Raw genomic sequence first — 288,358 nt, forward strand, 5'->3', positions numbered from 1 at the left:
CATCCGAGAACACTGTTCCACCTGACCCCAACTATATTCTCTTGTCTGTCTTTTTAATCCTTCACTGCCCCTCCTCAGGTTCACCCGTGGCAGTGCTGAACAAAGCTCAACTATTAATTCAATTTAGTTCACAGAACATGTATGAAATACCAATCAGTTACTAATCATTGAGCTTGGTTATTATAACTTTGCCAGTTATGACATTTTAATTTGGGAAGTTGTCATTTATTGCTTTTATTCTGCTTGGGAAATTTTCCTTAAACTGATGTTAGCAAAAAAATTCTCCATTTTGTAAATATACAGAGAATACAATTGTGCACAAACTAAAAATGCCAGCAATATTATAGTTTAATTATCTACTTGGTGTGTGTCCTTATTCCTAGAAAAATGTTTTTTACATCTCATTTGTATCTTTCCCCTATGGTTGTAATTGTACACCTGTTACAATGTTGAGAACATTGTTAACTTTAAATGACTATCATAAATAAATGAAGCATTTGACCTAACATAGCTTTTACCTCAGGGTATTTGTTGATTCACCTATCTTCCTTTTAAGAGTCTGTCTGTGACCATTAAAATCCTTTCTTAGGAATGGATTGGACCATTCCTACTCTTTTCTTATTTCAACTGGTTCTATTTCAACTTGGCACCAGAATTGGGGGAACCCTAGACTGTTTCTTAGTATTTATAATAGTGGATCTCAAGCATAGCTGTATAGCAGAAGTTACCTGGGAAGGCTTGTTTAAAATGTGAATTTCTGGTCTTATCTCTGACTGCCTCCCAACTTCTCCAACCAATTCAGTTAGTCTGGGTCAGGGCTCAGGAATCTGCACTTTAACATTCTAGAAATCTTTATATGTCTGTTTTAAAGGTGTATTGGTATTAGAATGTGATTAGAACAGGAAGCAGAGATGTTCTCTTGACTAGAAGGGAGTTCTGAGATTTCCAACCCTTAAGTAATGATCCTGAACCTTTTCTCTCTCCTTCTAACTTGGTTTAGTGTCTTTGTCACTAGCCATGCTGAACCCACAATGTAGGCTATTGAAGTTGGCTGTGTTTGTGCTCACATGCCAGTGACACAGGACATTAACAGTGAAATATCGATGCACAATTAACTATAAGGATAATCACTATTGCCTGTATGCCATTAATAAAAAACAGTACTTTTTTCTAGAGTTTTTAGTTCCATCTGGAAAGTGACATTTATAATGTGAACAGCAGCATTTTCAGATAGCATAACACAGACACCGAACATAGCACTCAATTTAATTTATTCACATTTAATTGCTTACATGCTGCACAGAGAGACTACAATAGCTGCTACACACATCAACATCAGCATTCAACAACACAAAGTAATCGCTTCCATTTTTTGGTCAGGTTTATTGACAAGTCCACTGACCTCACACCAAGTATTTTGTGTGTCTACTGGGCATCTTGCCAGAGCTCTTTTCAGGAGAGGACGCTGAACCTGTGAGGTGTTGGTGTTCCCAACTCTTGGGAACCAACTATTTCTTAAATTTTACCATTTCACACATCCTATTCCGTAATGGTATTTAGCTGATTTGTCATCTGATTTGGTGAGTATTTCAAAGAACTTGAATTTTTGGAATATGAAGCTATGTCCATGGGTAACAGGAAACTAACTGCCTTAATCTTTTCCCTAAAAAACAAACAAACAAAATAAGGGGAAGATAAATAAAACTTGTTAGTAGCTTTTATATAAAACATTTAGCATTTTTCCAAATCACCAACCAGTGCCTACAGTGTTAAAACTTCATTTTAAATATATCATACTAGATCTTTGTTTATTTGCTCATCAACAATTCAAGATTATATGTTGAAACTGGCCCTTTAATTAAGAATAGTGAAGGGTGTTGATAAAACTAAAATTTGAAACTATTGAGAGAGCGTCTTTAAGCCTGAAAATTATTAACTTGATGTTTAAAGTTGAATACCATGCTGTCTTAGGCAAAAGGTCTTTTCCCAGCCAAGCTATTTGGTTGAAAGGAAGCAGAAAATTGAGGCAATTATTTTATAATCCAGACCCATCTACAGTTATAGACTTTGAAGTAACTGAATATCCACCACATCTGGACAATAAAGGGGAGAGAACAGTGACGATAATGACCCTGAATTATGTGAGCAATTATCTTTTCATTTTGCCCGTTTCTCTTTTTCCCTCTAACAGTGCTATGTGGAATTTTGACATAAACCAGAGTAAACTTCTCCCAGGAATAAGTCTAAAGAATATTGTTTAAAATTACTGCCTTTTCCCCAATTTTGTTCTCTCTCCCTCTTTATCTCTTTATTAGATAAGGCTATAAATCCAGTGAATGACATTTAGTGGCCTGCAACTAGGGAAATATATCTGCTTCCTCCCTTGGGAGGGAGGCCAGTGGTTCCATTTATTAGGATCAACAAAATAATAACTGCTGCTACTTAGTAAGTATTTACTTCACTGTCTCATTTATTCTTCACAAAAGCAATAAGGTAACTGCTGTTGTGACTCCCTTTTTATAGAGGAGTAAACTGGCATAGGACAGACAAGGAACTTTTCCAAGACTGTGTTATTGGTTAATGATGGAGGTGGGGTTCGCGCTATGTGAGTGCAAATCTGCCTTCCTAACCATTTTTGTAATAGCAACAGAACAGAATATGTTTATTTTAATGTGTCTGGTTTCTTCTATCAGTAAAATGAATAACATAGCATTTGTAATATTAATTGTTTCCATGGACCCTTCCCCCTAATCTTTTTGACAGCCTGAGATATTTTTCTTAAATGAAGAAGAAAAATATTGGATTTCTATGGCAAAATTTAGGAAAGATTAAAATTCTACCTCTAGTTTTGGGAGAGCATTTGTTCTTCGAAATATTGACATTGGCATTATCTTATAAAATACTTCCTTGATATAATAGTGAGAAGCTCACAAGCAAATGAGGAATGATGCCTGACTGTTCAAAAAAGCTAGTTCAAACAAATTGGTCTCCATAAATTTTTTGGAAGTTATCATAAAGTAAGTAATTTTACCAAAAAAATCAGAGGAGTAATGTCATGACAAGTTACTTTGCCAGCTAGTCCTTGAGAAAGTAAAAGGCAAAATAAAAAAGGAGTAAAAAAAACAACACATGTTTAATTCCTACTCAACAGTTCTCTCTGTATCCACTGGATTTTATGCCAACCCAGCTGCTGATTTTCATTCATTACTGACTTTCTTGTTTTAACACAGTCCTAAAATTGGCTCAATCTTTCAAACTAAAGTAGATTCCAAATTAGAAATGGATTGTGTTCAAGTAGTTTATTTGTTGGCAGCTTGGAAGTTGGAAAATGTTTTGCTTCAGAAAAATAAATACATCATAAACATTGGGTAGGTTCCCAAACTATCATAGAAAATATGTACATGGAAATGGGAAAATTGATATTACTATATTTCTCAGTTAGCATTTTAGGTCTGTGAAAATGTAATGGTTTAAGTGCAAAAAATAAAACATTATAAAACAGGCGCTGTGCAATTTTAGACTATGTGGACATAAGCCTGGAAAGATAGCTATTAAAATCTAAATGATGGTTCTTCATATGTGGGAATATGGAAGATTTTCCTTTTTATACTGTTTACTTTGAATATTGCATTTATGCTTTATAATTTGTGATTTTTTTCAGTGAAGATTTTGTGCTTTTATGTAACTACAACTATATATGTATATATGTGTATATGTATGTATGTATACTATGTTTAGGCCAAGGGTAGATCTCCGCTTTTCTTCTTTTTCTGAAGACACAATAGTTGGGTTAGTATTTCTTATTTCTATATCCCACAGCTGCTCCATCAACAAATCTTATTGGCTCTACCTTCAAAACATATTCAGACACTAACACCCACGGTTACTACTCCTGGCTAAGAAATGATCACCTCGTTGCCTACATTACTTTTTTAGCCTTAAACTCTGTCTTCTTGATTTCTGTATTTTTTTCTATAGTCATTTCAAAACAGGGCTCCTGGTATGATCTTTTTTTTTTTTTATGAAAAGAGCATTATTATGTACCCCAAATCACTTGGAATAAATCTGAACTCATTGGAAGAAAGTGGAAGCCCACCTTATAATTTTCCTTCATTTCTCTTTCTCACTCCATTGCAGTCTCACCTGCCTCCTTGCCTTTCCTCATGCACGAGCCATGAACCTGCCCAGCTACCTTGCATTCTAAGTTCTCAAAGCCTAGAATGTTCTCCCCACGCCCAGTGCCTGAAATCCTCAAAACCCTCTCTGCTTTACTCAAATGATGAGGCATTTTCTAGCCATGATGTAAAAATTTCAATAGTGCTTACTCCTCTAACCCTTCTCTTTTCATTGTAATTGGTTTATTTTTCTCTTTAGTAGTACTTATCACCATTCAACATAATATACACTTTATGTATTTTCATGTTTATTGATTATCATGTTACAAAAGAAAAAGCCCACATAGGAAGGGATTTTTGACAGCTACCCCTGTGGTGGGTAGAGCCCAGGCCCCCTTTTTTCCTTTATTTTCCTCCTTCTACTCTTAGGAGACACATGTGCAGAGACTCCTGCTAAAGTGTCAGGGCCAAAGTGGGGGCTGGAAGATAGGAATGCCGATTGTGGGGGAGGGAGGTCATGCTCTAGCAGAGTAGAGCAGATAAATAATCTTGATGGTGGAAATCTTGTTCTGAAAGAGCCCTTGGCTCTACCCACTACAGGGACCACTGGCCAGCTGTCCTCTTTAACTCTCAGCCTGTCTCTCCAATATTTTCTCAATGCCCGCAGTTCTCAGGCTGCTTCTAATTCCTAAATGCCAATTCATGTATTTTGCATTATAGGTTAGTTTTCTGTTTGTCTCTAGGTCATTTTGGGTTATGCCAAAAGGGGCCTTTTTATGCCACAAAAAGCCCATTAAGGCATCTTTCTCCAAAAGAATAGTTATCTCTGAGAGAGGAATTCTGCATTCAGCTCCCAGAGTAATTGTGTCTTCTCCCCAAGACACTTGTTACTATAGGGGTCAGTTCACTTATGTGGATTTGTTGCTGCATGAAAGTTTCAAGCACAATGTTTTATTTTTGCTGACTCGTATATTGCTAGTTCCTAGCTCAGAGTTTGATCATTAATCATGTTTGATGAGCCTTAGCCATTTTGGCTCAGTGGATAGAGCGTCGGCCTGCAGACTGAAGGGTTCTGGGTTCGATTCCAGTCAAGGGCACGTATCGCAGTTGCAGGTATCTCCCTGGCCTGGGCCCTGGTCGGGGCATGTGCGTGAAGCAACCAATCGATGTGTTTCTCTCTGTCTTTCCCTCTCTCTTCCACTCTCTCTAAAAATCAATGGAAAAATATCCTCAGGTGAGGATTGATACAAAATGTTTGGTAAGTGAAGACTGTTTCCACTTACTAGAGGCCTCTCTAGAGAGTGCCATTTGACCTCAAATAAATGTGTTCCTTTTGATTTCTGAAATGACAACCTAAGATGGAAACTATTTTGGCCTACTGGCCTACTTGGTATTATTTCCCTTCCTAGATATGATCTTGCTCACCCAGGAGAATGTCTCAGTAGCCATCACAGCAGGCACCTGAAAACTAGCTTAGGAAAGATTGGACCTTACCTGCCACTGGGAACGTACTCAGGAAAGGCTCTGTGGCTGGAACTCTTGCTGGTAAAAGAACCTTCTGCAAATGCTTTTTCTTCATTGTCTTGTTTCTTGATTGAAGAACATGTCAGTGGTTTAAGCATTCCCTGAGCTTCTAGAATTCTACTACTTGGATGTCTTTTCCCAGGTTTCCAAGGATCATTTGCAGCAAATGAATGGACTGGTGAGGAAATGGAATAGCGTCTAACAATCATGACATTGTCTGTACAGAAGACACAAAATTTAAGCTTAAAAATTCGACCTTCAATGATGCCTGGAAATGGAAAATTATGTTGCTAGTACTTTATTGAAACTAAGCAATATTATTATTTTTTATTTTCTTTTTGCACAAGAGACATCCATTCACTGATTCATTTTGCAAAGAGTTGAGTGCCAACCATGTGCCAGACACTTTTTTAAAAAGATAGGTATGTGGTAGTAAACAAGACAGAATTCTTGCCTGCCTAGAGCTTATCCTCTTGTGTGGCAAACAGACAGTTCACAAACATAACATTCAGATAGATTCTAGAAAAACAAATAAGGCTTCTGAGAACAAGGGGATAGAAACAGAGGAGGGAGGGTGTCTGCAGGGTCTTTAAATAGTGTAGTCAGGTTAAAACTTTTAGGGAACACAGCATTTGAACTAAGACTTTGACATATAGAGATACTAAAACTTTAAGTGGGAAGAACATGGATCTTCTAGAGATTCTAATTCCGGATGGCTTTCTCAGTCCTAATTCTAGAAGACTCTACTCACCCTTAGCCCCTCGCCTGAGTGGCCACAAATAATTGAACAGGCTGCTGCTAATTGGCCTATAATTATGTGTCTTGGCTTTAGTTGGAACAATCATTATAAGGAAGCATGTTGAATGAGAGATGAAAGCAAAGAAGACGCGTGGAAAGAAACAAACATGCTTTTTGTGAAAAACTGGAGAGCTACTGAGAGAGACAGAGAGATTTGTGGCCTTAGTTTCTGAGGGCTTCCAATTCCATTTCTGTCCATAAGTATCTTCCAACAAGTTCTTTTCTTGAGGTAAATCAAGTCGTCTAGAACCTTTCCTTGTAACTAAAGCAGCTTGGTTAAAAGAACTGCATTTCCAGGAGTCTTGTTTTGTCTGAACCTCAGCTCGAGCACTGTGCTAACTGACCCAGAGCCTGTGATTCAATCTCTACTTAGACATGTAGTTATACCCCTGAGGCCAATGACACTGACCTCATTGGTTGGGTTTCATTTTCGGGAGCACAAGTAATACATTCTTGTTGAATCTTTATGATTTCTTGCCACCACTTTGCCATTAACTAGCATGGAAGTGTAAGTAAGCCCTGCCTTATGTTTATGCTTTGAGAGTTTCAAAAACATTATTATTTTTTAATTTATGTTTGATGCCCATGTCTGCAGAACACAGACAGAAAATTATTATGGCCATTGCAAAAAGTGAAGCTGCCATGGCTTTCTATAGTGTGGAAGAGTAGAAGATCAAATTTTAGGCAGGAGTCCAGGGAAAATTTAAGTTCAAATCTATCTGAGATGATTAAATCCAAATACTGCTCATAAATGATCTTGAAATACTTTTCTTTAGCTATGCTATAGAGCTTCCATAATTATCTAAAAACAGGCTTCTGACTATTGACAAATACAAATGTTTCTGTTTAAAAGGATTATGAAACAATCTCTTTATACCAAGTGGTAAAAAAACACAACAGAGGAAATTATGCTGATGATAGTCAACTTATGTTTATCCTTACATACACTCCAGCTTGACTGATTAGCAAATAGGCTCTTTGTTCATCTCCCTGGGTCACAATAGTCTGTATCCTTTAGTTTCTTGTCAATAAGATGGAAAATATATTCAACACACAATGGCAGTCATTAGCACAATTTTAAAGATCAATGTCAAGTGCAGTTTTTTTGCAGTAAAGGATATGAGTAGATTGAAGAGAATCAGAGGTCCAGCAATGATGAGGGTTCCCTGTAAAGAGAGTTTCTTTTATCTTCTTTTGTAGCAAATTATCTCTTTTTTTTTATTGCTTAAAGTATTACAAAGGGTATTACATATGTGTCCTTTTTTTTCCCCTGCCCTTGACAATCCCCTGGCCTCCCCTACCCCCCAGTGTCTTATGTCCATTGGTTATGCTTATATGCATGCATACAAGTCCTTCGGTTGATCTCTTACCCCCCACCCTCCTGCCCCCCAACCCTCCCCGGCCTTCCTGCTGCAGTTTGACAATCTGTATGAGGCAGTTCTGCCTCTGTATCTATTATTGTTCAAAAGTTTATAATGGTCTCTATTATCCATGAATGAGTGAGATCATGTGGTATTTTTTCCTTCATTGACTGGCTTATTTCACTTAGCATAATGCTCTCCAGTTCCATCCATGCCGTTGCAAATGGTAAGAGTTCCTTCTTTTTTACAGCAGCATAGTATTCCATCGTGTAGATGTACCGCACAAATTATCTCTTTACTAATAGTCCCAAAGTGAGGTTGCCCAGGGCAGGAGGGGTGAGAGAAACATCCCTGAAAGTGCTGGTTGAATTTCATACCTACCAAAGGGTTATACACATTATAGGTGTTTTCATGATTATTTAACAAAGATTCATTCTGAGCCTGTGCTCTGTATTCATCTATATATATAAAAGCCTAAGTGACCGTTTGGCCATTCAACTGTTTGACTCTCTGTTCGACTGGTCATATGACGTGCACTGACCACCAGGGGGCAGACGCTCAATGCAGGAGCTGCCCCCTGGCAATCAGTGCACTCCCATAGCAGGAGCACTGCTCAGCTGACCAATGGGTACCAGGCGAGTGCAGCTGTGGCAGCATGAGCCTCTCCCATAGACACTCCCCCTGCTTGCCCCTCCCCTATGCAGACCTGGACTGGGATCAGGACCCCCATTGGGACTGACTGGGTACTGGCCTTGGCGCTTCTCGGTCATGGGTGCACTGGTATCGCCCTAGGATGGGTGAGCAGATACGGCAGCAGAGGGGCAGCAAGCCTACTGAGCAGTGGCAGCAGGTGCAGTAGGGCCAGGATGAGCGGGAGTGGCATGGTGCCGGCCTGGGGTCAGGCTCCTTCCCAGCCACCTGCTGCTTTGTTCACTACTACATCCCTCGGGGGATATTGGACTGCTGGTTTTGGCCAGATCCCCGCAGGCCACGCTGAGGGACCCCACCGGTGCACGAATCCATGCACTGGGCCTCTAGTATATATATATTTCACCAAGCAGCTGTGCCCCAGGGCTGTAGCATAGCTCTGTGTCCTCAGTTGAGTGATGGGAAATAGACTTTCCCTGCTCATCAAATCTCATTTTGTCTCACTACACACATCATAGAACAAACAGAAGACCTTTTCAGTTTCAAGTGATTTGCTTCCAGGTCCTCTTTAATTGTTTCCTTTCTTAAAGTAAGACTCACACTTGTGATTTCACCTTATCCCTTCTCAAAGAATAGGTTTATGTTATTCTCTTTTCAAAAGAGAATTGTCCATGTTGCTTGATCTCTCTGGGTCTTATATCGACAACTGTAAAATAAGGGGATGACCTCTAAAGACCCTTTCCAGTATCAAATTTCTATGATTCAGTTATAAGTATGAATTTTGACTAATGTTGGAAATATCTTATTAAAAATTTATACTCAAGTATCATCCTAGAGAGAGACTTCTCTAACAGAGAAAAGCAGCTGGTAAGTATGGCATGTCTCATTGCCAAGTTGTTCTAAATGGCATTGCCCAAAGCCTTTGGCAGATGGCATTAAGACAGCATTGAATATTTAATTATGCATATCAATTTTATTTGAATACTAGAGGCCCCATGCATGAAAATTCATGCACTCGAAGTGGGGAGGGTCCCTCAGCCCAGCCTGTGCCCTCTCACAATCCGGGACCCCTCAGGTGATGTCCACTTGCCAGCTTAAGCTCACTCCCTGGGGGATCGGGCCTAAGCTGTTAGTCAGACATCCCTCTGGCAGCCCAGGAGCCCTCGGGGGATGCCCTAAGCCTCAGTTGGACATCCTTAGCCCTGCGGAGGAGGCGGGAGGGGCTCCCACCACCACTGCTGTGCTCGCAGCTGTCAGCTTGGTTTGTGGCTGAGCAGAGCTCCCCTTGTGGGAGTGCACTGACCAATAGGGGGCAGCTCCTGCATTGAGTGTCTGCCCCCTGGTGGTCAGTGTGTGTCATAGTGACCGTTCCTTCCACAGTTAGGGTCAATTTGCATATTACCCTTTTATTATATAGGATTCTGTGTGCAGGCAAGCACTGACAATTTAAATGTAGGATGTATTTTCTTGCTCTGCTGATTTCTGACTTCATGTATAGTCTTCACAGTCAAAATTATTCCCAGTAAAAGATGAGAGATTTTATTTTTAGAATATTTTAGATATTGACCCTGCATCTTGAAGTCTTCAACTTGTATAGTAGGTTGAATTATGTAAAACATGGATAAACAACAATATCTGCCAATTATTGTGTGTTTGTCAGATGCTATACTAAGCATGTGGTCTATTATTGCAGTTAATCCTCACAACCATGTGACATAGGCACTATAACATTATCTCATTTTATTTTTAAGTTATAGTTGACATTTAATATTATTTTGTATGAGTTTCAGGTGTACAGCATGGTGATTAGACAATTATATAATTTATGAAGTGATCCCCCTGATAATTCAAGTGCCTACCTGTCACCATAAATAGTTATTAAGATATTATTGGCTATATTACCTGTACTGTACTTTACATCCCTGTGACTACTGTATTTTGTAATTATCAATTTGCACTTCTTAATCCCTTCACCTTTTTCACCCAGCTTCCCAACCCCCTTCCCTTCTGGCAACTATTAGTCTGTTCTCTGTATTTATAAGTCTATTTCTATTTTGGTTATTCATTTATTTTGTTCTTTAGATTCCATATATAAGTAAAATCTTAGGATATTTGTCTTTCTCTGTCTGACTTATTTCACTGAGCATAATACCCTCTAGGTCCATCCATGTTTTTTCAAATGGTAAGACTTCATTTTTTTTATGGCCAAGTAATATTTCATTGTACATATGTACCACAACTTTTTTATCCACTCATCTATTGATGTGCACTTGGGTTGCTTCAATATCTTGGCTACTGTAAATATCACTGCAATGAACATAGGGTGTATACATATCTTTTAGAATTAGAGTTTTGTTTTTTTTATGATATATACTCAGAAGTAGAATTGCTGGGATATAAGGTAGTTTTTTAAAAATGTTTTGAGGAAACTCCATATTGTCTTCCACAGTGACTGTACCAATTTTCATCTCTATCAACAGTGCACAAGGGTTTCTTTTCCTCCACATTCATGCCAACACTTGTTGTTTGTTGATTTATTAGTACTATAACATTTTCAAATGAAGAAAATGAAGATTAAAGATGAGTCAAGTGGCCAGTGAGTGACCAATCATTGGTAACCATATTTGTCTGACTGATATTCATACATTTAACTGTTGTGCAATAGCATTCAAGCTTAGTAAGTGAGCATGCTTCTTGACATATACCCACTCAGTGTTCTATTATGTAGCATTTAAATGCTTGAAGTAAAAAACACATTGTTTTTAACATGACTGAACCTCACCAACCTGTCATTCTTATTTTTCCAGGAATACATGAAAATAGTTTTAATGTTGCCAAAATATGTTGCTTAAAGATGCTAAAGAAACGTTTGCCTCGGGATTCAAAGTTCATCTACCAGTAGAAAAAGGGTGAAACTTGCCACTGTAAACACCAAATTATGCAGTTATTTGAGAGGCACAATAAACCTACTGTTTAGGAGATATTTGCAAAGATGGGCACAGCCCAGAAGAGCTTTACCTTGGTGTTGCTGCGCATCTGGTTCTGAATCAGTGGAAATAACATTGTGAAGTGTTGCTGGAGATTGTCCAGGCACTTTTATTAGGTTACCAATGTCTGTGACTTCCTCTTCCCTTTCATCCTCTGAATGTCCCCCTGAGCCTGGGGTTCTCTGACTGTTTGAGGTCAGTTTCATCCGGAGGGCTTGATTCTCTTTCTCCAGCTTGTTGATCTCTGCCCGCATTTCCTGGATGACTCTTATGAGCTGAACGTTAGCTTCCATGGCCTCTTCTCTGGTTGCTCTGGTTTGCTTCTCTGGGGAGACAGGTCAACTTTTGCTCACCAGCCAAATGCTCAATCTACTCAGTGGGACAGGCTGATCCCACCCATAAACCTTCCTGAACAATAGATGTCATTCTTCTCTGGGCCATCTTTCAGCGCCTGGGGCATCGGGCTGCCAAGGAAGGTAAAGGATTTCCATGACTTATTCATTCTGGGTTTTATTTTTCAGAAAAGAGCTTTGCTTTGTATTTTACATTTCATATCAATCCACAGTTCTAGAATATTGCTTTGTGTCTGAAGAGAAGAGAATGCTCCAAAATGTCCAGTGAGGAACAGGGTTTCTTGTTTCTGTCATGAACTTGCCATCCTGCCAGCCACTCAGTTTTTTTCTCTGCTGCTCTTTCTGAGGTCAGATGTTTCATTGAATCACCAACTGTCACCAGTACATTAAGACTGGAACATAAGAATTATGCCTTATCTTCTCTATAAAATATGTTATAATTCTGTACTTTTTGGGTAAATTATTCATATGACACCAGTTGATTAAGGGTAACAGTAATCATAGGGGGTCATATAAATTGCAGTGAGATTATTTAAATAAAATGCTTATAATTATATTTAAATATCTCAAGATAAGGACAAGTAAGGTATAATAACTTTTCAGTAAGTTTGCTATCTTTTGGTTTTAAGAGTGTTTGGCTGGACAAAGGCTGCCCAAGGATATTTTGGGAATGTAAGAAAATACAGGTTTAATATTAATCTTGAATGAGAAAGACATAAACTAGTTAACAGCTTTCATTACCTATTTCCTAAAGAGAATTCTTTGTTGGGAATGAGAAGTATGAATCTTATATTGTATACTAGAGGCCCAGTGCATGGATTTGTGCATCAGTAGGTTCCCTTGGCCTGGCCTGCGGGGATCAGGCAGAAACTAGCTCTCTGACATCCCCCGAGGGGTCCCATGTTATGAGAGGGCAGTTCTCGGGTGATGCACCCTGGAATTGGGCTCCCTCCTCTCTGGTTCTGGGTGCATCACCTGAGAACCACAGCTGCCAAGTCACTGCAGCTCAGCAGCTCCTGCGTTGAACATCTGCCCCCTGGTGGTCAGTGTGCATCATGGTTGCCGGTTAGAGTGTCTGCCCCCTGGTGGTCATTGGGCTTCATTGTTACTGGTCAGATGGTTGGATGGTTGCTTAGGCTTTTATATATATAGATGCTCAGAGAGAAGTATCTGTTTGGATATTCAATTAATGTTTAAATATAAATGTTCTTTTGCAATAGAGTAAAAATGATTAGAACATTTTTCATGGTGATAGTTTTCTAAGTATATTGATGTTTTTGCCTTTCTTAATGAATATTTGTTGATTGATCAAAGCTGCAGGTGGAAGAAATGGTTGGAGAAAGTATTCCATTTTTAGTCATATAAATTTATTTCATATATTTAAATTTTAGCGTGTGCTTACTAAAAAGTGAGTCTAAAAGTAATTAGGTGCTTTTGATATACAGTTGACCCTTGAAAATACTGGTTTGAGCTGTGTGGGTCCACTTATATGTGGATTTTTTTCATAAATACCTCTATTGTTTTCCATTCATGGTTTGGAGCCCATGGATGCAGAGGGCCAATTGTATGTATTTATCTAGCCCATTTTATAGGGAACACTTGAGCACACACAGATACATTTGCTTGGGACTTTTTGACTTTTGATGAAGTCAAATGGCCAGTGAGAACTGGATTATTTTTTACCAATCTAGTTTTAGTCTTTAATAGTTGTCTTAATAACTTTAAAACTCGACACTCGACATATAAGTGAAAGCTGCTTAGAATTAGTAAAATTTTACGTAAATGATGGTGTTTGTAATATATTTTTAAAGATGTGAATATCTTATACAAAGGAATAGGCTGGGCTCAGAGAGCCCTGCTGTGGGAAGTGGCTGGTTCAGTGGAGTAGACAGTATTGGGTCAGATGAGAATGAGGGAGAAATGTTGACTGGGAGTCCCATCTGGCAAGTAATTTCAGCCCCTGAAGTTCATGGCAATAGCTGACAGGTAATTCAAGCAAGAAACTGGTTTGGAGATCTAGACCAAAGGATAGTAGAGCAGGTAGTTGTTGGTTTGCAGATGAGGTATGGCCATTTCCACCATGACTCTCTGATGAAGATTTGGGCCTTTATCTTAAACTAGCAAAATCAAGACTGTGGGCTCTCTTTATAGAGCAGGGGTCTTCAGACCACTCAGCATCCACTGGGAGTGCTTGCTTAAGAAGTAGGTCTTGGGATCAACCCTAGACCTGTTTTGACTCTTGCAGTGAATTGGTGAATCACATGGTAAGAAGCTCCTTAGGTTGTTCTTATGCATATTAAAGTTTTACAATAATTATTCCAAAGTAGTACTGTCCAGCAGAAGTATAATGTAAGCCTTATAATACAATTACAAATTTTCTAGTAGTCACATTAAAAAGTAAGAGAAACATATTGAATTAATTTTCATATTTTATTTAACACAGTATACCCAGAATATTACCATTTCTATATGCAAGTAAATATAAAAATTGCAAATGAGATATTCTACAGTTTTTCCCATGTTAACCTTTAAAATCCAGTGTGCATTTTATACTTAGAACCCATCACAATTCAGACACCAAATTTTCATTGGAAATACTTGATCTGTATTTAGATTTCATAAAATGGACAGTTGAAAACATGGATTTGCATGCTTAGTGATTGCAAACATACTTAAATGCACTTGGATATTAGTCCTCTACATGGCAGCTTCCAGTGACCCTCCGGCTCAACAGGAGTAGAAGGTAGTGAGCACAGAGATCTTCAAGGTCTTATGTGATCCTGTCTTTGGCTCCGTTCTTATTTCATATGCTCCACTTCCCCTTGCTCCACCACTCTGCTCTGCCCCAGTTACACTGGTTTCCTCAATTCTTTACACACCTCAGGCACATTCCTGCTTTAGGACCCTGGTCCTGGTTCCCCTGTGATGGAGTGTTTTTGCCCCTGATGTCCACATAGCTACTTCCCTCATCATCTCTATCAGGTAGCGAGTAAGCCTCCTGCCTCCAGCCTCCAGCAGGAGTTGGCACTGTGGTGACAGAGTAGGTCTTTGGCTTTTCCTACATCTGAGGGCAAAATTTTAAAACAGGAGATTGCATTAGCTTCCTAGATAACAGAGAGCTGGTGCCAAATGCCTTCCTTTGATCTGCTTCAAATAAATGGTGACACAGCATGTCCTTTTTCTGGACAAAAAAAAATCATCCCTTGCTTGAATATGCTGTGTAGGGTTGACATGTTGCTTCTTTATCTGTCAGAACCTTCAGTTTTGGTCAGTGACAGAGGACGAGCAACATTAGATTAGAACTCAGGGATTTGACTGCATCATCGTCACTTAAACACATGTCCTTCTGGGTGAAGCTACCCAACTCCTTATCCTCTATGACATAATAGAAAAATGTCATTTACTTGGAATCTTCCCTCTCACTTTTCAAGTAGGCATACATCCTGCTGTTATAAATTATTTAAACAATGGCTGAAAACTTCTATTTTTGCAGCATTTGCTGAGAATTCACTTTGACCTTGAGCTTGATATGTAGCTATTGTCAGAGTGATTTCCCAGGTGACTGGAAGCATCTGGTGTTGCAAGGAACCCAAAGTCAGGAGCAGATTTGACAGTCTGCCAATTCACCATTGTTTTGACATCTGAGTACCACACAGTGGCAGAGCAGGCACATGAGAAGGAAGGAGCAGATAAGTTTTTTATGGGAACAGCATCCTGTGAGAGGAATAATTAAAGGTGCCATAGGTCAACTCATATGAAAGAAATTAGCCTCTTCCCTGTGCAGTCACATGTGAGATGATCTTGGTTTGGCTAGCTTTGTATGCAAGAAGAGACTTTCATGGAGACAGGTATGGAAAGGAATGTCCACCATCTGATAGGCTACCACTGCCCGAGGTGAGTTTCCAATGAGAATAAGAATTTCAAAGACTCTTTAAGATTGGCATGTGTGCAAAAAAAAAAAAAAAAATTGCACTGATATAATGGACAAGAAGATCCTGGATCCTAAGTTTCTAACTTCTGCTCTGTCACTAATTCATTGAATCATACTCATAAAATATGGGCATCGAAGAATGATAAATTAAATGAATGAAGATACTGACTTCAGCATCTACTCAGCTCCAGGCACTTGACCTGAAGGAATGCAGGCCTATTCTTTCCAGTTCCTTAGACTTTCCAAAAGACCTAACATTATTAACTTTCTTATTTGCTGATTGTTATTTAGAATTTAGTTTTGAACAACAGGTTTTGTTTTTTGCAGTCATCGGATTATTAAATTTAACAATATACTTTGACTGTTTCTGTGATTACCCTGTCTTTCCCCATGGGTTCATCTTTCTTCTTGTTTTAGTGCATTCTTTTTTACCCGTTCTTTTAATGAAGGTAGGTGGGAATATAAACTATGCTTGTATAAATAGACAGGCTTTTATTTTGTCCTTACTTGTGAATGAGGGTTTAACTAAATATAAGATTCTATAACATCTATAAGGGCTCATGAAAATTCCCAGCCATCATTGTAAATCATTGACTTTTCTTTTCTTTCTTAATTTAAATTCTTTATTGTTGAGAGTATTACATATGTCTCCCCCCCCTCCCCCCCCCCCCATTGATCTCTCCCCGGCTGCTCCTACCCCCCAGCACATGCCTTCACCCCTCTACTGTCTGTGTCCATTGGTTATGCTTATATGCATGCATACAAGTCCTTTGGTTGACCTCTTACTCCTCCCCTCCCACCCTCCTTTCCTTCCCTCTGAGGTTTGATTATCTGTTTCTATGTCTCTGGATCTCTTTTTGTTCATCAGTTTATGTTGTTCATTATATTCCACAAATAAGTGAGATCATGTGATACTTATCCTTCTCCGACTGGCTTATTTCATTTAGAATAATGTTCTCCAGGCCCATCCATGCTGTTGCGAATGGTAAGAGTTCTTTCTTTTTTTACAGCAGTGTTGTATTCCATTGCGTAGATGTACCATGGTTTTGTAATCCACTCATCTGCTGATGAGCACTTAGGCTGTTTTCAAATCTTAGCTATTGTAAATTGTGTTGCAATGAACATAGGGGTGCATATATCCTTTCTTATTTCTTGGGATATATTCCTAGAAGTGGGATTACTGGGTCAAATGGGAGTTTCATTTTTAATTTTTTGAGGAAACTCTATACTGTTTCCCACAGTGGCTGTACCAGTCTGCATTCCCACCAGCAGTGCACAAGGGTTCCTTTTTCTTCACATCCTCTCCAGCACTTCTCATCTGTTGATTTGTTGATGATAGTCATTCTGACAGGTGTGAGATGGTACCTCATTGTCATTCTGATTTGCATCTCTCAGATGATTAGTGACTTTGAACATTTTTTCATATGTCTCTTGGCCTTCTGTATATCCACTTTTGAAAAGTGTCTATTTAGGTCCTTTGCCCATTTTTTGATTGGATTGTTTATCTTCCTTTTGTTAAGTTGTATGCGTTCCCTATAAATTTTGGAGATTTTAAATGTCATCTATCAACTACAAGATTGTGAAATAGTTCTGAATGCTGCAGTAGAGAAATGCACATGCAATGATTGCAATACCCCAGGTATTTTCTTTCTCCTATCTCTCTATGACTCACATAGAGATGAAATGCAGCAGATCTGGAAATGTGGCAGCTCAGCTAGGCTGTCAGACATCAATGCTCCCCACTAAAGTTTTCTTAAGGGAGGTGCATGTGGGTCCTCCCACACCATGCCACTGTGGCATTTGCAGTGGGTTGAGCCACATCTGTGCCACGGGGATCAGAACAACCAGGCCATGACCCCCCTCACTTTGTTCACAGCTTTGCTCAATTGCCAAGTCCTTGGACAGCCCTTCACTGACCAAGAAGCCTGCCCCTGTCACACCTTACCTCCCCAGGTCCTTCTCACGTCATACACCCAGTGGACCTATTCAAATATTAATATAAAACTGGAGCCTGGCTGGAGTGGCTCAGTGGTTGAGCGTTGACCAATGAACTAGGAGGTCATGGTTCCATTCTCATTCAGGGCACATGCCTGGATTGCAGGCTCGATCCCCAATATGGGGCGTGCAGGAGGTAGCCAATCAATGATTCTCTCACCATTGATGTTTCTCTCTCTCTCTCTCTCTCTCTCTCTCTCTCTCTCTCTCTCTCTTTCTCTCTCTCCCTGCCTCTCTAAAAACAATAAAAATATATTTTAAGAAATATATAAAACTGGAGATTTATTCTCCGGAGAAGATGAACCAAAAGGACTCTGACTGGGCACATCAAGTTGAAAGTGTGAATGTCACACTGACAACAAAGGATTAAGTGCACATCTACCCAACGAATTTGGAAAATGCTGAAAACTTTTATGGGCAAGACAGGCGTATAATTCTCAGTTGATTTTCTCCAGTTTCTGAAACATTTACCAGCTCAATCAGAAAAATCTGTAAATATTTTCAGTTGTTGGTGCCACCCATGGAGAAGAAATTTCTCTCTCCCCCTCTCCCTCTCCTTATCCCCTTCAGCTCCTCTCTCCACCATCTCTCACTGGCTGGCTAAAATGGAGGGATTCAGTTAAGACATGTCACAAGTGCCAGTAAATACCACGGTTGGGTTGATTCTGTGGTTCTCTTTCCAAAGGGGTGACATCACTTACCCTGCTCATTCAGTGTTTTTAAATCCAGGCTGATGGGATACCGAGTAGCTTTGCTTAATGTGAACCACATATTTGAAGTTCTTAACTCAGTGGAGCAACAGCTTGAAAGGTTTCTTACCACAGGCTGAAAACCTCTGTGTGTATTCGTTTGTGTGATTCTCTTTGAGATATTAAAGCAATTCATTCACTTTTTCATTCATATATTCAGCAAATTACTTATTAAGCATCCATCTATCTAATATACTATACTGTGCACTGGAGACAGACAGGTTTCATTCCTTAATAAGGGAGACAAACCAAATAAATACATAATGGATGAGAAGGTAAGGGCCCCACAAAAATTCAGCTGAATTATGAAAGGCCTTGCAGACCATACAAAATTTGGCTTTTAAGTTTTAAAAATATCTTTTGGATATTGGACAGAGCATGGGTTAAAACAGACATTAAATATCTGGTAATAAGTATGAGGAGACAGAATAATTTATGAGAAAGTATTTTTTTAATCCATTACTATGTAATGTCATATAAGGACTTTCTTCTACTGGTCATCTTTTAGTAAGATAATTTCAGTTCCAAGATTGACAACAATGGTCTTGTTATAACCTGTCTGGAAGGGTCCTGCTTTCTAGGTGCCTGTGTTGCTTATGGTAGCAAAACCAATTTCATTTTCAAGAAATATCATTTACTGTGTCTGTTATGTTAAGGGGCAAAACATCCTTTGATTTATCAGAGGATGAAATGTCTCACTGAAATTTGTGATGTGTGTGGTGATAGGAAAGTCTTATTCCGAAGAGGAGAATAAATGCACTATCACTTTCTGTTCTCATTATTTTGTGCTAGAGATTGTTCAAAATAAACTGTGCTATTTTGACTTAGTGCCATTGTATTAGAACAAAGAACCTTCATTGTTCCTCATACTATTAGAGCGGGTTTGGCAAAGAAGGGAATGAATAGTAATTTTCTCTGAATATATTTTAAAAATAAATAGAAGGTACTCTGCCAGTAGAAGGAGAACGAAGAATGCCTGCCCAGTCAGTTCTTCCCAGAATGGCTGGTGTCCTTACAAATGGGTCCCGTGGCTGGTTCTGTAGGCGTGTAAAGTGCAAACGATGTGAGTAGCTGACTCTGGATGGAATCTCTGTAAAGTCATTGGCATGTGGTTTTATGCAGTCTGGCTGGGTCAGAGGTCTTGAAATAGGGTTCCCCTGACCTCTTCCATTCCTCATCTCCACGGCCATAATGGAGGACTATTCACAGCAACAGTTTACATGCCAGCCCATGGAAATGGGTTTACAGGAAGTCGTTGGACTATGAGGCTGTTATACACATTGATGTGAAGGGGCTGAGTTCTCTTTCTGACCTTGCCAGGGTTATAACTCAATGGAAATATGGTTGGATTTTGATTCATTTCTGGTCTACTTTTTACATAAGATTTATATCAAATTTGGTTCAGTGGGTTTTATATTAGATTTGGTTCAATGAGTGTAGAAACATCCAGGTTGAAGCTAATAAACAATCAAAGTAAAATGGTAATGGAAAAAATGAAATAAAATAAAACTAACAGGCAAAGTATACTGTCTTTGGTTGCATTTGTGATTTTGCTAAAAATATTTTCTATCAAATATTTAAGCTTATTCTTGTTTTTGTTCCATTCAAATTATTGGTCTCTGGAGATGCCTACAAATTAAACAAATGGCCATCTGTTTTATTTGATAGCCATTCATCTATTAAAGCAGCACTAAGGAGGGCTTCAACTCTAGGCTTTTGTGACTGAAGCAGGAAAATGTATTACTGTATTCAGAGACATGACCCTCATTTGTGATTTTTAATAGGTTGCTACATAGCAATGTATCAGAAAAGTGGGCTTGTCAGAAGAACTAAAGGATGCCAATAAGTGTCTGTTTCTTTGTTTCCATTAAAGATTCCGTATTTAGGTTGCCATTACCATTTTCCCCATTTATTTTTAACTAAATAGTCAATCAAATTACTATTGTTTTTTTTTGTAGTTGACCTTTTGGATGCTCTATTCTTTCTTTTAAAAAAATTTCTTGGCAGGATAGTATTATCCTGAATTTTTAGTCTTGCTTTTTTTTTAAAAACGTAACTCAAGTGAAATGATTAATCTAAAGGCAATAGTTTGGAAATATTGGCTAGTGATAAAGTGACCCAGAAGTAGGGAATCCGGCTGGGCTCTTACTTTTCTTTTTTCGGATTTTCTTTTAAAAATAAATGCAGAGAACAATTAAGAAGTGAGGCACATTTAGCTAATTGCAAATGCAAATAGTTCACAAATATGAGCATTTAGAAAATGTGTTATATTCTAATCTTTAAGATGTTCTCTGCTGCTCTTCACTATTGAAAAGGCACTTTAATCTTTTCCTAACAGCCTCTTTCTTATTCTTCTTTTGATGTGACTATTGTATGTGTATAGCTTTTTCATGAAAAGGCTTAAAAATTAAGGGTAATGTTGTCCTTCAACAAAGGATGGCCAATGACCCTTTTGGTCCTATCTCAGATGTGTTCAAAGCCTTCTCATTCATTCACAAGGATGTACAGACAACATCATCATCATTATCTAATTCTAGAAATTTTTCCTCAGTACAAAAAGAAACACTTTATTCTTTAGCAGTCACTCTACATGCTCTCCTCCCTCTCTCCCTGAGACAATCATTGATCTACTTACTGTCTCTAAATTTTCATATTCTGTACATCTTATATAAAAGGATGTGGTCTCTTCTAGAAATATATCCCAAGAAACTAGAAACACCAATCAGAAAGGATATATGCACCCCTATGTTCATAGCAGCACAATTTACCATAGCTAAGATTTGGAAACAGGCTAAGTGCCCATCCGCAGATGAGTGGATTAAAAACCTGTGGGACATCTATACAATGGAATACTACACTGTGGTAAAAGAGAAGGAATTCTTACCATTTGCAACAGCATGGATGGAACTGGAGAGCATTATGCTAAGCGAAATAAGCCAGTCAGAGAAAGACAAATATCACATGATCTCACTCATTTGTGGAATATAATGAACAACATAAACTGATGAACAAAAATAGATCCAGAGACAGAGAAGCATTGATCAGACAGTTAAACCTCAGACGGAAGGTAGGGGAGGGTGGGGGTAAGGGGAAGAGTCAACCAAAGGACTTGCATGCATGCATATAAACCTAACCAATGGACACAGAAAATAGGGGGGTGAGGGCATGAGTGGGGGGGCAATGAGGGGATAAAGACACATATGTAATACCTTAATCAATAAAGAAAAAAGTGTCAAAAAAATAAAAGAATGTAGTCTTTTGTTTCACTTAGCATTGTGTTCAATGTGTTTGACTGACAATTCTCTGTCACTAAAGAGATAATGTGAATTAAAGTTGGTCACCACCATGAACCTCAGTGTCCTCCTTGCTAAAGCAGGGGAGTTTGTCCAGATGAGAGGTAGCAAACCTACATATTTATAGGACCCAGGCACGCCCTGGAAATGAATGAAGCAGGCTGGTTGTGAAACAAACTGGGGAGTGGGGGTACTCAGTCCTTCAAAAGCAGGGAGCTAGCATTCAGCTCTGACTTCCTTTACTACAAGAGAGCAGACATCTGTGCACGTCATGTATTGCTAGACCTTCACACTTGTCAGGCAAAGTTAAAAAACTTTAAAGATGGCAATCACTTTCATTAAAAGAAGAACACTGTTGCGCAGGACACACATGTCTGGGCAGAATGTGGGCCATCAATGGTGGTTTGCAATATATGGACTGGATGATCTCTCAGGCTCTTTGAGGTTTACAATTCTTTGATTCCAGACTGCAAGAATAGATTAAAAACAGAAGCAATAAGCACGGTCTGTGATTGTATTGTGTATCCTGGATCACTTCAAACTAGAGGCTGTTTTCTCGGTTTCACTAGAATGGATCAAAATGACTCAATTGTTTGACAGATAGGCACTGTCTCCTTAAGCACTATATTTATCTTCAGTGAATTGTACTGAGAAAGATTTGTGTGACAACTCACATCACATTTGAAATGATACACGGCTCTCTAGCCAAAAACTGCTGTTTTTGATTGGATTCCTCAGATCTGTATTGAATTTCAACAAAATGAAGGGACGGAAAAATCAGTTCATGTCTCAATCAATTTTATAAACTAAAAGACAGATGAGAATTCTCTTTTTGGCTCCAGATTCTCCTGCTTCTGCAGAATTGTTGGAGGAAATTGGTGGTTGTCTGATCTCTTCCAAGCAGCTGGGATTGACATTTGCCCCCTGCCTAGCATCCTTCTTCCTTTGTTTCCTTCTTTTGTCAATAGAATATTGATTTTCCAATTAGCCACTCCTGTTTTGCACTCCTAACCTAGATCAGTGATTCTCAAAATGTGTTCCCCAGACCAGCATCATCAACATTATTTGGAAACTTGCTAGAAATGGACATTCTCAGGCCCTGCCCCACTGGTTTAGATGATTCTGTTGTTACTGACCCACCCTACAGTTCCAGGCCTGATTTTTATGCACTGTGATGGGTCTGAGGATGGACATATGATCTAGGTCACTGGTTTTCAAATTTCATGGTGAGTCGGAATCACATGGATGGCTTGGAAAAACACAACTTGTTGTCCCCTCCCTCAAAGTTCATGATTCTCTGAGTCTGGATGGGACCTGAGCATTCTTAACAAGTTCCAAAGTGACGCTGATGCTGCTACTAGGAGAGAGATGCTGAAGACCACACTTTGAGAACCACTAATTTGAGCTAATGAGATTAAAGCAGTTTGTAATTTTAATATTCACTTCTATTTTTCACTCATTGTGATTTGCCAAAGTTTTTGCTTTGCAGTCAAAATTACGGTATTCTTTATGTGTGTGCATGCATGTCTATGTGTGTATGTGTGTGTGTGCACATGCACACCTGTCAGCTTTCAGAATAAACTAGAAAATGAACAGTTTCCTTTACTCTCATTTCCCTATGTCCTCACCTTCTCTATTTGAATTGTGTTTTACATTTTTTTCACAATAATATCTGTCTACTTATGTGTATGTCTACTTAATTACTTTACAGCATTGCTCTGAAAAGCTGTCGATTTAATTCGATGCTATATTTTGAGTCAGTTTTTTTGGTGTTAATGATAGTAAATGATTCTTGAGAACATTAATCAATTCAATGGTCTGTCAGTCTCAATTTCTGAACACTCAGGAGGACAGGGTTTCACATTAGTCCTCTTGTTTTTCCGTAGCTTCTGAGCACTTTTTAATACTATCAAACCTCACATCTTCCTACTGTTTTTCTGTCACTCAGGAAGATCAAATTCTCTAACACAGAAGGCAAATTCTATGCTAAATTATTATTATCTTGTTACTCCTCACCCCAGAATATTTTTCCCATTGATTTTTAGAGAGAGTGGAAGGAAGAGAGCGAGACAGAAAGAGAGAAACTGATATGGGAGAGACACATTGACTGGTTGCCCCCGACAAGGAGCCGGGGAACGAGCCTGCAACCGAGGTATATGCCATTGACTGGAATTGAACCCTCGACCTTCAGTCTACAGGCCCACACTCTAACCACTGAGTTGGCTAGGGTTATGCTAAATTATTTTTGACAGCACTAATTAAAAAGAGAAACATCTTTGCGCAAACAACTGTTTTTCTGTATTCATTTTCTCTGCCAGTGATTAATTTCACTTTCGTCTTTTTATGGACAATTTCAGAGGGTTTATCTCAAGCCAAGCCAGTGGGTAACATCATTTTTTAGGGATATATGCAAGTAAAAAGTAGTATTTGTGCACTTTTAACACCACTTACTGAGCACCTACAGGGTAGTGTGCACTAGGCCAGCAGTCTTTGAGAAAGGGAAGCCCCCTAGGGCCTCCAACTTGCTTGAGGAATTCATTCAAGATCATGGAATTACCCATTTTTTAGTTTATGCATTACTTAATTTAACCATTCTTTTAATAAATAGTATTAAGAATAATTTAAAGTCATAACCCCAACTTCTCAAGTGGATTCTATTTGTTTGATGTAATATTAGCAGTTATAGCTCACAGCTATTGAGGGCTATTGTTGCCAGGCTGTGTGCTGAGTACTTTCTGTTCTTTATTTTACTTAATCCTTTTAACAATCCCCATGAATAAATGTATTTATTTTTGCCATTTTACAGATGATGAAACCCAGTGAAAATTCTCACTCAACATCACATTAGTGGTATAACTGGGGTTCTCTACCTTCCCCAGAGCCCATGCTAACAGCCAAAGGGACATTCCATTTTAATACTTTCCATATTTAATGATACAAGTAGGAAAAGCAAAGAGTAATTGGTTAATATGAAATTGATCAAGGAAGTCTAACCTTGATAGTTTGTTTGGGTTACTTATTTGTTCATTCACCCATATGTCCAGCAGTGTTGATGGGGACCCTTCTCTGTGCCAGACAATTTGTTAGATCTCTGGAATACAAAGGCACACAAGATGCAAGCTTTGCCTTGAAAGAGTTGCATTCTTAGATTCACCTATTTGTTTTATCTCTGCCTCTATGAATTTCTCTTTCCACATTCTTGAACCATGTAGCATCTTAGCTGTGTGAAACCCAGAGAAGGTGTTTGTTACTGATCCTTGGCAAAGCACTTCTATAGAAATCTTCCAGATCTGACTTAATTGCATATTCAGATGTCAAGATATCACAATACAGAAAACATAAGTGGGGAATTCTGACAAGGAAAATGTTACTTCCTAATATTTAAAAAATATATTAACATTTAGACTTCAAAGGGCATGTCATCAAGAAGTTGCTAATTCCGATGAAGTTGCTCTCCTTTCTCATTTTGTTGAAAGTAGAAAAGCTGCAAGTTTGATGAGTGAAAAAAGTCAACAGTGGTTCAAATATTAAAACCTGTTATTCAAATTTAGTGTGTCTTTTTATCTTATTGACAACTTGATTTGAAAATCCACACTTTAATGATGTACATATGAATAGAGTCAAATGGAAGCCATTCTGAGATGTGTAAAATAATGTTGCCATGACATCCTTCAGAAACAAACAGATGCCTCATTGTATGGGACCTTCTGCAAATGGGAAACCTCAGCCTTCCCAGGGCTGGTGATGTGCCTGGGAGTCAGGGAAGTATTGGCTTGCTTTGCTGCGCTAGATTCATTTGTGTTCTATGCATTTTTAAAACATCCCATTTCATTCTTGCCAAATGTATGGTGTCTGGAAATCCCCATTTCTGGGGTGTGGCAGCTATCCATCCCCTCTTGGGGCTCTGACTCATTCCAAGCAGGACCAACAATCAGGTAGGAAATGAAACTGCTCTCCTCCCAGGTTATACTATAGAAGTCAATGAATGTCAGTTTTAAAAAACCTATTACTGGCCTTTCTCAGTTTTTCCAGTAGTAACTACAAATATCTAAAGTGTCTTTAAAGGAAGAGTAAAGACTGTTTTGCATCATCACCTGCAACGTTTGGGTTTAAAGTCCTATGGAAACTGTTTCTTTCTGGGAAGGACTCCAATTTTCAGCCCTTCTAAATGTGAACGGCAAAGTAAGGGGGTCACACACTTACCAAATCCCTCAGCCTAAGAATAACCAATTGAACAAACATGGGGGAATCCATGTCTTTTTTTGCTCAGCTGTTGAGGAGGGAGGGACTGAAAAGTGGAAACCACTCGTGGGTTGCTGCTTGTAGATATTTTTGTAGAACACTCCAGAGCCTTTCAGTCCGGATTTTCCTTTTACTTGACTTTTGTTATAAAGTAAAGATTCCATTTTTTTTGTTAACCTGATTTCTAGAACTTTACTATTATTCTTTATTACTTTAAAAATTGTTCATCCAAAGGGAAAAAATAATATTGCAGAAGACCAGTCCCTTAGAAATCCAAAGTAACTCACTAAACTCCATTCAAATATCATGAAACAAACTTCCTCAATCAATGGGACATTATGGCCAATAAAATATCCTGTTCAACTTAATGTCCTGTAAATGCCATGATCTTGTTTATAAGTTAAAAACTCTACCTACCCTGGATTTAGAGTTATAGTTATGGGGTGCTTTTGAAGAACTACAAGTAAAGCCATCAGCTTTGAAAGTAAAATCCTTTATACATTAGGAATACATCCAAGAAACAATGGCTTGATAGTTGGGTATTAATATTAATGATGTTAGAAAATTGCAAGTAGATTCCCTTGGAGAATCATTGACATTAGTTTTATTTAAAAGAAACCTTTGCTTAATTACTCAAGTTCAATCACCATTATCTTCTTCGGATGACCTTCATGAACCCCAGTTGGGCATGTTTTGATCTATCTCTCACTCCATATCCCTCTAAGAACAACTTTATGTGCTTACTGTAGTGTCTGTCATGAGACTTATGATTTACAATGTCTCCATCTAATTAGTCTTATCTTACCTTCCATCTGTAACTGCATGCATTTGCTACAGGGATATCAAGAGGCAAGGGAAACACAAAGGAGGTTAGAACTTTCATGGGCATTTCCTTTTTTTTATAACATCTCCCCATCTCCATAATTCGCCTGGAACTTTTAAAGCAACCATGTTATAAATCCAAACATGTTCTTCTTCTTATCCTTATCTACCTTCTTCTCATAGCTGCTCCTCTCATGTGCCCATTGGTGAGTCTACACTTACCATGTTCCATCTCAGGCAAATGAACTCCTGGTCAAGATGAGACTGTGTTCTCTAAGTAGACTATGGATTTTTCTCATTAAGTCTCAAGACACAAGCCAAGGGGGCTCTCAGATGCTAACTCTTACCACTCCTTAAACTCCTTTTTACACTTTTAAAAAATTCAGGATCCCATGTAAATTTGTTCATGATTTTAAACTTCTTTTATTGGCCTTATACACATGAGGTTCTCTCAGTAATCATCAGACTTTGAATGTCATCTGAGAATCAGGAGAATTAGATCCTGATTGTTTTGGAATGATGTGGGAAGACAGAGTGAGTTGCTCATATTGCTAAACTAACACATGCCATGTACACCCTTCTGCAAAGTACCCACACATCTATTTTTATTTTCAGATTTGGACAGGCAACCCATTGCTGACACTGTCTATAGGCCAGGGGTTGGGATGGGCATGAAGACTTGAGCCTAGAGCCTAGAGGTAAGAATTGGGTGGGCAACTATAGCAGAGGCAGACTCTTCTTGGGTTCATGGGACAACAATCATGCCTAGACAATCCCAAAAATCCAAATGAGAAAATAGAAAGGGCAGAACTAAGATGCTGACCCAAGCAGTAAGAAACCAAGCTGGAGCCAGAATAAAGCCGAGGCAATGCTTTGATCTAGAGGTCAGCTTGAAAGCATGTAGCACAGTGGTTATAAGCATGCATTCCATAATTAAACTTGCCAGAGGTCAGTGTGTGTGTGTGTGTGTGTGTGTGTATAATAAAGCAGTGAGCTGTATTTGAGAAAAGTTACATGAATCTTGGATCAGAGTTCTCACCTAAATTATATTTGATCACTTCAGTATATTCAGTATTTCAATGTCTTCTAGGCCTTGTCCTCTAAATTTAAGTAGCAGAAAGATGAACTCAGCTAGTCTCCTTATTAAAAGTTGGGCCTTTGCAGTGGCTGGTGGGGTGAATATGAAGACACTCCTGAGTTTACCTTCTGCATCTTCAGGCAGCTTTGTTCAGAACTACTGCTGTGCCTGTTGGCTGGGGAGACAGGCGGCTGGGGGAGGGAGGTGGAATGTGTTAGTAGTTCCCAAACCTGGCTGTATATCAATCACGATTTTGAGAAAAGTACTTATCAGCCAGGATAAGCTCATAATGCTGCAATAACAGACAATCCTGGAATCTCAGGCACCTTAACACAACAAAATGTATTTCTCATTAAGACTCTATGTCCAACAAGGTTAGTAGGGACTGGTTGTGTGTGTGTGTGTGTGTGTGTGTGTGTGTGTGTGTGTATGTGTGTGTCACTGAGGCTCCAATCCATGTGCTTCAAGATGACTGCATCAGAGAAGAGATTGGGCAGAACAACTTTCTAGCTTCTAAGTTTCTGCCTGAAAAGGATACATTCCATTTCTGCTCACCTTCCAGTGGTTAAAGCAAGCCCCATGGTCAAGTCTAACTTCAAAAGGGGAAGGAAAGTGCAATCCTACCACACATTTGCAGAATGTAGAGATGGGGTATTTGTGAATAACCTTAGTAATTACACAACCCTTGAGATTCTGATTCATTATATCTTCTCCACATCAGTCTGCTAATCCTCTAGGTTTGAAAACCCCTGGCCTGTCTAGTTGATCTTTTTGGAAGAACTGCCTTGCTGAAGTCCGAGTCTTTTTCATGTTCCTAGGTAAGGCATCATAAGTAGTGAATGTAGGGTCGCATTTAGTACATGCCTGGTCCAATGAACTACTTTTAATAGAGACCCACCCACTCTTCATGAGAGAACCAAATGCAAAGGAACTGTATTTTTATTTCTATTAACAACAAAATACTTCCATAATTTCACAGCCTATTGCATTTAAGAGCACATATATTACAAATAAAGGAACTCCACAAACTTTAAAGATTAGTATTTATCAACACTTTTGTACACATACACAAATATTTTAATATAATGGTATCTGAAATGTTATCCATATAATTTTTAGCACATCATAAGTATCAACCAAAAAGGTTCTTTTAATTTTGGTAAAAACCATATATTTTACAATCTCCTATTTACATTTGAAATATGCTTAAATGTTACAAAAACATTCACTTTGACCTTTAAAATATGTGTCCTAGGACTTGGTATTGAACATATTATAACTGACAGCAAACTTAGGGTTTGCTTTTGAGCTGCACATTCATTGGAATGGCAAATATTCAGCTTGGCTTGTTTAACGCTGCTCAAAGGAAAAAGAATCATACGAAATGTGCAAATTCAGAGACTGGCAAAATTCTTAAGCTAGCGAGGTAAAAAAATATTAACATAAAAACTTCAAATAAATTAAATCTATCTTCTCTTCCCCGAGATTAGCTGCAAGTTCAGAAAGTCCCTTTAGAGGTGCGTCTGATGCTGCAGACCTTTGCTCACACGTCCGCACTAGCTGAGATGGAGACCGTGGGCAGAACTGGGGTCCTCTTGCTAAGTATTCGAGAAAAGGTTCGCTCCACTCCGCATTTTGATGACTCGTCCCTGCACATAATCTTAAGACAGGACAACACACAGCACGACAAGGGAACACAATAGATACGTTCATGTTAGTATTTTCACAGACAAAATTAAAACCCAGGAAAGTGATTTTATTTTTTTCCCCCTGGAAATCTGCAAATTTTGAAAATGCACTGATCAACATAGATCTGAAGACTTTTTTTTCTCAAGTCCATGTCATAGCCATTTTGGTAAGACTTAAAGTACCATCACAATATTCTTCAACTATCAAATATAAATTACGAAATGTCTGGGTAAACCTTACGAATGTATCTGAGTAATTCCAGAATTTTATTTCATTCTAAAAGTTTATCATTTAAATTATTGACATATACCAAAACAGAGAGACATCTGAAACCTCATTTAAGTGTGTTAATGGAAATATGAGAAAAATACACTTTTGAAAATAATGTTAATATATCTAAATAATACTTTCCTGTTACATTTGTTCAAATTATGACATGTAATCACAATAACAACAATGAAATCCTCAGAAACTTCTAAAATGTATCTCTGTACAAAAGAGATAATGAATATTTTAAGTTTCTAGTTATGGAGATTTCCCCACCAACTCCACATATTATTATGCTTTAGTTTTATTGCTCTTCCAAGATAGAATTGCCACTTCTGTCCGCACAGAGCACCAGAATTCTCTACTACCAATGCATTGTCCTTATGTTCAATGTCACAGTTTTACTTAAATAATTTGGCAAATAATGTTTCCAAAGAGGATGTCAAACTCTGAGAGCAATATGCCTTTGCATCTCACCCACTTGGCACCATCATACAGCAGATCTGTTCTTTTCTCTGTATTTTATATTTAATATCCATTACCACCATTGACTTCACTGTGCTGCCATTCTTCTGAATGTTGAAACAGACTCCAAATGAGCATCTTCTATTCATGTTTCTTTCAGATACCTATATGTACTACTATGGCTTCATAGAAGGAGGGTTTTAAGCTTTTTGGATATTTGTAAATAGTGTGGCATTCTGGCTGTCTATAAGGGTAATTATTGCCTGTCTGTCACTTTGATAACTCAAGCCGCTTCACCTCAACATGTTTGCACAATAGTGCCCACTTCATCCAGTTCCATCTCTTCCCTTACAGTAAATGTTCTTGCACTAAGTTGATGACTTCAGGCTGCCCTTTCAGCTAAGACTTTGCTGGACACTCTTGAAGTGAACTGCATAATTAATTCTATTTATATTTTTGTATTTCTGTGTCTGCATCCATTCTAATTATGTTTCTATTTTTAAAAGTTCAGTGGTAGAATTACTCTTCACTGTATTTATATATGTACCTGTTTCCAGAATATCTACATGAATATATAGGTACATGAAGGTACACATGCATTATAGATTATGGTTCATTTCTACATTACAGGATTTGCTAAGATTTGCCTACCCTTCCCTCCACTAGAGTTCAAACCCAAACATGGTCTGATGCATTTTCATTAAAAACACACACACACACACACACACACACCCCTGAGAAAAGCATCAAACAATTTTTTGTTATAAACATAAACTGAAACAAATATATAATATTTAAAAATACTATAGACTTTACAGACCTTTATCTTTTTTTTTTTTTTTAACTATTTCTGATTTCAGGAAATTGTTCATTACAACCAACTCAAAGCACTTATCAATGGTTATCATGAAAATAGGTTTTTTTTGCTCTAAATAACACAGTTTGCTATGGATAATTTGTACTTATGATTTGTAATGATCAATTAAATAGTCCCACCATTAGGAATCTCCTCTCCAGAGTTAGAAGTTAGTATTTTGTCCTTATTTTAATCTAAGGTGGAAATGTGGAATGGCCATATAATAGAGTAAGTCATTTTCTAAGGAGAACTTTTTCTGAAGATATCATGTATTTTGTGGTCATTGTCCCAGATATAAAACCTATGGACAAATCCCCATAGAAGCTCTAGACCAGGAGAAAGTTAATCTTTCCTGCTGAAAGATCTATTTTGTTTACTGAATAACAGGACCTATTCAATCCGTCAGTTTCTTTTCTTTGCATCAGCTTGAAGGAAGCATGAAATTAAATTTTGCTTCTTTTTGCAAAGGTTTTCTGGAAAATCAATTAAATTTCTCTCCCCACCCCTTAATCACCTGGTTCTAGTTTTTTTTTTTTTTTGTCTTTTTGTTTTAGCACTTTGGAGTATAGTGAGTCTTTGTTTTGGATATAAGTGAGCTCAAATATTTTAAAAAGTTGGTGAATAATGAATTTTGTTTTTAAAAGTCAAGTTGTTAATTTTAGCTTTAATTAGTAGGCTCCCCCTCCCATATTCACCTACCTCTCAATGGAAATAAAGTTGTTCTAATTAAATGAAAAACCTCGAGAACACTAGCCACTATGGATTGTCAGGGAAAAATGAACAGTTAGAAAGTGATAGGTAGACCAGAAGGCCACAAAAGACAGAGTAGACATAAGGAAAGAAAAACATACCACTTTTGCTTACAGTACTGAGGGAAATACTAGACACAGAGGAACAGAAGTTGTATAAACACGGACTGCAACAGAGCTGCCAGGGAAAAAAGAGAAAAGCATTTTTGCTCAAAGTTTCAAGGTCAGATGCAATTTACAGTTGGAAGCAAGCATTTCTTCACTACTTTTTTTTAAACTTTCAGATCCATTGTTCTTTCTGTTTCACTCTCAGATTTATGAGTTCCCCAGGCTATCAAAGCATCACTCCTGAACATTTAATTCCACCAGCTTCTAAAGAATCCCAAACCAATATTCCCTCCTCTAAGAATCCTGTCCACAGAGATTAATTCTCTCTAACATAAGTCAATTAACCACGTTGTTCTCCAGCTTTGATAGAGGGTTTAAAATGTGGGCAGAAGGAAATGGAAATTAAGAAAAAATAAGAAAAAAGAAGCATATATGAGAAAAGCAATTAGAATAAAAGAAGTATAGGATTCATTTTGTGTTTCCTGAATAGTGTTGATGGTGTTAGACCATTTAAGGAAAGAAAGGGAACTAATATTTAATGAGTGGCTACTATGCATGAGGCAATATTTGGAGATTAGTTCAAATTATCCCCCTTAATTATTCTGTAAAGAACACATCTAACTCCTGGAGGGGACCACAGTGATGAGATGTCAGGTAGAGTGTAAGGCCGACTCTCAGCACCTCAAAAATTACTGTGATATCGAATGTCCACATTTTGTGCATAGCTTTATATGCTGGACAGCTGCCAGAAGTCATGGATGACTTGCTTGTAGGGTGGGGGATTGAGTTTTATCCCAATTCTGCACATCTATAGGAGGCCCTGCCTCTGTAGGGGCAATCTTAACTTTAAAAAGCCATGTCTTTCTTAGTCCTGGTGTTCTTCCTGAGTATGGTGCAGAGACTCCTAGTGGCAGAACTGTGGAACTCCACATCACAGCCTGGGGAGGTGAGAAGTCTTAAAATCAGAGGTAAAGGGAGTCGTAGCAAACCCTACCAGGAATGTTACCCAATGTTTCTTGATGTCTAATAGGGCCCATCTGCCCTAGAAAACCAACAGCTCATATGACTTGATTAAACATCTCTGAAGACTATGAAAAGCATCTTCTGGGTTCTCATCTTTTTTCTCTCTAGACTTTTTCCTCTCACCTGATCTCTGCTTTGAGGCAAGGGACTTTGTGCGTGAGGGAGAGGACAAGTCAGCAGCATGGTGCTCACGTAAGGTACAGTGACATCAGCAGCAAGAAAAGAGACCCTTTCTGGCATTGGGGTCAAAATGGACACTTTGGATGAATGAACAGCATGGGCCACCCTAAGGAAAGCCTCACCTGCTCATTCATGATTACGGAGAGTTCGCTGAGCATGTCCTTATAATGGGACCGCAGTTCTTCCTGGTACTCCAGCTGGTCTTCCTTGATGAGGCGCTCATTCACGTCCAAGGCCTGCCCACACGCATCTGCAAATTGCCTTTAACGACAGCAAGAAGCAAATTAACAACCAGCCACAGAGACTGGCCACTCAAAGCCAGGCTGCTGATAGACTCTGCCACCCAGAAGGAGGTTGGTCAGGTGGCTTCCTGGGGAATTCAAGACTCCTCGTCTGAAGGATCCCAAGGAAGAACATTCCACAAAGAAGAGCTTACCTGAAGATTTCCTTCAAAAGCTTTACTTGGTTGTCAGGGTATTTCTTTGCTTTGGTTTCTTCAAGAAAAGCTCGTGCATAGGCCATGGGCCCTGCATTAACCTATTGGGGAGAAGAGAATTTGCTGAGGATGAGCCCACTTCCTCCATAGAGGAGCCCGCTCCACAGCTGGGAGGAGTAGCCACTTGTGCACCAAGCCTGTGGGACCCCAGTTCTCACATCACCGTGAAGTTCGCTAATTTGTTATCTGTTTCATTGGCGGCCCCCCACAACTGGTCAATCAGCTACTATAGGACACATCTGAGCTCCACACGCCACTGCCATCCTTCCCAAACTTCAGTTACTTGCCCACCATCTCATGTGTTTGCCATATCAAATATGGCTTTAACTGTTATTACTTTTTATTGAATTTATTGGGGTGACACTGGTTAATAAAATTATTAGGGTTTAGAGTTACAATTCTCTATTACATCATCTGTATATTGTATGTATGTTTACCACCCCAAGTCAAGTCTTCCATCACCATTTATCCTTCCTTTACCCTCTCGAGCTATTATTTGTTTGAAAACTAGATTTCCTTTTACTTACTTAAACAAATTAAAGTTAAACATCTGTGAAATCCAATGTCTGATGTGCTAGTTTTTTTTATTAGCATTAAAATAAACACGCAACTATTAATACAAGGCATTCCACAGAAGTGATGGTGTACACACCTCCCTGGGAACTACTATCTACAGTATTCCACTTGACAGTCTGGCTTAGATTCCGGCCCAACGTGGCATTATCAGATTTGCAGAATGTATGCTCAGGTCCTGATCATGCTATGCTCACACACAAGAGTAGGCTCACACTAGTGAGGGAGTCCATATTTCTTAGTGCTTATAATGTTTTAAAGTGACTGTGTAGCTTGTAAGGAGTAGGGGAAAGAGAAGGAAGCTAATGCTGTACTTGAGCCATCTGCAGATGTCTATGGCCACCAGGCATGGCCAGTGTGATGGAATGAGCACACAGTGCTGGGTGCTTTCTGTTGCTTCTCCAGCTTCCACCTCTAATTTCCTCTGTTCAGCTATGTGCTGAGGGAAGTTGTCCCATTTGGAGTATAACTATGGTTCTCTTGGATCCTGGCTTTTAAAAATTTATTATTATTATTAATTATTTTTGAGTCAGCCATGGGGTACACAGACAAGGTGTTGGCAGGGAAGAAGACAGCCAGGTCCATATCAGGATCAACATTACTGATTTTTCCTTTTGCACCAGGCTCCAATATAGCTCTGTGTGATACTGTTACTGGCCTGCCTTTATTTAAAAGGTGATCTCACTCATTTATGGATAATAAAGAACATTAAAAACTGTTGAACAAAAATAGACAGAGGCAAAGAAGCATCAAACAGACTGTCAAACTACAGCGGGAAGGTAGGGGAGGGTTGGGGGGGCAGTAAGAGATCAACCGAAGGACTTGTATACACGCATATAAGCACAACCAACAGACCAAAGACACTGGGGGCAAGGGGACAAGGGCAAGTGCGGGGAGTAGGGGAGGCCAGGGGAAGGTCAGTGGGAAAAAAAGAGACATATGTACTACTATCTGTAATACATTAAACAATAAAATTTAAAAAAAGGTTAGCATTTTGTTCATGATGAATTTTTGACATTATTTTTTATTTTAAAAAATATTGCATTATAATATTTTATCATGATTACTGAGTGTTTGATGCATCCCCTAAATTTTATGCCCAAGGTGAGTGCCACACTTGCCTCACCCTGGTTTCAACCCCTGGAGGGTATTAAGTAAGCGCCAGGCTTCTTCCTGGCAGTCCTCCAGCAGGGACTAAGTCTATCTATATGTTTGTCTGTCATCAGCAGGCTCTCTCAGCTCTCTCTCTGCTTCCAATGATTCCTCTTTCTCCTCATTTTTCGGGCCTAGGAAGAGTAGCAGCCCCTCAGTCTTGCCAGCTCTTGTGCCTACCCTTGTTAGTTTCCGTAAATATTGCTCAGACTTGCAAATAGTCTATCTATTGTATTTCATTTAATCGCCCACTGTGAGCAGGCCACCTGCTTCCTATCAGGACCTTGGCAGCCAAATAAATATTGAGGCACATTTTATGAACTAATATACATTCTAAAAATATGTGTTTTTGAATAGTTTTATAAGGCTCTTAGTGACAGATATTTATAAGAGAGACACGTTATTTAATTCATTTGTTGGAATTTAGAATATAGAACATAGCTTATCCAGAGAAGATAGGAAAGGAGGGTTGAGGAAGAAGATACTTTATTTTCAGCTAAAGTTAAGAAAGGCTTATCTCTAGGTGTTTGGCACCATTTATGTGCATTTACAATGAAACAAAATTTTAAAGACTCAGATAAAGGTGCTGGATGGTATCACACACAGAAAAACATCTCTTATATCCTTTGTAAAAAAATAAATGTCAAGGTGTGTTGTACCAGGTTCCATGGGACTTGTGCATCTCAGCCCCGGCAACCCTCACCTTCACGCTGACACTTCCTTGGAGTTTGAGCTGCAGTCGGATCATGTCCACCTCTTCCATTGTGCAGAGCTGGTTGAGCTCAGAGACTTTCTTGGACATCTCGTCGATTGCCACTTCAATAGGATTCAGTTCTGTGCTCGACTGGCTTATGACTTGGATTCTCTTCTTCACATAGGGAAACAAGTGGCTGGCTGTGCAGGAGCAACACGAGAGAATGGAAAGGCTGAGGGTGAGTGTAGTCAGGGGTCCCCTGAAGGTACAGACCACCCCATTGCTTTTTTTTGCAAACAGCTCGTTCGTCCTGCTTGTTTTTGTGTATATGAGTTATTGTTTATCCTGTGTGCCATGTGCCCTCCCTCCTCTTAGCTTCTGCCCCAGCTACCTTCGCCTGCCATTGTCTTCCACGCCTCCCTAGGCATGTCCTCGTTCTTAGGGCTGGAGTAAAACCTCGATTTTGAGTCATTCAACACTGAAAAGATTATAGCTTCCACCACAACTTGCAGTTCAACTAGAAACTCCCCTAAGCCACAATAAAGAATGCTTAAATAAATACTGAATGGCCTATGTTATAGTAGCTTTGTTTTAGATTTTTTTATTAGAAAAGTTCTGGAAAAGTTTACTGAAGGAGAATATTCCCCCTAGTTTGGATGTCACTGCTATTTGCCTGCCTGCTGCATAATCCAGGATTGCTCATCTCTCACACAGCTTAGGTATCACTCGTCCAGAATATCTTCGCTCATCTTTCCCCTCAGTCTACCTTAGGAGTCCCTCTCCTGTGCCCCCATTTCATTTCTCACGCTGTGCTCGCCTGAAATTCTTGCTTTACTTGGCTCTTTCGTCTACCAGACTGGGAGCATCTTGAGGGCAAGAGTCGTGTTTTATTTCTTTGAATTGCCAGTAGAGTACCCGACATGTAGTAGGCACTTGCTGAAAGTTTGTTGACTAGCTCACAGAATAGATTTAGACGGTACTGAAAGAGATGGTGACCATCCTTTGCACTCATTTTACAGATGAGGAACCACACTTCCAGAGCGACTTAGGATCTTGCTCCAAAGTACACAATTCTGAGAGCTTCTAATCTTGAATTAACTGAGGGTAGATTCAGGGAGAGAGAAGAGTGGCCTTCCCAAGACACGGACACCATGACCTTTGTGACTAAGCTCTACAGGGAAGGGCTTAGTAAAGTAACTACTGACAATTTCTCTTCTGGGTGACTTCTCAGGGGTGTCCTTCTTGACAGATTGTAAGGAAGGGGAAATCTACTCTTCCAGGCAAACGCCCACGGTGGCAGATTCGGGGCACTTGTCTGCCAGAGTGAAATGTGCTGATTTTAACTTCTCCATCCCTGTGAAGGGCCTGCACGGCCCCTGGGCGGGCTGCACCTACTTGTCAGGATGGTCCTGCGCTTGCACTGCTCCTCCACGCCACCGTGCTTCTTGCCCGACAGCGTGAAGGGTGTCTCAAACACAAAGCGGTTGATGTTGTGATGCATTTCAAAATCCGTCTTCCGGTCCTCTATTTCCTTTTCTTCAAAGAATGGTGTCACATAGGTCACCTGGATATAAGCATATTTGGGGTCCAAATCCTTTGGGTTTACCTATATGAACACATGATGGTGAAAGAAAGAGTGGTGAGCCTAAGGTATTTGGGAAAGAAAGGCAGGAAGCTCTGTGTTCCCTCAACTGGCATCCTGGGGGTTGGGGTGGGGTTGGGAGGGGCTGCCTCTGTCCCCTTGGAGAAAAATGGGCATCATATCACCATAGAAGAGTACCTGCCTGGACTGTGGCCAGGCAGCCAGACTGTGGTGGAGGTAGGATTGGAGCCAGCTGGCCGAGTAGCCGAGGCTCTTCGAAACATAAGCCAGCTTTTCCTGTGCTGCCTTCTGAGACACTCTCCTACCAACCTGTGTTTTGAAGACCTGCCATTCTTGAAACACATTTGCCCCTTTCATGCCACTGTCACTGCATATGCTGGGCTGCTCAATATGCCCTTTGCTTCCAGCAAACACCTCCTCACCCTGCAATTTTCAGCTCACACATCATCTCTTCTGGGAAGCACTGCCCACAAGAGAATTAGCTGGTCAGGGAGCCTTTTTCCTGAGCTTTCCCTGTGTGACTTGCACCATGTCTGCCATGGCTCTTCATTGGACTTTATTTAATTAACTGTTTGCAGACATCATTCTCTTCTCAGCTCCATGTGAACTGGGAGATCTTGGAGAAAGAGTCTTTGTACCCCAGCTCCTAGTTGTGGGGATGGCAGCAGTAGGTGCTTAATAGAGGTTGGCTACAGGAATGAAAGCATATTAGAGGATTCTGAATACTATAACCAGAGGATGTAGGCATTGGCTTTCTGGAGCCACCAGAAGATTAATTAGATACCCACAGGTTAATAAAATGTAACTGGCAAGTCTGCTATTATCATAGAGAATAGATGTCAAAATTGGTATGACCCAGGAAGACCTCCCAGACTGAAGAAATACATTTTTGCTTTTCCTCCAAGTCCTCCATTGAGCCCAATCACTTTAAATCTTTGGTTGTTATACAAGTGCAAATAACCGATGGGAAAAACAGGGAACTTAGAGGTTACTTCAATAAACACATAATGTTTTTGCCAAAAATAATCACCAACCAACTAACCAATAAACAAACAGGCAAACACCCAAAATGATTATTAATTTTCCTCTACCTTGTTGGAATCCTGTATTATCTTCACGTTGTCTGCTCCGAATTTATCTGCATACAGCTTGAGCAGTCTTTGGGAAATCTCCGATAGACCTGTCAGCTTAGGCTCTTTATAAATATACTCTTTACCTTCTTCTTCTTCAAAAAAACCCTATGGAAGATACATAAGAAACCATCAACTTTATTAGAAAACTCCAATTGCACATCACAAGCAAAACAAAAACCGTTTATCCATTCTTTTGGTTGTCATCCAAGCCACTAACTAGCACCCTATAAAGTCAAAATCAGAGAAAAGCCAAGTGAAGAAAACAAAATATCATGCTAGAATCAGTCATTAACGGAAACACTCCCTCACCAGGCCAAAGAACCCCATAGGATATCTTAAAATATTTTCTCTATTTGTAGAAATCAATGGTAATATCTGCTGCAAATATTTTGGGGGAAGGATGCCCTCATGTGGCAGCCTGGGGTAGAACACACAGTCTGGAATAATTGGCATTTTTTCAAAGAGCAGTGTCATTTTTAACAGTCTTCTCGAAGTCTTCGAAGCTAGCACAGGAAACCCTGAGGGGCACGTAAAGGTATCTACGTGGGTGGATATGCACCCAAATCATCTTAAAGAGCTGCAGCACTCGTATTGTAATCACAGAAATTGCATGTGGCAGGTTCCCAAGTACTGTTATTTAAAAAAATAACTTTCCATTAAGTCTGGGGCCTGATGCAACTTGGCTATATGCAATTTCATCATTCAGTTTGCTTTCCTAGTAGATCTTCATATTTTTTTTTCAAAGCTAGACCCATTTAGAATAGAAAATAGTAAAGCAACCAATTGTGCCATCATTTTTATGTCGTAGGAGCAAGTAGGTCTTAGCCTCTATTAATTTATCTGTCTGGTTGGAAACAGGGGGAGAGAATATTCCATTATCTTTGATAACTAAGTGAGGTAATCGTTATAATTCCTTCTCTTTGAAAAGACACAGGGCATTTTTCCTGTGGGACACGTGGCCTCTGACTATTGGGTTAAGTCTGGAGTTAAGATTCCAAGTGTGTCTGTTGCTTCTGACTCAGAATTTACCTCAAGGCTATGGCTGTTGAGAGCCAGCTGAAGACAATGGAGGTCACAAAGAATCTTAGCTGTATTTTTAAAAAACTGTTATGTTTGACTATTTAAAAAGACTCCTTATATATAAAAGACATGGATGAAATGTTCCCATGTTGGACTTTTCACAGCCAAAGTGAGGTGAGAATAATAATTAAACTCACATCTGTATGGCGCCTTTGTACTTGAAGGCACTTTTACCCATGTACACTTGACCATCATGAACAGGGTACTTTGCATGATAAGAGGGACACAACTGTATATTTGTAGAAGCCAAGGAACAAGGCACATTTGCCAGCACAGATCTTGTCAAGCACGAAATTGTCTGTTTCCTTGTGCACTTCCCGAAATGACTTTGGGCTTTTCAAAGTCAGGAAAGTGTCTTGTTCAACATGGTATGTGTAGTGTTTAGCACGGTGCCTGGTCTTTAGAGGGACGTCATTCTACATTTGTTAAATTAATAAACTGAAGAATAAAACAGTTCTGGTGGGCATACATCCTAAAAAGGTATGTGTGCACCAGGTAAAAATAGAAAAGATTGTATTGCTTTAAAGAACAGTTTTTAATTGAACAATTTCTTTAAGAAATGTTCAAGATGAAACACAGATGATTATGAGTAACTTGACCCTCAACTGCCAAAAAAAAAAAAAGTGATGCATGATTGTTGAAAGCATGAAAAGTAGCTCCCTGTTGTTCCTCTAGACTTTGTAGGAATGGTGAGGTCTGGCCCCATTCCCACATGACTTCCAGCTGCTGTTTTTCTGTCTTTGTGGAGTTTTGTTTTATTCAAGGTCAGAAGTAGTGGCTAACATTGACAGACTGACACATCACAGAAGTAAGACTTCTGAGGCCATCAACCAGAATCCCCCCAGGGCAATAGCTAAAGCAACATTTACAACTTCCATTCCAGTGAGAAAAAACATTTCCAAGTCCCAGGAAAATATTTTCTCACCACACTGTGAAAACCAGCACAAAGAGACATTTTCACTGTGAATTCTTGCCCCTCACAACTTTCTGAATTTAGAATTAGAAGGAGTGTGGGAAGCAAGATTTTATTGTCATTACTATGACCTCTGTCTTTTTGGTCATGACCTGTGACTTTCTCTCATCCCTACCCCTTGGTCTGGAGGATGGGAAATAGACCCAGAAATCTATGGAGAGGTCCTAAAGACAGTGCCCGGGACATACAGGCCCGTGGTGAATGTCACCTATCATGAGGAGAATGAGGAGGATGTCAATAAAAAAAGTTTGTGTCAGCAAAGCAATTTGAGTTCTGATTCATATGCAGGGAAATAGCTTGACTGAGTTTTGAGAACTTAAAATACATACCTTCAGCTTCTCTTACATAGAAACTATACTTTCCTTATTAGAAAAGTCTACTGATGCTCATTTCAATATTCTGGTTATGGGATTGATCAGAAAGAAATGGTGATTAAAATCTATCTATCTATCTATCTATCTACCTACCTACCTTCTTAGCATGGAGATATAAACCTCTTGACACTATTTTATAAAATCACTAAAATGGAGCTAGAGTAACAGAATAAAGTATTTCATCTGCTGTTTGCCAGGGTTGTAAGAGCGTTTGCAGTCAGAGAAATAGCAGTTCTGAAAATGTTGGCAATGCGTGCTTACCTTTTACCCAAGGAAACCATCAAAGCCAAACCCACTGAACGTTAAAGGTAGGACACTACCTTAAAGAAGGCTTCAATTTCAGCTCTGTCTATGAAATAAATGATTTATAAACAGGGACAAAAGGTGATGAGGACCCAGGGACAGTTTTTCTTTTGTGTTAGCCACAAGGTCATGAGTGCACTGCGTTTCAAGGCAACAGGAAATGTGACCTCTCTATTTCTCTTGCTAGTTTCATGTTTTAAAATGTCATTTTACAATGCAATAAAAACCCTAGTCTGTCTTATTCTCAGGAAACAGCACACATTCTACTTAAACAAGGACTTTGAGTCAGTAGAGTTTACTTGCATGGATTATGAAACTCTAATAGATTATGATAAAAATGTGCTTTAATAAACTGACACCTAAAATTATTGACCCCTTTGATATTTTTGCAGGTATTTCAGAATCACTATTGGGATGTCAGATATAAATGCTCCCGATGTTACATTCGATTGATTCCAAGGTCGTAAAGGAATGCACTGAAAGAGGAATCAGTGAGTAAAAGATGGGTCAGAAAATATTAATAATGGGCTAAATGCTAAGAGAAGAAAAAACTACAAGAATGCCGAGAGATGGTTCCATATAAATATGAACTCAGTTACACCTATATGTTGTCTATATCAGTGACTTTCATATGGGTGGGGAGCCAGAAGGTTGTATCACATCCCCAACTATACATGCACCATACCTCTTCGCCCAATCCCTTTTCTATCAAGATTCTGAGATGCATCTACAGCCACATAAGCATGGTTGAGAATCAAGGAATCTACATCCTTTGGTGAATGGAATAAAATTCCCCAGGCCTTTCACTTAACTCATTCCAGAGTTAAGGGCATCTGCTGTTTTAAGTTATGCAATAGGCAATTGCTTGCTTGCTTTCATGCTAAATATTAGAGCCTAAGATTTCATTGATGACAGCTGATGTTTGATCACTACTGCTGCTCATTATTCTTTAAATGAATATTTCAAGGACACCCTGGAGCTGCTTTCTATAGGCTGTTCTATATAAAATTTCCATAGGCATTGATATCAGATGTTGTATCAGAAAATTCATGTTATGCAAGACTTATGTTTTTAAAGTTTCTACTTGTTTTGTCATGTCTGGCTTATTGCAGACATCATATTAACTAATCCAGCCAGTACTGTAAAATGCAAGCATCATTCCAGCTGGGACCCTAAAAGATTTACCCAAAGGCCTTTGTGGAGGCAATGGGTCTACTGCATATGCTATTTGCATAATTTTTGAAACATGATTACAAGACATGTCTATCTGGATATTAAAAGGTGAATTTTACACAGACACAAAGTACCATCATAAAAAAGGAATTATTGTTGACCATGGGGATTATGCTAATCAAGTAGTCAGGACTTTATCTTAGATCTTCGGAACCTTCATTCTGCACACGTTTGGGGCACTGTCCAAGCCTATTTAGTATTTCCTTATCATCAAATATGAAGTGAAGTGCACTGTCCGCTCCTGTCCAATGAATTAGTTCCCATCTCCATTTGGGTTCTTGGGGCAGGCATCTGAACATCATTTGAACAATGATGACCAAGGCTCTACATTGTTGCTTATCAGGACGACCTCCATTAGTCTCCCTTGGTCAGGAGTGGCTGGGGTTTGAACTTATAGAGGATCCACTTAGGCGCGTACTCAGTTCTGCAGATTCACAGACCATTTTGCCCTTTAATAAAATCTCAAATTGGAATTTTAAACAAAAGATAATTGAGAAGACTGGCAACATTAAAAAGAAAAAGCCAGCTGCACAATCAGCACACTTTATAGAGGAATCTGCAAAAAGAACAAAGTTAAGTCATTTGAAAATAGCTCTCCCCAATCCTTCCCCATTGCCCCCTCAGTCTATTTAGTATAGGGATTTTCAAGTATTCTTTTAGTAGGTGAGTTAAGGACCCATGACCCCAAATTTATAAGTGAAGGTGGAAAATACTGATGTGGTATGGATGTGGGAAGGAACTTAAAGAATTACAAAAAAGTATGTACCAGGCAAGCACAGTTGAATGTGGCCAACATGTGGATATTGCAAGAAATTGTCTTTCTACTTTAATCAATAATAATTATGTTGAACCACATGAAGTTGCCATCTTTTCCCCAGGAAAGTATGGTTGAATATGGACAATTTCATATGGTTCAAAAGGATGCAAAGAAAATTCTATGTCACAGAGCTCTAGGTACTGGCATGTTATTTCTGTCTCTGCTTGTCCTCCACATTTCTTACATTGCTTCTTTCCGCATCTCAGGAGACTTAACCTGACCTCCTGGGTAAAGATTTAGTCTATTGTTCATCTTCTGTGTTGGGAATTAATACTATTACCTTTGAGAATACTCAGAGCCAGCACAATAGAGAACCCTGTTACTCCACAATACTCATTTGGAAAATGGCAGGCTCTTTTAGGAACCTGGGAAGGTGCCCATCAATGGCCACCACTCCAAGTTTTGAAATTCTGAGCACCCCCATGCTCTTCTTCATCAGCCAGAACACAGTGGCCTGAAGTGAGCAGGCAATACCCAATACTGAGTCTACTATCCATATGTGGTTCCCATATTTATCTATGTGACTGTGTGTGCATGTATGCAGGTTTTCAGACTACACCTACCGTAGTGCAGAAGATATTACATATGAGAAATAAAGGATACATTTTTGTAATTCAGATAACTGGAGTAAACAAAGTTTAGTTCAAGGAAGCAGGATGACTCCCAAATGAATGGAAGCAGGATTATCTCACCTTTGTACCAAATGTTGATTGGCACAAAAAAGTTAAGGTTCAGTAAAACCATATAGAAGGAAGTGTGAGAATTTTTAGAGCATGCAAATGGAGTGAGAAAGAGAGAACTTACCACAGCCTGGAACAGTCAATACCAAAAGAAGAAAAGAGTAAACATCTGCATTAAAATCTGGTTGGAAAGCAGCCTAATTCATTTCTACCTGTTCAGTAGCCAGTATGTTAGGCATTGGTTGGAGAAACTACCAGGTAGGCAATCTGGTTTTCATGATCAGAATATCAATGGCAGTTATTAAAAAGATCCTTTGAAGGACTGTAGACTCAAATGCAGGCTGGCTGGTGTGCATCTGTGTGTCCCTGCTGTGCTGCCATTCATTCCCTGGAGACTCTCCCCTACAGGCCCTCAACTCCCACATCCCCTTCCTGATGCAGTTTTCTGCCATTTTTCTTGCTAATGTTTCAGCAAGGTCAAAAATGTTTATTTTTTGTTTCTTGTTCACTTTCAAGAAATCCCTTCCATTTTTCTCTCTTCCTCTTCTGCAGATCCCCACATTTCTCTGTCCCCAACATATTCTATCACTTCAGAGAGTTCAGAATCTTTCCAGGGACCCCCCAAATATATAAATTTAGCTTCTTTCGGTAGACCATCTCCCCACATCTGTTCCTCATACTACTAGCTTTCTCTGATGCTGCCACGCTGTGGGAAAACCTGAGCTGGATCAATTTCTTTTAATTTTTAAAAATTTTTATTGATTTCAGAGAGAAAGAGAGAGAGAGAGAGAGAGAGAGAGAGAGAAAGAGAGAAACATCAATGATGCAAGAGAATCATTGATTGGCTGCCTCCTGCATGCCCCCTACTGGGGATCGAGCCCGCAACCCAGGCATGTGCCCTTGACCAGAATCAAACCTGGGACCCTTCAGTTGCAGGCTAATGCTCTATCCACTGATCCAAACCAGATAGAGCTGGATCAATTTCTTTATGGTAAGTGCTTACTCAGTGACATTTTCCTTTCCCGGTAGAGAGCAGCTATCTTGACTAATTCAGAAATTAGTTTTCAAGCTGTCTTTGGTGACTAGAGGAAAATATCTATTTTTTCTAGAGATTTCAATGAGAAATGATCTAGAATGACCATGCTGCATGTGACTCCTTAGGCAATTCTGAGGAGAATAAGAGCTATGTACAATAGTGCCTTACATGGTGGGAGAGAAAAAAAAAGAAACAAGGGAACCGAGAGTCATTCCACCTGTGAACAAACAAGAATGGAATGTTTATCCACAGTCATAGTCTGAAGTATGACTGCTGAAATATAAGTGTGTATAAACCTCCCTGAAAAGAATAGGATGGTTCCTGGGTCTATCCCACTTAAAGCACCAGTCAGAGATATTCAGAATTAATATGTAATACATTCACTTTATTTTCAGGCAAATGCTATGGCTAGCTAACATTTTCCTTCTTGTTCATTGTGTATGTAGTCAACTGAGAAAGGAAACTTAAAAATTACATTGACCTGTAATACAGGAAATAATAGTGTTCTGCATAAAAGCAGTGATAGTTTGAAAGTAGGGGAAAAGAAAATGCATGATTATAAAGTCTAAAGTTCATGGCTTTGATATGGTGGAGCTCTTAGAAATTATTTATTTTTTAGAAAGCTATGAATTTCATTTCTTAAAACATGTTGAATTTAATTTGACTTAGAGGCAAACCTATAATTAGATATTTTGGGGTGAAATGGGAAGAAGACAGAAAAATAAATGCCTTTCTTCTCCAAGAAGTTAGAAATCACTGTTTTAGCTCAATCTGTAATTAAGAGCCAGGGAGTTCTCCCCAGTACCTTCCTATGGACAAACTCAGAGAAACAAACATATCTAGACACATCCACACCCACACCCCTTCAATCCTTTGATGCATGGAGTTAGATGTCTCATAAAGAATGAAAGGACAGCATTCAACTTCTCAACAGAATTCACAGGTCATGCTGCCTCTAGGGAACTTACCTGCCCATAAAACGCCACGCGGTAGTACCGACCAAACAGTCGCTTCTCTGAATTCACCACCTCCGCAACTTTCAGATAGGACCGGTGAATGTCGTAGTAAAGATCCGATAATTTCTGAAACCATAAATCAAAGGGTCTCAAGCGATGGTGCCCACATAAACAATAGGGAGTTTCTGCTATTGAAAATAATAAGCAATTGACCCATTGAAAGTAGGATGTTGTCACTAATGTCTAGGTTTTGAAAACATACTTTGAAGTCTCTCTGCTTCTCAAAGACAGCAATGATGGGCTTGTTGACATCAGCGATGAGTTCATATCTCTCAGACTTCCAGAGAAACTCCACACACATGTATAGCTGCTCCACCAGGACATGCTGTAGTTCCTCAAACCAAAGCAAGACCTTTCATGAGTTCCACTGTAGCTTATCACTGAAACTTAATTTCAAAACCGCTGCTGTCAATTTTTTCATGGTGGGATCTCTGTGTTCCCTATTTTTGTTATTAGCATTTACATCTAGCCAGCAAGGGATGGTGATGTCATCTGGATTATGCCCTTTCCCTCACTCGCATCCCCTGATCAATTCCTTAATCTTGCCAATGTAAATCTAAGAAATGCCTTCAGATTTGCCTAGTCCGTTCCATCCTCACTGTCCACAACTTCCATTGAACCCCTGCTCACTCTGAGACCCCTGCAGAGTCTTCTAGATAATCTGTCTTCCCACTCCAATTTGTCCTCTGTGATGCTCTTCAGTCATTCTTCTTTCTAAAACATAAATATAATCCTGAGATCTTCACTGCCCCGAACCTTGGTGGGACCGCCCCCTCTATGAACTGCTGTCCCAACTCTCTATCACGGCATTCAAAGAGCTCCAAAGTCCAGCACCAGCCTCCGCCGCAGAGCCCCTCTCTCAGCGCCCCGATGTTGACTTTGCATGTTGGCTATATCAGACCATACCACACCATTTTTAGGACACATTCTCACCTTCCCACTTTTGCCTGTTTTGTTTGTTGCCACACCTATCAGAATGTTATTTTTCATTGACATCTTCAAGTCCTATTAAATGTCAAGACCCCAGTGCCAAAGTCTAGAGAACTTTTATTTATGTCCCATCTATCTCTATCCCAACCACATTCACATAAAAAAAGTTCCCTTTTAATTATGGCCACATATGATGCCTAGAGTTATAGTTAATGGGTCTCAGACTGGATACTACCCACCTGAAGGAAGTTTGTCTTTCTCAAGGTTCTAAACTCTTTGAGAGCAGGAATTATGCCTGATTTATCTGTCTCCCACCTTTAATTCAATGCTTTACATATATTAGTGGTTTAATGAATGTTCAACTGAATCCAATTATATATTCTCTAAAGCAGGGTAATATTATTGGAATGTTTCTAACAATGTCTTTTAAGAAAATATTTTTAAATATTATTTGAAACAGTTAATACAAATATCTAGTTGTATTCACTGTTTACTTGCAATATACATTAAATTTAGGTAGAACTACATGTAAAATTTCATTAGATCCATCCCACAATTTGCTTTCTGTATTCTTACTTTCAATCTATGTAATAGGATTTTAAAAAATTAACTTGTGTAATATTTTACTTACTTGATGAGGGGAGCTCTAGTTTCCTCACCAGAATTGTTTCTAGGTTATTTCCAGTAGAAAGACTTTTTATTAGTGAAAATAAAACAACCCATGGTTTGCATACCAGAAGGTTTTCTGCAGAAATTAGTGAGCCCCTCTCTTTAAATATTTTTGCAAATAAACTTTCTAATGTATTTTTAAAAAGTTATGACCAGCTCACAAAAATTTCAGCATCCCTTACCACATTTACCAAAGGACCAGAGATTTCGTATCTTATAGATGAGCTGATCATATATATTTGGGTCCATTTTAGAGAAGTAAAGTTTAATTTAAATTTTCATTGAAAATGATGCTTTCTCAATGAAGTCTGATATTGATTAATCTCAGCTTAATTTTAGCCTACATTTCATTTTGCCTCAGTCATATTATTGAGTAACTTTATTTGATTTCTGAATAAGACTTTCTCCCCGCTATTTAGCTTTATATTACAATTCAATGCATCTTTTTTTCTCATTTACTGTACATTGGATTACTTTGGTCTAACCTCATTGTATGGCGTGTCTTGCATTCCCGAATCTTCTTTCATTGCTCCTTCTTCTTTAATATTTGGGGTAATGCTCAGAAAAGCTGGCCAGCCCATAGAGAACATGCCTGGAGAGGACCAAGAGAAATGTAACATTATTTGAGTCAAGTATTGCTTGGATTAGACAATGCCTTGCTTCATGATGTTCCAAGTGGTAGTGTAAAGCTCACAGTCAGCGAGATGGTTGGCCATGACTATTGGTAAATACTCCCTGCCAGGCAACCAATGCCAGCCTTTTGTAATTCTGTATTATTTGCAGGTGATACCTTTTCTATAAGAAGCTGGCATGGGATTATGGACCGAAAACAAGATTTGTAGATTGATGTAGTTCCAATGTTCTAGTTTAGTTAACCTCTTTGAGCTGATTTCTCCTATTTGTTATACTGGAGACATTGATATCCATCTCAACAAATGGGTGAAAAGATTAATATTTGAGAAAACACCTGTGATGGTCAGCACATTAGGATGGCAATGCTCAATACTCACTAACTTTTACTCTTTGGCATTATCTAGAAACCTCCTTAAACTTTTTGTTAGCATTTTGCCACCAAGATTATAAAAAGGTCACGCTCTGCAGATATATATGGAAAGAGTTGATAATGGGTCATGTTCCTAGAGGAGGGATCAGATCTGAATGGTGGGGAATAGAGTGGTTAGGAGCACAGCCTGGGGTGACAGACCAGTCTTGATCTCTGGCCACCACAAACTAACCATGAGCTCTGAGGCAGGTTGCTTTACTGCTCTTGATTTTCTCATTTGTAAATGGGAGGTAATAACAGCACCCAATTATAGACTTGTCATTGGTAACTAATTCAGGTATTGTCAGTATGGAGCCTAGCGCTGTGCCTCACATGGAGCACATACTTTGTAAGTTACAGCTGATGCTCCTGTGGGTGTTTTCATTTTAATAATCAGTTCATTGGCTATGTAACTAAATTATCAACCCAGGACCTGTTAAAATTATAATTATAATAATTACTGCAACCGAATCCTTGAATTAAAATTACATGCTCCTACTTCTCTATAATATTCCTTCCATAATTAAACATGCATTAAAATACATGAGAACTGATGGTAGCAGGAAATGTCATGACATACTTCTCACAGGAAGCTGATCATTATTACAGCTCTATTTCCTGGAGTCACCTATATTTACTTATATTCTTATTATTCACACATTGTATGAGAGATAGTCTACCTCTTTGACTTAGAAACATTGTAACAAAAAGTATATTGAGGATTTCAAATATATATATTTGATTGAGGATTTCAAATATATATATACTAGAGGCCCGATGCATGAAATTCGTGCAAGGGGCTCGGCCCCCACCCTCATGGCGGCTGCCTCTATCTCGACCCCCACCCACCGAGGCTTTGTCTGGAAGGTCATCTGGAAGGACATCTGGTCTAATTAGCATATTATGCTTTTATTATTATAGATGCTACTGCCTCATAAATAACTACCTTCCTTAATTTACAGTTTACTAAACAAATACATTATTTTCTCAATGAGTATGATATATTCTAACATTATTTTAGATCTAAAAGTGGGTATTTAAAAGTTTTTGAATATTAAAGGTTCACACAACTTTTTGGGATCTAAGTTTCTACAACTTCTCAAACTGACATCTAGTTTTATCTGGTTTCTCCAATTTAGTTTTTTAGCTAGAATTTGACATAGGCTTTATGGAATTATAGAGTATCTGATTGATTATGATTTAAAAATTAGATGGGGAGGAAGTGCATGTTAAATAAAACAATGATAACTTTGGTGACTTGCATATAAAAATAAAGCTCAACAGGGAGTTGGCAACTGAGGAAGGAGATCCCTGACTTTCAGTGTGGTCATGAGCCGTGGTGCCAGGTCTGGTCTCTTCTCCAAGGTCCCCAAGCAAATGACCTCACTGTCCACAGTTCACTTTGGTCACTGGGTTTAAATGTCTTGTTTGCAAAATCCACTGAAGCTTTTTAGAAAATATATACATATTTAAAAGAATGAGGAACCAATTAAGCTTCCAAAATATTGTAACTAAAGTCATTTACCTTTTGTTTGGGTATTTTGATCTTTATGCCTACAGATTTGTTCCTGTTTTTTAATACACTGAGCTTACCACAGCTTTTTGAAGATTAAGTTATAAAATAGATAGCAGTTCATAAACTTTGGGTTTGAACAATTTTGCAAAAGAAACCAGATTGAATGTGTTAACTACATTGCCAACTAGTTTACAGAGTAATTATTTAGTTATCATTATAAAATCATTTTATAAGAAATTAAAGATGAAGTATTTTTAAAGGAAATCAATATTGTTAACTATTACATATTGTAAATTGTCAGAACCAGTTTATGCTTTTAAAAAGGAAATTTAACATGCCAATTATAAGTATAGCCCTGTATATGCACTATATTTGTATGTTTTCATTTCTGCACCTTTTTATTGGACTTATTTTATTATATTTCAAAATGAAAATGGATTTCTCTTGCCATTTTAAGCAATCCATCAGTTTATGAATAAAATCTCAAAGGCAGACTAGCAGGCAAATTGGTAGCAAAATAGGGCCACAACTCATAATAATATAGGATAAGATGCAGCTATATTTGCTGAAAACTTTTTGGTAACGTAAATTGCATAAATTTTGGATGGATGGAATTTCTGAATGCTAGGAACTTTGGGATTTTGCAGAATAAGTAATGTAGGTCTGACATGGTTTTTGCTCCCAGGAATACATTTAAGAATTTCGTTGAAGTAAAGCTTAAGCGCAGTTTAATGTCCTCTGCACTGTTCCGTGGGTAAAGGAGCTGTTAGACCACTCACTTCCTCCACCGGGACTGGTTAGTAATGGGTTGCTATCGCAGGGGTGGATATCCTCCATGAGCAGGGATGGTGTGCAAATCTTTTCCGTTTTCCAGTAACCTATGGTAGTGCAAGATGAGGTTAGGACAATGCTACATGTTTGGGTTAATTCAAGCTTACAAAACCATAAATCATTAACCTAACCAAGAAGCTGACCAGTTAGCCTTGCACATAGAATAAACATGATAATGGCATGAAAGAAAGTTAAAACTTAAAAGTATAACGTAATTAGAAGTATCTGTGAATATTAATGTTGCGTAATAAAACACAACCAAGATTAATAAAATCTAAAATTATTTTAAGTTGGATTTCAACATGTTGATTTCTGGACTTTTCCTCCCTCATAAGGTTGGTCATCTTACCCTTTCTTTTCAGGTATTCTGCAATGAGGGCGGCTATATGGATGTAGCACATAGCAGCCTGCAATAAAACACAAACAGTGTCAGAGGAGGATGCAGCACCCATTTTACTATTTGTCTAATTAGGACTAAAGTCATGTCAGAATGTGTGGAGGAATCTTTTAAGTAAGAGAATTAAAGGTAATCAATTACATTTCCAAGAAAATTCACAATCAAAAATAAAATGCATACTTGGGATTGTCTTTCTTGATGTAATTCTCAGGAAGAGCTGGCCTGAAGAATTTTCCCAAAGATTTATCTCCCTTAATATCTAAGTTTCTCTCTCTCTTAGTATTTACAGGGGTGGGCAAAACTAGTTTGAGGTTGTTCATAAGGAAAAAGACATGCAGGTTATGATTATTACAATAGCTGAATAAACTCTGTATTTCGCATACTCAAAACTACAAACCTATTTTTGCCCGCCTGTATGTATGTATGTATGTATTTACACAGTTCTCTTTTCTTGTGAAAACTATTAGCATCTGGATCTAAACTGGAAAGGCAAATGCTGCCTTCTTACCTTTTCTACCTCCAGGATAGGTCCTCACTCGAATATCTGTTGCCTTTCAAGTGGTCGCCTCACTTGGTTAAATAGTGTGATCTAATGTGTCACGTGTGCTCCCTCCACCAGATGACATGGGCAACATTCTATTCTTCTCTAACATATCCTGTCAAGCCTTGAACATTGCTGGACACCTACCAGAACTTGACATGTTGAAGGGTCCAAATGACTTCAGCTTTTCCCTTTGAAGTTTTATGGAGGAACTTTTCCATTTTTACAGCAGTCCAAGGGAAATAGAGTTTCACATTTTGTCCTCACCAAATAGCCACCAAGCAAGGCTTTGTTTCTATCCCAGAGTCCCTTGCAAGCATGGTTAGGGCTTTAGGATTACCTAGACAAATTATCTCTTCCCAAAGGGTGCATATTTCTGGGAATAAGGCAGAACTTCCCCATTTGGTGTCCGGAAGCCATCTGCATGCCATGAATTGCTGCCCATAAATCCACCCATCATTTAAATTGATATAGAAATGTTAGCTATTGATTTATAACCTTCACACAGTGGACCCTCTTCACTCACTTGGATCTCAGGAGGCTTAATTTTTACGTCACCAGTTCAGACTAGCTGCAAATGAGGACAGTTGACCCTAGTCTGCATTTACTCACCATGTTGGCAAGCTTCCCCATCCAATTCCAATTACAGGGAAGAAGTTTTAAAACACAGACCATTAATTTATATAACTCTTAATTTCCAGACACCCTTACAGCCTCAGGTGTGTAGAATTCAGCTCTGCATTCATTGCATAGCCTATAATTACTCTTGGTCTTTATTTGATTCCTACATGCAAATTTAATGCACATAACATATAGTTAAGCAATATTTAGATTAGTGGAAATAGATGATAACTTTTTATATTCCTGCTGTGAATGAAAATCCAATTGAGCTTTATCAAAGTACAATGCTGATGGAGAATGACAGCCCTTGCCAATCACCTCGGACAAGTCTCCGTTTCGAGCGTGAATCTTAGCCATGCTTTCCAACCAGGTCCTCCGTAGCTCAGGGGTGCTCGCATAGGAGTTTGCCAGGCTGTACTGGAGATCCACCAGCATTTCGGGGTCCTTTTCATGCTCCTTCATCTGAGCCGTGGCCATTAAAACAGTCCTTATACGTTTAGTCAGGTCTTTCACCTCTGCTGGGAAATTGCTGTTCTTTGGAAAAGAGAGAGCCTGAGTCATAACCTGCTTAGAATTCAGAAGTGAGGCTGTTAATTGTGGTTTGTCATCTCAGTTTGGTGCATTCTATTTATTGCTCATAAATATGTACATTCTTTATACATGCATATTTATACATGCATATATACATGTTGTGATTGTGGTTATATACATTGGAAGATAAGAATTGTTGTAGGTCCTGCTCTTTGGTTTTCTAGCCCATCTCCTTCTAGTAATAGCATCTTGATTGTCCTTTGAAAGGCTCTCTTCTCTGGCTCATGTGCGTGTGATTTGAGAGGGTCTACTTCATTCCCAGGCACCAGGGGTGGCACATGATACTGCCCTGGCCAATCACATTATTTGATCTCCCAGGCAACATTGATTGGTTTAGGGAAGGGCATATGACACAAGGTTGGATGAAGGAGATTCAGTACTGGGACTTCAATTGGCACTATGGAATGAGGTGCTGTTTCCACTCAAGGAATACTACCAGGGAGAGCTCTCCCGTAAATGGAATAAACACAGAGGAAAGTTGAACTGAGAGGTAGGGAGACAGGTGAAAGTAGAGGCAGTAGGAGGAGGATATCTGAAAATATTATTTTGATCCCTGTGTTTAGCCAGGATTTAGACCTGGACTTTTCAGTATACTGACTAAAGGAGAAGTCTGGAAAGTACCCCCCCCACCCCCCACCCCCCAAAAAGGTAAGATAAATTTGGCTAAGAATGGAATTATAAGAGAACCATTAGATTTCTGGATATTTGTGGTAAGTTTTCTTGTTGCACACCATTCAACCACACATCTTGGAAATTCCACTTAACAGATTATATTCTGAAAGTGTAAGAGCTGATTACCAGTTTAAAGAAGCAAACAATGTAAGTGATGTCTCAATAAACAAAATACTAAATTCATATTTTTTAAATGAGTTAGATAGTTCACAAAAACAATCAGTTTAGTTTATTCCTAATTATTTAAAAATCCCACAAAGCGTTTCTTACTTTCATTTGTTTGTCTCCATTAGCAAAATTATTGGTAATTGCAAGGGAATGTTGAAACCGAGAGCCTCCAATCCCAGCGTCAGCTATTAACTGACTTACGGCCTTGATGAGCTGAAAGAGAGAAGAAAAATGAAACCTCAAAAGTGAGTAACCAAGAAATAGGAGTTATAAAGAAATCCATCGGATTAGTTGAATGTACCATTCATTTCTCCCTCTAGAGCCACTGAATGATATCTCTCTGTTTTAAATCTTTAAAGGCCATGCGATCCTGGGCTTTTCTTATAAACTTAAATACTTAAGAAAGGTTGTAAGAATCTTAGGATGCCTTGAAGAAAGAAATGTATGCATTTAGAATCTGGTGATATTTGGCATCCTAGAGATAGCACTGGGTTCCTGACTTTTGTATTCTGTATGACTCTATTCCCTGGCTGAAGCAAGAACAAGTCCAGGTGGAGTTATGGGCTTTGCTGGCTTCTGCCCAGCTGCCCTCTGCCCATGAATCAGAACTGAATGTGATGGGCACCTTTAAGGGCAGAATCTGGAGGAGGAGTTGGTCACTGGTTGCCCTGAGCAGTAGGCTTCTATCAATGCTGAGACAGAGTCGTAGCATTAACAATAGCACTAATGAAAACTGGCAGCACTTACTTGTAAGTGGGATCGGACAATTGACTTCTGCTTGTTAAATTCAAAATTCTTCCTCATGAAAAAGTACAGAAGTGCTGATGCTTCTGTCTGAGTTGACCGTGACCTGTGGTTACAGCACTTTAGGACTTCATAGCAGAAGGATCCACACAGGTCGGCAGGCCCTTGGAAGAACGCTGAAGGAAACTGTGGGAATGGAAACACTGGTGAGGTCAGCCCTGTTCCTTCATTGTCTCTGTTCACTCTCATATTTTAAAATTCCTGAGAATGAAATCCTTCTTTCTTTTCTTTTAACTGAGTCTTTTTCTTTTATTTGCAAGTGGGAGAGGATATACTTTTGCTTGTTAAAGTCTATCTTACTATTTCTTTTTTTTCCCCTAAAAATAATCGTTTTCTATCTTTTAGGTATCCCTTGCATAAATAACTAATGATAACCCAAAAGCGAGAGCTTGGACATGTTTTCTACTTACCCAACATTGTAAACTGCAGGGGCCCTAGGAGGTCATAGCTGTAGCTACTTCAATGTGGACCTTTAACTTGGCATGAATGGGCATCACAGTTCACGGTGTGCATTTTACCTAACTCTGCCACAAACACTTACTCAAAGAATTGGTGGCCAGATGTTAATTTTATTCCCTTCTGATATCCAAGCCAAAAGGCTGTCAAGGCTGTGAGCTTATTTTGAGATCTCCAATCAAAGATTTAATAAGACCAAATAAATAGTCTAATAAAACCAAATAAGCCAAAATAAAAAAAATCATATTTTCTCTCTATACCAAAAGTTGTAAGGATTAATATGCAATTATGATCATCCTTTTCTGAGTTTCGCTGGAAGCTGGAGCACCCTTACCTTGCATACAAACAGTCTGAGGGATGCAAACACATGCTTTAGTGCTGTGGCTGACTGGTTGACTTGGAAAAAGAGCATGTAGGTATCAAAGACTCTTTTCATTAATGAATTTTGACATTCAGATTGTTGGAGTTGTCTCTGGAGATTTAACACAGAAGTTATTTAGGATGAGGAAAAGGACACCTGTGTTCTTTCAAAAGATATTTGTTGTGAACCTATGGAATGGTAGGCACAATTCTGGGTGCTGGACATAAAATGCTGACTAAGAGGAGAAGGTCTATGTTCCCAGTATAACTGACAGAGTAGTGACTGAAAAAAAGTACTAAATAAGGAAAATAGAGTATAATGATATATTATGATAGAAAGAAATTGCTTTAGGAGTAGGATTGTACTTTAGATAGGGTGGTTAGGTATGACCTCATTAATGGATGAATTGACATGTGAGTTAAAGGAGTGTGCTGGGGGCAGATCTAAGAGGGTCTTCCAAGGAGGGAGGCTTGAATACCAAGAACTTGACTTAGAAAGAAGACTGTGAGCTCAAAGTTGAGAAAAAAGAGCAGAATGAGTCGGGTGGGATATCAAAGAGAGGTAGGAAATAAGATCACAGACAGGTAAGTCATCATAGGCACTTGTAAAGCCTGTGAGATGTATGATATTTGAGTAATATTTCCACTGAGCAATACAAAATTAAAATATGGTTAGTGCTTTTTCTACCACCATGCTGAGCTTTCACCTGCAGGACTTTCTTGATGTATTCATTCTGTTTAGTGTCGACTTTATTCAGCATATCCAACTTTTCATAGTTTAAACCTCATTAGGTGCAGCTAATGTTTTTAATAGCTTTATTGAGATTTAATTAACATAAAATTTCTATAGTTAGCATTTTATGAAATTTTTAATAAATGGAATCATACAGTGTACACACTCTTTCTGTTTGGCTTCCTTCCCTGAGCATAACTAAGCTGTATTCTATTATATGGATATAACATCATTTATTTTCTAAGCCATTTATTTGTTGATGTACATTTAAGTTGTTTCCAGTGTTTACTGGTAGTTATTAAAAAGAAAGCTTCCATGAATATTTGTGGACAAAGCTTTGTGTGGGCAAATGCTTTAAAAAAATATCACCCAAGGAGGGAGGGAGAGAGAGGGAGATGGAGAGGGAGAGGGAGATCAATCAGTTGCCTCTTGGGGATTGACCCTGAACCCAGGTATGTGCCCTGACCAGGAACTGAATCCATGACCCTTCAGTGCATGGGACGACTCTCCAACTGAACTTCATTGGTTGCTAGGGCTGAAGAAATGTTTTAATTTCTTCTGGGTAAATTCCTAGTATTGGAATGGTGGGTCATGTGATTAATAAATGTTTAACATTTTATACTGACATACTGTTTTCCAAAGTGTTTGTACCATTTTGCATTTCCCCTATTAGTGAGTGAAATTACTTTGCCAAAAGTTGCTATGGTCAGTCTTTTTAAGTGTAACCATTCTAATAGTATGTAGTGGTATCATTTCACCAAAGAAATCCAGGGGGTAAATAAGCATGTGAAAAATATTCAACATTATTAGACTATTGGATCTAGCTGTCATATGTCTCTCCCTTTGAGAATGAAAAGTAGTGTCACATTCTTAGTCATTTTGCCTGATAGCGAAGCAGGAAAAATTAGAAAGAAAGAGTATCATTAACTATTTGATAATAGTGAAATATATACATGTGTATATCAATCAAGCAACACTCAACTTTTGATAAAATATGAACTTCATCTTTAACGTTTTCCACTCACACGTAGGTTCATTTATGTAAGGTTAAATAATTTCATAAGATATTTTAATACATATTCTTGACTTCACATGACTTTTATATCTTCCATTCTATCGTGTTGCAGAAGATGTTATGATCACACTCACCTGGTGAATATGAGTGAAGAGAGACAGCAGGTCTAGAATAGTCAGGCAAACCTCTGTAGCTATATTAGCCTCTGTGTCCACATGATGCACGATGTCTATTTCATTTGAGTTGCCTGAAAACACAAAGTGGAACATGCATATAAACATCTAAGACAACTCTTTTACCCTGTAAAGGACTTTCTTCTATTATTACATATTCAGTGTTTACTGGTTTTGATCAATAATTTATCAAAATAAAATGCTTTGGTTTATTCAACTTCCTATTAGCTGAATCAAAAACACTAGGCTGAGTCTTTAGTGAATTCTACAGACTAAATGTTTGTGTCCCCCAAATTCATATGTCGGTGTGAATTTCAATGTGATGACGTTAGGAGGTGAGGTCTTTGAGAGGTAATTAGGTCATGCTCCTAAAGCCCCATGAATGGGATTAGTGCCCTTATGAGAAGAGACACCAGAAAGATCATCCCTCTCTCTCTCCATCATGTGAGGATACAGCAAGAAGGCAGCCATCTTCAAATAAGAAGCAGGTTCTCACCAGACCTAAAATCTGCTGGTTCCTTGGTCTTAGATCTCCCAGCCTTCAGAACTATGAGAAATAAATGTTGTTTAAGTCACCCAGTCTATGGTATCTTGTAGCAGCTTGAACAAAGACCGCGTGCCCTTTTCTTATGTCAGCTGGAGAGTTTCCAAAGACCAGAGTGGTCTATTTCTATTATTTCCTACAATTTTCCATTAATTCCATCATTGACAAATTCATATTTCTTCGATAATCAGTCTGGGTCAAGTTTTAGGCTCCCAGGCTAATAGACCAAATGTACAGTCTCAGTGGGCAGTCTGCATGAATGGTCTTCTGAGAAAGGCATTAAGTGCATTTATAGAATAAGGTATATACTTTCAAACAGCTAACTTTGGTCACATGTCCACAATTGCTAACAGTTACATGATACAAAACACTATTCCTTGTTTTTTTCCTCATTCACAAGCTGAAATGTGGGTATCACTGGATTCAAGATGTCATGCTTACTGACATGAACCACATTTTCTTCTTCCTACAGAGTAGACAATAAACAACAGGATTGAGAGGGACCTGCATACCATTTATAATACCATTTTTTTTCCAGAGGAGCTACACTAAGCATACGATACTGAGCGTTTTGCTTTCCCACTTTGTTTCTCATAAGAACACTACACCTTTTTAAACACTCCATGGTGAGTGCCTCCTCTAAGAACACTCGGGGCCATAGCACGCCTGAAAAACAGTGGTCTCAGTGGCATAACAGTATTCTTTCTATTTTTAAATCATTATCATGCATTTCATGTCCTACATACATCTAGAGAAAAGCGGATAACCATCTGTTCCTATTATTTCTGATTTACTTACTGCTCATGGTATTGTCTAACATCTGTAAGAGTTTGGGGTTAGAAAGTGGATTTTTGCCTCGAATTATAGGTAAAGTTTGTGATCTGGACTGCTTATGTCCTTCATGACCAGAATTGGTGTTCATCCTGAAAATTAAATAAGAAAAATGGTTAAAGCAATGGACATGTGATATCCAAATGTTCATTCATATTGAGTCAGATATATAACATTTTTTAAAATTGAGACCTATTATGAAAACTATTGATTAGAGGTGACATGATAAAAGGGACATGAAATACTTTTAAATGAATTTTATTTAAGCCAAGAAAAGGTTCAGAAAGATAAGAGAAGAATAATAGATACTGAATTTAAATTTGCACAAGCATACTCATTAGTATTTAATGAATGCTGGGATTCTATAGATGTGAAGTTGACTATTGGTCAATCAGGAAGATAGTATAACTCAGTTGTGTGAAATTATATTTAGAAGGCAGTATTTAAAAAGTAAAATCTGGTCTAGAACAACCCTTGCTTTCCTAGTTGTTCATATTTGAAAATTTTTCATGTTTTGTCATTCCATTTGTGTCATGTGCACAGGGGCCTGATACATGATCCTTGTGGGGCAAAGAGAGCCAAGGGGACTTCTGGGCAGCTCCTTCCTCAAGGCAATGACCATAACCTACAAGGGCTCTCATTCAATGCCTCCTTGGCACTTCAAACTGGGGGAATGAGCCAGTGTTACTGTGGTAGTAGGAATACTTCCCATTCTCTACTGTCGTTTAGACTATCATTTGGCCAAGATAATAGAGCATGTCTTTGAGAATAGCAGAAAATCGGAGGTACTCTGAAGAGTCAAGCCTAAAAAAGAGGCCATGGTTTTCTCTTTGTCATACTTCTTGAATACTCTGGATGAATCAGGACCCAGGAGATCTGACTTTGGCTTTTAGCAGCCAGGGGAGTCTGGATCATTCCTGAAGCTACAAGGCATAATGGGATCTGGGATATATGGCGTGGATCTTTGGGACTGGATTATTTCCAAATTTTGAGTCTGCTTCAGTCTTGAACTCCTGGGGTACAAGCCCTGGTTTCTAGGAGGGGAGGGGCAGAAACAGTCAGGACCTGTCCAGATGGTTTGGGGCAGGAGCCTGAAGTCTAACCTGCCAGACATCCACAAAACTACAGTGACCGCAGGTGGGTTATCATTGTCATTAAACATGAAAAATAATTGCTGATAGTCCTCTATTCTGTTACCCTTCTCAAAACACAACCCTTATGTTTTTTCATTTTACTTTCTCAAAAAAGAGCAACTTCAAGGGGTCCTCAGAGACAGAGTGGCAAAATTTATTCTATGATTTATTGAGTGTATACCACTTTCATATTTCTTTCTAAAACTTTTTAAAATATAGATATTTTAAAATATTACATATTATTAAGATCCCTTTGGGGAGAATAAATCAAACTGGAGAAAATTTTAGCAAAGACTTCGTATTTAGTAGACCCAGAGGAGCTGTAAAGTAGGATTTCAGGGCAAGTGTTTCTCATAGAATAGGTCAATGAAGGATGACTCCAGGTCCTACATGATAGTCAAATCAGACTGATGATGAGGAAATCTAAGGTGAGCTTACGAGGCCATCCACGCTTCCTCAATGACTTTGACCCTTTCACAAACAATTTCAGCTCTAAGAATACTTCTAAAACACTACAATTACTAAAAATAATGGGGAGATATGACCCTACATTTTACTCTGTCACTAGAGCTTAGCAACCATTAAAAGAGACATTTGTTGGAATTATGCCTTTTCAGTTTCCAATAAATTAACATAGTCATTAATATTCTATGCAGGGCATTGTGCTCTAGATGCAGGTAAATAAGTCATAATCTTTGCATTTTCATTCTTTACAAGCCAGTAGGGCAGATAGGGAACTACCTAAATGTGACTTCCTTTGAAAAATGTGTTTTGTGCTACTCTACCTCTAAAGCTTTATGCTATGAAGATAGGGCTACTGTCAATCTTCAAATGTGAGGTCAATCTTATAATTCTTATTGCATTTTAAGTTTCTTCACAGAAACATAGAATTACTTTAAATCTGTATTTGTTTTGAAAATATATATATATTCACACATATATGCATATACATATACATGTGTGTGCACATACATATATAGCTACCTCCCACAAATACATGCATAAATACACATACATATACGCACACTATGTTTTTAAATATGAAGCAAATGTGACAATTACCATTGTGGCAGGAGGCCTGATGTTTGGCAGGAAGGATTCGATCCTTTGAGAGTTCCATTGTTCTGGGTGGACTGCACAAATTTAAATGCAGCAGCAATTTTCCTGCAGGAAATGGTGATGTTTTAATCATAGCTCAGCACTTGCAAATTCACATGCTATGAAAAATGAAATCACACATTCTTCTGGAAATGGGGAAGTGGGGGGTTTAGTGAAGGGGCTGGGAACTTTGATGTCACTCATGAAGGACGAATGGCAGCACAAAGCTACTGCAGATTAATTTTTATTTTTATTTTACTTAAAATATTTTCTTAAATTGGTATCTTCCAAGTTTTATCCCTACAAAGGTAGATAAATTTGTTCAAAGATACATGAAATGTGACTTCCTTTGAGAAATGTGTTTTTTTGCTCCTCTAAAGCTTTATGCTATGGAGATAGGGCTACTGTCAAACTTCGAATGTGAGGTCAACCTTATAATCCTTATTGCATTTTAAGATTTGTAACATATATTTGTAAATCTAACCTGATGAATTAATATATGTCATAACTCTGAAAGAACAGACTGACCTATTGGAGCTTAAAATGATTACCTTATTATAATGCGTTTTCCTAGGTATCTGAAATTTTGAAGACAGACGCTAGAAAGAAAAAAAGTCACATTCTAGTTATTTAACCTCTTATTTATGCAAACTGTTCATCCTAATACATTAAAAATGTTAAATTTTATTTAAATACTAGAGGTCTGGTGCACAGATTTGTGCACTGGTAGGGTCCCTTGGCCTGACCTGCGCCCTCTTGCAATCTGGGACCCTCAGGGAATGGCAGAGAGCTGGTTTTGGCCTGATCCCCGCAGGCCAGGCTGAGGGACCCCACTGGAGCACGAATCCATGCACTGGGCCTAAAGTATGCATACAAGATCTTTGGTTAATCTCTTCCCACCTTCCACTCTCCCCCTTCCCTCTGAGATTCATTAGTCTGTTCCATGTTTCCATGCCTGTGGTTTCTGCTCCTGCATTGAGCGTCTGCCCCCTGATGGTCAGTGCACGTCATAGCTACTGTCCAGTAGGCTGGTTACTTACGCTTTTATATATAGATAGATTTTATGCATTATCATTGATAGATAAATCACCATAGAAGCATTTAAAATGCAGCATGGGATAATGAACTATTTAGAAGGTTCCAGAAAAATGAGTGTTAACTAATCAACACTATAACTTACTCTAAGATGCTGAAGAAGTCTGACACCTCTGGACTGGGTGCTCGTTGCCAGTAGGCAATCAGAGTCTCTGAAAGGAAACACCACATAGTATGAGACTCTTTGAAATTCAAAGTGTTATTTTTTTTTAAGTTTTAATTTTAAAGAGTTCTCTTTACCCTCTGAAATATTCTTCATAATGTGAAGAAAACACATAAGAAGACTCCTGGTTTCAGCTTGATCTAACTTGTCAAATCGAAGTGTTGAGCCTATCAAAGACAAGGGTCTTGGGATCTAGGAATCAAAGAACCAATAAGGATTGAGTAAGAGTAAGAGATTTCTGAGTCCTAATGTGCTGAGCAAGTCTGGAAGGGAAGTCTCACCTTTTCACAGTTGTCAGTCTTCTCACTGCTCTTCTCAGTGGTACTTGGATTGGAGTCAAGACTTGCTAAGGATGCTCTGGAGTCAGCATGGTTTACTGTAGAAATAGCTATTGATGAAAATGCTGTAAACAAGGCACAGCACACAGATGACAATGAGATGTATGGGCACAGACACACAAATAGCTCAAATGATGAACCAAAAAGATGTTGATCATTGAACATGGTATAATGAACTATTCTGAAAGGTTGACATAATAGAGTCTGGGATGGGCATTAGAGAGACGCCACATTTTAAGTGTCATACAATGGCCATGCCAACATTAAGGATTTAGAAAAATTTAGACCATTATAAATGGAAATAAAGTAAAGCTTATTCTTTTGATTTCTTAAACAGCTTTTAAGATAAAGCTTCTGTTTTAAAAATGTTTTAGTAAAAGTTCACAAGAATACTTTGGGGAAAGAAATTTTTCAATTTTTGACAGTATAAAAGAAATCAAGATGACATTTCCAAAACAGTTCTAAAAATACTCTTTGAAGTTGAAGGGCTATTATATCTTAAAAGGCTATGTGCAACGAAAACTTAAATATTGTTTCCAGAATGAAGCCATTTGATAACATCTGAGCCAAGTAAAAATGAAAGCTAAATAGAAGAGGAAATTGCTGGATGGCATTCCAAGAAATATGTAAAAAGACACTTTAATTATATAAATATAGTACACTGTGCCATATAGATTATGGGTAATGGATTATGGAGTGGGTGAAAAGCACAATGATGTACAAGGTAAATATGGATGAGGGTTAAACACAAGTGTCCTCGGAAGGTGTCAAGTACCTGCTATGGAATTTAAAACATCTTTAGAAAACGATGTGTCCACAGAGTTCGCATGTTTCATTGCTGACTGGCTGTGAAATCCTCCATTGGTGCTGAGGTCATCTCTAGACCCCTGTTTCAGAGCACAGAAGAAATTAATGGGAGTCATCATATTTCAACATTGTAAAGCCACATATACCTCTTCACTATTCTTTCAATTAGATGGTATTTAATTTGATCTTTTATATCCCAGCAAAGGTCTTCTGCCAAAGCAGGCAGTGAAAATGAATATAGTCAAAACCATACTCTGAGTCACATTTGATTTCATATGTGATTTAAAAATTTTTACAATGTAGTATAAACTATCTTTTAGGTATAGATTAAATGGATGGAATAATTATATTCATGGATTATATCATGTGTTCTATATTATTATTATCAGGGGTTATCTTATGTATTTTACTATTACTAAAAACCAGATTTTAAATAATTAGTATGTTCCAGTTTCTATGATAAGTGTTTTCTATTACACAATTTAATTCTCACAAGAATCCTGTGATGGAGGTATTTTATCCCATTTTATAAATAAGAAATTAGAGATTTAAAGAGATTGGATAATTTACCTAATATCACATAGTCAGGGGTCCTCAAACTACGGCCCGCGGGCCACATGCAGCCCGCCGAAAACATTTATCCCGCCCGCCGGGTTTTTTTGCCGCTGCTGTGTGCATAGAAATTTGTTCATAGTTTTTTTTTAAACTATAGTCCGGCCCTCCAATGGTCTGAGGGACAGTGAACTGGCCCCCTGTTTAAAAAGTTTGAGGACCCCTGAATAGATAGTAACTGATACTACTAGGATTTGAACAAGGTCCCCCACCAAAATTCCTAAGGCACAGCACCTAACTTCTAGATGGTAGTATCTTGTGTAGTAAACTGGCTCAGCAGTATGTTCATTCACATGGGATTTGAACACAGGTAACAGATACCAGGGTTGTTTTACAGTCACTGTGATGACTCAGTGGAGAAATAATGACAAACAGGCAGGTCCTAGGCTGTGACTATAATGAAGGCACTTGGCTATACAACAACTAGGGGGTCATAAAACTGATACCAAAAGGTGGTGGGAAAGGTGTACACTGAGGATGGGGCCATGGATGTAACAGAGGAACCTGGTAAAAACTGGAGAGAACTGGAAAACGGTGCAGAGAACAGAGCAAAAGGAAAAAAAGAGCTGGAGAGATGGGCTAAATGGAAGGCTCTGGTGACCAGTCTGGAACCAGTGACACTGACATGAATGTCTCAAAAACACCTAGCAGGAACTGCTGATTAATTCTTGGTCACTCACAGGTAGGTGGATGTGGTATTTGGGGCAAAAATATAAGAAAGGCTAACTATGCAAACAGACATTGGAAATAGTATGCAAACTTACCTGGTTCGATGTATTGACAGTAAAAGGATACAGGTCCTTCAGGTAAATCCTTGGCATATTGTCCAGGAGCATGCCATAGAGGGGCATATATAAACTTGCTATCTGGGCCTGCTTTCTCTAGGTGAGAAGGGAGCCAAAAGAAATGATTCACGTAAAAATCAATGGACCCCTTGGTTTGATTGTGCATTTAATGCAGTGTGCCATTAAATTGTGTTTAGGGAAGGGAGAAAGGAAGACCACTTACTGGTTCTCTGTATCGATCATCAAATGAATGCTTAGCCATTAGATTTTTTAGGACAGCTAAAGCTAAGTGCCTGACATCTTGGTCTTCCTGCAGAGCAAAGCCAACTTCTCGGAGCAGAATCCCGATTAAGAAGTGCTTGCGGCAAAATTCATTAGTGACGGAATATTCAGGCATATCTTTGTGAGGCAAGAAAAGAGATCATATTATTGAAAATCAAACAGTCACTTTATAATCAAGACAAGTTTATCACACAACTATCAACTCCTCCCTGGATTCAGGGATATAGTCTTGCCACAGAGATGAGAATTATGAGAGAGGAACATTCAGAAAGATAGGGTGATATTGTGTGTATACTAATACAAATAATGCGTGATGTCAAATATCAAGCTCCAAGAAAGTGGCAACCATACAGTATTATAGCTGAGATCAGGAAAACCTGAATAGTCTGTCTGAAGGAATAAGAAATGGTCAACTGAGAGTAATATGTTGAAATGGGCCATTGAGGACGCTTAAGATTTGGAAGTGCAGGTGTGTAAGCAAATGGAGGCGATGAAGAAAGAAGAGGACACTGGGAGGAGAAGTGATAGGATTTCAACGGCACAGAATTGTGAAAGTAGGTATGTGGGGAACACAGATATGGGAGACAGTAAATACAGTGCCCAAAAGAAGAGTGATGAGAATTAAGATGTGAGCCACATTGGGACTAGTTGATAGGAAACTTAAGTACAAATTCGCTAGCTGGCATTTAGGTCTCTCTGCTTTTTGCACTTCTGTAGCAATTCCATTTGCAGTAGATGATAAGTCACTCAGGGCTTTGAGATCAGTGGCCCAATGAGACCTGTGCTTTATTGATTTACTAATATGGTGGCAGCTTGGAAATTAATTAGATTGCAGGGAGGGATATAATATAAGAGTCTGTAACAGTAGTGGAGAGAGGGGAGAATTAGAGGGCCTGGGGTAGTAGGATCAAAGTAGCAGAAGTAATAGCAGAACAAGTTTTCTGAAGGATGTGAAAGAGCAAGGAGACAGGGAAAACCAAGGGAGGCTGCAAAATGTTAAGCCTGAATTATCAAGAAAGCAGTGTTACAATTTCCAGTAATAATGCATTTATTCAGAATTGTCCAACAGGGTTCTAAATGTAACTATTAATAATAGGACTAGCACCCACTTACAGAGCGCACACTGTGAGTAAACACTAGGCTACACACTTTATAAGAAGTATCTTAGTTTTCAGGACAAGCAGCAAGGTAGTTATGATTAGTATAGTGCACCATTGGAATATGCATTATATTCAATTTATAGGCTTCTAATAATTTCAATCTTGAAAAAATAGCTCAAACCAGACTGGTTTATTGAAAGAAATATATCATATAAAGCTAGTTACATTGAACAAGTATGCTATTATATATAGCTGGAATTTTATTTATGATATACTCTAAGGAAATTGCAGGAACTTTGGAAAATTAAAAAAAAATCAAACTTTAGAGAATAAAATATGAAAGAATTCAAGATGGGGAATCATTTAATTATTTGTGACTGGAGAAAAGTTCAGACAATATTTTGTTTATTTTGACTATATGGTATTAAAATATGGCTATATATTAGCATCTGGAAACTGAAAATTTATAGTATCTGTATTCATCAATGTTATTGGACTATTGATGCTTAGGTAATATATAAAATTACACTATTTACCTGATGCATGCAACTCTTGAGTTGATTCTGAAGGTGTCAAAGGATCTGGATTTAATACAAATAAACAAAAAGTTCAGATATATCCATACTCAGATATATATTATGTTCGTTAATGATGTGTAATATATACTGAAAAATTAAAATATATTGTCCAAAAATAGGAATTACTTCAATAAAGCTTTGTTTTTCAAGAGAAATGCTTTAGGATGTTTATTTCATTAAAGAGAATGCCATAACAGAATTATTTTAATTCTTAGCCTTCTATTTGAGCATCAGACACAGTCCTTTTTGTAAAAATAATGTACTTTACTCTTTTTTCCTCCAAAACATTAGTGCAAACTATAACAGATTTAAGGAGGGATTTATCATCTCAGTTAGTGTTTTCCATAAATATAAAAATTGCACCCTGTGAATAATTTACTCACTGCTTGTAAGTATTTTAAGGGTAAAAGGGGTCAAATATACAGGGTGGGGGCAGAAGTAGGTTTATAGTTGTTCACATGGAGAATAATACAATAATTAATAAATAATAATACAATATTAAACTGCATTTTACATACACACAACTCTAAACCCACTTTTGCCCCCACCTGTATGATGATGGAAGGAGTCTTGACTTTGGGTGCTGAACCCACAATGCAATATACAGATGATATATTAGGGAATTGTACACTTAAAACCTATACAATTTTATTAACCAATGTCACCCCAATAAATTTAAAAATTAAAAAAATTAAAATTCCTAAATAATTTTAGTATTTTCTCCACATTTTGATGAGCTTCTGATATCTAGGTGGGTGATAATAATTCTCTACCATGGTCACCCCAGTATATGATCATGGTAGAGAATGGACAATATACATATATACAAATGTAATAAATGAAAGTATTTTCTGGAGAGCATTTATGCTATAGTAGCATAGCAAACAAGTTGTGGAGCCCAGTTCTTTTTTGCACACCTATCTCTGTGTCTTTCTGACCCAGAGATATCAGGAGTTCATAGTGCTGCCTACCTGCCTGCCTTCCTTCCTTCCAAGGTACCAGTTTCTCTGTCTCAAACTCATTTTGAGGACTTGCATTCAACATAATTACACACCTTAACTGATAATTGGAAATGAATTTATACTCACAAAGTATAACTTTTCCTCCATGTAATTTTATCTCTCAAAAACAAAGGAAAGCTGTCTTTTGTAGCCAGTATGGTGAAAGATGGCTCTAGGTTAAAAAATCTTTGATTTACAATCACCAATTTTATAATTTTATTGTTGGCTTTCTTTTTAATGAAAAGGTAAACCAAGACAAACATTGAGAATCATAGGGTTGTATCCATTGTCACAGGCCAACAATTTCTTTTACATTTTAATCTCATTGTCTAGGTATACCCATGTGACAACTTCAAACAAAACCAAGATTGAGGAAACAGGAAAACAATGAACAAACAAACAAAAGTGTTCACTTTGTAGGAACCGATGAAAACTCTGGGAATTATTACCTGGGATGTTTGCTGATCTTATGGGGAGACACAAAGGGATAAAGTGCTCATGCTGGCACACTTCTTGAAGGAAATCAAATTTATACTGGCATAAAGTCTGAAAGAGAAAGCCGAATGACTATTATTTACACACCAAAAATTTAATAAAACAAAGAATCTGCACTTGACTTTTGTACCTAAAAAGAGGTTGCGGTTACTTTTGTGTGACCACCAGCTATTGTTAAGTTTAAGGAATTTTGACCCTCCGTAGTGGTAAATGCAGGCAGCCTTCCTATTTGGGGAGTTTGATCAAGGCTTCCTCAGGAAGTAATCTCATTTGTAACCTACCTTACTGAGGCATTTTTTGCTTCTTTTAGTTTATAACATACTTATTTTGAGAAAAATAGTGCCTCACCAAATGCACAGAGCTCTACAGCTACCCTCAGATCATAGAACAGATTGCTACAATCAATTCCTATGATTCAAGGAGGTAAGGAAGAGAATAAAAAATGAAAGTGAATTTCTCTTCGTATGCCATTTGTTCTCAGGATACATTATTAATTCTACCTCTTCCCTACTCTTGCAAACAGGCCTGTTCTTTCAATAATGTTTTGAATAGCACAGTGATAAATGGAGTCTAGACATAGTCTAAGACAACTGTAACACATGAGCTAAGAACAACCACATAAATAGATACAATCAGCACATTCATAACTGTTCTGTTTTCACTCATGCAAGATAAGTAATACATTTTTAAGACTCAGATTGTGTTCATTATATTTGCTAATATCAGCTAACAAAATAAAATATATTTCATTCACTTGAATATTACAGAATTATATTTTGTGGCAACTTTAGTCAATCATTTAAAATACTGCAATTTACAAATGATTGTATTTGACTTAATCCTTCATACATTAAAGTAAAGAAGAGTATAATTAATTTCATTGAGAAGCTTCTTTTGGTCTTTGAAAAAATATATAATTTAGGTCTACTAGAATTGTATCTAAATGGACATTCTTCAAATTTCATGCATAATTGGAGAATTAATGAAGAATATTCTTTAAAAAATTATTTACAGAGAGAATTAGATGCTCAAAACCTCATGATAGGTAATTAGGTAACTCTCCTGATCAAAACTGACAAGAAAAATAATATTCAGATTCCTAAGCATGACATGAAAGGCTATAAGATGAACATTTTTTATTTTTGGTTGTTCTACATTGGTTATTATTTTACAGCACGTAGGTAATTTCTTCTTCAGGACTTACCTTCTTCCCAAAGGAAGTTTAATGAGGAACTGCTAATTCACATGCCCTGTCTCTCCTGCTAAGAGGCAGGCATATGACCCAAAGCAGGCTGACCACACACTTCCTTTTTGGAAAGCAGATAGTAAGAAGAGTGTTATCATTTAAACAGCAGCAGACTTTGGCCAAATGGTTCCTTCTTGGCGATTATTCTTGTGCTCTAGCTCTTTTCCAAGTCTATTTCTTTACATTGATGCTATTTATTCCCAATAGAACTTCCAATAAATTTGCTTTTACTCAAATTGGAGTAAACTTTTTGCTTGCAACCCAACGAACCCTCATTGATAACAACTTTCATGACCTGGCCCAGGCTTATTTCTCTTCAGCATATGCCATACTAAACTCTGGTCCTCAGACTTGATAAATAAAAATCACCTGAAAGTCTTGATACAATACAGACTTCAGTTCTGAGATTCTATTGCACTGGCCTAGGAACCTCACTTTGAGAACCACTCCTCTCTAGAGCACTGTTTCCTGCCTGTCTCCCAAAACATACCTCCTATTTAGGCAGGGTGGCCAACTGTCCATTTTGCCCAAGATTGAAGCATTTCCAGAGGTGGGACTTTCAGTACTTAAACAACACAGTCCTGAGCTAGAGTTCTATACGAACTGCAGCTGGAAAGAACTATTTCTTCTCCACCCACAGCACATAGAAGTGTAATGTACACAATTTCATTCCACTCTCCCTTGTTCCCCATTAAGGAAGGACTTGGGAGACTTTCTCAGCAGCTAGATGAACCATTTATAAGACTGCCTCTCACTGATATAGACATTATTTTTTTGGTGCAGAGAATGGATAAGTTGATGTTTTAGGCATATATATATACACAGACCAATTTATTTATTTATACTGCCATAGCTGAGAAAGCAATCACTCCTGCACTTGGTTCTTACCTTGAGTTCACCAGAGGAGAACATGCTGATGTAATTGTTGACCATCTTAAACACAAAGCCCCGGTCCATAAATGTAAAGCAGCGCTAAAAAAGATAAAATTTTACATTGAAACATTTTTACTTTAAAGATCACTAAAGATTTTGAAAAGATAATGAAATTTATTGAAATAAAATAACATTTAACTAAATGTGTTGTGTTCTGAGTGTTCTAAAAACCTCTCAAGTATGTTTAAGCATTTGTCCACATATGGCAACTAGTTAAAATGTTAGCTATAGTACACCCATCAGAAAGCTACAAACCCATATTTATCACTTCTATACAACATCACTTGGAGCTTTGCAATTAAATATTAGAGCCTTTTCCTTTTCTATAGAGAGTTTTAGCTTTTACTTGTGTGTTTATTTTTTAAAGAGTTACATTTTATTATTTTTCTTTAGCAATTTCATTCCTGTACTGTACAGCTCTGGGAAGGAACAGGGGTGGCAGAGATGGGTCATAAAAACCTTTTAAAATCTCACTAGTCTCCTTCAACAGAGGAGCTTTTCTTTCAGTTAAGGCAGCTTGAATTTGAGGAGCGAAGGTAAGAGTTCCTGAGATTTCTATCAGGGAGCTGCTCATTGTCTTTCTTATTCTGTTCTCAGACTCTCTTAACTGTAATGAGTGTATAAACAGCAGGTAGTTTTGGAGAGACAGGCAAAAACAAACAAACCCATGAAAAGTATTTCAAGTAGGAAAGATAGATAAAAGTATTCATCAAACAGTGTTAGTTGTGACTACTCATAAAAAGTGAAGATTTGAATCAATTAACATTGAGGATATCTCACGTCTATTAGCATGGGGGCTTGAATGGAATTGCATCTTATCACTGTACCTTAAGAAACCTGGCGATGCTGTGGTTGGCCCTTCTTGTTTCTTCAAGGGCGTCTTTGTATTTCCAAATCATGTGATCAGCTAGGACCATGACCAGATTGTCCAATTCATTTTGGTATGATTCAGGAAATCTTTGAGCCCGAGAAAGCTAAGAAAAGAATAGATCATTTCTTTATAATGTGGCATATGAAATGCTAAGCCTGAAAAAAAATAAACTGAAAACTTGAATGCAATAATAAAATAGAAGCCCTTTTAATTTCAAGGTCATGATTTCCATAATTTTCATTTAATGTTTTCTTCTCCTTTGGCCTATAAAATTTTCATTTAAAAAGTAAATTATAACATATTTTAAATGCAAACTATTAAAACATGTAACATTTTTCACATTTTTTTTCCATTACAGTTGACATACAACATTATTTTCAGGTGTACAGCATAGTGGTTAGACATTTATATAACTTACTAGAGGCCTGGTGCACAAATTTGTGCACTGGTAGGGTCCCTTGGCCTGGCCGGTGATCGGGGCCAATTGGGGCCCTCTCACCCAGTTCTGATTGGGGCCAGCGGGGCGAGGGGGGGGGGGTAGGAATCACGGGAGGTTGGCCAGCTTCCTGAGGTTGGCTGTGGGAATGCACTGACCACCAGGGGAAGCTTCTGCATTGAGCGTCTGCCCCCTGGTTTTCAGTGTGCATTATAGCGACCAGTCAACTGGTCATTTGGATGTTTAGTTTTTCGATTGCTTAGGCTTCTATATATATAAATGAGGTGATCCTTCTGATAAGTCTAGAACCCTAGCACCCACCATACATAGTTATTATATTACTGACTATATTATCTCTCACATTGTAATTCCCCTCCCTTCCCTTTCAGGAAGTACATACTATTAATGGCTTAATAAATATTGGTCTAGATTTTCTTAGACACATTTAGTGAAAAATCAAGTACTTTGATTTTTTTAAACTAGAAATCCCCCAATTAGCAACTCTAAGAAATCAATGAATGACTAAGTAACTAAATGAGTACAAATATTGGCTTAAAATGTCCTTTATAAGTAGTTAGATACAGCTAGTCTTTTTAAAATTTTATTTCAGCTTTATTGAAGTATAAGTGACATAAAATTGTGAGATATTTAAAGTGTAGATCATATTTTTGATACATTTATATGTGAGGGTGAAAGAATTTCCCTCATCTAGTTAATTAACACATCTATCACTTCACATAGTTATCTTTTTTTTTTTGGTTTGGTCATTTTTGTTTCTGATGAGAACATTTAAGTTATTCTCTTTTAGCAAATTTCATCATCTGCTATAATCACCATGGTTTATGTTATGTCTTCAGATCTTACTCATAGATGAAAGTTTGTACCAGCCAGTCTTTACTTCATGGTCTCAGCACCAGTGGGACATCAGAGTCAAGAGATTTCTGCCACAAGATGCAAAATGGTGTGGCTAGGAGAATACATGTGTTACATGGAATGAAACTCCATGGGTCCCTAAAGACCAGCATTAGGTCCAGGAATCCACTCCTGCTGCCTGAACTCCTGCCCACAAGGGAGAAGTCCAGGCAGCTGAGACTTCCCATCTCAGGCTCTACTTCATGAATTTACACAGCCCCTTTTTCATGAGAGAGGCAAGATTCAATCATCTTCACAAGTCAACTTTATCATTAGACTCACATTTCGCTATAGATAGAAACACAAAAATCGATGTTAGACTGAGCCTAAACTTCTAAGATTCTGAGTACCCAGCCTTGCATGCTGCAAGAAGGAAAACCATGGAGATTAAAGTGACACACAGTCATTTCTCCTACTTAAAAAGCAATGAACATATATTGCTATGGTTTACAAAGTAAATACCAATGGAACTACTGTCAGCATGTTCATGAGCATAACTGTTGGGTAGCATTGTATTACCTATGATCTTACCTGAATTTTATTTGTGTCAATCAAGTGTTGTGCCATGGATTTCAGAATAATTGCAAAGAAGAACCAGGAATGCTGTTAGGAAAAGAAAAGGCAGTGAGAAATTTGTTCTATGGTAAAATAATGATAATTCTGTTCTTTACATCATGTAATATTATAGAATCTTTATCTTACAGTGTGTTCTTTGAAAGTAAATCCATCAGAGCAATGATATGTGTTAGGATGATCTATACCAAAGTCTTAGTGGTAAAAGTAAATAGCAGACATTTCAGTTTCTCTGTCATCTCAAAGATGTTTAAAACAAGATGCCAGTTTACTTGGGATGGCTAATTAAAGAATAGTCCTATGCAGTATTTATCCATGAGGTTCTATTTGTTTCACTTATCTAAACAAAACTAAATTTTTCTATATTAAAATATATCCTAGCAGGCCCACCTCGAATATTTTAAGGGGTAGAGGCAAGATAAAAAATTGAAGCCACAGATCTTAAAGTTCAAAGTCATGCTAACAAAGTTTGATCATCTTACCTTGACAAACATAACTCCATGACAACTTGGAATGTTGTACCAGAATATGGGGCTCTCAGGGGAGAAGAACCCTGGCCTATAGCCTCTTGTCACCCAAGGTTCAGTCCTGCACCTACAGGGATTTGGTTCACGTGTGACTGTCCAGCCTGCACATCCAATGTTGTCCACAAACTAGTCTCTCTCTTCCACTGCAAACTGCTCCCCACTTGGTTCTAGGGTTGGACTCAGGCAGGAAGATTTTCCCAGTGAAGGAGGGACTTAGGAATGAGGTCTAAGTAGGCCTTCAAGGAAGCCTGTAAGCCCCTGAGGTGGGGGCTCTGGGGTTCCTCAAGGATTAGGAAGGCATGGGAGGAGCTCCCAGTGAGCATTCCTCTGGCTATTGTTATATCCTTCCCTATGGGGTGGGGCTCAGTCAGAAAAGACTAAAGCAAGCACTAGGATGAAGGCTCTTCTTTCCTAGGTCCAAGGGTAAAAGGGTGATACTTATCCCAGATAAAAAAGTCTATGTTGTATATGTACAGTTTAAATAATGCACCCCCTCATCCTCTCTCTTTCCCCTCCCCTCCACCACAGACAATCCTGAATTTTATTGTAGTCATTCCCTTGCTTAACTTCATAATTTTGCTACCAATATCATACATTGAAGAAATAAATTTAGTTTTGCTTGCCACTAACTTCATGTAAATGAAATCATCCTGTATGTATTCTCCTGTGATTGCCTTTTTCATTTAACAAATTCTGCTTTGAGGTTCATTTATGTTGCATCATGAAGCTGAGGGTCCTACAATGATAGATAATTAATTAAGCTGGGGACTAAGTTCACTCTTTTACAATAATTTAGAGCTGTCTTTTCATAAACTTTTTACCATCCCTTCCTTATTGTTTCAACATTTTAGGGTCAAAGAGTAGCTGTTTCTTGGCTTCCTCTCTGTTGTCAATATATTTATTAACATATCATTAATTCTTTTGTTGGTATATAATATGCCTAATAAACTCAACACACTTGATTTTTATTATACTTAGAAGAATGTTTGGGGTAACTCTTTGTAGACATTTATTCTGTCTTTAGGCTAAAGAACTTAACTGAGGTCCATTTTATTCTTAAGGTGATCTTTTCTGTTGACATAGACCTCTCTTGCTTAATGCTTTTATATGCTACAGTTTCAATATGTGTATGCTAGAAACTATAAGAGAAATGATCTGCGAAAATCAGTGGATGCTATCACCTCTTGGGGGTGAGGGTGAACCTTATGCTAATAATGAAAGAATCATCTTTCAATTCCTTACCTTTAAGACATGTTTAATTGTTGTTGAGTCATTTGATTTCAAAAGACCAGTCACATTTTTAGCCAGTTCCTCATGTATTGTTCTCTCTTTGCATGCCCTGGTCTTGAACACGAACTGAACAAAATCCAAAGAGTGAAATAAGTAAGATGCTTTAAGAAAATAGCACTTCAAAAATAATGTTCCATGAATAACTCATAACTCAAAATTATCTGCTCATACCAGATTTTGTCATGAAATAAATGAAGGCCCAATGAGAAGAGCAGTACACACCTGTTCCTATTTATGGCTTTACACAGGTAGGGCCTGGCTCACCTAAACTCTCCTTGAAACTCTTTTTGTAGAAAACAAAGGAAGAGTGAGAGTGCAATTTAGCAGGTTCAAGGAAACATGGAGGGCTTTGACCCACCTACTTAGGACACATTTCCCCTTCTCCTTCCTTCCACTGGTAACAGGTGGCATGGTAGCATTTCTTCATCCTGAAAGGGTAGAGCACCCACTCAAATAGCCAAGTGGGGAAGCAGGTGCCTTCCAGAGGCCAGTAGGTGAGCTCCCCACATGCCCAGGGCCTACCACCTCATGCTTAGGCACAGGCATCAAAGGATCATGAACATTGGCCATCAGTAAGATAACACCTACTTTTTTATTTCTCAAAAGATTGGTTTTGGCATGCACCACTGAGTGCATATAATGGTTTTAGTTTTCAGTTTTTCTTCATCTATCTTATGGATAGTACCATAAATTTTTACATGTATATTTCAAATATAAAATGCTTATTACTGAATTACACTATTTTATTAATGAGTTTGGTTTGCCTCAAGGGAGGTCATTTTTTCAGAATATCCACAATTCAGACTTCATTATAATCAGGAGTGAAGGCAAGCAAGAAACTCAAAGCAGAGGCACATTCAAATTTGGATCTGTAATTATTTTTTTGAACTTCATTGTTCATCAACAGATAAGTGTCCTGATGGGGCCTGACTTCTCCAAGTTCATCCCAGAAGAGAAAGAAAAGCTAAGAGATGCATGAAACTAGCTGAAGTCAAGAGTAATATGATTTTTCCCCTTGATCATGACTCATGTGAGGGTAATGTCATAATCACCTAATATCATGCACAGTCATTTAGGCCGAAGGGCATTATGACTAGTTCTGAAATATTCTTATTTTAAAATTTTGGCTATCACATGTCAGTTCCATGAATTTCTGTAACCCATGGCATTTCATTAGATTGCTTTAGACATACATTTTTGAAAAAGACATGGTGTATGTGTGTATTTTGGATACCATAGATGGGTGAGTTAGCAGCATTTAGCACCACTGAACTTGAAATGGTGTTTAGTTTGCTTCTGAATAAATATTAATTGCATTGAAATATCACATCTCTCAAGGACATCAAAGCATATATAGGTAACAGATCATCAGTTTTCATTACACTCCTACTTGTGGGGCTTAATATCTATCTACATGTTAAATAATAACGTTTCCCACCAAAGATAAAAACAAAATCAGACTCCTTGGTCAAGGTCAGACTGTCAACCATGTACTACAACAGGAGTCCAATCACAGAATCATAGAGCTGGAAGTTCATCTGGTCTATCCCATCTCACTTCACAGAGGAGAAAAGTGAGGTTCAGAGAAGCTGACTGCTCAAGTTAACTATTTAACCTTGACTGGAATCTAGGTTCCCATTTGATACTTTAATGATCTTTCCAGAGTAAAATTTTAATTGGTTATATTTGTTAGGCTATATTTGTTTTAGATTATGAAAATGTGTTACATAACATCTTTAGGAATTGTTATCAGCTTGAAATTCTACATAGGCATATTTCTGAATTTGAACCCCTTCAGAGCAAGCAAAATAAGCAGTCTTTTATTACAAAATCAAATGATCTCATCAGGATATTTCAAACATCCTGGTTAGAAATAAAGACCATCCCAGGATGCATTGCCAATATAGTTCTCCAAGAGTGTCACAGATGGAGTCTCAGAGCTGATTTTAAGGTTCTCATAAGATCTAGACTTGACTGTCACAAAAATGTCACAACACCAGTGGGTTCTTAATGTAATTTTCAATGATTCCTTTGGAATAAGGTATATAATAACTGCATTGAAATGAAGTGGACTTTGTGTAATGTGGACTGGAGAATTTGTTTTGACTCAATGCCTTTGAGGAGTGAAATGGAAAATTGAGGTAAGCATTGAGAGAGTAAAAGTTCAGTAGATGGTTCTGTTGAATATAAATTAATCAGCACCATATAAAGCATGCAAAAACTCTATCTTTAAACAGAGAGCAAATTAAAAAGGCATTTGTAGGTGAATCTAAGAATCTGGCTTTCTGAAAATGAAATGTAGATCATATTGAGTAAAATTAGAGCAAAGGGAAATGACTGTGAAGTAACTGACAATTTTTTGGCATCTGGGCATACACTTAAAGTTAGGTATTTGGGAAACCATCCAACATTTCTGGCAGGTAGAAAATATATTAATATAAAACTGTAATAAAAACACTTCTCACTGATGGTATTTCATAGGGGTTCACTCCAGAATGAAATTTCTAATTATTTCCTTTTACAACAGGTGTTGTTTTTTGTTTTTTTTTAAAAAAAACACAACCGCCTCCCCCCAAGTTTCTAGCACAAAAGACCTTAAATTCTTTTCTAGTCACCTTTCTAGACATCTAAAATATATGGGTATATGATTATCAATAAGTATTAGTGCAATACATTATTTTAATTAAAATGGTCTATGTCTCAAAAAGATTTCACCTATGTATAGAAAAGATAGAAATTTAGGTCCTCTATGTATCATAAAGTGAACTAAGCTATCTTTGGTTGGGTTATTTTTTTTTTCATTCAAAAAGATGACATTCAGACAGGATTTATAATGTGCAAACATCATCGCAAGTTCACGGGCATTAATTCACAGGCCAACTGGAAATGAGAATATAAACTTGAAGGACACTGGAAGAAGCAGTGCACAGTTGATGGAATGGGCTAGTGGTTCATGCCGGAGGATAAAGGACTTAACATACCAGAAGCAGGTACATATATACAGTAACTGGGAAAATGAAATAATGCCTGAGAAAACAATAAGAAAAGCTAAGAAAACATTATAGAAGAAACATAGAGCATTCAACAAACCAACAGGAAAAAAATCTTCCTTAAATTTACACAGAAATTTCATTTCTTGTAATGTTGATGTCCAAAGGACAATATTTTTCTTCTCTAGCTCAAACTTCTTGGCTGTTTTCCACCATATAAATATTCATTTATACATGTACATGTTATTTATTCACTTATACATTCAAACAATACACCTAGCCTACCAATGCAAACAGAAGAAATTCTAAGAAGCTAAGAGGAATGCTTGGTATTACTATGGTAGACACCATCCAGCTAAAGAGAAAAACTTCCCACTTATGTAGACAGGAAATGAGACAAGCCACACAGCACAAGGGCATAGGACCAATGTCCAAGTGGTGATTTCATACCTTAATGTATGACTGGACAGCGTAGTCCAATTGTTCCTCGTTGCACTTGGCGACAATGTCAGTCAGAACCCTGGAAAAACAGAGATGTTCAGTGGCCTTTCTGGAGAAGGCAGAAAAATTCGTCTGGTTTTGTCACAGGAGTGCTTGAAAATGTTGCTTACTAGTTAATGAATAAATGAATGAACCAATTTCAGACTCTCCTTCATCCCCTGTACCCCTCCAATATTGAGTATTTAATATCTATAGTACCTGTTAGCCATTTCCAACCTTGAAATCTCTAAAAACTAGATATAAGTAATGTCTTATGGCTGTAGTATCACACTGAAGATTTCTTTACTTCCTGAGCTGAATGTGCTATTATGGTGTCTGTGTTTGCTGACACTGTCTTCTTAGAAAAAGGATCATTTTTAGTGCCTGATTAAAATTTAAGATCTTTAACCTTGAATGATCATATTCATTTTTAAAGGGCTTCACTTCCAACCTAGAGGCACTATATGTCAATGCTTTTGGAAAAAGTAATTAGGTTAAGATGTATAGTCTTTTTTTTCCTACCCTTAGCTGGGACAGGGTTTCTATAGCAGTGGTGGTAAGGGTTGGTATTTTCACATGAACACTTCCAGTTACTCCAAATGGAGCTGTTGTGTTTAAGAATATCTCAGAATTTCAACAGATCTATCAGCTAAAATACTTACGAATCTTGTCAACACAGACCCATATACTCATGCTATAACAGCACCCATTGAAGATAGAGTTGTGGACTTTTAATCTGTGTCTAGAACTGGCTGGTTATGGAACTGTTAGAGCTGCCTTCACTTTCCAGAGCTTCATAGCTCCACTTTAGTAAAAACAAGGCCAAAGAGTCTGGCCGGCGTGGCTCAGAGGTTGAGCATCAACCTATGAACCAGTAGGTCATGGGCAGATTCCTGTTCAGGGCACATGCCTGGGTTGCAGGCTCCATCCCCAGTGTGGGGCATGCAGGAGGCAGCTGATCAATGATTCTCTCTCATCATTGATGTTTATTTCTCTCCCTCTCCCTTCCTTTCTGAAATCAATACAAAATATATTAAAAAACCCCAAAACAAACAGCCAAGGCCAAAGACTCTCCTTCTGAAAAAGGCTAATCATATGCCTGTGAGTTCAGAAGGTACTGCAAACATGTCAATGCCAAGAGTAATTTTATTTCTGGAATGCTGTGACTAATTGAAAAACAACATTTGGAATAGATGATTCAATAATTCAAAACATTATCTCTATGAAGAGGAAATTGTGATTACCAAAGTCACCAGATAGATTAGTAATGTTGGCAGAATGCGTAGTATAGACAAACCTAAAGTGAGAAGAGTTGAAGAAAAATAGAATATTTTTAAAAAAGAAAAAGATCTGTTGGGAATGTAAAATGGTACAGCCACTGTGGAAAACAACTCAACATTTTCTTGAGAACTCTCATACAACCCAGCAATTACACTGGTCATTTTTCTTAGTGATATGATAATTTACATTTATCCCAAATCTACCCCAAACTGGAAACAACCTGATTGTTAAACATATTGTGATATGGAATACTACTCAGAAATAAAAAAGAAAGGAACTGTGGATAGATGCAACAACCTGGATGACTCTCCAGAGGATTAATCTGAGTGAAGAAAAAAAACAACAATCCCAAAGGGTAGATATAGAGATAGATATGTGTATAGATACATAGATGAAGTAAAAAAAAAATATATATATATATATATTTCTTTATTTCTTAAAATGACAAAATTTTGGAGGTGGAGAACAGTTGAGTAGTTACCTGGGATGAGGAGTGTGGGTGGGGATGAGAGGGAAATAGTTGTGGAGATGGAGTGCTCTGTATTCTGAGTCTATCAATGTCAATATCCTGGTAGTTGCTACTATACTGCAGTTTTACAAGATGTTGCTTTTGGGGTAAATTGGGTAAAAGGAACATGAAGATCTCTCTGCATTATTTCCTACAACTGCATGTGAATCTATAATTACCTCAAATTAAAGAGTTTAATTAAATATCACAAAGGAAAGTTGAAAAAGACGTATGGTATTTTACTCAAATTATAACAACAGATGATTAGAAATCAAGAGTAAGAAATACTTAAATTAGAGATATGTGTTCAAATGAAAGGCAAGCATACACAATTAGGTGACCATTCAGTTATAATCAAATTTCTGTGTAACCACAGATTAGAAAAATCTCTTCTCCTAAGGCTGTATTATGGATACCTGGTCACAGTTGTACTTATTTCATCTTCCTCATTCTGGACCAAAACCTTGAAGAGCTGGTTCAAGATTATAGGCAGAAAACTCATGATCGCATGAATCTTTTCCACATTCAATAAGTTCTGTAGTAAACCAACAGGAAACAAAAGGGCACTGATTAAATGAAAGCCTATTCTGCTGATGGTTTTCAGAACTTGCTCTTCATTGCATTTAGCATGGTGTGCAGGCATGGGGGCAATGTGGCAATGCGGTTTTAAAACTAATTTAAAATCAATTGGCTTTAATTTTCAATCATTCTTATTTTGAAACACCTACTTATGCTTGTTTTAAACCATGGACAGAAACTATTAAGGAATTGTGAAATGAAATAATTGACTCTCTTCATTGATAAAGCATTTAAAAATCTTCAATGATAATTACCTCTTACTTTGTGAGTCAATGAAAATTACAAAGGTCCCTTTAGCCCATTTCTCCCCCAAAGACCACTGAAATGATTTGCAATGTCACATTACCTTACAAGAGCGGACAAAATTTGAGGTAGGTGACTGAGACATATCTTTCTCCCTTTTTTGGCACTCTCGGAAAAATGCGTTCACATATGGATCCTGAAACAGCAAAAATAAAAGTGTTTATTTCTGAGGACATGTAAACTCTGTAACAATCACGGTGATGGCGGGCAGCCTTTCTGTAGGATTGATGCCTCCATGTGCAAGTGCTTTATGAAAGCGTCAATGACAGCTTTCATTTCCACTTCTCACGGAGGGCTAGAGTTGAAATAAACTACAAAGCCAACTCTCTTCCCTATTTCATGCTCATAGACTTCTTTTCCTTCTCGGCTATATGGTAATGGCTAGAGAATTACTTTCCTTGGCTTTCTTCCTTTTTTTTGTTTTTTTAATTGTCTTCTTTCCTATTCTTGCTCCTGTTTCTTCCATAGACTTCTACCATTTTTTCTTACATATTCCTTAACACACATTAGGAATGCATAGGGATCTTTTCAGACTTAACTGCCAGAGCTAATAAAAAACTAGGAAGTTCACACTAACATCATGATATAACATGACTCTTACCCTTTGTGTTCCCCCAAATCCATAGGTTTTTGTCCTAACTCTCAGTACCACAGGCTATGACTGTGTTTGGAGGTAATTAAGTTAAAGTGAGGCAGTTAGAGTGGCCCTAGTCTAATATAACTGATGTCCTTATAAAAGCATAAGTTTGGACACCAGACATGTGCACACACAGAGGAACAACCACGTGGGAACACAGCGAGAAGGCCAGGAGAGAGGCTTCAGAAGGAACCAACTCTGCCGATGCCTTGATCTCGGACTTCCAGCTTCCAGAACTGTGAGAAATAAATGTCTGTTGCTTAAGCTACCCCATCTGTGGTATTTTGTTATGCCAGCCCCTGCATATTGATACACCCTTTAATGGTATTAACTAAAGAGAGTGGCACTTTGGAAATTCTCTAAATTCTTTGCTGAGGGGTCAGATACACTCTCTGGGTCTTTCTCTGGTATTTGTCAATTCTAGAAGGCCATCTGTGGTTTGGGAAAGACCATTACATTTGGCTTGAGGCACCTGAGATTACTGAGAGAAGTTTTGATCTGATCTATGTGTGGTCCTAATTTATTTCTTTTTTCTTAGCAACCATGTATGTACTAAATTTAAAGCAGCATGAAACAAAAATCAAAAAGCAGATATACAGAGACTTTAAGGAAAGAGAAAAACGTGTTCCAGGTACTTGTGATAATTTGCTTTGCAGTTTATAATTGGTGCCAGGAATATGCTCACATTGGGATAAAATATGCCTCACAATGGGAGGGGTGCGTTGTGGCAATGTGACAATGATCATAATTATATTGTTATCACATTTTTCAGTTCATGAAATACTTTCACATGTAATTTCTCACTTTAATCATCACCATACCCTTGGGTAGAGAGACTTAATTGTTATCCTTTTCCTGATGAGGAAACAAGGAATGCTGGGAGAAGTGACTTGCCCAGGGTTACTGAGCCAGAAGTTAGCCAAGGCAGTTATCAGAGGCCATTCTGCTGACCTCATGGCCTTCCCATTAGGAAAGCTTTGACTGGGCATTGGGAGTTATAGTTAGTTTTCAGGTAAAGGTCCAAAGTCTTTATTTTTAACATTTCACATTTTTAACACTTGGGTGTTGTCAGTGGAAGCAAACCATCTTCCAAGGAAGGTGTCATCCTGACAAATACACTCTGGTACTTTGGTGCCTGGACTTCTATGGATTAGGACGTTCTATTTCCCCTGGGAGAGGCATATAATTATGCCACAAACATTCTTCCTTTTCAATCACTTGCTCTCTGACACCCTGTAAATGGTGAGTCTCCTCCTGTAAATATAGGAGGCACCTTATGATTCTACCTGTTGGACAAGATACTGACATTTCAGACACCGTTCTCACCTGAGTATTCACTGTGGAGACAACAAATGTCGAGACTTTGAAAAGTGGTTTCCCACCATCAACCCACTTCATGTCACTCCCGCCCTGCTGTAAAAAAGAGTTTGTTACTGTCACTGTGGCAATTTGAGAGAAAGCAGATAAATAGGTTATTTAATGTATGTTCATTTGCCATCCTGATCCATTAATCTATATATAGAGAAAATAAAAGATGCAAATGCACCTGGCAATATTGGTGAATGAGACCAGTGTGGTATCAAGGGATCATTGCTAATAGGTTATTTCTATTGGCCATAAAGTAAACAAGATATTTGAAATATCGTAGGTGCACTTGATTCATAATTATAATGGTTGTATAACTAGATGGTTGGGTTAATTTAAATAGCAGAAAGAAGATAACCTCATGCCATTTAGCTCATGTATTTCTTTCTCTTAAATTATACATCATTCAATACCTTTCCACTTGCAGAATCTTGAAAGCGTAAATAATTAGGAGGCAGGCTTGTAGCTATTGGGATATTGTACTCTTGAGAAGCTATCTGATCATGTTTCATCAGAGGAAGCCATGCATATCCAACTGTGCAGAGGAACAACAAAGAGTAAACTTTTGAGTACAAACCTCCATGGGGAAGGGGAACAATACAGTTATTTATTATTTATGATTATAAAACTTCCCTAAAAATGGAATAAATCAGAGCTTTTAAAATACTCTCCAATTCAAGTCCGACAAATGAAATGTAAAGCTATCTCAGATTGCTTCCTGTCAGTACCTGATGTTTCCAGAGCCTCCTTCTTTTTGGCATTTGCTTTTGCATTTATGTCACAAGTGACATGATAAAAAGAAAACAGAATATGGTGTTTCTCATGGAGTTGTGTTGGCAGCTCAATTTTCACCTGAAACGAAAGAGATAATAGTTGGACCGAGATTAAAATAATTTGCCAGGAGTCAGAGCAAGACAAAATTCTTTAAAGAATTTTTTCACTGAAATCTAGGTCTATGTTTAATTGTTAGTGTCAGAAGTACTGATTTAACTCTCACTCAATACCCATCCTGCTGGCAGTAATGTGTTAAGATGCTGACATTTTCACTTCTTTATTGTGGTCGATTGTGATAATTTAGAATACATAGTATGTCTCATTAGGTAATTTGTGCTGTTATAGTATGGATTAAACGCACACACATGGATATAACTGTAGAAAGTAAACAAGGCACAGCCTGAGGATCTATTGTGAAGGGACACAAAATGAGAGAAGAGGAATTCTTTGTCTCCCAACAGGTGTGCATAGAACAAGTTGTATGAGTATCTCTTGGGAGCTCATTAGAAATACAGTCTTAGACCCTACCCCAGACCTATGGAATTAGAATCTGAATTTTTATAAGATACCCAGGAAATTATAGGCACATTGCTGAGAAACATGGTAGTAATACATGAGGTAACTTAAGTATGAAATTTCTTCCTTTTAGACAATAACAATAATATATGTAGTACAGTGTATAAAAATATAGATTTTGATAACTAAGTAATAAGCCATTTTATGAAGAGGTCACACTGTAGTTATAATGCTTCTGGACAAACATAAAACAAAGTTGATGTAGGTTAAGAATATTCTTAATGAGAAGCAAACTCCATATTCCTGGAAAGACGTGTTTTGAAACCCTCTACATTTTATAGATCTTTGCAGTTTCCAAACATCTGTCACATACATTTCCATTTAACACCCCCAATAGCCTTGTGAGTGGGATGACAGAGGGTAAATGAAAATGAGATATATTTGCAGGCTTGGAGTCACTGAGATTATGGCCTTGTTAGTAATGTGATCTTCCAGGGCAAGGACCCCCGTCTTCTGATCACCACTTCACACGGGGATCCCAGGATCCCACTCAGGCAAGTTGCATTCCATTTCTTATTAGCAACTAAGTAGTTCCCAGAATAGTCAAATCAAGCAATAATGTGATAGAGAGCCATGCAAATTATCTACCAGCTTATTTATTAGTCTATCTATCTATCTATCTATCTATCTATCTATCTATCTATCTATCTATCTATATATCTATCTATCTACCATCTATCTATTGATCATCTATCTATCTTCTATCTAACTCTCTAATTTATTTCCACATTATTCAGGAAAAATTTAATACCCTGCTTATCAAATTGTTGTCCCTGGAACTAACAAACTAACAATGGCATCGGTGTCACCTGGAAACTTGTTAGAAGTGCAAATTCTCAGGCCCCATTCCAGACATACGGAATCCAAAAATCTGGGGAGGCTTCCAATCATCTGCATTTTAACAAATCTTCCAGGTGATTCTGACGCATGATAAAGTTTTCGAAGTCCTGAATGGTAATGGTTTGCAAGCTTAAATATTCTTTACATACCAGCATGCTAACCTGGTTTTAAAAAAGCCAATATACAGTTCAAATTTTCCATGATTAACAATGTAATATAATGAATTTTTCTCTTTTCACACAAGTAATAAGAGAGTCTTGAGAGCTGGCCAGGGCAGGGTTTATTCCATGTCATGTTTAGAGATGAAAGGGGTCCAGGTCACTCAAGTTCACTCAGATTATAAGCAATAGTGTGGGCTCATAGTGTATGTATTCATTTGTTCTTTTCATTATGATATAGAATTGATTGGTAAAAGCTATCTAATACAAACTTTATTATATTGACCAGAGAAATAAGAGAAAAACATCACATTTTTAAAAGACAATTCTGGACTGAACTAATGGAATTTGCAACATACTTTTGGAGCAACTGTCAATTAACGTAATTTCTAAATCTTGGTTAAGTAATACAGCTGCCGAGGCAGGTCTTCAGTCTGTGGTGCGGGCTAGACTGAGTGTTTATATTGTGTGTTATCTGGCCCGCTCATCCATCATTTCAGGAGCTGCTGGGGGCAGTGGAGGCCTGGCCCTTACCTCGTCTGAGAAATCCGGATTCTGGGAATGGTGCAGAACTGCTGTGTAGGCGGCTGAGGTGAAGAGGGGCCCTCCAGGTTTTCCATAAATACACTGTTTAAAAAGTTATGAGTTGAATAATTATGAGCATCTGAAATTGACCCTGAGCACAATAAAGGCCACAACTCTTCAGTTACGAATCCTGGGACCAAGACAAATTTTGTGATAACTTGCTGGCCTAGGTGACATCTAAGTGACCTTGAACTCCTTTGACCTGCTGCCCTGAATTTATTATACGATGGGTTGCTGCTAAAGAAAAATGTGAAGGCTTTAATTGACGGTGTAGGTATCTCATTGACACTGAACACCCAAATCAGCCCATTACCTAACTTTGATAACTAGGATATGAGATCGCATTTGTCCCATTCTGATTCCTATGGGAGTATCCAGCGCAGACCTAGAGTTTGAGGCAATTAGCTGGGTGACCACAGGGGTGGTTGGACCCTAGCCCTTGACATGCCAGCCCCCAACCAAGAATGCTGAGCAGGAAGGAGAGAGCTGGCTCCCGGCTCCGCCATATGAAACTACCATTCGATCTCAGCCCCTAATCAGGCCAGGGGAGGTGACAGGGCACTTCCTACTCATGCAGCATAAAGGCTCCCTTTGCCCAAGGCTCAGGATGCTTCTTCTGACGTCTGAGGTATCTGTGCGATGCTTTAGAATGCAGTGAAACAGGGGCCCCACCCCTGCTACTACCCTTCTTTCCTGGAATTTTCCGCATGAACGCTGCTCTAACAGCCTGGCGTGTCTGCCATCTGGTCACTGCCTTTGTTTGCTTGGTTACTCCATTTCACTTCCTTTTTTCTCTCCTGCTGCTAATGTGTTGTGGAACTTGGAACCTGTGGATGTGGAGAGCAGCTCGAGACTATTTTAAAGAAGTCTCTCTGTAGCATGACTCATTCAATCCCTCAAACTGGTTATTGTTCTTCTGACCTTCTTAAAGCAGAGAACTCAATTGGTACCTAACAGAGGGCTTTCAGAAGTGATCTCAGACAACTGTGGGGTTTGTTAGCAACTGGTTTTGTCCTTTCTCTGACGCACTGCAACTGGGAAGATGTGGCCACCGGCCAACTAGAAACTATTTTCCTGCCTATTTTTATAGGTTATTTTATGTTTGAAGCCCCTAAAATAAAAACAGTTGATATCAAATATGAACTCTGAAAAATGCCACCCAGTGGCAGCTTTATAGGTTAAAACAGTACAATTCATATAAACCTTATAGTTTTATTGTTCTTATAAAACCACGTGACCAACAAGTGGGACCATTGAAGTCCTAGAGCCATTTCCCAGCTCCTGTGGCCTCACGCACCTTCTATAAATGTGAGCATCCCATGGGCCCAGTGCATTAGCTAGTATGCAGCAACCCCTCTGCACAGGCCACACGCAGGCCAGCTGGGAGGTGGCATTTAAATCAAGCATGCCAAATCCAGAGGCAGGCTACTCTGAAAATTGCAGTCTTCCAGGGGGAACCTTTGTGTTTATTTCACATTAGACTGGTTTCCCTTTTTCTCCATCATGAAAAGCTAAGCAGAGCCACAGCCTGGCATTTCTCATAGCTCTAGTTAATGATGGCTATTCAATCAGGTACATTTAGGACAAATGTGTTGTGTTGCTCCTCTTTCAACCACACTTGAATAAAAAGCCCCCCGGTGGCAGAGAGAACCGTGTGCCTGCCCACCCTTTAATGTTGCGTCCCCCGTGGACTTGGCCTACCTTCACGGGCTTGGCACCTTCTTCATCTGAATTTTTGAATTCAATGCACACGGTTATATTTCGTGCCTGAAATTACAGCGAGGGAAATGGAAATTATAATGGCCTATAATATAACACCAAAAAAACCCAATCCAAGTGCGTAAAATAAGTAGCTTCGAATTAAATGCAAAATATGTACAGTACTCAATACTTTCTTGTGACATCCATAGTGCTCAGAAATAGCAGAAGGATTTCGAGAGATTATTTAAAAGAGAAGAGAAAACTCATGTCCAAAAGGGACAGGCATGCTATGTGCAGAATATCTTAAGGAACTGAAAAAAGTCTAGAACAACATTATTTAGGGCTGATTTAGAAAGGTTATTAATGTGTCACACAACTGTGTATCCTTAAGCACTTTTAACGGGAAACTCATCATTACCCATTATTAAGCATTTTCTTCAAATCATTTTCTTTTCCAAAGTGATGAACTATGGTAATTTGTATTTGAACTTTCAGGAGACAATCTTAATGTGGTCTAAACAGAGTGAAGACAGAGGATGATACTTCAGAAACATACCCTACCTTGTTGAAACATTTCTGGCTGTCATACTTGAGGTGTTTGGGATAAATATACATTTGATTTTTGTATACTCTATAAGGACGGCAATACTTTGTTGAGTCGTAAACAAACTCTTCCACCTCCACTGTGGGTTCTGGTTGAGCCATCACATTGAAAGGCTTGACAGGGATAAAGGACGATGTTACACAGTCTTTAAAAATCAGAAAATAAGAGTTTGTCATTTAATATGATTTTTTAAGTGAATAACACTTAACATATTTTAAAATTAATCTACTCAAAATAGAAACTCCATTCTTTTATGACAATATGTTAAATTATGCTAGCATGAAAAATTTGTAGGAATTAGGCATGCTAGACAATCAAACTATATATTTAATACAATTGATGTTGTAAAAACTGGTAAATCTGTCAGATAGGTTTATAATTATTTTTGTACTCAACTTGATATAAAAAGTAAAATTTGGCTACTGATCTTTTGAGCACACTCACCAGGTATTAGGGATTCACCCATTGCCCTATAGTGGGTGTCTATTATTAATAGTATCAAGTGGATTAATAGTATTTCCCCCCTACAGGGTGATTTCACAACATAGACCTGACCTGAAACCCCTCTGCAATATTAGCTATAATTTATTGTATTTTTCTCTTCATTTTTTATAATCTTTTAAAAATCTAACCTTGTAAGTACAGTCTAAAAAGAAGACCATGAGGAATTTATAAATCAAAATTTCTCTGATAAAATAGTTTGGAGGCTGAAGTTGTGGTATTGAAAAATAGCAAGGCCTTCTACCTTCCTTTATCCCATCTGGAATCTTCCTGTGTTCAAAAAAGCAAAATTATTAGCTAAATATGCTGGGGAATCAAATTACACGTCTTTTTAAAAAAATAAATTATAAAATTTCTATAATTTATTTGAGTTTCTCTACTGTCCCACAGTCCTGACAAAGAGAATATTTTAGCTCTCTTTTGTTGCTTTTCTTTCCCATAGGTAATAAAAGCCTCATCCCTCACATCAGAGAGAGGAAATGACTTAGTTTGTCCTCTTCTTTTTCATACCAATCAATATAAAAGTGATTTGGAACATGGTTTAAGTTAGAATTCTCATTTTATTTCATAATAAGATGTTTTGTGGAAAAATTATAAAAATAAAAAACTTCACAATGCTAATGGTGCTTCAGCCATTCTGTGGCACCCATCCCATCCTGCTTGTAGTTAATTTTAGGGTGTCTGGATTCATTCTTTGCATCACTGAGAAAGTCACTAACAGGCATAATCAGAAATAACTAAATAAAATAAGCTGATCTCACCACTTAAGAAATAAATTTTGAAACTCATTTATAAGTTCCCTCCCTTCCTTTTTTTCCTTCCTTCCTCCCTCCCTCCCTTCCTTCCTTCCTTCCTTCCTTCCTTCCTCCCTCCCTCCCTCCCTCCCTCCCTCCCTCCCTCCCTCCCTTCCTTCCTTCTAATCCTCACCTGAGGATATTTTTTTTTTCCATTAATTTTTAGGGAGAGTGGAAGGAAGAGGGAAGACAGAAACACAATGTGAGAGAGACACATCGATTGGTTGCCTCCCACATGCCCTTGACCAGGGCTGGTAGCCTGCCCTTGACCAGAATTGAGCCTGGGACCCTCCAGTCTGCAGGCCAATGCTCTATCCATTGAGCCAAACCGGCTAGGGCTATTTTTAAGTTAATTCTTTACTACACACTTCTGAAATTCAAATTTTCATTTCACTGACATAAATAGAACTTTGACCATATTCTGAAAAAGATGAATGCTTTCCTCTGTGTAATTACAGTCTGCAGTGGTTCTCAACCTGTGGGTTGCGACCCCTTTGGGGGTCGAACGACCCTTTCACAGGGGTCGCCTAAGACCATTGGAAAACACATATATAATTACATATTGTTTTTGTGATTAATAACTATGCTTTAATTATGTTCAATCATGAGGAACTGTATTAAAGGGTCGCGGCATTAGGAAGGTTGAGAACCACTGTTAGCTCTAATCACTGTATGACCACTGGGGGGCTCTGTGTGGTGCTCAGAATAACTGACAGCACAGGACAGCAGAACCAGCCCTGTATTTTGCGTCTGAGGAACTAGATAGAATGAATATAGATTCTCTCATTATGGGTTATTAGTTTATCATTCTATCTGAATCTGACTTTCTGCATTTGCAACCCTTTAGGGGTTTGAGGATTAAATTATATAATTTAATACCTTGCTCTGTGCATGATGCACACAAGATAAGTATTAAGTTACCCTGAATATAGTTACTGTCCCACTATACTTATCTTCTTTTTTAAAAAAAAATGTATTTTATTGATTTTTTTTACAGAGAGGAAGGGAGAGGGATAGAGAGTTAGAAACATCGATTCAGCTGCCTTCTGCACACTCCCCACTGGGGATATGCCCGCAACCAAGATACATGCCCTTGACCGGAATTGAACCTGGGACCCTTCAGTCCGCAGGCCGACATTCTATCCACTGAGCCAAACCGGTTAGGGCTATACTTATCTTCTTAATAAAGAAATAAGAAGCCCTAAATTTCTGTAAGGTGATAAATTCCATTTATCTCAAACTTTGTTCCTCACCAAACAAATCTTTGTAACCAACCATCTAACCAACTAACCAAAATAACACTAAATATTAAAAACTCTACAAGCAAACTAGGACATCATCATCATACTTGGATGCTCCAAAGGAATGTTGTCAACAGCAATATCCAGGCTTCCAGGAATGGTCTGCATTTTGCTTATTCTGTCAGCCCTGTGAAAGCATATAAACACACACACACACACACGCACACACACACACACACACTGAATTATTCTAGTTGTCAAGAAAAAAACAGTCAACTGTAATTCTGAGCTTTGATTAAGGGTAAACAGTAGGGCCCCATCCAATCTTGTGAATGACTTTATGTAGCTGGTTTGATTTTGAAAACTAAATTTTATGTGATATTGCCATTACAAATAAAAACCAGGGAGGGGTCAAGTTACAGATATCCTAAATTGTTTTAAATTTATTTGCAACTACTTCTGATAACATTTACATAAATGGCTAAACAAGTATAATAGTACATATAGTTTTCTGTACCAAAAAGTACTAGTATTTGAACTGGTTTCAGTAACCCATTTTCATAAGGAATCTTAAGAAGCCTTGAGAGCAGCACTGGCTTTTGTTACAAGTGCTAAGTGAACGAGTCTGCTTTTCTCCTCTTCACCAACAGTCAAGAAGGACAAAGAACCTTTCCCTGATCTTGGTTCTTCTGCCTTCTCCCACCCTGTAAATGCATGCAGACACTCCCTTCCTACCTATCCCTGCTCTCCATTCACTCTGAGTCTTGGTTCCTGACTCTTGAGTCCTTGCATTTCTTTCCCTCTCTCTCTACTAAAACCTTCTCGCCCAACCTCCTTTAAAGTAAAGTGAAAACCATAGTAGCCTGATAACAGCTTCAAGTGCTTTCTCCCTTTCAGGAAATTGACTTTGATAGGTGGTATAATTACAGTGGTAGGTCAGAGCCAGCTCTTCCCAGCTTGTGAGAGCTGATTGTTAAATTTTCAGTTATTTTGCCTGCCAATTGTTAAACACAACCGTTTTTAAAGATGAAATTATGTAAACTTACCATTAAACAAATTGTATTAAAGTCCAAGGTAATAAGTATATTCAAAATTCATCATTTACTAATTATTTTACTACAAGATAGATGATCCAGAATCTTGAGGTTATTTACGTGTACTGTATGGTGGAAATGTTATATAATGGTGTGCACATTTCCTCCCAATTCTGTATTTGGTGAAGCCCCATGGGTAACTTGAAATTAACAATGGTAGGAGAATTTACATCATAGAAATGGGCTATCAGTACAAATCAGTTTTCCCCCCACTAGAGTGTCAGTTGGTAAACATTTATCAGCACAATACTGAGAATATCTGCCATAGTTATGAGGTGTCTATGAGATAATTTAATGTTTCACCAGTATGGCATTGGGTATTCTAGATGCCCTCTAGCTGCCACAGTGAAAACTTTCTTTGCTACATGCTGATAACATGATTTTTTTTAAAGTAATGCCTTCTGTTTATCCAGATTACCCCAAATCTTTTGACCATTCCTTCTCAGCATTTCAAATTTTCATGCTTTAGTACTCTGGCAAGGAAGTAAAGAGAAAAAAGCACTCCTGATTTCCACTTAGTAGCTGTGGGAAGGCCATGATAGGGGTTTTAATCAGGAAGTTTGATTAAGTCAAGGGGGGGGGTGTCTCCCAATGTAAGGAGTATCATCATAAATAAGTACTATTGGTCCAGGGCCTCCTCTAGGCTGTTATTACTCATCTTTATTTTGCTTTCTCAAGTTTAATTACTTTCCAGGACAACCAAAACATTGGGAAAACATCCTTAATAGTTAAATAGAAGCACATATTCTCTTGAAAATACATAAAATATTAATAATGCCTGTTATATAGTAATATGTTATTTTGTTTTGGATATACCAAATTAATTCATAGTGGACTGTTGACTTTGAGATGGAAGAGGCAGAGAGTTAACATTTGGGAAAGGGGCTAAGGGTACAAGAATCCTATGTGTATTGGGGGATTAACAATTTATGATAAGTTTCTTGTCATGAAAGATGTTATCATCATAAGATAGCGAATGCATGGTGATTCATTTTTAAAATGTGGCTTTTATATTTTTCCCTTTTTAGCACGAACTTCCATCATTTTTTCCAAAAGCATTTGAAAGAAATATTATAAATCATTGCATTCACAGCAGTGCATTGCTCTGTAAAGTTTCAAAACATAGTTTTAAAATTCCTTAACACTCCTCCCATTTAGTGGTATCTATGTCCCCTTCATTTGAATCTAGGCTCCCTGGATGGTACAAAAATGGCACTTTTGCATTTCTTGGCCCATCTTAAGAAGCTGACAGTTATCATTGCTGTCTCTTGGGGTACTTACTCTTAGAATCCTGCCATGAGAAAACCATAGTAGCCTATGGAGAAGGTCCCATGATTAGGAGCCACAGTTTCCAGCCCACAACTCCAGTGAGTACTCAGCCAATAGCAACTTGCAGTTATTAAATGAGCCACTTTCATAGTAGATCCTCTAGCTTCAGTTGACCTCGCCCAGCTGCTGCCCCTCATCTACCTATGCTCAAATTATGGACCAGGAGTAAATAAGTGATGTTATTGTAAGTCACTAAGTTTTGGGGTGACTTGTTACACAGCAATAGATAACCGACATAGTTTAACGTTCCACACTCATTCCATATAATTTGGCCAATATAGCCTTGAGGGTGTCATTTGGGCATATGTGAAGTCATGGGCAAACCATCTGCTTTCTGGAGAAATTTGGACATTGAGAATAAGGTAATCAAGTATTGTTTATGCATAAATTACAAATCAATAGTGGCAATGGTGTTGATTTATGTTAATTTCAAGAGTATAGCCCAAGTCCTACCTTCTATAATCTGACACTAGTTTAAGTAGGTCCTCGGTTGAAATCTTGCTACTTTCTTGTCTATATAATGGTGAAAATCTTGAGTCTCTGTCCACATTTCCCTGGTTGTCCTTAAATACTGATCTGAAAAAAAAGAATATTTATTTAGGTTGGTATTTGGATACTATTTACAGAGTTGTGTTTTTAGGTGATTAAAATAATTTAACTTCCCATTTATAATGAAAAAACTTCTATTATAAAAAAATTTAGAGAATAAAAATACAAGAAAACTTCTCAGACAAAAGTTTCATTTAGATACTACATTTATATTTAACTTTTTATTTTTCAACTCAATATCTAAAGTGACAGCACCCATATTACAACTACATTTATTTATGATTTAGTAACATTTCAAACCTAAGGAAGGTGAAAGGAAAGGAACATGTTATTCCTTCTTCATTATTTCCTGAGCAAGCCAGGGCCAAGTACCATTAGTTTTACAAGTATAAAAAAAGGAATAAGAACCTGACCATGGGTATGAGGGCCAGATGCTTGAAACATTTTCATGGAGATAAATGTGCCCAAGTCCTACATTTTAGGACAGAGACAGATATAAAATGGAGAACATCTGAGTCAGAATTTTGTACTAACTAATGATACTACCATGAATCGAAGTCATTTATTTCCTTTCTTGATCCATTTCACTGGAACTACAGAGATTTTAGTTAAAATATATAAACTGTTTTTGTCCAAACAATATAGTAATGTCAGGCAACACTTGCTGACAAACTAGTATACACAACACAGCTTACTTCAGTTTTTCTTCCTCATCATTCATCATACTCTGCCTACCAAAGAAAATTAGATGCATGTATAATTGATTTCTCTCTAATGTTGAAGACATGATAAATTTTTATTCCTCCTAGCTTAAAGATCTTGACTAGATGATTTTATTACTCTTTAAATTAGCCAAAGATTTCAGTGTTCAGGATGAAATGGTCATTTAAATGGATATCTGATCATAGAGCTTTAATGTCTAGTAATACAGAAAATGTGCCAGAAATTTACCAGAATAATATTTTAGATTCCTTCCATCTTTTTCCAATTTTTCTCTGTTAAGTACTAAGTGAGGGGGGAAAAGCTCTCCGATCAGATAACACTAATGAAGCAGAATAAAAATATTTAACTAGACAATTATTTTTATTAAATATAATATAGGGCTTTTATTCATGTGTGTGGCATGTTGAAACAAATATGGTATATTTCCCAACATGAGAGAAGAGTAACTGAGCTTGGAAAGGAGTTTTTTTTTTTTTAATTAACCAGCCTCTGCAAATATATTGATAGACATGGGTTGTGTAACTCGTTTTTGCTATTATCCACAGTTCTGTCCTAGAAATAGCTCACTCACATTGGACACATTATAAAGAGAATGAGGAGCACAGCACCGGGAAGTTATGCATAGTACCAAACACCCTGTCCTTGCTCGATAAATATTCTAACTGGCAACAGAACACAGACTGTCTCATTTACACAGATGGCTACAGGGTGGCTGGGACACTGTGCCTACTAGTTCCAGTTGCCGCAGTTGAGCAATGATCAGTATATGTGAGAGTCTCAGAATCATGGCATTTGGGGTATGATGGAAGGAAATGCAATGTTTAGCCAAAAGAAAAAGAAGCTTAGGTGTCCCTTAGAGCTTCATTCATAGGTAGCATGAATGCCACAATGTACAGAAAGAATTGGGCATATTTTTTGTGGCTATGGAAAACAAAATATAGAAGTGATTGTCAAACAGTTTAAACATTTTTTAAACAATTTATCTAATCATCAGAGCTACAGAAAGGCAGAAAGAACCACAGTGGGAGGCACTTGACTTTTTGTCACTGAAAGGATTCAAACAGAGGTTGAATAATCATTTGTTGGGGATATTATTACATTGTGTACTTTCTCTAAGTTATAAATATAAGAACAATATTTTACTGTAGTCTCATTTAATTTTAAAGAAAATTCAGTGTTGTGCACTGGCCCATTTAGAACATTGCATGAAACAGAGTAAAGAAATAAAAAACAGTCTTGGCAAGGATTTAGGGCACATATTATTCTAGGGTGATATGCACAGAGAGGGTTCCATTTAACAACATGATTTTCTCCTGAATCAATGAGTGTAAAACACCCTACCTACTGGAGGATAAATGTTTTTTTGCTGTAAAATGACACCACAGTTGGTGTCAAAGATAAGAACATGAATTTCAGATAAAATGTTCAAAGCAATGAGCATCCCTGTGTTGTAGTGGGTCAGATGATTAGATCTGGGTAAAAATATGGTCATGTGTTACACTGTTACTTCTATGTGATAGTTGATTAGTGACAGTTGATTTTAAGGGCCAAAGTGTTTTAGGATACACTCAAAGCTGTAATGTGAAACAAATGTCAATCTAGAAATATAATAGAAAAGAGAAGTAGCCAGAGAATTAGCAGTATCAGTAGGGTATTGAAATATGTCAGGAATTAGCTTATGTCAAAATCACATGAATAACAATGAGCGTTCAATGTTTATTGGAAGCAGTTTCCATATAATAAAGTTAAAATCTTTAATTGTATCTGATACTTATTTTTGTGGTTAGATGATACAAGTAGTATAACATAAAACCTTTAGAAATGTATGCTAACCATTTTTCTCAGTTGCCAATAATGTCTATGGAAGTCTAAAACATATATTTACATACAGAAATTGGTGGTGTATACTGTTCCCTAACCTACAACCAAACCCCTCATCAGGCATTCATGTAGCATGAGCTTGTGGTTTCGTTGGCTTTCCTGTCTTAGACATAATTACTTTAATAGTGGTAACATTGCCAGCCTCCCTAGAAACTTCATCTGTCTTTCTTCCAACATATGTCACTAGAAACTTGAAAGTTAGATCGGTACTTCTTCTTACTGCTCTGTGATGGGTAATTCTTTTACTTATTTCTCACTGCCCCAAATTTACTAGAAAGGGAACTTGTTGTGGTGAGTGTGATCTCCACAGGAGAATTCATAATAATCACATGAGAATAATGACTTTTAATAATGGCTATCTTTTATTGGGTACACACCCATGCTCATTAATTCCTGCAAGAGTAAATTTGGTATTATCCTTCCTCTATTGTACATTTAAAAAATCTGAGGTAGCCCTGGCCACAGTGGCTCAGTTGGTTGAGCATTGTCTTATACACCAAGAGGTGGCAGGTTCAATTCCCTGTCATACACTGGTGCAGATTGGATCTCCGGTTGGGGCACATACAGGAGATAACTGGTTGATGTTTCTCTCTCACATTGATGTTTCTCTTTCTCTCTCTCCTTCTCTTCCTTCCTCTTTTGAAAAAGAATCGTTTAAAAATTCCTTTAGCCTGGGCAGCATGGCTCAGTGGTTGAGCATCGATTTATGAACCAGGTCACGGTTTGATTCCGGGTCAGGGCACATGCCTGTGTTGCAGGCTAGATTCCCAGTGTAGGGCATGCAGAAGGCAGCCAGTCAGTGATTCTCTCTCATCATTGATGTTTCTATCTCTCTCTCCCTCTCCGTCCCTCTCTGAAATCAATAAAAATATATTTTTAAAAACATTCCTTTAAAAAATCTGAGGTAAAGACAAACCATAAGTACTTGCTTAAGTTCACTTGTCTAGTTGAGATTTCAAACCCAGCTCTGGTTCTAAAATGCCTGCCTCTGAAACCTCAGAACAATGCTGAATCCTTAAAGAGCAAATACATTCACCATTGTAATTTTGCTATATTGGGATATTTTACTTTTGCCAAGGGATATTTTGTTTCTAGTTGCTCCAGTGGATTTTCTTGTGGGAACTGCTGAGAATACTTATCAATATCAAAAAGTTTGACCAGCAAATTACAGCCAGTTATCCTTTCTTTTGAAACATATCAGAAGTAAAAACCATTATATTTATCAGAGAGGGTTCAGTATATCTCACTAGAAGCTTTTTCATGCAGACTATCCTGGTATTAATTGTCTCTGTAGGAGAGAGAGGGAAAAGGGATATCAAGTGATAGTTATGATCTACTTTATGCCATGGGCTTCTGCACCTGAGATTGCGCTTACTGCCCATGAGTCCGTGAGAATCAGGAAGGAAACTTGCCCAAAGTTACAAACTGTAAGTGGTGGCCTGATCTAGACCCTTTCTGTCAGACTCCTGGGCCTGGTCTCCTTCTCCCGTACTGCAAGGCTGCCTTACAGCACACAAATTCCCAGAGACCGTGTGAGCCTATATAGGCTTACTGTTGCCCAGACTCCCACATTTCTCTTTCCTGCACTTACTTGTACCAACTTTAAGTAACACCCTCAAAACTATAACAAACATTGGTGAGTTTACTCTGGTTCTGCTCATCGCTGGGAACTGGGAGACCTAAGCATGGCATAAGTAACTGGTTCTCACTTCATTCTGCATTGTAAAATTGCTGCCATGGGTCAGCGTTATCAACATTCAAATGATTACTTAATAGGCAGTCCCATTTTGTAGTTCATTTGATTTATGCACTGCTGGCCATTTTTTCCTTATGTCTGTTCCAGGCTCTTCCTCCTTTAAGAAATTATTGTACTAATAAAGATGCACAGAGATTGAAGAGGACAATAATAATGGATGTTTGAGTAGATCCAACAAACTATTTTTGTTCTTTATGCAGAGGTTATATTTCCAGGAGGATGATTCCATCATCAGTGTCTATATAACTCAGCATTGCTATCAGCATCAACTGGTACTGATAAATGTAGCTATGCTAATCAGCACCAAAATCAAAGAGAGTTTAAATGATCAACCTGAAGGCTTCTTCTAGACAACCATACATAGACCTGCTCTCTACGCATAGATGAAAACGTGCAGCTGCCTAAGACATCAGTGTGTGTCCATCTGAATTTTATACACACCAAACTCTCAGGGGTGACATAATGTCAGGTGTTTGATAAAATTTATACCCTAAACAAGTTATGACTTTGATTTGACCCACAGCATACCTGGTCATGCTAACACTGTACCTATGTCGTGGCCTCAGTTTAGTATGAGTCGTCTTGATTGTCTTGTAAAACACATTTCTGAGGAGCTCAAGGTATTTATAAAGATGAACACATTAGCATTATTCTAGGTGTTAGTATATTAAAAATAACAAGTAACACAGAAGCGTTCAAAATGGAAGTTTCCAATGCTGACTACAAATGCATTTCTATTCTGTTGGTTGCAATTGTCAACCTACCTCATTGCCCAAGCGAATGGCATGCGGTATTTCCCCAACTTGCTGCAGAACTGCCTGTTGGATTTGAGTATCTTTTGTGCACACTAAGGGAAAAATAAATGATATGTGGTTTAGAACATCACTTTACCACCTGCCCATGAAAAATATTAACAAATATTTTTTATGTTATCTTACATTGAAACTCAATGGAATTCTGACTTACTGGGCCCACAGATGCACCTCTTAAAGAGCCAAATGATAAGTCTTTGTGTTAAACTACTATATAATATTTGTCTTTCTTTTTTAGTTTGGAAATTCAAATATAGAAAATACCCTTGTCTTGGAATATCAAAGTTTTTCCTTTCTTCTGATTTCAAAAACCTTAAAACATTGAATGGAAAGTGTTATCAAATTTACATTCACAGTCTGTCCTATGTTTTCTTTTATTTATCATGGCAGAGGTCAGCAAAATTGTTCTGTAAAGGTTCACACAGTAAATATACTGGGCCATATGGTCTCTGTCACAACTTCTCATCTCTGCTGCTCTAGCAGAAAAGCAGTCATAGAAGACCCATAAATGAATGAGTGTGACTGTGTTTCAATAAAACTTTATTTACAAAAACAGGTGGCAGGGTGGATTTGGCCCACACACCATAGTTTGCCAAACCCTGAATCTCATAAATCTGTTAAATTCTGCCCTAAATGGACACATATGTTCAAATTCAATGGTTAACATTATTTTCGCAATGTATTTCTTTTGTGTGGAAAATATAGACTTTTATATTTATTTTCTACTAAATAGTAACATTCAATTATTAAAGAAAATGTCATAGAAAAAAAAATTCCGTGTTCCCACCATTCAAAGAACTTTCTGTATGTCCTTTATTCTTTCTTTCTTTACTTAGGTCTATTATAATTTGATATGCAATTATCTATCCCCCTTTTCATAGTTTCCCATCAGCATTAATAATGTCTTAGTGGGCTGTATTAACTTATTTTTAGTCAGATTAATCCTAACTTTCATTATTGTTAACACTTTGATCCTTGGAATTAAAGCTTTATCCACATTTAAATTTATTTCTACTAATAGATGATCAAAAGTCAGAAACTGCTGGATCACAAAGCATAAGCCAGGAATATATACTTTAAAATTTTCCTGATGCCTAAGTAAATGCCTTAGTGAAAATATTTATGCACTAAGTAAATATTTTGAGACTTAAACTTATCAAACTTGATAATTCATCAGACAATGCAATTTTATTTCTTGAAATCAATTGAAATGCTGTGTGGAAAAGATCATGGATTACCTTGTTGGAGTCTGGATTCTTAATGTAAGGTTCTGCACCACTTGCAATGTTTCCCATTAATACTTTCTCGACTTTGGCCACCAAAACAATGTCAGAATGTGGATTGCTTACAGAGAATATGGCCTATGTACAAAAAAAAAGAGTTAGGATTAATAAACTAGTAAGCATATAGGAGGCCACCTTGAAGACATTTACAAAATCTCATTTGTTTTGAAAGAACAGCTTTAAGGGAATTTTTATTTGGGTAATTGCTCCTCTTGTGTAGGGTATTGGAAAGAACAGGGGGACAGCATTTTATGCCCCACCATGTGTAAATAAAAGTGCAACCTGCTTTGGAAATTTCAGCCATTCCTCTGGAAACCCCTTGACGTGAGGTTCTTCCAATTGCCTCGGGGTGACCGTGTCTATGTTCCCATTTTCCAGCGTCACGGAGGCCCCTGAGAGCATCTGCCTGACAGCCGCGTGGTTCAGGTCCACATGGAAATCAGCTGAAATCTTCCTGTTGTCTCTGAGGTCGTAAAGGGCCACACTCACGAAAAAAGGCTCAACCTGCAGGAAAGAGAACCGATGGTTTTGACAAAACCCAACCAAACAAACAAATAAAAAGATCACCCTCAAAACCCCAAACTGCTAAAAAAAAACTTTTTAATGCTACCAGAGTATCACAGAAGACAAAGGAAAAAGATTCAAGACTGACATTTCAATTAGAAAAACATCAAATGAACAGATTAAATAAAACAAGGACTAAAAGAAACAAATCTATGTATATATAATTATATACATTATATATACATATATATATATATACATACAGACATCCACACATCCATATGTACATACATGTATATGAATAATTATATATGTAACTAGAGGCCCGGTGCACAAAATTCATGCACGGGTAGGGTCCCTAGGCCTGGCTCGAGATCAAGGCCAATCCGGGCCTTCTGGCTACCTGCCAGGACCTTCCTTCCTCAGCTGCTGGCTGATGGCCAGGGCCTTTTTTCATCCCGTGCCACCCCCTGGTGGTCAGTGCACGTCATAGCGAGCGATCAAACTTCCGGTCGAACTCCCGAGAGAACACTTTGAATATTAGCCTTTTATATATATAGATTACAGGCTTCTAAGGCTAGAACATGCTCACAAAAACATTTTTACTTATATTTATGCTTCATTTTGATTTGATACCCATCATGTATCTTCCAATATTCTAAGGTCAAGCAGGTTATACATACAAATCAAATTATGACATGGTTCATCATTGTACAGACTCACTCATGCTGTGGATTTTGCTGAATGTTTAATAGATACTTCTTGCTCTTTGAAGTTATAATTATAATGAGGTTTAACTTATAATGAGGGTTTTCATTTAATTCCTTAATATTACCAATACTTATCAGCCGCCTTACTGTTACAAATAGAATGACACATACAAAATGAAATTCAATAAATTAATTTGGAAAAAAATACAATTAAAAAGTAAAATCTTTATGTTTTACCAATTTAATTTATTTCATAAAAACTACTGGTTTGTGGTAATGGTAGTCTGCCAAGAGTTGAAAAATGAAAAAAATCACATGAAAATTACTCAGTCAAGAACATAAACACATTGAAGGTCAAAGGAAAAAATCCGTATTATTTTTCCTGAATTGTTGCATTTTGATTTTCATTTCTGCTTAGAGAATGGAAATAAATGACCTACATTGATAATCCATCAGAAATTAAAGCTCATACAGTGATTCATTTATTTCTTCAAATCCAGCTTTTTAACTTAAATGTCAATTCTTACTCTTTGAATCACTAGCTTTTCAGTAAGGACTTGTTTAATAAAGCACCTTCAAAGCCTAACAAATAAAATCATAGGTTTCTTTTGTTTAGAATTTTGTACTTTTCATAAAAAAAAATAAAAAACATGACATTTTAAATGTTGCTCTGCTGTGAAGCAGCTTTATTATTTTAGATTTTTGGAATTAATTCCCATTTTAAAAGAAATATTTTATACTATAAAACCATCAACCTGAATGTGGTTTTCAATGACTGACTAAAAAATTACATGCTGTCAAATAGTTTCCTCATCATGCAAAAGTTCTTTTTAGGGTGTTTTTTAGAAGTTCATTCATTAAATGCAGCAGTTGGTTCTTCAGCAACTTAAAACATTTCGATTAATTTAAAAACATGTTCATGGACTTGAAACAATAAATTTAAAAGTAGCTATATTAATAAAACAGTGTCATCGAAAAAATATGCAAGAATTAAAAAAAAGAATGCCATCGATAGCAAACTGCTGTTGAGTTAAGGTGAGGCTGCTTTATTGATTGTGTAAAACATTGCTTATAAGCATAATGACATTATATTTTCAAAAGCAATTTCCTTGTTTTTTAACATTTATGGCAACTGTAAAATAAATTAAACCTATACAGACATACAGAGCACTCCAAATCAACTTCTCCCTCTGGCTGACAGATGTGAGAGAGACTGTAAGCTCCTCTCTGAACTTCTGCCTGTTCTCTTGCTTGAGAGATTGGCCCAAATACAAACAATGAGCTTCTGAATATGATTTTTTGTACAAATAAAGGAATCCACGGGAAAGGAGTCATATGTCCTTGGCCCTAGGAAGAAAAGCCCATTATCTTTGCGTTTCAGTTCCTAAATTGACATTTTAATTAGAGTAAAAAAAGCATTTATTTTTCTTTAATAAGATGATTAAGTGACATTATGGTTTGGGTTAAATTTTTCTGATATTTCTAATAGTATTTTTGAAAAACAAGTTTCTAGTGTGTGTGTGTGTGTGTGTGTGTGTTGTTTTTTTTTAAATCCTGAATATAAAAGTATGTTCGGATTGTTCCTCCTAACACTTTTACTCCACATATGTTTCTCCTTATAGCCACCAACATCCTCCATGTTCCCACACCCACTGGGCTCCTCTTTGGCTTTGTGTTACTCAGCCTCTCAGCACCACTCCTCATTGCTGACCCTTTCTTTCTTGGCATCATGATGCACTCTTTCCTGGTTTATCTCTATTTCAATGGTCATTCCTTCATAGTCTTCTTTGGTCACTTCTCTATTCATCATTTAAATGTTTGGTTGTTGGCCTCTTCTCTACGTACATAGAAATTTCTAGATGATTCCCTCCAGGTCACTGCCTTGACCAGACTTCCAAGTTGATATGTCTGCTCATGACCCGTCCCTTGGTTCCAAACTTGTGTTGAGTCTGTTAAATAGATATCTCTATTTGGCTATCGAATAGGCCTGTCAGGCTTAACATGTCCATAGTGGAATTTTTGGCCTAAATCACCCAAATCTGCTCTTACTACAGTTTTGTCCTCTTAATGGCAGTAAATGGCAGCATCCTGCATAAAACTGCTCAAAGAAAATACTAAGGACTCATCCTTGAGATTTTCCTTTCCCTTCTCCTGTATATCCAATCTACCAGAAAAACCTGTCAACTTACAACACGTCAGTCAAATCCATCCATTTCTCTCCTTCCTTGATATCCCTAATCTAAATGAGGAAATGTACTATAGACATAGCCTCATAGCTTCTCTTCCCTATCAACTCCTGTTTCCTCCAATCCATTTCCCTGATGGATATTTTAGAAACACAGATTAGATTGCATCATTATAAACTACTATAAACCTTTGAATCAGCTCCTGTCACACTTAGGGTATATCCAGAGTTTGTCCTTTCTGCCAGCCACTCACTGTCACAACTAACAAGGCTCCATCTAAAAAGAGATGTATATGCATGAAGTGCACAGTTTGTAGGGAAACATAATGCTGTGTCTGCCTTCTAAAAGCAAATGGGGCCTTACCATGGATCTGGAAATAAGTTTTTGTTTTTTTAATAATATATTTTATTGATTTTTTACAGAGAGGAAGGGAGAGAGATAGAGAATTAGAAACATCGATGGAAGAGAAACATCGATCAGCTGCCTCCTGCACATCTCCCATTAGGGATGTGCCCGCAACCAAGGTATATGCCCTTGACCAGAATCGAACCCAGGATTTTTCAGTCCGCAGGCCGACGCTCTATCCACTGAGCCAAACCGGTTTCGGCAATAAGTTTTTACTTAAGAGGTGAAAAATGACAACTGAGAAATGATTTATTAGAAATTAGAAAAGAATGTATTAAAATAGTAAAAAGTAACATGCCAATATAGCAACTTTTTAAATTGATGGTAGGATTATGAGTGATTTTTATTTTCTTCTTTGTAGAAACATTTGGTGATGTTGATGCTCACAAAATGCACTCTTCCTACACATACATTCACAATTAGCATAGAACTACACCCTAGAATGGGGAGAACTCCCAAGAGGGTCTATTTGGTATAAAAAGGACTCTTGTATTGATTTAATGAGCAGTGTGGTGTTTTCCAAATATCAGTGAAGCACTTTTTCTTACAATTTGCATGTCGCATCTGTACTATTATTTATTTAATATTTACCTGATATTATTTCACTTGGTTCACTATTTAGCTTTGTCTTAGACAGTAATAACTGTGAAATCACAGGGCCGATATGTTCATTTAAATTACTTTCTAATACACATTAAAATAAACATGTAACTATTAAAATAAAAATGTCAATTTAAAAGCCATCTTGAGATACAAGAAGATACACACAGTATCTTAGGAAACTCAGAAGCTATGCTGATTTAATGGAGAGAATCCTAGAACATAGTCCCTGTGACGCTTCTTCTTTAAGTTAACAGAAACATTTTATGGCAGCATATTGACAATTCCATTTCAGAACTTGTGCATTTTTGTCATGTATAAAAATGCTGTCAGTCACATTCCCTGCTACACTAGATGGTGTGCAGTCTGTGCTTGGAATGACTAGGAACAGAAGAGATTTGACTGGGGTGGTGTGCTGTTGGTTAATTGGTAGAGGGAAGTAACAGAAGAGCAACTTACATTCGTTATCGGATCATTTTCATTCTCTGTAACACATCCCTGAAGACTGAAGTTGAGAGCTTTACAAATGATCATGATTCTCTTGGCAGCTTTTTCTTCAAATGGTTTGATCACTGACTCGGGTTCTAAAAGATTCTTTTTCTGAAGTTTCAAGGTCTAGAAAAATTTTGACAGTTTTACTCCACCACAAAAATCCATCCACACACACAAAAAATGTACAAACTACAATTGTATGGATCAAGTTTCATGTGGGCTTAGAAGGAATTCCAACTTACTTCTATATCTGGATCCATGGAGAAGAGATTTAGCCTCTCCAGGTTTCGAGTGGCTTTGACAGTCTCTTCAGTTTCTGTGAGGTACTACAGAGAATACTGTGTTAGCTATGGTCTAAATAGCCAGATACTTACAGCCCAGCCCCATCAATATGGCAAGAAATAGCCCCCTTAGTATTATCAGAGTTTTAAAATCACCCATTGACACTTGGCAAGTCTTATAAAAAAACATGCTTTATTTTTTGAATTTTGTGTTTCTTTGCTTAAACCTTAAAAAAAAGCATTTCCATCTTTTCCATGAAAGCATTAAGTAGTAAGCAATGCAAATTCATTTGCATGATAATGTGTCAGCTTTATTACTTTTGTGAAGTCTGGATGTAGGCTGTTCTCTGAAGAATCTGTTTCCTCTGGTGTGCATTCACATGTGATAGAATTATCCAGCGAATCTTGAAAAGATACACAAAGACAGGTTATTAAATAACAACTAATGAGTCACACCTTTCTCTAGCCTGTGACATTTCAAAACTAGGTTAGACCCGTGGTCGGCAAACTGTGGCTCGAGAGCCACATGCGGCTCTTTGGCCCCTTGAGTGTGGCTCTTCCTAAGCCTTATGAGTACCCTAATTAAGTTAATAACAATGAACCTACCTATATAGTTTAAGTTTACAATATTTGGCTCTCAAAAGAAATTTCAATTGTTGTACTGTTGATATTTGGCTCTGTTGACTAATGAGTTTGCCGACCACTGAAGAGGAGTCTCAACTGGGCTGACTGGGCACTTCAAGTCTCTGCCACGTATCTGTTCCATGCCAGTAGCTACCTCAGGAATGTCCTCATGGAGATGACAGAAACACAAGAAAAAGCAAGGCCTCTAGAGTGGTAGACTTAGAAGCACCATACTTGCACTTCTGTTTCATTCTATTACCCAAAGCCAGGCACATGGTCAAGTCCAAGTGGGTGGATGCAGAGAGGGTAAAAGATCATTCAACCCATCAGCAAGATCTATCAATTCTACCTTAGAAATGCTTTCCACACCTGTCCAATACTCCTTCTATGTTATTGCTACCACCACTTCAGTTCACCATGATCTCTCTTACCTATCACCACCTGACTGCTCTGTCCAAATCTTTCTTGTCCATTCCTTCTCAGACCATTCTCAATGCAGCAACAAAAATAAACTTAAAAAGAAAACCTGCTCTGACCACTCATTTAATTAAGTCTGCCAAATGGTTTCCTATTGTTCTCAGGATAAAGGTGAAAATCCTGACTAAGGCCTGAATTGTTTTCAATTTTCAATTGAGGGGTTATTTTAAAGCAAATAGGTGAATCTGGTGAAAGGGAGAAAGAGAGTGAAGAGGGAGTGTGGGAAAGAGAGGCTTTGTAATGACTTCCATGTGAGGACAGCCTGGGACCCTTGTCTCCAACCTCATCTCCTTCCATCCTTTCTTTCAGTTTATGGTTGGAACACAACATAATTGCCCAACTTGTACACTATTTTAAGCCTCTGGGGTCTTACTTGGACTGCTCTGTGTCCAAGTAGAGAAGTGGAGTTATTTATCCCTCCTTTTGGTACGGCTTCAAAACCCTCTGCCTTATCCCCTAAAAAAAAAGAGAGGAGAAGAGCGTAGATTGATTTGGCTCAGTAGATAGAGCGTTGGCCTGCAGACTGAAGCATCTGAGGTTCAATTCCAGAGAGAGGGGAGGGAGAGAGGGGAGAGAGAGAGAGAGGAGCAGGGAGAGGAGGAGGGAGAGGATGTTTTTAGCAAAGGCCAGCTTAGGAGTCCCCTAATTAAGTTAATAACAATGTACCTACCTATATAGTTTAAGTTTAAAAAATTTGGCTCTCAAAAGAAATTTCAATCATTGTACTGTTGATATTTGGCTCTGTTGACTAATGAGTTTGCCGACCATTGGGTTAGACCCAAGAGCGATGAAAGATGGATGTTAGTGAACAGATGCCTTCACTATATCTTGGTTCCAGTACTCCTTACTGTTAAAAAGACATTGGCTGGGAAATCAGACCTTCTAATGATCTTTTGGGATTCTTTCCATGACACCATCCTGTGCCCATGAGAACTCTGAACCCTTAACAGTTCTATATTAATACTTGGTGCTGTATTGACTTACTTCATGAATGCATACTAAAGTTTTTGTACATATGTTTTTATTTTTGATAATTCTGACTCTCAGGCCATCAGTTTAAAACTCACATTCTAGCTTCTGTTACTAAACTCTCTACAACTCTGTAAACATTAATTTTCTAGTTGAATATTATTAAGTAAATCATGAATGTAAAATACCTACTATGGTACACAGAAGTGGTGTTAAAAGCAACAATGATTTTCTTCCTCATTATCCCATGACTTGTTCACTTAAAAGCACATGATACTTAGGCTACTAGAACTTAAAGACACTTTGTTTTCTAATGTACCACGATGCAGTGCAAGATGCCTTAAAATAGTTTTCCTTTGGGAGGAATGATTGACTCTAAAGGTGAAGTTGTTTTCCACATAATTATAGATCTGCTTTATCTACCATTCTTTGCACTCCTTCTCTCCTCTCTTTTGCTCCCTTCTCTTTGCCTGGAGTGAATTTGAATCTTTTTGAGGGAATTAGGATGGGCAGAAAAATTTATTTTCTTATAAAAATCTCTAATACTATGTCAAATTTATGGAACTTTCACATATACATAAGCAGATCTCAGTATGGTCAAAAGGCATACATGACACTCCTTTCAATTAAAAGGGAGTAATGCATATTTGCCTTCACAGAGTATACTGTTAATTAATTAAATTTAATGAAAAGCTATAAAACACCTCCAGGGTGACATCTCATCAGATCTGGGTACATTTTTTATACTGATGACAAATGCTTCCCAACATCATTTGCTGGCCATCAGCCTCAATCACTGTTCGTCCAGTCAAAATCGTACCTATGTGTGTGTGGTAACACTCACTATTCAGTACAAGTAAAAATATAGGGACAATTTCTTGGAGCTCAGGGATGGATGAGCTAGACCTGCCAGCTACTATAGCTTCTAGGAGTTTAAATGACCCAAATGCACAGGTCACACTTTGAAAAGGATGGAAGGGTTTGGTGATGTGCTCTTACCCAGCCCCAGATCGGTGAGCTCTGTGCTCCTCCGACCCTGAAGGGGTCCCTCAGGGCTGATTTGCAGGATGCGGTTGAGGGTGTGGATCCATTCATCCATATCAGACTCCGTTTCAGCCGCCAGCACAAAATAGGTCAGTTCATTCATTTTCAATTCAAAGGCATATTTTCTTAGTCTGTTATTCTTTGGTACAAAAAGAAAGAAAAAACACCAGATAAATAAGTCTTAGAGAGTGGGAGACATATTTTAAGGGCTCCTGATGGTTCCAAAGTTTTCCATATAGGTAAGCAACATAAAGAAATTTTCCAAAATAGGACACAAATTTAGATGGGTATGAATCAATCTGGAATTCTGATACAGGTATTCAACTCTTACTAACACTGTTCTAAAATCTTTAGAGCCCCCACACTATAATAAAGCAAAGCCTATATACTCAGGATAACTCAACTTTGTATAATTGAAACACAAACTGGAGAAGAACCAGAAGATGAGAGTGTTACTATCGTGTGAAATTGTAGATAAATATCAAAGTATAAATTATTTTATGGGAATAGGGTTGCTCTTCTTGGTGGCAAGGAAAAGTAATTTTGAATATCCTCTTGGCAATGCCCTTTTTCTTTGGGATGCCTTCAGACACTGTCCCAAAATAACTTGTTCCTTTCAACTTCCACAGCACAATTACAACTACAAAGAGGACACTTACTAAATACTCGCCATCTGTATACCAGGCACTGTGCTGAACATTTTACAGTCATTATCTTATTTAAATCTCCCAACAACCTTTGTGTGAAAAATCATATTATTCCATTTAACATATGATGACACTGAGGCTTGGGCAGGTAAGCTAGGAATTACATGGGTAGCAAGTGGTAGAAAGGGGAAATAACCTCTTTAGACTTTAACACCCACTGAGATGACCAGGGTATAAAGAAGATGCTCAGTGAATGCCATCCTCCTTCCTTGCTACCTCCCTGGCACAATCACCCACAAACGGGGCAGCTGTGGCCTGCAGGTAATAGTTCCCATGTGCTGAGAATAGACAGTGAGACAACATAAATGCCTCAAGAAAAAGTAAAATTTGGAAATTGAAGGAGAAGGAAGAATCAGTTTAAAAGCTACGTGTGATTCTCACTGTAAAATGTCACAGTTCAAATGCTAGTTTCTGCACTCTTCCAATGACGAGCTATTTGCTCCTGTCCATACTTTTGTACTATTGTCAAAGGTATTATTTCCTTGCCTTGTGATGACTCACTTGCAGGCTGGCTCTTTTATTTGTCCATGAGCTTGATTAGAGCAGAAGCTGCCTAACTGTCCTCAGTGCTCAGTGCAGTGATAATATTCACTCATAAAGAGGTGTCTATTGCGTTTGCATTTTGTGTCAGGAAGAAACGAAGTCTCTTCCCTGGCAGAACAGGGAGACAGGCCTTAACCAATGAAACACAGTGTGATATTGGGAGATAAATGTATTCACATTTTGTATGAATATGTTGAAGAAAAGGTATAAAGTCAAGGTATTAATACGCTTTTTGAGAACAGAATTGCTATTGGCATATGAGAATATAGCTGGTCTCATGAGAGCACAGGGCAAGATGGCTTTGGCAAGTAAAAGTCCAGAGCTGCATTAGGAAAAAATTATTTGGCTGCAGTATAAACAGAATGAGGAGTCACCAGAAAGGCAGTGGCCTCAAACTAGTGTGTGCAAAGCCAACATCTAGGCAGCCTCTTTAAGAATGCAAATTCTTAAAAAAAAAAAAGAATGCAAGTTCTTAGAAGCTGCGCTCCCCTCCATACACTCTCACACAAGCTTCCTGGGCTTCTGTCCAAGGAGGTCCATTGAACCTCCTGTGACCTCAGTGACACAGAGTGCCTAAGGACAAAGACAAGTTGGCTGATAGCACATATAAAAAAGAGAGACAGGTTTCTTTAAAAAAAAAAAAAAAAACAACCCAACCAAACAAACAAAAAATGAACCCCACCGGAAGAGAAATAGATAAAAGGGAAAAACTAGAAATGCCCAGAGTTCAAGACCTCACTTTGGCTAGGACAGTGGTCGGCAAACTGTGGCTCGCGAGCCACATGCGGCTCTTTGGCTCCTTGAGTGTGGCTCTTCCTAAGCCTTAGGAGTACCCTAATTAAGTTAATAACAATGTACCTACCTATATAGTTTAAGTTTAAAAAATTTGGCTCTCAAAAGAAATTTCAATCTTTGTACTGTTGATATTTGGCTCTGTTGACTAATGAGTTTGCCGACCACTGGGCTAGGATATTGTTAATTATTTGACAATTGCAAATGCAAGCCAATCTCAGTGCTGTCTTGAAAACAAACAAGTTAAAGAGTCTCCTTGACTAATCTGATGTTGTAAATCATGAGAACTGGGAGATGCAGCTATGCAAACTGCTAATACTGGGTTCAAGTTAAAAGTGGATCAAGCTGCAACCTGCTTTTCAATGCTGCTGCTAAGAAACTAATAAAAATTTTAGAAAGAAAACATTATGAAATATTTTAAAAATGTTGATTTCCTAAATTGCATTCTGTACATCAAATAAATTTAATATTGTTGCCAAGTTCAACAATGTTATTACAAATATTTTTTAACACTTTGTGCGAATTATTATAAGCCATCCCTTGGTTCTCACAAAGAGGTGGTATTTATAAATAAAATAAATATTCTATTTACAACTGCTCAGACACCAAATTATTATTTTTTTTTAAATTTGGAGAGAAATAGAACCGCTTTCAGTGTTGAGAGGTTTATGTTGGAGAGGTCTAAGATGTCTAAAGTGGTTTTCTATCTCACTCTCCAAAATAACTAGCAAAAAAGAAAGGACAGAAATAGAAAAATCAATAGAACATTTTAGTAATCTTGAAATGCAATAGTTAAGTCATTACAAAGGCATTCATAAAGTAATCATACTCATTTCACTCCCCCAATGTTCCCCTGTTTCCATGAAATCAGTGTTCTTTGTATCCACTGCAACTACTTTGCTCATCCAAGCTCACCACAGCCCACCTACACGGCTTCATAAACAATAGGAAACTGAATGTGGCCTAATGCCATCTGATGTGTTTAATGAGTTGTAGCAAACTGGTCTGTTTCTACAGTGTTCATCTGGAAAAGTTTCGAAATAGATACTCGGAGGACTGAATGTTGAAGAAAGAAGTTACCCAAACAAAATATCCCATCACGCCAGCAATGGTGCTAGCATCTTTTACAGAATTTTTCAGAAGCTAAAGAAGAGTTTTAAAAGGAAACACACAACATCAACTCCAGGTTACTGGTATTGCTGGCTACCACCCGTGCAATTCTGTCCATTCTCTGTATGTTTATTTGTTCATTTATAAACAATATTAGGTACCTTCTATGTGCCAAGTACATAGCGTTAAAAAACACATGTAAAGTGCTTGCCCTCCTTGAACTTACATTCTAGTGTAATGGAGTGTCAATAAACAAATAAATGGAACTAACACATATATACTATGTATAATGTAATATAAGGCAATTTATCATCATCTGCAATAAATAGAATTTCACTCTTGCATGTATTATCAGAACCTAATTGAAATGAGTCATTTATGCTTTATTTTTACACACGATATATATATATATATTTTTTTTTCTGTTCATCCTCCTACAGGCTGTAAGCTCTTTGAAGACAGAAACCACATCTAATTCATAAGTGGCTTTCCCACAATGCCTTGCATATAGAAAGCATTTCAATATACATTTGATGAAGTAAACCCTACATCTAAAATGCACTGTTTAGAACCACACATAAACACATCTTTATAGTGTTTCCTGTGCCCATGTGGCTTACACAGGATAAATGTATGTGTGTATGTGTGCAGGTATGTCCACTTCATGTATAATAACCAAAGGATTTTTTGGGGCATCTTCTTGTAATTTTGGACATTCCTGTGCCTCAGATCTAATTTTGCCATTTATTAGTTCTGTGACTTGGAAAGGTATTTTATCTCTCTGAGGTGTTTTTGTTTGTTTGTTTTTTAATCCTCACTCAAGGACATTTTTTCCATTGATTCTTAGAGAGAGTGGAAGAGAGAAGGAAAGACAGAGATAAACACCGATGTGAGAGACACATCGATTGTTTGCCTCCCGAAGGTCCTTGACCAGGACCAGGAGCCTGCAACCGATACATGCCCTTGACCAGAATTGAACCCTGGAGCCTTCAGTCTGATGCTCTACCCACTGAGCCAAACCGGCTAAGGCTTTTTTATTTTTTTAACACATTGAGACAATAATAATGTGAAATTTGAGGTAAGATTGCTAAAACACTTGATTGCTTCAATTTTTATGTAAGAGGGAATAAGGATAGCTATTTAATCAGAGTAGAAAGAATAAATGTCTTGAAAGTAAGAGGTCCAAATGAGGTCTGTGGAATTATCTGCTGCCCTTTGCCACCGTGGTCCATGCCAAATTGAATATTAAGGACAATAGTCTGAAGATCAAGAGGTTGCAGAAGAGCATTGTCTGTTAAGAGCACTATGTCTGTTTCTTAAATTAAGCTCTTGGGAATCAATGTAATCCTTGCCTTTGAGGGAAACCTCTTAGAAGGAAGATGATGTATATGCACATTATAAATTTACTATCTCATATCTAATAATAAAGATAATATTTATGAAGTGTATCTTTTGAGTGATATGATTTACATGTTATCTTACAAAATTCTTTAGTTCAGCGGTTCTCTAATGCAGCTACACAGGTGGCCATTTTCCTCAAATATATAAGACTTGCTCTTGCCTCAGGACCTTTGCATGCACTGCCCTGCTCATTTTTCAGTCTCTAGATCAAATACTTTCTCTTCAAACATACTTTTCTCACTTCTAGAAAATTAACATTCTTTTCCAATGTCATCATTTGTCTCTCTCCCTTCAGTATCCCTGTTTATTTTCTTTATTCCAGATTTCACCAACTGATTCTATTGTTTATTTATTTCTTTGCCTATTTTCTGTTTTTTCTTCCTTTATTGAAAGTAAGTTTTGTGAAAGCAGGAATCAAGGTTTTCTTGTTCTCCACTGAATCCCTAGGGTCTAGAACAATTCTTGGCTCATCTCAGATACTCCATAAATATTTGTGGAAAAAATAACTGATGACTGGATGAACATACTCTTTGATTTAAAAAAAAAACCCAAGAGGGAAAAAAGATTCCTACTCACCTGCACCACACCTGTACAGGAATCCAAAAAGATGCAGCCTTTGGGTTCTTTGGATATTTTTTCATCTTTGTAAAAATTCATGATGTAGGAACTATCAGGCAACTGAGTCAGCTGAAAGTAGCGCTTTTTGAATGACTAAATAATGGAAAAGATACAAGAAGGTAGTTGAGGTTGCAGTGTCCTATTACTCACAGAAACTAGCATTTTTTCTAATTCCTCCAGGAGTGCGACACCTGTAGGGTGCTGTTTGAGAGAAGAGCACACTCCTTTCTCATCAATAAAATATAACACAGAACATAAACTCAATGCAAATGGCTCTCCTCTGTGCTCTGACCGAAGAAGGGGTGTCGGGAAAGGTGGCAGACACAAAGAAGCGTCCTGATGTCTCCTTACCCGCACAGTAATGGTATTGTTCACGGTGCTGTTGAAATTCCCCTTGTAGAGCCAGCCAGACTTGAAAACTCCAGTTCCTCCCGCTCCCCCACCGCCCTTGGAAGACGAGTGGGAGGTGGTATCCTGTACAAAAGCATCATTAGCATGACTGCAATCTTTTGTGAATCCCAGATCTTCTGCACTTGCACTTAAAAATGAGCCTCTTTTTCTCTCTTTGACTCATCTCAAATAATCATGTTCAATCTCAAAACAAACGTGACTCATTTTGACTAAAAGCCCTCATACAAACAGTTACTGCAGCTTGATGAAAAACTGTTCAGAACATGGAACACTCAAGTGAAAGACAGGCACTAATTATCCTCATGTTTTAAACATTTCACTTTCAACAATTTACTTACTTCATCCTTATCAGCATCTTCATGGTCAACCTCAAAGGAATGTGAAGGAAGTTTCTCTGGCTTGTACTCTGCTCTAATATTAAAACAAAAATAAAGGTTCTGATTTGTCACTTGAGACACGGCTTTCATTTTCAGCTGTTTCCTGGGTAACAACTACTGCGTTTTTTTAATAAACTAATGTAACCTTGTGAGGATCCCATTTTCTTTGGAGGTATTAACCTTCCCCTATACCTTGACATCTTAACCCAGCAAATAAATCTCTATTTTAATCCGTGGAGTTAATATTTATGCAGATTTACACACTGAATGGGATGAAGGTGAGCAGGATAATTTTTAGGTTTGATGGTTTATATTTTTCTCTTCCACATGCTGATGTGATATTTTCATTACCTTTCTGCTTCCCCTTTTTATGACATGCCCAAGGGTACAGGCGGTCATTTGAAGAACTGTGTTCCAGAAAACAAATCTGTGATCTGGCCACTAGACTGTGCTGCTCCCCTAACCATGGTCTCCCCAAAAGTCTGCACCCATTATTGGCAATTGTGCTCATTTTGTGAAATTCCATGATAGCATCGAAACACCTCTGTGTCATAGCATCACCAACCAGCTCAGGGGAGTGAGAGCATACACCTGGCTCTATACATGGAAATATAAGACAGAAATAAGTTTTCCTTGGCTTGATTCTGTCTTATACCTCATGGCAGAATGGAAACCAGACATTATCATTCAAGGTTCAGATCTTTCTTGATACCTAGTTAGACATTTTTACATGTAGAATTTGCATGGCATATTTGTTTTCTTTAAATTGGTGTAGACTGTGTAGAAGCAACCTCACAATCTGACAATTGAGAGGAAAAAGCCCAGTGGCACATTCAATATTCCCATCACAAAGAATCTCCTATGTTGAAGGTATTCCAGAGAGCATCACTCAGCCAAGTCCATTAGTCCTTAACAATATTCTTGCTGACCTTATGTTCATAGAAAAAAAAGTGCAGACCTGTGTGTGTCAATTTATATCCTATCGTGGGGGTGGGGGTGGGGGTGAGTGAATATCTTTTCATTGCTGGCTTTTCTTAATTCTGAGTTTGCTTGATCAAATTCAATGGGAATGCAGAGTTGCCTTAATTCTTGGAGGTTATTCTTTGCCAGTAAATGATCCAGTACCCAGATAGTACCTGCTACACGGAAGACCCCCAATAATATATACCAGAAAACAAATCCCCAACCTGAGGAAGTGAGCATTCCAAGGAAGAAGAGAATAGATAATTAAGCGTACATAAACAAGATAATTTTCCTGGGTGAAAACGGTTGTGAAGAAATTTAAAGTGGGGCGGAGAAAAGACTGATCCAAGTAGGGATGGAAGAGACCAGATTTAGAAAGGGTGGTCACGGATGGCCATTTAAATTGAGACTCAACGGAAGCTGGCCATGTGATGATCTGGGGGAGGTCATTCTGGCATAGTGAATGGCGACAGTACCGGTCCCAGGGAGGAACCAAGTTGGAGTGCCCAGGAGTGGAAGGCTGGGGGCTGGTGCACAGTCGGGGAAGGAGAGCAATAGGAGGTGAGAGCAGCCATGTAAGAAAAAGTATGGGGGCTATTGAGGGGTCATCTTTCCCAGTCATTCGGGTCTCACTGCCCCGCACAGCACAACCCTCCTTGCCTTTAAGTAACCATGTCACCACTCAGTCTCTCATGCCTGCAGGGCCATTAAGCAAAGACTATTTCACCCTTTCACAGACCATGGAAAGTATAAGCACCTCTGCTCTTGAGTTTAACATTCTTTCCCCAGCAGCACTGTGTGGTCTCTGAATCTTTGGGATCCTGAAGTAAAGGGCTCAGTAGGGACCCTCTGATGTTTGAACCCAACATTAGCTATCATTTCTAGGCAGTCCCATTGCTCACTTCTACACTCAAATTACCCCCATCGCCCACATAAGGGGTTGGGGATGCCTGAGAGCCTCCTTGGTTACAGTTGTGAGATTAGAGGTGAGTTACTATCCCTCTCAGTGCCCCAGTTTCCTTTATACAGCAAGGATAACAGTTCCTACTCTGTGGGATTATGCATGCTAAATGAGATAACATACAAACGGAACCTAGCGCACTCGGAAAACATTCCTTTAATTAAAAAAAAAATCTATTCTAATTAATCCAGAACCTCAAATTGGTTACATTGTATTTGATATTCAGTCACAAAATACATTCTGTAAAATGTTCTTCTTTATATCAAAACAGCTGTAGTAAAAAAGTTAGATATGTCATGTATCTTTGTGTTTTACCCCGTGGATTAATGCGATCAGTGGCATCATATATATCTTCTAAATTGAGGTATTATTGATAAATAATATATTAGTTTCAGGTGTACAATATGATTTGTATATAATGCAAAAATGATCTCCTGGGTAAGTTTAGTTAATGTCTGTCACCATACATAGACTTTTTTTTCCTTTTGATGAGGATTTTTAATATCTACTCTCAGTAACTTTCAAATATGCAATACTGTATTACTAACTATAGTCACCATCCTGTACATTACATCCCCATGACATTTATTTTATAACTGGAAATACCTTTGATCCTCTTCAACTATTTTGCTTTCCCCCCACCTCCTGCCTCTGATAACCATCAATCTGTTCTCTGTATCTATGAGCTTGTTTTTTCTTTGTTTGTTTTCAAATTCCCGATATAAGTGAGTTCATATGGTATTTGTCCTTCTCTAACTTATTTCACTTAGCATAATACCCTTGAGAACCATCTATGTTATTGGAAATGGCGAGATTTCACTTTTTTTATGATGGAACAGTATTCCATTCACCCATCAATAGACAGATTGTTTTTATATCTTGGCTATTGTAAACAGCACTGCAGGGATGTATATATCTTTTCAAACTGGTGTTTTCATTTTCTTCAGATAAATACCCAGAAGTGAAATTGCTGGATTATTTTAATTTTTTTGAGGAACCTCCATACTGGTTTCCATAGTGACTGCACCAATTTACTTTCCCATCAACACTACACCAGGGTTCTCTTTTCTCCACATCCTCACTAACACTTGTTATTTCTTGTCTTTTTATAATAGACATTCTAACAGGTATGAGTAGATAGCTAATGGTGGTTTTGATTTTACTTTCCATTGTCATGTACCTGTTGGCCATCTGTATGTTTTCTTTGAAAAAAATGTCTATTCAGAGCCTCTTTCCATTTTTAATTAGATTGGTTTTCTTTTGTGTGTGTGTGTGGGGGGGGGGTGTTTGTTTTTTGCTATTGAGTTGTATGAGTTTTTGCTATTGAGTTTGTATATTTTGGATATTAACTCCTTATCAGATAAATGATTTGTAAATATTTTCTTCTATTCAATAGATTACCTTTGCATTTTGTTGATAGTTTTCTTCGCTGTGCAGAAGCTTTTTAGTTTGATGTAGTCCCACTTTATATTTTTGCTTTTGTTGCCTTTGATTTCGGTGTCAAAAAACAAAACAAAAACAACCATTGCAAACAACAATGTTAAGGAGCTTATCCCCCCTGCTTTCTTCTAGGAGCTTTATGGCTTCAGGTCTTACATTCAAGTCTTTGATCCATTTCGAGTTAATTTTTGTGCATGGTGTAAGACAGCAGTCTAGTTTCACTCTTGTGCATGTGCTGCCTAGTTTTTTCAACACCATTTGTTAAAGAGATGCTCCTTTCCTCATTGAATATATATACTTGGCTCCATTGGCATCATACATTTTTATGTCATTCTGGAACCACAAGTTCAGCGATTTTTTTATTCCTTATGTGTGAAGGCTTTACATTTCACATTTCTCCAGTATCTTCCTATAAACAGACACTTAAAAAAGTGGAGTTCTTAAGCCTTAATAATAATACAATTTTAAATTTAAGAATAAAGATGAGGAATATAAACACACACCTCTTTTTTCACTGAATTGCAAGTTTTCATTTTGTAACCTCAGCAACCCATAAAAAGAAATGATCAGTTTTAATTGTTAGCAGACATAGGAGAATTCTCCTAATACAGGAGGTATGAAATGATTTACTTCTAATAGCCTCAGAAGGCCCAAGTAAAGTATCTGTCCCCACTACTGACCTAAATACATGTAGTCTTCAGTGGAGAGAGCTTAACTTTGTAAAATAATTTTAAAAACAGTTTTGCTAATCAGTGTTACAGTCTTCATTATTTCAGGGGCTATGTGAGGATTATATTTCTGGATTATAGTCTAGAAATTCTGATTTTCATTTTGAATATATATACATATATTTTTTTTTTTCTTTAAACGTTCTTACTTTATGACAGTCTTATTCTTCCCCATTCATGGTATCAACTTCCACTTCCTTTAGTTAAAGTAAAAAAATTCTCAACAATGTTTTGGTTCCTATTGCATTTCTTCTCTCAAGATTTTTTTCTTATGCTTTATGGGCATTCCAATTCAACAAGACTCTGTATTTACTATAGGTTCTTTCTCTATTGTTTTAATAGAGGAAAAATACCACCAATCTTTTCTTTCGTTTAGTTTCATTAAATTTATTGGGGTGACATTGGTTAATAAAATTATATAGGTAATGTTGCCAGTGTAAATTGGGTTTTTCCATGAGATCAGGAGGAAAGCATTCCAAGAACCCACTCATGGGAGATTGTCGTGTGGCAAGCTAGCTAACTATACTAACAGTTTCAGGGGTACAATTCTGTAACACATCATCTGTATATTGCATTGTGTGTTCACCACTCAAGTCAAGTCTCCTTTCATCACCATTTATCCCCCCTCTACCCTCTTCTACCTCCTCCCATCCCCTTTCCTTCTGGTAATCACTATAATGTTCTCTGTGTCTATGAGTTGTTTTTTTCTTAATCCCTCCACCTTTGCACACAGCCTCCCAAACCCCTTCCCCTCTGACAGCTGTATTTATGACATCACAAATATAAGAAAAGAAAAACAATGTTTGGGTATAAAGCCACTAAAAATTTCATTAGACCTAAAGACAGCAGAGTCATTTATTTGAAAGGCTAAACACTGTTCTCTATACTTCATATGCAGTATCCCAATAGCTTGGGCACAACCTCCAAGTTGTAACCACTTCTCTGAACTATTCTGGAAAAGAGGAAGTCTTGATGTGAGAAAAAATGCTTTGCTTTTCAATTGCACCTATAAAACTTGTGTGCTAACACCCAGACGTTCTGAATTACTCACGCACACCTAACTGTGTGATGGGACCTTCTTAATGAGCAGTCGCAGAAAGTTATCTATTACAAGTTACCTGACTCTAATGGAATGTCCAGAGATTTGGTAAAAGTTAATGTTCACTGTTTGTTTGTTTTTTAAAAAAGCAACAACAACAAAACACATGTGCTGATTTGGAGGAACATTGGGTCTTCATAGTAATGCAACTCCAAAAGAAATGACCCCCCCTCCCCCATACACCTCTCCTTTTCCTATTCTCATCACTGCAATCCCCTTTTCCATAGAGTAGAACAAGTAATCTTTCGAAGAGGTAAAACAGATCATGTCACACTCCTGGTTAAACATTTCATGGGCTTCTGTTGCAACGAGAGTAAAATCCAAGCTCCTTTCCAGGGCCCACAATGTCTCCTGCCTAGGTTTCCAGAGTTTCGTTTCTCTACTCTCTTTCCAACCCTCAGCTCCAGCCTCCTTGATTATCATTCTGTTCAAGTGACCATGCTTATTCCCACCTCGGGGCCTTTGCCCATTCTGTTCCCTCTAGGAACCTTTTCCCAAGATCACAGTGCTGGTAGTGACTGTTACTTCACATCTGAGCTCAAATGCCACCTTCTCAGAGCCATTGCCTAACTCCTCCTTCCTATTCTGCATTTTGAAGTTGAGAGCACTTTCAAGTACCCGAATCTGGAAAAGATGTTTTTGGGGGGCAAGGGAAATCTTGGAAAGTGGAACCCAAATCTGAGCCATGTGTCCATGAAAAGTTAGATGCCATGTGTATCATCTCAATATTTCACTTGAGGAAAGTGTTAATAAAAACATATCTCTGAATTATCTCAAGTGTTTTTCTGGGTTATTTGCATCATTTTAATTTGATGAACCAATGCATTGAGAGATCCCAGTTTATTTAAGCTCCTTAAATTTTAGCATCCAATCCCATCTAGGAATCCTGCATTTTGCAATTTGCCATTCACTCAGTTTACTTATCTGATAAGTAATTACTGCACACCTAATGTGTGCTAGGCATTCTCATAGGCCTGCAGGGGATTCTGCAAGGAAGCTCCCTGCGCTTTGGGGGTTTTTACTTCAGTGGGGACACAAATGCTGCATCAGTGACTGCGTTAGTTCAGGTGAGCTTCTCTGTGAAGCTGACATTCTCAGAGTGTAAAGAAAAAAGTCACCTTCTCCTAAAGGCTTCATTTTCCCCAGAGTCAAGAAAGAAAAGGAGGTGTTTATTTATCCCTTTTAGATTTTCTTATGCATATATCATTTCTGTGGAGGTTGCTTATTTTAGTAAATTTTAAAAAATATTTTTTTATTGATTTCAGAGAGGAAGGGAGAGGGAAAGAGAGATAGAAACATCAATGATGAGAGATAATCACTGATAGGCTGCCTCTTGCACACCCCCTACTGGGGATCGAGCCCACAACTCGGGCATGTGCCCTTGACAGGAATCGAACCTGTGACCCTTTAGTCTGCAGGCTAACGCTTTATTCTCTGAGCCAAACCGGCTACGGCTATTTTAGTGATTTTTGATATCCCAGCATGAAGATACACAGAACCAGTGGTAAATCTGAACACTATATACAGAATATTGTTAGAAAAATTTTTGATCTAAATTGTAGTTTTCTAACCTTGTGTCTGCTATTGAAAGGACAGCTCACAAAAAAATGATATAACAATATCTTCAAACTTTGTTCAAAATTAAATAAGTATATTTATAGCTTATTCCAAATTTTTGTCACTATATAAACATTGCATTGTTGAATAAAATATTCTATTGTGATTCTTATTTTAAAATTGTATAAAATATTCCTTGACACTAGATTAACATATGTGTGTTGATAAACAATGGCAGAACTTAAACAAATAAATATTTTATATATAGGAAAACCCAAGCTCTACTCATAATAGGTTCTTACCGAGGTAACTGTCGAATGTCTCCAGAATATTGTTCATATTTGTAGTTTACCACGTACCACTGGGAACTGTAAAATTTACAAGCCTTAAGGAAAAACAACAAAAATAATTAAACAATTAGCATTAAAAAACTCAGCTGTCCTTGCAAAAAGTACTAGAATACAGTTCTCATGACCTCTGGGGTCATGTTAAGGTACATATGTTAGTGATGCTAAGGTAGGTAAGGGGCTTGCTCATTATAATCATTTCACGCTTTCCAGTGAAATGAAAGTCCCACCTTTCCAAGACTCGTGGAGGAGGAACCATTGAACATAGTTATTCTATTTTGCTCCATCAAGGAAGACCTAGTTGCTGAATCACACCAAGGACATGTTTTTAACCTCAAGTACCATCAATTCTCAGCTGTCTTTGGCAAACCCTTCTATTACTTAAAATATTTTAGTAGAGAAAGATGTTTATATACCAGTAGCCCTGTGCACGAATCTGTGTGCCAGTAGGTCGCTGCCCCCCTCCTGAAGCTCTCTGCCTGCTGCCCCACCCTCTTGTAGCTCCCCCCGCCCCCCCCCCCCCCCCCCCCACACACACACACATTGTTGCCCTGCCCCTCCTGTAGCTCTCTGCAGTCTGCTTGTACCTCGCTGGCCCACCTTCCCGCTGATCCGTGATCTGGTCGTGACATACTTGGTCATTACGCCTCAGGGTGTAAAGGCTAATTAGTATATTCCTCTCTTATTATATAGGATAATCTTTTCATAATATTTTAGCCCATTACTTTTTGTTTTTGTATTAGTAAGTTTCCTTTTTCTCTTTATATCAACACTGTTGTTGACTTGAAATCTGTTTGCCGGTTTCCCTCACTGCCTTCTAAGCCCAGCCTTCTTCATCACTGTTCATGGATTTTACACATATACTGCTATGTGAACAAAAGATGATAAAAAACTATTTATTTAAAAAAACACATAAATATTAACAACACAAAACAATCTATATATATGAAAGGCTAATATGCTAAGTGTCTGACTGTCCAACCAGTTGCTATGATGCACACTGACCACCAGAGGGAAGACGCTTAATGCAGGAGCTGCTGTGACACGCACTGGCCATTTACAGAGAAATGGCAGCACGGACCTGGTGCCAACAAAGCAACACTCAGCTTCCCCCAAGTGGGACACAGGCCCTGCCACCACCCTGGAGCAACACCCCACCAAATTGCAGCCAATGCTGCCAAGACCCTATGGCGCAAAATGCGGCCCACAGCCCAGCCCAGTCCAGCCTGGAAACAGTCACTGTGGGCGCCAGGTAATGACATCACGTAGCAATGCCCAGCTTCCTTTCTCTAGCAACTAGCCTCTTTGGAGTTTCTTCAGCCCAGAAACATGACTTGCTTTATAGCCCGGTGGAAACATTTTACACTTTAACCAAATGTCTGTGAAGTGTTTTCTTGTGCCTAATCTCCTTTGATCCTCCCAAAGTCCTGGAGTAGGTAGATAGGAGACTTGATGGAATCCTGTTTTCTTTTCATTAGCCAGAAAATGGAGATTTAGAAAGCTTAGAAACTTGACCTGACTGAAAAGTAAGAAATGGTGGACCTTGAAAATGACTTCAGGTTTTCTCACTGTGCAGAATATAATCAAACACTACTGCAGTTAAATATTTTACCCCTTGTTCTCCCTGTGCGATCTACAATAATAATCTGCTTTGTGTTGATATTTACTGCTGTGTTGCTGACAATTACCTGAAAGAGAAGTTGGGGTGCTTCACTAGGATGGAAAAAGTTTACCTAAATCAGAAAGCAGGTCTAATTAAGCAAGTTTATCTCTCTATATAAAGCTGTCGCTGGCACCAATTGCACGTGTGTGTTTCGATCTGTCATCGTCGATTGTGAATTTGGTTGACACTTCTATTATAAAGGGTGAATAGTGATATTAAAATATTTCTTCTAACTAATCTTCTTTCAATGTGCAAAAATTCCTGCACTGGGCCACTAGTTATATTATAGTGGTCTATAGTGAATGATTTTATAGTATTTACTGATGGCTCATATTTCTCAAACTCCTACCATGCACTTATCAACCCATTACTGTGGGTTGGTAATGGGGATTTCACTAAGTGGCTTTCAGATTCCTTTTGTTTCTGAAATTATATGACTCTGGGGATTAAGCTGCTGCTAGGATTAGATAGAAATTTTGTCTTCTAGCATCAGTGGGAGTATGAGGAGCAATAAACTTGATGCAATGTGAGGAATAAAGATCTGTGATTGCTTTTGTAACCAAGAAGGGATAGGCAGGATCTCTTTGTGACAACAATCAACTCAAGGTGCAGAGGGCTACAGAACAGAGAGCACTGGCACTGCTTTTGCAGAAACAGAAAGTGAGAGGGGATGGCCCAGTGGATGGTGTAGAAAGGTTGATGGGGAACCCAGGATGCAGGCACCTGGCTCAAGATGCACAGAATATGCAGGAAGAGGGGAGAGGGATTAGGAGTCTTCAGTTGCTATGGGTTTCTCTGGCCTTGAACTTTCTTAGAACCATAGGTTTATTTATTCAGGGAAACACCCACACACAAACCAGGGACTGAGGGTGAAATAATACATGAGACTGGGACAAAGACAGGAGTAGGGGATGAGGGCAGGGCCTGCAGGAGAAGAGAAGAGCTTAAAAACAAAACAGCAACAAGGCCAACAGATGAATAAAAGAGAATTCAGGAGATCTGTAATGACCAGACTGGGAGAGATGTGAACAAAACTGAATATTTAGCTAATATTAAATTTCTTAACGTGCCAATTCCTGAGCCAGTTCTGCAGATCACATATTTCTGAATATAAGAGGAAAACTGAGCCCTGATATGATCCTTGGCTAACAAGTTCCATGTTCCTTTAAGGATGCCAGGGATTCAGGTAAAAAGCATATAGGCCATAGTATCCCAAGCCTTAGAGACAGAACATTCATGATTATAGTTCTTTCTTACTCTCTCTCACTTACATTCCTTTCTCAATACCTTGCTATAGTTCTCAAATGAAATAAAACATATTCTAAACATAAAACAAAAAGCATAAAACCCACTCTCTTTTTGCATTCCCTTTTAATCCTTTTTTCTGATACATAGCTTTACCTCATTCCCCTGTAAGTATATATTAGAATTTAAATAGTTTTTTGTTCACATAATGGCATATTCTAAAGATTTTTAAATTTGCTTTCTAAATTCTATGACCACTTTAAAGAAGTTTAATAAAGTAGAATAATTTATTAACCCAGACTCCTAGTTTTGGAGTCATCAATTAATTAATTCAACAAACATTATGGAGCCCTTACTGTGTGCCTGGGGTTGTTCTAAGTGATGGAAACCCATCAGTGATCAAGAGGCTAAAAGTGATTCCCTCTTGAAATGTATCCCTTTGTGAAAACATGATTAATAAATACACAAAAAAAGTAAATTGTGCAATATGTTAGGAGATAATGCCTGTGGGATCAGGCCTAAACTGGCAGTCGGACATCCCCTGAGTGGTCCCAGATTGGAGAAGGTGCAGGCTGGGCTGAGGGGACCACCCCCCCAAGTGCACAAATTTCATGCACCGGGCCTCTAGTTTAGAATATTGGAATAAATTAGAAATTTATGCCCCATATCTATCTCTATACTTTCTGATCTGGAGGTTTTCCAAAAATGCATTGATTTACATGTCTTTTCTTGTTATGGATAGTACTTATTTTTAAGCATGATAAACATGTTTACTCATTCATATTACACACAATATCCATAATGTGCAACAGGCTTAACTGAATAAATCTGAGATGTGGTAATCCTGAATTTCACTGGCCAAAAATGAATGTGGTACTTACTTTCTTATATTAGTGTGCTATATTAAAAAACGACCTCTTTTTGTTTGTTTGTCTTGGAGAGGCAAGTGCTTGTTAGATACTGTACTACTAGGCACTTTATCATCTTAATAAACACTCAAAGATATTTTATGATTCCTATCTTATAGATCACAGAGGCAAAGAGAGCCTCAGATCTTTGTTCAAGATCCTACATGTGATTTCAAACTGGATTTGTCTCTCAAAGTTCATTCAGCTAATTTATGAATTGCATGATGATTGCAGACACTGGACCATCATTCCAGATGTTTTTATGGCATTTTTGTTTCTGTCTTGGAATCAGACAGACATGGTTTTTAATTTTGGTGTTAGCTCAATTAAGTAACTTAACAACTCTAAATTTCCTTATCTGTCTAAATAATACCAATTTTAATAGAATAAAATAACACAATTCCTATAAAGCTCTTAGCATAGGGTAAATACTTAATCAATACTTGCTTTAAAAATCAGTTTTTCAGTTTGACTCAAACTATAATTTACATTCACAACAGTTGATGATGACTTGTTTTTCCTGATTTATAAAAGCACAGTTCTGGGAAGATGTATTATCTCTGATTATCAGAGAATTTTGTTGGATTCAAATCATTTATGAATTTATGGGCCAGATTTAATGTATCTGGTGGTGGGTAGATGAGAATTAAGGTTATACTAGATAACCCTTAAGAATCCTTCTAAATCTGTGATTGCTCTGATTCTGAGAAAGCCAATGCATTTTACAAATGCATAAAAGTTTCCCATACATAGCTATGGCATCTTGGAAATGTTATGCATGGAAAATTACTCTCTATTCTTTGTTCCAGCCCACACAGTCACTCTAAGAAGATCATTAAGAACTATGATAATTATGACTATAACTCCTTTCTGTCCAAAATGCAAGCTGAAGTGACCTGTTGCAAATTCAAAGTCACAGGCTACAACTGTGCTTGTTACCATAAGGCAATAGCTCCATTTTCTCCTTGCTAATGACCAATCCCACAACATCAGTTTCAAAATATCAACTCCTTACCCCCTTTAAAATGGAGGCTGCTACAGTCTACTTCAAAGGTGAAGTATGCTTGTGCTAGTTAATTTTTCCAAACAGTAATGACCCAATTCACGTTTTAGTAATTTATTCATTTACTTATTTATTTATTTAAAATATATTTTCATTGATTTTTAGACAGAGAGGAAGGGAGAGGAATAGATAGAAACATAGCCTGCAAGCTGTACATGTGCCTTGATTGGGAATCGACCTGGCAACCTCTTGGTTTCTGGGTTGATGCTCAATCGCTGAGCCACACCCGCTGGGCTATTCATTAATTATGTTTGCTTGTTTAGCCTTTATATTAGCATCTCTGCCTGTGGCATTTAGGCACAATAAAGCTGAGCCAAGTCAACATACATAAAGGCTTTTATGTCATTAGGATAGTGTTTCCTAAACTCTATCGTGTTCCTGAATTTTTTGAGGTTGCTAATTAAAATGCAGGTTCCAGGGTCCCACATAAATCCACTGAATAGGATGGAATCTGTAAAGGTGGGGGAGCCTAAATCCATCATTCCACCGGATTAACAGTGTGGCTCAGTCCTTGTCATGCTTTTTGTCTCTAAACTGAAAGCATTAGCGTCCTAGCTTTATACAGTGAAGTCGAGTAAAAGAGGTCACCCTCCAGCTTTCACTCAAGTGGACACAACCTTTGAAATGGTCAGGGAACATATCAACTCCAGTATGGGGTTTTACTTATAGTGGATATTCAATGTATATTTGTTGATTGAATGAATCTTGTATATCTTTTTTCCCTTAGAAATTACTAAACATGACACCTTGAAAGTTGTCAAAATCTAAATATTTTAGAAAAGATTGGGCAATTGTAAAGAGCAGCAGATTACCGTAAAGAAAATAGTTCATTTCTCCCTCTCCTCTTTAGTGAATCATTAGAATCAATTCAAATCATGTTACCAACCCAAAGAGCAATTTTGGTTTGACAATATAATTTGTCCATCTCTGAAAATGGCTATTAGATTCTGGCCACAGAGTAATAAGCAGGTAATAAATGGCTTTTTAGATGCAAACTTGTTTTTCTTTCTAGCCATACAGGTTTATTTAATTACATGGCTACTTTCTTGCCCAAAAGATTTATGCAACCACAAAAGGTGTTCATTTTGGCCCTTAGTCACCACTGGGATTAATTCTGTATTTGTAAACAGATTGTGGTAACTTTCATATTCATGTCATTCTTTATATAAAGTTTAGGAGTAAATATGGCTATTGTATAAATTTTGAAAGTGTAGCATCATGAAATTGGGTGAATTTAGGAAAATTATGTATTGAAAGGATTGCTGGGTAATTTATTATCCATATTGAAACACTTCAAATTCAGAGGTGATGCTGTTAACCAAGTCAACAAGTAGAACATGAAACTATTCCTACAAATGAGGTCATGTGGGCACTCAATACATTGATATTTTAGAGGGAAAAAAGGCACCAAAAATATTTTTTTCTTTAATTGGATCATATTATGAATCCCTTTAAAATGCAATAATTTCTGAAGTATAAAAATAAGTTAATGATATTTTAAAAATACTTATACTACACTCTTGGGAGAGAATTAAAAATAATGGGTTTGGACAAAATAAATTATGTAAATATAGATATGACTCAGTTTCAGAAATCATGGTACAATCTTTTTTAATGAATTTGGGTTTGATTGTAAAAAATATTACTTGATATTAGGAAGTGTTAGCATGTATATAAATAATGCATGTGGAACACAAAACAGAATGTCATATCAAATTACAACCATAAGAAAAAATAATTTTTAAACTATTTTCTCACTTTGAATTATAGAATAGCCTAATTTGTTTTATTTTGTTGTTGTTGATTCTAAATTGAAAGTGGATAAAAATATTTGTGTTTTTTTTTCCTGGAATGTGTTGAATTGAGGTGGTTGAAATTAGACTTTTATAAATCACACCTGTGCCTGACCTGGGACCAGACACACTAATTTCCTAGCTACATCTCACAAGTAATCTGTCAGGATATAAATAATGGATGGTACTAAAACCTTGGTAATATTATGATCTAGTCATTCTTCTCATGAAAGGCATAAAATCTGGGTTGTAATTCAATGTAATTGAAATATTAGGTGAAAACTTAAAGTGGTTTCTTTATTATTCTAGCACCCCAGGGTCTCCAATTGCACTTCTTTCTTTTTAACTATTTACCACCAAACATTATAGGATACTTTTTATTGTGGAGAAGGGGAAGCCAATTTACAATTGGAACAGTTTTGCATATTTAGAAACTAGACTATATTATTCTAGGGACTTTGGTGACTAGAAAATAAATTTCTTCACAGTTGTTAAAGTGAACCACAAAACCATTTTGTTTTCATCAGTGTTTTTTATATATATTTTATCTAATGCCACTGAAAAGATAATGCATTTTAATTTACCTTAATGAACTTTCATATGCTTATTATCTTTAATGTTATACATTTAGTATAAAGAAAATCTGGTGATCCATTTTGTTCTGGCCATGACAGAAATAAAATCATATATATATATATATATATATATATACACATATATATATATATATATATATATATATATACTAGTTTACTAATATATATATATACACATATATATATGACTAAGTTAAATATAGAATAATAACAGATTTTGATATTTTTCCAATAATTTTTTTATTGATTTCAGAGAGGAAGGGAGTGAGGAAGAGAAAGAGAAACATCAATGATGAGAATCATTGATCTGCTGCCTCCTGCATGTCCTCTACTGGGGATCAAGCCTGAAACCCAGGCATGTGCCCTGACCAGGAATTGAACCATGGCCTTCTGGTTCATAGTTGATGCTCAATTACTAAGCCACTCCATCTGGGCTCTATTAAATTCTTGAAGTCACAATATGTAAGTGGCTTTACTTATAAATTTACTTTTTAAAAATACACACAAAATGAAAAGTCCCTTAGCCTCTAGTAAGACCTTTATCAGGGAATTAAGAAAGAACCCCATTCTTTAAAACAAAAAGTCAAAATCATTTTATTCTCACTAATTTTATTAAGAAAGAACTGTGACTTTTTAATTTGGGGAGATTTTTATAGTTGCATTTTCCCTGTACCTTCCACTGAATTAATTTGTACATGTAGCCCTGGTGTCATCAAAGACATTAGTTCTACAGTGAGCAAAACCATGCTTATCATGCTCTGGTCTGAAGTTAATGAATACATTTGAATCATTCATTTGCTACCCAATGATTCAGAATCAGGAAACAGCCTTCATTTTTACTTAATTTATTTATACATGCAAAAAAACCCCAGAATCACTTACTCAAAGATTTATTCTTACTTCAGGGTAAGTTTGAGTGTACATAATTATACATATTAGATTTAAAATTTTTGTATAAAGTACAAAGGCATTTTGGTCAAAAGAATGGTTTCTTTAACACGGTACATAACATGCTGTCCAAAATTAAACATAAAAGATATAAAGTTATTTTAATTGTAAAAGTAAGAATTTTATTCCTTGTGTTTTCTTGAACCAAGATAAATCTCATTCTAGTTTGATATATTTCTTTCAACAAAAATGGGCAGCATGAAATACATTTAAAATCATGGCCAATCCCTCTGTCCACATAATTTTCTTTGCTATGTCTAGGACTCAAGTTTTTTAATATCTCTTTTACTTCTCAATATGATACAAATTCTACCTTGCATATACATAATTTTCTCTTGGATTAGTTGTATACCATTTGTCTGGGTCCAAATGATGGAAGAGGAAGAAATTTCATTTTCAATATTATATTCATTTGATTGTATTGTTTTTCATGTTCACAAAATTTTGTTTCTTAATAAATTAAGCAATATTTTATACATAATAGCCTCCTGAACTATTTTTAACTTTGGTATGCAGATGATGAGGGCAGTGTATAATTGTGTGTGTGTGTGTGTGTGTGCACGCATAGATAGATAGATCGATAGACAGGCAGATAGGTATTTGCTTCTATTCTTTAATGTTTTCATAAATCTTAAATCCTGGAATATTTTATGTCTTGGCTTGGAGTCTTGGATTCCAATTGAGACTTGGGCTCTTGGATTCACGACTTAGTCCTCATTTTATCATTGCTCTACTCCTGCAGCTGACGGATTTCCAGAAACTGCCAAGTGCTTTGTTGGCAGAGTAACTTGCTACCTTACTACTTTGTCAGTATTTCTCTCAGCCATTCTGCTGAAGTGGTCCCTAGACCGTTGCTCCGGTTAGGCCACTGTATCCTTCTCAAGTCTCTGCTCTTTCATCTTCTTTGTTTCGAAAGTCCAAACCAAGGGCTTAGTTTTAATTAGTGTTCTGTGTTTCTGGCTTGCTATTATCCTTTTGTACATATTCAAAAGAAAACTTTGCTCTATAAGTTTTTGGCTTAGGAAGTCTTCATCCTATTTATAGATCCTTTAATTGCTCCCCAAGCCCCAGTGGCAGGAAGTGATGCTTGTTTTATCAGGGAAGTGTTTGATATTTTTTGTGGTTATAGATGTTGATTTTAAGTCACTTAGGAGGATCAGATAAAGACATTGCTCCCCAACTGTTATTTTCCAAATGTTTTCATGTTATTGCTATATTTAATTTTAGAAATACAGCATTGGGATTATTAATATCTCTATTTAAAGATGGAGAAACCGAGGCAGAAAGCTTACAAGTTTGTCAAATGAAGGACATACTACCTTGTGAACAGTGAAAATATACTCATCAAGTCAGTCTATTAAGGAGCATGTGTGTCTGTGTGTATGAAACAAAAGATATAATGAGTTGCAAATAATTTCTGTGGTTAAGTATTGTCTTCTGGCTTTATGGTACCATTTATCATATAAATATTAAAATTTTTATTTGCTTAAATTTGCCCATTTTTCATAAGTTTCCACTTAAAATATTATCCTACATCTTAACAATTTTTGGTTTTTTCATATATGCCTGGAATTAATCACATTTTTAATATTTATGTGGAGTTATTTTTTATATGTAATGTGAGATAGAGAATCCTAACTTTATATTCATCTAAAATGGTGAGCCAATTTGTATTTGTTGAATTGCTCACTCTTCCTTAAAAAATTTCAAGTGCCATATTTCCCATTTATTAAGAAACCATATGCACTTAGATGTTTCTAGATACTCTGTTTCATTTCACTGGATATTTGTTTATTCCAGAATATTTAAAAATTGAAAACTATCTCAATTTATTGTCTAAAGCTAGCATTTCTCTAATACCAAAGGGGGGGGGGAAAGAAAACAACAGCCAGACTCCACTCATGAATATTAGTGCAAAAATTTTAAATAAAATATTAACAATTCTAATGTAGTAGAGTATGAAGGTAATAATGCAACTGGAACAAAAAGTTTATACCAGAAATGCAAGTGTGGATCCACAGGATAGCGACCTACTAATTCTATTACAGTGCTTTATAAATTCATGTAGAAGAGCTGTTGAATCAATAGACTGAATATGCATTTCAAAACCTAAGTAGCAAGTGTTTATAAGGACTGTAGAGACCAAGACCTTCTTAGACACTTCTTTTATGCCAGAAAAAATATAATAAAACACCAATAAGACAGGATGCCCAATATTAGCATTATTATTCAACATTGTTTTAAAGACATTAGGTAATAAAATAACACAAAAATTAAATAAATGATATACTTATTAGAAAAGAAGAAATTTTATTTGCAGATGATATAACTACACATCTAAAACTCAAATAAGAACTATTAGGATAGGAGAGGTTAGTAAGCTAGTTATGCATATTTGAAAATTAATAGCTTTTAAAAGATAGCAGCAATGGACACTAAGAAAAGGAAATGGACTTTTAACATTCCACTTACTTTTAGCAAAACTATAAAATACACTGAAATGAACTTAACAACAGTGTTACAGATCATTATGAAGAATATGCAATATTTTGTGAAGATCATGCAAGAAAACCTGGTTAAATATTCCATTAGGAATTCAATGTCCTAAACATTTCAAACCCTACCTAAGTTAACATATACATACTGCATGATTTTGTAGACCTAGTCTCAATAATTCTAATTCCTTGATTAGAAAATAATTTGTCAACTCTTTTTTTAAACAGTGATGCCCTAGTAGATATCAAAACTTCCTCTAAGGAGACTGTAAATAAAATATTATAATACTGACATCACACTTATTATTTTTATTAGTAAATATGAAAATAGTACACTCAGATTACCTGATGTTATCTAACTTTGCACTGTTTTTCTTTTTTTCTACATTCTTAAGACAGACTCTGCAATTTAATGTGAACTTTAGGAAATAAATATAAAATCATGGAATTGGAAAAAAATAAACAGGTAAATTTATGGCAAAAGGTGACCTGAATTAAATAGTACAATATAAAGATATATAATATATATGCATATACATATACACACATGTATATGCAAAAAAGAATAGTATAATATAAAATATGTTTACTCAGCTTGGTATTAATAGGTACACAAATAAGGCTAACTTATATTCATACAAATATGTTTAGGAGCTGTGAAAGGGCTTTGCTGTTGTGTGTGGCTTTAACTAAATCCTAATCGGGATACACTACTTTCTCAGGATTAAAGAGTACATTTAGACTTCAATACTTTTACTTTGACTTGTGCTCGGCTAAGTTTTATCATTGCTTTTTCCATAAAGGAAGGATTGGCTCCATTTATTTATTCAATAACCACCTGCTAGTAGCTATTCTGTGCTAGTCCAATCCCTGCCCTAAAGCAACCTGCTCTCTGGTTAGGAGAAGCAGCAGTGCTGTAGGCCTTCCCTACATCCTTCAAATGCAAGGAGATGACATAGCAACATGCTTCTATCAGTCCCTTACAGCTGTTCACATTAATATTTTTGTAGTTAGTACTTAAAAGAACTATATCTCTTAAAATGGGAACTCTGGTATAAAAAATTCTCACATAGTATGGCCTTGCCTATAACTCAGTCCAAATAAGTAAAATAAAATTAAATCTGCCTATGAAGAATACTAAAACATTTCTTCATGTGGAATTTTTAAGTTAAGTAAAAGCAAAACAAAAAAAATTCCAAAAGTTGAATAGTCAGCAGATAATGAAAAACGATTAACAGGAAAATGGAACACATCTTCAGGCAATGATGATCGAAAGACATCAACTAATCTCTATTGAAAAGGTGAGGAAGACAATGATAATAAAGTTGTATTAATAACTACCTGAGGGAAAGAGAGTTTTATAAAAGAAAGGATTGGAAAGTATCACATTTACCTCTTTCACCAGTAAACTTTCTGCTTTGTGCTCTGCATCTTCAGGTACTGTTGAGTACAACGTTCGGATATCCCACGAAACTGTGGCCGTCTGAGAGAAACAATGAAAAGAAATTAAGCCCTCCAACTTAAAAACATTGTGCACACCTCTACACCAAAACACAGCAGAGACACTTCCTTGGTTCTTGCCAATTTATTCTCTAGGAGAGAAAATCCAAACCCTCCTTTATTACCACTTATCAGCATTATTACAATTACTGTTTATCAGTGAAGCTCATGATTTTAAGCTCTTTCCTTCCCTGCAGAAAATGAAAATTTGGACATCTGTCTCTTGTGACTGGTTCATTTCTATTGGTATCTTTTGTTATTGTTGCTAATGATGAAATAAATATAAAATAAAGGAGAAGATATACAAAATCATTGTTAATGAATCCTACTGTAAATAACCTCCTGAATATCAACAGGATAAATTTAGCCCTTTTCAGAACTATTTGTGTGTGTGTGTAACTACAATTAGGGATGGGAGGCAAGAAAGGGTGTTTAGTATATCTGTGCCTTGAAGAAAACAAGTCTTGTTTCTGGTGTCTTTTTTGTTATTGTTGTTGTTAAAATGAACAAAGTATTTTCAACTTCAATGCTAAACAACCTTCTGTTAAATGAATATACATGAACTGAAAGTATAGAGTATCTCTTAAAACAAAACGTCTAACACAGAATTCACAGTTTGTTTCCTCTTTATACATCTTCAGTTCTATACAGCTGGGGATTAGGGGAGGTCGTAAAACAGTTAGTTTCCATCACCAGCTTCCAGCTCTCTTCAGTCTGTGCTCCTTTTGCTTACAGGGATGCTGGAATGATGTCTGGTCACATACCTGGTACCAACCGTTGAGGTCTTTTATTTTGTAAATTACCAACCCACAAATGATTAATCAGACATAATAAAGTTCATTTGAACTGTTCTAGATATGGGGTATTTTGGATGAATTACTGGAACAGATGAAAGTCTCAAACCCCTCCCTATTTGGGGGAAGGTGGGAAAGAGAGGGGTCCAGGAAATTCAGTCTTCTGGGTTCATGGCAGCTGTAAGCTCTGCCACCAAGGGCAGCATCATTACTTTTCTTCCAAACCTAGACTCCTATTCTCTTCAAATCCTCTCTTTCTTCACTCCTGATGTGAGCTCCATGAGGGCAAGACATTTGGTCTGTTTAGTTTACTGCTATAACCTCAGTGCTTGGTTGGGGGCGTACCTACTGATTTGTTGAAGCATGTGTGAGCATGTGTGAGTATGCATATGTGTGTTCTGTGTGAGCATGTGGTGAGTGTATGTGGCGTGTGAGTTTATCTGTAAGGGAAACATGGGCTTGAATACTGTGAAAGAGGAAGAATGTCATGTGAGTCTAATAAGATTACAGACTAAAAATTAATGAGAGCACTATGCTCAAGATACCTCATATAGTGAAAAATCAGTGCTCATCCTAAAATACAGCTATGGACTGAGCTCCCTTGGTCAGTGCGTTTGCCCTAGGATTAGATTGCAGTTATGTGAACAGTTAGGAAGTGACCATCAATTCAAGCAAAGTGCAGGTCCACAAACAGGGAGACATCCCTTCCCATGAGAAGTATGATAGACCCAACTTAAGATTTATTATTATTATTTAGATTTTGCATTTTTTCATTCCTTTTGAGCAGAGGTCCTCAAACTTTTTAAACAGGGGGCCAGTTCACTGTCCCTCAGACCATTGGAGGGCCGGACTATAGTTAAAAAAAGAAACTATGAACAAATTCCTATGCACACTGCACATATCTTATTTTGAAGTAAAAAAACAAATATTTTTGGCAGTCCGCATGTGGCCTGCGGGCCATGGTTTGAGGACCCCTGCTTTTGAGTTTCCTCTTTCATCTTGTTTCTTTTATGTTATTCACTCTGTTAGATAAACAGCAAATAAGCTCTATTAAAGTTTGGAGTAGAAGACTTAAATGCACGCCTAAATTGAGCTTTTCTGGATTTCAATTATTTGGGGATAACTTATTTCCTATTTGGACAGATAATTCACAGATACACAGTGTTACTTGTTTGGTTTCAAGGGGACATTACATATTGTAATCTGTTGACAAGATCAGGATTTTTTTCTCTAAATAATTTTTTTTCTAGATTTCAGCCACTATTTTATAATAAAAGCTTTATATAAAAAGTAAAAGATTCCTCTTTTTCATTATGCACTATAGTCTCCTATTGATTTCGTGCCTTTTGAAAAAAAATAATAGCTGTTCTAAATACTCTAAGTGTGATGGAAAGTAGAGTAACATGGCCTAAATGTAACCTTCCTGTTCAGTTATACTATAAACCTACCGTCCCACTAAGATCACTGCTCTGTACAATAGAGTGAATACTGAGCTAATTTAAAAAGGATATTTTTCTTAATGGTAAGCTTCTGAAATGTGAGCTCAGGTTTTCAGTAATAATAATTACATGGCTACTTGATTCATGATGTCATGTAGTAATGATAGAGCCCCCATACCTAAGCTAATGCTCATATGCAATGTATGAGATTGGGAATTCATTCAGGATGGGGTCATAAAAACAGATCATGTGTACAGTCATGTGTGCAATGATTATGAGTGATTCCTGATGACCTCTGGTTATGAAATGACAACTGGGGTTGAGTCATCTCAGTTTAAATTTATATATAAATCTAAAACATTATTTTACAACATGCATGGAATTATAGCACATCTAATACTTTGCACAGAATACAGAAGACAGAAGGAAAGGAATACACGTTAAAATAAGTGCCTGTAACAAGTTATTGGTCTGTTATATTTTGTGGTAATACTGGAGAACCTGCCTGAAAAAGCAGGAAGCCACCAGTTTCAACTGTAAGAATTGTGGTACTTCTGCTCACATCTGACTTCTATAATGTGTCTCCTTTGAAGCAAAAATAAATTGATCAAATAAAAAAGAAAAGTATACAGAGTCATATTTGTTAAGGTTACAGAGAATTTCTTTTCTGAGAATTGGATGCTTTCAGACCACGACAAATTGCCTTGGCCACAGCAGACTTCCTGTTCTCTTTTATAAACCGTCTGGTCGACAATTAGTACAGCTCAATGGCATGAAATGGATCTGAGACTGGGCTGGAACTCAGCCGAGCTCCTCTTCTGAAGGTAGTTTTACAAGCGGACTATTGTGCAGAGATTAGGCATTTGGAAATAAAAATTACCTTTTTATTTATGAAACAATGCATGCAGGCTTGCTTGTCATTTCAGGCCTATACTATTCAGACAGTATAGACTACGCCCTGTCACTTTCTGGTTCCTCTACTCTGCAGTCGGTTGTCTTGGTGGCTTTGCCACAGCCACCATTCTGCTGGCTAACATGACCACAGAAGACTTCATTCCAAGTACATCAGGGCCATTTCTCAATTGACCAAAGGCCACTGTCAAAGTCTAAAAAAGAGGCCACTTATCCTATCTTGGGCTGAGCACAGCTTCCTGTAATAGCATTGCAGATCCCAGCTGTTCAAAAAAGAAGACAGAGATGCTGGTGTCAGCAGTAATCAATCAGTCCCAGCTTGAGAAGTCAATGGGCCTCACAACAGAGACTGTTAACTAACAGTCGCGATCAATTCCAACCCAGCAAGTGTCTGAATGTGACCTCCACCAGATTTCTCAGACTGAGACATGGACAGTGCCTCAATTTTAAGCAGGAGCTTATATTACATTAGTTGCTTGAAAAACATTTTTTATCACATTCAGAAGAGTATTGTTGTGATTTCATTTTGTTTTTATTTTTAAATAAATGAGAAAATCACTTTAATGCCTTCATTGTGCTTTATAGGGAAGGTGTCTTTGTTTTGCTGAAGGTACACTGCATGGGGGATGCACAGATAGTGAGCAGTTGGCCATCACTGGACAGTCGCCCTCCTCCAGCCAAGGCGAGCATGGGGACATCTCTGCCACAGGATGTAAGTGTATAAGGAGGGAGGTTTGGAGACCTGATTCAAGTTTTAGTCTTAGATTGGCAAACCCCTGAGCAAGTCATTTCACTTCTGTTTTGCGATTCATTTCTTCAAAATGTGTCACCTTCTTTAAGGAGGTTAGGATAGAATATTCTACCTATGGAAAAATGTGAGCATGAATAGAACCCAGTGCTCCGGTATACAGATACTTATGCAGTAGAACCTCCCTTTGGCAAGGACTCGCAGCAGTGGGCTGATCTCTCCAAGGTTGCACAGTGAAGAAATGTGCTGGCTGTGAGGCGGGCAGACATGGCCCTGTCATGACCCTGTGACGAGCAGCCTCAGACACAAGCACCCCTGACACAGATAGCCACCCTGCCACCGCTTCTTCTCGCATGGCTGCTCACATCCCTTCTTCCATCCAGGGCTCAGTCCTGCACCATCCTTGCCCATGCTCTTCTGTCTCTCAGAGAATCCCTTTCCTTCCTCGTTCTTTTCTAATCTCAGGTTTAGGATAGGTGCCAACTCCTTTTGAAAATTTTCTCTAATTCATGCAACATACATCTTCTCTTCTCTGAACTATATGGTTACTACCTGCAGCTTAACTGTAGAATCTTTAGGGCCAAAAGCTCTGCCTGTGATTAGTTATGTCAGTCATTGTACAGGTGTGTTGTTTTGAGTATAAATCACATGAACTCTTCTTTGAGGACAAATTATAAAAATAAATTAAATGTTTTGCCATGTTCTTCAGTATATTTTGCTTAATTATTTTAAAGAATGAAGTATTTGAGTGTAGACATATATTTTTATGATTGTTCAGTGCCCTATCTCTGGTTTAAGTACATCCACAGGGCTGTGAACCATCATTAATATTTAATTTTAGAACAGTTTCATCACTCCCCCCTCAAAACTCATACCATTAGCAGTTACATCCCATTCTTCCTTCTTCCCAACCCTTGATGATTACTAGTCAACTTTCTGTCTCATGAATTTGCCTATTCTGGATACTTCATGCAAATGGAATCATTCAGTATGTGGCTTTTTGTGACTGGCTTCTTTCACTTACATAACATTTCAAGTTTTATGCAGGCTCTAGCATGTGTCAGTACTTAATTCCCTTTCAGGTGGAACTGTTTATCCATTCACCATTTGATGGACATTTGGGTTGTTTTCACTTTGGGGCTATTTGAATAACGCTGCTATGACTATAAGTGTCCAATCTTTATTTGGACATATATTTCTAGTATGATGGAGCCCAGGGCAGTCTCCACACATTCTCACTGAATTGAAATACACAGTCTACTGTTTCATACAGTGCCAACTATCCAATGGCACCACTCACTGTGGGATTCGGGGAGTTACTATTTCCCTCAAGTTGTGCACCTTATTTTTTGCCACAGAATACTATTTGGACAGAAACTCTAATAATAAAAGTCAAGGTGTTTATGTTTGATTCCCATTTTTACAGTTACTCTCCATCCTTGAACAAGAGGCCTTTCAAATCTCAGCTTCATTAGCTTGTAAATGAGAGAGCTATTATAACTTAGAAATAACCTAGTTTGACAAAGACTATTACTTAGCTTTTAAATCACAATTACAGCATTCTTGCATGAACACTGGGAGTCACTTAGGCTCAGAAGCCAAGGTTTAAAAAGAGGTTGAGCCCAGCCAGTGTGGCTTAGTGGCTGAGCATCGACCTATGAACCAGGAGGTCATGGTTCCATTCCCGGTCAGGGTTCATGTCTGGGTTGCGGGCTCGATCCTCAGTGTAAGGCATTCAGGAGGCATCTGATCAATGATTCCCTCTCATCACTGATGTTTCTATCTCTCCCTCTCCCTGCCTCTCTGAAATCAATACAACATATATTTTTTTAAAAAGAGGTTGAGATTCCTATAACATGTTAGGTTGTGTCTCAGTAAGAGAAGCAAGAAAAACAAACCCAACAATCTCATGACCTTTCTGCCTTTCAAAAAATAAAATAAAATAAGACCTTTCTGCTTCCTCTCACCAAATGACCCATGTGGTTGAGTCTGGAAATCCCCATTACCAGTTGCTTTTTATAGCCAAAAACATACTATGAAACGAACAAGCCATTGGTATGCTAAGAAATCACAATTCACTCAGTCTTAATAGTGACCAATGAAAATGCCAGGATGTACTGAAGAGCCTTGAAAGACTAATTCTGTAATGAATTAGGGATTTGATAGGAAGGAGGGTTTTGAGAAGATGGTGTAACTATTTAAACAGGCTATTTCAGGTGTGCAGCATAGACCTTTGACTTTGGCAATGGTATTTCCCCAGGTTAAAAGCATAACCTTGTTTATATTGGTGATAGTTACAACTTAGCTCACAGAGGTGGGCCATAAGGCTGAGCTGCAATAGAGGAGTTTTATTGGTGTGGGCAGTATTTGAAATATGCTTTCCCACAGTGTGAGGTGCTGCTAGCTTTCAGACCTCTAAACGTTTTCCCACAGTGTGAGGTGTGCTAGCTTTCCGACCTCTAAACTTTCTTATTTATTTACACTTTGTAACTCCCAGAAATGATTCCACCTCAGGCTCTCGGTGTCCTTCACTTAGCAAGAGACTCATTTCTGGCTTTCTCACTTTGGGTTCTGCTGTTTTGTATCTGCCTCTCCTTAAATGGAATCACTCCACAATATGATTCAGTGTGTCCTCGAAACTGTCCTTTAGCTTTTGTTTGCCTTCCTCACTCTCCTTGCCTAATTCACTAAGCCACAATTTGGTGACTAAGTTCTTTCTTTTTCTTTGGTCTTAAGTTTCTATTGCTACCAGCTTCAAAATATAGATGAGAAAAACAAGAATAGCAAATATAATTATTGAAGTAGTACATGTTTTTGAATGTACTGTTAATGAGTGCACTTAAACTGCTTGTTTCTAGTGAATCATTCTAAGTCATACAGATCATCCTGCCCGCTCCCAGAACCCACGCATCAGGAGAAATCGTTTCTACCTGGAGTGTCAAGAAAAAGGAAGGTGCTGCTACTTCAGTCCCTTAGCCTAGAAGAAGATGATTTTAATTCAATGTTCAGCTATCTTAATTGAATGCCCATGAGTCAGACATTGTGTTGAGTACTTGAAATACAGTTATAAATGGATTTCTCCCTTGCCTAGTAACAAAAAGCATGTGCATAAGTACATTAAGTGTTATAGGGAGGAAATTAGCCAGGCACTGTCCTAGGTGGAATGAGCCTCTGCAACTAGTGCTGTTTTGTGAGGTGATTTTTGAGTGGTGCCAAGGAGGAAAGTATATTAATGATCATTTTATTCCTCATTACTTCATTCTCTTTATTCTCCAATTTCCTTTCAGAATAGCTGTTTGCTTCGTAAAGGAATAAAGTTATATTTAAAACAATAATCTACATGTTTCTGAAATAAATATCCATTTTCCACTTGTGCTGTGCAAGTGCCGCTCTTGTTTCTAGGGGCCTTGCAATGACCAAGATAAAAGACATCCCGTCCTAGTACAAGCTACACTCTGACAGCGAGAAACACCAGGAATAGCAAAGCAAACAGATTTTTCTAGGTAGCAACACATTCTACAAGAGAAGCAAGTAGGCTGATGGGGTGGGTAATGTAGTGTGGGAGTTGGGTAATGGAGGCTGGAAGTCAGGGATGCGTCTTTGAAGAGGGAGCATCTGAACTGAACCATGAGTGAAAAACAGGAACCAGCATGCGAAGAGGGAAAAGGCCCTGTGAACTTGGCAAGCTCAGGCAACAGAAAGAATGGAAGGTAGGTATCCATGTAGTGAGCAAGGGAAACAGGGTGAGGAGATAAGGGCATCAGGAACCAACTGTCTGGGACAATAACAAGAAGGAGCTTGACCGGACTCTCAAGGCAATGGGAGACCACTGGGAAGTTTTACCCAGAGGACTGGCGTATCTGATTTGTATTTCTAAAAGCTTTCTTTAAATGAATCAAAATGAAGGCAGGGAGGGAGCAGCAAGACCCTTTAAAGGCCACTTCTGGGGATCCAGGCCAAAAATGATGATGCTGGTGATAGCTTGGGCCAAGAGCTTGGATAGACAGAAACGACGTAGGAATTCTTGATACTTCTAAACTATAAGCATTCTTAATCAACTTTACGTTTCATCCATATTAGGGCACACACGTCTTAACCACAGGGCTTTTGCTTTTCCTGTCAGCCTCACTCGTCTAGAAAGTGTTGCTCTATATTCAGTGCCTTGTGGGTGCTAAATAAATATTGATGAAACAAACCAAGTAATGAATCATGTCTGCTCTCAGTGTGGGTGCTTGGAAATGTGGAAACACAGAAGTGAGCTGAATTCTCCAATCAGTGAGACACAGCTGGGCTAAAGACCACTGGAAGGAGGGTGGGAAGCTGGAGCTGTTCCCCTTCCTTCCATTCTGTGATACGTTAGGATTGGAGTGGTCATCTACTACTACGTCCTACTGGGTGGGTGGAGACTGTCCACACACATCCCACAGAATCCTTACCATTGCTCAGGGATGAGCCTGGGAAATGATCCTCTAGCCTGGTGAACAGGAGGCTTGCTGTTGGTGACCAACACCCCTGCCATGTGACATAGGCAGAGGATGGGGCAGACAGGGGCAGAGAGTTTGTAAGGAAAGCTCTTTATTCCACATAGAGGAAGAGGGAAAAACTCCAACACATAAACACGATTCGTTTTAGCAGGAATCTATAGCAGATTCTGTAAAGGGTCAGGTAAATTGTTTAAGGTCATTTCCTCTACTGTAATGACTTCACCTCTGTTGAAGTCTGCAGGTGTAGTATGAAAGCAGCCATTGACAACAGGTGAATAAAAGGGAATGATTGTATTTAAGTAAAACCTTATTTGTGGATACCAAAAATCAGAATTTTATATAATTTTTATGAGTTTAAAATAGGCTTCTTTCTTTTCCCTTCAACTATTTAACCAGTTCTATGAAGAAAATACAACAGACTAGCGTTAAAAAATACACACATAAAAATCATTCTTACTTCACAGGTCATATAAAAATAGACAGCAAGCCACCCATGGGCCACAGTTTGTCAACTCTCACTCTGTAGAGCAGGAACGAGGGAAAACTATCCATCTGCATTTTGTTAAAAAGCTGGCAGCTTCATGCAGTAACAATATTTGACACCATCCTTTTATTTGGCAGGTGCTTAATGTAAATGAAAACTTAGCTGTTTGTCTGAGGAGACATTTTCTGATAAGGGGGACTCCATAGCATCAGATGTCTCTTGAACACCTGCTAATTGGCAATTAGTCTCCCAACTGTTCTCCCAGGTTCCTCTTCACCCTGTTATATGCTCTAATAACATACACCAGGTCATTTTGTTCTCCTTGAAACACTCCAGTGACTTGCCACTTGCATTTGAAGATGGCACAAAGGCTTACCTTGTCCTTGCCTGACCTCCTCTCTGACCACCCTCTCTGTCCGCCCACACCACTCTTCAACCTCAGAGCTCTCCAGGGCCTTTGTAGCAGCTTCCTTCAGCCTGAAACACCCCTTTCTGCCCTCCTAGGTTTTAGCATGGTTGGTCCCCCTCAGTTCAACCTTGTTATTGGTGCTGTCCATGACCCCCCAGTCCAATCTAGTTCTTCTTCTAGTCAGCTTCTATTGCATGGCCCTATCTCATTTTCTTTATGGAACTGCTCTTTATCCAAACTATCTTGTTAATTTAATTTCTTCACTTTTTTTGCCTTATTCTTCCCAGTAAAAGATAAGCTCCATTAAAACAAGGTAATTTCTGTCTAATCAATGCTGATTCCCCATTCTGAGATTCATGCCTAACACTCAGGATTATACATTTGTTGAATGAATAATGAAAGGACACAGTCTGAGGGGCGACAGAATGTTATACCCAGAATTGTGCTAGTCTATTACCTCAGTTGGGAATTAGGGTGATGGTGTGTGATAGGGGTGAGGGTTGGGTAGGGGAGGAAGAGTATGGCCTTGAGAAATGGACAAGGGCCAGATGTTGGAGAAGCCCTTGGGCAATGCTCAGGTGTTTGCCCTTCATTTTGATGCCTATGGGGCTGGCTGCACTGGATAAAAGAATTCAGTGTGTTTACTGGAATGGTCACTTCGGGAAGAGAAAAAAGTATGTATTATGTGCTCTGTTTACATCTATAGGACAGCAAAGGTCATACCATATCCTTAACTTAAGTGAGTGTGAAAGATACCAAAAAATGAAGTCAAATTCAATGAAAATGTTTCATGCCATCTACTCTCTTCTTGAGTTGGGGGAACTTGGTGTAGCTTTTGACACATTTCTGAACAACAGAGCTAGAAGAAAAAGTTTTCCAAGTTTTGAGGTTTTTTTTTTCGTGTGTATGTTGTTGTTTGACAGAAAAAGGCTGTTAAGTTTGCCTTCAGTCTGAAAGAAAATGAGGATATGGAATTAAAAACAAAACGTGGGTCAACTTTGTGTTTGCAGTTCAAGACCCAGTGGCCTGGTCCAACCACGGAAATGAGATCTCTGCATGAGATAAGCTTCTCTTAAAGTGTGTCAAAGTGGGAGCCATTTAAAAATCTGAAAAAGATTGGGAGAGCTTTCTTTTCCTACCTACAAATCTATCACCTTTCTTTCATCCTTCTTTGTACTTGGAACAGAAAGTTAACTTGCATAATACCTTCTTTTTAATTGAGCCATGGAGGAAGGTGAAAACAATGAACCTTTAGAAGCCAGAAGCCAGACCTGCCCCCAAAGTAGGGGAGGGAAGGGAAGTCTGAGGCCATTTGAGGAAATGTGAGGTCCGAGGCCCAATGGTTATTTCACAGGATGACCTCAGAGCTGTCTTTACATCTGCTTTAAAATGCTCGTGCTGGTGATGCTGGAGAGTACCTTTCTTTTAGGAAAAAACAGGAAAATTTACCACCTGCCCATTAAGATCTGTTTCATAGTTAGATATTTACTAACAATTTTTGAATGCTTAAAATGACCACAAATGGATTGGTTAGGACACGTGGGTGCATCCATAACTTTACTGTGTTTCTCTCCAAAACACATTTCATTTTTATTCATTCTGTTTACCATCCCAAGAGCAGTCTCTGTGCCAGTGAACATTGTCCTAAAAAGGGCATATCCAAAATCACAAAGCCCTCCATGAAGATGCACCTGCCTATCTTTCTATGCCCACAGGCCTTATCATTTCCTTATTAAAGGACACCCAAGATTAAGAATGACTTTTAAGAATTGCCTCTTTTGTGCCAAGAGAGTCCCACCTTTGTCATCAGTTGATTACAGTTGCTTGGAAGCTTTTAGTTAGAAATGGTCTGAAGGAGGAAGTAGGCCAGGTAGGACAGTGGTTTGAAACCCATACGTTGGCAGAGATACAGGACTAGCTGGACCCAGGCAGTGCCCTGTGCTGCTCCCGTTCCAAGTGGCCACCTTCACTTAGCCCCCATCTTCAAATGTACGAGGTTCTTGGGCACTGGAAATTGCTGGATGTGGACTACCACTGCAGTGACTATAATGTAGGGTGACCACAGGGAGGGCTGGACTCCCCTGACCCCTTAATCATCCTGTGGGCCATCCTGAACTTAGATGGCTTGAAAGGAGCACACTCACCGAGAAGTCGTCACTGGGGAAGAAGAGGAGATCTCGAAGGGGATCATTCTGATACGTCTTTTCAAGTTCTTCAATGATAGTTTCATAATCCAAAGGCTCGGGAAGCCTGGGTTTTTCTTGCTGTAGAAAAAGAAAACATAATATTAACCACTGACACATATAATCTTCTTAATGCCTGGTTCGGTTTCATGTCTTAGTATCACCAAGGCTTTGACATTGTGCAACCTTCCAATAGCTTCACAGAGACTCCAGGCATTTAGGGCAAAGCCACATAACTGTTATTTCCAGATCTCAAATAATAAGAGAAGATCCTGAAATATGTGCCATCTCATTCAGTAATTCAAGCTGTTCACTGAGTCCTAGCACACCCATAGACTATAATTCTATGTAAACTTTACCTTGTCAATGGGAAGAAAGGTCTTCTGTTACTTGCTATAGTATTGTGATGATCATCATCACTTTTGCTGAATTAGATACTTCCTTGTGAGGTTTACTTGAGTGTATTCCAAAATGTTGGCACCCTGCTAGCAATCAAAGTATCACAGGCTGTCTTAGTTGTCACTGAAGCATGGATCCTGTGTCAGAATTAATTGCTTGGCTCTGAGCCTTTTTGCCTCAATAGAGAGAAGCTGGATGATTCTCTAACAGAAATGAACAACATAACTATTATGGACACAGTGTGGTGAAAATGGAGAAGAGTCTGAAAATAGCTGTATAATCACACTGCATTGAAGACGTGAAGCTGAAGCCCTGTCTGTGTAGCTCATTGGTTAGAGCAATGTCCTGATGGGACAAGGTTGCCGGTTTAATCCCGGTTCAGAGCACATACAAGAATCAACCAATGCATGAATAAATGAAATAACAAATAAACCCCCCTCTCTCTCCCCTGCTCCCTCCCCCCCCCCTCAAATTAATACAAATAAAATAAAAATAAAAAGTCCTTAGGCTGAAAAGAATGGCACTTCCTTTAAATAAGCTGCCCATAGCACCAGAAAGATAAAGGCAATGCTAGTGGGAGAAGGTGTGATTGTTTCATTATAGGGTTGGTGTGTTTAAACGATGGAGCCCAAAAGAAAGAATAACACATCACAGAACATAAAACCAAGGACACAACTAAGTTCCCTTGGCCCTTTGATGAAGCATTTATATTAACACAAATGAGAAGAAATGGCTGTTTGGATTATTTTAAGGCTTGGAAGCTGGAGTGGTCACCATGAAATCTGTATGCTAAAGTGATCTTGTAAATGAAAATAAAATTTGTGTTGTTTTTTTTTTCACGACAATGACATCAACAGTTTCCCACTGCCCTCGCTCCTCCCCAGTCTGCAAGGCACACAAATTTAGCTTCCATTTCTAAGGCCTTTTTTGAAAGATCTCTGCTGCTAAAGCCCCAGAAATCTTTATTGACACTTTAATAATTTCTAATGCACTCCTCAAAGTAGCAGTCAATGTTTATTTTGATGATTTTCCAAATATAAAAAGTGACACAAAACAAAATGTAACACAATGGGCCAATAATAAAGATTTCCATGTACTTTCTGCATCAAAATAAAACAAAAGGAAAATAAACCCATTTTACAAATCCTTAAATAAATCGAGGAAAATGTAAAGTGAATATTTTCTCTGGAAAGGGCCCTTTAAGTAAGATTGCTAGATGTAGCAAATAAAATTCAGAACTCCATGCAATATTTGAAGAAAAGAAGAAATTTAGTTGCCCAACATAATCTACTGAGTGAAAGAGCTGTGAAACTTGTAACATTTTGAAGTAGAAGGAGAGACACTATGGCACCAATAGAGTAATTAAAAACAAAATCTTCCTAAAATCAGTATCTTTTAATAAAAATTATTTTATTTAGACTTGTTTTAAGTTACATTTTTCTATTTTCCCAGTCAAAGGTCAATTCTAAGGATTACAAAATGATAGCTCAAGAGACATGCAGATCCCAGATGTTTGGTTTGGTGCAAACATTTATTTCACTTTATTTTTTCTTTTTTTGTCTTTATTGATTAAGGTATTACATATGTGTCCTTATCCCTGCCCCCCCCCCCCCCCACTCATGCCCTCACCCTCTGGTGTCTGTGTCCATTGGTTAGGCTTATATTCATGCATACAAGTCCTTTGGTTGACCTCTCCCCCTTACTTCCACCCTCCCCTACCTTCCCTCTGAAGTTTGACGGTCTGATCGATGCTTCTCTGTCTCTAGATCTGTTTTTGTTCATCACTTTATTTTTAGTTGGCTTTGAATGCCTTTCAGGGGTGGTATTTCACTCCAGTTCAGCTATGGATCTCCATAGTCCTTTTCTATTACCTCTTACCCTGCAAAACCATACATTGATTTTACCAACTGCCCCACAAGGCCTTCAAGTCTGTAACACCGGGCTTACTCTAGAATCTCTTTCCCACCCTAATATAGTTTTGGTATATTAAACACAGCAAATAAAATAGAATGTATTGTAAGAGCATCAGACAGTTCTTATTTCAGCCACAGATTTGGTTGGTTATGTCTCTTCCCTTTCTTGTGTTTTCAGCTTAAGTGTGAGCCCTTTGGTCTCATAAGCTGGTGGCATAACTACTAGCACCTTCCTTCTCTCTTTTCTTCACACCATGTGAGAATGTGGCTCCTTGTGTGTTGCAGTTGATAGATTTAAAGGCAAATGGCATCAAGGTGTTTTAAGAGGCCTCCTACAATCTTGTTTGCACTGTCTTCTAATTTCATCTCCCATCAGCTACAAACTACAGCATTAATAAATAAGCTGGAGACTAGCAGACCTTCAAAGAAGACATTTTACTAGGGCACCTCTTCCACCTAAAGCGAACGCCACCTAAATTCATAGAATAGAAAAATTAGAGCTTGCAAGTCACAGGTTATCAATAAAACCATAGAAAAACTAAATCCTAAACTCTCCTTGTAATGCCCAATAAAAGGCACAGCTTACAATAGATGTAAGCATCTATTGGAAGGTAGATTTTCATTTATTCATTTCAGGCTAGGACATACCAGTCAATCAATAAATGACATTTACTAAGACTTTCCTGTTTAAAATGCTGCACTGAGGTTATTTTGACACGAAGTTACAAAACCTAGCAGATCTGCTTCATTTAATGTATTCAGTCTTGACCTCTGGGCAGAGATATATTAGTTGAGTGCTATCTTTTCAAGGAACTTGTTAATCAATGTGTAATTTTCAGGATATTCAATGCATTATAATTTTTGTGGACATGAGGGGTTTTGTGTTTTTTAAAATATATTTTTTATTGATTTCAGAGAGGAAGGGAGAGGGAGAGCTAGAAACATCAATGATGAGAAAGAATCATTGATCAGCTGCCTCCTGCACACCCCACACTGGGGATCAAGTCCACAACCTGGGCATGTGCCCTGACCGGGAATCGAACTGTGACCTCCTGGTTCATATGTCAACACTCAACCACTGGGCCATGCTGGTCGGGTGGACATGAGGTTTAAAAACGCAAATAACGATATATTTCATAGCATCTAGAGCCTGGGATCTGGCAGTGTTTGCCATGAATGCGTTATGATCTGTGATGGTGAGAATCCAGGCTATGGATCCCATAGTTCTCTCTGGTGCAGGAGAGCTGTTTTGTTCAACACTTCAGTCAGAGACAGATGTATATAAGGATGGTGGGATAAGTTAATTTCTCACTACAGCTGCTTGCAGAGACAGTAAGTAAAACTGGGAACTGAGCAGCATTGATTTATAGCTTTACAACGGTTGGGTTTGTCCCTCCAGAATTTAATGTGCCTCTTTCTTCTGGAAATGCACCAACTGGGAGGAGGCATGTGCCAAGACTCCCCTGAATTGGATTGGATTTTCATAGTGCTTTTTACTCTCACTCTCTTTCTCTCAAATGAGTAATGAATTTCATTAGCTATTCTAAAACCACTCCAGGCCTGGGAAAAGGCACCCACCAGTACTGTTATTATGCAGCAGGGCTGGTGTTGCACCACAGGGGTAACAGGCACTATTCTTCCTATACAGTATTAAGGGATTTGTTTGTTCCACATCCCCAAATCCACAGCTCTCCTCCAATTCAACTTCACAGCAGAAGAATGGGATCCTGTCACCAAAACAAACGCTCCCTTCCCTTCTACTTATTCCTCACTTCTCATGGATTGCCAACACAACGTCTAAGTCCTAGAGTTGGTCAACCTGTCATCTTTGTAACAGCCAGTACTGCCAAGAGCCCTTTAATTGGTTTGGAGTAGTCGCTGGTCTATGCCTTAGCTAAAGATTCCAGTTGCAAGAACATAGTGTCCATTACAATGATCTGAATTGCTTTCATAATTGTAATTAAATATCAAATGGGTGAAATGACGCTGAGGACTAAGCATTTGAAGTATGTAACACTGAACAATTACATGATTAAATCATCAACCTAGACCTGTCTCCAGAATAGAAATACGATCTAACTAAAAAATAAGCTGGACTATGGAGCTCTGCTGTAGGAAAGTCCAAAATGAAAGGAAGAGTGTGATTACAGGTTTTCTGTATTGAGATGCAACTGAGAGTGTAGCATGCACTCTAGAATGAATGTTATGGGGTAATATTTGTATGTCTTAGAACTGTACCACATCCACAGTGCTCATCACATAAGTGCCAAGTTTTAAATTTGCACTAGCCATGGGTTTAAAGCACTTCTATTGTAAATTTAATGTGTACAAAGAGCAAAGAGTAGGCACTCAATAAATATTTGTTGAGTTAATAAGTTTATATCATTTCATGCAGGAATTCCTTTTCTGGGACTCAATTTTTTTTAAAAAAACAATCACATATATAATCAAAATTTATACAAAATTGTCTTTGCAAAATTATCTTTGTAACAAGATGGGAAAACTATATTCACCTTAATCCAAGATAGATAAGAAAGGCAGGCAGGCTGGTAGGCACTATATCCAAAAAGTAAAGACACCATAACTGCTGCTCAAAAATGTGTGGTTTATATTTTTCAAAGAATTGTGTGTCATGGAGAGAGACTTAGTGCTACAATGGGCTCTGGGAAGGGCATTGAAAATAGGGTAGGGGTTGGAATAAAGCAATAAATAATTTCATAGTACATGCAATGGTTCCTCCTTGTAACTCTTCATCCTTCATTACAGTTCATTGACCCACAAAATTTTGTATGAGTGGCTCTTGTGGGAAAACATGAGGAGGTTGGGGTCCTTGATCAAGGTGGCAAGCATTGCTACAAAAGAAAAGATAACAAGAGGGCACTACCTCAGAAGGCAAGAAGGTCAAGTTCATCTTGACACTGTTTTTCTAGATTCACACATATTGTGACATTAGAGTTTAAATCTGGAATACCTAGATCTATAAGGGGTAGTAAGGAATGAAGGACATGGTCAGATAAATGGGAAACAATAAATTATCAAGGATAAGGAATGGTTAGGAAATTATGGCACATCCTTTCTAAGAAATAATACATGACCATTAAAACTGAGTTTTTGAAGTTTGTAATAATAAGCAAAATTGCTTATGTATTATTGTTAAGTAAAAGTGGGAATAAATATTGCACACTGTAATAACTGTGCAATATTTTAAAAACTTAAAGAAAAAAGATTAGAGATATAGATCCAAATATTATCAGTTATTATATTCCAATGGGATGATGACATTTAGGATTTTGCTAATTTGAATTTTCACATTTTCTAAAATGAACATGTATTGCTTTCATCACGGTAAAAAAAGGAACTTTGTCTTTCAAGTTATCATGCCTCCCTGGAAACACTGGGGAATCATTGAATCATTGTAAAATTGTTTACCCTTTGCAAATCCACTAGAGAGGGAACCTAGAAAATCCAAGTGGGGACTTTACATGGAAGTTCAACCACTAATATCGTCAAGTAATTTTTAAAAAAAGATCCATAAACACCAGGGGAAGGAGACTGGGGAAAAATTAAAGATTATGTATGTGCACTAGAAACTAATGTCAGCAAAAAGGGGAAGAACAATTAGCAATGTATTCACTAAAGTATTTTGAGCTCTGTAGGGTACCACCACAATCTGGTAAATCACTTAAACACCTCTGTGTACCAGTCACTGTCACAGAGGATTCCAAGTCAGAATCTGTATTTGGAAGTTAGGATCTTTTACCTACCAGCTGCATAATTTGGACAAGTCATTTAAATTGGACTTAGGTTGAGTCCAATGAGTCAAGGGTCAAATTTTCTGCTTATGGTAGTGCTGTTATAAGGATCAAGGAGATGGAGTATGTGAACCATCAAATACATGCCAGACAAATATGGACTTGCCTTTATCTGAAAATAATTGAAAGCAACTCACATGTTTTATCCCAGAGCATACACCAAAACCAAGTCAAATTAACCAGCCAATTGAACTACACTAAATTCTTTATGTACTAAGAATTGTGCTCCATGCGTAAATAGTTTTCATCTAAATTTCATTTAAACAAACAAACAAACAAATTTTATTAACTAATGATTCTGTGGAGGCAAGAGGATAACAAAAGGAAAAGCACCGAAATTAAAAAAATCCTACAGAATAATAGTCTAATATGCTAAGTATCCGATTATTTGACCAGTTGCTATGACATGGAATGACTACCAGGGGGGCAGATACTTCGACTGGTAGGTTAGCTTGCTACTGGGGTCCAGCAATCGGGACTGGGTGAGATGGGCCAGGTGAGACGGGATGAACACACTCTGGAGCCCTGCCATGATCCCTCCCCAGCCTCTAAAATATTTATTCTAATTAATTTCCTTTCAATGTGCATGAATTCGTGCACTGGGCCTCTAGTAAAAGATAAAAGGTCAGTGGCTCCTCCATGGATCTCCTGAATCAGGTTGGGGCTGCTCTGTCCCCCACAGGTAGAAAGAAGAAAGTGATTTTGAAATTCTACTTTTTTTTCCCTTGAGAAACAGCCTAGAAAATATTTTTAAATATTTACACCTCTAGATTCAAAAAAAAGATTAAATTTAGCATTGGTTTAATATTAAATTTATTAGTTGTGAAAATGTAAGTATCTAGATAACAGTCAAGTTGTAGATACTTAGAATTTGTTTCTGTAGCTCTTACCTACACACATGGAGGTCACGCTTGTTAGGACAGGTTAACAGGATCACTAAGGACTAATCAGGGAAATGGTTTGATGTGCTAAGGAATGCAAATCCCTTGTGTTTGGGGCCCATATGTTTGTGTTCTAAATTTTAAGTGTAATTAGGGAGCAAGGTCATTTTAATTTGTTAATCTGAATTAGTTGCTCTCCTTTTCAGAAAATCTGATCTTTCAAGAAACATTTATTATGAAAAGATATTTTTTCCTATTTTTGAGAAGTTTTATGTTTTTCTTCAACATGCTATGTATCCTGTGATGTCAATTTGGACTTCCTTAATCACCCTTGCCATTTTCGGATATCTGAAACTTTATTCTAATTTGAGTATCATAACAGAATTAATCCTGTATCTGAAATGCTTTCTTCATCTTACAAAATTTTGCATCCTGGCTAATGACTCAGAAAAACAAACCAATAAAAATAATTACCATAGGACCAATACAGTAGGCTCTACCATGTTAATTCTTTAAATATCCTCTTGACATCTGGGCACACAGACAAGCAAATAGCTAAGAATAGGGATCTGGGGGGGGGGAGGGGTCTTTAGAGAGAGACCCTAAAAAGAATTCCAATCTTGAGATCTCCAAAACATATTCGAAACAACACAGCTGGTAACTAATTTCTCCATTATCAAGATAACTAATTAATTTTCTTAGCGGAAATAAAAGATCTAAATGACACATGGATTTTTTAGACTTTAATTTAATCCAGGCCCCTTTGGCCTTAATGCAGTTGAAACAGAACCAACTTCCACACTATTTGTGCTTAAAACAAATGAGAAAATTGGAGAGAGACCATGCAGCTGGATTCACGGCCACAGCTGTCAGCCTGCGGTCCTGTGACACATTCAGTTCAGCCTTTCATCAAAGGGAGTTCCACTAGACAACTTCTCAAATGTTGGCGCTTCAGAAAACAAGACTAGCTTTTCTTACCAAAAAGGAAATGATTAAGTAAAGAATAAGCCATCTTATGTTGACCCTGTAACCTTCTCTCTTTTTTGACCAACTGAGTTTCGTGAGAATGGAAAAACACTAGCTAAATCAAAGTTAGGAATTCCACAGCTGGGACAGCTCAGATTAAGCCGAATTTGGACATGGTTCCCTTAGTAACGAGAAAAAGGACATAGATCTCAGAAGAAATCAACCAGTAGTGGAGAGATCAACCAGTAGTTGATTTCTTAGTCCATTTCAGTAAAATAAACCCAGTTAAACTTGGTAAATTAAAAATCTCTTTGCAAATATATAAAAAAATATTAATCATCATACTCAACATAAACATGGTAGATAGAAAAATCAGAATAGTCTATTTTGTTAACCCTCAATTTCATTAGGAAAACCAAGATGACCAACAAGCTTATAGAAGCTATAATAAAAGACATACTTTCAAGTTGAATTCAGACCTTTGGAATCTTTTTTTTTTTTTAAGGAAATCTGACCATGTATATCTTTTAAGAGCACATCAATATTCGTGTGTTACATTATTGTAGATTATAATAAAAAGCAAGTAAAAATGGCTACTTTTTCGTCTAATACCAGTACTTATAAAGAACTAGAAAATCAAGAATATCCAAATCAAATTGTATGTCTCATTTAGTTTTCTAGAAACACTTGAAAGATAATAGATATCATTAAAAATACATCACAACCCAATTACAAGTCTGCCTGACACCAGGGAAATTAATGCCTTGGAGCAAACTGCTGGGAATTTTAGATTAATTTGTATTAAGGCTGTGATGAAAGCTGTCACCGGCACAAACTCTGATACTATTTTAGTATCAACAGTCACACAAATAAACTTTCACTAACAGGTCAAGTGTGAGGGGAGTGTTATGTATATATATATACATACATATCACATACATGAATGTAAACAGGTATGTCAGGAACATGTACCTATGTTTTCAATAAATCTTCCCCTAGTGAGAGTCAGCTCATTCTTTTATTTCCTTTCTTACTTTTGGCTGCTTGAAACTGAATATGTATAGTGGACTTTTGTTGTCTTTTGGCCTATTTCACATCTGTCCTGTATATATGTATGTATGTATGTATGTATGTACGTACGTACAGTGGGGCCTTGACTTACGAGTGTCCCGACTAACGAGTTTTTTGAGATATAAGCCGTCTCTCCGCCAATTTTTTGCTTTGAGTTGCGAGATAAAATTTGGGTTACGAGCCAGCTTCAGATACCCCACCGCTAGTTGGCGCAGCGAATGTCACAGTGAACGCCACAACATCAGCCCAGCATCACGTGTCTCACTCCTTCACTTTATGATTTGACATACGAGTAATTTGAGTTACGAGCTCCGCCATGGAACAAATTAAACTCGTAAGTCAAGGCCCCACTGTATGTATGTATTTATGTATGCATGTATATATTTACTACTAGCATTTACTTTCCTTCTGGTGACTTTATTCTCTCCCTATCCCCATAAGGAGAAGTCTTGCAACATCTGACAATGAAAAGGGTCCTGCTTTTCTGTGGACAAGGGCATGCGACCCCAGTGAGGCCCATTCAACACTTCCCTCTAGAACTCTGGATCTTGAGTGGAGAGATACCAAAACACCACATGATTTTCCATTAGTCCCTAACACCAAGACTACCCGTTTCCACTGCCCTAAGATGTTCTGCGTCCATCCCTATTCTTTCCCAGCCTGTCTCTCCAATCTTCCCTCTATTCTCTTATCTGGACTGTGCTTATTTACCTGAGTGGATTTCTTCTGCTTGCAACTAAAGAAATCTAAGAAAATATAATACAAGGAACAGCACCTATAATATGCGACTATTATCTCAACTTGTCTTTATTTGGATTTGAATGGTCTTAAAGGAGAACCTCTCATAGACGATGACTCCTTCAAGTTCAGGAATTTAGGTTCAGTAAACTCATGTATTGCTAATGAATTACAATGTCATGTCATTTTATAAAACATACATCAGGCATCACACATCCTGGGTACGAGGGACTTAAGTACCTGCTTGGTTTCCTAAGGTGGTAAACTCAGTGCAGCCCTATCTCTAATGTACCACTAAGCCTAACTTATCCCTCTCCTATGATACCAGAATAATTGGGGGGCAAAGAAAAGGTTATTTCCATATTTACTTTCAGTGCTGACATTCTGCATACTACAATTTTCTCTCCCAGGAGGGGCCAGGTTGTATTTGAAGTACTGGAAGCCCCCTAGAGTATATGATCAACCAGGCATCTCTAAGCCATTGCTGGCCCCAAATCCTTTTCCTTTATTGTGCCATTTTCATTGTAAGAATCACATTCGCTATTTTTGTTACATTAAAATACACTCATCTTTTAAGTATGTTTGCTTGTAGAAGTAACATAATTACACAAAATAATTTATACTAATAGTAATAATGAAAACTGTCATTTTTCTGATTTACCTCATATATGCTAATAATTATTATTATTTTTCTACAACTACTATCATGATCAAATGGCAAGGACCATGATAAGTATTTAAGACTTTCTCATATCATATCAAGCCCAGAAAAGATCATCATTGCTTAATTTTACAGATGAAGAGACTTGGATACTGAGGACTTGCTGAGCAAGTTGATGAAAGAACTGATATTTCAACCCAGCTCAGCAGGAAGCCTGTGGTCCACTCCACTCCATCAGCAAAGTTCATGTCCTTTCAGGAATAGACAACATCAAAGCTTCTTTTTTTTTATTTTCCTGAGTGAAGATGCTGAAACAGAGCGGTAGTTTTGAGGACTATTCCTGTTTCCTTTGTGAGTTCTGCAGGGAAGGACATGAAAAATCTAGGGGCTGGTAATGAGGTCCCTGGTCACTTCAGGGAAGGCAGTGCTAAGGACAGAGAACAAAAAGTATGTATAAGAGGGTAAGGGGGACCAAGAAAATGAATCAGATAGTAAATGTCAGATAACGTCTGTGGCAAAAACCACAATGGAAATTGCCACTAATTGAGGGATTCTGCAAATTCAGAAAGTTTTGTACCACTGCCACAATCTGGGGGGGAAAAAAGAGTTGTTGGGATCATGATGTTACTACTTCCTGTATACTATGGCATTCCCTGTTCTGACAAATGGTTGACCTCCTGCTCAGAGAGTTTAAAGGGCACCTTCATGGAGTTAATTCTGCTTGCTATGGCAATTACCCCCCACCTTCTTCTCTCCTGGCTCATCTCTTCTTCCTCTCCTAGCAGTCACTCTTGAGGAAAGTGAATTCGTTCTTGGTTAAGTTGCAGGTACCTCTCCTGAGTTCATTTGGAAAGCATCCTTTCTCTGCAGCTACCTGGCACCTGAGCTGGCTCCTCCCTCTTGCCTTACCCTGAGCCCTCTGATGGGGCCTCAACTCTTAGGCCAGATCAAGTTTCAGTTTACATTTCTCCGTTTCCAAGATTCAGATTGAATTTGACCCCTCCCATTACTCCTGCTTCTTTGCATTTTCCAACCTGTTCATTTGTAGCTTTCATCCCTAATTTCCACTGTTTCAAGCCTCATTCAGTCTCATTTCATTGTTTCCTGCAGCAGCCATCCTGCAACCCTTTCCTGTCAGCTCACTGGCTCATTATAAAATAGCCTAAATAAGTAATTGAGAATGTTCGTATAAACAAACAGTAAAGAAAGGAAGCCCAGATGACCAGGGAGAGAGGCTTGTTCCCATTAACAAGGAAGAATAAAGGATAAAAAATAGACTTGAGCCGGATCCGCATAGCTCAGCATCCACCCATGAACCAGGAGGTCATGTGTTCGATTCCTGGTCAGGGCACATGCTCAGGTTGAGGGCTTGACCCCCAGTGGGGGGGTGTGCAGGAGGCAGCCAATCAATGATTTTCTCTTATCATTGATGTTTCTATTTCTCTCTCCCTCTCCCTTCCTCTCTGAAATCAATAAAAATATATTTAAAAAATAGACTTGAAAGATACATATTATAAAATGATGTATATGAGATATATGGTAAAGACATTCAGATCAGACCCCCTATCTATAGTTTTCAATTTTCTATTAAAGTGCTAATAGGCTATTACTAAAGAGGGAAGCAAGAATTTTCATGCATATTCCAAAATTTTCAAGTTTTTCAAGGCCTGCAGATTTAAGACCTATGAGCCAGAAAAAAAAAACCCACTTAAAAATATCAAACTCAGTTGTTTAAATAAATTTTTCATCTTTCTGATTGTACAGATGATTGATAAAATAATTCAACTTAATCAGGTAGTTAATCTTTCCAAATTAAGACTTGCAACATAGGAAGGAAACTATCATTCTTATTGACTTCCTGTGTACCAGAGGTTATTCTAAATGATTTGAATTAAAAAAAAATGACAGTTAAAAAGAAAACCTCCAACTATAGAACACTACATATATGTCAAAATTTAAGAGAAGTTGTCCTACTAGATCTAACACATTTCATTTTCCTTGAACTTTTCTTATAATGCAGCTGCACTCTGTGATAAGTGAATTAAAGTTCCAAAGGCATTTCTTAGACAGTACACTTGAAAATTGGATTCATAAGTGAAACTTCCAAAGCAATTCAAATTTACAATACAGTTTAACAAACAGCTTCAAAAGCATTTGTAGAAAACAGAATAGACAAAATTGTCAATCTAAGTCAAGAGAGTATCAAGTTTGAATTGTATACCCTTTAGGAAGTCACAAACATCTAGTTAAACATTCTAGATTACTAAAAAAGTAAACCATTTCTAAATTATCTTTTTGTAAGAAATCATTTGTAGAGTTCAAAATTCACATGATCATTATAAAAATAGATAATCTATAATAGTCATCTCCAGGAATCATTATTTCTTGTTTCACTACAATGAAGGAGTATAACCAAAAATTCAAAAGAATTTATTATTTTACTCTCTAAACAAACTAAGCCTCATCTTCCTTTGTTGGTCATTTGGTCACTTGAATTGCTTTTTCATTATCACCTATCAAGTTGTCTCTGAAGCCAGTCTAAGGATGTTGGTGTAGCCTTTGGAAAGTTTAAATGGTTGTGTTGTGGAAATTCCAAAAGGGCTTTGAGTGGGTTTAGTTCAGCTGGGCTTAGGTGGGGGCAGAAAAAAAACATGGTATTTATAAGGCAAATCCCATCAACACAGAGCAGTCTAGGACCCTGAATACTCAGCTTGATGCAGTTCAGAATATGTCTACTCAGTAGCCCTGTCACTGAAAAAGGTTCCAGGAGAAGGTGTCACTTCCCATTGGCTTCATTTGTTGCAGTCATTGGAAAGGCAATCTCACTATAATTATATCTCTCTTCCCTTGTCTTGAAAACATAAATATTCTACTTGGCTCTATTAATACTACCTAACACTTATAACTTTTATAGTGTTCAAATCATGTTCAGAATGCACAAGATCAACTTGAATTCCAGTAAGTAATCTTAAAATAGGGCAGGTATGTTATGAACACTTTATGGGAGAGGAAACTGAGGCTCAGAGTGACATTAAGTAATCTGCACAAGGTCATCTAAATGATAGGCAAGAAAGTGAGATAGAATAACCCCCTAGGGCTCCAATGACACGTTTCACTTTCTTGGATTAACTTTTTTTATTTTGAAGTGAAACCACATCTCAGGATAATACTTCGGATGTATTGAGCAAACCCTTACTCTACAGAAGAGACAACCTGTGAAAGGAGATAGGCCTATCTTACGAAGACTCCAAGCAGGCAACAGCAGTAGGAAAGTCCCCAGTGCCTTCCACAGAAGAAAGCTAATCACTGTATGAATGATCTTAATTAAATGTGAATGCATTGCTACTGAATGCTGTGGAAAAACACAGCCCTTACTGGCTGCTTTTCCCATAGTGCTTAGTAGCAATACCTTCAAATTCAATTAAGATAATTCATAGAGTGATTAGCTTCATTATACGGGGAGACACCAGGGACTGTCCTGTTGCCAAACTGTATATATGGTCTGTATGAGATAGGCCTGTTCCTCTCTTGTGTGTTGTTCTTTAGTGAACACAAGAATAAGTAAATCTCACGGTGACATAACCCAGGGAACTTCTAAATTCCACTGAAAGGCAGTGAGGAAATTATGGTGTTTTTTTCCAGACTGGTCTAAAGGTTAAATGATCTCAAACCAAATAAGTTTTTCAAATACTTATCCTTTTTAACAGGCTAGTGGTAAACAACTGATGAAGCTCTTGAAAGACATTTAGTACTGAGATAATGACCGAGGAACCAACCAAACAACAACACAGCACCAATCCTATGAGCCACAAGTCTGGTAAATTCTACCCACGTTATATTGCCATAATATAGATGGTGAGTATAAAGAGAACCACTGTTAATTAAGATGTAGAATTCTGGTTCCTGATTTCAGCCTGTCAAGGGCTGGCTATTCATTAGTTTGATTATTCATTTAAATGACTAGTCACAAAGAATCATTATATTATCATTTACACAATTTTTTTAAAAAGCTGCTCTGTTTCTAGATGCTTATATGAACAAAAAGTATATTTACCCCTAGTGGTCCTCAACTGAGGACATCACTCCCCCCGCCCCAGGGGACATCTGGAAATATTAGAGACCTTTTTGTCACAACTGGGGAGAGTTTGCCACTAAGCATCTAGTGGGTGGAGGCCAGGGATGTTACTAAATATCATACAATGCAGATAGCCTGGCACAACAAAGAAATCTCAGACCCCAAATAACAGCAATGCTCAGGTGAAGAAAGCAAGCAAAATGTGAACACCCCATAGAATGAACATTTCTGTAGAAAGAAATCCCAATCATGTTGTTGCAGCCATTTATCATATACAGTGAGCCCTTCACATTACACGTGGTTCACTGTAGGCCTCCAATACTTAGCTGCGGACTGTTCTAACAGATAGGCATCTTGAATTCTGTAATAAATACACATTTCCGGAGCCCTCATTTTGTTTACAGACAATAAAAAGGCAGAAACATTTTAACAGTAAGCAAACCACATCTTTTTAACTTTTAAAACTTACCAATTTCTACACTCTTCCCTGACTCATGTAATCAGATACCTATTTGCATTTTCTTTCATCTTTTACATTGTTCTAAGAATTCTAAAACAAATAATGAGTGGTATGTGATAAAAAACAGCAGTAGTATTTTTTAAAAACACAACTATGTACAAGTGATCAACTGGGTTCTTCATTGAGGCACTGGTAGGCTTTTTTAAAAGACAATTTTCTAGTAATATTTTAACTATTTAAATCCTCTATCAATATGTTTTAAAATATTAATGGGAGTAATTCCAATATTCCAAATAGTCTAATAATATCTTAGCTACTTAAATTGTCTATCAATATGTTTTAAAATAATGATGATGATAAGAGGATATTTATGAGCCAAACTGAAAATTTGGTTGTATCTAGGGCTTTGCCCACAGCTTTTACTAAAATACCACCCCAGAGTTAATCTTAATTTTTTTAAAGTACTGAAATAAAGCCAAAAAGCAAACACCAACATTTGGATACCTACGGAACCAAGTCTGTGGATTTCTTCTTGATTTACTCTTCTCACTGTCCGTCTCTTCTTCCAAAATTCACTGGGTTCCCGTTTGAAAACTTTTGCTCGGAAGCTCATTGTATTGCTGTCATTTGATTCGCAAAATATTTTAAAATGTCAATTTTGTCAAACCTCTTCCTTCTGAAGCCTCACCAGGCCTAACGATTCTTGATTCTTTCTTCTCTGATAAAAAGGGAAACACTCATGCTACATTAACATAACTCACCCGAAAGGAAAAGAAAACCGACAAGTTACCGCTTCCTGTAAGTAACTAACTACCAGCTGTTCAGATAGGCTTCTTTGCAAGTATTCTACTTAGTCACCTGCTTTAGAGCAAGACAACAACACAAGGGGACTTTGGACATCTAAGAGAATCGCTCATAGTTAAATAAACAAGAAGATGTAAGTCCACCCATGGAACCAAATCAAGATTGAATCAAAGAGCTAATTTACTGTAAGGGTCTATGTCTGCCACTTAAATGGCCATCCAAACTTTATCAGTCTGGCTAGATCCAAAGGTAAATTATAATAATATGTCTGAGGTCTGAGACATCTGTTTAAGGCAGTTGCTCATGAAAATGTAGTTAAATTAGTGGTTTTCCTAGAGGGTTGCCCAAGACAATTAGGGAACAAGAAAATATTAGAATTCTATTTATATTGTTTATCTAAATAAAGAAAATTGACTTGGACGCCTTGATTTTCTATGCCAAATGGTCACAAAGGTTCAAATAGTTAATTCCCTAATCTTTAGAGTTTTGCTTATTTTCTCTGAGGTTCTGCTAAAGGGCAACTCTTCCCTCAAACCCACCAGAATGTTCCTTCCTGTTTTATTTTTCTTCATAGCACTTAGTAGCATGCCACACTGCTGTACATTTTACTTATTATTCAAATTATGGTCTGTCTTCTACTAGACTCTATACTCCATGAAAGTGGGAGTTTCATCTGCCTCATTCACTGTGTCCTTCAGTGATTAGAATAGTATATAATCAGGTTTAATGAAAAAATAAATGGGGAACTTACATTGATTGTGCTTAACAATGAATCTTGTCCTATATGTATATTGTGTTTTGAAATATTAGTTATGATAAGAACTATATAATTTATAAATAAACATAGAATATGGGAGTATAGTCAATATTTTCCTATGAGATGCATGAGATAAATATTTGGAGACCACAGAACTAGGAAATGATTGACTAAACTTTAAAAGATTGGTTCTAAAATCCCTGATCCTCAGAGAAGGTCTCACTTAACCAGCTAGTTCCAACAACCATGCCTTTAAATAGATGTCATCGGCTTATTTAGTAAGGTTTCCCTTTATCTCAAATGCTTTTTTACTGATGCAGGAAATTCGCTTTTCCAATAATAACTAGATTTAGCTGAAGCACATACATATATCTCAGACTTGAGCAACTCAGATGTCTCTACCTTGTCATGGGGCAAGTAAAAAGAGATGCTGATCATTACTTATCGAACTATGGAGACTGAAGAAGCCTCTTTCAAAAGCCATAAGAAAAATAGCAAGATGCTATAAAAACACCTGATGGGGTAAACTATATCATTAATCTGTAACTGGCTCAAGTAAGCAACCAGGAATTCCACTTTGACCCATGGTCATTCAATATGTGGGAATTCCACTGTATGTGTTTACCCTAAATAGATCTCACCCTCTAGATAACTTTCACATTTGTTCCATGAACAGGTATATTATAGTACACACCAAGTTTTCAGATTTACTTTTTTTTTTCATTATATGATACTAGAGGCCTGGTGCACGAATTTGTGCACCAGTGGGGTCCCTAGGCCTCACCTATGGGATGGGGCCAAAATCAACTTTCTGACATCCCTTGAGGGGTCCTGGATTGTGAAAGGGTGCAGGCCAGGCTGAGGGACCCGACTGGTGCACGATTGGGACAGGGGAGGGATGTGGGAGGTTGGCCAGCTGGGGAGGGACTGTGAGAGGGCCCCAGGGTGTGTCCGGCCCATCTCTCTCAGTCCTGATCGGCTGGACTCCAGCAGCAAGCTAACCTACCAGTCAGAGTGTTTGCTCCTTGGTGGTCAGTGCACATCATAGTGACTGGTCAACCGGTAGACTGTCTGCCCCCTGGTGGTCAGTGCACGTCATAGTGAGCGGTTGAACTGCCTTAGCATATCATTAGCATATTATGCTTTGACTGGTTGAACGGCCAACTGGTCGACCTGACATTTAGCATATTAGGCTTTTATTATAGGATTTTGAGAGCCTGCCTCTGAGTCACCTAATGTCCTGGGGTGTACAGTAGCTGTAAAAAGTATTTTACAATCCCTTTTGGACTGTGGATCCATTTGAGAATCTAATAAAAACTGTGGATTCACCAGAAAAGTGTAAGTATCAGAAAGTATACATGCAAGGTTAACGGTCACAAATGTCAAAGTCCATCTGAGGACCCTCATACCCAAGGTACTATAAATTCCTAACTCAGAGTTTTAGAAGATTCAGAAGTTTTAGAAGGAATACTATCTTATCACAAGGAATTTAAGAAGCTTGAGCAACTCTTAAATGACTTCCTCTCTTTCTAATATTTGCATCTGGTCTCTCCTCTATTCCTCTTTAGGCGCCACGCTTCTTTATCTGCAGCCCCTCCCACTCTGTGACTTCTGCAATATAAGAATGACTCATTTCTCCCCTGGCTTAGCTTTTGATTGCAGCCCTCTTAAATACTGGCAAAGGGAGGCATTGCCAGGCAACATATGGGGTTGTCAGATAGCCATAAATGCAAAGGAAAGGAAGATCCAGCAACATGAAGTGGTGTTCCCTGGATGGCACTGTTAGACAACTCTACTGAGCTTTGCTTTCCTTGATTTCAGACCAAGCTTATTTATCCAGCATTCTGTGATATCCCACACCATTGCAACAAATTCCCTTTCTGCTTAAGTTCAGAAATATGTTGGCAATAAAAAACCTAACTAGGACATTGGGCAAGAGTGGACAATAAAGAGAAATTCCTTGTGGCTCAACCACAAGCAATCCCTGGGAAGTTCATTAGAAAAGAAATCTGATACCAATGAATAGTCAGAATTTATGAAGTATTATATTCAAGGCATTGCTGGGCTTCATAAGAAGTACATAACACCCTTTCTAGCCTTAAGAAGCTTGTACCCACAGAGGAGTTCTAGAATTTGAACTAGTCTGGGAAAGCTTTACAGTAAAGGTAGAACCTAAGGATCGCTTTGGCTATTGGATGAGAGTGGAGTAGATGGGAAAAGGGTAAAAGATACTCTAGGGAAGGGGAATATAGTGCAGAAAAGGCATAAGATAGAAACATTAAAATCATAGGATCTGCAGTCATCTTGGACCAAATCCTAGGTCCACCACTTCCTGACTGTGTCTTTCAGCCAATCACTCACTGTCTCTAGGAGTAAGTTCTCTCTTCTGTAAAATAGGGATAGCATGGTAGCCACCTCAGAAAGTTGTGAGAATAAATGAGATGACTCTTTTAAAAATTTCATCCATGCATGGTACATAGTAAGCAAAACTATTAGTTGTTTCAAAAGCTAAAAGGCATGCCAAAACAGGATGTTTAAGGAAAAGTTGGAAGTCCAGCCCATCTAGAGCCAAGGGTTGAATAAGAGAGAAGAGATAGAAACTATTAGAAAAGAGAAGTCAGGGGCCAGTTCATGGAGGACTTTGAATGCTGAGATAATGAATGTTTCCACTGTATCCCGAAAGCCATGGGAGACCACTGGAGGATTTTTTAAATTACAATTAAATTAGTGCCTTTGGAAGATGCATTTGGTAGCTATATGCAGGCTGGATTTGGGAGAATGTGATCCAGAGACAGTTTGCATTAATCCAGGTGTGAGCATAGAGTGGTGGAGGGCAGAAAATTTGGCAACAAAAACAGATTTCAGGGAGATTATACATAAAGACTTGGCAACTAAATGAAAAATGATAGCTGAAATTTACCAAGCAGATACTAGGGATGGGTGCTGGTCTAAAGTTTACAGTACCTTATTTCAACCATGCAACAACCCTGTGAGGTAGGTATTATTATTGTAATCAGCACCCCAGTTTTACAGAGGAAGTTACTTGGGACCTGAGAAGGTATGCAACTGGCCCAAAGTTCCAAATCAAGTAAGCAGCACATCTGGGATCTAAACCCGGCAGTCCGGGTTCACAGCCCATGACTTTAACCAGAAGAGAGGCTCACAGATGTCAGCAGGTTTATGAGTTTGGCCATCAAGAAAATGGATAATATGACTGAGGAACACAGGAAGGTAAGAAGAAAGGACTTGTTTTCCTACTAATGCTGACTTAGAGACATATTGAGTACCAGGACAAGAAGACAGACAAATGGGCATGTCTAGCACCATTGTTATATGTGTGCCTCGAGCTCAGGAAAGAGTCAGGCCTGCAGATGTGAAGCTGAAAACCTTCAAAACAGTTTAAATTGAAAGTCCAAAAATAAACAGAATTCCTGGAGAACAGAGTAGTATGGAATTGAGAATACAGTCATTTTTCTTTCTTATACTTTTTACCTTATCATTGAATTTATTGGAGTGGCATTGGTTAATAACATTATATAAGTTTTAGATGTACAATTCTATAACACACCATCTGTATATTGTATTGTGTATTCATCACCCTAAGTCACGTCTCCTTGAATACAGTCTTGAAGTTCTTTTACATATGACAGATGGAAGGCGGTTTATGAAATTGAGAGGCCTAGAGATAAAGGGGAAATCTACCAGGGCAGTGCAGCATCCAGATGCACTGGGGAGGGGAATTTAAGGAAGGTGGTGCATGGCATCTGGGCTGAGATCCCAGTAGGACCCAAGGACGTCCAAAAAGATTCAGTGTGAGAGATAAGCAAGGTGAAAACTAAGGACCTTGCAGTCTTGGATTCAGACAGATCTATGTTGGAATCCTCTTCAGCCATCTATTAAGTGACTTCCAGCAAGTTACTTGACCTCTGTCTGCCTGTTTCTTATATCTACAATGAAGCAATTAGTATATAACTTATGGGGCTGTTGTAGAATAATGTTAGTACCTGGCATTGAGGAAATATACATATTATGTGCATGTATATAGAATAGCTAAGATTCCTATATGTGCATATAATGTAAACTATTATTTATTGAATATGACTGGTATTCACCAGGTCTACCTATATATATAACGAATGTATAGACACACCTATACCACATGCATATACAAAATACACAAACACACATATTCATATATATATGCAAAGTTTGGTCCCATGGTGTCCAGACAGAGAAAGTAAGTTATCAATTTTCAATAGATGAGAGTCTGGCTGTTTGGAAGTTAGTGAAGGTGGTAAGAAGAAATAGGAATCTGAGTGCTAAGATGTCAGAAATTTAAGAAAAGATTCTGCTAGTCTGCATTACTTTCCATTGCTGCTGTAACAGATTGGCACACATTTAGCAGCTAAAATCAACACCCACTCATGGGTCAGAAATCCAGGTACAACATGTTTCAGCTGAGTCTCTTCTTGGAACCTCAGAGGCTGAAATCCAAGTGTGTTGTTGACAGAATTCATTCCTGGCAGTTGTTGGACTGAGGTCCCCAGTTCATGGCTGTCTGTCAGCCAAGGGTCATTGTCAGTGTCCAGAGACTGCTGGCATTCTGTTCTCCTCTTTCTAAGTCAGAAGCAACAGGTGGAATCCTCTCACACTTGGAAGCTCTCTGACTTTTCTTTCTGCCTCATCTCTCTTAAACCTCTCTTCTGCTGCACCTAGTCTAACCAGAGAAAAGTCTTGGCTGTTAAGGTCTCCTGTGGTTCAATTAGTTGTACCCAGATAATACAGGATAATTTCTAAATCTTAAGGCCAGCTGATAAGTAACCTTAATTAACATCTGCAAAGCCCCTTTACAACAGTACTAAGATTAGTGTTTGATTAAACCACCAGAGAGTTTGGGAGGGGAGCATCTTTAGAAAACTGTCTCCTACACAGTCTTATTCTGGACAACAGTTTGGCTTTGGTGCTTATCTCTTAAGAATACTTTTAACATCAAGAATGTACTGAGAAGATGGTGTAGGTGAAGATAAACCTGGCCTTTGAGGGTCGTTTCACTGAGCATGGTGGTGGGATACATGTTGCAGTAGGGCTAAGAAATGAGTAAGAGTAAGAGGAAATAGAAATGTGGCTGGTAGACAGCAACCTGAAAAAATTAAAGGTGAGAAAAGAATGGTAGTTGTGGGAATGAACAACAGAACCAAACAGACAAATCTGGAAGATGAAGAATGGTAGAGACGTAACCAAATATAGAAATACAGGCAAAGGCAATAAGGCAAAGCAACAAGTTATGAGAATTAATCTCTAAAATGTTTAAATATGTTTGCACAACATTTGAATAGGCTGTAACATCAGCAAATGGCATCCACCTTGAATCTGAGAAACCAAAGGATAGAAACTTGCGTTTCGTTGATAATGCATCTAAATGTACTTGATAAAAATTACCCAAAAAGTACCATTAGAGATGCAGAGTAACTGAAAACTTTGTGGTTAAGACTTAGACAGCTAACATGACATCATACTTGAATCCACAAAACCTAATTTGAGCAACTGGTAAAGCACTTCCTGTTCATTTCCACTGCTTTTTTTATTACCTCTTCATTCAGTCTTGTCCTTATTCCAGTTTATTTTACCAGTTGAGCTTTTCAGGATATACTATGGCTACTTCTTCATTGATAGAAGATGTCTCAGTAACTCATTTTATTTTTTTCTCTTCCATTTCCAATAGATTCCCCTTTGCCAGAGGGTTTGCATGCTGCCCAGCCTTTGTCTCCCGGGGAAAACCAGGCTGGTCCACAGTGCATCTCCGGGTTCTGTTCCCACTGTACCTTGTTTAAAGGAAGTAAAGCACAGGGACTACTTCCTCTTTCACTGTGGTCTCTCCTGAACTTGGCCCCAGGCAGAAGTGCTCTTCAAGTCAGCAACACTGAGCCTCACTACTTCCTGCTACAAAAGTCAGCGCTCAACAGCTCAGTGTTGCTGATGCGAGAGCCTCAGACCTCTCTAGGGGAGTTTAAATGAACACTACAAACCCTCCTATGTCTAAGTATGGAGTTTTTCCTGTCCACTAACTGCAAATTCAAATAGCATGACTTTTAGTAAAAAATATTTCTAAATTTCATGGACAAGAAAGTGGCATGCAATCTGAATGGCACTGAGGGAGAATGCAGAAATGCCCAAAAATAGAAACAGATTTCAGTTGTGCGTATGTGTACATGTTATGTACTGTGTGTGATGTGTGTGTTTGTGATCTTGTTGTGTCTGTGTGTATGTGACAGGCCTAAGTGATCTATACTGCATTAAAATGATTTATAGTATTCCAGTCATAGCCTTTCAAACATGTATGAAGGTGTAATGATATTTGTTTATATTATTGAATTTAAATAAGTCTCTGGAAGTAAGAATTTCCACTTAATCAGGGTTTGATGAGGGGGGGCGGGGTGCGGGAGGGGGAGGAGGTTAAAAAATTAAGTTCTTACAGAATTTAGTGAACCTTTCATAGAATCATTAGCATCTGTGAAGGGGTAGACTTTCTTCTTTTCAATGTTATCATTGGCCACAGACTTCCATTGGGAAAAACTTTGTAGCCTGGAGATACTCACACATCTTGCCAATAAGTATCTTAATGCAATATTTAGTAAATGAGGAACAGTGATTTTAGTGTTTTCCCTTTTCTCAATTTCCTGATGAGTATTTAGGAATGTATCACCCATTTGAAGTTCTTGCTACCAATGGCAAAGGCATCCAACCATCTTCAAGAAGTCAGCTTTAGCCGAAACCGGTTTGGCTCAGTGGATAGAGCGTCGGCCTGCGGACTGAAAGGTCCCGGGTTCGATTCCGGTCAAGGGCATGTACGGTCAAGGGCATGTACATTGGTTGCGGGCACACCCCCAGTAGGAGATGTGCAGGAGGCAGCTGGTCGATGTTTCTCTCTCATCGATGTTTCTAACTCTCTATCCCTCTCCCTTCCTCTCTGTAAAAAATCAATAAAATATATTTAAAAAAAAAAAAAAGAAGTCAGCTTTAGCTTGGTCTGGTGCAAAGTGGGAAATCCCTAGGAGAGGCAAGCGTTCATTCTAACAAAGACCACCCTTTCATTCCATCCCCTGCCACCATGCTCAGAGCCAGGGCCTAACATGCAATTACAACAAAAATAGCACAGCTATTATATGACATTCTAAGTTTATGTTTCATACAAATAAATACAGTCTGGATTGTTAATGCCCTTAAAAAGTCACACAGCTAATTTTTCACGTAGAATATAGTGTTCTTTTCCCATTAAAAATAGTCAACCCCAAAGCAACATAATTCTTGAGCCACAAGAATTTTTCAAACGTGCAGTACCTGACTATTTAGTCGGTGGCATTGACTATTTTTCTCTTAGATTGTCAATTTTTTTAAAAAAAATGACAACAGCCAACACAGCAATAGCTGTCTGGTGTGAATGAATCAAAATTATACATAGTTGTTTTGACTGTGGCACACCAAAAAATATGTAATTTGTGTGCCGCAAAAATTTAGTAATTAGTTTTGTGTGCCATGAGATGAAGAAGTTTGAAAGTCACTGCTTTATCTTTTAAGGAAGACTGAAAGACTTTCTGGGTTGAGGCAGTTAAGTTCACAAATAATCAGATGAAGGCACACAAAATAGCCTCCAAAAAGATGGGAGTTGAGGGACTTTGAATCAATGGTATTACCTTAGATCATTGAGGGACAATTGCCCATAATCATTTTCCCCATGGGACATAGGTATCCTCTCTCCTCGTTGGCTGGGATCCCATACCAGTTTCCCACTGCTGGCAAAGTTAGCTACAGAGGAGAGTTACTTCGTTTGAAATAAAATAAGCACCCCAAATTTCCCTCCTGTATTCATTCCAATTGTTAATTATTGCTGTCAATACAAATGTCTAATAACTACCCAGAAAATGACACTATACATAAGTGTAATGATGAGGCCAAGGTCTTTCATATCTGTGAAGCTTCAAAAGAAAGTTGGTAATTTATATGACATTGGCATTACATGGGTTTTAGTCTTGTGGTGGGCTTTTTACTGCAGAAGGATGTCTCTTTACCAGGGAAGGGCAATGAAAGGTTCTGACCTAAGCAATTTTAGTGAGGGAACAAACTGTTGTGTAAATACCAAATCCTGAGCAAGATGCAAACATTATTCAGACCAAGAACTGTTGGCTAGTGGATCTGATAGACTAGCTGAAATCTGTGCAGCCAGTCTGCCCCAAACCATTTCTTTAATGGCATCATAATGCATCTGGATCTTGTAAGGTGACAGAGGAGACAACTGAATATACTTTGATTTAAACATTTAACAACTCGCACTGTAGAAATTGGAAAATAAAGGATGGGACTTGGCTTTTCAATCAAGTTTTTTGTGTTTTGAAGAGAATTAATTGTTGGATTTTCTTTATTCAGCTGTGAGCACTGCAGTAAATTCTTGACCTTTTGATGTGTGGTAGCTCCAAGTCTCCAATTAAAGGACACATTGACCTCTCACTCTTTGTTCTGCATCTCACCAGTGGACCAGAGGGACTAAAACAATAAGAAACGAGGGTTGGGTAGCTCTGCAAAGGACACCAGTATCTATTTAATCTGCCTTATTAGAATGGAAGCCAATGCAGAGAGGCTCTGATTCTTTGCCAAAAATTTCTTGGTCCTGGGCCAGGGCCAGGTATCAGTGACAGCGAGATCAGTCCCAGAGTCCATGTGGGAGATGGTGGCACACACAAAACAACCCATAGAAATACCAGAAGGCAGAGACTAAGGGTGAAGAGAAGAATACCAGTAAAGAACATGAGGTCTAGGTGAAGGAGGAGTTCATATAGGCACAGAGACCTAAGTCAGGTCCTGAATATGGTGGGACTTTGTAAGAACTCCCAAAGCAGATCTTCACCGATGTGTGCAAGAATCACTGGGAAGGTTGTTGAAAGGACTGATTCCTGGGTCCATTCCAACACCTCAGTAGGTCTCACAGGGGGTTCGGAAATCTGTCAATATGAATATCACCCAATGTCTAATAACTACCCTTTGTTACAAACATCCACGTGACTCATCTGAAGATGCGACATGGACCACACTTTAAAAAACAACCTGGAAGCTAGTTCACCTATTAGTTTTCTCAGGCAGAGAGTCAGATAATAATAGTTTCCTGTGGGTCACCACCTTCCAATGCAAATTGTTTTGTATACTAGAATGAAATCTTATTTAAAAAAAATCAAATACTCTCTTTCCCTTATGTATATACAATCAGCCCGAAGGAACTAACCAGCTACATCACCCTGACTATTCGGGGGACCGAGGAGAAAACCCTGGGGTGAAACCAGCCATAGCAAACTGGGCTTCAGTTATATCCCGCCCATCCTTCAATTTCACTTTATTTCTTCTTCATTGGCCGTTTCTTACTTGGAGTTTGTAACCCTGGTCATACTTGTATCAGTTATTATCTAAATCAGGTTTTCTTAAACCTGGCACTATTGGCATTTTGAATCAGACATGTAGGGGTTTGTCCTATGTATTGCAGATGTTTAGCAACATCCCTGGCCTTGACTCCCAGTAACCCTCCCCTCCCACACCCCCTGCTATGACAACCAACAAAGTCTTCAGAAATGGCCAAAACTCTCTGGAGGGTGGGGAAAGAGGAAAAATTCACTCCTGCTTGAAAATCTCAGATCCAAATTTTACTGCAAATTTTTCTCCCTCAATATTTCTCTGATGACAGCTTTCAGGCCCCAAAGGCATTGCAAGTTCTCTTCAGACCAGGGTTTGCTCCTCTTGAAAGCCAAGTTGTTAACGCCTTGCTCGCAAGAACCTCAGGGCTGCTGGCCTTAAAGTCTGTCCTCTCTCACTTCTCTATATGCCTCAAAATCCCACTATTAGAATTAGTCTGAGTCTGGGTATCTGTTCCTACTCTGGGCTGACCCTATTAAAACGCAGCTATTGCTTGCCTGGAAAAAACCAAAGCCATGACTGTCTTCAATAACTTAGCACATCACAACAGGCAAGCTGGCCACCTAGGCAAAGCCACAAGGAATTAGAGAGGAGGAACGGCACTGTAATGTTGTGAAGGATAAAGTTGAGAGTATGGTGTTTGCCGTTGTGGGTAAGATCACTGTGTTTTGATTCCTGGCCTTTCCACTTACTTGCTGGAGGCCTTTGGACAAGTTGCCCAACCTCTCTGAACTTGAGTTTCCTCATCTGCAAAATAAGGATAACCATAGTGGGTACTCCATTGAACACTGTGAGGCTTAATAAGAGTATATTTATAAAGTGCTTAGCACAGTGCCTGGAATGAAATACAATGTCAATGAAGTCAGCTCTAAGTTTAATTGTGTCCAGGAGGTAATCTTAAGTGGGGCTGCTACAGTGTGTGAAAGGGGTTGCAAATGGTTCTAGTGTTTTTTTTCTGTGCATCAGAGGGAGAAGGTGAGAGCACAAGAAGGTCACTAGCTGCTTTGCAAATGGCATTGAGAGGGAAAGGACACTCCAAAAATGAAGGGAGTGTCCCGAAGACCCTCTTGGCTTGGATATGGATAATGAGGTTAAATAACCCTCCTCCCATGCACACCCCATCCTTCCACAACTGACCTCTTTGTGCTCACTGGGTCTTGCAACACTGGCCATTTCATTTTTAAATCCCACTGTGTACAACTACAAAAGCTTCTAATTACCCTATTTCTGGCCTCTCCCTTCATCCCACACAAAAGACCCAAATGCCAAGGAAGTTAAGAAAGCCAAGATTTAACCAATATCATATGCTTTTTTTATCTTTTCATGGTTACTTTTCTGCCTAAGCAGGACTGTACATTCCCCGAGCAATAAACAGTATCGTCTTTATGTCTGAACTGCACTGCATCTCCTACTGGCATGTGGCAAATACCAACATTATAATTATCAATTCAATGTTGCAAACAGGAGAAAAGGGCATTGCACTTCTTTCTGCTCTGTCTTATCCTTCTCCCTCCTCACATCTTTCCAAGACCACTGCAAGATATTAAAGTACACTGACAAGGAGACATTAATCCTGACTTTGTTACTTTTTGCAAGGGTGTCATAGATTGGGAAGGAGATCTGTTACCTAGACGTATTAAAGGTCTTTGGCAGCATTTAAAATTGGCATCCCTCTTGCTTTGGTTGGCATTCAGAAACCAGTTTTGTGTTCACTTCTTATCTCTCTGTGCCCATAAGTGCTGAATGGAGACTGCCATGGACAAGTCCTCTTCCTCTTCTGGGTAAAGGGCATCTGTGTTCAGGTGAGAAGAGCATTGGATGGCAGTCAGGGGGCCTACATTCAGGAATCAGTCCATTTACTGATGCCTGAGCAACCTTGGGCAAAACAGTAATCTCTGGCCCTCTGTGTCCTAAAGTCTTTTTCATCCCCAAATTTCTATGTGTTTAAGTAAAACAACTTGTATCATCCATTGTGCAGACCGAATAATGACTTGGCTGAGAAAATAAGCTTTTTTCTTTCTCTATTTAAACCTCAAGTGCCAACTGGAAAAGAAAATCTTTCATCACAGCACCTCTTTCTCTACCTCTTCCAGATGCTCCCTGATTCTTGCTCCCTGTTCCCACTAGATTTCATTGCAGAAGGAAATAGCTGCGCCTTCTGGCTAGATGACCTTGCCCTTGACATGGTTTGTAAACAGAGCATTGAAAGAATTTAGCACTGTTTCACACCCACGCATTGCATTTAACTGATATGATCTTGGTTTACTATGAATAATCAGATTTTTTAAACATATAGTTCCTTTTGCCTTGAGTGTAGCTACAAAAACAAAAGCCAACCCTGGAAAACCAATCCTTTCAAAAATACCTGATGTTCAGCTCTGTCCCCCTCTGTTCTTTGGGCTGGTTTCATGTGCCCATTGCCAAGGCTGAGTCTTTGTACAAGATCTGAGTTTCTGATGTGTGGGGGGAAAAAAGCTGAGTTAACATGGGCATGGAACTTAATCTCTTTTCCCTTATTGTTGTAACTGAATCCTGTACCCCCTCACCTTCTAGAGGACATCAAATAAGTGCCCTGACCACACCTGGACCAAACAGACTCTTTTTGCTGAACTTGAACCTTGAGAAGAATGACATAAGGGAAGAAAACACCTGGATTTTATACCAAAGACCTGCCATTGTAGTTCAAGCACCCTGCTCCTTCCTGTGCCTGATATTCAGTTCTTCCTTTGGTCACAGGGGCTACCTCCACCTTCTCTCTTTATTCCCCTTCATTTAGCTAAGACCATTTTCTGTTTGCTACCACATAACACTTGCAACCATCTGTGTATTTGTTCTGTCAATGGGTACAGATCTTGCACTAAGTATTTGATAGTCATAAAAAGAAAACAACTTTTTTGCCTTTACAGAGTTTAGAGGAGGTAGTTTGGCAAATGCTATCATGGGAGGCTTGCATTAGAAAGCACTGAAAGTCAAACAATTAAAAATCTCATTTACCCACACATCTCTTCCTAAGCCCTAAAAAACAAATCAACCAAAGCTCATTTTTCCTTCTCAACACAAATTCCACGTGACTTTATCATCATGTTAATAAATCATCATCCACCAGGGATGATAAAATCAAGGACCAGCTACTCATTTTTTACTTCCCTTATCCCTCATCTGCATACCTAGCTCGTCACTAAACTCTAATGATTATATAACATCTCTTAATCCTCCTTCCCTTGCATCAATTTCCTTGTCTAAAGCCAGATTTGACTGCCATTCCTCAGCTCAGAAGCTTTAATTGGCATCGCCCTTGTCAGTATTGTTTCCAGATGTGTGCTCCAGAGCTTCACAGCGTGTGAGCCAGTGTTCTAGATCAGAGATATTTCATGCTAAATAAACTTGAGAAGCAGTGGACTGAACAAAGGCCTCCTTCTCACTGAAGAGCTCCTCAGAGCTTTACGTTGCCAACAGGCAACGCGAGGCCCTCAAGGAGTGTGTACTAGGCAGGATTTCCCAAACCGATTTTTGCACAGCAGCATTTTCATATAGAGCACTTACTGTTCTGTGTCACACAGGCTGGGAAATGGTATCTGCAACCAGCATATGTGTTGAGACAGAATTTAAAATAATTTAGAAAAAGAAGACCACAGTGGCATATTCTCTGGGGTCCACAGGAATTGCAGGAGCTTATGTAAGGAGGCAGGATAGGCTGAATCAGGGTAGGTGCCAGGTTGCTTTGGGGCTAAAACAAAGAGAGGACAGCATGCTGGCTGGCTGACAGGTGCTGGTGCCCTCAGGGTCAGTCCTCTGCCCCTCCCCCAATTTTGGCCCCATTCCTTCTTCAGCCACATCACTAGATGACATTGCTCTTGTCATCTCCCCCAGGAGTGACTGTTCAAAGCAGTATAACCAAAATACTTGTGCACTTCACTTGGGCAAATATATAACTTAAATAAATACTTAAAACATTTCCTTAAACTGAACGAAACTTAACATCTATTTAAGTATGTGGTTCAGGCCTTTGTGAAATCCCAGTCTAAGAGGATGAGGCAGGAACATATTTTCATGGATGTGTTGTAAGCACTGAAGTCAGCATGGAAAATAATCCATGACCCAATTAAGGCAAAAATATGGGACATCTGAATCCTCCCTCCATCCCACCTCCCACCTCTAGCCTTCAATAGCTAGCAATAGCTCTGGTATGGTTTGTAAACAGATTTTTAAAAGGATTTGCTGCTTTTCATGCATTAGTATCCACATCTTCTATAGGTACTATGTTGCTGGAAATTTAATTGTCAGGTAGTTATTACCACACTCTCCTTTTATTGTTTTTAGATCAAGAAATGATAGTCTGACTTGTTATTAATCAATTATACCTGTGCAAATCTTTCTGAATCAGGATCTGGAGGGCACGTTTCTCAAAGTCAAAATATAATCTTCAGCCTTCACTTATTTACATTAACATCAAAATCATTTTCTACTCATATTGGCCAAACATATCCTAACATATTCTAGGCAGCATTCTCACAGGCTTCTTGAAGTCAGAATGCTGAATTAAAGTGAAAATCTAATAAAAATTTATAAGAATGACAAGCAGGCAGCCTATGACTCAACTTGGTCCCACAATTGTGTTTTTCTGCCAATAATGTTTTAAAATATATGAATTAGTTGCTAGCATTTAAAAATGGAAAGATTTCACATAAAAGCCCTGCTTACTAGTTTCTCTTGGAAAATTCAAGATGTGACTACATTGATCCTACCTTCTGACATGGAAACAATTGCCCAAGCAGAGCAGTAGCCATACCCATTGGGTGGTCCATGCCTTCTCTTATTTGCTATGCTCCCACCACTCTCCTACATCTCCATGTCTAGGCTTCTTGGTCTGTAGGCATTTGAATTTGAAGCCTGTGACTTACTGTCCCATTTAAGACCTTGTCTTTAGTAAGATAATTATAACTGGGAATCTGCTCTAAGCCTTACCTGGTCCTTCTACATTAGACAACAAGCCTAAAAACGTCTACTGCCCATATATTTGCAGTAAATCTAGGTCTATATTAGATCAATAATTTACTCCTGATGATTCCCCAAATGTGGATAATATATCAATGTCTTGGCTGTAATAATAAAACTGTGCTTCTTTTCTAATACTCCTACAGAATGCTCCCTCCTTGAATGCATGGGGCAAGAGAATATTCTTTGCATTTCTAAAGCCATAGAAAGCATCGCAGTCCACTACATTTCTTTTTCAATTTTTCAAAATAAAGACTATTTGGATGCCAAGTCAGCTCTTTTGAGAAATCAGTGTGCAAGTCAGTGGCATGGTTCAACACCTCTTCATGTAGATGATGGGAACTTGATGCAAAACTTCTAAAAAGTGATATTTGTTTTAAAGAGGAAATAAATCTTTTGTCAAGTAGTAATTTTATATTAAGAATGAAAAAATAAGACCTTTAATATGAAAGGTGGTCATGATGTTACTAAGTTGTTTATAAGTATAAAATGATTCTCACCACATATTTTTAGAATATCAGGATGAGGAACTGAGCACTTGATCATTTTATTCATTCAATAAAATGAGAATGATGAGAAATAATTTCAAAGACACTTGATATTTCTAAAATCCTATCATGTTAGGAGAGAATAGCTGTGAACAATTAATGAATAGTTGTTACAAACTTTACATTTCTTCTCTACATTTATCCTTGGAAAACTAAGGGAATACTATTCTTCCTTCTTCATATAGATTCCCTGTATTGGTAATCACATAAATTACAATGAAAGACCACAAGAGTCTTTTGAATAATTTAATAGTTTCATGGTGCTATTTCCAGATGTGCTATGGTTGCATTTTTTTCTTACACTTTGAAAGATGGTCAATAGAGGATTCTGCCATACCTCACAGTCCCTAGCACTATACCCTTGTATTGACATTTCTCTGGCTAATGTCAAAGGAGATGATTTAGCAATGGATTTATCCCAGACATCTTCCTTCCAAAGCACCAATACCATTTTCTTGGCTATCCACCATTTCCACAGCCATGGTTTCCTGCTGGACAGCTGAGGTCAGGCAGTGGCTCACTCCTCACAGCTCCAGACAAGTACTTTTCTGGCCTCTCTGTACTCAATACTAAACCACACAACTTTAAATTGTCCTAGCCATATAACCCAAATATGATGCCAAGACTTTCTCTGCTGACATCTCTTGTAGCAAATAACAAATGCTTATAGCTTAGCCTCATTGTTCCAATAGACAGGTAGACTGTACAACAAATTCTGCCCTCTACAAGAAAACAAAAGCATGAAAAAAATGTAGAGAATCATAAAAAAGATGAAGGTCAATAGGAACCAAGCATAGCCCCAAGCTTTTCTTAAACTGTGAAAGACAACTGAAAATTTTATTTTAGTGTAACTATAGAATGGAAATTTTTATTTCAAAGACAACATAAATGATATGAGGAGTTGAGAAGGTGGAAAGTCAAAATTATAATGAATACCTGAAATTCTCCAATGCAGGATCAAGCCTGTTTTTCCTCCAAATTATTTTGATATATCATCTATATATATAAAAGACTAATATGCAAAGTGTCTCCTCTGGAGTTCAACCAGGAGACAGGGAATTTGCTTGCTTGCTCTGATGTGCACTGACCACGAGGGGGTGGCGCAGAACAAAGGAAGGCCACGGCCAGCAGCTGGAAGGCCCCAATCGGCCCTGATCGCTGTCCAGGCCTAGGGACCCTACCCATGCACGAATTTCGTGCACTGGGCCTCTAGTTAACAATAATTAAACACTGCCCAGGCTTGAACTTTATCCTCTTACAATAAAATTTAATGAGGTTAGCCCTACACATCTAAAGCATAGGTCACTCCTCGGTGGCTTAATTCAGGAAATAACTATTTGGCTCTGGAAGGTTTCTAGCTAGTGCCTCTAATTCCAAAACCTATTTGTTTCATAATGCCTGGGAAGCAATGTTTAATGTGTAAGTAATTGAGGGAGATAATATAATATTCACATCCATTGCAGAGCAGAGAAATATAGGCCAGAGAAGTTCAAGGAGGCAAGGATGCACTTGGGATGTGTGTGTGTGGCTGGTGTGAGATCCAACTAAGTGACTCTTAGGGACATAAAGACTCAACATGCTTTTAAATTTTGGTCTAATATTCAAGGAGCCATTTCTTGCATATTACATTTTCAAATATCTACTTAAAATTTTATACTTGAAAGGAGGGTTTCCATGCCAGATGCATAGGATTAGGCCATGTTAAGCTTGATGTGAGTGTTTTCCTTGGTGAAATTTAGAAGACTATCAGTGTTTAGATAGATGTAATAAAAATATGCCATAGAATTTAAAGCGAATTAGAAAAACTATTAAATGATAAGCTACTACAATAATGGAGGATACTTGGAAACGAGTCAAAATTTGGTATCATTCATTCTCTAAGGACAAATGATTCTTAAATACAGCTTGATCTTTAAACAAAACCTCTTTGAAATAGATGCCACCTGACTCACCAATAACTCCTTCTTGAGGGCATAAAAAAGTATAGGAACCAAGGGGCCAGGAATAAAACCATTTTTTTTTCCATGGGTTTAAATCGTGGCTTTTAAATATATCTAAGAAAAGGTGTTTACTAGTCTTGAGCATCATCAACAAATTAAAGTTAAATTTTTTTCTGTTAGTGACATTCTTTCAAAAAAGCAGAACTCCTTTCCCTTCACTGTCCCTACCCCCCTTCTATGTTGGAATGGAAAAACAGCAGTGCTATATAAGAATGCAGACTTATGGACGCAAGACTACAAGAAATTATGCAGAATGGTTAAGGGGAGGGACACAGGGCAGCCCCACCCACTTTTACTGCTGGGCTATTCTAGCATGGATGCCCCACAGCAAAAGTGCTTCTTTCTGATGGTGTATACCTATTCAACAAGTACATTAATTTTACAGTGCGTGCAAAGTTAAGGAGGTCTGGTCAGAATCCAGAAAGTGTCCAAATTTCATATTGTGCAGAAGATGGAACAGAATCAGGCTTATAAGGAATATTAAGTAATGTGTGCTGATTGCATGCCCACAATAGGCTCTGTTAGGCACTCTTCCATAGCAAGGTCAAGGTTCAGACACAAGACTGTCTGCCATTTACTTGTCTGCCCTCGTCTCCCACTGTGATTCTGTGTGTAGCCCACAGTCCAGCTCTTCTTGGATAGATGATTGTCTCCTGTATGCCTCTGTTGAAATCTCATGAAATTTTTTTCACACTGCTCTTGTGGAAATTACTTTATTTCTCTTTAGATTGTATTCATTTAGTACAGGCCAATTGCTCTATTGCTGTGGCATCTTCTTAGACATAAAATTAGTTGCTTAGTTACCTTTCTATCCCTTCAAGAGCTTAGCTTCAGAATTTTAATACAGCAGTTGCTCCATAATTATTAAGATTTACCTGCCTTCCCTAAAACATCTATACAGTGCATTCAACTATGAAGTCTAAAGCACTATTTCTTAAGAATTTGTTTGAAAATACTTAAAGAAGAAACTTGAATTTTACTCATGCATGCAGCAGGGGCCAGTGGCATTTTATAAAACGTTATAATATTTTCCTTCTCAGGGGATTACTTTCAGAGAGATAAATTTCAATCCTATCATATTTCCTGTATATAAAAATGTTTTTTTCCCCAAAGAGCCATGTTTAAGTACCGAGTGAAATGTTACCTTGGAAATTGAAATGTATTATTAATCACATTACTGTGGCTTCCAGTGAATGTAATTACTTACTATCTATAGCGGAGTTCAGCTAATTGATTAGCATTACCCTGTAAAAACACAAGTGGGGACAACAGACTGTCTGACGCCTTCAGCTATTTGGCTAACATAAAGTGCTCAGCATATATCATCCATTCTCCACTCGATCTTTCCCTCCAAATTCTTTCGAAAGGCATTTCTGAAGGGCCTGCATATTCCTAATACCTAAACGTATGTGTGCACTAAGAAAGTGTGGAAGGAGGCTGGCCTAGTGATGGCTGTCTGCTTACATTCACCATGGAAAGATAAGCCTATTTGATAAAAAGCATGCTCCTTCACATTAGCGTGATATGACACATGCTGCTTTGAATATACAAAATAAGTGTCGCGTGGCCTGTTAATTTATATAAGACGGAATTTCTACTTTTATGCAACTGTAAGTTCCAGAGTGCAACTCCCAGGGCAACAAAAGGGAAATGTTTGCTTTACTCCTATTTTCTAGAAATCTTAAGTGTTTATTTCCTCCATCTGGAAGTTAATGAGGTACTGCCTCTGCGATGTGAATCATAAAACCAATTACACAGTCTTTAAATCTGAGCAGTTATCACACAGCATTCCTGAGACAAAGCAGACTAACTCTCCTTCTAAAGATGCAGAAAAATGCAGTGTGACAAAGCATACTATGGGCTATATAACAAGTTTCCTTGGAACTAGACCTTAACACTTGCTGGGTTTATGGCCAATTATATTTTACTGAGGCTGTGAATAAACATGGATCAACGCTGCACTGCCAGCTAGCTCACGTGATAAAGTTAAATATCTCATCCTAATTACAGGTATTCAGGTAAAAAATAGATGTTCACATTAATTATATCTGTGATGCAAGAGGCAAAACCCTTAGGTGTAAAATATCGTTGGTGCTAAAACAAGTAAGAACTCAAGAAATGACTCTATCCATTAGACACAGATCATTAGGATCAAACAGATAAAGTACCATATATCTTCCAGTCTTGTCCAGTATTAAAAAGTTTGCCTTCATACGGCTTGATGATCTACATAATATTTAAAAATTTCAGTGTTTGCCCAGTGGCTTGGCATTGGGTAAGGCATAACCAAAATATTGTTTTATAATCAGGTATCTGAATGTGCCGTTATATTTGGTGACTATGACAGAAAGTAGGTTATGTCAGTGACTATAATGGGTCTTCTTATGAAATTACAATAGGAAATCAACCCAAATATTGGTTCTGTGTCCACCGTCTATCTTGGGTTATAATAGTGTTTAACTTTGTGATTAAAAATATCTCTCGATGAGCCCTGGCTAGGTGGCTTAGTCGGCTGGAGCATAATCCTGTACACCAAAAGGTTGCAGGTTCAATTCTTAGGCAGGGCACATACCTAGGATTTGGGTTTGATCCCCAATCAGGGAGCATATGGGAGGCAACTAATCTATGTTTCTCACTCCTCTCTCTCTCTCTCTCTCTCCCTCTCTTTCTAAAATCAATAAATGCATTCTAAGGTGAGGATTAAAAAAACTCCTCTTGATGAGCCAGATACTAAGTCATATAAATACATCTTGTAAAAAATAAAACTACATATAAGTAGGTGGAAATAACAATTATTTGCGGGGACATAAGAGGAGTGTGAGAATGTGTGGAAGAGGTCTGAGTAAATTTCCTCAACTCTTTTCATTTTTTTATATTATACCAATACGCAGGATTTACCCTTTCACCGCATACACTTACTTTATAATTTAAAATATATAAAAAAGAAAAACTGAGAGGCTTTATTCTTTCTTGGGTTTACCCTTCTACAACTCATTTTCTAATACCTATTCATTAAAATTGGGGGAAAACATCTAGATAGAAATCACTAGCTAAATTTTGGATGGATTCATCTAATACCTTTGAAGGTGGAGTCAGATAACCACAGGCAAAAAAAACAATGTTAAATTTTAAAAAAACAATGTTAAATTATGACCATGATTATGCATGGATCTCAAGCATGCATGAAACAAAAATGGCAAAGACAGAGCTAACAGAAAATGATATAGTAAGCATTTTTACTGATTGAAGTAATTCCCATGTAGTATTTAAAGAAGAGCACCAGAGAATAGCCTCTAGGAACTAAGAATAGTTTATGCTTTGGATTTGTTAAACCACAAGAAATATGAATCTAAGCTCAAGATAATCATCTAAGGCATGGCAGGTCCTGTAATTAAGTCTTTCTCTGATGGATTTGCTATAGAAAGTGTGGGGCCTGGCCCTGTCAGGTAGCTCAACTGGTTAGCAGTGGTCGGCAAACTGCGGCTCGCGAGCCACATGCGGCTCTTTGGCCCCTTGAGTGTGGCTCTTCCACAAAATACTGACTTCTGCGCATGGGCCACGAAGTTTCAATCGCACTGTACGTGCGCGCCCACACGTGGTATTTTGTGGAAGAGCCACACTTAAGGGACCAAAGAGCCGCATGTGGCTCGCGAGCCGCCGTTTGCCGACCATGGGGTTAGAGCATCATCCTGATATGCCAAGGGTTCAGATTTGATTCCCAGTCAGGGCACATACAAAAACTCAACCAATGAATGCATAAATAAGTGGAACAAAAAATTGATTCTCTCTCTCTTGTAAATAAAAATAAGTGAAAATATGAGGCCTGGGTCTCAACTCCATCCAAAAGTCCTACCTCTCACAACCTACCCAGCCACTATTTTCAATTTTCTGCTCCCAGTGTGAACTTCAGCACATCGCTTCTATTAATCCACTTGGTGCTGAGTATTTGGTATTATTCAAAAAAAAATGATGATAAATTGACATTAGGGCTAGAAGGTAAGAGATGAAAGGAGATAACAGCTGCTGAGATATATAAATTCTATCTCAAATTTTTGTCCTCACTGGTTTTATTCTCCCAAGGTTCCAAAATAAGAGCTCCAGTTCTAAATGGCTAAATAAGGTAGTAGATTGCTATTTCCATCCACACACGGCTCCTTTAAAAACTCTGGCTACCAGTCTAATAAATATAATATCATAGTAGTGTCCGCATTCAACTACATAGCTACATGGCATGTACACATGTAAGTATTAACTGGTTATATGGATATAATGAGGCTGAAATGTTTAAAGGCAACACAAGGTTACAAAGCTTCTTTACTCTTTCAATTGTAAATTTTGTGAAACCTAAATACTGAACAGTATTTGTGATGAATATTTAATTTTCAAATTGAAATGTTTCGTAAGTATACATTTTGGTGATTTAGTGTGAAAAAAACACAATGTACAATATCTCATTAATAATTTTATATTGCTTATATGCCAAAATAATAAGAGTTTGAGTATACTGGGTTAAAGAAAATGTATTATTAATTTCACTATTTTTTTACTTTTTAAAATGTGGCTCTTAGAAAATTAAAAATTATATGACTCACATTGTATTTCAAATATAAAGAGCTACTTTATATGCTTTAATATCTTCCTCAATAACATGGGAATAAAAATAATTTCCTCCAATGGTTGTTGTGGCAACAAGAAAAGATAACTGCAAAGTTCTTAGCAAAGTACCTGACAAATAGCTGGAAGTGCTCTCTAAATAGCTATTATTTTGTGAACACAATTTCCACCTATAGTTTCTCTGACATACAAAGCAGAATTTGGAGACGTTCTGTTCTCATAAAATGCATGAGAGCAAAGGAGGCAATTGTAACAGAAGGACCAAGAGCAGGAATTCTGAAAATTTACCAAATGAATCCATATGTTATTTTTATCTCACAGATTCCTACTTTGTAAGCTTTATGACCCATCAGATATGGCTTTCATTTATTCATTCACTCATTTGTTCATCAAACCTTTTACTAAGTAACTACTTCAAGAAGAATCTAGATTCCATAATTTACAATTTATGGATTTCTTAACTGCTATAAATATGTAATAAAATATACTCACATCAGAAAAAATTCAAGTAAACTTAAAATGACAAATAAGATACAGATTATTTTTTATCTCTAAGGTGATAACTTCAATTGTCCCTACAGGATTTAAAACGTATTCTTTCACTCTTTCCTCCCTCTCACTTAATTTTCTACTTTTCTTTATTATTGTGGTTTTTATTTATTTTAAAAATATTTTTATTGATTTCACAGAGGAAGTGAGAGGGAGAGAGAGATATATAGAAACATCAATGATGAGGGAAAATCACCAATTGGCTGTCTCCTGCACGCTCCACATTGGTGATCAAGCCCACAACAATGTGCCCTAATGGGGAATTGAACTGTGACCTCCTGGTTCATAGGTCAACACTCAACCACTGATCAACACCAGCCAGGCTATTATTGTGGTTTTTAAATTCTAAACCTTTCTTTTAGGATGTTGTATACTTTTTCTTTTGTTTATTATCATTTCTAAATTTGGCATAATTTGGAGAACTGGAAAGATGCAATATCCATTTATAAACAATAAAAGAAAAAAAAGAAGAAACTAAAAGTTAAATTTCAGAAGAGTAGCAATTGGTGGATAACAGAGAAGGGAGTCTCAAACATAAGTGTACTTTGAATCATCTATTTGTGCGAGGAATCTATTCAATAAGTATTACAATAGATAAACTCACCTTGAATTTCCATTTTCTCATATTCTGTGAAGTACAAATTTAGTTTCTGTTTAGCAGCTTAATTATTTTTCCTAAAATAACTCTTTAAAGTATATTATATTTGTAAATTTTTCTTAGTTTCAACAAAACAATGAAAGAAATCAGAATAGCTAAAATTTAGTGAGTTCTTACTAAGTTCCAAAAATTATTTTAGGTCCTTTACTTGTATCCCCTCATTGAATTATTATGATAATCCAATGAGACACTATGGTAAACAGAACAGCAGCTACATTCAAAGCCCCAGAACCTGTGAGTATGTTTTTTACAAGGCAAGGGGGGAGTATGGCTATAAAAGTAAGGTTGGTAGTCAGCTGACCCTGAGATAGGGAGACTATTCTGGATTGTCCAGGTGGTCTCCTGTAGTCACAAGGGCCTTTGTAAGTGAAAGAGGGAGGTGGGGTCAGGGGTCAGAGTCAGAGACATGTTTGAAAATACTATGTGGCTGGCTTTGAAGAGGGAATACGGCCAAGAACCAAGGAATGTGGACAGCTTCCAGAAGCTTGAAGAGTCAAATAAACAAAAAGAACCAAAAAGCAACAAAAATATCCCAAAACAAATTCTCCCTTATAGCCTCCAGAAAAGAATATAGACAAACCTGACAATTTTGGTTCAATGAGACTCATTTCAGATTTCTGAACTCTAGAACTATATTAAACATGTGTTGTTTTAAGATACTAAGTATGTGATCATTTGTTAGAGCAGGAATAGGAAAACAACAGAGATAGGTACCCTCATTATTCCCATTTTACCTACAGGAAAGCCAAGAGAATTTAAATAATTGATCCAGTGATCACACTGCAAGCACATACTTTTGCATAGGAGTCAGAGCCATGCACTCATGGCAACAAAATAAAAGTTAGGACTGTGTTGGGTCTCAACTTCCTCAGGAGCTTCCAGGGTGTGATTTTAAATGGACCCAATCTTGCATTCATGTCTTCTTGATGACCATTCCCAATAGGTTGGCACATGGCATGTTTTCTCTTTGTCCTTCTCCAGGTCTCAGTTCCATTGACACTTCCTTAGAAGCTTTCCTTGACTGCACTGATGAGGTTGGGTGCTTAAAGGACACAGTCTGAAGGAAGAATGAAACTCTCATTTGAAGCACTTGTCATGACTACAATTTTACATTTGTTGGAGCCTTTTCTGTCTCTACCACCAAACTGTAAGCTCCATGAGAGCAGGGGGGCAGTGGCTGTCTGGCTATTGCCATCAGTGCCTATCAAATTCGATGTGGTCTACTGAATTTCTGATGTTTAGGCCATCTTAGGATGACAAACTCACTTGATGTATATTGGATTTGTTGGATGTAATCTTAAAAAATAAAATATATTTCAGCAGAATAAAGTAGATTATAGGAAATAAATTTTAAAAATCCTAAACTTTAGCCCCTGAATAAATCAGCTCCATGGAAATAAAGTCTGAGAGAATAAAACAACTATTCAGAGAAATTTGCTCAAGCTCAATGAAAATACTGTGTACATATTTAGTTTGCTAAAAGATTCATTTTATCCTCAATTGTGTTATGTGGTTTTCACAAGATTTCATTGCATTGATTGAAGCCTGGTTCTTGAGGTTAGCCTTATAATCTACTCTTCTAGAAAACACAGGAACAAACAAAACAAGCACAACCAAGCTTTTTGTATTTTATTATTTTTGAAAGTTAAGGGATTATTGTTACTACCATCAATTTGTTGAGCTTATTTTTTCTAGCCATATAAGTATATATTACTACTTGATAATACAATCTTTTTAATCTTCACACTATGGCTTCACACTCAAACATATCTACTAAGAGTGTGGTGTCATATATATAGTTGATATATAGTTGAGTTTTATATGTTTATATCTAGTTGAATTTGCCCATCATTTTTAGTGTTTCTGCATATTCCCCATACACGCCCAATTTTTCATTTTTTCTTTATCATTGTTGTGATTCAAAATTTTAAATATTTCCTTTTAGATTTTGTATATTTTTCTTTATCCATTATCATTTCTAAATTTGTATCATTTGGAGAACTGGAAAGATGCAAGGTTATGTATAAAGGAGATGATACTGCATGTAATTTGCATTTACTAAACCTTTGTGTCAAAGATTTGTGATACTAATTACTAAGCCTCCAATCACATCCAATTAATTCTTGTACCCAAGGAGAAGATCCAATTCATTTGCCTATTTTCTGTGGCTTTGAGATTCAGTTCAAAATTAGTTCACGAGGAAAAATGACTGCCAAAGATTCTCTGTGCTATTAAGCCCCACCTCACACCCATCTACAGCAAACCATTTAAAGTGACACTCCATTTACACAAGCTTCCTTTCCCATGGGGGAATCTTACTAGTATATTCAAGATTCAACCTCACTACTAGTAAAATGAAATAAGAACATTAACTCAGAATTAGAATGCTTAGAAGTTGTTTTTTCCTAATGCAACCATTTAAAAAGATGAATTGGGCAGAACATGTTAAAATCCTTATGATAAAAAAGTTTTATTAAATTAGGATATTTATTATAGAGTAAGAAGAGAGATCATTTTATTTCCTTTGAAGTAATTTTCACAGTTTTTTTCCTCTCTGTTCTTCATTTTATTCACAGGATACATATGTAAACAATACATATTCCAAAAATATGAAATAGCTCAAATTATTATTAACTGCAAATGGATTTATATATTGTATTATAGAAAATTATAAAAGTGAGGTCATTTATTCATTTATCAATCATTTAATTGATATTACGTTCCGTCGGGTATTATATCTCATTCCTCAGAACTTAGACTTGTATATCTAATTTCTTATATGATATTTCCATATGTAGATTCAACAAGAATCTCAAACAGAACATTTTAACTTAGATTTTCTTGCCAAATCATTTTCTGCAGTCTTTCCCATCTGAATGGCAACTCAGTCTTCAGGTCAAAAACTGAACAAATAAATAAAACAAAAACAAACAAAAAACTCTGAACATTAATATCTGATTCCTCTCTTTCTTTCACTCATATGTTCAATTTGGAAGCAAACCCTACTGGTCCTACTTGAGATTTTATATATATATAAATCCCACCACTTCCCACAACCTCAATGGTGATCATTAGGACTTTTGTTGGGATCACTGAAATAGTTTCCTGGTTGATGGTCTTCCTGCTTTAACCCTTGACCCTCTGCAGCCATATATCCTGTTTCTACCCTGCTCAGGGTTCTGTATATTAATGAACTTATAATTAATCTAGTACTTACTATCCACCAGGTGCTGGTCTAAGCTTTTTGCAAGTGTGAACTTACTGAATTCTCAAAGTAACCTTTCACAGTAGGCACAATTACTTTGTATTTTAGCAAGGAAAAAACAAAGGCACAGGAGGTCAAGTCATTTTGTCAAGATCACACACCTAGTAAGTAGCAGAGATGGGACTCAAACCCTGACATTCTGGCTCCACATTCCATGCTCTTAACTTCTGTGCCTACTCCTTCCAATGGCTTCTCTTCTCACTCTTGGAAAAAAACCTAAGTCTTCCTAATGGCCTGCCAAGCCTGTCATGATCTTCCCCCATTACCTCAATGACCTCATGACCTCACCTTCTGCTACATTTTCCGTGGCTATCAGTCACTGTTCCACACTCAGCCCAGGCTTCTCACCAAACAGGGACTTTCACCTTGGCTGGCTCTTCAGCCTGAGACATGTCCCCACCAAGCATGGCATGGCTCACTCCCTCACCTCCTTCTGGTCTTTCCTCAAATGTCACTTTTTCAGTTAGGATGTTCCTAATCCCCCTTACTGAACATCTTACTAATATACCGAGACACTATTCTAAGTGCTTAACATATATTTTACTTCATTAAACCCTCACAATACCTGTGGGCTGATGGAACCATTACCTCCATCTCACAAATGAGAAAAAAAGAGCCACAGATGTTAAATACCATGTGGAAGGCCACACAGCTGATAAGTGATGAAGTCAGGATTCCAGCCTAGAGTCTGTGACTCCAGGGTCTGTGATCTTACACACACACACACACACACACACACACACACACACACACACGATTTGCTGACTGATGAGTGATGAGGAAAAAAAATCAGTTTGTTCAGAAGCTTAGAGCAGAGTGAGAAGAAAACAAGCATATTAGGTTAAAGGAGGATAAAAGGTGGAGAGTCTGGATTATCTATTTCCAGAGCCATGTTTCTCAGAGTGTCTTCCATGGTGCCCCTCCACCAGAATCACCTGGGGGTGCTTGCTAAAAGTGCAGACTTCTGGGCTCCCCTCCAGACCTTTGATATGGGGGCCAAGTGCTCAAGGATTTGTATAAATAAAAACTTCTAAGTGATTTTGAAACACACTCAAGTTCTCAAAATACTAACTTGGAAATTAGGAAATGTTTCACCAACTTAAGTTTATGCAGTAAGCATCACAACCCTAACAAAGCATTTCCATAAGAACGAGATTTGCAATATATACTATCTACATAAAACTTTGCAACTTAGGGCAGTGATCTTTGGTGGGTTTGTTCAATGGTGGGTTCCAAGTACGTAGAAGAGTGATTGGCTCACAGCAAGATGGCAATACAGAGTTGTTGAATGTGTGAGTTTTGGAATGGCCCAGAGGAAACCTTCAAGATGCACACACACTTTGAGCACCGATGACTGAGTGGTCCAAGATTTCCATCAGGCTTCTCATAAAACATAGTTTTACCATTATTTCCTTAGAGGTGTGAACAGTCGAAATTGTACTGGCTCTTGGAACCTTTGATTTTAAGTGTGGTTTGAGGCTCTGGCATTTAGCCCTGTGTGATGTGAACAAGATATTCAATCTTTCTGACCCCCTGTTTTCTTCATCAGTAAATTCATCATCACCTCATTTGATGTCCATAAAGGGGGTAAAAATAGAAAAAGCTTTGAGAAAACAAGGGATTGTTACTAAGTGAATTAATTATTTTTTATTTCTCAGTTACTGTGAGATACAACTTTTTTTTTTCAAATTTCTAGCTGCAAAATTGTATGGTTTAATTAGTAAAATTAGGAAAAATTGGCTTTTAAAGATTGAGATGGCATGATTAATACTCATAGATATAGAATATGTTAATGTTATTGACAAGAGTCCAACTGAAAAACAAAGATCGCAACTCTTTTCAAATTTAATTTGTAAAAACTTATAAGAGTAATGAGTAAGAAATTACTCCTAATTAGTGTTTCCTCTTAGAGATAATCATAGCCAAATAGTTCAAGAACAGTATCGCTTTCCAAAAATCAAATATTGTTTTGTTAAAGAAGTTAGCATAAAATGTTATAGCTTAGCATTCTGTCACTTATAGGCTCTGGCCAAGCCAAATGACTTTCATTTAAAAACTTTTAGTGTAACAGGTATTTTTCATTCATTATTCACTTGCTATCTGAACGCTAAAATCTAAGAGAAAAAAGTCGATTGTACTGAAACCACCCAGACTTCAATGCCTCCTCAATTTTGGAAACTTTAGCATACTACCTCTACCTCAAATGGAATTTCAGTGACTAAGCAGATCTCTCCCTGAACCTGAAATGAGGAAAGGCTTTATCCTCCACTTTATTCTTGCTGATCAAACAGATGTACAAAGGAGCAGGAACACTGTCTATTATAAATGAAAGCACAGACAAAAATGTCATTAGGCAAGTGGTGAGCAACAGCTTTCTAATGAAAGCACCATGCATTCCACAAAATTCTCAAAAACTTAGTCTGATTTTATGCCTAGGTTAAGCATTTTGGAGAGAACTGGAACCTCCAAATACCATGAAGGTAGAGCTAACTACCAACATCTATCCAACTTGATGTGTTACATGTGATGTAAAAAATCTGCTTGGGGCTACCCTTTCAAAATAGCATTATAAAATAAAATCCACTTCAACCAACTCCAAAGCTTTCTGTTTTTTTTTTTCTGCATAGATGTTAACCACAGCATACAAAGTGTTAGGCAGTAAAGAATCTGTAATAGAACGATAAACTGCACATTTTCCTAACAGATCTGAGAAAGAAGATCAGTTCTCTGAATGATAGAAACAGTTTTGAACAGTTTTCCTCAAACATTAAAGCGCATTAGTAACCCCTAGGTCACACATTTCTTTCTCTAAAGCTGAACACCCCCGAACCCTCAATTGCAACCTTGTTCTATAATAACAGTTCAATCAAGTGTGGCTGCTTTGCCACAGATACCATACCATTATGATGAGGGTTCTGGGTCTGCTCATTTCATCGTCACTTTCCAGAGGCAGAATTTCGTGGGATGGTTCCTCCTGGCGTCGGCTACAAATGTGTGGACAGCTCCTCTGGACCACAGAACGAAAAGCTTGTAGCAAAACAATGCTGGCAGTGCAGCCCATCGCTGCATCCTGCAGCCTACGGAATAACTTCTATGTTGATGCTATGTTTGCAAAACAGTGGCTCCTTGTCCCTGAAAACAGCCCACATTGCAGCTGCAGCCAGCGCAGGCTCCAATCACTTCCTTGAGCTCTGGTCATCTGATCAGCGCCAAATAGCTTGGATGCAGAGATGGGAAAGATTGAATCCACTGAGAGTGAACACACTCAGGAATATTAGAGCATTTTGACCAGAGAGCATGTCTCAGTTCATTTGGAGAGCATGTTTCCTGTTCATTACAATGATTCCCTTTGATTCCAGTTTCAGAGATCTGAATAAATATATCTTTCCCACTGAGACAATGAAATAAATCACTTTTTCAAACTAAACAACTGAAAATCTGACATCACAGTGACATTTTTTCCAAGGCAAATGAGTGTCATGCAAAGAGTGAAAATGATTTTTGTTAAATGTAAATACTTCATGAGGGGAAAATTCTGCTACACACCTCACTAAGTGATTGAGGTTTTACTTTTCATAGCTCAGAAGTTCCAGAAATAAAATTGGCATATCCCAAACGTGGAGTCCACTGAATCAAAAACAATTTATCAAAAGTATGCACGCATTAACCAAACCCATGTGAGCGACACCACTGTTCCTCTGCGACTGCCTTTCAATAGTGTGGTTGTTCTGTTCCCACACACACGCCGTTCTGCAGCCGAATACATAGGCGACTTGCGGGGCTGAAAATGCCTATGACTGAGGTCACTCAGCTGACAGAGGTCACTCCAGCTGACCTCTTAGAAAAGCAGCTGTAAAGCATTTTCACATCCTATCAATAAGAATTCAAGTCTTTGGGAAGGACTTTGGTAGTTACGAGTCTAGTATTCCCCCGACTCCTGAGAGACTAGTCACTTAGGAGGCAACCAGAGAGATGCTTAGAAGTCACATGACCTGCTTGGATTGGCTTCAAGATCTAATGGTCTACTGTAACAGAATAGGGCAGGAGGGGATGCTTGCACTAAAAATATCTCACGGAAAAAGGATTCTGCTTACAAATGAGGAAAGTATGAAATCCCCAATAGGATTTTCAAGTCAGGATCTTTCTGTCAAGCCAATCCTCCCAGGGTAAATCTGAGAGCCAAAATAAAAATGTTTTCTTTGGTTTCGTGGCTTCTCAGTGGGGAGGGTGCTGCAGGAAGTTTGGAGGTTTGTTTTGCTCTAAGTCTCGGTCACTCTGGCCCCAGTAAACTTGGTTTCACATAATCCTCAATTAGGCATTAATTGCTCAGCAATCTGTCACAATACAACACCGTTTTAATTAGTATGTCTGCCAGAGAAGTAAAACATTTTTTTCTTTTTCTTTTAAGAAGTACTGGCTGCCAATAGTTTCTCATCTCCCTCTGTTTTGGGCAAACATATTTTAGTGCTTCTGGAAAAAGAAGAAAAAAATGCTAATGGTGCTGGCACATCCTCTCACTCCCTACAGACCTTTGTCAGAGTGCCCGGGTGCTAATCCAAACCATTTTTACTCTGAACAACTAGAGCATTTACTGAACAGAGGTTACCATTTCGCCTGTCTGGCCTGTGTGTATTGAATATCTATATAAATGGTGTCCACCAGAGACAAAGCACAGAGTTGACTTCCAAGACTATAAATGTGCCTTTTCAAATATGATTGCTCCTCTGGACTCCCTGTATGTCAGTGCCCACCCTCACCCACTCACTCCCATGCCCGTGAGAGGTTAGCCCTCTCCATTCCTTCCCTTGGGTTCTTGTCCTTTGCTCATGACTAACTCCAATGCAGCAAGGCATTGACTGGAGGTGCTTAAACAATCCACCAGCTCCAGTTGGCAAGAGGACCGAGTGGGAAGACAGATCCCTCAGTCGTGCACCATAGCTTGGCACAGAGGATGCACTTCACATCCCAAACTCGTTTCTAGCCTCCTCTCTCTAAATCCGGCTAACCTCTGGGTGGCTTTTGGAGTCAGATGTTTTGGCAGATGCCAAAGCCTTTGGGGAAACAAATGAGATGCTTTCTAGCTATTAGAGTTCTGTTTCCATCGATCCCCTCTTTGCCTCTGAGGAATTCATCCCTGTTATTGATGAACTGCTGGGGGACTCTCAATAGTCTTTCTCTTTCTCTTTCAACTTCTATCATCAAGGGAAGGGAATCTCCAAGAATTAGTTTCTTGGGAATTCAATACACACACAGTTGCCCACTGGACAAGAGACCGAAAGAATAATAACCAGCAAAGTTGCAAGAAAGGGAATGGGTTCTGAGCTGTAAGTTTTCCATAATAAATTAAGCAATGGTGGGAGGGGTATGATGGGGGAGGAGATAGAAATCAACCCAGACACAAGGCCATTTTGCCCCTCATATTTAGCATGTAGGTAGATACACAGAAAATATTTTTTAAAAAGGAATCAATTCTTTATAGATGCTTGGTATTTTCATCTGCAGTATTAATAACATGAATCATTGATCTGGCCTTTAAGCATCAAATGTGCATGTCCTTACCAATCAATAATTTTTGGAGACTCTCCTTTGTCTTCATTGGCCTCCTTCCCCTAACTGGGTCTTATTTCACAATTCACTAAGATATTTAGTAAATATAAAATGCTTGAAGTAAGATTTTTAACTTATTGTTATAGATGAGGAAATATTGTCACTATCATTTGTAAGACTAAATTTCTCAAGGATGTGGTGGGAACTAGTTCATTCTGGGTTATTAAATGATATATATGTATATATGTAATACATATATATAATATATATATATATTTGTATACATTTGTGTGTATATGCACATATATACCCATATATATGATATTATTTCATCCACTAATCACTTATGAAATCTTAAATTTATGTACAGTGAAAACCTTTATTGCTCCAAATCATATATGGATGGCCATGTTATATAGACATGAAGTAGCCTAGTGTAGATAGAAATGCAAGAAAGACTGAAGAGAGATATTAGTGATAAGGAATACCTGGGAGAAAGTTAAATATAAGAAGAAAAAGTAAAGACCTTTGAAGAGCAAATGGGGGGGGGGGAGAGGGGAGAAAAATAAAACAGATGTACAATCATAAAAATTGCCTTCATTCCAGTCTCAAGCGACTGCTCACTGAATGCCCACCTCTTTTCAGTAAGTCCTGGCAAATAAATTTAGCTTTTAGAGACATTTTCAAAACATTTTGAACTGAGAATTATTTGATTCTAGTTGTTGCTATTTCTGCCATTGGAATAATACATCCAAAGATCTTTCTGCAATGGGCAAGGGAAATACATACTTAATTTAAATAAATAATGCCTATTGTAAGCATTGGGCTTTCCCAGCTTTGTTAAATTATGTAAGAGCTCTATGCCTAAATGTATTTTGAGATGTAGACCGTGTTGATTTGGACTATGTTTGAACAGGATGGAGGTGGAGTCCATGTTTTTCTCTCACTCAAAAGACCTGTACATATGCCCTGAGGCCTCGTTTCCTCAAGCATCATGCCAGACCTACACTGAGGGAGTGAGGGCTTCTGCCATCTTCATATGGCAAGTACACTGGAAGCTAAACATGAGCTTAGATGAAACTATTTTAATTGAGAAATGAAGTGTAACATGATCAGCCTTTCCTGCTTCTTGCATATCCCTGGTACTGTCTAGCTTCATCTCATCGTTCAACACTCAAGAGTTGCTGGATACTATTGCACGAGGCTAATAAGATGGTGATGAGAACTTATTTGTGAAGAGAAAAGTATGGTTGAGATATTGAATGTAGAAGACCTTGCCTGGGAAAACCATACCCCAACAATAAAGTCTCAAGTATATTGTCACCTCCCCAGAGAAAGGTTCTCAACCCGCCCCCCGTCCCAAGGTTAAATGAACCCCACCTTTCTCCCTGCTTCCAAAACACAAAGTTTCAGGAGCCTGTGGGTACTGGCTCCTCACTGCACCTGCATGTCCCAGAAGGACATGGTTCCCACCACACGAGGAGTCCAGATGCCCTGACTTCTAGTTTAAGAGGGTAGATGGAGTTCACTTGTTTCCTCCTCTCCTTCCCAAAGTCCAAGCAAAATGACAACAATGCAGTGTAAGACTAAGATATTGCTTACAAGAGTGGTGGGGGGAGGTTTTTTAGCCAATGAGACTTTTTGGAAAGTATTTTTGAAAAATGAAAAGTGAATGTGATCACATTGATCCATAACCCCAAATAAAAGATTAACAACAATGTACACAGCAGAGGATGGCTCAGAAAAAGTGGCTGCAGTTTTCAACAGAGCCCTGAAGGGGCTCCAAGCTTGAGGAATGCAGGCACTGGATGTGAGAGAGTAATTCATCTGCCCTGCCCACCATCCCCAAGACACACAAAACAGCACTAGAGCACCTGACAACCACTCTCTAAAGATGGGCAAATGCTTCCAGGATACCTGGCATAGGTGCTGGCACCTCAGAGAAATACCCTCATTATTTTGGCACTGGCAGGTGGAGGCAGGGTATGTCTCTAGTCTGGCTGCCTAGCTCACCCTCTCTGAAATAATGACTGCATTGGGGCACCTGTCAACCTAATAAATCATCAGTCAGTTGTCAGTCTGGCAGAGTAAAGGATAGGGGCTCAAGTCTAGGTAGATCCTTGTCCCTAATGGCAGCCTGAGGAAGAGGCAGGCAGCAGAGGGCAGCAGAAAGGCTCACAGCGAGCTCTGGACTCAGGCAGACTCATGCTGCTCTCACAGCTCTGCCACTTAGAAGCTATGTGATTGTGAGCAAGTTGCTTAACCTCTCTGAGCCTTGGTAGTATCTGCTGTAAAATGGAGAAAATCCTCGACCTTGTCAAGATACTAGTAGGAGGAGAATGACTTAAAAGATAAATATAGAATCTGGCCCATAATAATCATTAAGGGAGAAAATATGATGCTGCCTCTGCTAATGGTAAAAATGGAGGATTGGTCTCTTCCCTCTCAGCCTCCAGGCTCAGTTTCAACATGACACTGCCTAGGGGAAGCCTCCCCTAAGAGGCGTCGCCTCACAGCCCTGAATCTCAGTCCTTATCACTACTTCCTGTGGTTTTCTTTCTAAAACATAAGCTGAAATTAACTTCTGATGAATTTCATTTTTAAGTGATGTCTTCCCCTCTCTAGGGAGCTTAGATTGTCTTTACTGGGTTCACTATATGTCCAGTGCCCACAATGTAGTAGGTGCTCAATGAACAGTAATAATGATTATGACACCAATTAGTAAAGCAAGCCCTTCCCTAGCACTTACTATGTGCCAGGCACAGTTCTAATTAATACCCACATGTACTGATTCATTTCATCCCACTCTTTGAGACAGTTTTATGATCTTCCCCATTTTACAGTTGAGAAAACTGAGGCACAGAGAAGTGACTTGCTCAAAGACTTCAGCCAGCTAAGTGGCAGGGCCAGAATTTGAATTTAGCCAGTTTGGCTTCAGAGTCTGAGCTTATAACCAATTCTGAATGTCAAGTCTGTACCAAGTAAGCCTTACATATTCCAAAGTAGATTTATACCAGAAAATGCTGGCACATTGCAGGGTGTAGTGAAGCAACTCCAGAAAATCTTCTTTGAGAGCTGATATGCCTCTCATAGGAAAATCTGTGATGTGTTCTTGGATGACAGTTTCAGAAGGCAGCTAGCACTCGTAGTTGACTGTTTCAAGTGATAATTTAAATTTCATTGTGATGGGGATTTCAAATATTTTAAATTGTAATGAATTTGATGGTGAGAACTTAAAAAAAATGTGTTGTGTTTACTGTGTGAAGTGTTCACCTATCCAAATTGGCTGTAAAGCATAGAGGTGGAATATATAAATGTATTTGGCTCCCCCTGTAACTCTGATGCAACATCTGTTCTTACATGACACGACATGTTGGTTAACACTGAAATCTCCCCAGAAAAGAGGCTACTTTGGGTCCAACAAGAATGAGGCCATCATCCTGGGACACCCTTTCAGCTGGACATGGATGCTACACAGGGAACCAGCCACCTGCCTTTCTGGGCCAGTGTGAGAACCTGGGGTGACCAGCAAGCTGGTGGATACAACTGCCCCACAGTCTTTGCTTCACTTTCCTTCTCCACCAGTATATTCTGTATAGTCATGTGACAGGGAGAACCTGGACACTGAGGCAGAAGGTAGAAACCTCCATCCAGTTATTTAAGCTGGAGGACCTTCATGTGGGACCTCAATGATTTTGGAACAAAACATTTAATCAATAGGTAATAAAAATCAACTCCTTCTCCTCCTCTTCCTTTTCTACTTTCTCCTCCCCACCCCCTCACCCAGCCATCATCATCATCATTGTCATCATCAAGGTCTAAATCCTGTTGATCTTGTTTGTAAATTTTCTAGTGGCCCAGCAATTGTTCCCAAGTGAAAGTGACCTCAAAGAAAGAGACACCCCCCAATAGATTAAAGACAACTCATGATTTAGCCCCAAGTTGAGTAAAAACCAGGCCATGGATTTGGTCATTTTCCAGGGCAGGGATTAGTGGGAATCTTTTCCTTGTCTAATTTGAGATGGGTAAATCCCCTCAGGTATAAACCCAATTAAATGGCAAGGAGGGAGTTAATCAGTGCTTTCTTAGCTAAACCCAGTGCAATAATTCTCCCTGAGGTCCAGCTGTCCTTCATCAGCTTGCATCTCTGCCTCTTCTGGTGCAACTTCCAGTCAAGAACTTAGGACTTCAGTCTATTTTGATCATAACCAATGGCCTCTTTTTCCCCCCACATCTGTGATTTGTCGAATTCTCTTCTTTTAGTCTCTCTCTTCATTTTCACTTAATTATAGTGGCCTCCTGGTTACAGGCTTCCTTCCCACTGGCTGACATTTATTGAGTTGTACAATTAATCACTTTGGAAACCAACACACCGCTTTTCATTTTAAAAAATCCAGGCGCTGTTGTCAAGCCCTTCTTTTTCTTCATTTTCCTACCTTCAGCATTGGGGCCATTCAAAAGCAGATCACTCTTTTGTTGGTACATTTAGATGCATCTGAAAATTCTCCTTCATTTCTCCTAAGGCAGCTTCCTCAGCAGCAGCTCCCTGCAGAGTGCACGGGTAACTAAAATGTTCCACTTATACCATACCTTCTATGTTTGATTGCACTCTTCTCAGATCAGAATAAATCTTTCTTATTCTTAATTGCAGCAGTTAGGCAAAGCCTCAGGAAGCAAGTTGCCAAGATTAAATTCCTGTTGAGACACTACCTTTGTGGCTTTAAGCAAAATTTTAAGCCACAGTTTCCTTATCTGTTAAGTGAATGAGTACTCATGAGGATCTATTTTCCATGTAGGTGCTTGGCACAGTACCACACACATGGTAGGTCATCCATACATATTTGTTAGTGTTACTAGAAAAGAGTAGATCACAGGACTTTCAGACATTGTTTGCTTTTTCCACCCTCTACAAGGGTTTCAGTTGTTTGTTTTGTTTTGTTTGCTATCTCCTGACTCTTTGTTTAGGAACACAGAATGTGCCCTGGGTGATGGAGGAATGGGGATGCTGGGCATGCCTCCTCAGTGCTTTGAGATCAACCCCCATGGTAATTTGAGACAAGGTCCATAACTGCTTCCTGGTCCATTTCCATGAGTGAACAAATTCAAAATAATATCTCATTTACACGGACATCACTCATTTTTCAACCTCAATTATTCTTCTGACAGCCACATCCTGGGAGGCAACAGAAACAATTGCTTCCAAGCCAGAAGGGGACAGCACCTGATTCATTAAACTATGAAGCATACTTTCAGCATTTACAGACACCTTAGGCAGGAGTCTAAAGAACTTGCTGAACTAACCTTGCAATGGCCTTTGACCAGAAGAAATATATTCTTACCTGCTCTGGTCCAGTTGACATAGGGAGCAGGCAACTAGAATAATGTCCCTGCTGAAGATAGGAGTAATGGCAGTTGTCTAACTTCTTCAAAAGATTGTGGTGGGCCCAGCCATTAAGCCAGCTCACCAAGACTTAGCTACTAACTGGAGTTTGGGGCTGTTTTCTATTCAAGAGCAGAAAGATAAGCAGGGGCAAGACTCAGATCTCATAACAGAGAAGAACTGAATTTTCATTTAGAAAGTAGCCCCCTTCCTCCGTTTCATCCATTTTGACCCCACCCAACAAGGACACAAGCACACGAGAGCACAGCCTGGCACTGAGGGACAGATTACAAATGCCCAGCTTAAGTTCTTCTTCCCACCTGTCAACCTAGATTACACATTCCTTTTTGGAGCAGGAACCAGGAAGCAGTGCAGCTCAGGTGGCCCAGTTCCCAGATGGCAAAACTGAGTCAAATGAAGACTGTCCCCAGGGCTACTGGATTATGTGGGGCATGGATCCCAGCCACCATGATGGTGTTGCTTCTACTTTAAAAAGCCCTTAAACTTGGCTGTATTCAAAATTTCCCTGTTTGACTGTATGCACCTTTAGGTCTTTAGAAATACATGTGTGATCACGATATAATATGATTCTATTACACTCCTCAAAGAAAATGCAAACTATCCTAATGCAATCTTAATAAAGGCCCAATCCCCAGCCAACAGAAGGATGAAGAGAAGAACTTTCCTATGATCACACTTTGGTTGTTAAAGCACAGTCTATCACTACACATCTATGAATAAAGATTCTGACAATTCAGATCACTTTTAATTCATTTGCTATAGAGCATTTATTTTTAAAAGAATAGTCTATCAATTGTATTTAGACTACTTTTGTAGGAGCTAATGCTAACACAAGCTTGAGAACCAAGTTTGACTAAAGGCAGCATGTGTTGGTTAAGGGAGACGCTGCCGAACTTCAGCCTTTGGAAAGTGAGGTATATTTCTTAACTAGCGTGATAATCTTCAGCAAGTCACTCAACTTTTCTCTGCTTTCACACCCACCATAGAGAACTGCTGTGAGAATTAAATTAGATAAGATATGTAAGAGTACACATGTGATTGCCAACAACTATTGTGGAGGATTGCTCCAAGGTGAGATCACACCTGGTATTGATGGTTTCAGATTTCTTCTTTTTCCATTGAAAGGCTGACCAACATCCTCTGACAAGCTCTTGGCAAGATGCTGTGAGATTATGGGGCAATGTTGGCATGCTATTGTAGCCAGGAAGTAAACGTTAGGGCTTTGGTAATGGAAGCATGGTCCACTGTGTAAATCTCAGTAAACTCATTGCTTTCAGGATATGGAAAGTGACCATTGTTGCATTTTAACTATTTTATTTTTTGTTTTGTTTTGTTTTAGAGATATTGTATTAGCTTGAAGGTGCATTGCTCACATTCTTGGCCATAGACTTGCCTTAGCATGAAAAAGAAACTATTGATTTTCAAAATTTAATTTCTATAAAATCCAAGTCTGTTTGCATTAGGTGAACTTATACCTGGCATGATGGTTCTCAGACATGTTAGACAGTTATATAATCGATACCATTTGCTTCACTGGAATCAATGATGAGATAGTTTGAAACCACTGGTAAACTGACCAAAATAAAGTGGTAGGCCATTAATTTGCCTAACCATTTCTCCTTCAATAAAATTCTTGCTCAGATTTTTTTATACCAAACTGCTCATGTTTTCCATCCCTAAAAATAAATTTAAGAATCCTACCCTTCAAGTGAGCACCCCAACTCTCTCCTCTCCATTACACCCATGTGTGGTCAGAGCTCACTCTTTATCTGATGATTCCCATCAGGCCCAGTGGGGTAGGTATGATGGCTACCAGGGGTGGGGCTGGGGGTGAAAGAGGATAAGCTATTGGATGTGACACAAAATACCAGAACTAAATCAGCAGCACTGAATCCTAACTTCCATCTAGGCATGAAGGGGACTAGGAAACAGGGATTCAGGCGCAGTGGTTGACAGGCTGGCACATGGGGTGGGACACTGTGTCCAAGGCCTGGCTTGGCCATTAATAACTATGTGTTTTTTTTAAATATATTTTATTGATTTTTTACAGAGAGGAAGGGAGAGAGATAGAGAGTTAGAAACATCGATGAAAGAGAAACATCGATCAGCTGCCTCCTGCACATCTCCCACTGGGGATGTGCCCGCAACCCAGGTACATGCCCTTGACCAGAATTGAACCTGGGACCTTTCAGTCCGCAGGCTGACGCTCTATCCACTGAGCCAAACCGGTTTCGGCCATTAATGACTATGTGACACTGGATAAGGGACTTAATTTCTCTCACCGTCACTTGTAAACTGAAGAAAGTAAGTGCAGTAACAGGATGGCCATATAACTGACTATTAATAATTATGCTAAGACAACAGGCATAAATCAGGACTATGCACAGAAAAATCCCTGCATGATCACCTTGGTAATAATTTCTAACTTGTTTGGTTGCTGTGAAAAATCAAATAACTATCATCCATGTGAAATTATTTAGCCAGGTGTCTGGAATAATAGTGCCAATAATTTAGCAATCTGAGCTGTGTGTTCGTGTGTTTGACGATTCTGCCCAACTGAAAGTGTCTGAGCATGTTTAATTTAAGGTAGGTTAGCCTGAGCTACGATGTTCAGTGGAGAACAGGTGTATTAAATGCATTTTCCACGCACAATATTTTCAATTTATGATGGGCTTATGGGAACATAACCCCATTGTAAGTGGAGGAGCCTCTGCCTTCTGGTTATTACGATCATTAATGGAGTTGTGCTTTCCATGTAAAAGAACAAAGGTGAGTGCTTTAACAGGGGAAGAAATAACCGGCTTCTTCCTCCCTCTCTCTTCTTTTTGCTTTTTGTTTGTGGTGAAAGCACGTCCATGGAATCTACTCTTTTAATAGATATCGACATGAACAACACAGCATTGTTATCTATAGGCACAATGTTGTGCAGTGGCCTCTAGAACTTGTTCATTTTGCATCACTGAAACTTTATACCCACTGACTAGTCACTCCCCATTGCCCCTCCCCCAGCCTACGTTTTTAAAATATAAATTTTATTTTTAGAGCAACCCAGCTCACGTTTAAACTGTATTGTTTTGAGCACTTCTTATGCAGAGTGCATGGGGAGTAATAGTGCCAAGCTTGTTAGAAGCCCATAATAATTTTAACACATCCATAGTGTCTTGAGAGTATCTTTGCCAAAAGTAGGACAGAAGAAAGGGACTGAGAATAGTGAGGAGCCATGGTGGTGTCTGTTCCCTTCCTTCAGAGAAAGGCTGACCCAAACAGTGTTCTAGCCATTACTCAAAAGCTAGAAATTGTGTTAATTTGTCATTGAAGGAGTTAATCTGCTAAAATGGTTCAGTGCAGCTTTGTGTCCATGGGCAGCCAAGGATGATTATGGGCAGGGATATCTTATCAGTATTTTAAAGTTATTAGCTTCAAAGTTGTTCCTTCTTCTAGTAATAGTACTAGTCTTGGTCATCTTTCAGGGTATATGTATCTACCAACAAGTATATAGGAACCAATAATAGGTGCTGGGACTTTGGTAAGCCAAGTGAGGCTTACCAGAGCTATGTGACAGTATACAACAGGGTTTCTACAATAGAGGTTTTTTTTTTCAATTATAGTTTACATTCAATATTGTTCTGCATTAGTTTAAGATGTAACAGTGATTAGACAATAATGTACATTAAACTAAAAACTTTTTGCACAGCAAGAGAAACCATCAACAAAACAAAAAGAATCTACTGAATAGAAGATATTTGTCAATGATACATCCAATAAGGGGCTAATGCCTAAAAATTTTAAAGAACTCTGACAATTCAACACCAGAATAACAAACAACCCAATTAAAAATTAGGCAGAAGACCTGAACAGACACTTCTCCAAAGAAGACATATACATAGCCAATAGAATATGAAAAGAAGCTCAACATCACTATCCATCAGAGAAATGAAATCAAAACCACAATGAGATACCACCTCACATCTGTCAGAAAGGCAATTATCTACAATAGAGTTTTATTCATAGTACTATGGAAGGACAGAGAAGGGCAGTTAATTGGCAGGTAGTTAGATATGGTTTCTTAGAGTCTAAGACAGTTGAGTTGCATCATGAAGGATGAATAAATGGCACGTGGAGAGTAAAGTGAGGAAAGTGTTTCAAACCTGAAAGGCTATGTTCCTTATGAAGGCAGAAACTTCCAAAGACCACAGAGCTAGCATTAATATATGGTAGAGCCTCACGAACTCATCTTTCAGACTCAAGAACCTGTGCTTGAAGCATAAATAAAGCCGTAGACTGGCTTAACAGTTTAGAGCAGTGGTTCTCGACCTGTGGGTCCAGACCCTTTTGGGGGTCGAACAACCCTTTCGCCTAAGACCATCAGAAAACACATATATAATTACATATTGTTTTTGTGATTAATCACTATGCTTTAATTATGTTCAATTTGTAACAATGAAATTGGGGGTCACCACAACATGAGGAACTGTATTAAAGGGTCACAACATTAGGAAGGTTGAGAACCACTGGTTTAGAGAGCACTTGATTTCCTATGAATAAACAAGAATGTCAAGAGTGTGCTGATGCAGTTTCAAAGCAGCCCCTTCCGGCAGTTTCCTGCCTCCAGAATCAATTGCTTCCATTTGAAGAGCCCTTAGGGTCTGTCCATCAGCAATTCAGTCCACGCGTAGCCCAGCTTCCCAACTCAGGGATGGGGTAGTTCTATATCTGACCCCAAAGGAGCAGTCCTGGCCTAGCTTTATATCTCTAATCATATGTATGATCGTCTTTATTCCTGCTGGGCAATAATACAATAGGGAGTGAACATTAAATTAAATCTATAAAGTGCTTGCAATCAATCAAGCCCTTCATGAAACTAATTTTAGAAAAGAGGTCATTAGATATATTAGAGTCAATTTAGAAATGAATTGAGAAACAGAACCTCATGTTCTCTTTAGAAAAATCTCTTGTGTCAGGAGATAGAATTTTCATTACCTTATATCAGATGAGTACAGCTGTCACCACCTGTCCCCCACCCACACAAAACACACACACACATACAACAAACTACAATTCTCTAGTAGTCAAAAATAGTGATGTTACACTCCAAGGCAAATAGGCCACCACTGCCATCCCCACTGGTGGAGAACAACAACCTGGAAGTTCATAAAGATCAATTTTGACTTAATATGATAAATAATATTCTAAAAATAAAAGCTGTACCCAAAATGGAATTAACCATCTTGCCATTCATTCCACAATTTCTTGAGTGAAGACTGTTATCCATGGCAGATCTACTTATTCTTCTGAGCCAGTTCTGAACCAAAACCATATGGTGACTTTATGACAATATTGATGGTTTAAGAAGATATACAAAAATACAATTATTAACATTTATGATTTTAAATAACAAAATGTCATCTTTTTTCTCAAAATTTAAAATATTTTCCACAGGCTGACCAAAATTTCACTGGGTAACTACCTAAATTTCCTTAGAATTAGCAGTTAGGAACACTAGTATCACTTCCTCTACCAAACTGTACAGAACTATTGTTATGTAGCAAAAATCTTATCACAGAGCTCATAGATCATAAAAAAAAGAATCATGACCAGCTCCCTAATCTTACAAATGGGTAAGTCCCTTCTGAGGGCACAGGTCCACTGAATCATCCTTAGTATCCTGTTCATTAAGCCACTAGCTGCCCATACTAAATAAACACTATCACCTCCCTTCTCAAGCTGCATCTCACTTGTCAAAATGATTTAACAAAGTACATTCAGGAAGTTATGCATTTACCATGTTAAAATGAAGGCTCCACAGACAGACGTAGATTTACTAAAAGATTCCAATGTCAGCTAACCTTCAGCCTCAGATAATATTAAGGGGCCAGTAGCTAATGTTGGAAAGACCAAGTCTTGAAGTGAGGATATGGCGCCCTCTAGGGATAACTACTTGAAAAACCATGTCTACTCCTAAAGGGGTCACAGATGGCTGAGTTTAAATAGTTGGGTTGTTAAAATGTCATGTCTCCATAGAAACTTTTCAACTAAAACAAGTATTATATTATTAGTTAGGATATAATATTCTGTCTATTAAAAAAACACTGGTCATCAAATCAAAATATTTAAAATAGCTGATATTAAGCTCTATAAGAGTGAAACCTAGGCGGGGAAACTGTCTGAACAATATAATACTCTCATTTTGCTGGACAATAGAATGTAATTTTTCTGATGAAGTTAAATAGTAATAGAATATAATAGAATATGTGTAGAGTCCAGGTTCTTATGCAGCAAAGAAGTCTTTCCAAATGACCGGGTTCAAAGATTTCATGTCAATGAAGATTACTACAGAACCAAGAATAGATGATGTCACAGTAGTTGCCGAAAAGGACTTATGGCTGTATATGGAAAGTAGAGAAGGCACAGGTAAAATTTTCTTTCCTTGTTTCAGGGAAGAAAATTAAATAAAAGCATCATATCTGCTACACAGATAAACCTGCCAGAGGTGTTCACACCAGAAATCCCAGTTCCTAAAATTATTATCTTTCATTAGTCAGAGAGGGAAAAAGTTGGAAAATCAACTTAGTTTAGAGAATAAATGAAAATCAAATGAACTTAGCTCTTAAAGGGAGTCAAATACTGAGATCGATGTCACCAGCCAACAGGAGGAGGAACAGGGGTCTGCAGTTATGACTTCAGTGTGCGCATACATTTCCTAACTAATAAAATTTTTATGATACAGTTTTTGAAATGAAATAAAATCAATTTAGTCCTGATCTTTAATGAGTAAACAAAAGAGCAGATTCCCTGTCCTTTAGCAAAGGAACTCAGCCAAATCAGGTTCAAGGCTGGGTGGAGTTGAATGAAAGAAAGACGTTGGGGCTTGCTGGGACTTCTGGCTATGGGGGAGAGTCCACATCAATATGAAAATTTCCACAAGCATTATAAGAAATCACCCACAATGTTAGGCTCTGAAAGACAGGTTGGGTGCTCTCAGCTCCAGCATATGCTTACTACCCAGAGTCAACAGGCCTGAGTTGCTCTTTGAACCGAACCCCATTGAAAACAGTGAGCAAGCTCAATGCAGACCTGCATTTGAATGAAAACTAGCTCCAGGGCACCACCTGGAAGGAGGAAAATAAACTGCCTCCTAAACTCATTGAGGGGGAAATAGGACTTGAAAATGGCTTTACATGGTATCAGTAACAATTCAATATTATACATTCATATATGCGGCATAACAATGTTTCCATCGATGGACCCCCATATAGGATGGTGGTCCCACAAGATTATAATGGAGCCGAAAAATTCCTATCATCTTGTGATGGGTGGCCATGGTAAGGTCATAGTGCAGTGGTTCTCAACCTTCTGGCCCTTTAAATACAGTTCCTCATGTTGTGACCCAACCATAAAATTATTTTCGTTGCTACTTCATAATTGTAATGTTGCTACTGTTATGAATCGTAATGTAAATATCTGATATGCAGGATGGTCTTAGGAGACCCCTGTGAAAGGGTTGTTTGACAGCCAAAGGGGTCGCGACCCACAGGTTGAGAACCGCTGTCATAGTGCAATGCATTATTGTTTTGTGTTGTCTCAGTCTATCAATAGTGGTGCTATTAGTTAGAAATGCCTGGGGGCATTCACCTGGGTCCCTGAGCTTCCCACAGACATCTCCCCCTTCCAAACCAATGTCCCAATTTCACCCACCTTGTGGTTCTTAATAAGACTGCAGGTCTCCCTCCAACAACAATCATTAGGAAACTTTTAAGTAAAAAAGGGTTTATTACTTACAGGCCTTGGAGCACACAGCAAGGTCTTAGGTAGAGAAACACTGAGGGCATGGGCCTGGGGTTCTGCTTTTATTGAGGACAAGGGTGGAGCCTAGGGTTTCCAGGTTCACTCTTAATCGATGAATTTAAAGCAGAAAAGCAGTACTTTAAGGCTAGAAGAACGTTGCCCAAATGGTTTATTTATTTATTAAATCAACCAAACTCTCTAAAACAAAGGGAGGAGGCAGCCTGCCTCTTACCTAATGGGGTGGCTGGCGATGAGTTTATTCTACACAGCCTGCCCTGACATGGAGGCCTCTTTGAGGTGGGTGTAATCAAAGTTTAAGTCAGTCACCTGAGTTCAAAAACAAAGCCAACTGTTAGGGCTTACGCTACAATTATGTGTTTGTGATGAAGCTGGTGCTAACAAGCTACTGCGCAGCCAGGCTTACAGAGTATAGCACATACAATCACAGCAGCAGGCTCTGCCATCTAGGTTTTGTAAGGGCACTCTACAATGTCTGCACAGAGAGTAAATCAATGACATTTCTCTGAAGGCATCATGGTCATTACACATGACCAAATATGGCATTTTTCCAGATTTCTGAAAATGAGAAGGCATTCCTTGAGAATTTGAAATTCACAATAGGCAGGGTGAAATTGCTCCCTCGGTCATTTGAAGGTCATTGGCATCAATTCAACATCAACAGGAATCCCCAATTTGGGGTGCAGTGAAGGAAACTTTATTCAGTGCAAATAGGTCAATTGTGACACAGCACAGCTGTGAAAATAGCACTACTGATAGACAGGTGAAGCATTCCTGGGACCAAGCCCCTCTCCCACTAAAGCAGTCAGTGAGGTTCATTGCCAACCAAGGAAATAGTTTCCAGTCAGGGAAAGTGTGCTCTCAGAGCCTGAGAGGAGCTGACTTATATAGACAGAAGTCCCCACCCTTAGGCCCTGATTGGTTCATCCTCATGCAAATGAGGACTCCAAATTCTCACAATTTGTTTGGTCCAAAAGGCACAGTCTTGACTGGTCAGAATGGAGCTGGTCAGTGAAGAAGCTGATGGAACATAGCTGCACAGCTCCAATTGGAAGGGCACAGCCTCGTTCCTATTGGTTGAAATGGGATTCCAGGAACTCCTTTATAAGGGCTGGCTCAGGCAGTAGAAACACAGGGAAGGCAGGCAGTTCAGTGCAGGCTTTTCACTGAGGTGCAGTTTGCATGAGAGGCCCCTGTACAGAGTGACTGCTAGGCTCTGATTTTTAAATGTGATCCCAGTTAGCCACCAGGAGTCCTTCTGAGTAGGGTCTACAGTTCTAATTGCATACACACACACACACACACACACACACACACACACACACACTTGAAGCCCAGACACTTCCTGGACTTGCCACAGGTTATAGTCAAGGCTGAAGCCTCTTGGTCAGGTTTCTCGACCCTGCTGCGGACCAGACCATAATGGACAGGAATCAGGTGTGATCCTTTCGCACAAACCAAAGGCTAAAGTATCCTGAATGATCTCTTTGTTAAATAAGGAGCCTTGGAAATTATTTGGAGGCCCGCATAACAACCAGGGAGAATACATAAGTCATCCAAAATCTACTTCTAAGTTCATTTTATTTCAATAATAATTTCATACTAAATTCCATCTGCTTCCACTTAATTTTCAAAATAAGAAAGGGAGAAAATTCCCCAATCCTTTAATCTGCTTGTGTAACATCTGTTTTCTTAGTTTCATACTTAGCTTTCAAAAATTATAGCACCAAAAGAAGTTGGCTTTTTTATGAGATAATTTTAAAAATCTATTAGTAGATATTAATATTAAAACTAATACTTAGGGCTCCTTAGAGTTGACAAGGCATTGCAGTTTACAAACCATTTATCTCATTTGATGCTCACAACTAAAAAAAATAAATAAAAAATAATTATGGTTACCATTATAAACATTCATTGTATAACAGATAAAATGTTAAAATGTACTTGCTCTTTAAAATATAACACATAGACACAGACAACAATGTGGTGATAGCCAGAGGGAATGTGTGGTGGGATAGGTGAGGGTGGGCAAAGTGGGGATAAATGAAGACGGAAAGAGACTTTGCTTTGGGCGATGGGTGCACGGTGCAGTGTGCAGATGATGTTTTGCTGAATTGTACACTTGAAACCTGTATGGTTTTGTGACCCAATGTTACCCCAATAAATAAAAAAGTTAATCTTCACAAAAACTCTATAAGACGGGTGTGATTATTGTCCCCATTTGTACAAAAGAGAAAACTGAATCTTCGAAAGAGAAAACTGAATCTTCGAAATGTGCTGTTAGTTGCTTTCAGTTCAAACACCAGCTCCCCATGACCATGAGTGATGTCATACAGTTGAGATAGAAATCCAGTATAAGTTGCAGGACTGTGTGAGTGTGTGTGTGTGTGTGTGTGTGTGTGAGAGAGAGAGAGAGAGAGAGAGAGAATAATAATAGGTGAGAAAAAGTAGATTAGTAGTTCAGGAAATATTGAACTTTCCAAGCACTTAAGAGCCTCACATATTTTCCTTTTTTCTCCTTTCTGTGTACTTTAGCAAACTGCCACTTAGACAACAGCCAAAATACAAAAATCTTTAGGAAAGATCACTGTCCAGTTCCTCTTTGTGAAAATCTTTTTTTTTTCTTTCCATCAGACTCATCCCTCCTGCTGGTGGAATTCTCCTCCCTTGCTCATCTGAGGATTGTGCAAGTCCAGCATATGATACGCTCTCCATGATGAGAGATGGATGCAAGCCCAACAAAAGAACCACACCCATCCTTCAGGGGAGTTTGGCTCAGCTCAGCCAGGGTAGGAGACCACTTGGCATGAGAGAGCTGATGCCAGAGTTTCGTCAAAGTGCACAGAAATTAAACAACAGCTTTATTTCCTAATGGTAACAAATACCCCCTTTCTATTTCAGGACCTCACACATCCCAGCATAAAATGTATTTCTGTTAGTGAAGTTATTCTGTTGTAATGATGAGATTTTAAAGACATCTGCCATCAGGAAATAATACTTTCAAAATGTTGGTTGTACTTGGGATTCTTTCCTCCTTAAATTTATATTGTATCAAACTTCAGGATTAAACTGTATTAAATTATCATCTTTTCATGTTATTAAATTATAGCACTTTTCTTAGCATTTCTCTTCCTCATAGGTTCTGGAATTCTAGTCTGCAGACTAATCTTGAGTCAGGGTATGAGGCCACCTCACTTTCCACCCCAACCTAGTGACTCCATCACATGGTGACCAGAGAGACCCAAGATCCAGGCCGGTGGGTATCTGGGCCAAGGCTGAGAGGCTGTGTTTTAGGAATGTGGCTTCCAGGAATGGGACAGGGGTGGCAGCTTTTTCTAGGGCTTTTCAAGGGCAGTGGAGCCCATTCCAATGGCTGGTTTCTAGTTTTCAGCCTGGTTTCAGATGCCTGCCTTCAATGAAGAACAGTCAGTACTCATTACTTGGAGGCAATCCCCTATTCTCCTCTACTTCTGCCTCTAATGATTTATTCTTTTCAGCGGCCTTCACTGTGTTGTGTTTATATTTCATTTCTATTTTCATTTGAAAAATTATTTTTATTTCTATACTTGGTAGGGATAGGAAAGGTGAAGGGGAAACCTTGAAAATTCAACTAAATAAAATAAAATGTCACTAACTATAAAGTAATTAGCTAAAATAAGAAAATTTTGGCCAAAAATTTGACTCAGACGCTTTAAGCTACAGTTTCCCCATCATAGAGTTTGGGTGAGGTGTAAATTAGATGGGCTTAATTTAAAATTTTCTTAAATTTTCAAACTCTAAAGCCATAAAACATTAGGTACCACTCAATGTGTCTAGTGTGGATGCCTCTCTTAGAGTCAGGGGGCTTTAAACATGATTAGCAGGTTTGTCACTAGTCTATAATTTGTTTTCTAAATGTCTTATTTTGACATTTTCTATATAAAGTGTGCAAGTAAAAATTAAAAATGAAATAGTTGGTCTAATGCCAAGATTTTCTGTTTTCATCTGGACTTTTACAACATATAAAACTTCCTAGAGCTTATGCTAATAACAAGTCATTTTAAAGAATCCTATATAATAAAACCCTAATATGAAAATCAACAGAACGGCAGAACAACTGGTCACTATGTTGAGCACTGACCACCAGGTGGAGTGCCACTCAGTCAGAAGCTGGACTCAGGGCTGGAGAGTGCAGCAGTGGTGGTGGGAGCCTCTCCGGCCTCCGAGGTAGCGATAAGGACCCCTCGGGGGATGTCCGCCTGCTCAGCCAGCAGACGGACATCCCCCGAGGGGTCCTGGACTGCTAGATGGGGCAGGCCGGGCTGAGGGATGCCCACCTACAGTGCACAAATGTTGTGCACTGGGCCTCTAGTATATTATAATTTGTACTTGTTTCAAATCCTTTAAACAAAAAATAGAAATTATGATGCTTTGATATGAATAAGGAGGCAAATATCTTACTTAAAATCTAGTAGGTGGGGTTATCTAAATGTACATTCTTTCCCAAATAGCAAATCTTCTTATTTATATTTTTCACTTTCCAAGTCAAGCCCAAATTAGAATGATGAAAATTAAACCAAGAAAAGCTTTGAAAGGATCTCCTAATGAAATATATTATTCAATAATATCATTTTTAGGAAATGACAAGAGTGAGTGGGTGATTCGGCCCAGCTTTGGGCCTTTCCTCTGCATTTCCAAAGGTTGTGCATTACCCGTAAGTTTAGGACAGAATTACCCGTCCAACTTTTTTTTTTTGAAGATAGCTTAACCACAGTCTTAGCTAAGAATTGAATGTTATATGGAGAGAAATAGAAATAGAATGATATTGGAGAGAGAGAGAGCGAGAGAGAGATTGATTGATTGAGCAGTTTGACCTGGTATGTAATTTGGGTAAAACATCTAAGATAATTATTCAGCTATTCAGCATGAAGACTTCTCCAGTTTGTCCATTTTCTTTTAGACATCTAAACACCGCTTAGTGATTTTTTTTCTGCGTTGTCAAAAAAGACAAAATGTCTAGCCAAAGAAGCCAATAACTGGAGATATGTCAACTAGTAAAAAAGAAAAATAGCAAAAAATAAATGCTGGCCTTGCTGAATATGTTTAAGCTGGCTCTCTCATTTCAGATCTCCATTAACAAACAGGTTAATCATTGATGACATCACCTAGAAAATTGAATCAAGCAAAAACCTTGTGTTGACTGAGTTATCCACGAAATTCTGGTTTGAGCTATAATCCATTTATAATTGCATCTGTTCTTCCTAATTCCTGCCAACAGAGAGTAGAGGACCTCTGGTCGCCAGCCCCCACCCCCTGCCTTCAGTCAGTTCCTTAGCTGGAGTAACATGTACGTTGGGCTGGCCCCGAAGGTTAGAGCTGTCCCACAATTCCTGATAGACTGATTTTCTATAACAAAAAGTGAGCTTCAAGGAATATTATACCAACATGACAACTTGTTCAAATACAGTACTGATACACTTTCTAAAAAAAAGGACAGAGCATGAAAAAAATTTTCATAAGTATTATTTTTTTTTAAGTATGTAGTTTCCTTCTCTATTCTGTTCATCCTGTCAATCACGGGGGCTCAAATTTTCATCAGTTTCTGAACAGCTGGAAAGGAGAAAAACCGTGGCCCAAAGGTTGGTGTGGCATGAGTTGCCATTCCTTACAGGACTGAATTAGGAGGCTGGATGAAATGAGCAAAGTGTACCCCATCTTAACCCTCAGTCTCCCCTTAGATAGAGTATTCAGCTGGTTTTACAGAAGGGCTACAAGCTGTAGCAGTTGAGGGAGTTCTAGGCCTTTCCAAGTGGTCATGTAAATCTATATAAAGCTCTGTTATGAATTAGCAATAATCTATTTTTGAATGGCTATACTTTCCCTAAACCCTTCTTTTTGAATTGTTCAAGAACACTTTGGTGAATATGTAAGAGAGAAAACAACCTTATGGTTTGGGCTCCACTGGAGACGGATCATGTAGCATTTTGTTCGTCAGGTTCTGTGCTGGGCAGCCCTCCACAGCCTCAGGACCCCTGCTATTATTACTCGTGGGATTTTGAGTGAGGAAAGGCTGTCAATGTGACCACATGATGTGATCGCTTCCTGAACAGATATGGAGAAATACCACACTCCCCGACTAATACTGACTCTGGGTTTCCAAGATCTGAAACAGACTCTCATGGTTAACTAAACAGAACACAACTGTGAATTTGGGGGTTGGCAACTTCAAAGCTCAAGAGAGCATGGTTTCATTTTTTCTTTCCTGGCTAAGATACAAATCCTCAAGCCAATCCCACTTCAGTGCCCCATGCTCCAGCCTGGTTTTCTTCTTTATTGCCATGTTTGATACTCCTGGCATCTGCTCCCTGTTGGCTTCTGCCATTTGGTTCCAGCTGTTCAATGCCTACAATTTTCTGTCAAGCGCAGTGGCCAGGACCACATTTCTCTGACACCACATCTTCCATTCCGAAGCAGACAGTTTATTCTCTCATCGCTGGAAGCTCCTTCGGCAAACCCAGCCCTTGGCTCTGGCTTAGGTATCAGGCTGGAATATCAGGGTGAACACAAAGACGAAAAGTTTTTAACGTTCAGTTCTCATTCTCAGAGCACGGTCTACTGATTTCATGATTATTAAGCTCAGGATCAGCAGCCAAAATATGAATATAAGTCAGGCAAGTTCCCATGCTTTCTGTCGAGCTATGTGACCAATTGACAAAGCTAAACCCACAAGCTGGAGCCCTGAAGACACGGTGTCAATTACAAGCTTATCTGGGGACCATATGTTGTTCTTATGCCCTAATTCCTTACGAATCTAGCTCAGAGTCGGACACAGAGAGTCAGCATGCCCATAGCTATCCTGCTAGGTAAGACAGAGCACTGACCTCCATGGCTTCTCATAATTTGAAACTGCCGAAGTTTAATGTTGTTTCTATTCCAGAACACTCACCTTAATAATGATTTCTAAGTGAGTAGACTTGAAATCAATATTAGAGCGTGTGACAGTTTTGAAAGGGCGGTCGTAACAATTGTGACTATATGTCCTGGGCATTTTCTTGAGATGAACACATTTATGTTCATCTGCTGTCAATATACTCTACAGAGCAGAACAGATGAGTCATTGCAAAGACCAAGAAGAAATATGGTGAGCACATTGGCGAAGCTCTAGAGAACTAATGAGCTAATTATGAAGCAAAAAATGTACTTTCTGCCAAACAACTTAACCCAGCGACACATACTTTAAAAGCAAATTTTCCCTATATTTTGTTTATTATGATTGTTCACCCAAAATCATACTTTATTAAGTTATTTGGATGAACAAAAGTGACAATGATTACTGTGATGTATTCTGGGGGGTTTCTATCCTCTGAGTAGAGGTAACTATTTTAAGATTGTGTGGGAGTTTGTCAAGTTAGTGGCAATTGTGAAATGGTGTGATTTTATAAAAATGTGGCGTAAGTATCTCAACCTGAGATGAATGAAGCAACACTTATTACCATTTAGGATAACTTCCACCTTCAGAAATTGAATTTCTGACATACATGAGAGAATTTCCTCCTGGTAAAAAAAACGAAATTGATTCTCAAGAATCTTGGGTTTCAGACATGCACACATCCCTTTTGCAGGTCTATGAAAACAGCTCTGCAAATGTGATGGAATGCATATGTGACAGAGAAATGTATTGTTTATATTCGCTGGTCTGAAAGCACATCTGCAAAGATACAACAATGAGCATTTTTGTTTCCAGAAATACACTTTGGGGGGAAGTTGGGTAAAAGTTAATGGAGTCTGCTGGAGGTGAAGAGATTTGGAGAGTTTTGCCTCATAGTGAGCAAACAATATGGCAGAGACCACAAGTGTCTTGTTCAGCAGTACAACTGTGTCCATCAGAGAAGCTGACAGTAGTGCTGGGCAGCTGGTTAAACAGTGAGTAAACCATTATTTCATCAATCTTCCATTCTACTAAAGCGAAGCAGATACCAATACCTCCTCACCCAACCTATGGCCTGACCGACCCGCCCCCAGAATGCCCATTTAAGATTGTTTCCTCAGTCGATCTGATAACTGAGATGTCTGCTAAGTGACTAGCATGTGGGTAGCCTATACAATGTGGAGATTCTGGACAAAGAGATGATTCACGTTCCAGACAGGACAGGGGTGGGACAGTGCAAGATTTCATCATGCTACTCAGAATGGTGCAGAATTTAAAACTTATAAATTGATTATTTCTGGCATTTTCCATTTAAGATTTTTGGACCAAGGTTAACTGTGAGTAATTGAAACTACAGAAGGCAAAACCTTAGATAAGGTACTGCTAAGGTTGAAGACAGGCATGCCCTGGATAAATCCCTGCATTTATGCACCAGGAGATTAACAGCAGCAAAAATGAAATGAAATAAAATGGAAACAACCTAAATGTACATTCATAGTAATCACTGTTTGCACAAAGTATCATCTCCAGATGCTACATTTAGAGGCAAGAGTATGAGAAGGGAGGTCTCAGAGGATCTCACCCCAAATAACTTGTTAGTCATAGAGGGAACTGCTGAGAGCTAAATGCTTGTGTTGCCCAAAATTCACATGTTGAAACCCTAATTCCCCAATGTGATGGTATTTGAAGATGGGACCTTTAGGAGGTAATTAGGTCATGAAGGTGGAGCACTAATGATGAGATTAATGTCCTTATAGGAGATACCAGAGAGATTGCATCTCTCTCAACTCAGTACCATGAGAAGATGGCCTTCTGCAAACAAAGAAGAGGGCTCTCCCCAGATACTGGGTCTGCCTGAGCCTTGATCCTGGACACCCCAGGTTCTAGAACTATGTACAATAATTGTTTGTTGTTTAATCCACCTGGCCTATGAAATTTTGTAATATTAGACTGAGCTGACTAAGGCAGGTACCTAGTAACTTTACAGAAGATAAATCTGGTAGACTCCATCATAATTAAGTGACTGGTAATGGGATAAACTGTCCCCCCAAAAGGCTGCACTGAAGATAATACATGGCTTCTGTGACATGCCTGTCCAAAACAGCATAGTTTGGACCTAATCATGAGGGTGCATCAGTCTAAAACCAGACTGAGTACCAGTCTATAAAGCAATGGTTGTGTTTTTCAAAAGGTCAAGAAGGAAACTGTTTTATATTAAAGAAGACTAAACAGCCCTAGCTGATTTGGCTCAGTGGATAGAGAGTCGGCCTGTGAACTGAAGGGTCCCAAGTTTGGATCCAGTCAAAGGCATGTATCTAGGTTGCAGGCTGTCGATGTGTCTCTCTGACATTGATGTTTCTCTCTCTCTGTCTCTCCCTCTCCCTTCCACTCTCTCTAAGAAAAAAAAATCAATGGAAAAATATCCTTGAGTGAGGATTAACAAAAACAACAACAACAAAAGAAGACTAAACAGATTGGACATCTAAATGCAATGTAATCCTTGGATTCTGGACCAGAAAAACAAACAAACACACACACACACACACACACACACACACACACACACACACAAAACACCTGAAAACAGGACAACTGGTAAAATCTTACTGAGGGCTTTGGATTGATGAGATACTATTATTACCCATGTTAATTTCTTGATTTTGATAATTGTGTTACAGGTATGTAAAATAATGTAATATAATTGCTTTTTACAATATATACCTGAAGTATTTTCAAGTAAAAGGGCATCATAGAATTTATTCTCAAATGTTTCAGAAAAAACAATATTGTGTGTATGCATGTGTTAGAGAAATAGAAAGAGACCTGGGGGAGAGAGAATACTTAATTTCACGTGTGATAAAATGTTCATACTGGGGAATCTGAAGGAAGGGTGTATGAGCGTCTTTAGACTATTTTTACAACTTTTTGTAAATCTGAATGTTGTTCAAAATAAAAACAGTAAAAGAAAACAGCAAAGCAGGGGACTGATGACACATTTTGTTTATGCTTCTCTGTAGGGAAGGGAGGAGCTTAGGATGAGGAGAGGCAGACTGAGGTCTGCAAAAGTATTGCTCGTGGACATTTCATAAACAATAGTTTCATTTTTATTCTTTAAAGAGTGAATATATTCTAGATATTCTTTCCATCCATGAAATATATCATAATTCAAGAACAGAAAACCAGTATTTTCCACAAGCTATGGGTACCCAGTGTAATTCAAGTTTACTAGGCTTTGGACTAAGAGATTAGGGAAGGATGCCTTGAGGAAATGATGAGTGAGCAATGGCTGAGGAAGGAAGGTGAAAGGAGCTTTCTGGACTGGGGAAGACCTAACGTAAGTAAAAGCCATTGGCTCACAGGAGCATGTTGCATGCCAGGTGCTTAAAGGTGGTCATTGGGCCTTTGAGCAGGGGAAGCAGGGCAAGGTTGGGGTTAGAAACCATTACATCAAATATTTTTAATGTGAGCAATGGGGTATTTGATGTCTTCATATTTCCCCCAGTAAACTGATAATTCATAGAAAATTTAATGCACAAATTATTATAACTCACTACAACTACAAAAAAAATTAGAAATGGTAGAAATGTTCAGGAGTTAAAAATTCCACTGAGCAATGACAGAGTGTGCACTTAGTAAAAGAAAGAAATCACAGACCTAAAATGCAATTTTTCCTCATAGTCACATCATCTCATTGAAAGGTAATAATTAAAATGGGTCTTTTAAAACCAGAAACTATTTTATTTTTTTTTTAAAGCATTGAACCTGAATGCTGGGCTATTATTTCCAAGGCTAGCTAATACTTAAAGCATCTATGTGAGGAAGAGAAAGATAATGTCATAATGTTCCTCTTATAGTATGATGTTTGCAATGCATTTCCCTTTCAAAATGACACGGACGGGTTAAAACATTTAAAACAACTTTAAATATGTACACACATTTCTCCATCTATCTAACCAAGAATCACTTATTATATTAAAACTCTCTGACTGTCTGGTGGGGTGAGATAATAACAAAATAGCTATAACCAAAAGTAATTAACATATTTAAGAAGTGCTACAGAAATGCAGGAGAGAAAGAGACAGTCTGCCTATGGATTCTGGGAGGGTGATAGGTGAAGGAAAAGTGAGTTAGGTCTTGAAAGGCAAGTAGGAATTGACCAAGAAGAGAAAGAAAGGGTAGTCTGAGCAGCGGGTAATATCAGAGTGCATGGCACACTTAGGAAATGCCCAGAACCTATTAGAAAGGGAGGTTGGAAAGGTAGATTGGATCCAGATGAGATTTCATGTCTTGGGGCAGTAATAAGGGTATCAGCAACACTCGGTAAAGACTGGAAAAGAACCTCAAAGACATTGCAAAAGACAATCAAGAAGAAATCATGGGCTAAATATTTAACTAGATCACTAAGGTCAGGGAGATGTTTACAATATTTAGGGGTTAGGATTGCCAGCACTTGGCGCATGATATGATGTGAGCTGGCAGGAAGTGGAAAAAATTAAACATGGTTTCAGTTTGAGATTAACTGGACCAACTCAAATATAAAACTCAGGAAAAAAGAAAATGAGATTTTATGAGGCAAAGAAATGTGTTAGGTGTGGATTCTGTTGAGTTTGAAGTAGTGGAGGGACTCCAGGATGGAGACACCCATGGCCAGAGCTCAGAGTCAGAGTGCAAAGTCCAGGCAGCACTGGAAGCATCAGTGCTCAGGGAGAGCTGAACCTGTGGGAAGGATGGATCAGGTGGGGAGGAGGGTTCAGGGAAGGCAGAGAGAAGAAAGGGTAAGGCTTGATCTCTGGTGAACCCCAATATAGAGTGGCTCATTTTCTCTCAAGGCGTGTCATGAACTGAAAATATATTGAAGAATACTTGGTTCATTCTTCTAGGACCAAAATGCACTGAGTTGCTGCCTACTGATGAATCTATATGCCATTTTGAATAAAACTGCCCGTGTTAAATGATTCATTTAATTATTAGGTTACATAATGAAAGACAGAAGTTTCAAACTGTCTTTCTGAGTAGTGGTCATTGCATTGTTGTACATAAATTGTAGACTTGTCTGACTCTGACACACAGAGTATGTGGTCCTGCCCACCAGACTCACTGGATACTAGAGAAAATACAGAAAAAAAATTCAGAGTGGTAGGAGTGAGATCTACCTACCATGAATCTAAGCTACCCTCATATAAACAAAATGAAAAAGAAGCTGAGTTTTTGAAAACTAAAATAGCCCTCATACTCACTGATAAAGTCATATAGTCCTGGTCAGAGATGAGGCCCTAAACAGAAGTCAGACAGATTCCCCTGAATGCTCAGAACAGGTCCAACAACCGTCACCTTTGGTGATAGTCTATGGTCTCCTGAGTCACAGTGGTGTTCATTCCACAGTGCCTGTTCTTAGGCACAGGGACACAGAAACAAAAGGTGACTAAGGTGACTTTCTCCTTGGCTGGATGTCGACATTTTGGGCATCCTTATTTGACCAAAAGAAAAGCTAAGGTTTGTTCATTTGGATCAAAGCTACACAAACATAAAGGGTCAGATTGGGGAACTGAACTCTGGTCTTCCATAAAAGACTGTTTCCTCCGCTTGATATCAAGATAAGAAAACAATTAGAAAACTGTGGTACATCTACACGATGGAATACTATGCTGCTGTTAAAAAGAAGGAACTCCTACCATTTGCAACATCATGGATGGAACTGGAGAGCATTATGCTAAGTGAAACAAGCCAGTCAATGAAGGAAAAATACCACATGATCTCACTCATTCATGGATAATAAAGACCATTACAAACTTTTGAACAATAATAGATACAGAGGCAGAGCTGCCTCAAACTGATTGTCAAACTGCAGTGGGAAGGCCAGAGAGAGTTGGGGGGCAGGAGGGAGGGGAGTAAGAGATCAACCGAAGGACTTGTATGCATGCATATAAGCATAACTAATGGACATAAGACACTGGGGGGTAAGGGAGGGTAGTGGTTTGTCAAGGGCGGGGGGGGGAAAAAGGATACTTATGTAATACCCTTTGTAATACTTTAAGAGGAAAATAAAAAAAAAAAAAAAAAAAAAAAAAAAAAAAAGATAAGAAAACAGTGCCTAGGAAGAGTTTGCCCCTTTTAATAATCCATCCAACTGTGGTTTTGGTAGGTTCACCAAAGTTGTCCAGATCCCAAACCCCAGAAACTTGGGATATGATAACTTTCATGGAAAAGGGGACTTTGCAAATGTGACTAAGGTTAAGAACCTGAGATGGAGAGATTATCCAGGATTATCCAGGTGGCTTAATGTCATCACATAAGAACAGTGAAAGAGGAAGGCAGAAGAATGAATCAGAGAGATGCAACCTATGAAAGACTTGACTCACCATTGCTGGCTATGAGGATGGAGGAAGGGGGCCCTGCTGAGGAATGAAGTGCCCCCTAGAAGCTGGAATGGCCCTCAGTTTACATCCAGCAAGGAAACAGGAAACTTGGCCCCAATCATAGGAAACATATTCTGGCCAACAACCCAGATGAGCAGAAAACAGGTTTTCCCCTCGAGCCTGCAAAAAGAGAGAGGCCCTGCAACACCTCGATTTTAGCCTGGCAAGACCCCTAGGGAACTCCTCACCTACGCTAAGGAGGGATAACAGAGCTGTATTGCTTAATCCACTAAAGTAATATTTTTATTTTTCATGGCAGCAATAGAAATCTCGTGACTGTGTTTATATCTCTACACAGTCACAGAGGCCCAGACTTAGACAAATTGTGATAGCTTTTTAAGGCACTGATAGATCACATGCCATCATTCAAATCGCTAGAGGTGGTAAAAAAGGTATCGTGTCAGTTTACAGGACTGACACAAGTCCAAGGGCATAGCTGCCCCCTCCCCTGCACTCACAGGCCCAGAGACACACACAAGTCACAGGGGCAGCAAACAACAGCTGATACTAACCTCACATGCTCAAGAATTAAACCTTGCGTGTAAACTCAGGTTTATAAATGTATGTATATCTGTTGAGTTTAAGGTTTATTCGCTTTTATTGGAGAGCCTCATAGAAATATGTCAATTCTAAACTTTTATTTTCTGATAATAAATTATACTCATGACTGCAATGGTGAGCTGGGATGAAGGAAAAAAGGTATTGGGTTCAAGATGACCCATGGCCTTGCTCTGTGGCCTTGACCATATCCACTTAAACCTCCCTGTGACTCACTTTCCTTACCTACTTTAGACTAAATTTTCCTTCAGGTCTAAATGTTTATAATTATAGGATGCCAAGAAATGTAGCACAACTTATTTCTTTCTTATTCACCACATTTCTTTCATATTCAAGTGGAGTTGGTATACATAAGTTCCAGAAGAAAGAATTCCTGGCCAAAATTTAGCTTGAGTCACTTAACACACATTAAAATTAAATACAATTTTAATATTAGCTTAAGTGTGTGTCAAAGAATATTTCTGGTGAACAGAAAAATGTTTCAAATAAACATACCAAAAGTTGTTACCAGTGGGTGGTAGGTTATGGGTGATCACTGGTGTTTTTCTTCATTATTTTCTACATTTTGAGTTATTAATTTAATAAAAGCAACAAAAGTTTAAAAATTACAAATGTAAAGAGAAACTATTCAATGGAAATGGAAATTTAAAAACAACACCACCACACAGGGCATAGTTATTACAATACTCTAAAACAGTATCAGGAAAATGCCCTGAGTTAAGAAAAAGAAGCTGAGTTTTTCAAAACTAAAATAGCCCTCACATTCACCGATAAAATCATATAGTTCTGGTGATTTATTAAGAGTTTCCTTAAAAATATAAACCACTCTCCATCATGGGACTAGGAACAGACTATTGTTGTCAAAACTCTGTCACCCACATTTCCTGAATTTTAAGCAATCATTTTCTGCACCCCGCTCAGGGTTTTATTCTGCTGCAGCCTCAAGACTTCCAACAACATCAGAGGGAATGACAAAGACATCCCTGGCCAGATAGTTAGGGCTGTGTGTGCTACCAAGGAGCCCCCAAGGTAAGAAGCTGGTGTTGGAATAATGATAACGCCTCTTTGGACAAATTTTATTTATTCAAAAGTAGGCATTCATGCCAATCAACATTTAATTTTTTAATCTTCGAGTAGCCTTCTGAACTCAATTTCATTCATTTTACTTCAATTCAATTTGTGACTACTTAGCAGATACTATATGCTGGTACTTCATCACCAAAGTCATTCTTCTCAAACATACTTAAGAATTTGTTTACCTCCAATCAGGCACTTAGATTTCCTTTTGCCTAACCTGTACTTTTGTCATCTCCAAGGGTGACATACTTTCTTGCATTTAATAAGTACTTAGTAAACACCTACTATGTGCCAGATATTTTTATGCCTTGGGAGTATGGGAACAATAACCACAGTGACTATCCTTGATTACCCTCAGGGCATTGGAAATGTGAGGGAAAAAACCATAGTTCATCCTCCTGGTCCCGCAGGCATCAGGGACAAGTGTCATGAAAACCATGGTGAGGTATGCCAGAGATCAGACGAGCTACAGAAATCAGCAAAATCATGAAAAGTTATCTCTGGTGCCTCTAGTCTCCCATTTCTATTTCCTTTTATCCTACTGGATCAGGGGTCTTTCCAAGGCCCACCTGCTAAGGAATGGATTTACATTTTGTGGTGAACTTAAGTCATCAGCCACTTTGTGTATTTCAAGTTAATTTCTTTTTTTCCCTTTTCTTTTCTTTCTGTTTTTGTGAATCTTCACTGAGGACATTTTTTCATTAATTTTCAGAGAGATTGTGGAAGGAAAGGGGAGAGACACAGAGAGAGAAACATCAATGTGAGAGAGACACTTTGATTGGTTGTCTCCCTCACACACTCATAACTGAGGCATGTGCCCTAGACAGAAATCGAACCCGAGAGCCTTCAGTCCACAGGCCAACGCTCTGAGCCAAACCGGCGAGGACTAAGGTTAATTTCTAACTGCTGAATGAAATACCCCAGACCTCCTTAGTGATCAGCTTTCTAGGAGACCAATCTGGGAAGGAAGACTCTGCTGTCTCTCCAACACCTCTGAAATCACACTATGTCAGGGACATTTCGCAGGTGTGAGAAGGAGGTGATAGAGGCAGCCACCAAAAAACAGAGACAAAGAGCTAGAAAAAAAAGAGCAGTTCTTGCTGCTTTTTTCATGGCAGGGAGGAGGCCTGAAGCCTGGAGGACAGTTCAACTTCTCCCTGCACTGGCCTGTGGTCCAGTCATGTGGCTGCTGAGAGGCCCTTGGCACAGACATGACGCCAGAGAGCTTCAATGACAAAGGGTGGGCTTGGGAACTGGACAGCTCGCTCTCTAAAGCAGATGGGCCTTACTGTTCTCTCCAGGAACAGAAAGAAGGAAGTGAGATTGCATGCTTGCCTGCAAGCCTGCACCAGGTCAGAAGAACCTGCCTTGCCCACCTTCATCCCTGTTGGCTGCCCTATGGCCAGTTCTCATGCAACTAGCCCCTTCCTTAGGTATAAACAGTCATTCCCCTGATTACATCCTCTAATAACCACTTTATGCTACCATTTTCATTGCTGAAATACAAATATGGTTGTAGATCATTTGGACTAATTCTTCCAGTTGCTAAAATCAGGTATCTTAACCGGCAATGGCATTATTAAAATTTTAAAAAAATAATCTTCTATGAAAACCTCTTAAAAAGAATAAGAATTGACTAGATTTTTAGGACTAAAGCATCTTTAAATATCTTATTGTCCAACCGTCTTGTTTGAAAGATGAGAAAGTAAAACCTAAAAAAGACTTGGCCAAGGTTACACAGTCTGGAAAACACTGCTTCCTAATGATAAAAATACACATTTTTCTTAATTGATTGGCTAGCAGCCACATAATGACTTTGGCATCAAAAAACTGAAGGTAATAAATGAACCTTGACTGTTAGCACTCAGAAAGGTCCTGAAAGAACCTTATGTGTGCATTTCGGTATGATGATAATTTTATTAATATTAGTGACACATACAGAAAAAATATATAGCTTTGTATATAGATATACTTTAAAGCAAACTGGAATACTTTCCCTTTAACAATAAAACCCATTTTTGAATAAATGTCTGATTTTTAAATAAATGTAAACATATGAAAAGTAAATTACTTTAAATGTTAGTTCTCCATATTTGAATTTTCTTCTCAAAAACATTACTGAGTTCCAACATCACTTTCATTTTTGTGAAGGTTATTCAGCTATAGTCAATTTCCACTTTCTCATTCTAAAGAGCTGTGACAAAAGGACTTTTAAGAGCCAAGCAAGTAAACAATGAGTGTTCAAAAAAATTCATTGCCGTATTTCATCAAGAGGTAAATTTTGTTAAGTTTTTTGTCTTCTTGTTTGCCAAGTCGAATGTTCATGCCCATGTTCTCTTTTGGAATTTGTGTTTTGAAAGGCCAAAAGTCATTGGTCATTTTGACAGCCGTAATTAGTCACTTAAATTGGTAATTACTAAAATAATGATATGAAGAAAAGCTCATTGTACTGATCATAAATGGTGTCTTCTTTTTAAACAGTCACCCTCACACCACCACCAGATCTAGTCTTAAACTCTGCCATTTGGGCGTTTAACTAAAATTAAAAAGCTGCCAAGCATCCCAAATTCTACATGTCAGGAGAGGAGGTATGCTGAAAAATGAATTACAGAAACTGACTATATTCACATTTAGCAGCACAATTAAAGGAACTTTTGACGATTTGGGCCCATTAATTCTTCTCTTCTCAGAGGCAGACATTTCCGCTTCAATCCAACTGACAAATAGTAATGTTTTTAAGAGCAAGTATTTTTCTCCATTGCTACTAACTCAGTCACATCCATCACACTTCGTTATTTCTACATCATTTAATGTAGGTCACCACATCAAGTCCAGCAACCACAAGCACGTCTTTCCAGCCCACTGACACTTCTGTAAAAGATAAGAGGCACACAAATCTCACTTCATGGGGGGGAAAACCCTCTCATTTGTAAACATGAACACTAAAATCAAGACTACAAAAGACAATGCAGCAGATATAAAGCTGCCACCCAACTACTCCATGCTCATGGTGCCAGAAATGCATTTCTATAGAAAGAGGAGACTCAAAGGCTGCCTTTTCAGAGTTAAAGAAGGCTTTGTTTGTGAAGCCTAACCTTCTCTGTGCCAGTCCTGCCCTTGGGAAGTGACTGAGCACTGACATCAATTCCAAAGTCGGTGCCTCTCTCGGTATCACGTGCTGCTGAGATGTCATAAATGAAAAATTGGTAAGCAGAGCGAAAGTAGTAGTCACAGCTATTCTCTCATTAAGAAACTCCTTTTAGAAACCTCTTCCTATGGCTAGCACTCTGAGGTTCCTTTTTCCTCCTTGTTCTCTCACATGGATGCTAACTGCATGTTTAATGAGACCTGCCTGCCTGCCTGCCTGCCTGGTGGGACTGGCCAGCAGCACTGGGTGGTCCTGAAGAACGCTGACTGCCTGCATGTGACTCCTGGATGCATCACTCACTCGTCATTTGATCTGGGGCAAGTTCCTGATCTCTAAGTATCTCTTTCCTGATCTACAAAATATAAGTAAAACTCCTTGGCCGTAGGCTTGTCATGAGGATCAAAAGAGATTGTACAAGTAAAACACCTGGCACAGAGGACGTACTTTCTGTGTAATTGTGTTTCTACCACGTGCCAAGTAGATGGTGAAGATGACTCAAGGAGCAGCATTAGCAGATACTGACTGCCTGGAAATTTTTAAGTCATAATTCCTCTGTGATGTCTCACTGATGCCTGTGCATCCAGCCCACTCTCCTGACTTTCCTTAAGTACCTCATCTCAGTAGTAAATACAGTATAAAAGCAGTGACAGAAACGAGTTCCCTGCTCTCAGTGGCACTTCTATTGAAGGAAAGAAGGTTGGAAAAGAAAAATAAGAAGGTAATTAAATAAAAATATCAATTGAGGCAGTGATCAGAGGTCTAAGGAAAATGAAGCAGAAAAATGGGAAAGGAAAGGCAGCAGCAGAGAGAGGCTGAGGAAAATACTTTAATATGGTGATTCAGGATGACTTTCCTGATAAGGTAACATTGGAGAACCTGAAGGATCAGAGGAAGAGGCCCTGAGAACTCGGGCAGAGAAACGGTCAATGCAAGAACCCAATCATTGAATCCTCTAATTTTACAGATCAGGAAACTGAGACTCCAAAAAGAGAATTGACTTAAAAAAGCATCAAAGGCCATGGTTGGAATTCTGTTCTCCAGACTCACAGGCTTGGACACTTCCCGCACCAGCTCCCAATCATTAAACTCCCATATGGCCAAACTGTTCAAAGTACAAGAGAACACTTCAGATCTCGGATAGTCCAGGAGAGAAAAGAGCATCCCAAGATAGGGGTGCAGGACAGTCAGTCAAAGGACCCTGGACCACATTACAGCCTATGGGCAAACCAAGGTCTTTAACTCCATGGAATCCCATCTTTAGGACCTTCAAATGTAAACAAGAGAAATCATTTCTTCTCCGAGACTCAGTGAGTATAAGAGAAAGAAAAATTTTCATGACTTTCTGATTCTAGCAATCAGATTTTCTGATATAACCAATTATTTTCATTATGATAGCAACGTAAGTCTTATAAAGCAGTAAGGAGTCATCATTGCATGTCCTTTAAGAGTTAGCAAGATTCTGCTTTAAAATTTGTTGGCAAGAGGGTTAACACCTACCACACACTGCAACACATCTTTAGGGCTGTAACCCAGGGTGAGACCTTCTGCATATTCAGATGGCAACAATTTCCTGTACGTTATGGATTTTTTTTTCTTAAACTAGAAGCTAAATGTAAGTTCACACTACAATTAAGGTGCTAAATGAAGCAGAAAATATAATGCAAAATAAAAGGGACTTCCCTAAAGTTACTTTTCAATGAATCAATCCCACTTTCATTCTTAGTTGGTCTGAGTGTTATCTTTGCCTCAAGGGACTCTTTCAAAGAATTGCAGAATAAACCACATTATACTGGACCCTCATACAATTGTCTTTTCTGACTATATGCTGCCAAAAATGGCTGATGTAGCTTATTTTTGTGTTTCTCAAATTTTACTGTGCTTAGGAGTCACCAGAGGATCTTGTTAAAATGCACATTCTGGCCGAGTAGGTCCACAGGGGAGCTTGGATTCTGCATTTCTAACAAGCTTCCATGTGATGCCAACGCTGCTGGCCCACAGAGCACTCTGAGTGATAGGGTGTATCACTGCATCATGTTCCCCTTTATGAAAAATCACAGAAAAATTTGTCTCTTGAGTCTCAGTACAAGTTAAAACTAAACATGTCTACAGCAAATTATTTTCTTCTACCTCATGAACTTCTCAATCTCATGGATGATCATGTTTTTCTGCTTGACTTGGCCACTAGGAAGCACCTTTAGCAAGACTATAGGACTTAACACTTATGCATTTTATTTACTGATCCTTCTCCATTTACTGACTCCTCCTGACTACATCTAACTTTCCTAATATTGCTTTTTATTGGTCATAATATTGTTTTTCACACCCTTACTTACTACATTTTTGTTGTCGCTGTCTTACACCTATCTTTGTAAAACACTTAGAATCACTCCTTTGAATATGATAGCATGTGAGTAAAGGATTCCAACACAACCCAGTTCAATGGAAATATGTGCCCAAGGACACACAATGCATGGACACTTTTCAAGCGCTTGTTGGAGTGGGGTGAAGTGACTGAGCGTGAAGAGGGAGCTATTCCTAGAACAGAAGTGGACTTGGGAAGAATTAACTCCACCCTCTTTCAGAGTTTGCTTATGGTTTTGCCAGATAGCTGGCTAAGTAAGCTTACTAGTATACTTTAAGGTCTTGTCAACTGAGCTCCCAGTTGCCTTGGGCATATTTGTTATTATTACTGGTAACTGGAATAGACTATGCTGTGGCTTCTAATCTCAGAAGAACATTAAAGTGAATGCTAACAGGTACTTTAAAATACCAATGGGGCAACAGTTATTGCTCCTTAGGTAGAGCAACTGATCGGAGGCCACATCAACCAAAATCAACTCCTCATGTCTTCCAATTTAGAGATGCTGTTGGAAACCACTACAAAAATGGAAGGTAACCCTCTGCTAGTTACTATTCAGGTTACAGAAGATATTACACACCAGTCACTTCACTTAGAGCAAGGTATTTAACCCTATGACTCTCAATGACCTCCTCTGTAATTTGCAACATTATTCCTCATAAGATTGCTCTGAAAATTAAATAAAATACCACTATGCTGGGCACTCGGTAGGTTCTCAAGAAATGGTTCATCATAATACATTGATTGCTACTCTTTTCTTATGCTAAGCCTTAAAAAATGGTGAAGAAAAAGACAGCCAAACACCATACATGTATACTCATTCTTTCAGTTTTTGGACCCACCTAGAAATTTTCTTTTTACAGTTATTTCTGCAATACCTTTGAGAACTCAAAAACATTAGTTGGTACAATCAATAATATGCAACCTTGATCTTGTCTACTAAGTCCATGTTGACTTCTTCACCAGGCAAGGGACTTTCCTCATGTCAAAACATAAAAGTGTGATTTCTGCTAAAGTGTGTGATTTCTGCTCAATGTGTGATTTCTGCCAAAGTGTAAATACTCTTGTTATGAAAAGCCCTGTCCAAAACAAAACAACAAAAGACTGCTGTGAATGCCAAACAAGCAGGCCTTTACTTTGCATAGGGCTTTTAACTCTAGTCATGGACAGTAAAACAAGTGTTTCATTTTTATTCAATTCACTTTTTGCATCTTTTCACTAGCTCTTACCCCCAGCATGACTTTTTGTTAACATCTAGAATTTCCCACTCACTTAAAAAAAAACAACAAGCAAACACCTCCTACTCTCAACTATTCAAAAATCACAAAGTTCAGAGGAGAGGAAATTCTTCCTTCTAGGAATTCCTCCTGGTCCTGTAAACATTTTATATGTCATTTCTTCTCTACCAAGGATCTTTGGTCTGTTGAAGGTTCTGCTTTTTATTTCAAAGCTCCCTAAAATATTAAACAAATTTTGTATCCTTGAGGAACAGAGGAAGTGACAAAACATCAAATCAAAGCGAAGGTATGGATTTTTGTGCTTACACTAAAGTCAATACTATCCCCTCTTTACCGCTAACCCTTTCTGGGTGGGTATGGAGGGACAGAACATGCTGGTTAAGTACAGTCATTTCTGGCAGGATGTTTCTTAAAAGAAGTTAATAAAGTTAGATAGAATTCACAAATGAGTTGCAGAGGAATTTTTGTGTCATAACAGAGTAAATACCATACACGTGTTAAAGAATGAATGAAAATAAAGTGGTATGTTCTGATCTAGGAAACACACAAGAGGCTTTGGGTAAAAGCTGGCCAAATCTTTGGTGAACCTTCACTGTCTCTTAGGCATCCTTTCCTTCATCTGACCCTCCTCCTCCTTAGCTCTCACCCTCTCTGTTATTCCAAATTTCCCATTACTCTGCCTCACCCAATCACGTTGTATAAGTAAAACTCCAGCCTGCCTGGTATGGCTAAGTGATTGAGCATTGACCCATGAACCAAGAAGTCACCTGCTCCATTCCAGGTCAAGGTACATGTCAGGGTTGCAGGCTCAATCCCCAGTAGGGGGCATGCAGGAGGTAGGCATCGATGATATTTCTTTCTCATCAATGTTTATATTTCTCTATATCTCTCCCTTGTTCTCTCTCTAAAAATCAATAAAACATATTTTTTTTAAAAAATCTCTAGTTCTTTCAAAGAGACAAATCTGATTTGTTAGCAAAGACTAGTCTATATTTTTAAAGTATTTTTCTTTTAAAATTCTATCAAATATAATACATATGCACACAAGTGTACAAATCCTAGGTTTATAGCTCACTAAAATGTAGAAAGCCATCTAAATGAACTAATTAGTGCAAAAGTACAAATATACTTCATACATTTTAAAAAGGCTTCTTACCAAAAAAAATAAATTTCTAATTAGTGGCATTACAACTTTGAGGCCAACATGGTATGTACATTCAACCAAAGTAATAAAACACTCAAGTCTGAACATGAGAGAAATGTTTTTAATTATTTTCTAACTGAAATTCTGCTCCAGAAAAGCTTACTTTGTGGAACTACCACGAACGAAATGTCAGCAAATTAAACTTCACTTGATCCTGAGATTGACTTTTGCATGAATTATGATTCACTTATTTTCTATAAAAAAAAAAACTTTTGGATAACTATAGTAAAAACTTCTCTTTTCAAAATGTATGGCTTTTCCCATAATTGTTCATTGTAATTATTATTATTGTTATTGCTTCTTTTATCTTCTTAACTTCATTAAGATATCTTTGACATATAAGAATTATATGTATTTAAGTGTATAATGTGATGGTTTGATATATGTTACATTGTGAAAAAAACCATTATAGCCAAATTAAAGAGCTTATCCATGACTTGTACATAGTTACCATTGTGTGTTGAGACAATTTAATTAAAGATAGATCCTCTTAGAAATTTCAGCCTAGCCGGGTGTGGCTCTGAGGTTGAGTGTTGACCCAGGAACCAAGAGGACACTGGTTTGATTCCTAGTCAGAGCATCTACCCTGATAGCAGGCTTGATCCCCAGTAGGGGCATGCAGATGATTTTCTTTCATCATTGATGCTTCTTTCTCTCTCTCCCTTCCTCTCTGAAATCAATAAAATATATATTTTTTAAAAGATAGATCCTCTTAGAAACTTCAAATACACAAAGCAGTATTGTCAACTATTGTCACCATGCCTTACACTGGATCTCCAGAAGTCATCTGTCTTGCATTACTGGAAGTTTGTATGCTTTAGCCAACATCTCTTCATTTCTCCCTTACTCTCACTCCCCCATCCCATCCCAGCAATCACTCTTTGCTTCCCTGAGTTTTAACATTGTATATTCCACATATAAGTGGGTTCATGCAGTATTTGTCTGACTTACTTCACTTACCATGTCCTCCAAGCTCATCCACATTGTTGTAATTGGCAGGGTTTCCTTCTTGTTAAAAGTTGAATCATATTCTCTCTCTCTCTCTCTCTCTCTCTCTCTATATATATATATATATATGTATATATATATATATATATATATATATATATACACACACACACACACAAACACACACACAATACACACTAGGTATATTGGTTAATAATGAGGATTTTTTTCAATATATGGAGTTACACATATGTTGATATATATGCGATTTGATATGGATGCTATTTTGTTGTATTGACAACAAGTTTCAAAACTTCACATGTCAAATTTGCTGAAGGTGTTAACATCATAGATATTTTTACACTTAAAAATGTTGAATTTAGTGCCAAAAAAAGAGCATTTGCAGGAAGTTATAATTCATTACTTTATTTTGAAGAAAAGTACTGCTGAATACTTCGGGAAGCTTATGGTGAACATGCTCCATCTCAAGATACTTGTGAATGCTGGTTTAAACACTTTAAAAGTGATTATTTCAATGTGAAAGACAAAGAATGGCCAGGTCAACCAAAAAAGTTTGAAGCCCAACAATTACAAGCATTATTGGATGAGTATGTATGTCAAACCCAAAAACAACTCACAGAAAGATTAAACGTTACTCAGAAAACAATTTCCGATTGTTTACAAGCAATGGGAAAGATTTTAAAGGAAGGAAAATGGGTGCCACATCAACTGAACGAAAGACAAATGGAAAACCGAAAAGTCATCAGTAAAATGTTGCTTCAATAGCACGAAAGAAAGTCTTTTTTTTGCATTGAATTGTGACTGGTGATGAAAAGTGGATTTATTTTGAGAATCCCAAATGCACAAAATCATGGGTTGATCCAGGTCAACCATCAACATTGACTGCAAGGCCAAATTGCTTCAGAAAGAAGACAATGCTCTAGCCAAAATCTAGATGGGGGCGGGGGGCGGGGGGTAAGAGTAAGGGAGAAATGAAAAGATGTTGGCTAAATGAAGAGATGTTGGCTAAAACATACAAACTTCCAGTTATATGTATCCTTTTCTTTATCCATTCATCCCTCAACACACATTTAGGTTGTTTCCATATGTTGACTATTGTAAAAATGCTGCATTGAACATGGCAGTACAGATATCTCTTTGTAATTGTTATTGAAGAGGGAAGCAAAATAAGGTGAGTCTCCTGCATAGAAGCCTTCTTCAATGTCTCGGGTTAAAACTGAAATAAAATTTGCTTTGCTATCTCCCTCAGCTTTCCTCAGCAACTGCCCTAAGTTGGCTCTCTAGTCAGTGACCTCACTCAGCATCCTTTGCCCTCTGCTCTCCATAACCCATACACATTTTGACGCTTTCTTGTCCTATGTGTATATGTGCAGTGATATATATATATATATATATATATATATATATATCACTGTCTATATATATATATATCACTGTCTATATATATATATATCACTGTCTATAAATATATATATGTATATATATATATATATATATATCTCACTGTCTATATATATAGACATAGTATAGACATAGGGATGTATGCCATTCTCAACCATTCTTATTGGATAAAGCAAAGTTCTAACCCTACAACAATCTCTCTGTAGCATTTGGAGCATTTCTGTCCCTAAACATAGATTTCAGAAAGGACACTATGAATCTAGCAGCGACACAGTTTTTCTCAGCAGAACTTTCTAGCATCTCTCAAATAGTTTTCAATAGATGACAGCTTGTTCCAATCAAGCAGTTCTTGTCTGTACAGAAGTGGGCTACCCATAATCTTCTTCCCCCATCCTATTAATTTTTTCCCTTGACAACCAGGATTTGAGGATTTGAAGTAACAAACATAGTCTTAAGGGATTGGCTCAACTTAGGCCAAGATCAGCCTCCACTGTGCAGTTCAATTACAAGGTTTTAGATTCATAAGGGATGCTCTGCCATACAAAATCCCACTGAGTTTGGGTGCCAACTCAGAAAACTCATCACTGGAAAGCATGGAAAGCAAAGACATGTTTTCTTGTGGCCAAAATCACTGCCAATAGTGCCTGACTAGATGTGTAAGATCCTATGACATGTCTTGGCAAAAGCTAGTTCAGGAGTGTTGGCCAAGGTGCTGAAGTGAGGGGAGGGAAGCAGGGACACCTTTGTTGGTGAATCACCCCCCACCACTCATTTTAAACATTGAGCTTATTCATTTTGACAAGATACCCTAGGATTTCAAAGGTGACATGAATTTAGAGAAAGTAATGTGTGTGTATGTGTGTGTGTGTGTGTAGAAAGGTATGCAGGATAGATATTCTTTATAGAAATTCCAGCATGACAAACACTCTAGGTCTAGGACAACCCACTTAAAAACAAAACATTTAGAGCTGTTTATTCCAACTGAATGCTCCTTATTTCCCTGCACTTCTCTATCAAATCATTACTGACATTTGGCAAAATGAATCATTTGCAAAATAAAGCTATTGTAAAGCAAATGGCAGAGGATGACAAAGCCACACTCCTGAATAAACACTCAAAATTAAAGATTATTTTCCATGCATGCCTAGAGGTTTTCTTATTATCTCTACTTTTACTGGAATTGAACCTTTTCTTTTAAATGCTCTTTTAGCCAGTTTATCCTTCCTGCCCTGAAAGTGTGGCCGCTGATATCAGAACCACGGGGTCGGCTAACACTTGAATCACCTCTGAGTAACTGCAGGCTGCTACCCATGGTAAATGAAAGAGAAGGCACCCTGGGCACCGAGTGGGTTCACAGTACAACCACCCCCGCCCGCATGGGCATCCGATGCCTCCTCCCTCTGCCAGGCAATTAGCTTCCGTTCTGTTCAGCTTTCTGAACTCTGGCTTTCGAGAAAAGTCCTTGCTGTGGGAACTGGCTCTGGGCAGCTCTTGGCTCCCTCCTGATGGGTGACTGGCAAGAGTAACACTTTCTTTGACACTCTTAAAAGAAGCCGTTTAATTCCTAATGCTATTTCCTGGCGAAAAGGAAAATACGACCCACCACATGGGATTCCGGTCCAGCAAAAGGCCAGCCAAGAGGGCGGTGCGGCTGTTGCGCCCAGGTCTTGCTGGAAGGCTGTTTCCTCTGGCTTCCCTTTCCCACCGGGGTTGATCCCCCCCCCCCACCCCCCCTCCTGACACTTCCAGCCCGGAGTGTGACACCTACTGGAATTTATGAACATCCCAAGAGGGACGGATATGATTTCGGCATCAGGCGAGAACGGCTGGCTTCTGCCCCAGGATTTCCCGCGGAAATCACCCAGCACTTAGAAGGCTCTTCAATGAGGAAGTAACCAGAACAGCGATCTTGGCGGGAGAGCCCCGCGAACATTTTAGGAAAATGCCAGAAACCATTAGATATTTAACGACCCACATCTCCCCCAGCCTGTTCGCCCTGCCCTTTCTGGAGTCGTAGAAAGTGGTCTCTGTTTTCCGCCCCGTAGAGGGTGGGCGATGCGAAGTACACTTATGTCCCCGACTGCATTGACTGGGGGCTCCCAGCTTTGGCCCCAGTGAGGACCTCGGACTACCAGCTCCCTTCCCTGCGCACCAGTCACTGGGCTGAGGAGCGATGCCCAGAGCTGTGGACCGAGGGGTTCGGTCCAGTAGATCCCCCCACTCCTTGGGTCCCCGGCACCCACAGCCTATCGCCCCCGCGATGCAGTCCCGCCACCTCCCCGCCGCCTGACACCCAGACACATCCTCTCCCACGCTGCGCTCCTGCCGCCTGCGCGGCTGCTGCTCCGAAGGTCCCAGGTCCCCAAACGCGCCCGGTTCTCACGCGTCGGTGGCACTGCCTCGCAGAGGTGGCGCCGGGGACGCGAGCGAGCAGAGGCGGCGCGGGAGGGCGAGCGGGGGAGGAGAGCGAGGAGCGGCGGGGACCGGGCGCGCGGGGTGCCGGGACGGCCCGGCTCGGGGTCCCCGGCCGCCCGGGGCGCGCGGGGAGGCGCGGAGGACGCGCCGCACTCACCCGCTGCTGCTGCCGAGTGCTGACGGCCACGGCGGCGGCGGACGCGGCGCTGTGCCGGAGCTCGGCCGCCTGCCCGGGTCTCAGCAGGCTCCGCGTGAACCTGCGGGTCCGCTCCACGGCCATCGCCGGCGCGCCGATCCGCTGCGGTCGGAGCGCGCGTCCCGCCGGCCTGCCCAGCGCCGAGATCCTCTCCCCACAGCCGTTCAGGAAGCGGAACTCGGCGCCTTTCCCCCCCTCTTCCTCGCCGAACTCGCTAGAGGCGGGTTTTTCTCTCCGGCAACCCCACTCCCCACCCCCTGCTCTCCGCAGAAGCTTCTCGACGACTTTCCAAACTCTGCGCTCCTCCCGGCGCGCGCGGCCAACTGGGCGAGCGGCCCCGGCCTGGCGGCGGCGCCTCTGCCACGAGGGGCGCGGGGCGCGCGTGGGGCGGCCGCGGCCCACGCTCCCCGCAGGCTCAGCGGGCCGGCTGGCCGGGGCTGTCCCCGCCACCTCAGGGACCACAGACGACGGGGGAGGGCCTGGAGCGGCCGCCGCGGGGCTCCGGGCGGGGCCTGCCCAGGGCCCTGGTCCCCATTCGGAGGCTTCTCGGAGGGGAGCTCTGGCCACTTTTACTGCTTTGACCCCTGCTTTCTGGGGCTGGCGAATGGGCGCGTGCGGAGCTCAACTCGCCCTTCCACCCTTAGGAAGGGGTCAGAGGCGCATTCAGGGTCTGGTGGCTGGTATCCCCGCGGCCTCGCCCACCCAGCCTTCAGAGGCTCCTTTGCCCACAGTCCTCACTCTGTGCTTTGGAACATGGTTCCAAATGCATGCGTGCCTTCAACCAGTATCCATTAAGCTCCCACTATGTGTCAGTTCACATTGTTCTGAAAACTGGGGAGACGAAGGGGGTCTTGTCAGCCCCCTTCCTTTAGGCTGTGTGGGGTTGATAACTTTTTGGGGTTGGGGGTGGGAGGCAGCCAATAACCAAGTCAACAAATAAAAGAATACAAGTGTAGGGACAAGAGAGATTAGATAATAGAAATTAAAATCAATACATCAGGATAAAGTGGTAGAAGAGGCTGGGGGGTGGGGGAGGATATTAGAGGGACGAGGAGGCTAGAACCAGCCTGTGGGGTTAGTAGGTCCTGCGGGTCAGGGATACGGGGATGGGGGTGGACTTACATTTGCGTTGCTCTTCTGCTCCCACCTTTGCCACACACCGTCTGCCCTGCAGTTGCAGCTATCTGATTAAAGTCCTCTAGGATTTCTCTTCCTGAGTCACACCAGGGTGGTTCTCCGACCCCTTGTGGGGCTGCGTAGGAGGAAGAGCAGAATTGTCCTGGCCCCAGGATACCAGTCTGGAGAGATCTGCCAGCCACTGCAGGTATTCCAGGTTTTTTTTTCGCACAGCTTTATGTAGATCTGTGACCCCGACGTTTTTCCACCGCAGCATATTGTTAACACAAGGCCACACTTGGGTATAAAGAATTCTTAAGCGGCCGATAAATGCAATTGCATCAGCTCTCTGTTATCTGGGATCCAGTTATCCAGAGATACCGCTTGGGCATCATTTAAACACATTCTAGAAATCATGTTGGGCAGAGGCTCTGGAAAATTTGGGAGGTACCATTGAAAGATCAGTTGGTTCTACGATACCCTTCACAAGAAAGTACAGTGTCTTGCACTGTGTGCCTTCACGTTGCTGCACAATATAGGGACATCACCTTAAGGGTGAGCAAGGTAGGTGGTTGCCTCTGTGGTGGCTCTTGAAAATCTCTGTGGAAATAACTCCTTCCAACCACTCTCTCCTCTAACAGTTGTGAATGAACATGAGCTTCCCAAAAGGAGGTGTCTTAGTCCTCATCCCTGAAGAGCGCCTGGCACACGGTAGGCACTTTATAAATATTAGTTTGTGCATGACTTTTCTGAGGGCTTAGATGAATTGGTGCAGCCAGAGGGCTCAGAGTGCCTGTGGCAGGGACAGACAGAAAGTAGACGAGAAAGGTGTGCTGGGAGGGAGGTCTATAGTAATTGAAAATACCTGTAACGTGTCCTAAGTGTGGCAACTCACTGAGCTAACCCAAATTAACGAGTAATCCACACAACCCAGTTTTTAACTGTATCAAGTAATAGAAAATCACCTGTACTTCTTTTATTACTGTGAATGTAACCGCTGCCAGCTTCAGGGGGTCGCCAGAGCACTGGTGTGAGAACATTTGACAAACAAATGCCTATTTGCCATATCCAAACCCTGTGTGGTGATCATCCAATGGGTCGCACTGAGAAGGAAGGTGTGTGTACGTGTCCTTTACACCCTGAGCATTTCAGTGAGGACACCCACTGGGTGTCAGCCCTTGACGTCATGTGGCTTTCAGTTAAGGCCCCTCTGGATGTCAAGAACAGTTCCATCACACACAACCCTCCTCCCCCACAGCAGCATAGACAGACTTGCTTAGCTTCAGAAATATGACTTCAGGTCTGCTAATTTGGCACTCTGACTTTCTGCTGATCACATCTCTCAGTTCCCTGGAGAGACTTGGCTGAAGTACTTTGGAAAGGTAAATCTATGACTATATCATGAAGACCCTAATGTGAACTATGGACTTTGGATGATTAAGGGTGTCAATGTAGGTTCTTCTGTTGTAACAAATGTACCGCTCTGGTTGGGGACGTTGAAAATGGGAACCTGGGTATATATGTCTGGAGGTAGGGGAAATATCTCTATTTTCCCCTTTATTTTGTTCTGAATTTAAACTGCACTTTAAATAAAGTTTTATTTTTTAAAAAGAAAGCAATGTAATACAACAATGAAAAGACAAATTTCCCAACGGAACAAAGGGCAAAGCATGTGATCATAACATTTCTCCAGTGCTCAACATCATTCATTAGTCATTAGTTGAGCCAAAGCTCAACATGAAATCAAAATCACTGTGAGATACTACAATGAGACACCACATCCACTAGGATGGCCATAATGAAAAACAAGGAAATTACTAAAAACAGGGAAATTAGTAAGGAGATGTATAAAAATTGGAAGACTGGTACATTAGTGGTAGGAATGCAAAATGGCACAGCCTTTTGGAAAAAGATTAGGCTGTTCCTAAAAATGTTAAACAAGTAACCACGTGACCCAGCAATTCCACTCCTACAGAAATGATATTCACACAAAGATATATTCTCACAAAACATATATTCACACAAAAAGTTGTATAAGAAAAAAGTTGTACAAAAAATATTAACAGCCAACATCATTCATAATACCTAGAAAGTGGAAACAAACCAAATATCCATCACTTGATAAATGGTTACACAAAATGTGGTATATCCCTACAATGAAATATTTTTTGGAAATAAAAAATGAAGTATTGATATGTGCTACAACATGAATGAACCTTGAAAACATTTTGCTAAGTGAAAGAAGCTAGTCACAAAAGATGACACATTTATGATATCTTTTCTATGAAATGTCCAGAATAGGCAAATCTCAAAACAGAAAGTAAACTTGTGGTTGCCTAAGGATTGAGGGGTTGGAGAAAATGAGGAATAACAGCTAATGGGTACAAGGATGCTTTCTTGAATGGTGCAAGTTTTCTAAAATTAATTGTGGTGGAGGTTGCACAAGAAACATATTACAGTTGTTGCTTTTGGTAAGGAGAAGTTGACAGCTGAGGGACAAGAGTGTCTATATATTATATACATAATATATACATATTTTACTATACATTGTGTACTTATTGAATTTTGTATCACATCCTATATAATATAGATGTAATATGCAAATGGTCGTTACACCATGAAGAGTAATGACTGACCGCATAATGTCCAGATCAGCAGGAGAGTGGGTCAGTGAGCTACAAGTGGGCGGCAGAGAGCTACAGAAGGGGACAGGGCAGCAAGCTATGAGAGGAGGAGGGGGAAGAGGGGCAGGGATAGCTACAGGAGGGTGGGGCAGTGGGTGGAAAGTTACTGGAGGGCAGCAGCGAGCTACTGGCAAGCTACCGGCGCATGGATTCCTGCGCAGGGCTACTAGTGTATTATAATAACTTATTTACAAACAAATAAAAATGCACCTTTTTCATTTTAAGAGATACTGTTACAGAAACATGTCCATCCTGGTTCCCATTTCTCAGGGAACAATTAATGAAATGAGTTGAATCTTCCGTGATCTCTAATATTGCAGAATAGTGGTTGAAAGCACATGCTATGGACTTCAATTGCTTGGGTTTAAATTTTAGGTTTACTTTTTCCTTCAACAGTTATTTAAGATCTCTAAGCCTCAGTTTTCTTATCCAAAAATTGGGGTAACAATAGGTAGTGTGAGACTGTACTTCTAAGAGGGTCATGGGTTGTTCAACCCACTTATTCTAGATGGCTCATTAAGCAAGCTCCCTAAATCCACAGGACAGGTATTTTAGAACCAATCAGTGATATTAATTTTTTCCCCATGACCCCAAAGTCAATCTTTTACTGTTCTGTATTTTCTATTATTTAGAGTGCATAGCCCACAATCAAGTTTTACCAAGTTCTAAATCTCTTCTTTAATTGAGTTGGCATGGACAAAGTCATTCAATCAAAAAGAAATAACACTACTCAATAGACATTCATGGAATATCAACTGTAGACAGGATCTCACCCTATGCTATGGAGGCATAGAGCTAAGCAAATGGTCTCTGCCTCTGGATAGCTTACTTTCAAATAGAGAAACTGACTAATAAACATCAGTGGGTGTAGGATTATTCTTATAGATGAAAAAATTTTTTCATCTTTAAGGTAAAAAAAACAACTGATCTCAACATGAAATTTTCTAGTCCTCCCACACCCTTCCCTTACCTTACCTTTCCTTCCTTCCTTCCTCCCTCCCTCCCTCCCTCCCCTCCCTCCCTCCCTCCCTCCCCCCTCCCTTCCTTCCTTCCTTCCTTCCTTCCTTCCTTCCTTCCTTCCTTCCTTCCTTCCTTCCTTTCTTCCTTCCTTCTTTCCTTCTTTCCTTCCTTCCTTCTTTCCTTCCCTTATTTTTTTTTTAATGCTCATCTGAGGAAATGTTCCCATTGATTTTTAGAGAGAGTGGAAGAGAAAGGGAAAGACAGAGAGAAATATCAATGTGAGAGAGATACATCAATTGGTTGCCTCCTATAAGCGCCCCAACCAGGGCCTGGGGCGGGGAGGAGCCTGCAACCAAGGTACTTGCCCTTGACTAAAATTGAACCCTGGACCCTTCAGTCCGCCGGTGCTCTATCCACTGAGCAAAACTGGGTAGGGCCTTCCTTGCCTTCTTTAAAGCTCAAGCACACATTCTTCTTATTGAAAAGCATCAGTGGTTTTCTTAAGATGCAGTAACCAATGATTACCTGCCTTGGCACAGTTCAAAACTCTCTATAACTAGAAATATGAAATTGTCAGTAGCTCTCTCCTGTCATCTTTCTCTATGACTTCCCAGGGATGATTATACTGGTCTTTTGAGTAGGAAAGGCTTCAGGAAATTTTTCATAACAATAAAAAGTATAAAAGTGAAGACTGTAATATCTTTTCCAAAACACCTAAAGGTGTAATGGTGTGAAAATTTAGTTATTAACCCAGAAGTCTAAAGACCAGAGTGTGAATTCAGGTCTTGATGCTTAGAGATCATAGAGACTAGACCAGATACCCCTTGCACTAATTCCATGGCACTGAACCACGTTTTCTGAGTGATCTCATCTCCAAAGCACTCTGGGTTTCATTCTGGGCATGAACGGGTCTCAAGTTTTGACTTGAGTTTCACAATTTACAAAGTACACTCATTATGGCATTTGATTCTCAAATTGTTCATCTTAAAAGGCAGATGGGAATGTAATATTTTCCCCACTTTACATATGAGAAAGCTGAGAATTTAATAACATGTAAATTAGAAGAAGTCTATTTTTCTATTAATAAAGTAAAGCAATGGAAAAGAGGTCCACAGAAGCAGGTGTCTTGCCTTGACACTTTGGTGACTATAATTGGGGTAGGTAAGTTAAAATAATTTCATTTGGCAATTAAAAATAGACAACTCATCTTATTCATCAAAAAGAAAGGAAAATATCCTGTATAATAAAAGTGTAGTATGCAAATTGCCCCCTAGACCGGGAGTTGTCCGGGAGTTCAACCGGGGGCAGGGGCGGCCGGGGGAAGGGAGGGTGGCCCTGGCTGGCTGCTGGCAGCCGCTAGGGACCCTACCAGTGCACGAATTTCATGCACTGGACCTCTAGTCAGAACTATAAAATAAAATACAAGGAAAATACTCTGCTATAAGCATTTCTTTGTTCCCTAGTATTAAGAAAAAAAATTAAACTGAATTTATATCCAGTGGCATTTTTGGCTGGATACTATTTCATAAGATAGATTTTTCTTCACCTTGCCAAGGGAATATTAAAAAGCAACAAGAAAAATATGGTTTGAAAGCAGTGATATTTATGGGGATTTATTAGTCCTTGCCAGTGCCAGAGCCATTTGACAGCACTGAGTTCCTCCAGTCGTTTATTGGCAAAGGTATTACATTTGATATGAATTTGTTCCTCTGTTTAAAAGACAGATTAATCATTGGAAGAAAATTATACTTAAGGTAATATTATTTGAACTAGAAGCCCGGTGCACAAAAATTTGTGCACTGGGGGGGAGGGGGAGGTCCCTCAGCGCAGCCTGTGCCCTCTCGCAGTCTGGGACCCCTCGGGAGATAACGACCTGCTGGCTTAGGCCTGCTCCCGGGTGGCAGAGGGCAGGCCCAATCCCTAGGTGCAGCCGCTGGTCGGGCTCAGAGCAGGGCTGATTGGGGAGTTGGGGCGCCACCCCCTGTCATGCACAGAGCAGGGCGGATTGGGAGGTTGTGATGCCACCCCTAGTCACGCTCAGGGTAGGGCCGATTGGGGGATTGGGGCACTGCCCCCTGTCACACACAGAGCAGGGCAGATCAGGGGGTTGGGGCGCCGCACCCTGTCACACTCAGGGCAGGGCTGATGGGGAGGTTATGGCTCTACCCCGTCACACACAGAGCAGGGCCCGTGGGGGGTGGGGGGCGTTGGGGCACCACACCCTGTCACACACAGAGCAGGGCCGATCAGGGGGTTGGGGAGCTCCCCCCTATCAGGCACAGAGCAGGGCTGATCAGTGGGTTGTGGCACCTTCCCCTGTCACGAACAGAGCAGGGCGGATAGGGAGGTTGTGGCCCCGCCCCCTATCGCACACAGAGCCACAGGGCGATCAGGGGGTTTGGGCGCTGCCCCCTGTCACGCTGATCCCGGTGCCGGGAGGCCTCACGGCTCTGCTGATCCCGGTGCTGGGAGGCATATTACCCTTTTACTATATAGGATAGAGGCCTGGTGCACGGGTGGGGGCTGGCTGATTTGCCCTGAAGGGTGTCCTGGATCAGGGTGGGGGTCCCCACTGGGGTGCCTGGCCAGCCTGGATGAGAGGATGATGGCTGTTTGCAGCTTGTCACACACCCTTCAGGGTGGGGGTCCCCACTGGGGTACCTGGCCAGTCTGGGTGAGGGGCTGAGGGCCGTTTTCAGGCTGGCGGGTGACTGAAGCTCCTAACCTGTCCTTTTTTTCTTTTTTTTTCTTTTTTATTCTGGCCAGCTTTAGCTCTGAGGCTTGGCTCCAGCTCTGAGGCCTCGGCTGCTGAAAGCACGTATCTGGTTTGTTTGGGTTCTATAATCGAAACACTGTTTCAACTCCAGCTCTGAGATCCCGGCTGGCTGAAAGCAGGTTTCTGGGGTTTTGTTTAGCTTCTATATTTGTAACAATGTTTCAAACTGCAAGCTCAGAGGCCGGCAGCAGCAGGCGGGGAACGTTGGCTTCCTCTGTCACTGGAGCAAGCAAGCCTCCTGTTAGCTTCAAGCTGCCTGACTGCCGGCCGCCATCTTGGCTGGCAGTTAATTTGCATATCGCCCTGATTAGCCAATGGGAAGGGTAGCGGAGTGACACTAATTTGCATGTTTCTCTTTTATTAGTGTAGATGGGTAACTCTGCTAGGCTGTATATTTTGTCCCCAGTCCACATGCAGTGGATCTATTACTGTTAGTCCACAAGAGTCCCCATAGGTGAGGCAGGGGGCATATCTCAAAGAGAGGCACATGGTTGAATGACAAGAACAGTTCCCATTGGAAACTAGTCTCTGGGTTCTCTATTCTGCTATGGATTTAATTTGGAATCTGGCCTTAGGGAATTCAACTTTTCAATTTCTTACATGCATAATTAAATGCTTGTACTTTGCTCTTCTAGGCATTTCCATTTTCTCCTCCTCTTCTTCAGTGTGTTGATGACTCTAGACATCCACTGTTCTCGCAGAAATCCATCTTGACATATAACAAATTATAAGATCACTAGAGGCCGGGTGCACGTAGAGTCCCTAGGCCTGGTGGGCAATCAGAGCCATCGGGGCCTTCCTTCCCCCAGCTGTTGGCTGCAGTCTGAGGCCTTTCTTTGTTCCGTACCGCACCCTGGTGGTCAGCGCACGTCATAGCGAGTGGTCAAACTCCCAGTAGAACTCCCAAGGGGACAATTTGCATATTACTTTTTGCTATATAGGATTATTGCTTTTACTTTTAAAAAATAGCAACATAAAAATAAAGCCAATTTTCTAATATTTTCTTGAGCATTTTTGCATCTATATACATGAGTGAGATAATCTCTGCTGTAGAAATTGGTCTATTCAAGATGTATACATCTTCTTTTAATCCTTAGCAATTTATATTTTGCTAAGAGTAGCATCAATTTTTTTCAGAGTTCAGAAATATTTGTCTTAGAATTGTACACAGCAATGCCTTACATATTTACCGCATTATCATATATTCTTTTTAATTTTATCATAAAGATTTTAACATGCCTTAAAAGTATCAAAAATACCCATATAACTGCTATATTTAATAATTTTAAATTAGAGAAATCATGACTTTTATCTCTAAATAATTCAGCATTTATTTCTGAAGTGTAAGAACATTTTCTTACATAACTGTAGTACTTTTATAACATCCTGAACTCAATTAACAAAAATCTCTAATAACTTTTACTACCTAGTTCATATTTAAATTTCACCAGTTATTTCCAAAATGATTTCTCTTTTATAACTGACTTGATGAATCCAGAATTTAACCACAAAAGACACATTGATTTGCTTGTCATGTCTCCTTAGTTTTTATTCTAAAACCATTTCCCTCTCCAATTTTTGATGATGACATTGACTTATTGAGGAAACCAAGTCAGTCATCCTACATGTCTTGTTTCTTCTTACTGACATTTAATTTGTTTCTTTTTATCTAAAGGGTTTTCTTATTTTTAATGTTGAATTTTTTGCTTCCTCTTTTTTTTCTTTAATTGGGTCCTCAATGGAGGATTATCTGTTATATTGGTCTCTTGAAAGAACTGGTGTTGAGTTTAATTAGTTTGACTATGTCTTATTGTTCATTTTTTTATCGATAGGGTTTGATCCTCTCTTGATCAAGAGAAGAATCTCATATATTATGTAATAAAAATAATAATATTTAAATACATAAGAACTTAAATCTTCATTATGGCAAAAAATTAGTAAAAAAGTCAATGGGCAAGTTATATAATTGGGTAAATATTTATAATAGAAATGAACCATAAAGGCAAAAATCTATTATATATAAAGATTTCGACCGACAAGAAAATACCCCAAATAGGCAAATTCCTAAAAGAGAAACTCTGAATGGAAAAAAAAGGAAAGAAATCTACTCATATTTTTTGTCTCTTTTAAATTGGGTTCTCAGTCTTTCCCTTACTGATTTTAAAATCTCATTTATATATTCTGCATATGATTCTTTTGTCAATATTATGTCTATATGATTTGTTTTACTATTGCACATTGCTAATAGTGACCAGAAGTGATGGCACAACTGTCATTTTCTTCATCTAGTTCCGAGAACATTACACCAAATATCAAGTGACTATTTCCCATAAAAGATATAGGATGTGTTTTCTTTCCTTAATAGGCCACCCTACAAAGAAATATATCAATATTTAGTCTAGGCTTGTTGAATTTTTCAAAGCCTTAATTCCATACCCTGATTAGGTAGGCAGAAAACATGTTTTGGGTGGATCTAATGATGTAAAGACACTATTTTATTTCCAGGATTTTTTTCTTTTAGCAACTTTATCTACATTGTCAGAGTGCTTTCTCAGGCATGTGGTTTTGGTGTGCACTTGAATTTGCCCTAACCCACTTCCTGTGCCTATGCTCTGCTTCTCTCTGCTGTTGCTGAGGTAAAAGGAAGTGAAGTAGAAATGTAACTGCATTGCCCAGAGCTCAGTTTTTGAAAAGGGATAAGTCAAAGAGAGGGAGGAAAGCAATGCAAATCGTGCGCACTTTCCCAAAGCCCACAACAAAAATGGTAGATTGACAGTGTTAAGGATGTCTTCATTCAAATGAAAGCCAGTGGGCTTTTGTTCTTCCCCACATGATCATTATAATTTATTAACGCAGCTAGATTTGGGTTTTTCATAGCTATATCTTTTAGCAATTTCTCATATGTAGGCTTTAAAATGTTTCTGTTCTGAACTAATCATAAACATTGTCCCCTTTCTCCTTGTTTATTTGCTAAAGGAACAAAAAAGGTCTAAAAATAGCTATTTGTAGAAATATTAAAAGCAAGTGGGGATTATTATGCAACTATTCTAAAAAATCTTAATAAAGTCAAAATACTTTTAGTATATTTTTAAAGGGTACCATTGGCATCGTCACGTGCAGAAAGCTCCCAATTCACGTTAACAAGAGGCCTTTTTAGTCTGTCTTCTGTTGAAGAAATGCTTGGATGGAGCTACTTGACAACATATGAGCATGATTCTTGAAGCTCAACAACAATATTCCATAAAGACACAAACAAGGCTTCTGCTACCCTTTTCAGCTGTCATTGACGATAAAATGTATCCAACCAATGTTGATCAGTTTGATGAAGTTTACCCATAAAGGCCACAGTTGTTGTTTAGTATGTAAATCTACTTAATAGACTTTAGTTCAATTGTTGGATATGTATTTTCTGGTTAGATTCACATTTTAGGCAGGGATAGAGTGGCTGATATACAGATGCTTAGTGAGCTGGTAAAAATTACTGGGTATAAGTGGATTAAGGAAGTTCAGATATTCAAAGCTGGATGTGGTCATGGAAATTATCTAAATCAGGTTTGTTTGTTTATCTTTTCTTTATATTGTTGGCATTGTTGTTTACAGGAGGGGAAGTGAAAACCCAGAAGCTCTGTGTTGTTTATCAGATCAGCTAGTTAGTGACAAAACTATTTTGTGTAAGAGTAAGGGTACTATTCAGATATGCTTTTGGTCCAGTGTTTATTCCAATATACCCTGCAGCCAACTTCCCCCCCTCAATCCCCTTATCTGGCAGGCACTGTCCAGCAGGCCTCAGTCAGCCCGGCCCCAGTCGGGACTGGGTGAGACGGCCCAATAGGCTCTGATCGCTGGCCAGGCCTATGAACCCCACCCACACACAAATTTTGTGCATTGGACCTCTAGTAATTAATAAAGACCTACACACACGTAGAGATAATTGCAGCTTCTTTCAAAGTCATTTCCTTGGCTTGGAATTTCCTCTCTGTTTATCTCACTTCCAACCGTTATTCAAATTGCAGCCCAAGTCATCTTTTTCTTTGATCCTTCCAGGACCAGACCAACAGACCCTGCTTATTTAGCAGTAGGGAGAGGTTGGTGGGACATGTGGGGAGAGATGGGGCGGGGTGTGGGAGAGATGGATAGTACCTCTTGGGGTGTTTTCTTAACCACTTCCACCTTGAATAATTTTCATTTTTGTGGCAGGAATGATGTCATTTCTCTTTGTAACATCCTTATGTATCATGTTTATCCAATGTACGTTTATGGAATGGTTATTGAAGAAATATACATAGTCATGATTGGAGTTTGACTATGATAATTTGAAAATATTTTATATTGGGAGCTTATTTTACATATCTTAAAGGCAGATAAAATAATTTATTCTTTTAATATATCTGAGGAAAAGGTCGTATAATTTTCATGTATTATGATATAATACAGGTGTAAGTTCTTTGAGAGAAAAATCCCTATATGGTACATACATTCTTAATTGAACATAATAGTAACAGGACTGAATATTGATGCTATATTCTCTATGTCATGTAATGTTTTGCTGATAATGTATTAAATACCTACTCCCAATATTTCTAACGTTATCCTTCTCATAATACTCAAAAAATAAAAAAATAATTAAAATGTATTATTAAGGTTAGCATATACAAATGGGGCTTGTACCAAATTCAGATTTTTCATCCTTATTTATGCAATAACTAACATGAGAAATACTAGGCATATATAACTTAGTGAGCTCAATAAGAAACAATGACCTCATACATTTATTGTATCCATTCATTCAACAGATACATGTTATGAGCCAGGCAATGTTAGGCACTGGAAACAGAGGAACATAAGATAGATAGATATATATCCTCCTTTCCTGGAACCCACCGTAGTTGAGGGAGAAAGACATCCTATAAGGAATTACACAATGATTATGGGTTATAATTGTGGCAAGAGTCAAGGAGAATTATCAAGTGTTGGGAGAGTGTATCATAGTGGAACCTGGGTTGGTCTCCTACAGAGTTGGGGATGCCCTGTATCTTTTATTCTGTTTCTTGGGAGTCTGAAATCAGAATTCGGCACCACCTGCAAAACAGCTGCTGTCAAACTGCAAAACCAGGGACATGGGCGAACATGTTCTTGACTTTCAGAATTCAATAATTTTAAGAATGATAGCTGGACACTGGCCTTTGAAAGTAAATGAATAATTAAAGGCATATTTAAGCTATTTACCAATGTGCTTTAAAAGTAAAAATTAGCAATATTCTAAAATTGATAGTTCATGTATTTCTTTGTCAAGTACCACCAATGAAGAATGAATACATGGAAAGATAGTTTTGGAGAAATCATGTTCTGATCCATTGCTGCTTAAACTCCAGTTGAGGTAGATGTTGCTAATACATGAAGATATATTTTCAAGGTTTTAGAACAGCATACCCCAAACCTTTTATTATTTCTCCTCTACAGTTGATTTTGCTTACTGATATTCTAATTATACAACAGAAAAAGAATTACAAAGCATATTTGTTTTTAAGAAATTCTTTGCATCTCTGCCCGACCATGGGATTAATGATCTCTTTTGATAAAATACAACTCATTTCATGATAATCTTAAAGAGTAACATCCTGTCAATATCAAAGTGTAGTAAAAGTATGCCTTCAGAAAAAAAAACTTATTTGGAAACTTTTATTTTTATAAGTCTGTTGGTTTCCTGTAGCTGTTTTACCACATGCTTAATGTGGTTTCTAGTTTTGCTAAAAACAACACACATTTATCTGTTTTCAGTTTTGGAGGTGAAACATTCAGTCAGTTTCACTCGGCTGAAATTAAGGTGTTGGTAGGGCTACACTCTCTTGCCTTTCTCAGTTTCTAGCGCTGCATTTCTTGCTTCCCTTGGCTCATGCTCTCCCTCTTCTTCCATCTCCAAGGCCAGGAGTGCAGATCATCAACAGTCTCCCTGCTTTATCTTTATATCACTGTCTCCTCTCCCTTTCTGTCTAAAATCTTACCTAATAATAGACAAACATGCAAATTGACTATACCTTTGCTATGCCTTAAGCCACGCCCACCAGCCAATCAGAGCAGCTATATGCAAATTAACCCAACCAATGGCGGCAGGCAGCCACGGAGCTGGAGCAACAGGAGGCTTGGTTGCTTCAATGATGGAAGAACCCAATCTTCCGGGCCGGCTGCTGCCTCCTCTCAAGGCAAAAAAGTTTTAATTATAGAAGGTAAATAAACCCCAGATACTTGCTTCCAGTTGCCATGGCCACGGAGCTGGAGTGAATAAAAAATAAACAAAAAAAGGAAAGGCTGGGAGCTTTCATCGCCAGGGGGCTCGGTCAGTCTGAAAACAGCCATCAGCCCCTCACCCAGGCTGGCCAGACCCCCATGGGGTGAGGGTCCCCACTGGGGGGCTTGACCAACCTGAAAACAGCCATCAGCCCCTCACCCAGGCTGGCCAGACACCCTAGCGGGTCCCCCACCCTGATCCAGGACACCCTTCAGGGCAAACCAGTTGGCCCCCACCTGTGCACCAGGCCTCTATTCTATATAGTAAAAGGGTAATATGCAAATTGACCCTAACAGCAGAATGACTGGGAATGACTGGTCACTATGACATACACTGACCACTAGGGGGCAGATTCTCAATGCAGGAGCTGCCCCCTGTGGTCAGTGTGCTCTCACAGGGGGAGCTCTGCTCAGCCACAAGCCAGGCTGATGGCTGCCAGCACAACGGTGGTGGCGGGAGCCTCTCCTGCCTCCTCAGCAGCACTAAGGATGTTGACTGCAGCTTAGGTCTGCTCCCTGCTGGCAAGTGGACATCCCCCAATGACTGCCAGGCTGATAGAGGGATGTCTGACTGCCAGCTTGGGCCCGATCCCCCAGGGAGCGGGCCTAAGCCAGCAGGTAGACATCCTCCGAGGGGTCCCAGACTGTGAGAGGGCATAGGCCGGGCTGAGGGACACCCCCGAGTGCACAAATTTTTGTGCACAGGGCCTCTAGTCTCCTTATAAGAACAGTGTGATAGCATTTAGGGACCACCCAAATAATCCAGAATAATCTTCCAATCTCATGAATCCTTAATTGAGTTACATTTACAAAGACCCTTTCTATTTTATAAAGTAAAATTCATTGGTCAAAGAGTTTAGAAGATAGATATCTTTTGTGCGGGGATTTCCATGGGTTATATTTATAGCTTTGTGGGCAGCCCAAATGCTTGGGTATTATTTTTTAAATTAGATAATATATTCTAAAATTATTTTCAATTTTTTCTTTGGTTTTATTGAACTCCCTAATAAGAAGTTTCGACCCCTTGTCTCCACTTGGAGGAAAGTTGGCTTGTTCACTCTTTTGCCAGTTAAATAACAGTGACAGTCACTAATCATGTTGGCATTTATAAAATGGGATTACAGCTATAGTTGATTTGATCCTTTTGTCCAGTGGTGATTTTTAAAAAAATTGTTTGCTTGAGAGTATTGATACAACTTTATCAAGAACAAAGAAAAAATTGTTAAATATCCATGCAAACTAATATTATATTACTTTTAAATTCTAAGGAATTACATCTTTTTCTTGGGAAACAACTTTGATTCTATCATTTTATATGTATTCTTCATGTTTCCAACTAAAACTCTGAACTAGAATGAACTTACTATCCTGTAATAGGCAATTAGTGAGAGAAGCTGCACAGAGCTGATAATGGTTTATCAAAAAAGCTGAGTAGATCTTTACTTTTTTACCCCAAATATGCATCAGTTGAGATGTATTTGGTTTAAGACACAGAAAATCCAACTCAAATTTTCAAAAACAATAAAAATGAGTTTTTTTGTTTCAGTAACTAGATGAAGGTTTACACAGTTAAATAAAACAGTTTCCAGGTTTTACTTAACAATATTATGGAGGATCCTATCTCTTTCTCTTCCTCTGCTTTGCCTTTCACATCGTCTTTTTTTTATGGACAAATTCAAGCTACCAAAAGGACACTAAAATTGAAAATAGACATGTAGAATTGTCTCTCACTTGGTGGTACAAAGCCAGCACTAGCACACCATCTGTTGAATCCATAGGTAAGAATTCAGGAATCTTCTTTGGGTTTGTTCATCTGATTTATATAGGTTACTAATCATAAGTGATTTTTTTATCTATGCTCTTATTTTAAATTTAAGAAGGAGTAGAAATTCTAGGTTGTGATACAATGAAATGGAAGGAAATTCTTTTTCTCTATTTTTAAGAAGTGTCTGGGTTAGGTTTATTTTTGCCTACATTATGATCAGAAAAAATTTACATCAGAGATCCATTAACATCACTTCAAAGTAATTGGCATTTGGTTGGTGTCAAAATTCATTGCATTGTCCAAATGCATTTTCATGTCCAAATAGTGGTTTTATATCAAAGTTTTGAAGCCATTCATTGCTGCTGTCATAATCCATTTTTAAAATACTGACAGTCTTTAAAACATTTCTTCCTTATCCATGTGTCTCCATTTTTCTGAAATTACTGAATTCCACCAATTTTATTTTTCTTCTCAGGAGTATTATAGAAAGTTAAACTACATCATGGTTCAAGGGGTATTTGATATTCCCTTTGTGTTTAAGGTTAGCTGTATTATTTATTTATTGTTGTGTGTAAAAAGTACCCTCTTTTTTGCTGGATTAAAATAGCACACACTTATTATCTCATACTTTCTGTGAGTCAGGGACCCCGGCTTAGTTTATCTGGGTGCCTCAGAGTCAGAATCTCTTATAATGCTGCAATCAAGATGTCGTGAGGATTGGGGTCTCATTGCAAAGCTATACTATGATAAGATGTAATTCCAAGCTTATATGATTGTTGGCAGAACTCAGGTTCTTGCAGGAGGTTGGACTGGGGGCCTCAATTCCTCGACAATTATTGATTCCTTGCTATGACTTTTTGCTTCATCAAAGCCAAAAAGGGAGAGAATCTACAAGCAAGGTAGAAGTCACTATCTTGTGCCATGTAATTATGAAAGTAACATTCCATCATCTTTGCTATATTCTATTAGAATCAAATAACTGGGCCGGTCCACACTCAAGGAGAGAGAATTACACAAGGTCATGACTATGATGTTTCCATTTTTATTAGTCAACCTGTTTATTGTGTTCATGTAGTGCAAAGATGTTTATAAGGTGTCTCAAATAACTATAAGAAATATGAGGTTAGATTTTAGAGTAGATTCTCCATTAGATCAAAAACTAGGCCTGGCTATGGTGGCTCAGTGGTTGAGCATCAACCTATGAACCAGGAAGTCACAGTTCAATTCCTGGTCAGGGCATATGTCTGAGTGGTGGGCTCGATCCCCAATAGGGGGTGTGCAGGAGGCAGCCAATCAATGATTCTCTCTCATCATTGATGGTTTTATCCCTCTTTCCCGCTCCCTTCCTTTATGAAATCAATAAAAATATATATTTTTTAAAAAGAACTAGGACAAATCACTCGTAAAAAAGTATATTTTTAATCCTTAGTGGGAGAAGAAAAGTAGGAGAAGGAAATATAAAGCTTTACTGCAACTATGCCTAGTAGAGCTTGACCATGTTTATCCCGGTCAAGTGATAGCTGAAGAACAACTGGGGATCTAAAAGATAGCACGTGCTATGTGGCAGGTCTTCCTGCACCCTGAACACACACCTTCTCAACACCTCCTTCTGTCTAGCTCTCTCACAGTAGGATGAGGAAAAAGGTTTTATACTCCTTGGCACAACATCTGGAATTATGCAAACCAAGACATTGGAAACATATTCTGCCCTTGGATTCTATGCTTCTTGGCACCAGTCAATTTGTCCGAAAGAATTCTTGAAGAAAAGTACAGCCTGGCAGCATTAATATTTTACAAAATATCTTTAAAATATGTTCACAAACCATCTCTGAAAAACAAACATGTAAGTTTGTAATGGCAAAATCAACCTTTTGTGAAGAAGATTTTATTCCCAACATAAATTTACAGGCACTAGAAAGAAAACTTAAACGAAGTTATGTTTAGAGTATTTCATCAAGTACTAAGGGGCCTTGCAGAGGTACAATTCTTCCAATGGTCCCTCAACCCGCCCCCAGATGTTCTAGTTACCAAATGTGTGACCTTGAAAAGGTGACTTCAACTCTCTCAACTATGAGCGCCTCCCCTCTACAAACTGAAGGCACAAACTTTTAGCATGGTTGTGTAGTTTAAGGGACATTAAATTCATGAAAGCACAGAAGAAAGTGCTTTATCTATAATTTCTGTTTCCCATCCCTGCCAGATATGCAGAAATTCTGGAGGCACTCTTGATGGAATTCTTTCATATCCCTTTGGCAGGTAAACTTTGCATCTTCATTCACTTCAGTCTCCTTGGGGAAGGGTCGTGATGAATAGGAAGAACTCAGAGCAGATAAAGGTATGAGCCAGGGCCAAGGAGGCAGCATAACACCACCCAACTCGGAAAGACATCAACCAGCAAAGGTGTCAACAAAATATTTATACCACAGACTGGAAAGTTTTTAGAGAAAGAAAAATAGTTTACTCTGCACTTGGAAGGAGGGGAGGAAAGAAAACAATATAAGCCGGGGTAAGGTCAAAGTTCAAAGGATTGAAAGGATTTGGACACTGTGTGTCTGTGTGTGGGGTGGAGGTGAGGGTTGATATTGTGAACTTTTAAACTGGGGGTGTTTTGTTTTGTTTTCAAAGAACTGACCCCAAGTCAGTTATTTTTTAAATATATTTTTATTGATTTCAGACAGGAAGGGAGAGGGAGAAAAAGATAAAAACATCAATGATGAGAGAATCATTGATCAGCTGCCTCCTGCATGCCTCCCTTTGGGGAGTGAGCCTGCAACCCGGGCATGTGCCATTGACCAGAATTAAACCCTGGAACCCTTCATTCCACAGGCTGACACTCTATCAACTGAGCCACACCAGCTAGGGCTAAACTAGGGGTATCTGGGGGATCTTTTGGATGTTTTAAACTGCTAACACCTTCAAGGTTTCTGATTTTCACATTGGTGCTTCTTCATTTTATGGGGTGGGAGGTAGATTTGACCTGAAAACAGTGCCCCTGGGAAGCCAAAGCTACAAAGGTTGGATCCTAGGAAGACACTGGAGCTGGGTGTTTGGGACTGGGTCTAGGCTCAGGAATCAGAGCTCTCGGGTCTTTCAGATTGCTGCCTTTGGTGTTCCGCTCACCAGCTCTTCAGGAGAGGAAGCAGGGCTTTGGGGAGCCTCTGGGTACAGAAAAAATGACTGGAGCTTACTTCCCTTGTATGGATTAAGGAATCCCAAAGGTCACTTGTGGATGAGAACGTTGAAATTCATTTACTAAGCTTTATTTTTCTTTTCTCCATTTATTAAAGTTGTAATGGTTCATTAGCTTTTGGAGTATAAAGGGTTTTTTTTACGTATCAAGTCTTAGAGAACAAGGAAAAATATCATTCTGAAAGTAAATGGAAGCCTGCTGAGTTGTTCCAGACTAAAGTAAATAACATTGCCTAATTTGTGAGAGGCTCTTGCTTTCCTAATGGAAGTCTCTAGTGCCCTATTTATATATGAATTATACAAGGTGCAATTAGACTCTGAGAATTATTAAGGAACAGATTGCTCTGAGAATTTAGGGTTGATTTTAATGAGTGGTTTGCATTATGTTCTATTTTGCCTTTCAAGCTCTAATAAATCTCTTTAGAAGTCTGAAATTCTATTGGCAAAAACTATGAGTGCTTATTTTATTTCACACAGGTAAGATAATAGTGCTTCATTGTCAAACTGAAAAGTAAAGAACACTGGGCTAGGAGTCAGATTCTTCTCAGGCCTCTGGACAGGTTTCCTTGTCTCTATTGTAAGATTAGACCAGCAGTTTCCAAATATGACAGCTCCGGGCAGAAATGAAAAGTGAATGAGTGAAGTTGGGCTTGATGGAGTGTGTGCCATGGGTGACTGAATACCTCTGCAGTGGTTACGGGCTTTAATTATTTAACCTTATCCCTGCTCCCATTCAAGCTGTGATTTTGAAGTACCCTCCATTAAAGGGGCAGTGTGTATTTCCCCATTCCTTGACTTTAGCTTAGCCATGTGACTTGCTTTGTCCACATGAAAGAGACAGACATGAAGACACATTAGCTATGAACCTAGACATTAAGAGGGCTTGTGTGGTCCCTTGCTCTTTCCATTTCTGTCATTGCCATGAGTAGAAGCTGTCTATCTAATCTGCCAATGGTGGAGTAGAATGAGAACATGTGGAGCAAAGCCAAGCCACCCCAACCCCAGAAGAACCCAGCCTAGCATAGCTGAACCCAGCTGACTCCTAGACATGTGAGCAAAACAAATGCTCATTGTTGTGTGCTGCTGAGATTTGAGGTTCTCTACTGTGCAGCAGAATCAGGGCCATAGAACTAATTTGCTCTATTTACTCTGGATGAATTCTCTGCAACATGAGGGTGTTAGGATAGGGCTGCGTTCCAAATTCAGATTGCCTTCCAGGCATGAAGGAAAAGTAAATGAGGGAAAGAAGATGGTGTTAGATACCATCTAAAAAGGGTAGCTACCACTCAGCTCCAGCCAAAAGTGATTGTTCAGGAATCTAGGTGTTGTGTTACTAAACCTACCTATTTTTCAATACAAGCTATAAATCTGGATTTTTAAATGTGAAATCTTAAAAATTTAAGTTTTGAAACTAAGTGAAATTCTTGTAGAACTCTGTATTGGCAGGATAGATATCATAGGGTCACCCTTGGCAATATCTGAGCTAGAGTCCATATGGAGGTTACCATTAGCTCTAATGTTCAATAGTCGTTATTAGTACTCAATACATTGCAGGTTTACTGTGTGCACCAGCTTACCCTGGGTGCATTTGCTTTATAATGAACTCAGCAAAGTTTTGATTAAAATATATCATAAAACATGCTCATTTTGTCCCCAGTAGAATAGTAGAATATCTTACTAATGTGGTCACAGCATAAAAGCTAAAAACAACAAACAAAAATCCAGACAAAATAAAAAATAACCAGCTACCTAAAATCTTCAGCTATTTTAGAAGGTTGAAAGTAACCAATCTATTTATATATATACTCACTTTATTTTACTAAAGGGATTTTTTTTTGCAACTTATAAAATCTATTCTTGTTTCTCAGGATACTAATTTTTAAGATGATCTATTGTTATTATATTAAGTATCTAAGTTCTACTTCTGTAATGTAATATGTGCTTATCAGAGGACAATAGGAATTGTGAAGTCCTTTAAATTACTTTCTTAATAAATTAGCCATCAACTGGAAGAATGGCCTGGTGTCTCATTTAAGGAAAGGAAACCAGGAAGCAAAGCCTTAATTTAAATCTTCATTAGCTATTGATTAGGCCAACACGAGGACTTCCATCTTCGGATTTCCTAGACTGAGGATTATAAACCCAGGATAATTAAATGGGAGGAATATAACTTCTTCACAGTGTTCTTAATTAAATTAATGATTATACACACATTGCAAAATAGAGACTGTGTGTGTGTGTGTGTGTGTGTGTGTGTGTGTGTGTGTGTCTGTGGTGTCAATTTAATTTTAAGATATTTACTTAGTCCAATCCAAATGCATATTGGATCCAGGGCAAAGCACTGCAGAGAAGACAGAGGAGGCTCTGGAATAATGTGCAATTAAATAAAGACCAAATTGAGAAGGCAGCACCTGGGGAGATTTCATTTTATATGCACAATGAAAGGTTAAAGTACATTAGTTATTGTTGCTCCGTGCTTCATTATACTTGGAAAATCTTCTCTCTATGTTATGTTCTCTGACTTTATTTTCTTTGATGGTTTTCAGGATTCCTTAACCAAAAAAGGGAGGGGGTTGCTTAATACTTATTGGATGCCAGTGATGTGGAAGATTAACTTATTTAATCTGCACAATAACCCTGTGCGTTACATTTTTAACCTCATAGCCTGAACTGAGCCTTTGCTGGGACATAGTAGGCTCTCAATAAACATTTATCAAATTAACAAATGAGCCAGGTTGGTGTGGCTCAATGGTTGAGTGTCGACCTATGAACCAAGAGGTTACGGTTCTCTTCCCAGTCAGGGCACATGCCAGGGTTGTAGGCTCGATCTCCAGTACAAGATGTGCAGGAGGCAACTGGTTGATGAGTCTCTCATCATTGATGTTTCTATCTCTCTCTCTCTTTCCCTTCCTCTCTAAAATCAATAAAAATATATATTTTTAAAAAATGAATAAATGAATGAGAAATTGAACAGAGACTTAGAACTGATACATACAAACTCTTTAAGAACTCAGCCTACCAGTGAAAGCAGACATACCAAGACAACAAAATGTTCATTATAATAATGCGTAATACTAATATTAATATTGTTAATTAAATAATTTAATTATTATATTAGCCCAATAACTATAATTATAAATAATTAAATGGTACTAATTACCAGTATAATAATTATTCTTACCATTATTACTATTATATTTATGTTAATTAATAACAATGTGTAAAGTGCTTGGGAGTGCATAGAAAGGAGCAACTGATCCTGAAGGGTGGAGGGGCTGGTGCTGAGGAAGGTGGGGTCAGAGATGTGATGTGGAGGCGGATAAGAAGTGCACTGGGGCTGTGCAAGTGCATGCAGAGTTCAGGGAGAGCACAGAGTCCCAAGGGATTTTGCCTTGAACAAATTTGACCAGTGAATTTTTTCCATCCTTTAAGTCTTTGGTTTTTAAGTCTAAAAATTAACAATCTAACAATATTTTATCTTGTTTGGATTCTTTTCAGTAAATATGAATCATTTAAAAAAAACACTAAAGATATATTTAAGAAAAATGGTAAAAATAACAGCCCCCCTTCCTTGGGTAACAGTTCTGCTCAGATGAATGAAGGAGCTCCTCTCACCAGCCTCACAGGCTGCCCGTGCTTTCTGCATCCTGCTTTCCTCTACCTTCCTCTCAGGCTCTCAGGCTGTGCAAAGGCTGCTCCAGGCTATGTATTTGCAAGTCCTTAAAATGCCACTCCATTGAGATGTGATTGTACCTTCTACACCCTCTGCCTGAAATGCACTCTCCCTCCCCCGAGTCTCTCCACCTGGACATTTCCTATTCATCTCCCATGTCATAGCCTCCAGGAAGATTTCAGTTGCTTAACTCGTAGTCATGCCCCTTCGCCACACTCTGAAAGCACTGTGTGCTTCTGTTCCCATACATCCTGAACCCTCTACGTCGAACCCTGTCTAATCTGCAACAGGACAATTTTCATCTGTTCTGGTCACCAATGTGAATCACCTGCATTTATCACAGGGCCTGAGCAGCGTAGGCATTCAGTCATTTCTTGTGAATCTGTGTCTTCTTTCCCATCTAGTATATTGCATGATTTGGGACTTAGGGCAGCTGTATCTGAATTCTCAAGGGTTACCGCATCAGCCCAGGGCCATTCTGTGAATGTGTTTACATTCAGACACAAGCATAGCAAACAAGGATCCAGCTAGATAATCTTTACTTTGTTAATAAAATCAGTGGAAACTGTTTGACTTCAAGAAATGTATCTTTCTTCCTCCTTCGGCCTATTAAATGTATTTCCACTGGGATGCAAGTGAAATTTTTTGTCTCTCATTGCAAACAGTATTGGTCCAACATAGAAAGGAAATTCGTTGGTGGTTCAACAATGGAATCACTTCCCATGAATTGCCCCTCTGCTCAGAAACATGATTTCTGGAGATGCTGTAACACAAGGCAAAGAAGGACTGAGGTTCCTAGGATCTGCCTTATATTATGTTGGGAATTTAAATATTAGATGGTGGTTTGGATGAGAGACCTTAAAAATGCTTTACCTGCCTGCAATATTAGGACTGTTTACTAGTCTGTGAAGCACGAATCACAGCTTGGTGGCTGAACCAGCCAAGAAGTAAGCCAGGCTGGAACCTAAAGCTCTTCCAAGTGAGAAAAAAGACACAGATCTGATCATTCCATTCTCAGCGGCTTTTTTTCCAGGCAGCAGTTCAGAAAATGTTCAATACACTGCGTTCAAACTCAGAAAAACAGGCTGCCCCACTCAACTCAGCCAAGGTCGAGATCAGTGGTTCTCAACATGGGGTACACACCCCATAGGGGGCAATTTGATTTTTAAGGAGGGGGACAATTTAAGAATGAGTTATTAACAGTGAATTTTTTTGCATTTCTTATGGTTCTAGGGGCCTAATATACAGTATATAAATATATATTGTGTCATATTTATGCATTTCAGTTCTCTATTATATGTTTTGAAACTTTATTTGCTATTTTTTCATATCACTTCATATTATTATTACTTTTTAACAATTTCCTAGTGATTTCTTCCTCAGTACTTCAACTGTCCTTTCGATCTTTTATTTTTCTCTTGCATGGATGCCATGTTCTTTGGAAGCTTGTTTAGACCAAGTTAATGGCCTTTTAGGCTTCCTCCACGTGAATAGGAATTCACTTTTTAAATCATTTTCTTCCTGCACATTTTTGTGAAAAGATAAATTTTTATTTTTCTGATATAAGGACAAGTGTGTGTGTGCAAATTCCTCTGACTCTATGACTATCCTATATAATAAAAGACTAATATGCAAATTGTCCCCTCAGGAGTTCAACTGACCTGGAGTTTGACCGCTAGCTATGATGTGTGCTGATCACCAGGGGGTGGCGCGGAACGAAAGAAGGTCCCAGCATCCAGGAGAAGGGAGGCCCTGATTGGCCCTTATCGCCAGCCAGGCCTAGGGACCCTACCATGCATGAATTTCATGCACCGGACCTCTAGTTTCAGAATAAAAAGTTATAAGAAATCATTTTCCCATTTGCAATAGTTAAAATTTCAAGGAAATTTAGGGAAGTGGAACACAAGTCTTATATGTCATTTTTCTTTTGCTTTCTTTCTGCAATTGGTGACTTCTAGAACTTTTACATGGGTTGAGAGAATTTAGATTATAACTTGAGATGTTGTCAGATTTTTATGCATATACAGTGTGGGAGTTAATAGTTGATCTATTTATACCTCAAATTGAACAAACAAGAATCCCATGGATTGAACCAATAAATGTTACAGTTAGGCTTGCCAACCTTAGCAGCTTTGCCGGTGACGGGTGCTGGAGTATCACAGGCACCACGTTGTGTGTTCCTGTACCTGCTCTCCAACGTTGCTGCCATGTTTCATTTGGCATTTACTTTGCATTGGCTTGTGTTGTTTATTCCATATGGCAGGTGCTCTTTCTGTAACTGGTCTTTGCTTTAGTGAGCCTAGATCTGTGTTCCATGGGCTGATTTTGAACTGTAAATATGGGTGGAGCTTCCTGACAACCCCTGTGTGAGCAAGAGGGGTGCTGAACATGAAGCTGAGGACTCCACTCTGGGGCCCAAACCCACAGTGACAGCCTTTGTCTCCTGCCTGTGGGGAAGTGCAGGTGGGTCAACAGGGAAAGCTGTCCAGTAGGCAGACCTCAATGAATAGACAGCAGAGTATTGAGGCCCCATGTTTCCCCCTTTGCCCTCTGTTGACTTTCCGTGTCTAGAGCAGAACAGCAGCCACCTCCACTGCAGTCCCCTCCTGGATATAGTTCCCTCCCTTTTTCAACCATCAACCTCTTCAATATACTTTCAGGCTTTCAACATTGATAGCCTTGCTGATTGATACACCTCTCCCCCTTTTTTATAGTTTTATATTTATTCTGAAAGAGAGTGCTTGAGTACTTTGCTTTTGTACTCTATGTTGGAGGGTGGTAAAGTGGTTGGCATGGCTGCTAAGTGAGCCAGCCTGTAGTATTTGCCACTCAAGGGTTGTAGGTAACACTTTAGGCAATTTTGCTGTCAGCTTTGTCTGAGATCTGCAGCACAGTTGACAACTTCTTCCCACATCCTAGCTTTTCCTTAATGAATTTGTCTGTGATTTCCCATATATCACAGCTAGGAGTTACAGGTCCAGTGTCCCTTTAGATGGAGCCTGCATTTCTGATTTTCATTCTCTGCCTCTGTCTCTATTTCTGCTGGGGAGGGGGCATTGATGATTGGTTTCTTAATTTTTCCATCTTAGAAGTGGAATGTATATGTATTAGATAAGAGGGAACTCCCACACATATTTTTTAATCTGCCACCTAGAAATGGTACTTTCCTTTTAACTAAAATTGAAATTCCATTTTGAAATGTTTCTCATTCAAAAAGGCTTCCTAATCAGGCAGCAAGCAGTTATGTGTTGGGACACCTCTTCGATTATCTCTTTTCTCTGAAAAACAAAATCCTTGATGATTATTAACAACTTTCAAATGCCGGTCAACTTTGCTGAAGACATATGTGTTAACTATCTTCTTCCTTTCAGGTGTGGGAGAAAAAAAAGACATTGATATTTTAGAGCCTTTGAAAACCTAAACTTCCTAGGAAGTGTTCCAATGGCATACATAGATTATTTTTCTGAATCCCTACACTATCTGTTATCAGAAAATTGTAGATTCTTAAGATTGCTTTAAGCTGAATTTTCAATGCCTCTGGATGTAAGTTGAGATTATGTTATCTAAAATAGCTACCTATTACCTGCTCTCCAATTTAATTAGTTCAGTCCTTCATTCACTCACTTAACAGCATGTCAAGAGTAGTCGAGGAGCAGTGAACTAGCAAGAAATCACCCCGTCCCCATAATCACTGATCTTACTTGTTGACTGGGTATCCTACATTCTTTTATCATTTAATTCTCACAGTTACTGAGAGATATGTACAAATATTATTGTCTTCATCTTATAGTTCAAAAAAATGAGGTTAAATAACTCACTCTACATCATAGAGTCAGCACCACAGCCAGGATCAAATACAAGCTACTTGGTGATGTTGATTCTTTAATTTTTATTATAATTTATAATTTTATACTTGATTTATAATTAATATTAATCATTGGACTAAAACTATGGCATGCAGACCTTTGAAAGTTTTATTTGTCCGTGTCTTTCCTTTTATATTAACAAGAAAGATGTTATTAAATTATTTTAGATAGATCTACATGTAAATAGCTTTACTTAATTATTATCAAATGGTTTCTTTATAACAAAATCATATGCATTTATAGACAAATCAGATGTTTCATAAAAGTAGGAAAAAAATAAAAATGATATGCAATATGACCACCCAGAGATGACTACTATTTCTATTTTCACATATAGCCATTTTGATATATTTCTGCACATATTGTTGAATACATTTTTAAAAAGTGAGTTCAAACTATGTACAATAATTTGTAAATTTCATTTTTAATTAATAATATGCTGTGAATAAATTGCCATACTGGTAAATGTAATTCCATATCATCACTTTTAAAGAATCCAAAGCAGTCCATTGGTGAATGCACAAAAAATTTATTGAACCAATTTCTTTTTTTTTTTTAATATATTTTTTTATTGATTTCAGAGAGGAAGGGAGAGGGAGAGAGAGAGAGAGAGAAACATCAATGATGAGAGAGAACCATGGACCGGCTGCCTCCTGCACGCCCCACACTGGGGATCAAGCCCGAAACTCAACCATGTGCCCTTGACTGGGAATCAAACCCAGGACCTTTCAGTACGCAGGCCGGCGCCCTATCCATTGAGCCACACCAGCCAGGGTGAACCAATTTCTTATGATTGGACAGCTGAGTTTTAAAAATTATACACTAACATATAAATGCCATGTGAAATATCAAAAAATGTATTTATCTTTTTGCATATTTGATCATTTCATTAGGATAAATATCTGGAAGTACACTATCCATCATTTTTAACTTAACTTTTAAAAACAATCATGAGTAGTTAGGAGTAATATTACAGATATCTCCCTTTACTTTTTTTAGTCAAAATAATTTGATTTTACTATAAAAATAGGTTTTATTTACAAAGTACTATTGTTTTCTTTATTAAAAGACAAAACCTGGAGTAAAGAGATTAGTTGACAGGAAAAGGAAGGAAAATAGTGGTTTTAAAAAGTGACTTTATGACAGCATAATGTTTGAATAGTTCATTCTACTCTCATTTTAATTCTTCACATATTGTAGGGAATGTGGTTTTGTTTTTGTCTTGTCAATCCTCATCCAAGGATATTTTTTCCATTTATTTTAGAGAGAGTGGAAGGGAGGGGGAGAGTCAGAGAGAGAGAGAGAAACCTGGAGATTAGAGAGACACATTGATTGGTTGTCTCCTGCACATGCCTCAACTAGGGTTAGAGATTGAGCCTGCAACCAGGTGCGTACCCTTGACCAGAATTGAATCTGTGATCTTTCAGTTCACCAGCCGATGCCCTATCCACTGAGCCAAACTGGCCAGTGCAGGAATGTCGTTTTTAACAATCCCAAAGAAAATAAAACCTTACACAAAATGATTTAAGTACTTTAAAAAAAAATTAAACTTATTGGGGTGACATTGGTTAAAAAGTTATATAGATTTCAAGTGTACAATTCTTTTTTGTTTTTAATCCTCACCTGAGGATATTTTTTTCCATTAATTTTTAGAGCGAGTGGATGGGGGAGGGAGAGACAGAGAGAAACATTGATGTGAGAGAAACACATTGATTGGTTGCCTCCTGCTTGCCCCCAACCAGGGCTGGAGCCTGCAACGGGGGTATGTGCCCTTGACAGGAATTAAATAAACCTCAGACCCTTCATTCTGCAGGCCGACGCTCTATCCACTGAGCCAGACTGGCTGGGGCTCTTATTAGTTGTGTGACCTTCAACAAATTACTTAACCCCTCTAACATTCAATGTTTTCCAGTGTAAAATGGGGAAAATAATAATAATGACCTTATGAGTTTTGTGAGCATTTAATGATCTAAACTATGGAAAGCATTAGCACAGTGTCTGGCACTTAGTAAATATTCTACAAATATGATCACTATGATGCGACATTCAGATATTAATCATGTTTCTTTTCTGAGGTGTTTGCTAATAATGATGCACTGTGCTTAAACTGAAAAATTTATTGCATTTCATATAATAATGATATTAGTAGCTCCCAGAGAATTAAGGCTGCATGAAAGAAGTTAGGCTCTCTTCTCTGGAAGCAATTATAATAGATTACAAGTATCTATGTGCTCGTGGGAGGGTGAGGCACCAGCCTCCCTTCCTGATGTGGGAAGTTGGTATTTAGCCGATGAGACTTGGAACATGCAAGGAGGAGATAGTCAAAGGACCCAGGTTCCCAGCCCCGATAAGCCACCGCTGAATGACTCCTTGAGGCCAGTTGCTTTACCTCTCACAGCATCAGTTGTCTCATTTCTAAAGTGCAAACAGTAGGAAAAATCTGAGAACCAAATGAGATAACCTAAGATGCCTGGCACACAGGAGGGGCTCAGTATAATTTGGTTTCTTTCTTCTTTCCTCTTCTATGTAATTGCCTCATAGGTGGTTCATTATCCTTGAAAGAAAATTGAAGGAACACCAAATGAGGCCTATTAAGCCAGCTTAATTACAGATTTTTTTTCCTTTAGTTTCTTACTTCTGAACTAACTCCTGCTATTTTTCTAAATTTAAATTTACTAATACTTTATATGGCTGAAATGTCCTCCCGAAATTGGGGTTAGCTTTCTTTTTCATGTACAAAATTATGAGTCTCACCCTGATGTAAATGTAAGAAATTAAATCTTCTTCTTTTTTAAAAAATTATTGCTAGGAAATTTCCAAGGTTGCTTTCACATCCTGTTTGTGGTCTGTGACACTTCACTTTTGATCCAGGTGTCTTGGACCTCTTCGACAGCACCTGGCTATCTCGTCACTGTATATTCCTGGTGCTCCAGTTCTCTGGACCCTTCTCCCTGTCCCAAATGGTCGTAACCCCTTCTCTTGAATCCTAAGGCTTAAGACCAGCATGAAATTCGTGGTTGATAAGCCTTTGCTGAATACCACACTTTGGTAAGTGGCAGAGTGTTACATTATACATTGAGAAAATCACTCAAATGGGATATTAGACATCATTGTAAAGTCCAAACGCTGAACTTCATCACAGGGAGGGGGGCACTAATTTCCACCATCTCCATCCCATAGGCCATGTCCTACTTCCGTTGCTGTGTCTCATTAGTTCCCCACACTCAGTGTCCATGGACTCCCATTTCTCAGCTCACCTCCAGAAATCCCCAAATCATTTTTTACATGAAATTAACATCTTGAGCTCAAAAGGATACCCTTCCCCTCTCTCTTTAAACTTAATTTTACAGAGCAGTTTAGCTCCCTCTGTTTCCACTTCTGCATTCCAGATGATGCCACAGGCCCCGCCTTTCCTCACTGCAGCCCCTGCTCCTGTCACAGTCCTCTCCTCCCAAGGCAGAAACGGTAGCTGTCAGGCTGTGCACACCCAGGTGCACACACTCCATTGAGATTCATGTCACTCTTTATACTGTATGGACTTTATGCTTTCAATACACAACCACATATTGTTATTAAACCATCCTCTTAAACCTGTTTTGCATTAAAAATAGATTTAAAAATGAAAAGGTTTTACAAGTTCTGGAAGTTTAAGTATCTTGCCAAACTAAAAAAAACACACTCTTAACATGTGAGAGACTAGAATTAAACTTTGTTCTGTCTGATGCCAAGCCCTTTTCATACAGCTACACTAAGTTGTATGTCATGGAATTTTCCTTTAGAATTTCATAAAGGCAGAATACTTCCCAATAGAGCAGTGGTTCTCAACCTTCTGGCCCTTTAAATACAGTTCCTCATGTTGTGACCCAACCATAAAATTATTTTCGTTGCTACTTCATAACTGTAATGTTGCTACTGTTATGAATTGTAATGTAAATATCTGATATGCAGGATGGTCTTAGGCGACCCCTGTGAAAGGATCGTTCGACCGCCAAAGGGGTCGCGACCCACAGGTTGAGAACCGCTGCAATAGAGTATCATAGGTAGTGAATATCAGTAAACCAAGTAATTGCTTTCAAATAAGTGCTATTTCTGCTTTAAAATGTTCATAAAATTTATAGGAATACACAGTAGGACTTTCTACTCATATAAAGGAATATTTTGGATTCAAAGCTGCTGAAATCAGATGTCCAAGACATCTGTCACATCCGTGACCCGGAGTCCCTTTGGCCCGAGATTACCCAACAGTGGTACAAACGACATAGATGTTTCATTGTTTATGAAATCTCAGTATAAATGTTGGCAGTCAGGGCTAGATTATGGGAGACTGTATTTCCTGATGCCTCTCCCAAACTGCCAAAAACATGACAACTGTTAATTCTCAGTGCCTCCTGAGAGGCAAGCAGTTGATAGCCCAGAAATCAAACCCAGAAAGTCAATGTTCAGAACCTAGGAGTGAATAAGACTGTATCTCCAGTCCGGGAGGTAAGCCACCTTTAATTTTTGAGTGCTGAGATGACAGGAGGGTTCTGCTTGTGTATTTCCTTTGGAACCCTGAACTCTACCCTGTGTCACAATCACATTAGCTTTAGTAGAACACTGTGTTAACTTCCACAGAAATACAGTAACGCCGGATCCTCATTTTCCACTAATGTCTTCAGCATATTAACTGTAATTGATTCATGTCCAGCACATTTCAATACAAATTACAGTAGTTGGGTAATAAATTTTGTATTCATGTATGCCAGTGTTCTGTCCAAAATATATAATGCATAATTGGATGAGAAAATTAAGAACTTTTTTAATCTAATTTTTAATAATCATTTTCCAGATAATTTTGTCACAGCTTAATTTTTTTTTTTTCTATTTGGTCACCACAAAGAGAGAAATTAGGGGAAAATAAACTTGTAGAATGGTGGGAAGTTTATTAAAACTCTCTGAATAATTTTTTCCTAGGAGGAACTTTTTATAGCATAATGCTGAAATCAGTAATTACTGGTGGTATCCCATGGCAACTGGATAATGTTTCAGTCCAGAATTTTCCTAATCAACATTTGCTAGAAAAAAAATAATTAATAACTGCCTAGAGTTCTGAAGTATGCACTTAGTTGCATACACATTTTTACCCACATTTTGTGGAGTTAGAATAGGTTGGTATATTGAATCACAAAGCAGTAACAACAATTGCTTTCTCCTCTGGTCTGGCATATAAGAAAACCACAAAACAATGCAGGCACTGACCCCGCAGGTGTGCAGCCTGCACCAGAACAAAGACACATTATTCCCCGGACTCTTGCCAGTGGCATCATCATTTGTGCTGAGACACAGAGATGTAAACAAATTCCAAGTGCTGGCTTTGCTCTGCTTCCCCCACTCGGGAGCTTGAATTGGGTCAAAGAGCAGTCAAATGAGAGAGGGGCTGTAGGCCAATTGTTGCTGTCAGCTGATATATTAAAAAGGAGGAATGGAGAAAATAACTGGAGACAGTGTTTTAAGGCGATGATGAAGATTTTGCTAAAAGATTCTGTTATATTTTCTTATTTATTTATTTTCCATGCAAACTGGATTATTTTATGACTGGGAAGCCCAGACATGGACTTCTTTTTCTTTTTAAAAAAATATGTTCTTATTGATTTCAGAGAGAAGAAGGGAGATGGAGAGAGAGAGATAGAAACAGCAATGAGAAAGAAACATCAATCAGCTGCCTCCTGCACGATCTGGCAACCTGGGCATGTGCCCTGGCCGGGGCATGGGTTGATGCTCAACCACTGAGACACAGCAGCTGGGAAGGGTTTTTTTTTTCTTGTTATTAGGGGAAAGAATTATTGTTTTCATTTCTCCTGTTTATGAGTGGTTTATATTTCAAATACAGTTGACAACCCCATGGGCTTTATTGGCTCATTTACAAAGTTGTAAAACAGCAGCCTCAAGATTATCTCTTTCTCCAGTGGTGAACCCAACAAAATGTCAACTGAAATGGTTAAATTTAATTTGACATCATGACCATTAGGTAAGCTGAACTTAATATTTTATCACTGAGAAGCCAAGAAAGTCTGAGGACCACTGTCATATAGTTGGATTATACTTTGGCAAGTAAATTGAATGTCACTGTGGATTTTATAGATGTTCATGTTTAGCTTCTGTATTCCTTTCTCTCCACAGTTTATAGAACCCTGGACATTATAAATTGCAAACAATCTTATTATTATGTAAATCATATTTCTAGGTATCATTTTTTTCAGTGGCTACAAATAAGATCATATTTCCAATAATATTCAAATCATGATGATGGAGGCTACACATGACCTCCGTAAATCTTAGCCCCTTTCACAGTGCTCAATGAGAATTTTTGTGAGTTTCCTGTGGTCTGTGTCACATGTGTTTAGCCCTACATGACTGTCCCTCTATAAGCTTTCGCCAATTTCTCCCCCTCTCAGCATTATCAATTTAATTGTCATTGGCAGACAAGAAGTGTACAATTGACTGGGTCCCTCACTTCCCGATCCTGTCTATCACTAATCCCTATTGACTTTTGCGCCCCTCTCAGATCTCTAACATCTCAGCCATTACAGCATGCTTCAGCCAAATCCCCGCAGCTACTATCTGCTTCTGTAAGTCTGGGGGCTTTTCCTGAAACATAGAAGGCTATTTTGCCCACACTTACTGTATTTGAAAGTCCTGGGGATTAGCACCACTGTCCATCCCTCCACCCTGCAGCAGCCCTTAACCAATGACTCTCAGGAATTTGTGTATAAATACTAGCACTCCAGATCCGTGACTTCTCCAGTAGGATAACTGAATTGTTTCCCAGAATTTCCCCATGACTGTAAGCTCTGGTTGCCTATGGTAGTAATTGGCCTAATAACACCCCCTTACTGACCGCCTTCCTTTTCTCATGTTATTTCCCAAGCTCACTGGTATGCCCTGTGCCTTCCAAATAAACTACTTGCGCTTGAATCTTGTCTTAGAGTATACTTTTGGGACAAACTATGAAAACCCACATTCAAGATGTATCCCAAATTTATTAACCCCCTTTGTTATCACTTTTACTCTAGGCATTGCCTTGACAGTAACAGAGCCTCCAATATAATATGACCTTTGATATCATTGCCTATCTGCTAGACAATGGTTGAACTGTCTTACCATAAAAATACCCACTAACTCAATCAGTTCATATTTTTTTAAAAGTGCCTTTCTATGAGTGCCCAAGAAGATGATAAAAAGAGAGAGTTCAAAGAGTGAGAAAGGGGATTCTTCCATATGGGTCATGCATGGTTAAGCTCAAATTTATTCTTAGAGTATTATTCTGAATATTCTAGTTAGTCAATGATATCATCTACAGATAATGGAATTTGCTTCCTCCTGAGCAATGTAGACTTGCACTATTTTTCAATTGCAGAGACCAGTTTTCCAGATTAATTAATTCCAAATATTCTTCTCTTGTTTCTGACCTTAATAGAAATGCTTCTGTTCTTTCAACATTTTGGTCTGCCTTTTGTCACTTATTGTTATACATAAAATATAGACAGGATAAAAATAATCTGAATTCCGTGGAGCTGGTGCACTCGCCTCTCCAGGGGATGCGGTCGGGGCCAGGTTCAGGGACATAGCACTGAGAGGGGGCAGAGTAGGCCTCAGTCCCGCAGTGGCCACGAACCCACCTCCCAGACTCCAGGGTCACTTCTGCAAGCCTGGAGGCAGCGCTGTGTGGCCTGCACGCGTCCAGAGGAGGCAGCAGGGAGTGAGGAGGCGGAGCCTGGGGAGAGGAGGCAATGATCACAGCCTGAGTTCCTGCTCGTTGGCCAGGGGTTCACAAGGGGAGCAGTCGCTTATCCTGGATCCTGGTCAGCCCACCGGCGCCCCCACTGTGGTAGTGCACTGACCACCAGGGGGCAGCTCTTGCATTGAGCATCTGCCCCCTGGTGGTCAGTGCACATCATAGCGACTGGTCGACCGGTCATTCTGGTCCTTCCACCATTCCGTCGCTGGGCTTATAGCAACATATAGCAAGATATAATTCTCTTTCTAATTTCAACCATCTTTGCATTCTGGGGATGAAGTCCATTTAGTCATGGAGTAGTTTCCACCGAATACCTTGAGTAGTCTTTCAATTCCTGAGACAGGTTTCTAAATGGTTCCTGAGGGTTGAGCCGAGGTTCTCAGGAGCCACAGCAGGGGAAGGGAAGTACATGGAGACACTGAGACTCTGTCCATGCTCTTCTTCAATTGGTGCTACTCTGCTTTCATCTGTTTCATATTTTTTCATTTTTATATTTGGGGCAGCTACAGAATCTATAATAATAAAAGGGTAATATGCTCATTAGACCGGATGTCTTTTGGATGTCCTTCCTGACGAAGCTGGGACCGGAGGGAAGCCAGCCCAAGTCCCAGGTGCCTGCAGGTGGCCCGAGGGAAGCCAGCCCAGGTCCTGGGTGCCAGAGGGAAGCTGGTGCAGGCAACTGGGGGAAGGAAGGCCTATTCTTGCACTAATTTTCGTGCATAGGGCCTCTAGTGTTTGATAACTTGCTTTCTGCTGTGGAGACAGGGGACAAAAGCAGGAGGAGGGGAGGAGGGTCTCTTCTTACAAATCCCTCAGTGGGCATAGCCATTTGGCTAACATGAAATGAAGGACAAGAGGAGCAACTTAGAGCTATGAAATCACAAATTTTTGAATGGACCCTGTTAGAACCTATTTCTGATGTTGTCTTTATGTGAAAAGTATTATTCTGTTCCTATTGTTTAGTTCATTTTAATCAGGCAGTCAAATGTAGTCTAACTGGTGCATCTGCTAAAGTTTTAAATCCTTGTTCTGGACTTTTTTTTCTTAATCAGTATATTAAGTATCCAAGATTAGCAACTGCTTTACGGTAGTACTATTTAAAGAGGAGTATCTGGCAATGGTGTTCCATTTATTCTATCAAGAGCTATATAAAAGTTTTGAACTCAAAGAAACACAACAAATTTTTTTTACCTGCATTGAATAAATAGAACTATGTGATTAATTGTGATATTAACAGACATCCTCTTATATTTTTCAATAATTCCAATCTTAAAGACTGAACATGTCCTATGGGAATGCATTGGCTAAATCTCACTTAATATTATAGTCCCAGATAATAGGGGAAAATTTAACTCAACTAACATTTTCCAGATCATCCTCATTCTATTGTTTACATCTGACAATTTTTCATTTTTAGTAGGTGCTATTTGTTTGCATTGTACCACAATTCTCAAAGATGAAGCAATACTTAAAATTAATTAAGTGAAGTATAAAGGCAGTGATGAAAATAGTGTCTATGAGCAAAAAAATTACCTTCTATATGCCAAAGGTGCCCAGGCCTTCAGTGAATATGAAATCTGTACAGGTGAACTTGACAATGCCAAGTGCACTTGTGGGTGTAAAGACCTTAAGAAGAAAAATGGAACTGAAATGTGGGCAATTTGCATACTCCTTCCATTTCCCCTAATCCCCACTGTTCTCTCTACTATGAACATTGTGGTTAAGCAGTGGCACAAATACTTCTGTTATGAAATGATTCCACAAAACTGCCTAATGACCTCTCTGGCAAATCAATCAACATTTTCTAGATCCAGCAAAAAAAATGATTAATCAAATTATTGCTTAAAGAAAACTGCAGGTGGTACCATCAAGGTTGCATTACTCATGGCGAAACAGGCACAAGTCACACTATTGTCAAGAAGCTGGTAAAACCACCTTCAAAGTGAATGAAAAATATTATACTTAGAGGGAAAGCAGAAGGAGTCACAGGCAACTTCCTTTATTAAAGTACACTGTTGGGCATAATGTACCATCACTGATGCTTCATGTGGAAGTGCAACTACTGTCACCTGTGCCTGCCAGCAGATATTTCCCTTTGGGGGTGGACCGAATCAATTGTCAGAGACTGACATATAAATACTTGGTAGTTCACTGACCATTCAGGTAGGTCACTAATTTGGCCCAGGACTTTTTACCTGGTCTCAGAACCTGACTAATTTCCCTGGACTGTTTTTTTCTAATGCCTGGAACTGCACAGCCTCTATCTCTAATTTATCTCTATTCAGTACAGTCCAAGTAAGAAAGAAGACTCATAATATGACTACCCAATAAGATGATTTTAAGTAGGAAATATTTCTCTTAAGTGAATAATAATGAAAAGGTAGATAAAATGATTACTTTTGTTTCCTCCACTTAGTATTTTAAGGTGCATGGGAGGTATTTAAGATTAGTTTTACTAGTATATTAAAAATCTAGTAATGTTCCCCTCTTCATTATGGGTGATTTCCTCCTATTCAGAGAGGAGAAGAGAAATGAGTGCGTATGGCTGAGCCACCTTATCAGATTCAAAGAAACAGTAGTTTGCGATGTGTAATGTATGTACTTTCTAGGTCACTTTCCCCAAACCGGAATTACTGGCAGGGAATTATGATAGGATACAAGCAGCACAGAAGTTATCCCTCACCTGTAAAGAGTAAAAGAAAGAATTTCTGTAAACTGGGAATAACAGAGGTAGAATATAATAGGAGACTGATATTTTATTACCTATATTATGGGGGTTCCAAGCCATTGCTGTGGGTTATTTTCATTTTGTCTGTTGATTTTTATTTTTACTTTTCTTTTTCAAGTTGACTTGGTGTTTCTTTTCCAAAACCTCTTATGGATAGGCTTGGAAATTGTCATTTGAATAAATGACATACCATTTCAATTGATATACTGAGTCACAGGACAAAGATGGAAGATAATAGAAAACCCCAGACACACAATATACTATATGAATTGTCAATTTTGCTGTACCATGTAAGTAAACTGTGGGTGAAAGAAAAACTCAGGAGAATTGGGGCAATCCTTATGGTGGAAGTGGACCTCAGATGTGAAGGGGGAAAATGACACCAGAAGAAGCAGCACAGATTTGATAACATATATGTACACGGTGGGCCGCAGCCAGGACTGCACAGCCCCGACCTTCTGCTGGGGAACATGGTGAGTGAGAGCCCCAGCTGTCCTTTGGGATCCTCAACCATGTTCCTGCTGAAGCCGCACACCTGAGTCTTCCTCGGCCAATGACTGACAAGGAATGTGTGGGCTCATTCCTGCCGAAGGTGGGACTCCTCTAACGGACCCATCAGTGTGGTCCAAACTTTCTTAGATTGACACAGCAGCCTGACTCTTCCTACCAATCCTCCTTCCTTCCCCTCTCCTTTTATGGTGGCAGGATTGCATCACTGTCTGAAGACTGCCTGCCTACCCTGGGTCTTCACTTCCATCCTTCATAGGATTCTCCCAATAAATCTCTCCTGTGTGGAATCCTGTCTTGGTCTCTGCTTCTCAGAAGATCTGAACTGATGCCTATGCATATATTTATTCATTACACAAACAGTATAACATAAACCATAAACATAACTTTCTTGAGAAAGGGGAGAAAACTAGAAAACTATCAGCCTGTTCCCTTCTACTTGTTTTCTATGTTTATAATGATGATACTTTACTAATTATTAATTACTGTCTAAAATAGTTTTTAATTATTTTTACCACTTTATTCTCATTTCTTTTACTGCTGGTTAGTTTTCTTACACTTTATTATATCCAATATAATGTTTTTAAATCATTTATTGTCATTTATGTATCATGCCCTTATTCTAAATAGTGCTGATGAAGCACATGCTGCAAGAAATATTGTTGATAAATGACTCCCCAAAATGAAAAAAAAAAATTGTTGAGCAGATACTGAGGTTAAGGCAATATGCTGCCCATTCAAGGTTCTGTTTTCTTATCTATAAAAAAGTTTATAGAAAAGGCACCTCAAGAATTTTGTGAGGATTGTTAAGAATGATCATACTACTTAGTCATTAAATGATGTTGTTATTTGTATTATTTTATTATAGTTCTTTTGGACAAGAGGATTTAAAAATCTTATTTAATTCCTCACTCTCTAAAGCCACCAAAGAACTAATCTTTTGTCACTAAGATCTTTCTTTAATCATACACCAGACATTATTCTCTTCCTTTTTGTTCTTAAAGTGAAATAATTCTATACCCAACTTTTAATCCATGACTCTCTCACTCATTTCTAAGGTTCCCACATATACTTCACATTTTAAGGGAATTTAAGAAAAATTCAGAAGTTATCCTCAACCTATCATATTAAAATTTTTATTCTAAATTTTTATTCTAGGGGATTTTTTTAATTCTGGAAATTAAGACTTTAATTAATTGCATTGATTAAAGTTGAACTGAACATTGGAGGCTATTATAAGAGACTTGCAATACAGGAAAGAAAACTTCACTCAATGCGAAGTCCTTGCAGGTGCTTTTCTTCGCTGGGGATTCAAGCACCATCATCTCTGTGGGGAACTTTCCAACCAAGATCAGCCTCTCTTCTTTAATTCTTATTTTTGCCTATTCCAGAAGCTCTAAAGTCTTATCCTTCAGCTGACTAGAATAACCATAAAGTCTCGTAAAGTAATTTTGTGTGTGTGTGTGTGTGTGTGTGTGTGTCCCTGACAGAAAGCTCTCTCCCTCAATTAAAAAGCCTTTTAGATTATGAAACATATATTTAACATCCCATGGTTTCCTCAACAGTGTCCAGGGAGTGAGTGAGTTTGGACTATAAGAATTCACCCGTGAGCTTTGCAGGAACAGAGAAAAGTTTACCCCAAAGCCTCATGTCTACTCCCACCTAGAGTTCTATGAAACACATATTGGCCATTTTACAATTGATGTTTTGTCCTTTTTACAAAACTGTCTGATATTTTAAATATTCAGATGTAGTCCCAGAGCTTCTATCTGGTTAAAACAGATCCTCAAAATGACAGTCTTCCCTTATACAGCGATTTTCATCCGTGCTCTGTCCCCACCATAGTTTTATTTGGTTGAAATATGAGCTTCTTTAAAGTGAGTCTTTAACTAACCAGGGATTGGTTAGGGGCCAGGTTATTATTTTCTAATTTGGGATCTCCATCTATATCCCACACTAAGAAGTATATTATAATATTTATACATTCTGTTGCAAAAGTTTAACTAATTGACTTTCTAACTGAGAAACAACACTGATGCTTTGTTTTAGGCTAACCCCATTGGGTTATATAATCAATTATAAAGAATGCAGGATTTAAAAAGAAACATGTATATTTGTTACTGCCAATAGTACCAGTTAATGTTTTCTCATTTGTAGTTCTCTAGTCTGGCGGTAGGTCGCAGCAGAGGGCTAGCTTTAGTTTCAAAATAGCCTGCTGAAGGGAGTTAAAATCCTTTCTCTTTCCGTTTTCCTTCCTCCTGCCTCCCCCCTTCTCACTCTATTTCTCTTCCTCCCTACCCAACTTCCCTTCTTTTTTTTTCCCTCCCATTCTTTCTTCCCTTCCTCCCTTCTTTTTTATTTCTTTCTTCTTACAACCTCAGCATGATGCCCAGTACTATTTTGTAAGTGAATGAACTGGTTCAGTAATAAAATTATATGTCAACCTTTACTTTTAAATAATGTCGATGATACCCACTTTCTAATTTTTTAAATAATAGGATGGAGACTAGGAGTAATAACAATAGGAAATTATGAACTTACAGTTTGATTAACATAGATAATAGCAAAGACCCGATTTGGTTTGAAATATACAAATTATTAAGATTGCATTTCACTCTCATAGCATATGCAAATGACCTCCTTTTTGCTACTCCATTTGGAAGTGTGGAAATGGGAAAAGGCATTTCAATCATAGCTCTCATCAGTTATTCACTCTATCCAGGCCTCTCGATTGTGTTTCTTTCTTTAATGTACAAGTTAGCAATAATCTCACAGCTGTGCTTCATAGAGTGAAATATAGAAGCATCTATATTGAGATTTTACACACAGAGAACATAAAAAGAAGGAAAAAGTGTCAAAAGAATAGTACTTAGCCAACTACAAAACCATACAAAAGAACTAATGAATCTCTCTCTCTGAAAGGTTCTGTAGAGTGACCAGCTGTAAGACCTGTTTTATATTCCAAAATGGTATCACCATTCCAAAAAATGATTATTTCAAGGTTATAACACTTGGAGGTTGCATAGCAACTGGTGGTTGAAATATCTTCATTAATAGAAAAAGAAGAGTAATAGCATAACATTACCAGGATTACATATTAATTTATTATATACTAGCAGCCTGGTGCACAAATTTGTGCATGGGTGGGGTTCCTCAGCCTGGCAGGAGATCGGGGCTGTCTGGCCCAGTCCCGATAGGGGCCCGATCAGGGCCCGCAGGCTCGAGGGAGGGACTTCAGGAGGTTGACCGGCCATGGGAGGTTGGTTGTGGGAGCACACTGACCACCAGAGGGCAGCTCCTGCATTGAGCATCTGTCCCCTAGTGGTCAGTGCATGTCATGGTCGACTGGTTGTAACCGTCGATTATGCTTTTATATATATGGATAATAAAATATATGAGGTAGTTCAACAGAATAGGGGGGCATGGGTCTTTCTAGTGAGGGAGTCTATAGGGAATGCTTAATTGTAAAAATCAACCAGACTTATGGTCTTGGAAAGAAATGCTGGAAGCAGAAAAACAAATGAAAATAATATTAAAACAGCAGTTCAATTACACCAACATGGAATAGCAAAAGAGACCTCACAATATTTTATTAAAAATACTTTGAGAAGTCTGGATGTGAATAATAGATAAATGCAGAAAATGGGTAATACAAATAATTATCACTTAAAAAGAATGAACTTTAAACAAAAAAATAATCCAAAGTGCATGAATAATACAAATGCTGAAGGTAAAAGGTAATGTGCTTTTATCTGAGAAAATCAACATGACAAAAATACAATGACAAATACAAATCTAAAAATTAGGGGGGAAATGAACTGATAAATGTGAACTATGAACTGATGGCATAGACTTATTCCAAGATACATAAACATATTTTAGAATTTCAAGAATAAAGATATTATTACTTGATTAAATAATAAAAGTGATATTAATATCATTGATGGTTTAGGAACCAGGGTATTTTTAGGCAGCTGTGCTTTCTAATACTCCTCGGACTCTGCATATGATTCCCTTGAATGGTAGAAGAATAAGAAGAGTTTCGCCAATGAAATCTGCCCACACCCCATCATAGCACTTTCTCACCTACATCCACTGTGAGGTAGGGGAACTATCTCAACTAGACAACTAGTCACTTTTGTCCCTTGTCCATCTATTTCCCAATTAGGCTGCAATGGCTTTTTTATTTTTTAATTTCCTAAGCCACGATTCAAAAACTTAAATTCTAGAATTTATGTCCTAGATAAGGGAAAAGAGACATTCCTTCACTTTGTGACTTGTACTCTTATTCTAAGAAGGGTTATCTTTAGGTCTAAGAGTCTTTCTGAAAGGTTGTTTGTTTAACAGAGATAGTCTAACTCAATTATCTGGGAATAAAGGAAACAAAAGAAAGCCATTATGCAAATGTAAGCAATGAAGGAGACAAAGTTTCTTGAATTTTAAACCAATTTATAATTAATATCAAGACTCTCTTTGCATGCCATTAGTATTATAACCTCTAAATGATGGGAATAATTGGAAAAATATGATATAATAGGGCATAAATAGAGGTAAAATTATTCCACCAGATTTAGGTCATTTTCCCTATAATGATACAGTTTAATATATGAAATTGACTGTGGAAACTAGTCATAAAGTGTCCATTGTGCTTAGAAAATTCCTGTTTTATTGAAGAGAAAAAAGTAAATAAATAAAAATAAATATCATTTTATCTATGGGTTGTTCCTCCTCCCTTAAAATCCTAGCGATAGAACTTCTCCAAAAATCTTGTTTAAAGTTTAGCTTCAGCCCTGTTGGCATGGCTCAGTGGTTGAGCTTTGACCTATGAACCAGGAAGTAACAGTTCAATTCCTGGTCAGGGCACAAGACCTGGCTGCAGGCTTGATCCCTAGTTGGGTGCGTGAGGAGGCAGCCTATGGATCAACGATTCTTTCTCATGGTTGATGTTTCTATCTTTCTCTCCATCTCCTTTACTCTCTAAAATCAATAAAAACATATGTTTTTTAAAAAAGATAAGGACTCCTTTTTTTTTTTTTTAAGAGTTTAACTTCATTTTTTGATGTAAAGATAAATGGAATAGCCTATGATGTTAGGGTGCTGTTCTCAGAATATCCATAAGAGGGTGCTGTAGACACTCCTCTCTATAAGGGCAAGAGGACTCTAGGACTGTCAACTGGGTTTTCTTTCCAGACTGCTAGACTTCATTACCAGGGGGCGGTTCTCAGAATGTCCACAAGAGGGGAAGGTTTTAGTGCCCTGGCTCTGAAGGTACTCTGAGGGAGTCTATTTTCTTTTCAACTACTTGCTAGCTCTGTGACCCTGGGCAGGTGTCTTCAGCACTCTTTTTGTCTGCCCACCTGATGGGAATATTAGGGGGTTGCTGGACTTTTAGCAAATACAAATGCAAATATTTAATTTTAAGTCATTTGTATAATTAACTTTTTTAGTATAAGTATGTCTTAGATATTGCATGCATGCTAAATTCACATTTAACAGGGCATCTGGAATTTATCTGACAGCCTTAAGTTAACAGGTATATCTATCTCATAAGATTCTTATTTGGTTAAATTCAATGATGTGTAAAATACATTTAACATGATGCCTGTCACTTAGTACACACCGGTTATTATTATTTCCAACTGCAACTACCATTTAATATTAGACATTGTATTAGTTGTTTTTACATTTTATGATTCAACTTCACAACTCTGCTGGGTTAGGGTTAACAGACTCAAGTTACGGTGAGATAAACATGGATCAGAAAGTTTGAAATGGGCACATCTATCTGGGTTCAGGAACTGGGATATTTCAAGTATTCCACCTCACCTTGCTTTAGATTTTAGCCTAAAAGACTCTGCACTGAACTTAATACTGGTATAGAGAGTGTTACAGCTTAATTGGATATAGTTTAGGGTCAATTGTTAGTATCTTAAGAATGTAAAGCTTCTCTGCTCTCTCCCCTTCCCCTCATGACTATGTATAGGAGCAGAATTGAAGAGAGAGAGAGAGAGAGAGAGAGAGAGAGAGAGAGAGAGAGTGTTAGTTCTACCCAGAAAATGCAGCCACCCCTTCTGAAAATATGTATTATGGTCTCTGTCCTTCCAATTCAAAAGATCATGGAGACCAATGACCTGCTGTGTAATTGTAGCATTTTAGGTGTGCATCATTCAGGATCCTCCTTATTAAGAGCGAAGTAGTCATTGGATATTTTTGAACTAAAGTAGATGGTCTTATATATCAGATCTGGATGCATATTTAGAATGGAGCCAGTGGAGTTTGAACAAAGGGATAAAAGTGAATCTGCACACGTGCAGTCTGCTCATGTTCTTGGTGCTGGTGGTGGCCATTGGTGAAGAAGCTGCTCGAAACAGGGCTTGGTACTTACTGGCCACTGAAGCTATTTGGTTCCCTTCATAAAAGGGATTTCAAATCTTAATTCACTTACTGTGAGATAACTAAGTGCTCATATCTGAAGAAAGCACTACTGTCGTCAGCAAAATCATGCCATTACCTGCAACCTTTCCTGTAAAGGGCTTGAGTCATCTGTGGAGACAAATTCCTTTTCTTTCCTGAAATGATTAATATGGAGACTAATGTCAGGGTGACTGAGGGAGGTTTCACTCGTGCTCTCTGAAGCCTCCTTTTTCTAAGGGTAAGGATGGGGCCACAAGTCAGATTTGGAAAAGGCGGGGGCATTGTTTGGAGGCTTACCAAAGCTTGTCACAGTGACTGGGTGACTGTTCCTCCAGGAGGCCAAGGGTATGCACGATGCCACATGTGTGCCTTACGCTGATTTGTGCACAGGGGCAACTTAAATTCAGAAAATGAATTGGACACTCAGGGATGGAGTCTCACCTCTCTCCTGTGTCATTCACTACTTGGTTGATTTCTCTGCAACTTCTTTCCAGCCAGAAATGCTGTGATTCATATATTGTCTGGATGCTCAATGACCTGCCATACCACAAGGCACACAGTAATTTCCTGGTAAATGAAGATTCAGTAAAAAGAACCAGGCATACTCAAATCAATCTCTTATGGATCTTTTTTGGTCTGGAGTCTCACAAAAGTTATTGCTGATGTGCCTGGTAGTCCAGGTAGTTTCTGTGGATGAAATGTGGTTAACAAAATGTAAACCATCTAGAAAATAGAATCATGGACATTGGGAAATGTTTTAGTTCTCTTTGTAATGTAATATTTGTTAATATTGCCACCCCCTCTCTCTCTTCTACCCAAACTCACCTCTAGTATTTGTGGGGCTAACAATAAGAGTTACAAACTGAGATACATATATGCTACTTGCTTAACTACTTAAAATAAATAAATCAAGCTAAAATAAAGTTAAATATATTCTATTCTATTCTTATAATTTAACAGATAAACTATAGCAAGGATTTGTTTTCAACCTCAAAGTGTTTTTTTATAACTAAAAGTTATCAAAGTATTATAAATGATTCATTTAAATTGTTATTATATGTGTCTTGGTGTTCTGTTGATGGAGTAGTGTATCAATCTGGCTGTTCTGGAAGTGGAAGCTGAGACAGGTCTAGGAATGCAAGAAGTTGATTGTGAAGTGATGCCTATAAAAAACGAAGGTGCAGAGAGAAGAACTGCATGGGTAAGGCCTTCAGAAAGCAGTGCAAGTCTATTATCTGTGAAAGGAAAATACTGAGCAAGCAAAATTGGGTAGAAAGCCTCAGACCATGAAGTAAACTTGACAGTCTTAGCCCGTCCAATAGAAAACCTTGACGCAAAGCTTCCTACTAGGAGAGCCCCACACTGGACTGAAATGGCCAGGCCCTAGGATGAGCACTATGCTTAGTCACTGGCTGGTGGCTTTCTGGGAAGGACTTGAAACGTGTGGTTGGTCTTGAAGGCTCCAAAGCTGGAGGCCGGCAGCTAACTTCATTCCTTATAGCTGAATGTTGTTTTTTCAAGGGAAACCCCTGCTGTGAACCTCCCTGGCTGCCCCGTTGAAACCTTGCCCTGCACAGATACAGTCGTCCATGTGGGCTTGAGAAGCAGCTCCTCCAGGATTCTGGTGGGCTTCTTCTGAGAACATCTTAGAAGAGGGAGATCAGTGGGTGAACTAGATTCTCTCTCCTCCAACTGCAACTGGTCTCGGTCTCCCAGTGGTATATCTACTATCAGCAGCTATCCCTTGGCTAAATCCCTCACCTTTATCAAGAACTTTCTGATCTGCTAACTATTTCACTAAATTTCACTTCTTTGGAGCATCAGTAGACCTACTGTGACTTATTTTTTCATTGGTGGAAATGATTAACTACATATGCTTTTATTATTCCTGACATTGTATAACTCTTTCCACTAGAATGAAAGATACATACATCTCAGGATTTGGGTCTGTGGTGCTTATTGCTGATTTCCTAGCACATACAACAATGCCTGGCACAGATTTGGTCCAAAATGACTATTTATTAAATGAATGAATTGTGGAAAGCATGAGGATTGAGAAAAACAAGTATTCTGCCTTTCAAGTAGCTTTAATTTGAAAAGGAGAGTAATCTTGCTATCATTTAGTGTTTAGAGAATTAAAATGTTTTATTCATCATTAGTTCGCATGTGTGTGTGAGAGTGTTAACCTGCAGACATCCAGGACAAAGCCTATACCTGTTAGAAGGGACAGGAAGTTCTCTCCTCTCTTTTTGTTATTGGAAAGATTCTAAGTTGAGTGAAAGAGCAGTACACATCAGCACTTTTAAGCTGTAAAAAGTGAATGGGTGTTTGAAAAGGTCAGCCTTGCTGATTAAGGTTTAAATATTCTCTTCTCTCTAAAATATGCCATATTTATATGGTGTTATCCTTTGCATTATGTGACCTGTATGCCGGTTAAAGACGGGAACAGTATTCTATAATTCAATGTTCCTTAAGTCAGAGTGAAATGGTCTCTTCACAAACGAAGTTTGAAAGTAAAATTGTGCTTTGCCACTAGTCTTAATTCTTAGTAAACACACCTTGAAACTTCCTGATGACTTGAGTATATTATCTTTCATGGATGTCACAAAGGTCAGAGAAAACAATTTCCTTTTTAAATAGATCCCTTGTGAACATCTCATATTTGATTTGTTTGGAGATGAGCCTTTTAATGCCTTCCTGTCCCTTTCCCTTCATGGCTAATGAAAAAAAAAGTATATACTTTAACAGTTGACATGTTTAAATTTTTTTTTATGCATAATGACATTCACATTCTGAATCACTTAAAAATGGTTACCTCTATCATTAGCATATTGGTCACTGGGTATATTATCACATTATAAAAATTCTTGAACCACATTAGGCAGAAAAATATGGGAGAAATTTAGTTTAAACTAAGAGTCAGGTACATGAGAGCAACATTTCATTCATTCATTTGTTCACTCATCCAAATAGAGTGTTTACTATCAACCAGGCTCCCCGCTAGGCATTTAGGCAATAGAATGTCTTACATAGAGCTTTTCTTGAAAAGGTGAGTTTAGTGGTGGAAACAGATATATAAACATGGTATCTATAATAATAAAAGCATAATATGCTAATTAGACTGGACAACTTTCTGGACGACCTTCCGGACAAAGCTGAGGGGGGGGGGGGGGGGGGGCTGAGGCAGAGGCAGCAGAGGCCCCCTGCCACCACAGTGGGTGGGGGCCAAGGCAGAGGCCCACGGTGGTGGGGGCTGAGCCTCTTGCACAAATTTCATGCATCGAGCCTCTAGTGTCCTATAAAAGAGGTCCCTATACATGTGCTCTTCTGTAGTTTTTTATACCAAACAACCAATTTGAAGAAGTTTTTCATTTTGTCAATTACCTGTTTTAACAATATTGTGTCGACTAACCTCAGTGTGTCCACATTAGAAACCTCTTTTTTGCTCCTGTTTGACTTAAAGGTATCTTCTATTGGGAGGCCCAGGGACATAAGTCACCCATTGTCCAATGTTCGCTTTTAGTCTCTGAAAGAAGAATCAGCAGGAGTCGCAGTGGGAAGAACACCTGTCTCCATTGCTTGCAAGTGTAGGTGACACATAAATTCACATAAAAAAGCCCATTATGAACTTTCTCCCTTGTCTTCATAATAATCTGTACTCCTGCCAGAGTGCCTGAGATCTGGCATCATTACATTGTCCTGACAAAAAAAAAAAAAAAAATCTTTGAAAATGTCTTTATTCATTTCATTTGATTTTGCTTTTATGTGTGATGTTGTGGGCTTCTATTCAGTATCATAGCCTCAGGTGTCATAGACACACAGCAAAGGCTATAGGTTTAATTTTCAGTTTCCTTAAGCTTCAGATCCCAGCTGAGTATTGGCCACTGATGAGACAGGACTCAGGTGGTATTGTGGTCAGTGTTTCAGGTAGGGCAGAAGGACCCCCAATGAGATAGACATATATTAGAAATATACTTACAGCTGTGTAAGGGTTGTAGAAAAATACATTGAATTCTTAAAGATGGCATTTATCTTTAGGAACAAAGGATTAGGGAACCATATCATATCTCTGTCATTTAGAAAGAAGATAAAATGTTAAAAGCATAATGGTAACTTCATGAGAAGGCTTGAAAACATTTTTATCTTGTACAAATCATTAAAAATCTATATATCAATTTGTATTAAAGTTATGAAAGGAGTTTTTAGGGGTAAGATAGAAGTTTTTAAGGGTGAAATAGGCAGATTTAGGAAATTTTAGAAAATTAAGGGGTCCATGGAAAAAGCACAGGGCTACAGAGCTACAAAGGGTACATTTCCTGAATAAGGGAGCTAGAAACATCAGAAGGCACATTTCCATAGAATAAGGCAGCTGGGAACAGCAGAAGATCTATATTTACAAAATAAAGGGAAGGAGGAAGCCCTTCATTCAGAGAGGAAAGAAGAAAGCCTGGGGGGAATAGGGAAACAATAAGAAAGAAAAAGGAGGAGAGCCTCCCATGTCCCATGTGAAGTTTGGCCTTTGGGCTCTGGAGTTGCTATAGTGACCAAATCAGAAGGGGATAGTGACCAATCAGAAGGGATATCAAGGCACAAAGATCTGCAGTCTTTATAAACCATAGGAAAAAGGGACTCAGTGGGACTCTCTCCCCCTCCCCATGTGGGAGTCTGTGCTTGTTTCTCAATAAATTTCCACCTTTGCTATACCACCTTTCATCCATGGTTTCATTATTTGACTCCACTGGACAAGAGACTGGGAACCATCCTGCCCAGGGAAACACTGTGTGTTTCCAGTCCAAATTTTCCATTTCAGTTGAATTGCGGACTTCATACCAGAAATTAGAGAAATGTAAAAGTAGGGTCAAAGTGCCATGTAAAGACTTCCCAAGCCTGGCCGGCATGGCTCAGTGGTTGAGTGTCAACCTATAAACCAGGAGGTCATGGTTTGATTCCCAGTCAGGGCACATGCCTGGGTTGCGGGCTCAATCACCAGTGTGGGGCATGCAGGAGGCAGCCAATCAATGATTCTCTCTCATCATTGATGTTTCTATCTCTCTCTTCCTCTCCCTTCCTCTCTGAAATCAATTACAAAAAAAAAGACTTCCTGAAAGCAAAATGCATGAGCATTTCATATGTAAAGATAAGGCACAGATGAATAAAAAAGTTTCGATTTAAAATGATTATTTGTATGGGATGCTGAATAGTGTATTTACTAGACTGAGAAAAAGGAGAAGTTGATTTCACCTTAAAGTTTTAGAATACAAAGATTTCCACATTTAAATGTGGATATATAAAAGGTACTACAGAGATAGAGAAAAAATCATTACAGAAATTTGGTAATATTATCAAGATAGCATATAATGGAATACTACACAGCTGTAAAAAAGAAAGAACTCTTACCATTTGCAACAGCATGAATGGACCTGGAGAGTATTATGCTAAGTGAAATAAACCAGTGAGAGAAAGATAAGTAGACATGATCTCACTCATATGTGGAATCTAATGAACAAAATAAACTGATGAACAAAAGAGCTCCAGACACACAGGAGCACAGAACAGACTGTCAAACCTCAGAGCGAAGGCAGGGGAGAGTGGGTAGGCAGGAAGAGATTAACAAAAGAACTTGTATGCATATATGCATAACCCATAGACACTGACAATAGGGTGGTGATGGCCTGGGGTGGGGTGTGGAGGTGGGCTAGAAGAGGTCTGCAATATAACTTTGGAGAAAAGGAATGTTGATTTGTTCATTGTTGAGTTCTTAGTGTCTAAAACTGTCTTCACTAGAGATGCATTTGTTGAATGAAAGAAGGAAGAAAGAAAGGAAATGGGAGAAAGAAAGGGAGGAGGAAGAGGAAGAAGAAAAAAGGAGGATGAGAAAAAGAAGAATCATCAGAAGCAGCAGAAGAAGCAGAAGCAGGGGATGAGCAGGAGAAGGAAAGGAGGAAGGTTTTACATCCCTCTAATTACCTAACTGGCCTGGATTCTAGAATCTCAAGATATGTGAATTTGTGTTCATTCTGCTTTGGTATGTCAAATCTCTGCTAAGGTGTTTTCTTGTTGTTTGATTATTTAAAGAAGGTCAAAGATGTTTGTTTAAAATAAAATCCTACAATTTATTTTTCTAGAGTTGCTTCTTAGTTAGCCTTGTCTTTCTTTAATTTCTCCCATATTTGTAAAAGTGTCAGTCCGATAACTCTGCCATCTTTTGGTTGTCCCTGGTTATCTTCAGTGTTGTCTTTCTGATTTTCTTCCCCATTACACAGATTTTCATCCAGTCATGAGTAGATTGTGAATTTTCAGAGAATGAATAAATTGACATCTATATCATATTTATGTAAATTGTATATATAATGCTGTTTAAAGACCATTCCTTTAATGATTTCTAAATTACTTTAGTATATAAATTATTGTACTTGATATTTTGTGATACATTGTATGCAGGGTAAGCAAAGGTCTAGTCCTGCACCGAAATAGAACAGAGCATTTTGCATATGGCAAGATGAGAGGGATTAGAAACCTCCCTGGCTCTCTTGCCTTGCTCCAAAGTATCTCTCAGTCCTTTCTACGTGATGCCTTAAACATATTATTTCCTATTGATTAGCAAAATTTCTGCTAAAATCTTCAAATACGTCATGTAGGAGATGCCATATTAATTCATTATCAGTCATTAACAATTTAGCAGGAATTAGATAACATAGGAGGTCCATGAGAAAGTGAGAAAGATGGTGGCTAAATTTGATAATGATAGAGAGTTGGAGAAGGTATGGGAATAAAAGCAGTGGCAGGGACAAAACCCCAGAAGGAGAGCTTTAGTAGAAATAGAGGAAACAGGGTCACCTGAAGACACTCAGTTCAGGATTAGTAAGGTTGTGTCTGAATCTGTTATCAATTTTATATGGAAATTTAGCTGTTGTTTTCTTTGATTCAACAAAAATGTTGGACCATAGATTTATCCCACCAGCCTCTCCTGTGAGTCTTTGAAGAATAGTTTTCTGCCATCTAGGAAGGTAGGGCAGTCATATGTTTTGTTTAGGGATAGTTTGGTAGGGTAGAGTATGGAGATACCATTTTGAGTATAGATCTCTACAATGACATTTAAACTCTGTGGTGATATCCTATATAATAAAAGCCTAATATGCTAAGTGTCCAGTCATCCAGTCATCCATTCAACCAATCAAAGTGTAATATGCTGCTGATATGCTAAGCCTGCTCAACTGCTCACCATGATGTGTACTGACCACCAGGGGGCAGATGCTCCAACCAGTAGGTTAGCTTGCTGCTGGGGGCCAGCCAATTGGGACTGAGCGAGATGGGCTGGACCCACATTGGAGCCCTCCAGCGATCCCTCCCCAGCTGGCCAACCTCCCTCATCCCTCTCCAGCCCTGATCATGTACCAGTGGGGTCCCTTGGCCTGACCTGCACCCTCTCGCAATCTGGGACCTCTCGGGGGATGCCAGAGAGCCAGTTTTGGCCCCATCCCGCAGGGACCCCACTGGTGCATGAATTTGTGCACCAGGCCTCTAGTATTGGAATAATTATATTGTTTAGAGACAATATCCAAATGATTGTGTTTTGCTCAAAACACAATCCTTTACATAGGAAACTCTTTGAGGATCCAACTTATCTAAACATGATTCTGGTACATTAAATATATCATATAATTTTAAATTGATATAAAATGAAAACTACATGAGTCAGCAGCTGTTAGATTTTCATCACCAAATAAGTTGGTAAAACCTCATTTTAATAGGTGAGAGAAATGCACTGTACTGGCCACTATCACCCATATCTTTCTATATTTTGTATTATCTGAAATATAATTGCCCAATAGCCCAATTTCCCTTTGGGACATTTTGTTTCCTTTTGAGAATTTAAGAAATAGGGACTTTCTAATTTTTCAAAATATACTAAACCAGATTTTATTTAATTCTGTCAATTTGGTCAGATGTAGAAGTTTAAAAGTAATATTAGCACATGTCTAGATTTTCTATCAATCTTTCTGTTTAATAATCAGGGGCAATGCTAAAAATATAGGTGACAACAATTTTGAGTGAATTCTTTTTCAGTGTGGGTGAGACCCTGACATCCATATAGACTTACCATTCAAGTCTGTTTATGTGTTCTCCAAAATGAGCCTGTTAAATGAGCCCTTAATTTTGTTTTAGAAGCTAATATTAATTGTTCGGGAAAATGTGGATTAAACTCTCAACAGTGCATTTGCTGAATTTAACACAAAAAGGTTGCTACATGTTGTGCTTGGGTAACATGCATATGTTCAAGTAATTGAGTGGAATTTGGATAATTTCTGCAACTAATTTTGAAACTTATTATGATTTTTCTGGTTTGACCATAGATTTGTGGCATGCATATGCTTGAATTCTGATGAAATAGCTACTTAGTCAAAGCAGCCTTCCTAACCAGATGTGTCATTTGTTTGCTTCATTTCTTCTTAAGACCTGTGAGGGGTTTCCAAGCTGTCCCTCTTGTAGCAGATGGAATACTCACAGGAGTCCATCCCTATAGCAACCACAGCTGCACTGGGCTACCAACGCTCTACTAATTTCCAAATAGCGTGTGAGGCCACTGGAGTCTACAAAACCTTCCTTCCACCGACTGTATTACCTGCTGAGTTATTTGGATAATGTCTAGTTTGACCTGTATCTAGGATAAAATGGCTATCTTGTGTAAAACTTTAAGAGAATATTCAATCTAAAAATAGAATTATCTTAGGGGAAACATTTTTTCTAGGTGTTTCCACCTTAAGTCATATACTAGTATTCTAAGTGCTTGACTTATATCATATAAGTTTATCTGCCATAGATAAATCTACACCGTAGTCATATGGTTCATTTGATTAGACCTTGATAAAACTATGGGCCATGATAGTATTTTCATGAAGATTTAGCAGCTATTATACTGAAGTCTGAATTAAGTTCAATACTGAGTAGGTACTCAGGGCAATGGAAATTCCTCTTGGGTTGACATTCCCCTGGTCAAATATTTTTCAATGTTTAGAGACCCCATTAGCAACCTGTATAGTTGCAAACAAACTGGATAGTCACAGTTTAGACTGTGCATTACAAAAACTGTTTGATTATTCCAATTTAATCTGTTTAATGAGTTCTGGTTTTGGGTCTAATGACAAGTACTTATATTGAGTTTACATTTGAAGGGTATACTGGTGGGGATCATTTTAATAAATTGTAGCATATGATCTGTGTTAGCATTAAAGGTGTAGTGGGTATGACTGTGGCATGCTGTCATTTTTACTAATATCCATTGTCTAGCTTTCACTGCTCTTTCCCTGTTCTTCCTCCTGAGCCCATCTATTTGAGCTAGTCTGGGGATGGAAAAATCTCCATGAAGGCAAAATGTACTTTTAGCATTGTGCATTCATATACCATGACTGACACTATTTTATGAGAAACTCATGCATGCAT

General features: G+C 38.5%; 2 protein-coding genes across 15 annotated transcripts; both read right to left on the reverse strand.

Annotated features, from left to right (window-relative positions):
* Window positions 1-1,539: 1,539 nt before the first annotated feature.
* On the reverse strand, window positions 1,540-11,726 carry CCDC195 (coiled-coil domain containing 195). The gene is made up of 3 exons (XM_070423335.1): window positions 11,465-11,726; window positions 5,610-5,856; window positions 1,540-1,663 (listed from the first exon to the last, which is right to left on the reverse strand). Exons 1-3 carry the CDS (start codon window positions 11,724-11,726, stop codon window positions 1,540-1,542), a joined length of 633 nt encoding a protein of 210 aa, XP_070279436.1.
* Window positions 11,727-28,297: 16,571 nt separating this feature from the next.
* DOCK10 (dedicator of cytokinesis 10) lies at window positions 28,298-235,276 on the reverse strand. 14 transcript variants are annotated; one of them, XM_070422252.1, is made up of 57 exons: window positions 191,438-191,635; window positions 145,881-146,000; window positions 134,360-134,449; window positions 122,211-122,293; window positions 115,122-115,194; window positions 114,724-114,846; window positions 114,331-114,465; window positions 109,157-109,340; window positions 106,406-106,491; window positions 106,049-106,132; window positions 105,774-105,929; window positions 101,192-101,413; window positions 100,865-100,987; window positions 99,579-99,661; window positions 94,359-94,481; window positions 91,590-91,669; window positions 88,904-89,091; window positions 88,343-88,408; window positions 86,591-86,683; window positions 84,437-84,560; window positions 84,122-84,243; window positions 83,670-83,756; window positions 81,750-81,842; window positions 81,241-81,359; window positions 79,006-79,075; window positions 75,518-75,631; window positions 73,707-73,778; window positions 71,784-71,930; window positions 70,912-70,995; window positions 68,732-68,828; window positions 67,240-67,284; window positions 65,545-65,720; window positions 65,301-65,417; window positions 63,893-64,004; window positions 63,061-63,155; window positions 62,857-62,971; window positions 62,702-62,768; window positions 62,073-62,120; window positions 61,486-61,587; window positions 59,258-59,382; window positions 57,877-57,989; window positions 55,969-56,106; window positions 55,122-55,304; window positions 54,477-54,587; window positions 53,262-53,477; window positions 51,734-51,791; window positions 51,333-51,431; window positions 48,481-48,587; window positions 46,599-46,730; window positions 46,349-46,462; window positions 38,843-38,989; window positions 37,544-37,754; window positions 36,158-36,348; window positions 33,670-33,770; window positions 33,356-33,494; window positions 32,025-32,100; window positions 28,302-29,556 (listed from the first exon to the last, which is right to left on the reverse strand). In XM_070422252.1, the coding sequence occupies exons 1-57, from the start codon at window positions 191,597-191,599 to the stop codon at window positions 29,495-29,497; spliced, it is 6,603 nt and encodes a 2,200-aa protein (XP_070278353.1). In that variant the 5' UTR covers window positions 191,600-191,635; the 3' UTR covers window positions 28,302-29,494. The 14 variants fall into 14 exon arrangements, with proteins under 14 accessions (XP_070278364.1, XP_070278353.1, XP_070278349.1 ...); XM_070422248.1 differs by having other exon boundaries at window positions 63,061-63,182; XM_070422255.1 differs by lacking the exon at window positions 191,438-191,635 and adding an exon at window positions 161,404-161,618 and having other exon boundaries at window positions 63,061-63,182.
* Window positions 235,277-288,358: the final 53,082 nt, after the last annotated feature.

This window comes from Myotis yumanensis, unplaced genomic scaffold (assembly GCF_028538775.1).
Source record: "Myotis yumanensis isolate MYYU_CA2020_CCGP unplaced genomic scaffold, mMyoYum1.0.hap1 SCAF_8, whole genome shotgun sequence".
In the NCBI taxonomy this organism is placed as follows: Eukaryota; Metazoa; Chordata; class Mammalia; order Chiroptera; family Vespertilionidae; genus Myotis; species Myotis yumanensis.

Bases quoted from the DNA above. Each gene is read 5' to 3' on its own strand.
- CCDC195 (XM_070423335.1), bottom strand. From the start codon at position 11,726: ATGGAAGCTAACGTTCAGCTCATAAGAGTCATCCAGGAAATGCGGGCA. The intron at 5,857-11,464 runs GTAAAGCTCTTC...TCTTCTGTACAG, and splicing joins AGATGCGCAGCAACACCAAG to ACAATGTCATGATTGTTAGA. The intron at 1,664-5,609 runs GTAAGGTCCAAT...TTTGTTTTTTAG, and splicing joins GAGTACGTTCCCAGTGGCAG to GGAAAAGATTAAGGCAGTTA.
- DOCK10 (XM_070422248.1), bottom strand. From the start codon at position 191,599: ATGGGCTGCACTGCCAGCATTGTTTTGCTACAAGCTTTTCGTTCTGTG. The intron at 88,409-88,903 runs GTAGGGTATGTT...CTGTAATTTCAG, and splicing joins GCCAGAAATGTTTCAACAAG to GCACGAAATATAACCGTGTG. The intron at 33,495-33,669 runs GTAAGCTCTTCT...CTGTCGTTAAAG, and splicing joins CTTTTGAAGGAAATCTTCAG to GCAATTTGCAGATGCGTGTG.